A 240,869-nucleotide genomic window follows, 5' to 3' on the forward strand; every position below is an offset into this window, starting at 1 on the left:
TCTGACGCCACACAGTGTCTCTACCTCAGGGGGCTGAGTTGCCACTCCTCCTCCTTCTGCAGCTTCCTTCCCTGAGCGCTGCTAGCCACTTCTCTGGTGGAAATGGCACAGCCACTTGGAGAAGGACTGGGCAGCAGCTGGGAGTGTCCAGCTGCCACGGGTGCCCAGATATTCCAGCCTCACCTCTCGCTGGGCAGGAGGCTCGGCTGGAGCTGGAGGGTGGGCCGGGGGCACCTTGGGGTCAGGAGAGGGTGGAGGAAGCCAGGAAGGAAGGCTGGCCTCCCTGGGGTGGTGCCTGTGGGGCGGGTCACTGACAGCCCATTCCCCTGCAGGCTGGGCAGCCAGGAGGACAGAACAAAGGAGCGACAGCCACCTGCCGCATTCAGAGAGCCCAGCAAAGGGGCAGCAAGCCGCCAGGGGGGCACCTGTTTGGCAGCTGCTAAAATGAGCATTTACTAAACTCCTGAGCTCATGAGCCGCCCGGGTTAGCCTGATGTTTATAGCATGTACACGGACCAAAACTGAGCCCTACAAGGGCACAGAGAAAAGAAAACCCCAACTACTTTGAATGACCCAAGAACACTTACTAAGACACTTTCTTGCCAGTTATTATTTTCCATGAGAGGAGAGAAATCTTAGGATTATTGACATGATTTTAAGTTAATTATTTTCTAACCTTTTGCTAAAAAATTTCATTGTACTGGGAAATACCCAGAAATAGAAAGAAGAAAGTTAGGACACTGGGGTGGCTCGGTCAGTTAAGTGTCTGCCGGAGGCTCAGGTCATGATCCCAGAGTCCTGGGATCGAGTCTCAGTAGTCGTTGGGCTCTCTGCTCAGCAGGGAACCTGCTTCTCTCTCTGCTTGTGCTCCCTCTCTCTCTGTCTCTCAGATAAATAAAATCTTAAGAAAGAAAGAAGAAAATAGAATTGAGTTTCACCACCAAAGATGGGTGCCAACAATATTTTGATTCCAGTCTTATCTGCACAGGGGTATTGTGTGCACAATTGTGATCCTTTTGTGTTTGCAATTTCACATTGTCATGTTCATGGTAGATGCCCACCCCGTGTAGCACTTATCAGAGTTGCCCGGCCAGACAGCTCCAGGGCATCATTCACACTGTGCTGCACATAACACTGTCCCTAGGTCTCCTCCATCCTGTGCTACTTGGGGGGGGGGGAGGGGGCCAGCATTCACGGGCACTATGTATACAGTCTGTAGATTCCACCTTTGAGGATAACTGGTTTTGGTTTTTTAATTTATTTTTTTACAGATTTTTATTTATTCATTTGTCAGAGGAGAGCACAAGCAGGGGGAGAGACAGGGAGAGGGAGAAGCAGGCTTCCCACAGAGCAGGGAGCCCGATGTGGGACTCGATCCCAGGACCCCAGGATCATGACCTGAGCCCAAGGCAGACACTTAAACCAACTGAGTCATCCAGGCAACCCTGGTTTTGTTTTTCAATCAAATTTTATACCCCTTGAGGTTGAAACTGTTTATGCAACACGGCACCCAGCTAAAGGCTGGCTAGATATACAAAAAGCACTCAACTCGTTGGAATCAGTGATGTTATGCTGGATTGCCATGTTGTTTAAAATAACCTGCTTCCATGTTATAAATATGCTATACACCAGAATGTAAACTCTCCAAGACAGACTCTTGCCTTGTTCACTGCTCTATCCGCTGGACCAAGAACAGGGCTCTACTCAGAGAAATTGCTCAGTAAATATTTGTTAGAACGTCATTTTAAACATTCTTGTAAGTTTCATACTCCTATGAGCTGCCTGAAGGTACAGTGCATATCACTCCTATTGCTCCAGCATCTCAGATATCGTTTTACTCAACACAGCTAGTTCTGAACTGAATTTGTATAAATAAAAAAGTTTATTTACACCTCAGAAATCCATAATATGAAGAAATCCTTATGGAAAGAATTCTTTTAAAAACAGAATCTGGGAGCGCCTGGGTGGCTCAATAGGTTAAGTTTAAGTGGCTGCCTTCAGCTCAGGTCATAATCTCAGGGTTCTGGTATCGAGCACCACATCCGGCTCCCTGCTCACTGGGGAACCTGCTTCTCTCTCTCCCTCTGCCCTCTCCCTTTTGTGCTCGCTCTCTCTCTCTCTCAAAAATAAATAAAATCTTAAAAAAAAAAAAAAGAATCTGTTTGAAAGGGCAACTAGTGCTCAAACTTGTCTTCCATATTTCAGACTTTTGTAGTTGTACGCTAATCCAAGGCTTGCCCCAGGAGAGGCACGTCTGAGGCCCAGTGACTTTGACCAGCACGGCGTTGTTCCATTAAATGTGCATGTGCAAACGGAGGCTCGGGGCCTCTGACAAGCACCACCCAGGTAAGCCACAGGTCCACTGGCACATCTATCAGTTAGGTTCCAGTCCATTAGGGTGAAGTCCAAGCCTGCACGGGCACAGCAGAGATCAACCACACGTCTTTTCCCCTGGGGACGCCCCAAGTTGGCAACATGAACACACTCGGAGCCCAAGGATTCTGCCAGTTGGGAAGAAATTCGCGGGAGAACAGGGGCCTCCAGCTAATGTTACTCTGTGAAGCTTAGACATGAAACAAGCTGAAAAACCCACAGTTAGTGTGGTATGTGGTTTGAAGAGCAAAGACAGTGACATCAACCACTTGGGTTCAAAGACGGTCTTGCAATTACTAACCATATCATCTTAGGTAGCTGCTTCACTGCTCTGCGCCTCAGTCTCCTTATCTATAAAATAGAGTAGATAATAATAGTAATTCTTTCATAAAGATTTGTGGGGATTAAATAAACTCATCTATGCAAGCAGTTCTCAAACTTCTTGGACTTTGTTTTATACTCTTAAAAAAGGACTGGGGATACCAAAGATATTTTATTTACATGGGCTACATCTATCAATATTTACCATATTGGAAATTAAAATGAAACATTTTCTTAGCTATTAATTCATTTAAAAAACAATAAGAAAATTATGACATATTAACATAATAATGTATCTTTAGGAAAACTATTTTCCTAAAAAAAAATAATAATTATGGAGACATCTGTACCCAAACACAATAAAGCAGCAGGAACCAGGCAAAATTTATGAAAGACAAAATATGTAAAACTAATGTGTTCAAGATATTGACCATCAGGCAGCAAAGGACAATGATCATAAGAAACAGGAAACAAACAACTGGTCCCAGCTCAGTGCTTCGAGGGCATTTCCAGATCTTCATCCACGGAAGAGGAAGCCAGGTGGAGGTGAATGGACTCCCTTAGTCAAAGAAATGGAGCTGAGAGTCCAGGGGACCGGGGCAGCTAGACTTTGCAGGACTGGTACTGAAAAAGAGAAGGCTGCACAGAGAGAAAGCTCCAAAGATCTCTAGGGGACCCCCCTCCAATCTTCAGCTGCGTTCTGATAAGCACATGCATGTGCTCCTGGACAGGAAAGAGACACCTGGAAGAATCCAGGGGGATAGTGCGTGGCACTCACATAAGGCAAAGAATAATGCCTATTTCCACCATATTGGGAAATCCCAGCATAGAATATGAACTACCCAAACTGAACACAGAGCGGGAGACTGAAAAAGTAAAGAAAACCTCAGGGACCTATAACACTATCTCAAAAGAGTAAAATGTCCACATTAGTAACTGCCTTAGCTATGTATAATATGACTTTTTAGAGCAACCACTAAAAAAAAAAAATCTATGCAAAGAGGTATACCAAAAAAAAAAATACTATAGATAAATCAAAGTGGAATTCTAAAAATGTTCAAGAGTTACATAAGGAGGCAAGATAAAAAGGAATGATCTGTTGATACACACAAGTTGACATATCTCAAGGTCATTATGCCCACTGGAAAAAGCCAGTCTTAAAAGATTATATACTGTAACAGATTTCATTCATACAACAACCTTGAAATAACAAAAGTATAGAGAATGAAAACAGGTGAGTGGTTGCCAGGGATTGGAAATGATTGGGGCAGAGGGTAAGTGTGACTATAAAAGAGTTTTCTGATTCAGGAACGTGGGCTGTCTTTCCATTTATTCAGATTTTCATTTCATCGAACAATGTTTGTAGTTTTAAGCATACAAGTCTTACACTCCTTTAGTTAGTTTATTCCTAAGTATTTTATTATTTTTTGATGTGATTCTAAGTGGAGTTGTTTTCTTAATTTCCTTTTCAGAATTTTCATAGTTAATGTATAGAAATATAACAAAAGTTCGTATATTAATCATGTGGCCTACAACGCTGCTGAACTTGTTTATTGTTTCTAATAGTTTCATAAGGGATTTCCTAAACTTTTCTACACACCAGATGTGACCTGCAAATACAGTTTTACTTCTCTTCCAATCTTGAGGACTATTTATTTTTCAGCCTATTTTCCCTAGCTAGAACATCCAGTACACTGCTGAATAGAAGCCTTGCTCCTAATCTTAGGCTGAAAGTAGTCTTTCACCATTAAATAATATATTCGCTGAGGATTTTTCATAAATCCCTTTATCATGTTGAGGAATGTCCCTTCCATTCTTGGTTGTTTGCATGTTTTATTATGAAAGGGTGTCGGATTTTGTCAAATGCTCTCCCTATATCAGAAAGATTGAAAGATCATATCACCTTTGTTCTTCATTTGATTAATGATTTTCATATATTATTCCAACCTTCCATTCCTGGGATAAACCCCACTTGGTCATTGTGTATAATCCTTTGTGTATGTTGCTGGATTTGGTTTGCTAATGTTTAGTTGAGGATTTTTGTATATATTCACAAGAGATGCTGGTCTGTAGTTTTCTTTTTTGTGATGTCCTTCTTTGGTTTTGGAATCAAGTCCTTGATCTCATAGTATGAGTTGCGAAGTGTTCCCTCCTCTTCTATTTTTGGAAAAGTTTGTGAGGGATTGGTGTTAATTCTTTAAACATTTGGCAGAATTCTCTAGTGAAGACTCTGCTAGGTCCTGGGTTTCCCTTTGTGGGTAGTTTTTCAATTACTAATTTAATCTCTTTTTGTTACAGGTCTATTCAGATTTTGTTTCTTCTTGAGTTTGTTTTGGTAGTTTATGTATTTCTATGAATTTGTCCATTTTGTCCAGATTATCCAGTTTGCTGGTATAGAATTGTTCATGGTATTCTCTTACAGTCTTTTTTTACTTCTGTAAGATTGATAGGAATGTCTTTTCTTTCATTTCTGGTTTTAGTTATTTGAGTGTTCTCTTTTTTTCTTGGTCAGTTCAGCTAAAGGTTTGTCAATTTTGTGGATCTTTTCAAAGAAACAACTTTTGGTTTCATTCATATTTTTCTATTTTTTTCTCTTTTCTATTTATTTCTACTCTAACCTATATTGTTTCCTTTCTTCCGCTTGCTTTGGATTTAGTTTGTTCATCTGTTTCTAATTTCTTAAAGTAAAAAGTTAAGTTCTTGATCTGAGATCTTTCTTCTTTTTCAATGTAGACTTTTATAGGTATAAATTGCTCTCTTAGCACTGCTTTCCCTTCATCCCATAAGCTCCTGTAGGTTTGTCTTCATTTTCATTAATTTCAACATATTTTCTCATTTCTTTTTTGATTTATTCTTTGACCCATTTGTTCTTTAGGAATGTATTACTTAATTTCTGCGTATTTTACAAATTTCCCAAATTTACTTGTTACTGATTTCAAATTTCATTCCACTGTGGTCAGAGAACTTTGTGTATTATCAATCATCTTCAATTTATTGAGGTTTATTTTCATGGTCTAATATGATCTATCCTGGAGAATGTTTCATATGCGCATGAGAAGGAATGTATATTCTGCTGTTGTTGGGTGGAGTGGTCCAGAGAGGTCTCCTTCCCTTTTCTGTGTTGTTATACGTACTATAACCATCTACATTATAAATCTCAAAATACATTGTTTTAATTATTACTTTACATAATCTGACATCTTTTAAAAGTCTGTGACATGAAACTGAAGCAAATATACATTTATAGAGTTTATTATATTAACCTTCTTATTTAGCTTTCTGATTCTATTTCTTGTAGACTTGAGTTACCATTTGGTGTCATTACCTTACTCCAAAATAGCTGTGTTCCCATCTACCACTTTGTGCTATTATTGCCAAATAACATTTTTACAAAATGTTGACACATATTATGTTTCTATATGTAAAAAGCCTAGCTATATACGTATATACATATATCTTAGGTAATTACTTTTTAAATGAGTTAAGAGAAGAGAGAAGAAATATGCAATTATACTGTCTTTTGTAATTAACTGACATTGTTTTTCATGGGGATTTGAATTATTATCTAGTGTTATTTGCTTTCAGTCTGAGGAATTTTAGTGTTTCTTCTAAGTCAGGCCTGTCAGCAATTAAGTTCTATCAGTTTCCTTTTGTCTTTAGTTCTTTTTTTTTTTAAGGTTTTATTTATTTATTTGACAGAGACACAGCAAGAGAGGAAACACAAGTAGGGGAGTGGCAGAGGGAGAAGAAGGCTCTCCGCTTAGCAGGGAGCCCAATGTGGGGCTCGATCCCAGAACCCTGGGATCATGACCTGAGCTGAAGGCAGATGCTTAACGACTGAGCCACCCAGGCGCCCCTGTCTTTAGTTCTTAAAAGATAGCTTTGCTGGATATAGAATTATTGGTTGACAGGTTTTTAGTTTAAGCACTTTGAATATGTCATACCCTGTCTTTTGGCCTCCATTGTTTCTAAAGCTTTCATTTATTTATTTGTGTATGTATGTATTTATTTATTTTAGAGAGAGAAAGGGAAAGGGGAGTAGGGGGGGATACAAGGGAGAGGGAGAATCTTAAGCGGCTCCACAGCATGGAGCCTGACGCAGGGCTCAATCTCACAACGCTGAGATCATGACCTGAGCTGAAATCAAGAGTTGAACGTTTAATCGACTGGGTCACCCAGGTGCCGCTGGTCTCCATTGTTTCTGATGAGACGTCAGTTGTCACTCTTAATGCACTTTCCTTATATGTGATGAATTGTTTTTCTCTTGCTGCTTTTAAGATTTTATCTTTGGCTTTCAACATTGTGACTATGATGTCTGGGCATGGATCTCTTTGTGTTTATCCTAGTTGAAGTTCATTCTTCTTGGATGTAGAGATTAATGCTTTTCAACAAATTTGGGAAATACTCATTCACAGCTCCTTCTAATAATTGTTATGCCCCTCTCTATCTCTCCTCTCCATTATGCATATGTTGATGCATTTAATGGTGTCTCCGATTTCTCCTAAGCTCTGATCATTTTTCTACTTTTTCTCTCCCCATTTTACAGATTGCATTATTTTTATTACTCTGTCTTCAAAGTCACTGACTCTTTCTTCTGGCAACTCAAATCTGTTAAAACTCCCAGTAACTTTTTTCATTTTAGTTATTGTACTTTTCATCTCCAGATTTTTTATTTGGTTCTTCTTTATAATTTCTTTGTTGATATTCTCTATTTCATGAGATACTGTCACCAATTCTTCCTTTAATTCTTTAAGTATGGTTTCCATTAGTTCTTCAAGAATATTTACAATGGCTGCTTTGAAGTATGTGTCTACTAAGTCCAACATCTGGGCCCCTTCAAAAGCAGTTTGTTTGGGTTGTTTTCCTGTGTATGTGTCACAATTTCCTCTTTTATTGCATGTCTCAAAATTGTTTTTGTTGAAAACTGACATTTTAGCTATATACTCTAGCAACTCTGGATACTAATTCCCTACACCCCCCAGGGGTTGATGTTGTTGCTTGGTCATTTATTTAGTGACTTGCTGAACCAACTCTGTAAAGCCTATTTCCCCTGCAGTGTGCAGCTTCTGATGTCCCTACTCAGATTTTGTCTTGCCTTTCTCTCTTAGCCTGGCTTCCTACTGGTCATCCCTGGGTTAGCATAAGCCATTACTGGTCAAAAATTTTTTCTCTTTACCATTGAAAGTGTGTATGTCTTAGATGCTGCTATCACAGTTAGAGGAATTTTCTTATTTGTTGGTTGGTTGCTTGGCTAATTGGTTTTTGTCCGTTCAGCCAGAGACCAGGAGCTTGGATTTTCCCCCTCCAATCACTCCCCAAAATGCTCAACCTTGGCCATGCACACAGTCTTCTAGACTCCAAGGGATATGTGTGATTTTATGTTAAAGCCCAGCTTCCTAGACATTGCCCCTGCATTGGAGTAGCTTATTGTTCAACCAGTGTTTGGTCAGAAGTTGCACGTAAGGCCCTTGTATCAGCAAGCCTTCCTCTCTGTGTTGATGGGTCTTTGTGCAGCCTGGGGAGTGTTTCCAAGTCTGCTCCATGTCCTGCTGTGATTTCTTCTCAGTGGGTGAATGCTTTATATACAAACTTTCTGACACCCAGGGATGACAGTGATCTGAGGAGCACTCTTCTTGGCTATCTCCTTCCCTGGTTCTCTCTGTTAAATTTCTGGTTGCTCTGCCATTTTGCTTGTTGCCACTAGTATAATGGAGCTATAAGCACTGTCTTAATTGCTCTTGACCAAAATCTCCATAGTTTTCAACAACACCCTTAGCCAGAATTTCCCACCTTGTGTTCCAAAATACAGTCAGCCTCCCTCAGTCAGAACTGGGAGCTCTTTATGGCCTGACTCTCCCCTGGACAGAATCTCTGCACCCTTCACAGGATCTACACCTGGGGACAGCAACCCTCTTATCCCAGAGTAACACTTCTATAAAAGTGGTCTCTAGGGTAATGGTGCTCCTGTCTTCTTGGCTTGCCCCTCCTGCTATGGAGCCTCCCCCTACAATCCAGCATGGTAGGGATTGAGGTCCCACCATTCCTGGCTCACTCAGCTGTCATAGGGCTTCTACTCTACAGGTTGAGTCTGTGGGGGGAAGCCTTCCTCTTTTTGGCTGCCCAAAGTAGAGTACCTAGAGTAGCGTTTCTATAAAACGGAGCTGGCAGGGGAAGAATGGGCTAGAATGGGCTGTGATTCAGTTGTTACAGACTTCTTATTGAGATTTAGTAGATTTTCTTGAATAACTGTTTCTCCACTTGCTATATGCACTTAGGATAATTTCCAGGGCTTTAAGTTATTGTTTTTAATGATTTTCTCCCATTAAATGGTTGTTTTGTTGGGGATCAAGTCCACCATGCCCTTTACTCCAATATTCCAGAAACAGATCCACCTCTGTAATTTCTTTTACCTACTTTTCATCTAGCAGTGATATTTTTTTTTTTTTTTTTTTTTTTTTTTTTACTTTGCAAAGCATTTTACTATTATGAAAACAAGTGCAGTCTAGTTAGGAGAAAACCAACTGGACTTTAAATTACACACACCTTAATGACAAGACTCCCCACCACATGTGAATGTAAAGCTAAAAGCATAAGCTTTATTGATCCCTCAGCCATTAGATGCACTTCTCTAGTCAAGGCTGCTGATAAATTACCCTGTAAGATGGTCTAACATTTTTTTTCATATCTAATTTTAAAGCTCTGAGAAACAAATTTTGTCTCTCGAATTATTTAAATTATTAAATTATTTAAATCATTCAATTCCTTTTTCTTTAAATTCTGAATTAATGGTCTTAAAGTGATAATGCAACAGGGGCACCTGGGTGGTACAGTCAGTTAAGCATCCAACTCTTGGTTTCAGCTCAGGTCATGATCTCATGCTCATGAGATCAAACACCACAACAGGCTCTGTGCTCAGCTTGGAGTCTGCTTGAAATTCTCTCTCCCTCTCTGTCTGCCCCTCCTGCTTGTGTGCTCTCTCTCTCTCTCTCTCTCTAAAATAAATAAATAAATCTTCAAAAAATAAATAAAAATAAGGTGATAATGCTACTGAACTGGAACAGTATTACTTGAAAATATTGAAAATTATTTGAAAATATGCATAAGATACAATAAGCTAAATTTTTAACATGTGCAAGATAAAATGCATGGGACAATTAAGAAGAATATTGTATTCAGTCTATTGCACTAAGGAGAAGGTTCATTAGTAAGGAGCACCTCCAAGCAGAAGGGTCCTAGGACTTCACAGAAGCAGGTGAAGAAGGGAGTTGTGAGAAAGGGTGGAGGGTCCAATCTGGAAGCACAGGATGATCCTTCGCAATTAGCCATCTCTCAGAACATAAAGGGGTTGGGAGTTTCTCTGCTTTCCAGGAGCAAAGGGCTCAAAGAAAATTCAGTGTGATTATTCCCTTCAAATGTCAGTTGCTGTTGAACAACTCAGAGGCAATCATAAGCCTCCTGAGTGTATGAAGCAGAGCCTAAGAAATTCTAACTGAATGGACTCTTAAATACTGGGAACAAACTGATGGTGGCCAGAGGGGAGGTGGGAGAGGATGGGTGAAATAGGCGAAGGGGATTAAGAGGTATAAACTTCCAGTTATAAAATAAGTAAGTCATGGAGATAAAAAGCACAGCATACAAAATAGTCAATAATATTGTTAATAGTGTTGTATGGTGACAGTTGGTGATTACACTTACCGTGATGAGCACTGACCAATGTATAGAATTACTGAATCAATTCTAACCTGAAACAAATCAAGCCTGAAACTAATATATATAAAAAGGGGGAGAGAGCATCTGGATGGCTCAGCTAGTTAAGTGTCCGACTCTTGGTTTCAGCTCAGGTCATGACCTCAGGGTTGTGAGATCGAACCCTGCATCAGGCTCCACACTCAGCAGGCAGCCTGCTTGAGATTCTCTCCCTCTGCCCCTGCCTGTGCTCTCTTTCTCAAATAAATAAATCTTTTAAAAAATGAAACTAACATAATATCACTTGCCAATTATACTCCAATAAAAAAAGATAATGAAAAAGAAAACTTGTATCCCGTGGATTCTTGTTGGTGTGGTTCTGGTAAAACCAGTTGAACCATCTTTTGGAAGGTGGTAGCAAAGGTCAGGTGGCAGGGTCCTGGAGATCAGACATCTTAAAAGATGGATGGGCCTAAATAGGAAAGGGAATTATTAATATAAAAGCTTTTTATAAGTACCTGGAGTTGAACCCTGAAAATATCTAATCCAGTAAATTCCAAGAAGTTGGTGGAGGAAAATCTTTTCAGTTATGCAGCAGCACTGCTTACTGAGTTTCTGAAAACTCCCACGCTAGATGTCAATGCTCTTAGAGATGTTGTTCCTAGCCTTGGTTGCCTCTCATAGCAGGCATGTGTGACCCAAGCCTTTCACCCACTTGTCCAGGGAAATCTAGCTCATGAAGGGTCTGCTGTAGTGGGGACTCCTTCCAGGTTTATAACAAGTCACCGGACTTCAGCTCACAGGGTTTCTCCAGAGCCTGGGGAAATGGCCAGATGACCTAGAGACCCAAAACGGATCTGGGTGGTCAAGCTTTGGTCTTGGTGATGCCAAGTTAGGTGGGAGAGAGAGAAACTGTAAACATTCATCAGGAGAGTTGTGGCCAGATATTGATGGAAACTGGAGGAATTGAAAATTTAGTAAGGACTGACAATTTGGGAAAGGTTAGCAGGATTCAGTCCAAAGTGCAGGTAGGTATCAAAACTGATTCTTCCACACTGTCTGAGAAGTCAACTAAATCTCTACCAGACAAGACAGAGTTTGCATCTCCATCGGTTACCTGCAATTTACAAAAGATGCCAAGTGGCTCAAAGATAATGAAGAGGGCTTGACTCTGAATACCTAGAAGAATGTACTATGAAATGTGTATAGTTTTCTATTGAAATAATTTTTTTCCTTCATCTCCCCACTTTTGATCAAAAACTAATCTCAAAGAAAGTGTAGTCTTGACCACAAAATAAGGATGGCCTCATTAGATTTGACCTGGTTACTTTCACAGGTGCAGCAAGAATGGTCATTTAGAGGTGCCTGGGTGGATCAGCCAGTTAAGCGTCCGATTCTTGGTTTCGGCTCAGGTCATGATCTCAGGGTCATGAGATCAAGCCCCGTGTAGGTCTCCAAGCTCAGGTTGGAGTCTGCTTGAAATTCTTTTCCCTCCCGCACCCTCCTCCTCTGCTCCTCCCCCTACTCACACACTCTCTCTCTCTCAAATAAATAAAATCTTTAAAAAAAAAATGGATGGTCATTTACCACAGGCCTTCCTGAGTTTGCTCTGCTGTCAGTTTTCATAAGAAACCTCAGGTCGTGCTTTTAAAAGCTTCTTGGTATGATCGTTCAGTGCAGACCTGGTAGCTCTTTTGTGAAGCAGCAGCTGAGGAGACTCCGGCGCTCGCCATGGCTGACAAAAAGCCCAGGGAGTTAAGATTGAGAAAAATGATCATATTAACTTGAAGGTGGCAGGGCAGGATGGTTCTGTGGTGCAGTTTAAGATTAAGAGCAAGACACACTTAGTAAACTGATGAAAGCCTATTGTGAATGACAGGGTTTGTCAATGAGGCAGATCAGATTCTGATTTGATGGGCAGCCAGTCAATGAAACAGACACAGCTGCACAGCAGGAGATGGGCAATGAAGACGCAGTTGATGTGTTCCAGCAGCAGACAGAGGTGTCCACTAAAAAAGGAACCTGCTATTTCACTCCAGACCTCTGTTCCTCCAGACCAAGAAGACATTCTCAACGAGAAAACCACAATCTGGTCCCACCACATCCTGACCACTACAGTAGCATTTTCTCGATTCTTTCATTTTCCCCTTCCCCACTACCTTTATTGTACATAGAGTAACTGTGTGTGTGCACAAGCATACTCCATATTTTTTTAATCTGAATGGCCAATGGTATGTTTGGATCCACCTCAAAAGGAGATGGGATGGGGAAAATACTGGTTCTGTGACAATACCCCTTCTCTCCATTAGTGGCATGCTCAGTCAGCTCTTATCTTTATATTCCAGTAAGTTATTTTGCTCTCACTGTTTAACAAAAAAATGAACAACATAAAAATCCTTGCATACCTTGTTTGATTGGAGAATTTTAATGTTTTACATTTATCATTGTAAAACTAAGGACAATTTGATAACTTTTTTGTACATAGCTGTTACATGTAGGGCTATGTTTAAGTAGGGATAAATTACTCTAAAAGAAATGAATCCTAGATAGCTTTGCCTTCAAGTCAAGTGTCTTGCTTAAATAAACTTATTAAAAAAAAAAGAAAGAATAAAAATAGAGGTGGGCACCTGACCTGAGTGGCTCAGTCGCTTAAGCGTCTGCCTTCAGCTTAGGTCATGATCCCAGGGTCCTGGGATCAAGCCCTGTGTCGGGCTCCCTGCTTCTCCCTCTCCTCTTCACTTGTGCTCTCTCTCTGTCTCTGTCATTATCTCTCAAATAAATAAATATTCTTTTAAAAAGAATAAAAATAAAGGGGCACCTGGGTGGCTCAGTCAGTTAAGTGACTCTTGATCTCAGCTCAGGTCTTGATTTCAGCATCATGAGTTCAAGCTCTGCACTGGGCTCCACACTGGGTGTGGTGCCTACTTAAAAAAAAAAGAATAAAAATTTAAAAATAAAATAAAAGCTTCCTGAAGCTAGGAAACCAAGCAAAGAATCTGCCACCAGATATCATCTGCAGTACCCACAGACTTGAGGGAATTCTTCTATTTTCAAGGTTCCCAAAATATCCTAAAGCTCTTGGGCCTGCCAAGAGGTGACCTTCCTTACTCACCTACAAGGCCAGGAGACCTGTAAACCAGGAACAAGGCCAGTGTTCCAAACAGAGTTTTGTAAGCACGGGCTCCACGAAGTCAACCTTAGCTTCTTAAAAGTGTCTGGTCATGTCTGATTAGATGATCATCATTTTCAAATATGGCATTCCAGGCAACACTTTGGGTCCATAGCCACTGTTTCCAATTACTTCCTGTTAACAAGGACAGATTCTTACTGAATTTATGAGAGTAACTTACATTGCTAAGAAAATAAGAGTACTCAGTAAGAGTTTTGAATCTGGAGGGGTCAGGTAGGAAAAAAAAGACGTCATTTACAAATGGTAGATTTCTATTTATAAAATCATAATCTACTAAGTTGTTATAAGTTGCAGATAACTTAAAAGAAAAGAGAAATGAGTTCATTATATAGACAAAATAATTATATACATAATTAACCCATTTTCAAAGAAGAATAGGTAAGAACAAATTTTTTGTGGTTTTCTAGGTATCCTCTGGGAAATTCAAAGACAAATTTAGGCACAGAAGATACCCTGATGGAGCATAATTCCCAGATAGAACATTCCAGGTGAGACCTTGGAAATTTTATCTTATCTTATTTAATTTATTTTTATCCTTAGCATTCAATATTGGGAAGGCAAAAATCAGAGTTATCAGATTTAAATACTTAAGATAGGAATCAAATCATGGGATGCCTGAGAAACAATATTTGGCTATTCATTTTAGAGTGAAAATAAAACATTAAAACATTTTTAGAAATAAACCTTCAAGATAATATGATCGCCAAAAACCTTGGCTCACATTCCTAAATGAGAAACTTTGCTTTCCTAAATAATCAAAGACATAATAATCAGTATAAGCCAGAGAAGGCTATTCTGGTGAGATAAATCCTTTTTGTTGCCTAGGTACATTAAGTAACAGAATAAATAATCCTGTATCTTGTAGGTGAGGGCATAAACAGTAAAAAAAAGGCAACAAACCCAACAAAGTGAGAAAACTTTGCTAAGATTTTAACTTTTCAAACTTGAGTGTTATAAAAATAGGTACAATTCATTTCCAAATTTTGTCTTTCATTTCACTCTTTTATATTCTGGAACAAACAGACACTTTAGATCAATCTCAGGCCACCTGTTCAGGCTGCTATAACAAAATACCATGGACTGAGTGGCTTATAAGCAACAGACATCTATTTTTCACAGTTCTGGAGACAGGAAGTCTGAGATCAGGATGCCAGCATGGTAGGGTGGGGGCCACCTTCTGAGTCACAGACCTCTCCTATCCTCATATGGTGCCAGGGCCTAGGGAATCTCCCCGGAGCCTATTTTATTTTATTTATTTTAACATCACAACACTAAGAGAAAACTTTTATTTTAGTGTTTTTTTCAGTCCTCAAATATATATGCATATATGTGAATATGGTGGGGGGATGAGTGAAACAGGAAGGGAACAAAGAGTACACTTACCGTAATGAGCACTGAGTAACGTATAGAATTGTTGAATCACTATATGGTACACCTGAAACTAATATAACCCTGTATGTTAATTATACTTCAATTAAAAGAAAGAGAAAGAAAGAAAGAAAGAAAGAAAGAAAGAAAGAAAGAAAGAAAGAAAGAAAGAAAGAAAGAAAGAAAGAAAGAAAGAAAAAGAGGAAAGGAAAGGAAGGAAGAAAGAAAAGGAAGGAAGGAAGGAAGAAAGAAAGAAAGGAAGGAAGAAAGAAAAAAAAAGAAAAGAAAAAAGAAAAGGAAAGAAAGAAAGAAAGAAAGAAAGAAAGAAAGAAAGAAAGAAAGAAAGAAAGAAAGAAAAAGAAGGAAAGAAAGAGAAAAAGAAAAGAAAAGAAAAGAAAGAAAAAGAAAGAGGCAACTGAGTGGCTCAGTCGTTAAGGGTCCAGCTCTTGGTTTTGGCTCAGGTCATAATCTCAGGGCCCTGCATCAGCTCCACACTCAGTGGGGAGTCTGCCTGAGGATTCTCTCCCTTTCCTCTACCCCTCCCCCTTTCTCTCTCTCTCTCAAAGAAATAAATAAATCCGTAAAAAAGAATAAAACCACTGGAGTCTCTTTTATAAGAGCACTAACCCCATTCATGACTTACCCACCTCCCAAAGCCCTATGTCCTAATATCACCATTTTTGGAGATTAGGATTTCAATGTAGGAATGCTGGGGGGGGGGACACATTCAGACCATAGCACAGGGAGTCCACATGGTCAGAACTAATTTCATAGCATTATTGAGATGTTCTTAACGTGAAGTGTGTTCATTGTTGCTATCGCCAGATGAATCAGTAAGTAAGCACTTGAAAGTTTTCTTGGTTTCAATTACCAATACAGTAAATATCAATAGTTAGAACCACAAAGAAAGCTTCTGGGGTCTTCAATAAGCTTGAAGAGCACAGAAAAGGGATGGAGAACCACACCACTTCTTTGGGACAAAACTATTGTTTTCCTTGAGAAACAGAAATGCACACTCAGTTGTGTTTCTCCAAAACTATTTCTCTTAGGTGTAATGAAAACCACATACTAGTGATCATTTTAACCAAAGTAGCTAACTTCCGGTTCACAGAGATAGTAGAGGGGGGATCACTGCGCTGTCTGTCACACACCAGCACTTTGAGAAGAACTCACGAACAGCCTCACATCTCCTTTACGTACGTCTCAAAGTGGCTGAAATGAGCATGTTTGTTACAGGCCCAAAGACACGGCCCTCTGGAGCAAATACAAATAAGAAGCAAAAGAATGTAAAATTTAAATTATGCCTAGTAGCCAATGATTCAGCATTCTCTGACTTGGAGGTGATCCAGGTGTCTAGCTAGTGAATGGCCATTAATTAATCCAGTGTAGTATAACTCCAAGGATTTAAATTACACAAACATCTTGGCAATTATCTTCAAGTGGACATACCAGGAAACACAATTACTGTTGAAATAAAGTTTGTCATAATGATAATCTGACTTGGTTAAATACAAACATATATGTTTCATAATCTTAAACAGGTAGTATAAATAATGTTAGCTTATTTGATCACCAAATATGCATAAGCTTAGGAAGAATATACCCAAGTAGATAAAAAATATAATCTTGTATAACACTTAATGCACAGAGAAGACACAGATGTTTTTTATTAAACCAAAAATACTAAATTAGTTTAAAAATATTAAACTCACCTCATTTGCCTAAATAGTGTGAACTTGTTCTTAAAATATTTCTGAGTTAATTTCTATAAATTTTTTTCTCACTTGATTTCCTCTTTGAAAGTGTTAAAAATTCAGTTTCTTTAACTTCTGGGAATCCTTAACAATATCCCATTTATATAAGGTGCTTCTTTATCTCTAAGTCAATCAGAACAAAGCTCCTTTAATTTAGGTGATTTTATAATCTAATTTGGCAATACCATCCAGAGGTAGAAAAATATCACACACTCACACAATGAGAAATGAAGCCCTTTTTGAATCACAGAGACATACATCAACATGCAGACAGATTGCTTATAGCTCCATTTCTAAAATTTCAGCCCTGCTCAACAGTAAACACAGGTTAACGGAATTCACTGCTCCATGTCAAGAACTGTTCTCTTCCCAGTGGGTTTGAATCCTTAACTGATTTCAGCTCAAAGTAGACAAACAGAAAACAGTAACAAACAAGATTCACTACCATCTTTTACACAACAAAGATCTCTATAACCTAAATGATCAGACCATGAAACCAGAAGAAGCCAGCTCCAGAAATCAAGTGAGCACTCAAAAAGAATCAAAACAGAATCTTTACCATGCTATTGATTGACAAGAGTCCAAGGTGCAGGACCAGAAGTCTGACATAGCATTGGTCTCAGATCACCAGCCAGGAAGAGAACAGTTCATCACATGGGTGAGGTAAGCAGTGATCCCACCATAAGCTTTGCTCCTATACAAGTCTCGGCATCAAAACTATCAAAGATAAAATGCACCAACAATTAAGGAAATGGTTTTACTCAAAATATTGCCCTAGGGAGAATGTTCATTAATGAGGAATATCTCAAAAAGGAAAGAGTCTGGTGTTTTATAGAGGCAGGTAGACATAGGGTCATGAGGGATGAGTGGTAGAGGTGAGCCCCGTCTCAGAATATGTGAGGTCAGGGTGGTCTTTTACCAGACATGAAGTGTGGGAGGGGGAGGGGATTCTCAATTGTCACTGCTTTCCAGGAGCATGGGACACAGATAAAGTTCAATGTGGCACACATCTAGGTCAGCTTCATATCTTCCGCTCTTGTCATATTTTCATTGCTAATTTATAGTGTTACCCAGTTCTATGGAGTCAATCCCTCTCTTTCATGAGTCCGAAAACTCTGTGACATGTCAGTTTCATTTTTTTCAGCCTCTTTAGATGTAGACGGTGCAACTGTAGACTGAAAAAGCAAGTTTTCTAATCTATTTTTAAGCCAAATATCCATCTTAAAATATTAAAAAATAGGGGCACCTTGTTGGCTCAGTTGGTTGAGCATCTGCCTTCGGCTCAGGTCATGATCCCGAGGTCCTGGGATCGAGTCCCACATCGGGGTCCTTGCTCAGCGGGGAGCCTGCTTCTCCCTCTGCCTCTGCCACTTCCCCTGCTTGTGCTCTCTCTGTCAAATAAAGATTTTATTTTATTTATTTGAGACAGAAAGAGAGAACATAAGCTGGGGTAGCAGCAGAGGGAGAGGGAGAAGCAGGCTCCCCACTGAGCAGGGAGCCCGATGCGGGACTCGATCCCAGGACCCCGGGATCATGACCTGAGCCGAAGGCAGATGCTCAACCAACTGAGCCACCCAGGCGTCCGTAAATAAATAAAATCTTTAAAAACAAATATAAATATATACATATACATATATATGTGTATATATATATAATACAAATAAATTTTATTTACCTTAGAATAAAATGTTAAATGCTAAAATAGTAACAGTTTTAGATTTAAAAAAAAAGTAAATGTAGACTTAGCTGCAGTGATCAGACAAGAAAAATAAAAGCATCCAAATTGGCAAGGAGGAAGTAAAATTATCACTATTTGTAGATGACATGATATTACATATAGAAAACTCTAAAGACTCCACCAAAAAACTATTAGAACTGATAAATGAATTCAATAAGGTTGCAGGATACAAAATTAATATATTGAAATCTATTGCATTTCTATACACTCATAATGAAGTAGCAGAAAGAGAAATTAAGACAATAATCAATTTACAATTGCACCCAAAAGAATAAAATACCTAAAAATAACAGTAATAAAATACATGGGAATAAATTTAACCAAGAATGTGAAAGACTTCTCCGAAAACTTTTCAGACATCAGTGAAAGAAATTAAAGATGACACAAACAAATGGAAAGACATTCCATGTTCATGGGTTGGAAGAACAAATATTGTTAAAATGTCCATATTACCCAAAGCAATCCATAGATCCAATGCAATCCCTACCAAAATACCAATAGCATTTTTAACAGAACTAGAACAAACAATCCTAAAATTTGTATGGAAACCACAAAAGACCCCAAATAGTGAAAGCAATCTTGAGAAAGATAAAGCTGGAGGCATCACAATCCCAGATTTCAAGAGATACTACAGAGCTACAGTAATCAAAACAGTACAGTACTGGCACAAAAAACACACACATAGATCACAACAGAATAGAGTCCAGAAATAAACCCATGTTTTTATGGCCAACTAATCTAGAACAAAGGAGGCAAGAATATACAATGGGGTAATATCAGTCTTTTCAATAAATGGTGTTGGGAAAACTGGACAGCTACGTGCAAAAAAATGAAACTGGACCACTTTTTACACCATACACAAAAATAAACTCAAAATGAATTAAAGACTGAAATGTGATCTCAAAGAAAAAAAAAAAGACTGAAATGTGAGACCATAAAATTCCTAAAAGAAAACATAGGCAGTAATCTCTTGGACATCAGCCTTAGCAACATATTTATGAATATGTGTCCTCAAGCAAGGGAAACAAAAGAAAAAATAACTATAAACAAAATAAAAAGCTTTTGCACAGTGAAGGAAACCATCAGCAAAATGAAAAGGCAAACTACTGAATGGGAGAAGATATTTTCAAATTGTATATCTTATAAGAGGTTAATATCCAAAATATATAAAGAAGTTATATGACTCAACACCAAAAAAACACACAATCTGAATAAAAAATAAGCAGAGGGGGCACCTGGGTGGCGCAGTCATTTAAGCATCTGACTCTTGATTTTGGTTCAGGTCTGATCTCAAGATCATGAGATCAAGCCCCTTGTGGGGTTCCCCACTCAGCCCAGAGTCTGCTAGATTCCTCCTCCCTCTGCCCCTCCCCACTGTGCTCTCTGTCAAATAAATAAATCTTTTTAAAAAAATGGGCAGAGGACCTGAATAGACATTTTTCCAAAGAAGACATACAGATGGCCAAGACACATGAAAAGATGCTCAATATGACTAAGCAGCACGGAAACACAAACCAAAACTACAATGAGATACTACCTCACACCTGTCAAAATGGCAAATATTAAAAAAGAAAGAAAGAAAAAAGAAAAGAAAGAAAAGAAAAAAAAAACAAGAAATAAATGTTGGCAAGGATGTGGAAAAAAGGGAACTTTTGTGCAGTGTTGTTGGGAATGTAAACTGGTTGCACTGCTGTGGAAAACAGTATGGACGTTCTTCAAAAAATTAAAAATAGAAATACCGTGTGATCCAGTAATGCCATTAACAGGTATTTACCAAAAGAAAACAAAAACACTAATTTGAAAAGCTATATGCACCCCTATGTTTACTTCAGGATCATTTACAATAGCCACAATATGGAAGCAACCCAAGTGTCTACCAATAGATGAATGGATAAAGATATATATATACCACATCTTTATGGATGGATGGAATGGAATATTACTCAGCCATTAAAAAAGAATGAAATCTTGCCTTTTGCAACACACGGATGGACCCAGAGGGTATTACGCTAGGTGAAATAAATCAGAGAAAGATAAATACCATATGATTTCACCTATATGTGGAATCTAGAAAAGAAAACCAACCAACAAACCAACACACAGACTCTTAAAATACAGAGAACAAACTGATGGTTACGAGGGGCAGTGGATGAGGGGACAGGTGAAAGAGATAAAGGGGATTAAAAGGCATAAACTTTCAGTTATAAAATAAGTCATGGAGTGAAAAGTACAACATAGGGAATATACTCAATAATATTGCAATAGCGTTGTATGGTGACAGATGGTACCGTGTTGAGCACTAACGGACAGAATTGTCGAATCAGTATGTTGTACACCTGAAACTAATAGAACATTGTATGTGAATTATACTTCAATAATAATTTTTAAAAAGAGGAAAGCCCCAATGAACATACGGACCTAATAAGCAATAAAACGAACGTATATAAAGAAGTGTGTGGGAGGGGCGTTTTTAGGTGGCTCAGTGGGTTAAGCATCCAACTGTTGATTTCGGCTCAGGTCATGATCTCAGGGTCCTGGGATCAAGTCCCTTGTCGGGCCCCATGCTCAGAGGGAAGTCTGCTTCTCCCTCTCTCTCTGCCCCTCCCCCAGCTCATGTACTCTGTCTTCTGTTCTCTCTCTAAAATAAATAAATAAATCTTGGGATGCCCGGGTGGCTCAGTCAGTTAAGTGTCTACCTTCGGCTCAGGTCCTGGGATCGAGTCCCGCATCAGTCTCCTTGCTCAGCGGGGAGCCTGCTTCTCCCTCTACCACTCCCCCTGCTTGTGCTCTCTCTCTCTCTGATAAATAAAATTTTTAAATAAATAAATAAATAAATAAATAAATAATCTTTAGAAAAAACAAGTATGGGATACCATTTTTAGTGGAAAAGTCCCACCACTAACACCACACTCCCTATTGTCTATTTCCTGTTTCATTTTTCTCCATAGTGAAACCAACCTCTAACATATGTATTATCTAACATATTATAATATAAATTTTCTATTTGTTTATTTTTTTTAAAGATTTGTTTATTTATTTGACAGAGAGACAGCAAGAGAGGGAACACAAGCAGGGGGAGTGGGAGAGGGAGAAGCAGGCTTCCCTCTGAGCAGGGAGCCCAACGCGGGGCTCGATTCCAGGACCCTGGGATCATGACCTGAGCCGAAGGCAGACGCTTAACGACTGAGCCCCAGGTGCCCCTTTCTATTTGTTTATTAACAGCTTCTCTCTACTAGAATGTAAGTTCCTTGAAGGCAAAGATTGTTTATATGATGATTATTAATTCTCAGAACTTAGAATAAAGACTGCACTCTAATAGTAGGTTCTCAGTAAGTATTTTTTGAATGAGTATCAGACTGTCAAAACTTAAAAGAATGATAATACCTAGTATTGGTGACATTTTAGAGAAATGGACATTTTCATAAACTATTTTGTAGATAAACTGATGAATTTTCTGCTGAACATATTTGCTGTATATAAAAAATGTAAAATGTGTAAGTTTTTGAAAAAAATTTTAATAACATTGCAAAATAAAAAGACAATGTATACTTTCATTTTTTAAAAAGATTTTATTTCTCGAGAGAGGCAGGCAGACAGAGATGCAGGCTCCCTGCTGAGCAAGGAGCCCAACATGGGACTCAATTCCAAGGACCCCGGGATCATGACATGAGCCAAAGGCAGACACTTAACCGACTGAGCCACCCAGGTGTCCTGACAAAGTGTACTTTTAAAAAGAGCAAGTTCAACACACAAGATCTGCTATGTTCACTGTCTGGCCCATAGAAAGGCCTCCCCAGTTGAGCTTGTGTAGTTCCCCTCAGCCCCCTCTGGGAGTAAGCAGTGCCTGCCTCACTGCTCCCAGGTCCCCAAACAAGGGCACCACTGCCCAAGGGCCGCCGCCCCTAATCCCCCAGCCCCTGGCAGGCAACAGCACAGACACCCTTAGGTTAAGCAGGCCAAACACCACAAGGCCTCGCTGAACCACAAGAAATCCCGTGATGGGTCCTTCAGTTACGCACTGACCAAGGACACTCCTGTGTGAGATGGCCTGTTTCCTTGGCTTCCCCCAGGAAGCTTAAGGAGACACACCAAAGGCAGGTTCCCTATTAAAGCAGCCCCTGTGCTGGGGGCAGGCCGCAGGGTCTGCAGAGCTAGGTGCACAGTGACCTCAGATGGGATGCTCAGCTAGAGCCCCCTTGTGGGGGAGCAAGCTGTCCCAGCCAGCCATTCTGCCTTTCACCAATAACCCACCAACACCAGTAGCAATGCCAGGTCATGATGATGACCAAAATGCCCCCCGTGTTTCCAGCATGCTCCAAGCTGCCCTATCCAAAACAGCAGCCGTTGGCCACATGTAGCTACTATAAATATAGTATGATCATATTTATATAACTAGATATGAATTAAAACAAATTACGAAATGTTATATTTTATGTATTACCACAAAATATGTGTAAATCATAACACAATATTATAAATAATGAATTAAGATTAAAAATTCAGTTCATCAGTCTCACCAGCAGTCTTCTAGGCACTCGGAGCTACATTGGGTTTAGTGGCTCTGGAATTAGCACAGGTCCGGAGCATTTCCACAATTACAGCAAAAGGGTCTATGGGACAACACGCTCCTAGAGGCTCTGCTGTCCCCAGCTGCCGGCCACCAGGATGGACTGGCAAGTCCTCTGCCCCCCTGCCTGGGGGAGGTGAGCAGGGCCAGGCCCTCGGCTCTGAACAGTGACCTGGAGGTGATGGTGTGGCCCAGTGACGTTGTGGAATTCTCTATGCAATGCACTCCCCTGTGTCACAAAGCCTTGTGCCTAACCAATGCAAGTTCACCAGAAAATCCAACACAACCTGGACAGAGTGTTGGGGGCCATGAAGCAGGGATGTGAAGAACTAAGACTTGAGACCATCATAAGCATGTAAGCAGTCAGGTTTTTTTTTTTTTTTTTTTTTTTTTTTTTTTTTTTTTTTGAGCAGGGAGTCCAACTTGGGGCTCGATCCCAGGACCCTGGGATCACGACCTGAGTCGAGACAGACACTTAACCGACTGAGCCACCCAGGTGCCCCCAGTCAGGTATTGTTTTTAATAAATGAAAAAGGAAACTCAAGGCCTTGGAGGCATCACAGTAGGTCCACAAGGAACCACTGTGCTGTGTGGACTATGAAGGGGTGACCCCAAGACAGGGGGAACTCAGGAGGGGAAGGGAGGGCAGATGTGTGTGGGTGTGAGATCAGCCCAAGGGAAGGCCCTGCATTAGCAAAGCCACAGAAGAGCAGAGTCACCCAGCTGCTAGGGCCCAGTGGTCCCAGAGAGAGCCCCAAAGCTCAGGGTGAGAACTGCTGGGGCCTAGAGGGGCAGGCCTAGAATGCCAGATAGGGAACTTGACATTAATTTTTAGGGGTGCTTGGGTGGCTCAGTCGGTTGAGCAACCAACTCTTGATTTCGGCTCAGGTCATGATCTCAGGGTCGTGGGATTGAGCCCCGTGTCAAGCAGGACCTTGCTGAGCAGGGATGGCCAACACAGACAGGGAAGGAAGGGAGATGCCACTTTGAAAACACCTCAGAGGAGGTGTGGATTAACACCTGGAACTGCCTGGCTCTGGAGAAAAATAGTTTCCGTTGGGATAGGGATCAGATTTGATAAGTAGGGTACTGCTTCCTTAGGTCAAGTTGGAAGTCCTCAATAAAATAAAAGGCTAGGGGCACCTGGGTGACTCAGTCAGGCACCTGACTCTTGATTTTGGCTCAGGTCATGATCTCAGGGTTGAGATCAAGCTCCTCATTGGGCTCCATGCTGGGCATGGAGCCTGCTTAAGATTCCCTCTCTCCCTTTCCCTCTACTCCTCCCCAACCTGTCTAAAAAAAAATAATAAAACAAAAGGCTTGCTCCAGCCCCTTTCCCCTCTGGGTGGTGGGAGCTGGGATCCACCTGATATTGTACTGAGATCAACTACAGTGGGAGGGATCCGCCCAAGGGTCTGCCTAAGATGGTAACATAGGGCACCACAGAAGAGCAGGGACGCCTGGGGCACCCCAATGTAGAACAAACCCAGAGAGCTGGGGCCCCGACACTGGTACTGTGTGCTGTCCTGGAAGCGATGTTTGGCTTCGGGCAGGGAGTGTGCAACTGTGTCATATTCTGCAGTAGTTTAAGGTGGGTAGGGACTGAAATTATCCTGCACTTGGCAACAGAAGTATTTGGTGACCTGGTCGCGAATAATTTTGCTGGCACAGGGGGATGAAGGGGATTCAGGGAAGAACAGGGCTAAGTGGAGACATGGGGTTTACAGATTCTTTAAGTGAATTTTGCTGCGGTAACTAGAGGGGAGCTGGTATCTAGGGATGGTTTCATTATGTCCTTCTATCAGCATAGGAACCAACTCTGAACAGGTTTTCTGGTTTTACACAATTCTATTCCCAGGGAAGATCTCCTTACATAATGGGAAGCAGAGAGATTTAAAACCCCATCTCACAACCTCTAGTCTTGCTCTACTACCAACTTTTGGGGTGACCTTAGGTAGGTTAACTTCCTGGTATTTCAGTTTTCCCTCATCTGTACAATGAGAACAATCCTGTCTTTTGCATCTCATAGCTGCACATATGATTAGGTAAATCATTTATGGACCACCATTCTTTCTATCTCTATCAATTTGACTCCAAGTGCATCATATTAAGTGGAATCCTACACTATTTGCCATTTTGTGACGGGCCTATTTCACCTAGCACAATGTCAAGGATCATCCATGTTATAGTATGTTAGTTTCTTTCCTTTTTAACACTGAATATTATTTCATTGTCTGTATACACATTTTGCTTACCCATTCATCCGTAGATGGACAGTTGGGTTGCTCTCACCTCTCAGCTGTTGTTAATAATACTGCCATAGGGGCACATGGCTGGCTCAGTCAGAAGAGCGTGCAACTTTTGATCTCTCTCAGGGTTGTGAGTTTGAGCCCCATGTTGGGTGGAGAGATTAAATAAATGAAAACTTTTTAAAAAATAATGCTGCTATAAACATGGGTGTACAAGTATCTCAAGACACTGCTTTCAATTTTTTTTTAAAGATTTTATTTATTTATTTGACAGAGAGAGACACAGCAAGACAGGGAATACAAGCAGTGGGAGTGGGAGAGGGAGAAGCAGGCTTCCAGCCGAGCAGGGAGCCCGACGCGTGGCTCGATCCCAGGACCCGGGATCATGACCTGAGTCGAAGGCAGACGCTTAACGACTGAGCCACCCAGGCGCCCCAACTGCTTTCAATTCTTTTGGGTATATACCCAGAAGTGGAATTATTGGATCATATGGTAATTTTATTTTTGATTTTTTGAGGAACCACCATATTGTTTTCCAGAGCAGCTGTACCATCTTATCTTCCTACCAACGGTGCAGGTTACAATTGTTCCACTTCCCGGTCAACACTTGTTATTGTCTTGTGTTTTGTTTGACAGTAGCCATCCTAATGGTTTTGCCTGTGGTAAGTGATCAGGATGATCACTATTATTACAAGTGTGAAAGAATTTCAATCTAAAATAGAACCAGAGGATATGAAATGGATGTGCCCTCAGGAAAACTAAAGAACTGAAAAGCTGATTTCCTGCAAATCCCCAATTTACAGAAGATGGAAACTTATCTCCTGACCAATGAACATCCACCAAGAATCTCTCCCTGGGGAGCCTGGGTGGCTCAGTTGGTGAAGTGTCTGAATCGGTTTCAGCTCAGGTCATGATCTCAGGGTCCTGGGATCAAGCCACACGTCAGACTCCGAGCTCAGCGTGGAGTTGGCTTGGGATTCTCTCACCCTCTGCCCCTTCCCCCACTTGTGCACACACGCTCTAAAATAAATTTTTAAAATCTTTAAAAAAAAAAAAATCTCTCCCTATCCAGAGGCTAATGAACTTACCATTTGGACTCTAGCTGAATTCCCCCATCTTTGTACTCCCTGTCATAAATACAGCTCCCCACCCCACAAATCCTCAATGGGAGTCACCTGTAGCTTGCTACAGTTTGCCCTTCCCAAACTGTAGTTCCTCTGCTATTCCCAAATAAACTCAATTTCTGGTAATTCAAGCTTGGCTCAGTCTACCTCTTCAGGGTGCCGCAAGTGAGATAACAATCGAAATGTATGTTGAAAAAGAACACTGTATGTCAGGATCCAACCAGGAAGAAAGTATTAAATGGAATTTAATGGGGAAAAGTGGTTACACAGGTTAACAGGAATGCTGAGAAACCAGAGAGAGACAACAGCAGAAAGCCATGAACACCCACCTCTTCCTAGGGTAGAGGACAAAGGAATGTCACCTGCCCACTGGCTCACATCAGGTCAGGCCGTCATGGGGAAGCCAGTACCAAGGTAATGAGGAGAACCAAAAGAAAATATCCTGGCTTCTCTGTGGCAGTGCCTCCAAAGCCAGGTGACAGATGATTACTGGAAACAGCCTGCAGAGATAGGCACTGCCTCCCATCCCCAGGACAAAGGAAGGAACAGTCTACTGGGGCAAGGAAGCCAAAGACCTGTACAACAGTAGACTTCTGTACAACTTACCTGTATTGCACGTTACATTACAAAAGGGCTCCCGTGCCATCACATTTAAGTTCACAAGAGGCATTTACAAAGTCTAGCAAAAAAGGTGTTTCAATCGATGGCTTCAGGCAGGATCTACAAAGTCTTTCAAGCACCTTTACTACACTGGAATTGACAGCTTCGTGTATTCGCAGCAGGTCCTTTCAGGTCCTAGGGAAAGGGACATGAAAGAGACCCTGTGCTCCAGTTGCTGATACATAAATTTTCACAACTGGGACAGGTGAGAACATCAGAAGTAGCTGGAAGTGCGGCTCCATCTAAATGTCCAGGAGTAGGAACTAGCCAGGCCCAAACAATTGAGCACAGAAGCCCTGGAGGAGACCTGTCAGGGTGCGACCTACGTGAAGAACCCCAAAGAGGCTCTGAGTAAAAGCAGGATCCCTGGGAGCCACCTCAAGACATATCAGGAATTGACTGGGAGTGCCGGCAAGGTTATCAGTGATCTGCCCATGAGTCACTGGACCCAGAGATGTCAGGAGTACAAAAAGGTGAACCAGAAATATAGGACAGGGGCACCAACAAATCTTGGACATGCGGCTTGAAGGAGTCAAGAATATTGACAGGCCTCTGCTGAAACGGGGAACAGAAAACAAATAAGCTGGTGGGGGGGGCGCGTAACTCCTCCTTTATCAACTCCGGTAGCCTTTCCAAAGAAACCACGTAAGTCCCGCCGAGCTGAACTTTTTAAAAAATTAAATTTATTGAGAGAAACTGTAGATTAGTATACAGTTTTAAGACGTAATAGGGAGATTCCCCCAAGGGCGACATCTTGCAAAACTACAGTACAGTATCACAACCAGGACACCGATACCCATAAACTCAAAATACAGAACTGTTCCATCACGACAAGTGTCCCTCCTGTAACCTTTTATAGCCACACCCACCCCGTCCAACTTAACTTTTAATGCCGACATAACTAAACCAGGCCGTAACAGCGCCCATCAGGAATAAGGCCGAGCGCCAGGAGGGAGGGTCAATGTAAACCCAGGGGACAGGTAAACCCCCAAGCTCAGCGGCTGATAGCCCAGCCACCACAAGCCTGCAGAGGAGCGGCCCCGCCCCTTCCGCACGGGCCACAGGCCCCGCCCCTCCCGCCACGGCCGACCAACAGCCGCCGAGGGCCGAGCCGCTTCCGCCAGCGACTGAGAAAAACCGGAAGTGGGCAGCAGCCCTCCCATCCCCCCGCGGCCGATCCGGCCAACATGGCGGACCTCCACCGCCAGCTGCAGGAGTACCTGGCGCAGGGTAAAGCCGGTGGGCTGGCGGCCGCGGAGCCGCTGCTCGCTGCGGAAAAGACGGAAGAGCCCGCGGCGGGGGCGTGGCTGGGACGCGCGGGCCTGCGCTGGACTTGGGCGCGGAGCCCTGCGGAGCCAACGGTGGGGACAGGCCCAGCGTGCTTGCCTAATGTGACGCGCGCGCAGCGGCTGGCGGCAAGCGGCGTGTGCCTGCTGCTGGCCGCGCTCTGTTTCGGTCTGGCCGCGCTTTACGCGCCCGTGCTGCTGCTGCGCGCCCGGAAGTTCGCACTGCTCTGGTCGTTGGGCTCGGCTCTGGCGTTAGCGGGCGGGACGCTCCTGCGGGGCGGTGCGGCGTGCGGGCGCCTGCTGCGCGGCGAGGAGGCGCCGTCGCGGCCCGCGCTGCTCTACGTGGCCGCGCTGGGCGCCACGCTGTACGCGGCGCTCGGGCTGCGCAGTACGTTGCTCACGGCGCTGGGTGCCTTCGTGCAGGTAGCCGCGCTGCTGACCGTGCTGTTCGGGCTTCTGCCCTGGGGCGCAGGTACTGCGCTGCGTGTAGCACTCGGACGGCTGGGCCCAAGCGCCGGCCTCGCTAAGGCGCTGCCAGTGTGAGAAGCCCAGGGCCCGCGCCTTCAGACCAGGACGCGCTGTCCAGAGATGACGCGGAGCCCGGCCCCCGGAATGCGCCGTCTGGAGACCACCGGGAGCCAGCCCCGGGCGCATCGCGGACCGAGCCGAAGACTGCACCCGCCGGTTTCCCGATCGCGCTGGGTAAAGGCTGCTGCGTTATTGTGCCAGCGAACCCGTTAACGTCTTTGAGCGGCCGTTCTAAAACAGAGACTCGAGCCGGTTCGGAAGCTCTTCGGTTTCAGCGTTTTTCCGCCATGTATAATGTTCTATGACACGAGATGTTGTCGTTGACTTGGTGATACGCTGTGAAAAACTTAATGGTAAATTGCTTTTGCGTTAACCGTGGTTTTAGATTGAGCACAGTAAAAAAAAAGAATGGCTCCTCAGTTTTAATTAGCTGCTCTTGTGACGTTCCTCAGACTTATTTTACCTTTTGTCGTTTTAAAAAATCCAGTGGTAGATTGAAGTAGCGTAGCTACAATACGCTTTTGTTTTCTTTGGCTTTTAGAAATTTTTTCCTCATTCAATGAGTGGATTCTTAAGGGTATCAAATTAAACACTAAATTTAGCCACCGGGTTTTATGTAAGTACTTTAGTTAAGACGGTTTACCTCGGTTTTTCCTTTTTTTAATATGGTGCCTTACAAAATTAAAGGAAGATTGGTTCTGTATTAGACCAGGAAAGCAATGGACCAAAAAGGAAATGTCTGCCCCAAGAAGCAGGACATTTCAGTGCTGTGAGAGGTTCCTGGGCAGAACTGGCTGGTCTGGGGACTTCTGCTGGACGAGAGAATTCTACATCCAAAGTTCTATATTTAACGGAAACCATGGATTTCTACAAGGCCGTTACCTGCTTTTTAAAGTATAATTTACATTTTGTAGGCTGATTCTAATGCAGTGTAAGATTCTTTTCATATCTGTCAAGTTTCCTTTTAGGTTCAGCATTTACTCCTGTCTCTGACCTAATTGTATATGCTAATGTATTGCCAGAAAGTTTGGACTGGATATTCTGATGAGTCAAAAAAAACTACATATTTTGTCAGTAGCTATATTAACTAGAAAGTAGATGTAGTTAGAATTTTCAGATTCTATGTCAGTGGTTCTCAGTTCACATCGGAATTACTTGAAGAGTAAAACCTCAGATGGATTCAGTCAGAATCTCTGGAGCGGTGGAGGGCGGACCCAGACGTCAGTATTTTAGAGCTTTCTGGATGATTCCATGTTCGGCTAAGGTTGAGAACCACTTTTCTGTACACCTAATTGCACAATTTGAAAATAATTATTTTCTGGGGCTGGATTCCACTGTTGCCTAAACAGGTGTGTCAGGCAGCAACAGAGCATTGCCTCTTTGTTCAACCTCACTTATTTATATTCCTAGATCCTGATCAGTGTCCTAAGCCCTGCCCCAACTTCATGAGGCCCCCCACCCCAGTATTCTCTTAAGAATTACTGCCTTGTTCCTTTATCAGTAAACAGGATTACCTACCTCAAGAGGAACAACCAAGAAGGTATTTGTAGTAAAAGCAAATGTACTGTATTTAGGGAGTGACTTAGTTTTGTAACTGGAAAAACTTGGGCCATTGACTGCTCCTTTTGTCCCCCAGTTAAATACCTGTTCTAGTTCTCAATTTCTCTAGAATTTGCACAACTGAGTATTTTATAGTGTTTAGTACATTTTTATGTTGATGCTGTTATATTTTTTTTAAATCGTTTTCCCAACATTTTCTCAAAAATTCAAACACTGAAAATCTAGCCATTTGTAAAATTCAAAATACCTTGTATGTATTTTGGTAGTGATGTTTTAAAATATTCTAAGTATTTAATAAATTACAGTGTAGAGAGTTCAGGTTTTTTCTAAAGGAATTCTTTCTCAAAATATGATCTGGTTATCTGCTTGCTGAGATACTGTGTTTTTAAAGTTGAGGCCTAAAATGTTATGATAAATTTCTTACTACATCTATCTTAGGAAAAAGTCTAATCTCCATATGGGTTCGGTCCCATTTTACCTTAATCAGAATTTGATTACAACTTCTTTTTAAGCTGTGCCAGTGGAGGGCAAAGAAAGAAAGAATATTCTGCAAACTTGAAGCATTCTTGAGCCTCCTAATCATGCGTTTATACTGACATGCTGATAAAAATGATTCACTTCTAGTCTGTAGGTTTTAATACCCTAAAAAGCCATGTGTGGCTGACATTTTCTCACTCTGCAGAAATAACTTTGTTTTTACAGTATTTTACATTGACAACTAATTAAGAGGTTTTTATATGCTATGCAACTATGCCAGCATCCCTTGTCTTAAGCAACTGCGAGACTTCCAACACCACTACATTTGCCAGGTGAACCTGTCTCCAGTGCCAAAGATATTAGGGTAGCCACAGAAATATCCTTTGAATAATAAAAGTTTTCTTACAAAAACAAAATAAGGGTCAGTAGAGAAAATACAGGGTTATCAAACTGAACTTTGGCTTCCAAACTGGGCCAAATGTTACATTTATTTAAAACTATAAAGGAATTTGTTGGAACTTCCTGGCTTTAAACTAGAACTATCCACGGCTTTAAACACTGGTATAGGAGAAGGTTTTGCGGAATTGTTTTAGGAGATATTTGGTCTATTCCTTCTCAACTTAAATTGTGACATGATTTAATCAGAAGGGTGCTGCATGTAGTTAATTTCTGGTTTATGTCCGGTTCCTCTCATCAGAAACAAGGGAATTCAAGTTTAAGGCGTGATTACCAGGAGATGCACCCAAGGGAGAACCCCTACTTGGACAGCCAGAAGATGTTTTTCTTCAGAGTATAATTTTCCACCTGCCACAGCAGGTGGTAACTAAGGCTTTGAACCTACTTTCAAACTGTGTTATAGTTTCAAAGTGTCTCACTCTATTACAAAAATAAGTGTGACAGAATGGGTAGATGAGAATTTAAGACAAAGTTCATGGATGAAATTAACTTAGATGGCTCAGAGGTACCCATCAGGTGTGCTCACAAACAGAAGCAATAATTGTACCCCCTCAGCTGACTGGATGCAATGGAAACAGGGTTTCCTTAAGGCAAGCATTTCACAACTAGTTTTCTGTTAATTCTTGCGTAAATCACATTCTGTATTCATACAAAAACAACTTAATGTTTTTTCTCTGACAAACTGTACATATAGAAACAAATTTCCAATTGGACATGAACTTAAATTTGTGGAGGTGCTCCATGTCTCGTGACACTTTAAAAAAAAAAAAAAGATTCCAGCTTTTATCTTCACAAACAATGGGAGTTAGGGCAGGGCAGTGAGGGTGGACAGGACAGAACAAGGCCAGCTACTCTGGGTAGCCAGCAGCAGTCTCTTCATCTTGAAGACCTCATTAGGGGCTCCTGGGATTCAGCTGCCCCAGAAAAAGTTCAGGGCTACATGGTGCAGGCTTCCTTTTGTTTGTCTTGATAAGTCCAAAAGAAGTTCTTAAATACTGTCCAGAGAGGCCTCAGGGGAATCAGCTTCTACCGACCCCTTCCACCACCCCTTGAAGCTCCTCGCCTTGGCGGGCCAGAGTTCATGTTACTCCCTCTCCCCCAGTTACTGCCACTCCGGCCCCCTCTGGAAGGAGTACCGCTGCCTGGAGGGCCTCCAAAAGGTTCATCTCTGTGGTAGCCGTCATGGTGATCTCCATCCAAGGAGCTGGAGCGCCCGGATTTTGGCACTCTCTGGGAAGGTCCTGGGCCCCCTCGGCCTGAAATGAATCAAAATAATTCCACGTTACTTTTTTTTCTATCAGAGACTATTAATCAGTAATTCCCGGCACAAACTCAGTGATGACAGTGGAACCCTCTGGGTCTTGAAAACAGAGTGCTGAGGACATCAGCAGTGTCATTCAGAGCATTAGAAGCTGTGCCTCTACCCTCTAGTCAATCACTATCTCATTCCCGCCCAGGTTGTGGTCCTGCCCCTCAGCAACAACCAGACATGTTCCCCAGAGTGTGTGATGGAAATGATGGGAAACCCAGAAGTGAACTTGGAGCACCTCTGGGAGTCACAGACCACACTGGGCCATGTCTCTACTCTTCACCCTCCTATGCCATTGGTGGGGGGTAGGGGGAGTTTGGGGGATGTTATTGGGGGCAGGGGGGAAGACTTGAAAAGCACAGACTTGACTTTGAAAGCAACTAATACAAACTGTGGATGTTAATCACAATGGGTTTTACTATCATTAATCCCACAACTATGTGCCACTTTTGTTTTCCTTTCAAATAGTGAAATAAAGTATTTCTTTAAAAAACCACCAACCAACCACCTAGCTTTTAGAATTTTTTCTCCCAGGGACAAGTTTGTTTTTGTTCCAGACTTGGACACACAAACCTTTTAAGTACATTAGAATTCTGACTTCTTAAAGTTTTTCTTCTCATGAGCTGACAGGATTTGGCCATATCTCCTATAATGCAGTATCAGAAAACTGTTGCCGACTTTATTTTGTCTTAACTTTTTGAGTGGAATTTGAATCTAGGTAAAACAAGGTGGTTAGGAAAGCTAGCCAAAGGAAAATATTGGCTGCTTTTCCTACAAAGCAGAGGCTAGGCCCCCCTGAAGGTACCTGGGCAGAGAAGATATCAGCTAGGAAGCCATTTCCACACCAGCCATGTGGCCTTGGCTAGATACCTACACAGGTGTCCAGGTGTCCTGAGTGCCCATACTGACCAGTGACAAAATGTGTGCTTAGGGAGATCTACTGGTGACATGAGGTAGTTTCTGAGGGTTTTGCTTTGAGAAGAACCAAACCACCATCAAAAACAAAAAGCATGGGGCGCCTGGGTGCTCAGTCGTTAAGCGTCTGCCTTCGGCTCAGGTCATGATCCCAGAGTCCTGGGATCGAGCCCCGCATCGGGCTCCCTGCTCAGCTGGAAGCCTGCTTCTCCCTCTCCCACACCCCCTGCTTGTGTTCCCTCTCTCGCTGTGTCTCTGTCAAATAAAATCTACAAAAACACAAAAAGCAAAACTTTGTAATAAGACTATAAACATAAGGCAGGTTTAACTAGGCCTGCTTCCTAGCAGCCTCCAAACTACCACAGAGGCCATGGCCCAGCCTAACCAGAGAACACATGGTGGCTCCTGCGCCTGGCTTAAAGTTAGTGCTACCTCTAAAATAACGATCCAAAGTTTCAAGTCATAGAAATAATCTGCCCCCTCCCCGAAAACAACCCCTTCCAGACCATATTCCTCAAAGTGCTTGTGATTCTAGGCATTAGCAGTTCCTTCCGTACCCAGGCTAAAACAAAACATGGAACCCAGGAAGACAATTCTTCCTGTCACTGAGGACACCCTTGAGGGCTAAGAGCAGCCAGTGGTGGAGAACATGTTTGCCAATGAGAGTAGGAGTCTCTCTCCTGCTCTGGGGCACCTTGACAAAGAGCTGGAGGGGAACACTTGAACGAACCAGGTAAGGGACTTCTTGGAAGCACCTGGAGGAGATTTATGCAGAGGCTGAGCTTGCAATCACCAGAGTAAGGGGTCTGACTGGCTATGGTGCGAGTCCAAACAAGCTGCATTTGTACCATACTTGGGAACACATGCCTTTGCACAGCCTAAGCCCTAGAGGGTAGAATGGAGAAAGGACCCTGGGTTTCCTGCCAGTAACAGATGGAACAGGAAAAGAGGGAGAGGGTGTCCTGGTAATGAGGCCTCCCGTAGTCCCCACAGCTTTCTTGGCAGCTTTCTCCTGGAACTGTATCACTGGCCTCCACTTACCTTTGCCTCCTCGATCCTCAGAAGGACCCCCTGGGGCTTCCATTTCTCTGTGCTCCGAGGTCCCTGGCCCATCATGCCAGGGACGCTTTCGGGGTGGCAGGGATGCCATGTCCATGCCCTGGAGAGAAGAGGAACGTTCTCTGCTAGCTGGGGAATGACCATCATGAGGGGGATGATCAGGGCGAGGAGCATCACGGAAATGTTCATGACCTGGCCCTGAAACAGGAAACACAGGTTTCGCAAGGCTAAGAATCTGCAATCTCATATTCAAGTACAGTGTGACTAAAAGCAGATGGAAATTATACTGTTAAGAATAAGTAGCAACTTGGGGCGGCTGGGTGGCTCAGTCACTTGAGTGTCTGACTCTTGGTTTTGGCTCAGGTCATGACCTTAGCATTGTGAGATTGAGCCCAGCATTGGACTCTGCACTCAGCTCGGAGTCTGCTTGGGATTTTCCCTCTCCCTCTGCCCCTCCTGCTCATATTTTCTCTCTCTCTCTAAAATAAAAGCTTAAAAAATAATATTAAATAAAAAATAAGTAGCAACTTGAGAACCAATATTCATTCATGCAAGAAACATGTGAATACCCACCGTAGGCCAGGTTAAGTCACATCGTGAGTATATGAAAAAGGTCAAGATTAGAAATCAACATACCTCTTAAAATAAGAGACAGGTAAGGTCCAGAAAAGTAGTTCTCAGACTTTTTAGTCTCAGGATGTCTTTACACTCTTAAAAATTATTGAGACTTAATTTAATTTGAGACTTATATCTAATAATATTTGCCATATTAGCAATTAAAACAGAAAACTTTAATTCATTTAACTATATTTTCCAAAAACAAAACCATTTAGTGAAAAGAGCAGTACTGTTTTCTATTCTAGGCAAATCCCTCTGACGTTTGGCTAGTAGAAGAAAGTTGGACTCTCCCAGCTGTTTCTGCATTCAATCTACTTCGATAAACTGCTGCTCACTGAAGGATATGCAGATAGTTCAGCATCCCACAGAGATGTGAGTTAGAAAACAGAGGACCTGGTGGACACCCACCCTCAGGGGTCCTTGGACCACACTCTGAGCTGCTGGGCTCAAGTCACCAGAAGCCACAGCAGTTGTCCTTCCTTACCTGGCTCTCTATTTCCATCCCAGGAGTCTGGTTTCCGTCCTCCTTCAAAGCGAGGGAATTCATCAGGAGTGGGGAGTAAACCCTTCCTTCCTCCTACACAACAGAACAACATAACACCACACTACTCACAGACTGTTTCAGGTGTGGTCCCCAATAACCTAACTCTCCACACCATCCCTTGCCAGACTCAGTGTCCTCAGCACACACTCACCTCGTGGAGTACCCCGACCTCGACCTCTGAGATCTCTTCCTCGGGCTGCTTCATCAGAAGGATCAAAATTCTCCTCTGGACCAAAGTCTTCAGGACCAGGAAAACTGTCCCTTCCTCTGGGGGGGGCACGGCCCTCATGTCTTGGGGGTGCTCCTCTTCTAAAGCTGTCAGGGAAAAAACAGCAAAATATCCACCTAATGGAATACAGCTCTGAGTTCATGTTTCAAAGAAGCATAATGGTATAAGAAAACACGATATTAATGTTAAATGGGAGAAAAACAAAATAATGTATTTTTTTAAGTACACATTTTATAACCCCAATATTACAGGCAAAAACAGGTAGGAAGGTAAATGTAGGGTCGTGTTCATTTCTTCCTAAAGCTTTTAGGAATAACAATAGCAGGGAATAAGTTTTAAGTGCTGATAATCATGCCAAGTGCTTTACATATATTATTTCATTTTATCCTCACCACCACATCATTCTCCATTCTACCCATGAGTACACTGAGGCACAGAGACGTAACGTCATTTATTTCAGGACACACAGTAAGTGCTGGGATTTGAACTCAGCCAGTCTTGACTCCAGCCCAGGCTCTTTGCCACTGCCTCCCAAATATTTTTCATTATCATTTACATTTTTATAATGAACATTTGTTATTTACATAATCAGAAAAAGTGGGGTATAGATTCATGCCTGCCAACTGTACCAGAATCCTTTGAGAACACCTGCTCTCCCATCTGCCCCAGCCCACAGCCTCTGCACAGGGCTGGCCATGAACTTCACCCATGCCTCCACAGCTGACTGCTATACAGGCAGGCACTTGGTTTATGGGCCAGTCCCCCCACTGGCTAGCTGGCAGCCTGGGGCCCTGGCTGGTGGAGAGGTTCACTGTCCCTCAGGATCTAAACTGGAGGCTGAGTTGGCCAGGAGTACTGCCAAAGCACAGCCATTATGAGGAGGGAGCACATGAGCTGGAGGAGGCCTGTGGGGAAGCAAAAAGGGAGGCTCCACGTAGGAAAGATGCATGAGCACAAGAAGAAAGGCCTCAGAGCTGGAGAAAGGATCGGAAGGAGCAAGGGCATGGGGCCAATCTGCACGAGTGGCCAGGCTTTCCGTTTTCTTGAGTCTCCATTCAGTTATCTTTGACTCCAACGTTTCACTTTGCAAAATTTCAAACTTACAGCTAAGTTGAAAGAACAGAATAACAAACATCTGTGTGTCCTTCACCTGTTTTTTTTTGTTTGTTTAATCAGTTCTTAAGATACTGCCACACGTGCTTTATCTTCTCTCTCCATCTATTTAACAAATCCACTTTTCTAAACCATTTCAAAATCAGCTGCCAACAACATGAACCTCATCCATAATACCTCAGTATGTTTCTTCTAAGAACAAGGATTTTTCTCCTACATTCCTACATAATACTACTATTATCACTCGAATAACATATATTATATAATATAATCCAATTCAAATTTCTCCAATTGTCCTCAAAATGTCCTTTACAGTTGTTTTTAAATACAGATTTCAATCCTGATCATATACTGTTATTAATGGCCATGTCTCTTTGTCTAGTTTATCTAGAACCCTTCTATAGTTTATCTTTCATGTTAGATGTTTTTGAAGGATCCATGCAGGTATTTTATATAATGTACCACAATTTGAATTTATCTGATTATTTCCTCATGATTAGACTCAGGTTAAACCTTTTTGGCAAAACTGCTTATACCTTCTCACAGATGCCAGTTTGTCTCCCTGTTCATGATGTAAAAGTGATGTGGGGACCAAATTTTACTGTGGCAAAGGTACACTTTTGTTTCCTTTGCAATTAAGTAGTCTGTGGGTGATGTTTCTGCACAGTGAGAATATCCCATTTCCCCACAATCTTTTACCAGTGGCTTTAGCACCCACTGATGATCCTGGGCTGAATCAATTAGGACACTGCTTATAAAGGAAGGGACTTTCTAAGTCTATCCCTCCTCCTACACTGATTACTTGGTATTTTACTGTAAAAAGCAATTTCCCTTTCCCAATGCACCACTCCAGCTAACTTCTTAAAACTTTCTTGGTCCTGAGGTACCTTGATGACCCCTGCTCCTGCACGCAAAGAGCACGTGCCCAGGACACTGGCTGAAAGAACCCCCTAAGATAAAGATGGAACTGGCTGAAAGGAGAGGAGTGGAGCAGGAAGAGTACAGCAGAGGGCGCTGTGTCCCTGGGACAGAGTCGGGGAGAACCCCCCCCCCCAACCAAACACCAACAGGTCTCATTTGTCAAGGCATCCATTACATGACTGTCCTAGTCACGAAAGGAAAGAGAATCTAATGTGCCCTCATTAGAAAGTGGCTCCTATTAAGGACTAAATGTTTGTGTCCCCCACTAAACTCGTACATTGAAGCCCTAATGCCCAATGGGATGGGCCTTTGAGGGATAATTAAGGTTAGAGGAGGTCATGCGGCGCCTGGGTGGCTCAGTCGGTTAAGTGTCTGCCTTTAGCTCAGGTCATGATCTCAGGGTCCCAGGATCAAGCCCCACATCAGGCTCCCTGCTCAGTGGGGAGTCTGCTTCTCCTTCACCCTCTGGCCCTCTGCCCCCCCGGCCCCGCCCTATGTGTGTGCATGTGCATGCTCCTCTCTCTCAAATAAGTAAAGAAAATCTTAGGGGAAAAAACTTAGAGGAGGTCATGAGGGTGAAGGCCTTGTGATGGGATTAGTACCCTGACAGGAAGAGACTCTCTCTCTCCACCAGTCCAGGACACAGGGAGAAAGTGGCTGGCTGCCTACAAGCTAGGAAGAGAAGTCTCACCAAAAACCCACCCTGCTGGACCATGATCCACAACTTCGAGCCTCCAGAACTTCGAGAAAATAGATTCATGTTGTTTGAGCTTCCCAGCCCATGGTATCTTGTTATGGCAGCCCAAGCTGACTAGTACATCTCCTGATGAACTGACCCCCCTCCCTATTTAACACTCATTTATTCACCAGTTACTGAGCACCTACACCATGTCACCACTACTGCTCTGGGTCCTGGGGACACAGAGGTAAAGTAGCCTGGGGAAGCCATCATGTTCCTGGCAGATACACGTAATAAAGAAATAAACACATCACTTAATGTCAAGCAGTGCTAAGTGCTATGAAGAAATAGAAAGCAGGGTAAAGGAACTGGGCTAACAGGAGGAGGGATCTAACCGGAGTGAGCCACAAATGTCTGGGAGACTGCTCCAGGCAGAGGAAACAGCAAGCACTACAGGGCAGGAGCACGTTGGGCATATCTGAAGAGCAACGGAAAGCTGTCAACAGCACAAGAGTCTGGGCTATGGCTCTGTCATTGACAGATGCAATACAATAAAACTGAGGCATAGTAAAATCTGAAACTGCACAAGATGCAAAGGTTCAAGAAATCAATGAAAGTTACACTGATGCCAAAGTCATTGGAAATGAGGCTCTTGCAGACTAATATAAAGCCATTTCAAAGAGTGAATCCTTGGATACCACTAAGAGAGGCCCTTGAGAAAACTAGGAGCCCTTAAATCTTTTTTAAAAACCCCCTTCTGAAAGCTGCTTTCCTGAACCCATTGATTTCCCTTGATTTCACCGCCCTTGGCCATGTTATTAGTCCTTCTTTTCTAACACATCCCATGAGGATGGGGGAATGTCAACCCTGAATTCAGTCCCCCCCTAGCGACAGTCAAGAGAAATGGGATAGGCAGAGCTGCGACCGTGACAGCAGGAGTGCCCCACGGCATGGGCACTGTGGTCGGCCAACCCGGCCTGAAGCCGCTCCCACACCTCCGCCTGGCGGAGAGTCAACTGCTCTGATCCTCAGCATGGCCCCTCATCTGCAAACTGCTGACAAGAACACCGGTCTCACAATTCACTGGCACAAAGAAATACTCAAGCATCACCACCACGGACGATTCTCAGTCTCCTCTGAGATTCACTAATGCTTGTTTTTTTCCTCCTTATTTCTTCTATGCCTTTTTTACCCCCAGCAAGCTGAGAGTTCAAGCCTGACCTTGACCTAATTGAACAGCAAGATTAATTTTCAGTTTGACTTGACTGTGTTAAGATCTTTAGGCAATTACAGAAAAACTATCTCACAAAAACTTTTATTCTCAATCTCAATCTAGATATGTACATCATTCTAACCAAGAGAACCTGGCGACTTCTAATCAAGTTCCAGAAACTTCATACTATACTGATCCTCACATCCCTTTTAAAAGGACCAAAGAACAAGCAAAAATAAAAAGATCTCTAAATTGTAAAGATAAAAAAGAAGCATAAAAGGTTAAAAAAGTGTAATTACTTGCTTAAAGTCTAAATGCAAAACCTAGAGAGGGTAGAACTAGGAATCAATATAGTGCCCTCTGCCCAAGCAAAAGAAGAGACTTGTAGAACAGGTCAAGAGCTCCAGGGAAGAATTAGGCCCACAAAGCATCTGTCCCACCTTTCTTCTCTGCGCCCTCGAAAACGTGGGTCCTCAGGATCCCGGGGGAATCGTTCATCTCCAGGTCTGCGGCCTTCCCAAGCCCCTGGAGGGCCCCGGGCTGCGCCCCGGCCATCCCCCTCGCTGAATTCCCTGTGATCAGGTGGAAACGGAGGCCCGGGGCCCCCACGCCTCCACTTCTCTTCTTGTGGTAAAGGTCCTCCTCGCCCCTCAAATTCACGTAATCGGTGGCCAAAGCGCTTGTCCGGGTGGAAGTCATCTGGTCTGCTGAAGTCGTCAGGGAAGTCGGGGTGAGGGCCACGCCTATCAGGGGGACCCCTGCAGTCCTGGCCGCCCCGGAAAGGCCCCCTCTCGGGCCCGTGCTCAGGGCCGCTGCTCTGCTCATGCCGCCTCTCTGACATGGGGCCCATGTGATGGTTGGGAGGGCCGCGTGAGTCACCTAAAGGAAACAAAGCTGATTTTTACCTTGTCTTCCAGGAATCCTACCAGCACAGGTCTGATTTTCAGCATCTTAAAGTCTCAGAATGCATTCTTGTATTTAGAATGTTTTCCCTCCATAGTTCTCAGCATACTTAGGAGACAAATCCCTAAGGCACTATCTAATGGAAGAACACAGGTTTTGGGGTGCAGATTTCAACTTCATCCCTCACTAGCTAAGCACCTCCACCTCGGGTAAATTACTAATCTCAAATGAGATGAGCAACTACTTGCTGCTGTGAGGATTAACTCAGAAAGCATGCGACAGTCTCACGGGCGTAAGAATGAGCATGCCTTCCCTGCCCCCATTCTTCCAGGGACTTCCTTAGGCCTGCCTCCTCCACACCCAGGGAGGACAGAGAGACTTCATGCTGCAGGCCAGGAAGCCAGGCACAGGGAATTCACCTGCGTACCTGAGAAGGCCGCAGAGCCCTCAGAGGGTGCAGCAGCTACCCTGCCGCTGTCCCTGCTGGTGCCCCTTTAGCCCCTAGTTCATTCAACCTGCTTCCTTAACTCACACTTTTCTTCTTTCCCTCTTTCTTTCTTTTTTTTAAGAGAGGGAATACTTTATTCAAACCCATCAGAGAAATGGACAGCTTGGGTCCATAACAAAGCGCACTTTGATTCTTAACAAAATCCTCTGTAAGGCGCGTGGAACCACGGGCCTCGCTAATAACTGCCTGGTGACCCATCAGCCCTTGCTCATACTTCAGGTTCGGGGTCATATGGGCATATTTTCCGCCCCTTTGCATGAATGAATGATGTAGATCCCTCATCTATAATAACTATCACCATTCTTTGCACACAGCGTTGGGAAACCCACTAAAGACTGTTTGAAAACATTTTAATGTGTGTAATATATTCAAAGTCCTGAATAAAAATAGAACTAAAGTTGTGATGGTTAGCTTACTTCTGAACCTTGAAGGGATTTGTTCTCCTGGCTACTGTGCAGCCATTGTTAATGTGCAGCTATTTTCTGTCACCATACAATCCAAATCAAGCATTTTTTAAAAGTAGGTAGCAAAGGCTAGAGGTGTTTTAGAGCACCTCTTGCTCTAAAACAACTACATTTTTAAGATGAAATTCCCCCACCTGCCCCTCTCATGCCTTTCCCTCCTTCTCCCTGGCAATAAAGACGACCTGCCTTCCCTCGCATCACAGCCAGCCAGGATTCCTCCCCTCCCGATGCCCTTCCTCTTCCCTTTTTGTTCCTTTCTTTTGGCCAGTTCAATCCCGCCTCACCATTCGACATGTATAAAAAAACTTGGAAATGTCAGTATAAAAAAACACCATTAGAAGGGTTCTCTCTTCTCTTAAGCTCTTCCTGTGCCTTCTGCCTCCTGGTCTTTCCTTCATTAAACCAGTCCTCTCCCAGCTGAGGAAAGCACCTTCTAAGTTGCATCTTTGTTCAGTCAGTTTGCAAATATCCCAGGTCCCTTTCCTTGTGGTAAAGAGGCCCCCTCACTTCTCAGTAGGTTCCTGAATCTAACGGCTTCTTCTCTGACTTTATGTTGCTTGAACTTGGTGTGATCTCAGACACAGCAGACTTTGACCTGAGGAAGCTGAACACATTCCATTTGGACTTACCTATGAATAATAATCCTCCCATTACCTCTATCTGTTTAAAAGTACCCTGGCTCCTCCAAGGAAAGAAACCCACCACTACAAATTAGAAGGGATGTGGCCACCGGTGATGGGGCGGCGGCGTTGGTTAATCCAGTAGGGGATGGCAGGGCCACTTTCTCGGCTCTCCCTTCTCCCTTTGGTCCCTGGGAGGAGAAAGAGAGGAGGAAGAGAGAGAGAGAGAGGTAAAGAGAAAAGGGGAAGAGCAAGGAGGAGAGGGAAATAGGTGGAGACAGACACAAGGTAGGGGAGAGGAAGAGAGGCAGGCTCTCAGTTTGTTGACAGCTGTACCCTGTGGGTAACAGACTCTTCTTAGGGTCCCCAAATTCCAAAGATGGGTTCTTGCTTTCTCTTTTTCCCTGTTGGCCACCACTTCCATGCAATGAGACTATAATAACGATTCTCCTACTTCCTTTACTGCTCCCTTTCCTAGGATGTCCTGCTTCTCCCAAAGTCCTAGGGCTGCAAAATGCTAATGAGGACTTTTCTTAATCTGATAAAATGAGGGCAAGAAATGTAACATGCGCCACAGAGTGCTGTGGGCTCAGCTAATTAAAAATTAAAAGGAGTGAAGTTCTTTGAAGTACAACCTCCACAATACTCCTGGTTCTCTGGCTTGTGTCCTCCCTGTGAGACAGTGCACTGACTTGAACACCTGTCTCCGACCTTCCCTCCATCCACACCACTCAGTCCTGCCCTTGCCCTCTCCAGCCAGCAGCCTACCGCCCCCTCACTCCTGCTCCGGCCCTGCCCTGCCCTGCCCCTGTGACAGCAGAACACCTCAGCACAAGGGGCTGCCTCTGCGCTTTCAACTCCTGGCATTAACTCAACTTCCAAACAGCCTCACATCTAAATACTGGCAGGTCTTATCTCTGTGCTTTCCATAGTATCAAGAACCCGATACATCAGTACATGGCTTTCTTCTTATCAAATCGTGCAAAACAATATAACCAGCTAAAGAATTCAATACATGGCACAATTTGGGGGGGGAAAGGGGGTAATATTAAAAACACTATTAAAATCTCTAAATTCTTTATCTCATCAAACACTGTAAGTGGAAGCAGTTTGGCTTTCCAGGAAGCAAACGACATGCACTTGCATTCAGTGCTCACAGGAACCACTCCCATTCCCAAGACGTGGACAAGGCCGGCCCAGGCCCAGGCCCTGCTACTAGGAGTTGTCCCAGCACTTCCACCGTCAGCTTCTGGTAAGTGAGGAGCTTATTTCCTCAGGACAGCATTTTTAGCTAACTTTGAGCAAGTCTATGAAAACATTAGGACAAAGCCTTTACCGGAAATGACTGTGCTCCTATTTTTCCTATAGGGTTCAAATGACCATTCTATCAATTACTTACCAATAAACTATTTTTTTTGTAAGATTTACCCAGAGGTGGTAGAATACAATCTCTTATTCAGCCGAGCAGATATTTACCTTTGTTAGGGCCAGGTCCTTGTCCAGGGTTAAGAGGGGGGATGCGACCTTGTGCTCCCTGCTGCCCTAGGCCTGGTATCAGGGGTGGGGGGCCTGCGTTCTGTCCTTCCTGAAAAGATGTTTTTAAAGCGGGGGTGTGAAATCATAGGATTGTGCTTCATAAATAGCAATTTTATCAAAATGTGACAAGATAAAAACACTAGGTTGCCCCAAAGCCTCCAGCAGTAAATATACAGCTAGTGACATTATAGCAAAATTGTCCTTAAACTGGGGGAAGGAGATAACTTCTCTTACCATAATAAAAGGAAACACTTATATTTTAAACCTGCTGATAGGTTTTATTTAAAGCTAGATCTTTACCTGTGATGCCAAGTAAGAACCTCAATGGAAAGTCAGAAATCGTAACATAACACTCTGCACAAAGGAGGAACTTCTGGCAAAAGTAAAGATCTGGATATCTGCCAGGACAGGTAAACTCTGCTCTCACACTCGGGACTCTTTTCCAGCTACAAAAAATAACCAATCCTCTCAAGCGGCTAGGGCTGGGTTTGAAGAGGTGGAAGAATACGAAAGGGGTTTGTGATGAGATATTCACATTGGCTTTCTCCTATCAACTGCCTCTTCTCTACCTCCGCATTTCCCCATCCTCAGCACCCTATGGTTCATTCCCAGCTGAGTCGCCTGGGATCCTGTTGGATTCCTTGGGTCCCTGCAGATACAAACCTGCTGCTCTGATCTTGTCTCCATGCTCTGAAACCCCAGAGCTCACCCTAGCTTGTCCCTAAGATTATGTCTTTTTACCTAGCCATGTCTAAATTCTGAGTCTCCACACTGTCCAGTGACCTTGGATTAGGTCTCTTAACAAACACATTTCTTCATAAAAAAAAAAAATGCATTTGGTGACTGGACCTACTATGAAAATAGCAGAGTTTCAAAACCATTCACAGCAAAATTGCTTGCACATTACAAACTAGCTACATGAAAGAGCAACCTTGATAGGACATCTAGCATTGTAGCTACAAATGACTATCATTAACTCAATACTTATAATTTCTGTCCTCCTTTGTTTCCTGTCTCCTTCACCCAAGGACTGCTCTTATCAGCATCTTTCATGCTATTACTTTTAACACCAGAAAGCAATTCCACTAAATTAACCAACTGAACCAACTGGTTTAAATAATTAGTCTCATCGAAGTGAAGAAAGTCAGATTTCAGCACATAAAAAATAGGGGCAAAAATTTTCATCAGGCAACACTTGAGATCTGAAATGTCCTACAATGTATCAAACCTTCATACTAATTCTATAGCTCAACTAAATCTTTAGAGCCATTATGCTTTTCATGTATAAAATCTTTTACTACTTAACAAAAACTCTTGCTGAATTGTCCCAGAAACTCAGGCCTAACCTCTTGAATCTGACATGTTTTTAATTTCAGTCATAATGCGGTAGCTAAAGTTCATCACCATTTTTGTCCTCCCAAATGAAAGCTGTTAATTCATTACCATAAGGTTAGGGAATTGATACTATAAACACATACAAATGCTCTGTGTATTAATAAAACATACAATACTGCAAATTTTACAGCAGTTCAGGACAATAAACCTAGATTTATTCCACTCATCCTAAATCCTAAAAAGCGCCCCAAGAGATTCTGGAAATAAACTCAACTACTCTTCACTGCTGTGACACTTGTAAGTCCTGGAAGACCTATGGAAAAGTAACGCTTAACCTACTTACTCAGCTGGTTATTTTAATTCGTTAACCTGACGGTCATCTTCACATGACAGATTCTCAGAGGTGTTTGAAAAAGCAAAACAGACTGTTTTTCACATGCAGCACATCCTCTCCAAGTGGACCGAGTGCCTCTCAGTAAAGACCCAAGGAGTCAACATTAGCGCACTCGCTCACTCACTTTTTGTCCACAACTAACTTCAGGGACACAAATGCAGTGGTTCATACCCAAATAATGCTTCCAGACTATGAAACTGAGAAAAACATAAAAACCACAGAGCCAAACAGTGCTAAATCCATTCATGCTCATGCAGTGTTTCCGTAATTCCCCCACAAAACCTGAACCCTCCTCACACCACTTCTCAAGCACAAGCCCAGCGAATGGGTAATAAAACTTAGCTGACAAAAACAGAATCTTCAAAAAAGGGCCAAGACAATGTCCACAGAATTACTCCCTCCAGTAAATAAATCTACATGTGAGTGGAAAACAACTTGAACAGCATTTTGTCCAAAGGGTCACCATTTGAGAATGCACAATTCTGGACTCAGAGATCTCTAAAAGCATTCACTGAGATGAAAAATAGTGAGATCAGAGTCTCCCGTACACTTGTGAGTTAAATACTCCATACTATCTTAAAGAGTAGAGCTGGCAGGCAGATCAGCCCACGAAACACTGGGCTACAAACTAAAGAGCCCAGAAAAGGGGGACCTGATAGGCTCAGGGCCACCCCTGCTTCCTCCTCAGGGCCACAGCTCTTTTAAAGCCCGGGGACGATTATGAACGGTATTCAACTGAGAGTTGATCTTCTCTGGAATGACTTCTATTAAAAAGACTCATATACAATATATTTAATGGTCTTGTTTACTCTCATTTCCTTCTTCAGCCATGATGCTATTATCAAGCCACCATCACTACTTGAGAGACACTGATACAAGCTGTGACTGCTTCCACAGCTTTTGGAAGTGCCGCCTCCGTGCAGAGTGTATTTTCCCAATGTGCAATGCCTATAAGTTAGAAATAAATAATACCTGATTGAAGGGGGCCCGGGGCCCATCACCTAGCAGAGCTGTTTTCTGCTGCTGGAATGGTATTGGCCCTTGAGATGGATGTGGCCCTCTTGCCGGGTTCTGCTGTCCCTGAGGTCCAGGGGGCCCTTGCATGCCACCCTGGGGTGGCGGCCCCAAAGAGCCCTGGGGCGGCCCCTGCTGACCTTGTGAGCCTGGAGGCCCTCGCAATTCCTGGGGGGGGCCCAGCATGGACCCTTGGGCTGGAGGCCCCTGCATGCCTCGCATCTCCTGAGGGCCTCGCATCTCCTGAGGGCCATGTCCCAGCAGTCCACTTGGAGGGTGAGGTCCTCTCATCTCTTGAGGCGGATGGCCCATCATCATCCCTTGGGGAGCAGGACCCTGATTTTCTCGGGGGCCTGGAGGACCCTGCATTCCTCTTGGATTCAATCCCATCAGAGGTCCCTGAGACACAGGACCTTGGATCCCTTGAGACCCTGGCCCACCTTGTATCCCATGAGGATGAGGAGGTCCTTGCATTCCTCTGGGACCAGGTGGTCCCTGCATACCTTGAGTACCAGGAGGCCCCTGAGGGCCCAAGTGACCCTGGGGACCAGGTGGGCCTTGAGGGCCTATGTGACCTTGTGGGCCAGGTGGACCCTGAGGACCCATATGACCTTGAGGACCAGAATTACCCTGTGGTCCAGGTGGTCCTTGAGGTCCCAAAGGGCCATGAGGTCCAGGATGCCTCTGCATTCCTTGGGGCCCATGCATGTCCTGAGGCCTCGGCAACCCCTGGGGCGGGCCCTGGGGCCCTTGTGGTCCCATGAATCCTTGTGGCCCCCCACCTCCCTGATGCAGTGGAGGACCTTGTGGTCCCATTTGTCCCTGGGGTCCAGGGGGTCTAAACTGTCCCTGTGGACCCGGAGGCCCCATTTGAGCCATGTTCATTGGCATCTGCTGAGATGGATGGGGCTGCTGAAAACCTTGAGGAATCTGAGACATTGGACCTTGTCCTGGAAAGGGCTGGGGTCCAAGGAGAGGGGTGCCAGATGAAGGAGGAGGCTGAATTTGCTCAGCCTGTTTCTGTGCAAGCCTTTCAATTTTAAGTTGCTGGAAAGAAAGGAAAAAAAGCATACTGATAAATACACCAGAGCCCTTGAAGATGACAATACTGCTATCACTTATTGCATTGGGGGAGCCTCAAGACGAACATAAGGCATCGACCTCTCAACACTCCACAGTAACTAGAATCCGTATAACATTCAGATACTCTGAGAGCACACAGCTTTCAGACTCACTCTAGACTCCTTCTTTTTAAATACTGGGAAACAGCAATCAGGATTATTTATATCCATCTTCTTATATTAAATAATTTACTAATGCTTTATCATTTTTGGTAACTGTCAAAGGTGCAAAAAAAGTAAGAGCAAACCACCTGCTCTAGAACTGACAGAAAAATTATTTTATCTGTGGATAAATAAATGATCCAAGTTAAAACTATGTTGGCTTTATCTTTCCTATTAAAAAATGAGATATGTAGGGGCGCCTGGGTGGCTCAGTTGGTTAAGTATCCACTTCTTGATTTTGGCTCAGATCATGACCTCAGGGTTGTGGGATCAAGCCCCGCATCAGGCTCTGCGCTCGTGGGGAGCCTGCTCCAGATTCTCGCTCTCCCTCTCCTTCTGCCCCTCCCCCTGCTTTCTTTCTCTCTCTCTCTCTAAAATAAATAAATCTTTTTAAAAAATGTATATTTAACTTAGGTCTGCTCACTGCTTGACTGATCTCATTTTAAAAGTCTTAGAAACAGAATTCTTTCACACCTGAAACTATTATGACATTGTATGTCAATTATACTTCAATTAAAAAATTAGAAAAACATAAAGAAATGGTGGCATTCATTAGACCCATCTGAGAAGCCCTTCCCTTCTCCATAAGAGCATATCAATAAAAAAATGTTATCACTATTTTCTTAAATCATCTTGAACCCCCCCTAAAGAGTGTCACACACCTCCAGAAGCTGTGGGTTAGTATACTGTAATGTGGCCATTTCTTGTTCAATTTCTGCTTGTGTTTTCTTCTTCTCTTCCAATTTAATGTCCTCTTTTCTGTCATTCAGTACCTCATTTGGGGCAGGAATTGGAACTTTATTTTGCATCCAAGCCTTTGGAAAGAAGAGAATATTAAATATACCCTAAGTGTGTATATTACAATGAGAAAATGAGAAAAACATTCTGTACTATCACTGGCTCCTTCCAACTGGCCGAATACAAGCCGGCCAGCCTGCTGTACCACCTTTATTCTAATGCTCCTTCTTGTGATGAGCAGGCAAGCACAATACAGGGCAGAAACTACTAACCTGATAAACACTGTAAGATCTTACATGTTATTGAAAATGAAAGCCTGCCTGCCTCTTCCAAAGGGCACATGCACTTTGTGTTGAAGGGACAAATAAAGCAGAAGACAGAAAAACAAAGTAGAGGAGAGTCAACGTACTCTCTCTGCTCCATGCTTCTTTCTTCTCCCTCCTCTGATAGCGTGGACAGTAAGAAGTAGGTGAGAATAAAAGAAGAGCTACAAGAGTCATGACAAACTCAGCACTAACTGCAGAGCAGCAGATGGGCTCTTGGTTGAAGAACACTCCAAAGAAGTCTGTAGCACACTTTCCACAGATGAGACAGTGCAAGACAGACTCACCAGGCAGCCCCTCCCAGTGCATGGACAAGGTGGGGCTACTGCTAGTTACTCACCTGCTGGAACTGAGCAGGAATAGGTTTTGCATAAGGAACTTTCTTCTGAGGAACTTTTTTCTGATCCTTTTGCATCACCTCCTCCATTCCCCAGTCCAAACCTGGAATTGTCATTTCAATTTCATTTGATTCATCTTTCCCTGTAACCACAAAAAGAAGCAGTTAGCCAAGGAAATGAGAGCAAATGGCCATGTCATCAATAAACACATTTTTAGAAGAATAGATTTTAAATAATACGCAGTTTACATCACTTTTATCAACATGTCTCAACATAAAATCATTTTGGCATTTTCAAAATAATTTAGTATCATGAAGGCAAGAAACAGGTCTACAAAAATTTGATAAAGATAAAACATACAGGTACAATGTCTCTTACCCATCTGCTCTTGTTCCATAGCTAATTTTAGTTGTTCTGGTATTCCCATTCCTGGAATTACTGCCAGGCTGTTAGGTTCAAGGTCATCTATAAATACAAATACATTTATTGTCAACAGATATTTTATAAACATAGTGGCCCAATAAAATGAACACTTTATAAAAATGAAACTTTATCAATCAGTAAACTATAAAACTAAATTTAGATGTATATATTATTTTCCATAACTAACGCTTTAATAAGAGAATATCAGATTTCACAGAAGGATAAATGTGTAAAAGTCTCACCATATTCTACTCCATCTTCAGACATTCCAGGCAACAGGTTGAGATTATACCTATCTCGCATTTTATCACCTGGTCGGTTTCGGGTCCAGAATTTGCTGTCAAAATAAAAGTGATGGAAGGGGTAAGGGGAGGAGTACTGTTTCAGTGTATTTCTGGGCACTTAAGAGTACCAAGCCCACTGGTAAACATAACAAAGTTTTACAACGCCTTTCTTCTAAAAATTTAAAATGTCAAAATATTTTTTAATAAGAAGGCAAAGCAAAATTTGAATAACAAAGTCATACTCAATATTCTATATCCTTCTTATAATTACATACTTATTTATAAACAGCTACAAAAATGTTCCTAAGAAGTTGGACTACAAATACATTAATCTATCAATAAAAATAAATATAAATCTTTATTTTCTGCTGCTCCATGAACACAGTAATTCCTTGTCATTTTTGATACAAAGCTTACCTAGTATGGTCATTTGAACCTGAGCAGAGAATATGTCCAAGAGGATGCCAAGCCAGACTCCAGATCATTCCTTCATGGGCCATCTCCATCCCACCCACTTCCTTTTCTACCCTGTAATAGCACCACAGAAAGAAGTCTTTTCACAAAAGTTACCAAAAAAAAGACATTTTCTTTTACTATAACACAAAGCTACCAAAGCCTGTTACTTTAAATCTGGTCAGTTCCACATGTTTCAGGGGTATTCATTTGTCATCAGCAATGTATTCTTTTATTTGAGGAGTACTTCAGAGGGGAAAATGCTTCGAGAATTAATTCACCAATAAGAAACAAGGAAATCTGCTTTACTCTCCCTTAATGACTTCCACATCCAAAAACAGAGGTGCTAAGTTTTCTATTCCAAGCTGGGTTTATAGAATTGAAAACTGCAGGAAGTCTCTGATATAGGACATATGAACACTCAGGAAAAACACAAGACATTATGTTTTACACTTTTGAGTGCTCTCTTCATAAAATATACAACTTCTTTACATAAGTATTACATACCCAACATGCCAGAATAACAAAGAGCCATCGGACCCTCCACTGGCAAAAAGTCCTTCATGAACAGGATGCCAGGCCACAGCTTTAAAACAAAAACGTGGGCAAAAGCAAATTATTAGGATTTCAACACACTACAGCTAATAGTGAGAATAAGAAGCATGCCACAACCACTGACCTGTGGCTTCTTTCTTATGACCTCGGAAGACTTGAAGCTCTTCTTTCAGGTTTCGGATATCGAAAAGTTTACAGAGGTGATCACGTGATGCAGTGAGTAGCCAATTGCCGTTGAGATTTAATTTCACTTCCATTACTGTGTTTTTATGGGCATGACTAGAAACAAAGTACCAAAAAAATAATCTGTCAGAATTCAAAACAAGGATAAATCGATACAATGGCCATTTTTGTTAAAAAGCACATGGGTCAAGATGCAAGAGGTATGGCCTCTTGGCAAAAGGTTTAGTCATTATTTCAAGTGTACTTTTAACTGTGGTCTTGTGATATCACATGCTTTATTACTTCTTAATGTCCATTATTTAAGTACACTTTTCATTAACCAATTAAAATAGCAGCAGAGCTTCAACTGTATAGAAAAGCTTATCTGTGAAGCAGGGGAAGCACTTGAACACATAAATTAATATTCAATAAAGCTCATTAAATTTTTAAAATTCATTGAAGCTCCTCTCATTAAGACAAAGCATTAAAAAAGGGCATAGGATAGTTTGAGAGTTAATCTGAACTAAAACCACTACAAGTCAAGGCCTGCAAAATGCACATCTCCAAGGAGCATCAGTCACAAGGTGCTCTATTTGGTTGTGGCCACTGGAGTTAGGCAACAAGGCAGCCTTGCTCCAGCCAGCTCACTCTGGATTTAGCTCACTTTCCAGTCAGAAAGACCAGGATACAGGGGTGTGGTCAAAAGCATGCTAGTAACATGTTCATTTAACTAGGAATGTTGACAGATAATAATAAAAAATGGTAATATAAAATATGATATAAAATATAATATATATAAAATATAATCATAAAAAAATTTTAAAAAGACAAAACCTTATTATGAGGTTGCATCATAAGCAAGCACCTCAAACAAAAAATGAGAACGGATTCAAAACTGGGGAGAAAACTTCTCTACAAATAGATGTGGTGAGATGGAGAAGGCTGGGCTGTGTCTAGTAAGTGGCTGCCACGTCAGCTCCATACAGTGCCAAAATGTTATCATGAGGAGAGACTGCAATCTAGGATAGTAAGAACCACCTTCTCCTCATCTTCCTCCCTGCCCCCCCCACCCTTAGGGATACCCAAATTAAATGTAGATACATATAGCAGAACAAAAATCATGTTTAATTAAAAGAAGACCCTAGGTACAAGTTCATCTGTTGTCTACCCTAGTTTTTCACGAATACACAGGAGGAGAGAAGGCTCAAAGTTAAAGAATAGAGGCAGCCTTTTTCCCTTTTGTTTAGGGACCAAGGTGGGGTTCCTATCACTTACAGTGTTGCAAGACTCTGCCCAGTCTTGGGATCCCAGAACTTGATTGGCTGTTGACTATCTTTACTTCCTGAAACAACTAACCCTTTTGTTGGATGCCAGTCTACACATTTCACATCTGCACCATGCCCTGTTGGAACAAGTTAAAATTATGCCTAATCAGTCATATATTTAAAGCAGCACTCCATTCTAATTTAAACCAAAGCAGACAAACTTATTAACTGTTTTGATCCTAATACTCAGTCATCTTAACCTTTTTGAAAGATTCTTTCGGTCTTTGTGTGGGGAAGACTTCTGAATAGAGCAACCTCTTTTGAGGCCAAGATGCACAGGAACAGTTCCTCTTCTCCTGCAACTAAGCTCATCTTCTTGCCTACTTCTGGTAGGCCAAAGTTTTTTGGAAGCTGTGTCACTCAAGCCCCATATTTAAAGCTTTTCATGCTTTTCCTGGATGATCATAATTCTTGTCATTCACTCTAGTTTTCCCACTTTGCAGTAGTCCTTATAGATCAAAAGTCCTAAATTCAGGTTCACATGCCAGGGTTTTCTAGATGTGGCAGTAGGAAAAATATTCTATCTTTCTGATGGAATTCCATTTACTGAAATGCAAAATGAGAAAACAATCCCTGCTTCATTCACACACATGCCAGATGAGATGATGTTAAGAGCTACTCTGTTGAGTGCTTACTACCTGTTAGGGCATGACGGAACACTTAAAAGCATCACCTCTTTAAATCCTCACAAAATCCTGAGGAAGGTATTACCATTATATCCACTTTACAAGTGAAGAAAAGAAACAGAAGGACTGGAGGGGTTAAATAGGACATCCTAGTTTCCAAAGCCTGTCAACAAGAACAGGAGCTGGAATCTGAACCTGGTCTACAGGATTCCAGAAATAGTTCCCTCAATGACTGTGCTAGAGCATGAGGTCACTTCACAAATCGAACACATTAACTGATACTAAAAATCACAAAAGTGAAAATCAGAACTTATATAACTGAAAGAAATTAGTACGGTTTTTGAAAAATCAGGGTGCCTGGGTGGCTCCGTCATTAAGCGTCTGCCTTCAGCTCAGGTCGTGATCCCAGGGTCCTGGGATCGAGCCCCACATCGGGCTCCCTGCTCAGCGGGAAGCCTACTTCTCCCTCTCCCACTCCCCTGCTTGTGTTCCCTCTCTTGCTGGGTCTCTCTCTGCCAAATAAATAAAATCTTTAAAAACAAAAAAAAAGATTTTTGAAAAATCAGTGCTGTCCAGAAAAAGCCTCAGGAACATTTTATTCAGCAAATGCACTACAAAGCAGGTAAGAGTGACGTGAAGAGTATTTGGAACAGGTCCCTCTCCAACCAGGACTAAATCCAGCTTCTATGAAGTCTGAGGTGGGAAGGAGGAAGGATATGGAAGAATAGCAAGAGAGGGAAGAAGGGAAGAAGAAAAAGATGATTCTAGGGGCAATGGAAAGTGAATCTGCACCAATTCAGAAGGGGAGTGATATGCGTCTCAAATAGGCATGGACTTATCTAAAGACAAGACCCCATGCTGGCAAATATGTAGGGAGATACCAACTGCTTGGACAACAGTTTGGCAATGTGTACCAAAGCATGAAAAACATGCATATCCTACAACCTGAGAAGCTCATGCCTCAGAATTTACCCTAAGGAAATAATCGATGTCCAAAAAGATTTGCCTACAAGAATGTTTACTGATAGCTTATTTTTAAATGCCCTTGAAAAGGAAATATATTACAAAATATATTTCAGAATGACATAGGTGCTCAAAGGAATATGATGCACCTGTTATAAATGATACTAATGATGTAATTAAAATGTTCATGATACTATCAAAAAAAAAGAAAAACACCAGTGTGTGCAACATTCCTGATGCCACCACTATAAAAGACAAGATTAGTACCATGAGTATGTGTGCACACCTATCTAGAGAAAAATGCAAGAAGTCTAGACACCAAACTGTTAAAACAGAAATAATATTAAGCTGAGTAGAGGCATTAAGGTGATTCTTATTTCCCTGTTTTATGTTTTCTTTCGGGGTTTTTTGTTTGTTTTTATATTTTCTACAATGAACATATATAACTTTGTAACTGGGATCTGAAGGTGGGAAAGGGGAAAAGAGGTTTTGTTGTTACTTTGATTTTATTAAGAAAAAGAACTGAAGATGGAAAAATTGACTAGAAAAACAATTCAGTCTTCCAGTCCCTTGTTTGGTTTAAGAACTTTTTATTTTCAGGGTTGTTGTTTGGTTGGTTTTTTTATTATTATTATTTATTTAAGTAATCTCAACACCCAATGTGGGGCTTGAGCTCACAACCCCAAGATCAAGAGTCATATCCTCTCCTGACATAGTCAACCAGGCACCCAAAGAACTTTTAATGTCATTAACAATTTGATCCTAAATATGGGCAGGGAATTAAAAAAGCTTTATGGGTCACTATCACCCAAAATTAAATATTATGTATAGATATATTTTAACCAAATTTGGTTAAATGTGATGCACCAAATGTGCATCATGTGCACATCACCAAATGTGATATGCACATTTTGATCTCCAAAATGTGATGCACTGTGCAAAAAAAGTTCATACTCTTAGCAGCCACCTCTACCCTCACCTTTTCTGAGACACTTTTGTTATAAAAGTATGTTTAAACGAGTATATGCAAAAAAGAAATGAGAAAGAAACCCATCAACCCATAAAACAAGGAACAACAAAATATATTTTAGCTGCTTTGAATTTGTTTTCTGACATTTTCTAAAATGTATTTGAGGGGCGCCTGGGTGGCACAGTTGGTTAAATGTCTGACTCTTGGTTTCAGCTCAGGTTGTGATCTCAGGGTCATGAGACTGAACCCTGTGCTCCAAGCTCAGGGTGGAGACTGCTTAAGCTTCTCTCTCCCTCTTCCTCTGCCCCTCCCCCTACTCTCGCTCTAATAAATAAACCTTTAAAAATTTTTTAAATAAAATAAAATGTATTTAAGTAGAACCCAAGCAAGTGAGGAATCCCATCTAACCTTTTCTGCTAAATGAATTTACCCAAATCCATACATATCACTAAATATAAATCCAACTGATTGGTACTCCAGATTCTTTATTATTTTATTGGTTACTGTCCTTAATAATAAAAATACCAGTACTACTAGCAAGCACACATACTTCTTATATGTATGGTACTATTCTAAGCGAAGTATGTATACTGACTAGTACTTTACATATGAAAATTACAAGGTACAGATAGGTTAAACAACTTGCCCATGATCTGGGCTGATAAGTGGCAGAGCAGACATCTTGAATGCAGGGAGCTGGCCCCCAATCCATAGCTCTTAATGCCTTTTCTATTCTGCCTCCTTAGATGTGGAAAGGTTAGTCTAAGAGTTACAGGAGGAAAAGAAAAGAAAATATGTCTCTTCCTACTTGTTTCTATATGCACAAAGGCTCACTGAAAGACAGCAGACAGGGAACAGATGGGAGGGCAGCTATTCAAGTCTTTATTTTATTTCTGAACCATATGCATGTGTCATCTACTTTTATAAAATTAAATACAAATAAAAGACTTATCTAAGAAAGTATGTACAAAAAAATATGTGCACCATGGTAACATTTATGGCTTAAAAAGAGACACACACATACACAAAGCACACATATACACTTGCTCAAAAATGCATAAAATGGGTCTGAAAGAAAACACGAGAATTATCACATTAATTGCCCCCAAGAGAGGGAATTGGGTAAGGAGACTTCATTGTATATTGTTTGGTAATTTTTAAATACTGAAACAGATGAATGATGTATTGGGGGAAATAATTCAACTAAAAAATTTTAATTTACTAAACAGCAGTGGACGGATCACCTCTGGAAAGTGGATATGAAATCGTTACAAGTAGCACGTATCATTTTTATATTTTTTCAAATGAAAAGGAGGAAAAATAAATAGCTTAACCTGGCATAGAAGCACACTGATTTGCAACTGCTCTCTTCTTTAGTAAAAAATGTTACTGAATTTCCAATGAAGTAACAAAAACTATTTCAAATGATAAAATTGTATCCTCTCATGTCAACGTTAACACATTTAGATCCCGAACAATGAGACTAATAGAAATTTATCCTAAGGAAAAAAAAAAGAAATTTATCCTAAGAAAATAACATAAAGGATTTTTTTAACATTTGTACTTAAAAGTTCGCATTTGAAACTTTGTTCAAAATAGTGAAAAAGTGTAAACAAATTTTAGAAGTGGGATAATTAAATGAACTGTGTCATGGCCAAAAGAAAAAGAACATACAACTATTAAAATGAGGATTCTAGGAACAAAAGAAAATGCTCATGAAATAAAGTTAATTTTTAAAACTAGAAACAAGGCGGTTTCAGCTGGCTCAGTCAGTGGGACATGCAAATCTTGATCCCAGGGTTCTGAGTTGAAGCCCCACGCTGGGTGTAGAGATTACTCAAAAATAAAATCTTAGGGGTGCCTGGGTGGCTCAGTCAGTTAAATGTTTGACTCTTGATTTCGGCTCAGGTCATGAGCTCAGGGTCCTGGGATCCAGCCCCGCATGGGGCTCAGGGCTCAACAATCAGTGGGGTGTCTGCTTCAGGATTCTCTCTCCCTCTGCCCTCCCCTCCCTCTGCTCGTGTACTCTCTCCCTTTCTCTGAAATAAATAAACTTTAAAAATAAATTTAAAAATAAAACCTTAAAAATAAATAAGTAATAAAATAGCAAACAAAATAATACATGCATAAACTGTGCATATGCCATGGGGGTAATTATAAAAATGTTCATGTATAGGTACAAAATGTAGATGTGAAAAGTAGCAAATGAAAAGTATATTGAAATAGCAGAAACAAAGGTGAAGTTTTCACATTTTCTCTAATGTGATATTGTAGTTATAACCACAAATAACACAGGTGAGATTTGTGTGTGTGTATAAACTTTCTGATGTTTTTAAAATGAGAAAAAAAAAAACCCACCACTGAATGCAAGTTACTTTGCTAGGTACTATTTCCTCTGTCAAAGTAGCAAAAATTAAACTTGGTGACAGTGACACTGAGAGAGGAACAGGCACTGTCAGCCATAACCGGCTGGAAAGTAAATTGGTACAATTTTGGAGGAAGGCCATTTGGCTCTATCAAAATGTTATAGCCCTTAATTCTGCTAGGGATTTACCCTATGTCTGTAGCTGGAAAATCACACCAAAATTTTACAAAGATATTTGTTGCACTTTATTTGAATTCCAAGAATGGAAACACCTAAAAATCAATGAGGGGTAGGTAAATCCATATAACTAAATACAATACAGCTGTTAAAACTGAGGCAGGAAGAGGGAACTTTTGGGGGGCGATGGAAATGTTCTATATATTGATTATGGTGGCGGTTACAAAAATGAAGCAGAGAAAAGAAATTTTTGAAGGGATGGAAATATTACATACCTTCATTATAGTATATGTATTTGTCAAAATTCATAGAACTGTGTATCTAAAAAAAGGGTGAATGTTACCATATGTAACTTATACCTCAATAAACCTTTTAAAAAATACAAGCAGAAAAGCAAGGTGTAATTTAGTCCAATTTGTAAAAAAGAAAAATTAAGCTGGTAATGGTTTTTTAGGGAGAAGAAATGCTATGGGAATAAGAAGGCATTTACTCTTGGACTGCTTGAAGTTTTTAACATGTTCTTTTATTACTTTATTTAATGGCAACTACCTTTGGTTTCCTTCTGTTCAAAGCTCAAGAATGACGGATACTAATTAGTGCCTTTGTTTGGCAATGCAGAACCAGTGCTTGTGGTCCCAAAGATGTGCTTCAAAGCCTCAGTGGGGATGCACTTTTTCAGACAGCTCTCAGACTCAGTATGACTAAATTAAGTTCAAGAACATTATGGGTTTTGTGAGCTGAGTGCCAGATATAAAAACTTAATTTTATATAAATTATCCTCTCACAGAAAAATGAGTCCCAAACACATAGCTTATCAATTTAACCATTAACCCAAAAGAATGTCTCTATACTAATTTTTATCATTTCAAAGGTCCAGAATTTCAGGATAGAACCATTCAAAATTCTCTGTGATCCCCAAATATGGAAATTTCAAGAATGTAGTTAAGTGTTTGAAATACTGAAGCAATTAGCAGACTTACTGGAAAATTCATTTAAGTGAATTTATGGCCCAGTGACCTAGATATTTTAGTACTAACAACATCTTGCTAATGACTCAAGATTTTAGGACTAAGAACTTCTTGCCAATGGAAGACCCAGCATTTTGTAAAGTGGCCCTTAATTAAAACATTTCAGAATCAAGCCTGTAAGACAATATGAAGATAAAATTCTCAACATCAAACCCGCTCCAGATACTACAAAGCCAGATACTACAGGATAAGGTGTAGCCTTGCAGGGAACTGACAGGAGTCTACAGGGAGACTGTGGTAAACACATAAACTCTTAGCAGGATAACAGCTTTAAAAAGCCAGCAATTCAGGTGCATGGTTACCAAGACTCCAGGATCCCTGGGAAAGGTCACAGTACCTATCCATACTTGATTGCAATTAGAAAGGGAGGATATGCTGTAAGAAAGATTTAAATATTGAAAGTTGGAGGTGCAATTGCCAAATTCTAAAATTAAGAGATTCCAGGTGCAAATCATTAAAGATCAAGACTGTCATAATAAATCTGTGTGGAATTCCCTTTAAATACTTACAAATACTTAAGAATTTAACCTGCACTGTCCAATACAGTAACTTATCAGCCACATGTGACTACTTAAATTTGTCTTATTCCAAGTTAAAATTTAGGTTCCTCCGTCACACTAGCAACATTTCAAGTGCTCAATGGCCACATGTGACTACTGGCTAGCATACTGGATAACACAGATCTAGAATAGTTCCCATCATCACAAAAAGTCCTATTGGACAACAATGATTTAAACTATAATTAGCCATTTTAAAGAAAGTTTCTACTTACATTCCCATGATTGTATTATTTTTATTCATTCTCTGTTACATAATGAACAACAACAAAAAGTATCTTCAATTGTTACTACAGCTGGGAAAGACCTGCAAATTGTTACATAAGAGAAAACTGAGGCCTAAAAGGGCTAAGCCAGTGGCCAGAGGTGGCTTGAATTTTCTTCCCATTGCTATCTTCCCTCCACCTCACTAAATATGATATCCAAATGAAGTGGCAAAATACAGTTGACCCTTGAACAGGGGTTTGACCTGTGCAGGGCCACTTATATGCAAATATTTTTCGATATACAGTACAGTACTATAAATGTATTTTCTATTCCTTATGATTTTTTTGGTAACATTTTTTTTTCTGTAGCTTACTTTATTGTAAGAATACAGCATATAATACATACTACAGACAAAATATGTTTGTCAACTGTTTATGTTATCGGTAAGGCTTTCCAGTCAACAGTAGGTTAACAGTAGTTTTTATTTTAGGGAGTTAAAACTTATACAAGGATTTTAGACTGCAGTGGAGGGAACAGCAACCCTAACCCCCCGTTATGCAAGGGTCAATTGTAGTTCCTTTTGTTTCACTTATCAATCAAATGTAACTGAGGAGGTTTTAGTAGACAAACTTCTGTACACTTTACCAAGTCTCAGAACTACGTAAGAAAAGAATTTAGGGGTAAAATTTAAAAATTAATACATAAATAAGAGTTACTTCTTTTACCTTTCTGAGAAGTAGTCAGATTGATTCTGAAGAGCAGGGTCTTGTTAAGAATAAAGGAATGTGGCAACTATGCCCTAACTCCACCTAAAGAGATTATAAATTAATCTCACCATACTCCATTACTTTTAGAGATTAAGCTTTGGAGGGAGTGAATTTTTTAGTTTCTTAGCTAGCTAACACTCTCTTCAATCCTAGCTAAATGAATAGTTACAGAATTAGCATCTTTTGGGAGACCGGTGGCACTGGTTTGTGGACTGTCTGACACACCAGAGTGGTTTAACTTACTACTTCAGAATAATTAACTGCAAAAAAAAAAACCCATTAACTGTACATTAGAATTTATACCAAATGGGAGGAAAACGATTTTACTTATTCCACCTGATCTTTCTTTCACACACTCATTTATGTGCTCTTCTGTGGGCTCATTAATTCAAAATAAGTGTGCACAACAGCAACATTTATTGGGCTCCTATTTTGGATGCTTGATCTCTAAAATATGTGATCACCAAACAAAATGAGGACTGAACACTGGGAAAATAGTTGTAGAATCATACAGTCCAGGTACAATAACTTTCAAGAAAGTTAATACTTAGAATAAAAATGTCTTCAGAATAAAGACTGAATTAAGCTAACAAAACAACTAGTGCAGGTTCTTTAGAGACTTTTCTCTACAAATGAAAACAGAAAAATCTCTTTTAAAAAATGTTAACACAGGGGCGCCTGGGTGGCTCAGTGGGTTAAGCATCTGCCTTCAACTCAGTTCATGATCTCAGGGTGCTGGGATCAAGCCCCACCATCAGGCTCCCTGCTCAGCAGGGAGTCTGTTTCTCCCTCTCCCTCTTCCCCTCCACCCACTTGTGCTCTCTAATAAAACCTTTAAAAAAAATAATGAATGTTACAACTATGCCTAAAATAGCAAGGTGTAGAACGCAAAACGGTTCCTCCTAACTAATGAAAAGCTGCTTGATACGTGTGTGTGTGTGTGTGTGTGTGTGTGTGTGTTTTAAGGGAGATCCTAGAAATAAAATGCAGAGACTCCTTAATAAACCCTAAAATTCTAATAACAGGGCAGATGGTTTAGTCTTTAGATATTTGAACAGTTCCAGATGTATTTTTGTAGAAAGTGGAGGCTTCCTGTTTATCATTTCCTATCTCAGAACCATAAGGTATAGTGCAGTGACAGCTACAAGCCAGTAAGGGAATGAGGTCTGTTTTGGGACTCTTCCTTTATAGGAAGAGATTCCCTGGCTTCTGCAATATTATATGTAAACTGTGTGCCTCTGTGTATTTTTCAAGAGCCTCATCTCTCCTCCACATTCTCACCAGATCCTAGGAGACCTGTCATCCCACACAGGTAAATGTCCTGCCTTAAGACAATGCATAAGACCCCAGGGCTCGGTGAACACTCTGAAAACCAATATATAGTTTTATTTGAAGGTCAAAAATAGTGTCCATTTTCCCATTTTATTTTTCCTGGATCAGACCAGTATATGAACAAATCTTAAGAAAAATTTCTTTTATACATAACTTACAAAAAGCACCAAGATTTTCTAATACAGGAAGAAAAAAGCAAACAAAGAATTCAAGTACCATCTTGTACATTAACAGTTGAAGAACTGTTATTCAAGAAAATGTGTCAAACATTAACAACAAACTCAGTCTACTTCCAGCCACAGGAACATAAAATGTAACAGATCAGTTTAAGGCAAAGGGTATTTGTTGCCATGGTCCACAGCCAGACATTTCAGTATTCAATAGATTAGCGAACTCAAGAATTTAAAAAATGAAACAGCTTAAGTAACTTGTACCCTGGCCAATGAATATGCAATTTATTAACATTTTACCTCCCTTTTTTGCAAAATGATTTTAAACTTGATCCAACAGTCATTATCAACTGAAAGTGATACTATTAGTATTTCTGTCATCCAAATCTATAAAGTAACATTAGTAAAAATCTATAAAATTAAATGGAAAGTCAATCATGGAAACAGTATACCTCTAGGCAGTGTTTTTCAAGAAGCATGTTCCAAGCCACAACAGAACAGATTCTTGGATGAAGGGGTTCTGTGGTCAAAAGAGTTAGGCAATGCTGAATTTTAAAAATTAAGTTATTTTTTTCCATGTCTGAGAGCCTTCAGTGCTTTCAATATAGATTACAAATCTGCAGGTGAGAATGTGAGCATCAGTCTTTTTTCCTCAAAGCACTTCCAAGTCCCTCAGAAGATGAATCTGGGAAATTTTGAAATGCTAGCTTATTTTGTTGTCTGGCAATGAAGAACCTAAATCCAGGAGAGTGGAACCTCTAGGGAAAAAGAGGAAAGGCACTGAGGGGCACATAAAGGGACTTTTAACCATATCTGTAATGTGTTCTTCTAAAAAATTCAGAAATAAGCATGGCAAAATGTAAGGATTTGACACAGCTGAATGATAACACAAAAGTGTTAATCAGGTTATAAAAAATTGTGAAATGTATGGTGTCAGAAGAGTATCTAGTATAAAAACATAAAAACTCAAATGAAACAAGGAGGTAGATACATAATAAATTTGCCAATCTCCTACTTAAGTCACACATGTAATTTGCATGTGCAAGTAAATGGTTTCTATTTATCTGTACTATGTATTTACATGGAAGACTGACAAAGGCTGACCTAAAAGTTGTCAAGTAGGTTAAAAACTGAAATTAAGGGGCGCCGGGGTCACTTAGGCATCTAACCCGGTTTTGGCTCAGGTCGTGATCTCAGGTCCTGCAATCAAGCCCCGCTTGGGGTTCTGTGCCCAGGGTGGAGTCGGCTTGGGATTCTCTCTCCCCTCTCCCTCTGCCCCTCCCCTCCCCCTGCTCTCTCTCTAAATAAATCTTTTTTAAAAACTGAAATTAAGCATGTATCTCATAAGATTAAGGCCATGTAACTACTGGCATCAAAGTGAAAATTTTTTATGAATATGACATATAAATAATTTCTGAGTCCAATAAAAACATATACAGGCATAAGTTTTTGCTGAAACTTACGTGTCAGACTGCTATTAAACTTATACAGTAATGTGGAGAAAGGATGTAACAGAGAAAGCACAATTTCCATTTGAGTCAATTTTAAAGATTGTATTTAGAAAAATCTTGAGAACTATGAAAGGGAGAAAATCAGGAGATGATTGATATAACAGGAAAATCTACATTTGTTTCCCAAATCACTGCCTGAAATTGTATGAGTGTTGATCCTCTATATTCTTCTGTTATAATAACCAGAAAGAAGTAGCTCTGCAGCATGTTTCCTGCCCAACAGCAAATTCCCCTTTATTACCCCTTTTTGTTTGTTTGTTTTTAATTAAAAGGATCCCAAAAAAAATCTAGTTTGGAGAATATTCATCAAAGAAGCTTAAAGGGAAGGAATGCAACAACCAAATATTCTTTCAATCTCATTGTTATTGTACTGTCCCAAATATTAACAACCAGTATCACAAAACACATCAGCCATTAGTCTGAGGTGGGAGATACCTGGTGTCCCACACACAAGGCAGAAACCAGCTACAAAGTCCTTTATACAAAACTGTGCACTGGGTGTGTGTGTGTGTGTGTGTGTAAAATCAGTCAAGGCTCTCTAGCAAACATTTCTGCACAGGTTCATAATTCAATAGTAATACACAGATGGTATAATAGTGCACTGGGGGTGTGTGTGTGTGTGTGTCTGTGTGTGTGTGTCTGTGTGTGTGTGTCTGTGTGTGTGTGTGTAAAATCAGTCAAGGCTCTCTAGCAAACATTTCTGCACAGGTTCATAATTCAATAGTAATACACAGATGGTATAATAGTCTTAAAGAGTCAAGAAAAGAAGCATATAGTCATCACTTGAAAAATTAGAAACTGTAAAAAACTTTAAAAGAATGATGGGAAGGTCTGGCAATACCAAGACTACCAAAAGGAGCAGTACCTATGCTACATTAACAACAGAGTCATTAGTTGCCAGCAGAGTCCCTGGCCAAGAATGAAAAGAAGCCATGACTGAAAGCCCTAATAAAGAAAAAGCAGGATCAAAAAGGAAAACAAGAAATTTTAAATGGTACTTTAGGGCACTTCTAGGGAAAGCCTTCCTTCCAAAAAATATATTAAAACAGTTAACTGATTGATTCATCACCTTCAGTTGGCCAGATTAGGGACACTGTGTTTTAAAGTTGGTGATTTAGGGGCACCTGGGTGGCTGTCGTTAAGGGTCTGTCTTCGGTTCAGGTCGTGATCCCGGGGTCCTGGGATGGAGCCCCACATCGGGCTCCCTGCTCAGCGGGAAGCCTGCTTCTCCCTCTCCCACTCCCCCTGCTTGTGTTCCCTCTCTCACTGTGTCTCTCTCTGTTAAATAAATAAAATCTTTAAAACAATAATAATAAAGTTGGAGGTTTAGATACATAAAAGCAACACAGAATCCTGGCCAAAGTAGAAGTAATTAATTAACCCCCATGGTAATCACAGCCATGCACAACTGTACTTTGAATCTGAGTTTTGCCAAAATGTACTTGGGTATATTTGCACATTTTTGGGAAATGTGGCTCCCTATATAATCCTACTCATCTACTACTACGGAAGGTAACAGTGGTAAAGTTAAAGAAATTTCCTGTATCAGAACAAGAAGGTTACACAAACCCCTAAATAACTGCTAGAGGCAGGGTCTATCACATGATTCCCAGAAGACTGTAATTTCAAGCTATTACTAAGAACTTTTCTATAAATAAGTAATCTGAGATGGCATTATACTCCAATTGGATCTTGACAATTATTTCCTTTTCTGTTTCAAAGCAGAAATAAGGTAACTGGGAGCTGGTTATATTACTTAGTTTCCATCATAGTAAAAACAGTAAATAAATACCCATTAGTCCACAATGATATAAATAATTGAATAAAAATAAATAAGATGGAGGAAAAGAGCAAAGTCTCTTGTACATGAAAATTCCAAATAAGTTACGTAGTTACTCCACCCTCGAGGATGTGGAGCATAATTCCCCACCCCTTAAGTGTGGGCTGTGCTTCATGACTTCCTTCCAAAGAGTACAGTATGGGGGGCGCCTGGGTGGCTCAGTCGTTAAGCGTCTGCCTTCGGCTCGGGTCATGTGCTGGGATCGGGCCCCGCATCAGGCTCCCTGCTCGGCGGGAGGCCTGCTTCTCCCTCTCCCACTCCCCCTGCTTGTGTTCCCTCTCTCACTCTCTGTCAAATAAATAAATAAAATCTTAAAAAAAAAACACAGAGTACAGTATGGAAAGGGGGGTAAAGAGTAGCCTTATACTGGAGAACTCTGACACTGCCTCAACCTCGTGATCAAGGTCAACATCAGATCATGTTGATAGTATGCATCCTTGCTGTGATGTGATGAAAATGGCACTTTATCTCTGTGATCTTCTTCCCCAAATCCCATAAAACCAAAACCAATCATGAGAAATGCATCAGATAAATCCCAATTGGGTGACGTTCTACAAACTACCATAAAATTTCTCATCAAAACACTGGCTCCAAGAAGACTGGAACAAGATCTTGACAGTGCTAAAGTGGGGGGGAAACTGAATCTACAATTCACTACTCAGTCAATGCCTCATTATAAACGTAAGCATGAAATGAAGATACAGAATTTTTTAAAATTTTTCCCATAGATCTAAGGAAAAAAAAAAACTCTACCATTCTAGAAATGTGGAAACCAAGTAATACTTACTAGGAAATGTGAAAATCCAGGCCACTTTAAGTTAAACTTGACATATTATAAAGAATACCAGGATTTCCTTGTGGAGGTGATTAAAATCTGCCATCTTCTTGTACTTTATTGAATGAATGATGAAAAGCCAAGAGAGCAAAAAATACATCTATGCACATTGTATTAAAAACCAAAGCTGTATTCTTAGGGAAAAGAGATCAACGTTTAATTCTGCCCTCCTCTCGAGCAGCATCAAGACTGAATCACAAATATTCTCATTTCCACATACAATCTACTATACTTCCCTCTCGTAGGAAGAAAAAACCAAGAGATTAAATTAGCTTTGTCCAATAGGAGCACAGGTACAGTGTCAAAACAGTATTATTGGAAATCAAAGAAAGGATAAGTTCAATATACTTTTTAATTCATACTGGTATGCTGTTTAGTGCTCATATGCTATACAACGGCTGACAGTAAAAAACTGGGAGTAAACCTGAGCTAGTTAAACATCAGATGTCACTTACCAGTTATGGGCTTATGTAATTTATTTAACCCTTGCTAAGCCTTAACATTTTCAAGTGTAAAATGAAGATTACTCAATTAACAGGCTGTTTCAGAAATTAAATGAGATATGTAAATAACTCAGCATCATGCCTGGCACCCATTTTGAACAGACAATAAATAAAAGCTCTTATTTTGATCCAATCTCTGCCTTGAAAAATTTCGCCATGGGAACAGATACTTCCATAGTTATCCAGCAAGAGCTGTTCCTACTATGACCAGAGGATAGGAGAGCAGGAAATGGCTCGATTTAAAAATACTCCCACAAAGTAATACTTCTTAGGACTTGGCTAAATTTCAGCTTTCAAATGACCTCTGAGAAAAGAACACTGAGCTCTAATTACCAACATCCAACCCAAGTATTGGACTTGACCTAATGCCATTTCTCTCTCAGAACTGGAAAATCTAAAATGGGGGTCACCATTGCCTTTACTACTTTATGTTTTAAGTAACTAAGAAAGATGGCTAATATTTTTGAGGTAACTATTGATTCCACGAGACTAAAATGCAGTCTCCAACACAGATATACTTTTGTATTTATGGAATAAATGTTTGATGATTCTCTCTATATTTTTTCTATTTTTAAAAAATATTAACTCCTTTTCTAAGGAGAAAAAAACCTAAAGGAAAAATACTAGGTTTAACTCAAGAGTCTTTCAGTGACTTTAATTAATCACTTACCTCTAAATCACCCATTGCCATGGATTTAAGCTTCAAATACATGATTAAAAACTTAAATACATACCATTTCTTAAGAAATGGAGATATGATGTAAGTAGGAAGAATACCAGGAAGGAAGTAACAGAAACCGTTTCAAGGTCATTAATGTGAAAAAGAAATTATGTCTTGGAATAAATCATGATTTTAGTACTAAATGAAACGATGTATGCAAGCCCCTTCCTAAATTACTTTCAAAAGTTTGCAGTGGATGCACTTATTTCCCAAGACTGATATTGCCCACAATTTTATTAAAATTTCAAAAAATATTCAAACCAAATGTAAGCATTCTCCAAAAATAAATGGGCTTATTACTGATGAATAAACCAAAGTGGAAAAAAATAAAACCCAAAACACACAGGAGGCTGTTAGGGGCCTTAAAAAGACAGGAACACCTAGTTGGCTCAGTCGGAAAAGCATGTGACTCTTGATCTCAGGGTCATGAGTTCAAATCCCACAAGGGATAAACTTGGGTGGTGGGGAGCTCTAAGCTCCATGACAGCTCAGTGACAAAGGCTGTGATGTTGTAATGAGGGTAATTACAGAACCCTCCAGAAAGCAACTTGCCAGGCCCCTGCTGACTTCTCATTTATATAGAACAGCTACCCTCAGCTAAAGCCAGACAAGTGCTTTCTAAACAAAGCAAAAGTAAGGAAGAAACCCAAGAATAGGTTTTAAGACTGGAGAAGAAAGCAGCACGAAGCTTGTGGCAATACTACACTATGACCTGAAGGAAGGACAGAAGGGAAGAGGAAGAGGAACAGGAAGGGAAGGGAAGAGAAGAGGAGAAGAGAAGAGACAGGAGAGAGGAAGATGAGGAGGATGAGGAAGGGAGAGAGGAGAAAGGCAGGCATCCCATCAGAGTGAAGTAAACCAAGCATTCCACCTCACAATACAATCCATTTAACTGTGGCTTGTGACAGTTGGCCACTTACTCCTCACCCAGCTCACTAAACACACACACACACACACACACACACACACACACACACACACTCCATGGTGAGGGCTACTATCCAGGGGAGGAGCCTTTTGGGTAAGTGAGCTTACTCAACTGTAAAAGAAATGAAAGACAGCTACTTATACTAACCAATACAAATCTTCATGCAAATTTAACCAACCAGGGATCACTAGACATTTGAGAAAAGTCAAACAGAAAGAGAAAGACCAGGAAAAAGATTAAGGGAAAACAAATCGGACAAGACCAAACCAAACCAAACACACAAATACCTTGATTAATTACTACACTAAAAGTTTGAAGGGGTATATTCATCTCAAACAAACAACAGAACAGGTCACTATGAAAAATGTAAATACCAAAGAACCACTAGGAGATCTTGGAAATTAAACACTAAATAAATAAAATTTCATTAGAAGGGCTAGATAACAGATGAGGCATGACTGAAGACAGTATTCCAGAAAACAGAAATCTTCCAAATCTTAAGAGGAAAGGAAAGAAACAGAAAATATGAAAGAAACAGTAATACAAGGCAGATAGCTCCAAGAGTCCCAACATTAATACATTAAGAGTTCCCTAAGACAGAGACAATAGAAAATGATAATCAAAGAAAGAAGAAAAACCCTTTGAATGAAATAAAGATTTGGAATTACAGATTAAAGCAAGCCAGATAAGATGGATGTTTAAAATACTTACACCTCAGTGTGGGTACAGTAAAAACAGAAGTTCACAGAGAGGAGACAGAAAGATCATTTCAAAAACATTCAGAGAGGAAAGCCGGATTATATACAAAATAATGAGAATCAGAATAGCATCTGATATTGATAAGATAATGGAGGCCTTCACAATTTTGAGGTAAAAGGATTTAGAACCAAGAATTCACAACCCAGACAAACCAAGAGTCAAGTATGATGGCAAATTATAGACCTCTCCAGATGTAAGAATTTTGAAATTTACTTCCAAGCACTGTTTCTGAAAAAGAAATTTTTTTTAAGTCCAGTATGACTGTCATCACTGGCACAGGAGACAGTGCGAAGCAGAGCAGGAAGTCAGAGAACCGGCTAAAGAATGTCTTCAAAAATGTTAAAAAAAAAAATGTACTATAATTGCAAAGTTAAATGCTTTTTTAATGCCATGATAAAAGCTTTTAGTGACATTGCAATAAAAGAGGAAGTAATTAGAAACTGCAAGGAAAACTAAAGCAAACTAAAATTCTTGACAATGTCTAACAGTAAAGGGAGAGAAGAAAGAAGTAGAAAGACACTGAGGGCCATGGACTTCCTCTTTACCATAATGGTGAGTCAAGGGAGGTTGCCTCAAGTTGGTGGCCCAAAAAACCAACGAACTAAGAACATTAAAAGCTATAGGAAATGATCAAAACAACCACAACTCGTAGTAAGAAAACCTAGGCGGCAGCAGGCACAGTTGGTGGTATAAGTACACAAATCTCTTCATCTTTCATGACAGGCAGTAAAGAAACACCATGTCAGACAAATATACCAAGAAATATATTATTTTAAATTTTGATGGTAACCACAGGAATAAAAACAAACTAGTTTAAAAACTTTATCTCTGGGGAGTGGTAAAGGATTGGCAGACTTTCACATTCCAAATTCTGTCCAGCTAGGATGTTGGAGAAAAGACTTTACCATGTGAGATTATTATAAAAATTAAATACTTTAAAAATAAATAAATAATTAAAAATTACTAAAATTAAGATTACATTCTTAAATGGTGGAAAAATCCTGTTATCTTTAGTTTTTGGCTAGACCACAACATCCTTAAGCTTTATCATTAATGACTCCAGGACCGTGAGGACAACTAAAAAGTATCTCCCAAAAGCTTGAAGGTTCATACTCTGATCCATCATGTTCATAGCTGTCTATCCTCAAGGCAAATTTACGTGAGTGGCAGCAAATATAAAGGTATAGGAAGTTTAGTATGCAACTCCTAGTAAAAACCTTGGAAATCCTAAACATCTGTCAATGAGAATGGTTAAGTAAGTTATGGTAGATACAAGCTATGGAACGTCACAGTTACCAAAATAAGACTGGGGTAGTAATGATACGGAAAGATGACCATGATATATTGTGAGAAAAGCAAACAGCAAAGAATATATGTATGTGGTATAATCCCATTTCATGTAGTTTTTTTTAAAATATCATCTTGTACATGTGTAAGAATTGTGGAAACATACACACCAACTATTAACAGAATAGTGATGAACATGTCTGGATGTGAGATTGGAAAAGGGTAGAGAGAGACACTGACTTTTTACTTCTATTTGTGTGACTTTTTATGAATGTTTATTAATTACCTTTGTAAAGGCAGAAAATTCTCAAGAAGATAACTTCCACATTAATCCCACCCAGTTCTTTCCTTACCTTTCCACCCCTCCGTTCCCCCAACCCTGTTGCACCAAGATCTCAGCCTTCTGTATGGAACATGGTGGGAATGTGTGAATCCAGACCTTACAGTACTCTCCGAATCTTACTTCCATGTGATACACAGAATATACTTGTTGCCATACATGACTGATGAAAAAAAAATGCATCTTAATGTTGCATTTAGTCTTCAGCTTGGTTGGTTACAGAATGGCATTGCTAATAAAGCCAAGGTTGCAAGTGATAACCCCACATAGGTCAATTAACTGTTATGCGGTCAGTCTGCTTTTGTTTTTTATCATCTGTCATCTTCCTGGGGACAGGACAACAAGATGTGGAAAGAACAAAGTAAATCCATTTTAACTAGTGGGAACACACTAATGGTGGGCTTTCAGTTTCATGGTTGTATTCTGAAGAACACATGTGCGCATATGTATGACCACAGTTTACACAGTTCTTTGCCAGTCAACTGCACATAGTCACTGAATTGTGTCATCAATGTTTCCCCCAGAGAGAACGCTGGTTAGCCAAGCATCTGCAGCCAACACTGCCTGTCTGTGCTCGGTGGGAGTAGTGTGATGTTGGGGTGTATGGGACCATGAAGTTCACAGTTTCTGTTCTTTAATTCCCATCTTCAGCCATCACACCGAATAAAAACTCAGTCATGTGGCAGAGTAAAGGTTTTGCAACCTTAACTGTGCTTGAAGAATGATTTTTCTTTCACTACTCATTTTTAGAGAAGGCAACAATAAAAGGAGAAAAAAGACTGAAGAATAGAATAAATGAGGACTTAAAATGCGACCACAGTGCTAGTTATACAAATATCTCTAACAATGGAATATTGGATTCTGATCTACATTTAAAATGTCTATTAAAAATACCCAAATAAACAACTCACACCACAAAAATGTATCTTTTTTAGGCCTTTATATTTTTTCAGGATACTGTAAACCTAGTAAAAAAGCAGCAATGAAAAGAATATTCTGCTATAAATCTATAGAACAACTCAGTATATCTTATGCTCATTAAGTATCAATTGACCTAACTAGAACTCAAAAAACAGCTAGTGGTTCTCAGGAAGACTCAAATTGTTATCTTGATTCAAAAAGCAAACGAGCAAGCAACGAACAAAGGAAAAGAACAGAATTTGGGGAACAGTGCAAGAGGAACGGTGGGAGTGAAGTGTTGCCTTAAGGGAATACGGTGGTTCTGAGATGACAGTGGAAGTAAAGTATGAGGACTTGTACAAATAAAGCTTTAAAAAATAAGTCATAGTTCCATTTCAATGTTATTTATTTAAATGTGGCTTACAATACAATTTTATCAGTGACACTTCTAATCCTAAGCACCCTTACTGAAAATAGAATGACCGTGTATAATAATATCCCATCCCAACTCTTGATCTGGTCATCTCCTCTTAAACCCTTTATAATGCCTTTCCTAATCAGTTCCAAACTCCTTTTAAGTCAAATTCACTTCAATATGTCACTTTCTTTATGCCAGCTTTCCTTGCACATATGCAACTTAAGCAACACACATTTACTTCATGCCTGCCACGTCAGCAGTGGCGTCTTCTGTGTACTTCTTCTGGGACCCTCACAACAACCCTGTGAGGTAGGTATCATTAGCCCCACTTGACAGAGGGAGAAACACAAACTCAGAGACTGACTTGCCCAGTGGCAGAGCTGGGACTCAAAGCCAGAACTGCTGACTCTCAGATGAGTTATGACTGCCCCAAGTAAAAACTGTGACTGTACCTAGAATTTTGGAGCAGCTGGAGAAGAGCTTCGGTAATAAGTTTCTTCTTCCTTGTCACTTACCACTGTACACATCAATTACACTATGTTCTCCTATCATTAAATTTTGAAGGTAACAATAAACAAAATAAAATTTACCCCTCCCATTTTATAGGGAAAGAAAATGGCATACTGCAAACAGACTTGCAGTCATCATTAATTATGAAAAGACATAGTAAGCTGGTACTAATCTACATCAATCTTCCTGGTAAATGGATACTTATAAAGAAGATACAAATGCAAATCTACTGGTTATTATAAATAATATCAGAGTGAATTCTGTGGGGATCATGAAAGCGGGAGGCTACACGGACAGATGTACTTTCAAAACACAAAACCTTATCTAGGAAACTTTAACCAAGAGAATGTACCACAAACCTACATGCCTAAATTATATGAAGACATGTCTTGGCATCTACATATAATTCAGACACTGATAAAAATGGTTATGTGTTAAGTTCCTACTTATCTTGATATCTGCGGTAACTCTGGAATCCCTTTTCCTATGCAAAACTATGTCCTATACTTGGTAAATAAGACGTAATGATAGTCCAATATAGTGTGTTTAAAATTTAAAATGTACACATTTTTCTGTGTGGAATGGTCTTCAGGAGAAAAACCTTACTTTGAAATGTTACCGCTTTTAGTTGTGTCTGAATCAACCACACTCTAATGCTACTACTGCTCTACCAAAAGCACCACGATGTAAAAAGTTTTGCAGTCTAAATCCTTTCTTAAAGGATTTTCAGTATCTCATAAACATTCAAAGCTATCATATAGCTATGAAGATTTCAATGACCAAACATGATTATGTTCTTTATTTCAATAGGAAAATTCTACAGACCAATGCAGATCTAGTAGTATCACATGGAGAAGACTGGTTTGCCTTTAAAGTATTTTGTCTAACGGAACTAGACATTTTGCATTCTCTCATCTGTGACTCTACCCAAATGTGCTCTAGAATCCTAGTAAGTACTCATGGTTAAGTCTCAACTACAAATACAGCTTTTCTAGTTCTAAAATTTACTCAGTTTTTACCAAATGATAAATAATTCAATATTAAGGAGAATACCCTCAACTTACTCAAAATGAAGATACAAAAGAAGCCTATCTTGCAGTTTACTAGGATACAAATTTTGTTCTGAAGACCTCCACATTTGGAGGCATCTCTGGACTTGTCTGAGCAGATACTCCATAAATATCTGATTTTAAAAAGCTACCACTTTTAAAGTTACAAAAACTATAAAACTACCTTATTAATCATAGGGATAGTCTTCTGTGTACCATTAATACAATAATGCAGTGCTTATTCTAGAATATATATGAAATGAAAAAAGTGATGCTTTTAAAACAAAAATCAGCAATCAGTAGTACTGTTCATGAAGACAGGAATGGCTATTTGACCCCTTCCACCATACCCAGGGCCTGACACCTAGCAAACAGCAACTGTTTGAATAAATGAATTAATATAAATTTCCCCTTAATGTTCTTTGATGAACATGACTAAAATGGACAGTAAAGCTGTGAAAACATGGTCCATTGTTTGCCTTAAGTCAATCTGACAATTCATAATTTTTACAATTATTATAATCTTCAATTGTAAAGTATTTGACAGAGTTCTTAAGGCTTAAAACCTTTAAAATCCCTTTGGTACTTACTGCTTTGTATTAACACAGACAATATAAAAAATGAATAGTTGACTCTTCCCAGATGGAAAGAAATAACTCCTGAAGCACTATAAACCAATCCCTGGACACTAAATTTAGTGGGATAAACCCTAAGATCCCCCAGAGAGACTAATGCAGAAACTCATACATCTTATTTCTCTTATTAAAAAGAATATGTTCATATTTTACCCACTAACCAATTCTAGCCAGCTGAAACTGGTATGCAGGATATGCTTCCCAACAGCTGTTTTGTAAAAACATAACTATTGGTATCACTGCAGCTTGTTCCAGTGACATGCCCAATGTCATTGCTATTGAATCCTGACCTAACACCAGCCCCCACCTCCCCACCCCCCGCCCAACTGGTTCCCAGTTTGGATTTAAATGCTTTCAACAAAGTAAAAAAAAAAAGGGGGGGGGGCAGTCCCTGACTGCTGAGAACTAATGATACTCACAGTTAAGTCTCAATGTTATTACAGACTGATTTGACATTTACAGCTAAACCATTTTGTTCTTCTGATCCCACTAGACAACTCTGTCTGAGACTAGGATGAAGTCAAACAAAAACAAGGTCACTATACAACGCACAAAATACCAAACATCTCTCTTCTGTTAAATGAGTGACAGCCCTCACTTCCTTGAACCCTCCCCAACATTATCCAAAGCCCAAATCCTATAATATAATCTTTGTAACACCCTCTTATTGAGACACCCCACAGTTCTCCATGGTCTGTATTCTTCGCTGCAGAGAGTGGTAAGTCCAATTCGTTCAATTACAAGTGTGTTCCTGGTGGTCTCTGAATGAAAGGTACTTACATTTGTAAATACTAACGTGGAATGAAAATAGACTACATGCTCTAGGATTACAAAATGACTCTAAAATATGGCTTACTAATACACATCTCACAATTCACAGAAGAGGGCAGCTTTGGATAACTTTGGTACAAGACTTCTTCCATTTTGCTTTTAATGTCAAGACCATGCTAAAATGTGTTGAGAAGTTCAGATAAAATAAAAAGCATTAATGACAATCACAGTGAAAATTGTTAAGGCATACAGGAAAAGCCCATCTAGCATGTTAATTAGGAGAATGAGCAAGAGTTCACCGAGAGTCATTTCAATGGGAAGCATGCTCAAGTATATGGGCTATACCCAGATGCATATTTTAAAACAAAGACTCCAGGAAAATACCCAATAAAGACAAAGGTATAAGGAAAAGGTGGAAGAGGGTAACTTTTTCTTTAAATAGTGTTCACCATAATTATTGGAAAATCTGGATAACAGGCTAGCTGTGAGAAGAAAGCAAGATTTTAGTATATATTCTTTCACTGAAGACTTCTTTAAAATGCAAAATCTCCCACTTTGCAGCTGAATGTTATTTTTAAGTATGAATCACATCAGAGGTATAAAAAACAAACATGCCAACTTAGAACAAACAAGTTTTTACCACACAAAATAAATCTACTATAGACACCAGTATGAGCATTTTGTCAAAAAAAAAGAAAACCCAAAACCAGTATTTTAAAGCTAAGCTATCTATAACTCTATGTTTAACAAAAGAGTTAAAAATTAGAAGTCTTGAAGAACTTGAGGGGAATAATAATTTTTTTTAAAACCCAGCCCTAAAGATGAGGCAGAAAACACCTTTTTAACTGTCAACTGTATAATCAGCTTTTCAAAAACCTATGAAAATAAAGCACCCATTACCTACCTTTCCAATAAAACTGAAAGATTTTCATGGCTGGGGGTGGGGACATGAGGTATATATGCCACTTCCCCAAGTACCTATTGTGTCCTTCCTGGATCTGGAAGACGTAAGTTTGGAGCGCACATAAAAATCATTGTCTTCAAAGGTACTTAATTTCTTAGAACCTGCACTGTGTGGGAGTTTTGCTTGAGAGAGAAAATATTTTCATCACCACTGCCCTCTATCTGTGTAGCACTTAAAGTGTTATATATATTACAACCTGATCTCCCTGTTAGATAGGGATTACCACTTAATTTTTATGGATCATGAAAACCTTGTTACTTAACAAGTAGAAGGAGCAATGATTTAAACTCATCTTGGGATGCCATCATGCAGTTCAAAACTATGACTTCAATATAATAATGAGAACCAGTTTTTAAAAAATTATGTAAAAGCTTGTTCAAAGGTAATACATATTATACCAAGTAATACCTGTGTAACTTACAGTAGGAAAAGGAAGTTTGTGGTCTCCTTGAGTCCATGTGGTTAAAGAGGTATTTGATCTTTCAGAGAACAATGGACTAGATATTCTAAGTTACATTTTATAGTAGGTATATATCCTTCCACTTGTATTTGTATTTGGGTATTAGAAGTAATCCAATTAAGAAGGATGACCTTTCTATTAACTCCAACCTCCTCTGTAAACCTCTTCTACAATTATTTTTTAGAAGAGGAGCTTTATGGCCCAGTAAATTTTAGCACATTTAATTCAGATGTGATTCTACAACAATAATAAAAAACACCAAAATGTTGACTACTCTCTCTTTACAGTGTAAACCTAACAATGCCAAGTTTTATCCTTTATGATGATCACAGTCCATGGCATGCCTCCTCCAGGACTGAAACTTTCCTCTTTCAAATACCTTCCATCTCATAAGCCTTAATATCTAATATCTAGTTCCTAAATCAGAACTGTATCATCATCTTACTTACTCACTATGGGAGGACAGCAGTTGCTTTTTCATCCCTTAAGGAAAGGTCCAGGGGTGGGGCACCTGGGTGGGTCAGTAGGCTGAGTCTGCCTTCACCTCAGGTCATGATCCTAGGGTCCTGGGATCAAGCCCCAAGTCAGGCTCCCTGCTCAGTAGGGAGTCTCTGCTTCTCCCTCTCCCTGTCACCCCCAGGTCATGCTCTCTCTCTCTCTCTCATAAACAAAAGCTTTAAAAAAAAAAAAAAAAAAAAAGATCCAGGGGCACTTGGGGGGGCTCAGTCGGTTAAGCATCTGACTTGATTTCAGTTTCAGGTCATGAACTCAGGGTCATGAGATGGAGGGGCTCTGCGCTGGGTGTGGAGCCTGCTTAAGATTCTTTCTCTCCTGCCTTTCTCCCCCACCCCCCAACCCACAAGCCCAATATCTCTTTTATAAAAAAACAAACAAAAAAAAGTCCATAGGGCTCATGGGTCACTCAGTTGGTTAGGCAACTGACGACTCTTGATGGTTTTGGCTCAGGTCAGGATCTCAGGGTCCTGGGATCAAGCCCTGCACTGAGCTCCACGTTCCGCACAGAGTCTGCTTGTCCCTCTCCTTCCCCCTCTGTTCCTGCCCCCCATCGCGTGCTCGCTATCTCAAATAAATAAAATCTTCAAAAGAAGTCCACAATATTAAAAAAAAACACTAAATTTAAAACAGTTCATTCAAAGACTGAAAGTACTTTATAAAACTGATTTAATAATTTCTCTGCTAGGGGTGCCTATGTGACTCAGATGGTTAAGCGTCTGCCTTTGGTTCAGGTCATGACCCCAGGGTCCTGGGATTGAGCCCCACATCTAGCTCCTGGCTCAGCAGGGAGCCTGCTTCTCCCTCTCCCTCTGCCTCTCTCCCGGCTCATGCTCTCTCTCTCTGTGTCTCAAATGAATAAATAAAATCTTTAAAAATAATAATGATAATAATTTCTCTGCTAGAATAAACCAAATTAAAAATGCCTAGCAAATTCTCTTGAAGAAGTTTTGTTTTAATAAACATTTTATTTTTACCCAGATTTTTACCCTTGGTAATAATTTACATTTGTACAACATGTTAAAACATTATAAAATTTAAAATGTTCTCAAAAATCAGATAATACACTTTTAAAAAAAACAAATGGAACTAGTTTCCATAAATTTCTAGAAAATGATTTCACCATTCCAAAAACATATAATATTAGTAACACCCAACTTCTACAGTATTTAACATTCAGGGCCTACAGAGAGAACATTATAACTGAGCACTGTATTATATGATCCCAAAAAAGCAGAATTTAAGTTCAGGAATCACTAAACTTACAGTGCTCCTTAATTCCTAATGTCTCCTTTAATATCATCCTATTTGCTCTCAGAATCACTTTATCAGTTGGGCCAATATCTGCTACATCCTAGGTGAGGATTTAGCTCACACCCTCCAACAAACTCCACCAAAGACTTCTGGGCAGAACAATTTACACCCCAGCCAGTATGCTGTCGGCTGGGAAGTTTGATGAGATGGGGGAGAGGGGGTGGATCAGGAGGCCCAAACAGATGACATTAGACTTCTGTATTTAAGTCTCATCCACTGGGACAGAAAATACATAGAATTACAGTTTCCCCATGTCTCCTAACTTACCACTGATCCCTTACTCATCGAAGACGACAAAAAGAAATGACATTCTGGTACCAGAGTTATCACTAGCTCATCCAACTTTATTACTAAATGGATTTAGAAATTAATTACTGTGATAAGATTTGGTCAATAGGAAAAAAAACCTGTTCTTCCCCCAGAGAAAAATGCTGTCCCAATGAAACAGTCTAGACACCAATGACCACAGTCTGCAGCAGTATTATCTGTGAAGGCTTGATTTACAGTGTATTCAGCATTCCCTTCACCATGGTGCTTGCCCAATTCACAAACCATATTTGAAGCAATGAAAGAACTAGGGAAGTGTTGGAAATGCTGCTTAAGGGACAAGGCCATGTCTTGAGAACTTTTATTGACCACGGTAATCATTAAATATTTGATTCATCTAACAATTCAAATAGAATCTTTAAGTGCTTCCATATGAGATCTTTTTTAAAAAAGCCAATTCTAAGGGGCGCATGGGTGGCTCAAGTCGTTAAGCATCTGCCTTCAGCTCAGGTCATGATCCCAGGGTCCTGGGATGGAGCCCCGCATCGGGCTCCCTGCTCTGCGGGAAGCCTGCTTCGCCCTCTCTCACTCCCCCTGCTTGTGTTCCCTCTCTTGCTGTGTCTCTTTCTGTCAAATAAATAAATAAAATCTTTAAAAAATAAAAAATAATAAAAAAATTAAAAAGCCAATTCTAAGTGTTGAATTTTTTTTACACCTGAAAACATTAAAAAATCATGACCACTGTTTAAACAAGTGGTCATATTTATGGACTACCTGAAAACAGAAACCTGTACAACTGCACTAACTAATAATAATGGCTGAAAAACATTTAGAGGAGAAAAGTAAAATACCCTTCTGAAGTAACCACTTTTATCCTTAAATGGGCAGAGAGATGGAAGCAGGCTCTGAAATTAGTTTTGGAAATGAGATAATAGCTGAAATTAATTGAATATTCTTTATGGGAGTAAATGCTTCTCATGAATTAACCTATTAAATTCTCACAACTACTCAGAAAGGTCAGTACTATTACTAATCCCCATTATACAGATGAAAACACAGACATAGTAATGTCACTTGCCCCAATATTCCATGGCTGCTAAGGGCTAAATTGTGACTTAACATCCAGGTTTCAGAGCTTGTGATTGTAATAATACACAATACTCTTTATATACTAACTTTTGTTGTATTGCTTTCAGTAGCAGGAAACCTGTACATGAAGTTAATCTGAAAAAATAATACAACATTGTTTTCAAAAGAACAGAGAGGCAGGGCGCCTGGTTGGCTTAGTTGATAGAGCATGTGACTATTGATCTTGGGGTCATGAGGTACAGCCCCACATTGGGAGGAGAGTTTCCTTAAATAAATAAATAAATAATTTTTTTTAAATTACAGAAACATAATGTTTAATAAAAAAACAACACAGAGGCAAGTCGAGGAAATTAAGACAGCTGTACATAAGGGAAAGGGAGATGAAAGAAACCACAAAAGGACAAAGAAGAAAATTTGAAAATCAGTAGAGAAAAGGGAAATCAATGAAAATATCTTTGAATGTCTAAATTACCTAATAAAAAGCTTGGGTGGGGGAAAGGTATGAAGGAATCTTTAGAGTGCTGTAAACATTCTATATCTTCACTAATAATGACCACCATGCATAAAGCTTTTTTAAAAAGGCACCAGTGCACACTCTGAGAGAAAACTCTTTACAAAATGCTCGTTATAGGGTATTATTGCCTCCACTGAAAATCAGTGGTTTGGAGTAAGTCATGCTAAAACAACTTTTTTTTGTAAAGAATTACTGGAGGGGTGGTCAAGGAAATCATAGCCAAACCATAGGCAAACTTTTGAACTAGTCTTAAGATCATGGCAGAGGATCGTGGCTTTATAACTACATGACGGAGAGACCATTTCCAACCTAAGTTTCCATTGGATGTTTGTTACCAGTGAAGCAAGTCTGCAGAGGGCTGCAAGGTTCTTTGCTTGGCCTCTGCCCTATTTAACATTTTTTTATTAATGTAGATGGCCTGCTTTGCAAATTTACACGTGATCCAAAACCGGGAGTTCTCTAGAGGTTAGGATTCAAGAAAATATTGTGATGTTAAATTTAATGAATAGAAATTTAATATGTAAAATTTTAAATAGAGATAAATGTAAAGTCCAGTATTTAGGTTTTCAGCCTCAATTCTATAGTCTACTAGAACGGTTTATGAGTTTATATAAAAACAAATGTAGGTTTTTGATGATTAGGGTGAATTCGTGTGGTGTCGTGCCCTCTGCCATTTAGTAAGAATGGATATTCTGAATGGTGAATCTTAATTCTTGACGAGAGATGCTCAGAATGGGGTTGGATCCAGAAATCATGAGAAAGAGTAAAGGGAAATGTAGTATTCAACTTGGATAAGAGAGACTTAAGAGAAATTCTGTCATTTTCAAATATTTAAAGGATTATGTATGACAGTAGGGTTCGATTTATTGTATATAGATCTAGAACATAAGGGGTGGGGAGGATATTAAGACATCATATTTGGATTTAATTATGGAAATTCTTTCCTACAGAAAGAAAAGAGAAAGAGCTGTTAATGAGCTCTTAAGCTTTCCTTGGCTCAAATTGGGAGGTTTAGCTTGCCAGCTGTCAGAAAGATTACAGAAGGATTTCCCTTTTCAGATGGATAGTTCTGAGCAGGAGAAACTCTACCTACCCCTATTCAAAGGCACCACAGGCCTCCTGTGGTGGCTGTACCTTCCTGATGTTCCCTAGGGACCAATACAATATTTAAAAATATCAGCAAGTTAAAGCATATACAATTCAATGGGCTAATAATCCAAGTAACATGATATTCTAAAACGATGCTAATAAGGGCACCGGTCTCTCAAAGAGAATTATATTAAAATACCTTCAAAGGGAAAAAACCAGAAAGAGTCTTCGGCAGATTGGCTTTGAGAAACTGATTAGTGCATTTTGGAGAAATTAAGACTAGTTTATGAAACAATCCATAAAAAAGGACAAATGAAAAAAGGGATAAATCACCTAAAAATTATTTTTTTTTTAAGATTTTGACAGAGACAGTGCGCTCACGCACATGAGCTTGCACAAGCAGGGGGAGTAGCAGACAGAGGGAGAGGGAGAAGCAGACTCCCCACCAAGCAGGGAGCCCGATGTGGGGCTCGATCCCAGGACCCCGGGATCATGACCTGAGCCAAAGGCAGATGCTTCACCGACCGAGCTACCCTGGTGCCCCCATTTCTTTTTTTAAATAGAAATTCTTATTCTGGTCTCTATAACTAAAGAGATCACAGCACTGTAAGTGCTTCTTACAAATTCCTGAGATATGACTTAAATCAAACTTTATTTTTTTTTAAGATTTTATTTATTTGACAGAGAGAGCTCACAAGTAGGGGGAGAAGCAGGCAGACGGAGAGGGAAAAGCAGGCTCCCCACCAAGCAGGGAGCCTGACATGGGGCTTGATCCCAGGACCCCGAGACCATTACCTGAGCCAAAGGCAGACATCCAACTGACTGAGCCACCCAGACACCCCTTAAATAAAACTTTAAGATGGTTTTCTAGTATATCATTAAAGTAAAGGGGAAAACTGACTTAAAAAAAAAAAGTTATTTGTTTTGGTACTTAACTGCCCTCATTGACAAGTAACTATTTTTGATGATACCATACTTTAATCATATAAGGATCTACCTACTAAAAATGAAAAAGCCAAAAGCATATTACATATTTATCTAATTTTATCACTCTTTCCAAAGCTCTGAATTTTAACTTTAAAAACTACCAAAGAGGGGTGCCTGGGTGGTTCAGTCAGTTAGGCAACAGCCTTCGGCTCAGGTCGTGATCCCAGAGTCCTGGGATCGAGCCCCACACTGGGCTCCCTACTCAGCCGGGAGCCTGCTTCTCCCCCTTCCCCTGCAGCTCCCCCTGCTTGTGCTCTGTCAAATAAATAAAAGCTTTAAAAAAAAAAAAAAAGAAAGGAAAGGAAGGGAGGGAGGGAGGAAGGGAGGGAGGGAAAGAGAGACAGAGAGAGAGACAGACAGACAGAAAGAAAGAAAGGAGAAAAGAAAAGAAAAGACAAACTACTAAAGACCTAGTTAGCTGGAAAGTTCTAAAATATAACCAGGTAACTAATTCATCAGCAAATGGAAATTTCGGTCTCACTCAAAATAAACTGAAGCAGATAATTATAATTAATGCAAAGATGCAGACTCTTTCTGAAAATCAACTGCCTGAATTATTAATCACAGTGATTTCATCACTGTCAAAAAAACAGAATCTTTATATACCAGAGGGTCTGGGAATTGCTCTTGACTCAAAAACTACTATGACAGCAACAGTGTGAAGATCTGACATCCCAAGAAAGCCACAAATCTATTTTCAACAAGTTTTTGCCATATTATGTGCAACATTTAGAAAGAACAAAGCCCAATATAAAAATCTAAAACAATTCCTGCAAAAATGTGAATGTACCATATAAAATGAGTACTTCAGAACCCTACTACACTAATTTCTTCAAATAATGTTCTTTGGAGTCTTATTAAGACTTATTAAGTCTTTTTTCTTCTCATAATATACTCAGATGATTCTTTATGTGGGAGAACCTACCATCATCCAGTCTTTTCAGGAAAGCAGAGGGAAAAGACCCTAAAAATAAACTCTTCCTCAAAATAAGGTAACACAGACAGAAAATCAGCATCCATGTGTAAAATGGGTTTACATAGCTGTTTGGATGATTAAGTAAGAAGCGCCTGAAGAGCTTTTAATATTAATATATGCTATGTTAGTGGAAGAAGTTATTCTAATATAGGCTATTTTAAAGGAAGCTGGGTTTTCTGTTTTTTTCCTGGGGAGGACAGGATCTTGTGGGATGTTTTGTAAACACTGCATAAGTAGGTCCGTTAATCATAAACTATGTGGCTTGCCAACTCTACTTTAATAAGTAAAATTATTTTCAGTAAAAAGGATCAACGATTTTTGGAACACTCAGACTTCATAAACATGTCTTCACACAGTTAAAGACACACTGCTAAACCAAAAGATCTTTGCAGAGGGGTTGATCTCATTTATTAAAGACCACAGTCAATGCAATAAGGAAGGGATACAGAGAGGCTTATCAAAAGTACTAATAATATTAAGTTGTGCGTACTCAGCAGTTCATTTCCTCTCCATGAGTGCTGTATCTGAAACAGATATTACCTCCTGAATAAGTCTCAGTATAACTCCTTATGTCCATGTTCTACTTACATAAACTAGTTATCTTATAACTCATTTAGTTTGAACTATTCATTGTAGTTTCATTTTTGTGTTGTTAAATGTATCCGACATTAAAATCCCATAATCTACACGGACAGTGTTGGTTTTAAGATTTTATCTATTTATCAGAAAGAGAGAGAGAGAGCACAAGCAGGGGGAGCGGCAGGCAAAGGGAGAAGCAGGCTCCCCGCTGAACAAAGACCCTGATGCAGGACTCGATCCCAAGACCCTAGGATCATGACCTGAGCCAAAATCAAGAGTCACACGCTTAACCAACTGAGCCACCCAGGTGTCCCACCTACATGGACAGTTTTAAAGACAAATAGTTAAATTAACTTGAGTACCTCAATTAGTTCCCTCTACCTACACTCTTCTCCTCTCCCCAAAAAACTCTGTAATTCTGTCATCACAGCTCAGGAAGACATCATTACATCCATGTTGATATTACTTGTAAAACAGAAAAGAGGCAGTTTAACATAGTGGTTGAGTATGAACTCTGGCCCTAAAAACCTGGGTTCAAATCCTAGCCCCACCTCTTACAAGCTACCTGACCTTAAGGTTTACTTAACTTCTTTGTACCTTGGTTACCCATTTGTAAAATGCAGAACAAACAGTATTTAGCTCATAGGGTTACCAGGAAGATTAAATGATCTGTTATCACAACAGGGCAGCCTGGGTGGCTCAGTCGGTTAAGCATCCGACTCTTTGATTTTCGCTCACGTTATGATCTCAGGGTTGTGAGATCAAGTCCCATGCTGGGCTCCATGCTGAGCATGGTGCTTGCTTAAGATTCTCTCTTTCTGTCTCCCTCTGCCCCTCCCCTCACCCTCCCATCTTAGCTTACACTCTCTCTTAAAAAAAGGCGGGGAGAGGGCACCTGGGTGGCTCAGTCGTTAAGCGTCTGCCTTCGGCTCAGGTCATGATCCCTCTCCCACTCCCCCTGCTTGTGTTCCTTCTCTCCTCTTGTCTCTGTCAAATAAATAAATAAAATCTTTAAAAAAAATAAAGTTCTTAGAACATGCCCGATACATAGTAAGTGTACTGTATCAGCTATTGTTAAAACCAAGAAGGTAAAACAAAATGAAAGCACGCTGAAACTTTGTAAACTGGGTTCTTTTGAAGAGTATTATGCTTCTCACTAAAGTTTACTTCAGTTTCCTTATTGATTCTGTGTTTTCAACCTTTCTTGTGTACATTTTAGCTAGTCTTAAGTGATCTGCTTCTAACTCTATACAGATAAAACTACCTTTCTAACACTATCAAGACTCTTCTCATATTCTCCACCATCTTAAGTGTGTGAAAATATCTTCCCTACTAAAATTTAAGAAGCACGAGGGGCAGTGTCATACCTTGGGAAAAGATTCTTCTACCAATGGTAGCATACATATAGCATATGGTCATTAATTAAATGGATTTTAATGGCTTTATTTCAATGGGAGTCAAATGCATAAATATCAGTAAACTAGAAGCTTATTTAGATTCATGTACTCCTGATGCTTAAATGTTTTTTTTAATCCCAGCCCACAAATTAAAAGCTCAAGGTAATAATGGAAAAGCATAATTGTGTATAAATCAAGCTGACCTGCATATGTTTTAGTAATGAGTGGTACACGATACCTCTCAATTTTTCAGTATGTTCAATTTCATACTTATGGACCAATCATGAGCTTTTGAATACCAAATCTCCTAACAACAGATCTGTGCTCATTTGAACCTTAAAAAATACTGATTATTTTCTCTTGTGTAACTTCTTCCTTTTCCAAAAAGCATGAGAACAATCTCAGAAAGGACACTAAAAAGCAACTATAAATTCTGCAGTCAACAGTATGGTATCATGGCTTCCACCATGCACAGGGATCCTGTATGCTTATAGCTGATGGTCTACATTAAGAAGACATGATAGAGTGCTTGCTTCAGTATACTAACATACTAAAGAAAGAAGACATGATAGCTATCTTCAAATACTTAAAAGGGTTGCCATGAAGAAAGTATAAACTTAATTTTTTGTGTTCCTGAGGCAGGACAAGTCATACAGAAGCAGATTTCTGATATAATGAAAGAACTTTCTGAAAATTAAGCTATCTAAAATTGGAAAAAATAATCACTTGAGATAATGAATACTATAACACTAAAAATGTTTATGAGAAGACTGGGTTTTAGGAATGATATAGAAAAGGTAAGTATTTGATAAAGTTGAACCACATGATCATAAACATCCCCTTCATTTAAAATGTTCTTACTAAACCCAAGACGGGGTGCTTGGGTGGCTCAGTCAGTTAAGGGTCTGCCTTCGGCTCAGGTCGTGATCCCAGGCTGCTGGGATCAAGCCCCAGTCGGGCTCCTTGCTCAGGGGGTAGCCTGCTTCTCCCTCTCCCTCTGCTGCTCCCCCTGCTTGTTCTCCCTCTCTCTCTCTGTCAAATAAATAAAAATCTTTTTAAAAATACCTAAACCCAAGTTTTGGTCTAATGTACAACACTAACATTGTGCAGGACTATCCTTACCTGCCCAATGGTTCAGAGTCTGTGTAGGCTACTTGAACATCATCCCTTTGTAGAGACCAACTGACATTTTAGATATTGGAAGGTCCAATCCCTATTTGTTTGACTTTGTGACCCAATTTTCTATGTATAAAGATAAATTAAATTCACTTGAAATTTTATGTGAAGAATTTCAGCTCAGCCTTGAGACAACTGGAATTCACAAGTGAAGGACAGGAAAATTATAACTGGTTTCACTGTTTTACAATCATCACGAAAATTCAGAGAATTTAGAAAAATGAGAATGACAGAAAATGGGTAATTGGAATCTAATAACTTATCTACTATATCAAACCTGTTATTAGAACTACTATTTGGGTGGTATAACTAACTTGGTTTAATATATTCATATTGGTTCCATATACTCATTGAGGTAATAAGAAAAATGTTTTTAAAAGGGAGCAAAAAACATGAGTAAGCTAAGCTAGAACATACATCCTAAAAGTACATGGAGATTCATTATACTTTTGTACATGCTTGAAATTTCCATAGCAAAATTAAAATAAAAAGAGCTCTCACATAAAAAATAAAATTCAATGCTCAAATAATATAGGCAGGATGCTGGTGTATTTTTTAAGCCATAGGAAGAACAAATAATAATTCAGCATCCATTTAATCTTATCCAAATTTGCCTCAACTCAAATCTGAAAGTAACTGCTAGAATATCTCACACATACACTCTAAATTTCAGAGGAAAAGTTCTTAAGTACTATTTAGAAACAGTTTCATTACCAAAATTGAGTAACATTTCATTGAACACTGAAGTGAAAAATGTTGCCACATAGCAGGTTCTCTTTTATTGAATCCAAGATGCATAGTAGTTTTATATAAGACTTCATAATTATTATAGTCCTCCCTAGTCCACTGTAAAAATAATTGTACTGATACTTTAGAATTGCTTTTGGTAACTACAATTATTCTGTTTCCTCTATATTAGGATTTTAAAAGCCTAGAAAAAGTTATCTTATTTCTGTTTAACAGCTAAGACTTCCATTAAAAGTGAGAAAAGCTGCAACATTAGTGCAGCATTAGGCTAGATTCTAGTCCTGGATCTGAACTTATTTTACCTTGAACATGTCACTTAAGCCTGCTGGGTCATGATGCTCATCCATAAAATAACTCCAGCTAAATGATTCCAAAGACTCCATCTAGTTCTGAAGTTGTACAATATTATAACATTCATAGTGAGTATACTCCTTCAATGATAGGTACTATATCCTATCACCATACAGCACTGTGGATGAACTCACACAAAATGTGCAAAGCCAGAAACATGTAAACAAACATGATTTAAAAGAAAAAAAAACTGGCTTGAAATATGGGTTAAATATCAAGGGCATTTATTTTCTTATCTAGAAAGCATTAACACTATAGGCTATAAATTAAGCTCTGGAATGTTGTAAAAATTCAACCAAGACTCTTGAAAAGAAAGGAAAATCTCTGAATAGTAATTTCTTGACACCCAGTGACTGCGGCACCCATGTGCCTACCCAGCATTTATGTGTCAGAGGAAGATGTTACTTTTTTGGGATACTGGAATCAAGAGTATGGAGTGGAATGCATTCTTTGTTAAATTAGTACAAGTTCAAATTAAGCACCTGAAAAACACTACCTTCCTAGTTAACAATGAACTAATGAGATTAAATGTTTTTATTAATCAAATGTTTGTTTCAATGTTTGTATTACATATATAAACTAATTCCCTAACTCTAGCACCCACTGAATTCGCAGAAATGGTAGAGATAAACTGTATTGCAACAGCCCTACTTAATGAAGTCTAAAACTAAGTTAATCCAAGTAAAACTATGGATTTCTTTTGTAAGAGGGAGTAATTCATAGACATTAGTTTATAATTATGAAATCAATAAAAGTAAACAAAAAATTTAGTAACCAGTGGGCCATGTAGTACACAAATGTGGTATACTGTTTAAAAACAAAACAAAAACAAAAACACAACACCTGCTTTCAGAAATAGCAGTAATGAAAAGTGTAGCTATTGATACCTCAGTTAATCATATTGTAAAAGGACTGCCAGGAGAATGTGAGTATCTAAATAAAATTATAGTGCCATTATGTTGGAGAAAGCTATGCTGGCTGTAAGACAGGAAAAGGAATATAGCCTTAACAGATGAATACAGATAAGCAAGTAATTTGCGGGGGTGGTGGGATGACAGAAGAGGAACACTTTATGTAATTTACAACTCAACTCAAAGAATTCAAAGATATTAGTAGTAGTAAAAATCTACAAAATGACTGTGAACCAGAGAGAGTGTTCAGGTTTCTTTAAAGAGCCTGAGACGGTGTATATGTAAATAAATTGAATGGAGATGTAAGCTGGTATTGTGGTATTGTGATGATTTAACCACAAATGCCTTCCCTATTTAAATATTCCAATCAGTACTGTTAGTACACGTACCTCGGAGAATTCTTTCCTCATGGCAACGAAGAAAGTCCCAGATTCTAACAGTGCCGTCATCAGAGCATGTAGCAAATTTATTATCCGTGGGTGAGAAACTGTTACATGAAGACACACAGCAGGGGAAAGAAGTCAGCATTTAACAGATTATCTCTGCTTCTCAGACAGGGAAAAATAAAAACACTGTGCTGAGTTATAAACAGGAGTGGGAAGTATTCCAACAGTGAAGAAGCCCTTAAAGAGAATGTTGTCAGCTAACAAACGCATCTCATCAAAAGAAGAATTCAACAGAGTAGTTGCTTCTTAGTTTTCAATCAACATAGTCCGAGAACTTTACAGGTGTATTAGTACTAATGCTTCCCACACTCCCCACAGTATAGTATTTCCTGTCTTACCAATAGAAAATGTGGAGCTGATTTAAGTGTAGAAAACTAAGTGAATTTTACTTTTGCAATATTCCTTCAACACTCTTTTAAATCACATAGGAATACCGCTCAAAAAATTAGCATTAGCTTCTGCCTCAGATGCTTCATGAAATGATAAGCTAAAAAATTTTGGACAGGCTATTTAAAGACTAGTTGCTAAACATCCCTACATACAATGTTTCTCATTTATTTGAACAGTCTGTGGGAAACTCTCACACCTTCTCCCTGGCAAGCTATTCCATGAATGTTGCACGTTTTAGGGAAAACGAACACAGAGACATTCAGACTGTGTTTGAAGCCAAAGATAATCTACTGCAAAGGATTCTGCCATCTTTCCCTCCCTGTCATGAAAAACCATCAAGTTTCTCATCTATCTCTAAGAACTCTCTTGAACTTTTGAGTCCTATAACTAACAAAGAACCAACTGTGAAACTCAATGTATGGGCAGGACACTAAAGCAGTTTTTGCAGAAGCATGTTTATCCAACAATTTTTGTTAAAATTCTGAAAGTAGAAACAAGTGACTGCAGTGGATGATGTTTTCTATAAAGATGTCAACCTCCTCCCACACATGGGCAGTACACCTGTAAAGAATGCTGCTTAGCTTTATTCTGAGGCTGCAGCAATTCTTCAGGCTTGCTTTCAAAATTTTTTTTTCCAGTTTTACTATACATATCTCACTGATATGTAAAAATATACAACTCACTGAAAATATTTTAAACTCCACTTATTATACATTTGCATAACTGATGTTCTCAACAGTGAATCAGAAGAAAAAGTCCTAAAGTCCTCTTGACAATGGTTTGCTTACAGTTTCAAAGCTTGAAGAACCCATTCATTACTCCATTAATGTTTGCCACATCCAGAGTTATTTGTGAGTTTTTAGTCCTACTATACTTTCCTTTTGAAGTCGTGGCATAACCAAGCCAACCAGGTCTTCACTTAAGCCTTTTTTTCTTGTATTTTGTGTGAACTCTGAAGGTGTTTTCTGTAGGCTTTAGATTTTATTCAGCTGTATAATTAAAGACTGAATTCTTTATTCGGAATGAAAGATTCTTGTCTTACACAGTAGGTAATAAAAAGGAATAACGTATACACATTATTAACCATAAATGAAAAGAGAAAACCAGTGCAAAATGCGGCAGACAATACATCTCTAACATATTGCAAAGGCTGATACCGGGACAACACTACTTCAGAAAAGTGCCAGCAAAATGGTGAGTGTGTGAAAACAAAGAAAAATATTGTGTTTATAGGGTGCAGAAAGTATCCCAGAATCTGACAGAGCCCATGCATCTCTGCACCCAGAATACACTTAGAGAATAATTTAACCATGACAATAGGGACTACAGAAAATGGTATATTGTGTATAAACCTGGCCTCTCTAATCGCCTCCTTATGTGCCTGGAACATCTTGACGTTGTTCATGTTCGACTGCCAATATTTCACATATCCTCCATGGTCTGCTGTCAACATCCACATGTCATTATGTGACCAAGTCATGGCCCTCACTGGGCTATCATGAGCCTGTGAAAACATAAAACATTTGTAAACATTATGTAAAAGAATATACGACAGAAGGCTTTACATGAGCATATATTAACTCCCAAGAATTATTTGTCCAATTTTAAGTTGAAAATGCCAATAAACTAATTGTATCTCCAGTTCTTTACGGTACCACAGAAGAATGCTACCATCTGATCATTACTGTTACCTGTAATATTGTTTCAAAATTGAAGGTGAGTCCATTCCACAAGGTAAACTCTCCACTAGAAGCTCCGGTGACCAACCGTCTTCCTTCTGGAGTCCACTAGGGAAGAAAAAAAAGAATCTTAGCTAATTTTTAAAACACTTAGAAAGTATTTACAAAATATCCAATAATAAACATTAAATAGACAATACTGACTTTCACTTAGGCATAGTTCAGATTTATAAGCAAGTACTTTGTCAGAAAAGCACTTGTATTAACAGTGCAGGAAAAGCTCTAGCACTTTAGCTCATTAACTAAATTAAAAATAGTAAATGCACACAGCACCTGGATGACACAGTCGTTCAAGCATCCAACTCTTGGTTTCAGCTCAGGTCCTGATCTCTCAGGGTTGTGAGATCGAGCCCCATGTCAGGCTCCGTGCTCAGCATGGAGTCGGCTTAAGATTCTCTCTCTCCCTCTCCCTTTGCCCCTCCCCTCACCACCCGCATGTGTTCTCTCTCTCTGCCTCTCTCTCTCTCAAAATAAATGAATCTTAAAAAAAAAATAGTAAATGCATTAAAAGTACCTGGTTAAGTTACACACACCTACACCCTTTAAAGAACCTTTAAAAGCAAAATATGCAAAGACCACATTTTCCTAGGATACATGGCAGGCTAACATAAATAAAATGGTCAGTCACCAAAATAACTCAAAGAAGGATTACATCTGCTAGTGGACCAATTTAGGAAGAAAGTTACTGCTGTTTTATGAAAAAAAGTAAGTACCAATTTAAGGACATCAAGGATATTAAACTTTTCCTGGCCACTAAATGTATTTAACTAGAAATTATGACACACAGTTAAAAAATACAAGTGTGCTTATAGGAATAGCAGGATGAGATATTTAAAATGAAGACTATTTGGGGCGCCTGGGTGGCTCAGTTGGTTGGGCGACTGCCTTCGGCTCAGGTCATGATCCTGGAGTCCCAGGATCAAGTCCTGCATCGGACTCCCTGCTCAGCAGGGAGTCTGCTTCTCCCTCTGACCTTCCCCCCTCTCATGTACTCTCTCTCTCTCATTCTCTCTCTCAAATAAATAAATAAAATCTTTAAAAAAAAATAAAAATAAAATAAAAAATAAAATAAATAAAATAAAATAAAATGAAGACTATTTGGTAAACCTGGCTTTTTATTGCTTACCTGCACATCGGGATTTTGCTTACTTTGATTATGAATAAAATCCTCCTACTTTCCTAGTTTCTGTTATCTATTAGGGATCCCAACCAAGTAAATAATACAGACAACAGAGCTCTAGGCACAATACCTTGTCATGTTTTAATTCCTTGTAATTTGGACTGTGTTTCCACTATGTATAAATGTCTCCTGAGACCTTACAGTTTGATCCCCAAATGAGAAATTTACCTATCTAACAAACTGTAACAAATACAATTTTATCCTTCTGTACTGTGATACCAAATGCTCAGATTTTACTCATTTCAAAACAATTTTCTCTATTATGCTAAGAAGATACAAAAATTAGCTACACACCAACCCCTTTTATCAAATTCCCTGGCAAACAAAATCATACTACATACTGGTTGGTTCTACCAACAAAAAAGCCAATAAAATAAGTGGCTTTTTTTTTTACTGATATTTCTACTGCTTTAGACCTCTGAAGCAAATACGAGACCTAAGACTGACTGCAATATTTCCCTCAGACCTTTGGTTCTCCCTGCTCTCTACCATACCTCTCTAGTATCAGAGGACTTGCTTATTTTGCTCATTTGCCACAATGTTTGCCTATTATTATGGCTTCTCTGTCCCATTTTTTTTCAATTCTTATTTGCTTAACTCTATTAACTCTATCCTACATTTCTAGACTTGATATACTGCTAACCAACAAGTACATTCTTACTTAGCAAACTACAAAGAAAATGATTATATTATCACAAATGGTAATATTAACTGGATGCCTGGGAGACGAAGATGGGAAGCCCTTCTATTGCAAACCCCTTCGAATTTTCAAATTTTAAACCATGCCAATCTACTATTTACTTAAAAATTATACTTAAATTTCATGCATATGTACTGAGTAACTACTATGTACCTTTACGAAGCTAACAATTATGGCTGACCACTGGCCTTTAGCTCTTTTCAGGTGTTTTCCTTACTAGTGACACCCAACAGTTTTCATTAACTTTGAGATGTTGCTTTCTAAACAGCAGCAAAAGCCACCCTACTATTCAAGAGCAAGTCTGAGACCTGCTACAATATAGATCCATGGCCTGCTCAGAGAATTCTATGGACATTGCAACATGAAGAACAATCCAAAAGCAATACCTTACTAAATGTGAATACAGTGGATAAATGATTGGGTATTCCAAAATAAAATTATTAGCAACATAACAATTTTTATCCCAGATATAAGTTTAAAATAATTTCTGTCCTGTTAAATATATGTACAGACTAACTCAGGATTAATTTTTGGAAAAAAAAAAAAGTACCCAACACAATACTTACCCTAACAACAAATACTGGACACTTTACTTTATTTGTTGATGTTCGAACAAATTTTGTTGTTACTGCATTCATAGGATTATTCAACATCCCTATAGGTGGGACCAACTACAAAAAGAAAAAATTGGGTTTTAAGGGCTCCTGATTACACACAAGGCATAAACCAGGGAAATAGCAAGGTAATTATTTCAACATTTAGAGACAAATTCAGGACTATACAGGACTTTCAAAAGACTATTACTATAATTAGTCTGAATTAATTAAATGAAGAAAATTGAGATACAGGACAGTTAAATGCCCATTATTATTAAACAAACAACAAAATCAAGAATGTGATTTCCCCAATTACTTCTCAAGGTCAACACAATAAAAACATGTTCACAATAAACCAAATTTAAAATTAACTTTCCTATTCCACAGACTCTGAGGCAGTGCAATCTCTTGCTGGATATTTCTTTAAGCCCCAAATCAAAAGTTGATATACCATTAAAGTAAAAGAAAAATTTTAATTGAGATAAAAAAAATAACCCATGGAGTACAGAGATATGTTATATTCTCTCTTTAGGAATGTTTTGTTTAAATTATAAAAACATAAAAAAAAGTCCATGTTTGCATTTGAGATCACATCGTTTTACGTTCAAATGATCATATGGTTTTATGTTCAAATGTCCAAGCAAAGAGGTTTTACTAAGCTAGTATAACACATCTTAATACTTACATCATTATAATAACCTGCATCAGGCTGAATTGCCCGCATATCTCTCTGGTCTCTTTGCCATATTCTATTCTGTTTAAAAACAAACAAAATAATTAATTAATATAAGGTCCAATTATACTGTTTGAAACAAAATGTAAGCCGCTATCAAATGGGGAAAAAACAGAATTAAAACTTTTTCATTATGTTCTAAAACAAAAATAACAGTGGGTATCCTAAAGAGACCTTATCCTAATGACATTGTTTAGAATTTCCCTCCTCTCTTTACTCACCTCATCCCCAACCAATCATCCAAGATACTGCTGACCCCAACACATTCTCACTGACCATGCTTTAATAAAAGGAAAAAGGATAAGGGATAGGCACATGTCTCCAATTCCTTCAAAATCCTCAGCACAAAACAATTCCTGATATCTTGCCCTTGGTTTTCTTAAATCCTCTCAACCTCTCCTAGACTAGTTTTCCAACTGAATAACCTGGAAAAACCTAAATCTGTCTTCATCTCTGAATGAATCTTTTTCTCTTATGTGTATGCAATATACTAATTATCCAATATGCTAACAGGTCTTTAAGAACAGTCTCAGGTAAGAAAAAGCAAATTTTCTTCATAGGAGGCCAGAGAGCAAAACCTGATTAAAGTAATAGCGTTAGTAATAAAAAGCGAATCTCAGAGGCTAATTCCTAGGTGAAGACAAGTAAATAAAGAACTCAAAAGGGAGAAATATGAAGCAGAGATTTAGGCAGATGCCTACTCTGCCTTTAGTTACGTTGTCAGGGTTGCTTTCACCCTATAGTGCTTGACCGTCAAGAAAGTGAAGCCCTTTTCTCTGACAGTAAGAGCTATCCACCACCGAGGACTTGGAAAATCAGTGTTCCTACAGCCATGCAAAATTGCTGTTCTGAACATGTGTTCCCACAAAAATATTCTTATGTTGGTAGTCTCCTGACATTTCAAATACACTGTGGGTTTAACAAGTGTTTTAAGGCTGGCTTTGGGATTAAAGTACCACTTTCTGAGATTTGCTGTGAACTTTGTTCTAAAAGTTTAAACTATGGGACGCCTGGGTGGCTCAGTTGGTTAAGCATCTGCCTTCGGCTCGGGTCACGATCCCAGTGTCCTGGGATCAAGTCCCGTGTCTGGCTTCTTGCTCCACGGGGAGCCTGCTTTTCCCTCTGCCTGCCACTCCCTCTGCTTGTGCTCTCATGCTCGCTCTCTCCAACAAATAATCTTTTTTAAAAAAAGAAGTTTAAACTGTAAATTAGAGTTTATAATTTTTGAGAGGATAATTCATGCATGCAGAAAGTAAAAAAGTACTAGTGATTGGCCTCATTTGAAATTCCACTTCATCCAACTAATTCAAGAAACCCTGCATTCTAAAAACTTTCTTCTTTTTAAAAAGCCAAAGTTTGGTCATCAGAAGCACATTAACTAGACTTACCTCCAAATACTTAATTACAGACGGATTATAGTCTATGGTTTTTCGGTTTACTGCTTTTCTCATCCGTTTTCCATCAAAGGTAAGCTGCTGCATTGCTTGCTGCTGTGCAAAATCAGGTCGCTTATAAAATAGTTGTCGAGGTGCTTGGTGTTGGAACCTTGGCATATGGAAAAAACGAGGAGGAGAACCAATTTCTGTAGCCATGGTGATGTATTCGTTCTAGGACACTAGGGTAGGGAAAAAGTATTTTCAATACAAATATCAGCACTGCAACATAACTTGAAAACATTTTAAAATGAACATTTTTCATACTTCTCCTCCATTTTCTAATGGGTATCATTTCTAGCTTTTAGTCAACCTAATTACAAAATGAACTATCAGATTTAATGGCAGAAACCAGTTATACATTTGAAAAAGGCCAATTCACAGAATAAGTGCTAATGAGCATTTGTTGTAAAATTCAGCCTGGTGAACAGCATGGGGTGAATGCACTGTGTACTCTGTGTGAGGTAGGGGAGGAGGGTAGAATCACTGAGAACTGTTCAAATTTTTAAAATGAAGTTTTCATTAGATGTTTGATGGTAAAACAAATCATTTTAAGCTTATCATAAGACCCCATTTCATTTATGAAAGAGTCACTACAAAACTTTTAAATCTGACTTTTTTGTCCTTTTAACTTTCCTAGGAATAGTGCAGAAAAAGGAATAAACTATCCTATTTCATATGAATGCTAGAAGTATGTGTATCTAGGGGCTCCTGGGTGGTACAATCAGTTAAGTGTCCCATTCTTGATTTCGGCTCAGGTCATGATCTCAGGGTCGTGAGATCCAACCACGCATCTGGCTCTGTGCTCAGCGCAGAGTCCGCTTGAGACTGTCACTCTCCCTCTGCCCCTCCTCCCACTCACACTCACATGCTCTCTCTCTAAACAAAATCTTTAAAAAGAAAAAAAAATTTTTTTAAAGATTTTATTTATTTATTTGAGAGAGAGAGAATGAGAGAGAGAGCACATGAGGGGGGGGAGGGTAAGAGGGAGAAGCAGACTCCCTGTCGAGCAGGGGGCCCGATGCGGGACTCGATCCAGGGACTCCAGGATCATGACCTGAGCCAAAGGCAGTCACTTAACCAACTGAGCCACCTAGGCGCCCAGAAAAAAAAATTTTCTTAAATAAAAGTATATAGATCTAATTTCAGGATCAAAGTACCAAAGAACCGTATTTCTCAGTATGTGCATTTGTATATTTATACAGGCAACATTAAGCTAACATCTCAATGGAAAAAATATTAAGAGCTTAGAGCTTCCCAACTTTAAGGCTCTCCAATTAAATTTACATTCCAATAATATAAATATGCATGATGTAAAAACACATTTTTAAGCACATTTTAAAAACCAGACTATGAAAAACACCTTTATAAAGGGTGTTAGTTAAGGGGCGCCCGGGTAGCTCAGTCGTCAAGCATCTGCCTTCGGCTCAGGTCATGATCCCAGGCTCCTGGGATTGAGCCCTCCATCGGGCTCCCTGCTCAGCAGGAAGCCTGCTTCTCCCTCTCCCACTCCCCCTGCGTGTGTTCCCTCTCCCACTGTCTCTGTCAAATAAATAAATAAAATCTTAAGGAAAAAAAAAAGGTGTTAGTTAAAAGCAACTTACACAATTATTTTCGTTTTGATAGCAGGAGAGAATGTACTCTGCATTATTTTTCTATAGTCTTATATTTGCCTTTCCTCATTCAAGACACTAAATAAGGACCTGAACAAAATTTATGATTTCCTTTGGATGAAAATATTCATAGTACTATTACTTCATTCTGTCACTTTAGTCTCTCCTGAAACCATTTAATAATGATAATAGGAAGGGGGAGATGACAGGAGGAACAAATAAACAACAAAAATAAGTAGTGTGATAAAATATACATTTAATACATATTATTTCCATTACTCTGGAGCAATCCCAGAAGGTTTCTCACAAATGTTAATTTATAATGAGATAAACATTCTGTCTTTCTCTTAGGGCTATGTGTGAATTAAATCACGATGCACAAATTGCACTAAGCATTTGACTCAATAATGTCGGTGAAGGAATCTGTTTATTCAGCTATCCCATGAATCCAAATAAGTTTCAGCATCCAGATTTCAACTAATGGCTTCAATTCAGATATCTAGGCCAGTAATTCCAAAAGGATGCAGCTTTGGGGCTCCTGGCTGGCTCAGTGGAAGAGCACCCAACTCTTGATCTCAGGGTCATGAGCTAGAGCCCCAGGTTGGGTGTACAGATTATTTAAATAAAACTTTAAAAAGTAAATAAATAAGGGGCGCCTGGGTGGCTCAGTGGGTTAAGCATCTGCCTTCGGCTCAGGACATGATCCCAGGGTCCTGGGATCAAGCCCTACATCGGGCACCCTGCTCAGCGGGAAACCTGCTTCTCCCTCTCCCACTCCCCCTGCTTGTGTTCCTGCTCTTGCTCTCTCTGTCAAATAAATAAATAAAATCTTTTATAAATAAATAAATAAATAAAAAGACATAGCTTGAAAAGTATATCCTAAAATTACTATTTTTTCACTTTACAATAAATTTCTTATTAGAATAAAATCATTCTAATAATCTACTTTCTAATATTGATATCAAATGAGAATTAAGATTTTTAATGAAGTATGGTTAATCAACGATGTTACAAAAATAACATTTTAGGGGTTAGTCAGTAGAGTATCTGACTCATGATCTCAGGGTCTTGAGTTCAAGCCCCACGTTGGGCATGGAGCCTAGTTAAAAAACAAACAACAACAACAACAAAAACCCACATTTTTACACGTAACAAAAGAGGCTTAAAAATTATTCAGCCAGGGGTACCTGGGTGGCTCAGTAGGTTAAGCATCTGCTTTCGGCTCAGGTCATGATCCTAGGGTCCTGGGACTGAGCCCCACATCGGGATCCCTGCTCAGTGGAGAGCCTGCTTCTCCCTCTCCTCCCAGTTCATGCTCTATCTGTCTCTCTCTTCCAAATAAAATCTTTAAAAAAAAAAAATTATTCAGCCCCCCAAAAAAGGGAATATAGTACTGATACACACTACAACACGGATGAATCTTAAATACATTATGTTAAGGGGGCACCTGTGTGGCTCAGTCAGTTGAGTGTCCACTCTTGGATTCAGCTCAGGGTCGTGAAATTGAGCCCCGGGCAGGGTTCCGTGCTCCACAGGGAGTCAGCTTGAGATTCTTTCCCTCTCCCTCTTCCCCTTCCGCCCCCAAAATAAATAGATAAAATCTTAAAAAAAAAAAAAAACTGCTTAAATACATTATGTTAAGTGAAAAAAAAAGACATAAAAGGGCACATATTGTATAATTCCATTTATATGAAAAATCCAGAACAGATGAACACATATAGAGACAGAAAACAGATTAGTGGCTGCCAGGGGCTGAGGAAGGGAGGAATAGGAAGTGAATGCTTAATGGGATTTCCTTTAGGGATGAGGAAAATGTTTGGAACCAGACAGAGGTAGTGGCTGCACAACACTGAATATACTAAGTGATACTGAAATGGGCACTTCAAAATGGCTAAAACAGGGGCGCCTGGGTGGATCAGTCAGTTAAGCATCTGCCTTCGGCTCAGGTCATGATCCCAGGATCCTGGGATCCAGCCCCGCACTGGGCTCCCTGCTCCACGGAAAACCTGCTTCACCCTCTCCCTCTGCTGCTCCCCCTGCTTGTGCTCTCCCTCACTCTCTCTCAAATAAATAAAATCTTTAAAAATAAAGTAAAATGGTTAAAACAGTGAATTTTATGTTATGTGACTTTTATCTCAGTTAAAATATGGGGGATTTAATCCACTGGAAAAAATTTTAGGTGGAGGGTAGATGAAACATTAACAGAAAGTTGACAGTGTTGAAGATGGATGATAGGTACATGGAAACAAAGCATTAACCAAGAGCCAAATCAAGGATCTACTGTACAAACAGGAGGAAAATAACTGAAGTCAAATATAAAACAATCACTATGCTATTACTAACACTCTTGAATAATCCACATGTTAAAGCTGAAGAAAGATATTACTCCTTCACTTCAGACCTTATAGAGGATGGGAGAAAATACCTTTCCATTTACAAATTTGTATTCTAAAAAAAAAAAAACTTTAACTGTTCGTGAGTGGTCAAGTACTATTGTTCTAAAAATAAAGGTCCAGCATGAAGAAAAAGAGGGGGAAAGTACAATTATATTTCACATTAAGATCCAGCCCTAAAATAAAAAAACAAAAACAAACCCCCTCAAAATACAGTGACCAGTCTTCACATTAAACCTTACACACTTCAGCTTCACTTCCTATAAATCGTTGTCACTTACCAAAGTCAAAACAGAGCCTCTTAGTAGCTGTTGGGCTGAATTGTGACCCCGCAAAAATTCATATGTTGAAGTCCTATCCTCCAATACCTCAGAATGTGACTATATTTGGAGACAGAGCCCTAATCCATTATGACTAGTGTCCTTGTAAGAGATTAGGACACAAACATACACAGAAGGAAAGCCATATGAAATTACAGGGAGAAGAGAATCATCTACATGTCAAGGAGAAAGGCCTCAGAAGAAAACAACCCCGCTCAAATCGTCTTTTTTTTTTTTTTAAAGATTGTATTTATTCATTTGACAGACAGTGAGAGAGGGGACACAAGCAGGGGGAGTGGGAGAGGGAAAAGCAGGCCTCCTACTGAGCAGGGAGCCTGATGTGGGGCTCAATCCCAGGACCCTGGGATCATGACCTGAGCCAAAGGCAGATGCCCAACGACTGAGCCACCCAGGCATCCCAACCCCGCTCAGATCTTAATCTTGGAACTCTAACTCCCAAAACTCTGAAAAAATACATTCTTGTTGTTTAAGCCACCAAGTCTGTGGTACTTTGTTATGACAAGCCTAGCAGACAAATACAGCGACAGAGCTAAATACCTGGCCCTCCTGGTACAATACCTCACCAATATGGGTTGCTGAAAGATTCCAGCAATAATAAAACAGCTTTCTCTAACAGAGACAGCAGAAAACTCCATACATGAGGTTGAAAAATAAGTGACCCAGACAGAAGGAACCATCACTCGAGTTATTAAAACTATCCTTTAGGCTTCACTCAGGACTACATTTCAAGAAACTCCCTCTCTCTCTCTCTATATATATATATATAACCAAATGCAGAAAACATGTTTTATAAGCTCAGTGACATGACATACCAAAATTATAACTAAAGATAGAAAAATGGATAGAAAAAAAACAAATACTTTTCTTCAAGAAAAGTCATTACAAATTTTACACTGTAGAACTGTGCTATGGGGTGCCTGGGTGGCGCATTCAGTTAAGCGTCCAACTCCTGGTTTGGCTCAGGTCATGGTCTCAGAGCCATGGAATCATGGCCCACATCAGGCTCTGTGTTCAGCACGGGATCTGAGATTCCCTCTCCCTCTGCCCCTCCCACTCATGCTCTCTCTCTAAAATAAATAAATCTTAAAAAAAAAAAAAGAGGGGTGCCTGGGTGGCTAATTCTGATAAGCATCTGCCTTCAGCTCAGGTCATGATCCCAGGGTCCTGGGATAGAGCCCTATGTTGGGCTCCCTGCTCAGCGGGGAGTCTGTTCTCCCTCTACCATTCCCCCTGCTTGTGTTCCCTCTCTCGCTCGCTCTGTCAAATAAATAAACGAAAACCTTTACAAAAAAGAAAAGAAAAGAAAAGAAAGGTTAAGACTTAAACTGGAAATTATATAGTAAAATTAATTTGGGTAATAAGCAGGCATCACCAAAATCAGAGGTAGTTCCTAGCCATGAATACACACACACTTAAAAATTCTTTTTTTTTTTTTAAAGATTTTATTTATTTATTTGAGAGAGAGAATGAGATAGAGAGAGCATGAGGGGGGAAGGTCAGAGGGAGAAGCAGACTCCCTGCTGAGCAGGGAGCCCGATGCGGGACTCGATCCGGGGACTCCAGGATCATGACCTGAGCCGAAGGCAGTCGCTTAACCAACTGAGCCACCCAGGCGCCCCACACTTAAAAATTCTGAAACACCTGAAAAATCCCTGTGACACAGGGAAGCATAATGAGAAATAGAATTCATTTCAGTAACTTATTAGTGAGCACTAACTACTTGACAGGCACTAAAGAGGGACACCCAGACACACACACAGTCTGCTCTCGAAAAGATTGACAGTTTATAAAAACAGGAGAGCTCAAAAAGAAAGCAATGTAAGATCTACTACTACACTGAGAACCTACTATGCTTGTTTGCCAGGAACGATCTATCATAGGCAATAGGAATAGAACGATACTTACAGCACAAGCCAGTCTTAAGTTTAAATTTGGGGTGGGCTAGGGCTAAGTAGGAGGAAAAGACATGGTGAAAAGAAACAAATTAAGTAATGCTCTCTCTCATTCACTCAGCACACCAGGGTCAGCATAATCTTTTCCCCAACCAAACAAAATCCAAAATAATCATCCACAACCAAACATTTCTGACTCCATTAGGAAAATTTCACCATGACAGCTGATATCCAACATAAAACAAGGAAAAAAATACATATATATATTTATAGGAAAATAACCTTGCTAAACCTTAATTCCACAAGTTCAATCCAAAATGGATTTACTAAATGTTCCACACAACTGAATAAAAAGGTCTTTTTTTAAAAAAGATTTCAAGAGAGAGAATGCACTCTCAAGCATGAGAGGGGGGAGGAGCAGAGGGAGACAGAGAATCTCAAGCAGAGTCCATGCTAAGTGCAGAGCCTGATGCCAGGCTCGACCTCACGAACCTGAGATCACGACCGGACCCAAAACCAAGAGTCAGACATTTAACTGACTGAGCCACCCAGGAACCCCAAAGATCTTTAAACTACTGTTCAAGAGGGTAGAACTGAGGCTCTGAATCAAACAAACAAAACAAAAAAAAACAAACAAAAAACTTGGGGCACCTGGCTGGCTCAGTCAGTAGAGCATGCAACTCTTGATCTTGGGGTCATGAGTTCAAGCTCCACGTACAGAGTTTACTTAAAAGAAAAAAAAAAAGAACCTTCCATGACCTGAAGTGTCATGAATTGGCCTAAAGTAGCATTCTTCTTTAAAAAGTAGAAGTCACATCATATTGGTGGTTCCTGAAATCAATTTGGTTAACAACCAACAGTACTTAAAAAAAAATAGAACACATAATATTGAACTGTACATTTTACAGGAAAGAACTGCTTTTGTGAAACTTCTGTTTCAGTTGTACATGTGAGTATACTGAGTCACAAGTAAAAAAAGTATCTTCTTCCTGTGGATCTCCTATCTACGCATCTTCCTCTTTTGAGCACTTAATTTTTGCTACCACTGTGTATTCATAGCCAAAGAAGTCCATATGTAGCAACTGCCCTAAGGGGTAGTAGCTATGGCACCAGAATCTGGTCCAGTTATCAAATCATTCTTAGCATGTCAACCACTAATCAGAGTTTCTGATTAGCACAAGCAAGCCTGTTTTCCCAAATTGAGATGAAATAATTCTAACGAAGAGTAAATTATCGATGCATTAAATACCTAGGATACCAAGTACAATTACTGTACAACTTTTAAAAATAATAAGAGGTTTTAAGATCCCACTCTCATTAACATAAACATAAACCTGGACTCCATTGCCAGAAACCCAGCCTGGGAACCCCTATTTTAAGATTATCTATCTCCAGACCAGTAAGTTAGGTCCTGGGATGAATAATCTACCCTAAAAAAGATCTGATGCGTAATATGTCACAGAAATTTCAGGGGACCTACATGAATGGTAAACAAGACCAGTCACAAAAATGATCATGGTCTCTTTTTCTTCACAGCCCAATCTCTAATAATATGAATCCTGAACAAATCAGGAGCAATTATACTGAGATCATTCAGCTGTTTAAAGAATAAACAAGAAGATAGCTGTTTAAAAAAGTAGTTTTTAGGGGTGCCTGGGTGGCTCAGTGTTAAGTGTCTGCCTTCGGCTCAGGTTGTGGTCTCAGGGTCCTGGGACCAAGCCCTGCATCGGGCTCCCTGCTCCACAGGAAGCCTGCTTCTCCCTCTCCCACTCCCCCTGCTGTGTTCCCTCTCTCACTGTATCTATCTCTGTCAATTGAATAAATAAAAAAAATAATAAAAAAGTAGTTTTTAAAAGTTCACATGATTCATGGGACACCTGGGTGGCTCAGTTGGTTAAGCGCCTTCCTTCGGCTCAGATCGGGATCCCAAAGTCCTGGGATCGAGTCCCACATTGAGCTCCTTGCGCAGTGGGGAGACTGCTTCTCCCTCTGCCTATGGCTCCCCCTGCTTATGCATGCGTGCACGCTCTTTCTCTGACAAATAAATAAAATCTTTTAAAAATAAATAAATAAAAACAGATTCTGTATCTTGACTGTGGTAGCAGATACATGAACCTATTCAAAAGGTCATGTGCTGTATACTTTATGTGACTTTCTTGAAATAACAAGATGACAAAAATGGAGAACAGATCAGTGATTGCCAGGAGTTAGGGATGGGGGACAGGTGTGACTATGAAAGGGGAACTACTGTAGTGATGAACTGTATCTCAACTATGGTGGTAGATACACAAATATATACATTTAACGAAACTGCAGAGAACTCACACACAAAAGAACAAGTAAAACTCAGGAAATCTGTGTAAGATCTAGAGACTAAATCAATGTCAATATTCAACTTGTGATACTGTACTACAGTTTTCCAAGTTGTTACCACTGGGAGAAATTAAGTAAGGTACACAGATCATTCTGTATTATTTCTCACAAATGCACGGAATATATAAATTAACGTTAAGAAAAAAAAGTTAACATGAGCAATTCACTAGTTGGTAAAAACAAACCACCCATGCTGAGAATACACATACGAAATAGTAAACTAAAAAGATAAGCATTTTAAGGGGCGCCTGGGTGGCTCAGTGGATTAAGTGTCTGCCTTCGGCTCAGGGCATGATCCCAGGGTCCTGGGATTGAGCTCCACATTAGGCTAGCAGGGAGTCTGCTTCTCCTTCTCCCTCTGCCTGCCACTCCCCCTGCTTATTCTCTCTCTGTCAAATAAATAAAATCTTATAAAAAAATAAGCATTTTAAGACTGCTACCATAAACTTGCTGATAACTAAACTGGACATTAAAGATCCATTTTTTTTTTTTTTTTGAGTGGGGAGAGGAGGGAAAGGGACAAGCAGACTCCCTGCTGAGTCGGAAGCCTGACGCGGGGCTCAACCTTACCACCCTGAGATCATGACCAGAGTCCAAATCAGGAGTCAGTCACTTAACCAACTGGGCCACCCAGGCACCCAAAGATCAATTTTAATTAACTCTCAGTGTAGGAGTTGCCCAATTTTTATAGCTTTCAGCCAAAGATTTAACTGCATAATTCTTAAGCAGGCTCCACTGCATACTTAAGCTGAAAAAGTTACTGAAACATTTTAGTGGATACTGCACTGGACCAGTTTAATGCATGTTACTTGATACTGTACCTGGGCTTTTAGATATTTTAAGGCTCTCATCTTCATTCTGATTTAATTTTCTATGCCAAAACCTAAAAGCTAACTTTTATATATAATCCATATATGACTACAATTCTGGCTGCCAACTTAGTTAGAAAGTAACAATTCAATATTTCAAAAGTATGATTCTGGGATAAAGAAACCTGTACCATCAACCGTTTTCAATGGAGATAAGGTCAGTGGTTACTGAGTGTGGTTTTTATCCTTGTCATTAGAATACAGAGCAAGAGAGCTTTTCCATTTTTATGCTGTTTTTTAAAATGGATTATATTAACTTATCAGGTATTTAAACCAATAAAAACTGAACAAATTAATTCTTACTGGATTACTGAATTCATCTTTGCAAAAATTAACCAAAACAATACAGCATTTTCTAGATAAAGTAAAGTGACCTCTTAAACTAGGAATAAGGAATTCAAAGATTTAATCATGAGCTGAAACCAGCTTTCCCAAAGCCAGGCTTTAAAGCTCTCACCTTCATTCTGATTTAATTGTATGGGATATGAATTGGGAAGCAGAGATTTTTTTTTAAAAGCTCCCAGATGATACTTAAGTGCAGCAAAAATTTGGGAAACAGAGCTCCACAGAGACAGTGCCGGGGCAAGTGAGAGCCAGAAAGACACTGGGCGACTCTGTACCTCGCTGAGGAAAATAATTAAACAGGGGCAAAGAAGATCCTAAGAAGCCAAGAGGCAAAATGTCATCATATGCATTCTTTGTGCAAACTTGCCAGGAGGAGCACAAGAAACAGCACCCAGATGCTTCAGTCAACTTCTCAGAGTTTTCTAAGAAGTGCTCAGAAAGGTGGAAGACCATGTCTGCTAAAGAGAAAGGAAAATTTGAAGACATGGCAAAGGCGGACAAGGCTTGTTATGAAAGAGAAATGAAAACTTATATCCCCCTAAGGGGAAACAAAAAAGAAGTTCAAGGATCCCAATGTGTCTTTTTTTGTATAGTTAACACACTACTGAATGTGTCTTCAGATAGCTCTGTCCTGGTGGAATTTTCAACAGCCAGTAACCTTGCCTGGTACAGTATGGGAGCTGTAAATTGGCATGGAAATTTAAAGCAGGTTCTTGTTGGTTGGTTATATATGGGAATGGTAGTTTTTCATCTTCAGTTGTCTCTGATGCAGCTTCTACGAAATAACTGTTGTTCTGTTAACTGAATACCACTCTGTAATTGCAAAAAAAAAAAAAGTTGCAGCTGCTTTGTTGACATTCTGAATACTTCTAAGTAAATACAATTTTATCTAAAAAAAAAAATTGGGGAAACACCAGACATCCAAGTAACTTGGATAGCTTACTTCTGAAACAGTTTCCTTAGAGTAGCAAGGTCCTAAACTTTTTATTTCAGGACACCTTTACTTTAAAAATTGAGCATTCCGGATGCCTGGGTGGCTCAGTTGGTTAAGCGTCTGCCTTCGGCTCAGGTCATGATCCCAGGCTCCTGGGATCAGGCTACCTGCTCAGCAGGGAGACTCCTTCTCCATCTGCCTGCCGCTCCCCCCTGCTTGTACTTAAGCTCTCTCTCTTCGACAAATAAATAAAATCTTAAAAAAAAAAAATTGAGGATTCCAGGGCACCTGGGTGGCTCAGTAGGTTAAGCATCTGCCATAAGCTCAGGTCATGGGATGGAGTCCCGCCATCAGGCTCCTTGCTTGGCAGGGAGCCTGCTTCTCCCTCTGCCTGCAGCTCCCTCTGCTTGTGCTGTCTCTCTCTCACAAATAAATAAATAATATCTTTTAAAAAATTGAGGATTCCACCAAATTTTTGTTTATTGAGATATTTAGACATTTGCCATTTAGAAATTAAAACAGAAAACTTCAAAATATTTTATATGTATTTAAGACAATGATAAACCCTCCTTTCACAAACATGATGCCAAAGACAAAGAAGGAAGCCCCTGCCTCTTCCAAAGCCAAAGCCAAGGGTTTGAAGGCCAAGAAAGCAGTGCTGAAAGGCAGCCAGTCACAAAAAAAGATCCACATATCAGCAACATTCCAACATCCCAAGACACTATGTCTCCAAAGGCAGCCCAAATATCCTCGAAAGAGCACCCCCAGGAGAAACAAGCTTGACCACTATGCCATCCTTAGGTTACCCCTGACCACCGAGTCAGTCATGAAGAAAATAGAACACAACACACTTGTGTTCACTGTGGATGTTAAGACCAACAAGCACCAGATCAAACAGTCTGTGAAGAAGCTCTGACACTGACGTGGCCAAGGTCAACACCCTGATCAGACCCAAAGGAGAGAAAGCATATGTTGGACTGGCTCCTGACTATGATGCTTTGGATGTTACCAACAAAATTGGGATTGTAAAGAAAAAAAAAACTGGGACCATCTAAACTGAGTCCAGCTGGCTAAATCTAAATATACAATTTTCACCATAAAAAAATAAAAATAAAAATAAAAAATGATAAACCCATTACAGTAATTATTTCCCCTTCCCCAAAAACTAGTAGAAAGAGTGACATTTATTTTTTACATTTGTTTTCATATCTCTTTAATGTCTAGCTTAATTTAATTGAAATGGCTAGATTCTCATGTCTGCTGCATTCAACCTGTTGCAGTATGTTATTTGGGTTGAAGTATAAATATATGTACTTACACAGATATGTATTTATTTGTAAAAAGGAAATGTATTTTAATAGCCTTCTCAGAAAATTGTGAATATTAATATTCCAACAAAATCTGACAATGTGGCATCTAAAAATCACATCAATAAGGGGCGCCTGGGTGGCTCAGTCATTAAGCATCTGCCGTAAGCTCAGGTCATGATCCCAGCGGTCTTGGGATCAAGCCCCACATCAGGCTCCCCACTCAGCGGGGAGTTTGCTTCTCACCCCCCACCCCTGCTCGTGCTCTCTCACTTTCTTAAATAAATGAAATCATTAAAATATAAAAATTAAATAAATCACATCAGTAAGCTTTTAGTACTCGGTTACATTAAAATGCATTTGTTTATTTTGCACATTGGAACTTTTAACCACACATGACTTTACATCATGCACTGATCATTTAGAAAACACTGGTTTCACAGAACTATACATATCATCTAACTCACATTTCTTATAAAACAAAATAATCATTTTTATTAAAATCACCATTGGTCTTCAACTAACATCTTTAATTAAGATAGAAGTGTTAAAGTATGTGTAGAAGCATATGGGAATAATCGTTTACTTAACTCACTGAAACCAGAGTATTTTTTTTTTTAAGATTCTATTTATTTGAGAGAGAGAGAGAGAGCATAAGCACAGGGAGGGGCAGAGGGAGAGGGAGAAGCAGACCCCCTGCGGAGCAGGGAGCCCAATGTGGGGCTCGATCCCAGGATCCTGAGATCATGACCTGAGCCAAAGGCAGACGCTTAACTGAGCCACGAGGCACCCCAAAACCAGAGTCTTTATTAACCATTGTTTAAGTAACATCTTCTCTCATTAATACATACGTGTGTTTGTAAACATGTGTAGAGGCGTATGGGAACAGCAGTATGCTTAATTCACTTGAACTACACTGTGTTTAATGCATCCTTCTTTTATTATGGCACCAGTTTGTAAAAGTATGTGTAGATACATAAGGGAACAGCCGTATGCTTAACTCACTGAAACCACACTGTGTATAAACCATCTTTCAAGTAACATCGTCTTTCATTAATATATATGTATTTGTCAATTTGTATGTAGAAGCATATGGAAATGGTCCTGTGCTTTCCTCTTCGAAACTACACTGCATATAAAGTGTCTTTCAAGTAACATTTTCATTTATTAAAATATAAGTATATGTAAACTTACATGTAGAAGCATGTGAGAACAGCCATATGCTTATCTCACTGAACCTACACTGTGTGAAAACCTTCTTTTTCAAGCAACATCTTCTTTCATTAAGACACAAGTGTTCATAGACGTATATGTGGAAGCATATGAGAAATAGACCCGTCCTTAAAAAAATAATAATTTTAAAAAGTAAGAACTATTAATTACTGGGAAACTCAATCTCAAAGGCAGATACAAGTGTTCAAAACTTATATCTCCTTACAAATCAATTTTTATCACTAACAAATACTGACAATTGTTTCCCTTGAAGCACACTCTACCTACATTCCCCTTCAAGAAAAATACCTGCCACATACTCGTTTGAATGCCATGGTTTATCATTCTTTTCTTTTAAATTCATTTAATATTGGGGCACCTAGGTGGCTCAGTCATTAAGCATCTGCCTTCCGCTTGGGTCATGATCCCAGGCTCCTGGGATCGAGCCCCACATCGGGCTCCCTGCTCAGCAAGAAGCCTGCTTCTCCCTCTCCCACTCCCTCTGCTGTGTTCCTTCTCTCGCTGTCTCTGTCAAATAAATTCTTTTTAAAAATAAATAAATAAATTCATTTAAAAAATTGTGATGGAAGTATTTTTTTAAAGCAGTATGGCTTCTTTCACTCAGCAGTATGTGTTTGAGGTCCCACCATGTCTTTTCCATGAGTTGATAGCTCATTTCTTTTTAGCACTAATATCCCATTGTCCGCATGTACTACTTTATCACTGAAGGACATCTTGGTTGCTTCTAAATGTTGGCAATTATAAATAAAGCTCCTATAAATATTCATGTGCAAGTTTTTGTATAGTCGTATTTTCAACTCATCTGGGTAAATACAAAGGAGGAAGAGGATTCCTGGATCCTCTGGTAAGAGTACGCTTAGTTTTGTAAGAAACTGACAAACTATCCAAAGTGGCTACACCATATTGCATTCCCACCAGTAATGAATGAGAGTTCTTATTGCTCCATATTCTCACCAGCATTTACTACTATCGGTGTTTTGGATTTGAGACATTCCAATAAGTGTGTAGTGGTATCTCGTTGTTTTAACTGACAGTTCCCTGATGATGTGTCATGTTAGGCATCTTTCCATATGCTTATTTGACATGTGTATATTTTCTTTGGTGAGGTGTCTGTTTAGATATTTTGCCCTTTTTTTTTTTTTTTTTTTTTTTGGTTAATCTAAGCTCTACACGCGACATGGGGATCATCTCACAACCCCAAGATCAAGAGCCACATGCTTGGGACACCTTAGGTGGCACAGGTGGTTAAGCGTCCAACTCTTGGTTTTTGCTTGGTCATGATCTCAGGGTCTTAGGATCGAGCCCAACATCAGGCTCCATGCTCAGTATGGAGTCTGTTTAAGACTCTCTCTGCCCCACCCCTCCTGCTCGCACACTCTCCCTTAAATAAAATAAATAAATCTTTAAAAAAAAAGAAAAAAGAGGGGCACCTGGGGTGACTCAGTCAGTTAAGTGTCTGCCTTCAGCTCAGGTCATGATCCCAGGGTTGTGTGATCAAGCCCAGCATCGGGCTCCCTGCTCAGTAGGGAGTCTGCTTTTCCTTCTCCCTCTGCCTGCCGGTCCCCCTCCTGTGCTCTGTCAAATAAATAAATAAAATATTAAAAGAGAGAGAGAGAGAGCAACATGCTCTACCAACTGAGCCAGCCCATTTTTTAATCAAGTGCCCCTTGCCCACTTTTTAATCAAGTTGTTCATTTTCTCAGTTAAGTTTTAAGAGTGCTTTTCTTTTTTTAAAGATTTTATTTATTTATTTGAGAGAGAGAGAGAGAGAAGGGAGCAGCAGAGAGAGGGAGAAGCAGGCTCCCTGCCAAGCAGGGAGTCCGATGCAGGGCTCCATCCCAGGACCCTAGGATCATGACTGGAGCCAAAGGCAGACACTTAACCAAATGAGCCAACCAGGCGCTCTGTTTTAAGAGCTCTTTGTATATTTTGGATAAGAATCCTTTATCAGATATATCTTCTGCAAGTATATCTTCTCCCAGTTTCTCGCCTGTCTTCTCATACTCTTGGTTAACTTGGTTCTAAAATTACATTCACCAAAAAGTGAACTTTAGAACTTAGAACATTTCTAAGTTTTGACAAATGCACAGAATCACAGAATAACCACAATCAAGATGCAGAACCCTGTTATCAATTTCCTACCACTACCCCTAGTCCCTGGCAACCATGTTGCTTCTGTTTCCCATCACTGTACTTTCGTAGAATGTCGTATGAACAGAATCACACACTGTGTACCCTTTTGAGTATGGCATTTTTCATTTAGCATAACACTTCTGAGATTCACCAATGTTGTCCCAAGTACCAATAATTTCTTTTTTCTTGTTGAATTCTATGGATATACCAGTTTGCTTATCCATTCACCAATTCAGGGACACTTTAATTGCCTATGGCAATTTGAACAAAATTACTATTGACAGTCATGTGTAGGTTTTGTGTGAATGTTAAGTGTTCATTTTTCTTGGGTAAATATCTAGGACTGAAACTGTGGGGTCATGTAAGTTTATATTTAACTTTATGGGAAACTGCCAAAAGATTTCCCAAAGTGGCTGTATCATTCTGCATTCCCACTAGCAATGTAATGAAAGTTCCAGTTGCTCTACATCTCCATTAATACTTGATATTGTCAGCTAGGGAGAGAAGGGTTGTTTGTTTCTTGGTCATCCTAACAGATATATAGTAGTTATCTCATTGTGGTTTTAATTTGCATTTCCCTCAAGACTAATGATAGAGCATTTTTTTGGTTCTTACCACCCATATATCTTATCCAGCAAAGTTTCTGTTCAAATCTTTTGCCCATTCTTTAACTGGGTTGTTTTCTTATTGTAGAGGTTTTTTTCTTTTATTAAGATTTTATTTTTTATTTATTTGACAGAGAGAGGGAGGGGGAGAGAGAGAGAGCACAAGTAGGGGGAGCGGCAAAGGCAGAGGGAGAGGGAGAAGTGAACTCCCCAGTGAGCAGGGAGCCTGACATGGGGCTCAATCCCAGGACCTTGAGATCACAACTTCGGCTCACCGAAGTCAGAAGTTTAACTGACTGAGCCACCCAGGTACCCCTAGAAAAATTACAAAGATTTTTCTCCTATGTTCTCTTCTGCCAATTGTATTATTTTACATTTTACATTTAGATCTCTGATCTATTTGAGTTCATTTTCATATCATGTGTAAGGGATGGTCTGAAATCCTTTTTTCTCATATGGTGTCCAATTGTTCCAACTGCATATGCTGAAAAAGACTATCTTTTTTCGGGACGCCTGAATGGCTCAAACCGTTCAGCATCTGCCTCTGGCTCAGGTCATGATCCCAGGGTCCTGGGATCGAGCCCTGCATCGGGCTCCCTGCTTAGCAGGGAGCCTGCTTCTTCCTCTCCCTCTACTGTCCCCCTACTTGTGCTCTCTCGCTGTCAAATATCTTTTTTCTACTGAATTGCTTTTACACCTTTGCTGAAATCAACTTTTATTTTATGTGCATCTACCCTCAATATCTTGATTACTATAACTTTACAGAATGCCTTGAAATCAGCTAGATTTCAGATCAGATTCTCCAACTCTGTTGTTCTTTATCAAAAGTGATCTAGCAATTTGTATTCTTTTGCCATTTTATAATTTTTTAAAAGATTACCTATAAAAATGTTGCTGAGATTTTTATCTCTATGGACCAATCTGAGGAGAAATTACATTTTAACAATACTCCATCTTCAAACCACAAACAGGTAATTCTCTACAATTACTTAGGCCTTCTTTGATTTGCTTCATCCATGTTTTGTAGTTTCAGGCACACAGATTCTATACATGCTTTGTCAGATTTATACCTGGTTCTGGCGCTATTTAAATGGAACTGTGTTTTACTTATTTCCATTCACATTGTTCACTGCTAGTATAAAGAAATACAATTAATTTTTATACACTGTCCATTTATTCTGCAACCTTGCCAAATTCACATGTCGGTCCTAGAAGCTTTCATATAGATTCCTTGGAGTTTTCTGCATAGGCAATCATGTCATCTGCAAATAGGGGCAATTTACTTCTTTCTGTTCTAAAAGCTTTGTTTCATTTTCTTGCCTTATTGCACTGTTCTCAGTCTTAAAGGAGAAAGCATTCAGTCTTTCATTATTAAGTATTCTCTATTAAGTATGACATTAGCTATAAATTTTTATAGATGCCCTTCATCATGTGAAAGAAAAATGCTTCTATTCCTAATCTATAAGAATTTTTAGCAAGAAAGTATTAAGAAGGGTGCCTGGGTGGCTCAGTCAGTTAAGCATCTGCCTTCAGCTCAAGTCAGGATCCCAGAGTCCTAGGATCAAGCCTGCTGTCAGGCTCCTGGCTTAGTGGGGAGTCTGCTTTTCCCATTCCCTCTGTCTGCCTCCCCTCCCCCCATCGTGCTCTCAGTCTCTCTCTCTCAAATAAATAAATAAAATCTTAAAGAAAGAGACTGAGAGAGAAGAAAAGAAAAGAAAGAAAGAAAAAGAAAAATTAAGAATTGGGGCACCTCGGTGGCTCAGGTGTTAAGCGTCTGCCGTCGGCTCAGGTCATGATCCCAGGGTCCTGGGATAGAGCCCCACATCGGGCTCCCTGCTCAGCAGGAAGCCAGCTTCTCCCTCTCCCACTCCCCACTTGTGTTCCCTCTCTCGCTGTGTATCTCTCTGTCAAATTAATAAATAAAATCTTAAAAAAAAAAAAAAGAATTTGTCAGGGGCACCTGGGTGGTTCAGTCAGTTAAGTGCCTGCCTTTGGCTCAGGTCATGATTCTGGGGATCCCAGGATCGCACAGATCCAGGATCCAGCCCCACGTCAGGCTCCCTGTGTTCTCCTCCCCACTCGTGCTCTCTCGCCATCTATCTCTGTCTCTCTCAAATAAATAAAATATTTAAGAAAGAATTTTTGTCAAATGCTTATTTGTCTACATAGATGATAATATGGCTTTTCCTAGTCTATTAATATAGTTAATTAGCCTGACTTTCAAATGTAGAACACCCCTGCATTCCCAAAATAAATCCCATTGGTCATGATGTATCATCCTTTTTATATATTGTTGAATTTTAATTACTACCATTTTGTTGTGACTTTTACATCTATGTTCATGAAGGATACTGGTGTAGCTTTCTTTTCTTGTAATATTTTAATCTAGTTCTATATCAAGCCCCATACAATGAGTTGATAAGTATTCCTTCTAATATTTCCTGAAAGAGATTGTACAGAATTGGTATTATTTCCTCCTTAAATGTTTGGTAGAATTCACCTGTGAAATAATCTGAATGGACCTCAACTTTCCTCTAACGGAAGGTTTTTATATGAATTCAGTTTCTTTAAGAGAAGACTATTCTGGTTATCTGTTTCTTCTTGAATGAGTTTTGGTAGTTTGTTCTTTGAAGGAAGTGATCAATTTCACTAAAGTTGCCACATTTTAGCCATAGAGTTGTTCATGTATTCTCCTACTATTATTTTAACATCTATAAGATCTGCAGTGATAGCCCCTCTTTCATTCCTGATATTAACTTGGGCTCCTCCCTATCCATGCCCTGCCTCTATTTCAACAGTCTTTCATCCTTCCAAGTAAAAAATAGGTTCCATGGAAAAAGTGAATATTAACATTACAAAATTTCCTCAAGGGAACTGTAATACTTCTGTAAGTCGCAAAAGTGGTTTATCCACACTTCCCACTTCATCACACACTATGCATTAGTCTGCTTGGCTTGCCATAATATACTACCACAGATTGAGAGGCTTAAACAAAAATTTATTTTCTCACAGTTCTGGAGACTGAAAATTTGAGACCAGGGTGCCAGGTTCCTGGCTTACAGAGAGCCACCTTCTTGGTATGTCCTCATATGGCAGAAAGAGACAGCACGTTCTCTGGTGTCTCTTCTTATAAGGGTGCATCAGGAGGCCCCTATCTTCATTCCCTCATTTAAACCTAATTATCTCCCAAAGGCCAAATCTCCAAATCCCATCGTATTGGTAGTTAGGGTTTCAACATATGAATTGTACAAAGACATGATTCAGTCCACAGCATGCTATATTTAAAAAAAACACATACTCAAGGTAGGTGGGAGAATGGGTGACTTAAGTGATGGGGTTTAAGGAGTACATCTGTCATGACGAGCACTGGGTGATGTATGGAATAGCTGAATCACTATATTATACACCTGAAACTAATATAACACTGTACGTTAACTATACTAGAACTAAAATAAAATAAATTAAAACATATACTCAAGGCTTGACATATAACTATTTTTAATGATTCACCAATGACATTTCAAGAGAAACTGGCTTTTTTCTTCTCAACCACCAGTGTGAGGTGGTAGTAAACATACAATGACTATTAGTACAGTTTGGTACCACTGCCCTGAACCATGCTAAGGAGCCAGCAGTTTTATCCATTACTACTTTCACACCATAAGTAGAAATGTTAACACAGTAAAAGGCCTAATAATATCTTAGTATAATCATGAAAGTAGTTCTGAGGGGTGTCTGGGTGGCTCAGTCAGTTAAGCACCTCAGGTCATGATCTCAGGGTCCTGGGATCAAGCCCTGAGTCATGCTCCAAGCTCAGCGAGAGTCTGCTTGTCCCTCTCCCTCTGCCCACCCCCGCCCCCACCACTCATACACTCTAATAAATAAAATCTTAAAAAAAAAAAAAAGATGGAGCGCCTGGGTGGCTCAGTTGGTTAAGCGACTGCCTTCAGCTCAGGTCATGATCCTGGGGTCCTGGGATCGAGTCCCGCATCAGGCTCCCTGCTCAGCGGGGAGTCGGCTTCTCCCTCTGACCCTCCCCCCTCTCATGCTCGCTCTCTCTCATTCTCTCTCTCAAATAAATAAATAAAATCTTAAAAAAAAAAAGAAAGTAGTTCTGACCTGTTTTAAAACTCACCACTGCCATACAGTTAAATTCAAATAACTAGCACAGAAAAAAATTTCACAAACTACGAAGTATATTAGCAATTTAAGGTATTATTACAAATTATTCACAAGAGCTATAACCAACACTGAAAACTTGACCCATTCCTAAACTTTCCAAATTCACTTATGAAATTACAAAAGCTATGCTTTTACCTTATAAATATAAACCTTAGAAGGAAATGGAAAAATCTACAGACTCTAAAAAAGAATAAATAAAACTATCTTGGTTGGCTATCCTGGTTGTGATGAGAACAAACGAATGAATAAAGCAGGACAGTGGTGCTACAAACACACTCATGTTTGTATATGCTTATACACTTATAGAAAAATATACCAGAAACTTTACCAGTGATTCTATCTCGGGAAGGGAACTAGATGACTTAATGTAAGGGTGAGAAGAAATTTAGTCAACATTTTGAATGTTAGACCATCTCTTAAATGTATTACCCCCCAAAATAAATGAAGTTTCCCAAAAATAAATGAGTTTGTTTCACTGGTAATAATGTTTTGGGGTACATTAAAAACTCAATTTAAAACACTGTAGGGGCACCTGGGTGGCTCAGCCAGTGAAGCATCTCCCTTCGGCTCAGGTCATGATCCCGGAGTCCTGGGATCGAGCCCCGCCTCGGGCTCCCTGGTCTGCGGGAAGCCTGCTTCTCCCTCTCCCACTCCCCCTGCTTGTGTTCCCACTCTCACTGTGTCTCTGTCAAATAAATAAATAAAATCTTTAAAAAAAATAAAAATAAATATAAAAAACACTGTAAAATTTCACCCTCTTACTCAACTTGGCAAATAGAAGCCAAAATCCAGTTGTTTTTAAGAATATATTTTTCTATTCCAGCATACATGTATATAACCTCTCTAAAGCAATAATACGATCTCTTTTAATGACCAGATATTATTCATTTATAAATGACAAAAATATAAATTCAGCTGCTTATTCTATGTTGGATTAAGATTTCAACCATAAACCTGGGATAGTTTTAACTGGAAGCTCTGTAAGACTGAAAAACAACATGCCTGCTATCCATATGATAGGTCTCTCCAAATGGAGAATTCAGTCCAATACAGTATGTTTAGAGAACTGACAATCAGCTTCACCATTACATTATTTCAAATACACAAACAAGGCAAAAGCCTAACATTTAATCTATTTGGAACACTTTTTTCTTTAAATACTTTTAACCAAAATTAATTTTACTTTTTTTAAGATTTATTTCTGAAAGTGAGCGAGTACTGGAGTGCAAGTGGGGGGAGGGGCAGAGGGAGCAGGAGACAGACTCCCTGCAGAGCAGAGAGCCTGATACAGGGCCTGATCCCAGGACCCTGAGATCATGACCTGAGCTGAAATCAAGAGTTGAACACTCAAATGACTGAGCCTCCCACCACACCCCCAAAATTAATTTTAAATGGAAAATACGACTGTCAAAAAAAACAGCTGTCCTTTCATATGTGCTTATGCGATACTGAGAGGAAAAGAGGAAAGGGATACCTAGTCTAGATTATGACACTAAAGAGACATAACCAACCTTGATGGAACCCTGATTTTTTTTTTAAGATTTTATTTATTTAACAGAGAGAGAGAGAGCACAAGCAGGGGGAGCGGGAGAGGGAGAAGCAGGCTCCCTGCTGAGCAGGGAGCCCAATCTCGGGGCTTGATCCCAGTATTCTGGGATCATGACCTGAGCTGAAGGCAGATGCTTAACCGAATGAGCCACCCAGGCGCCCTGGAACCCTGATTTAAAAAAAAAAAATTTTTAAACAAGTGTCAGCAAGGATGTGGAGAAAAGGGATACCTTGTGCACTGTTGGTGTGAATGTAAATTGGTGAAGCCACTATGGAAAACAGTATAGAGGTTCCTCAAAATATTAAAAACAGTAACTACTCTATGACCCAGCAATTCTACTTCTGAGTATTTCTCTGAAAAAAAAAAACAAAACTACTAATTCAAAAAGATATGCACCCCATGTTTACAACCTCCCAAGTGTCCACCAACAGATAAATGGATAAAGAAAGTGTGCGTGTGTGAATTAAGAACTGCAGTATTTGGCCATAAAAAAGAATGAAATTTTGCCATTTTTGACAACATAGATGGACCTTGAGGACTAAGTGAAATAAGTCAGACAGAGAAAGACAAATACCGTATAGGTGAAACTTACATGTGGAATCTAAAAACAAAAATAGCCACACACATAGACTTAAGAAAACAGATTGGTGGTTGCCAGAGGCGGGGGATGGAGGTGGGAGACATGGGTGAAGGGGATCAAGACGCACAAACTTCTAGTTATAAAATAAGTAAGTCATAGGGATGTAATGGACACTATGGTGACTCTAATTAATAATTCTGTACTGCAGGGCGCTTGGGTGGCTCAGTGGGTTAAGTGTCTGCCCCAGGTTAGGCTCTCTGCTCAGCAGGGAGGCTGCTTCTCCCTCTCCCTCTGCCTACCGCTCCCCCTGCTCGTGCTCTCTGTCAAACAAATAAATAAAATCTTTAAAAAATAATAATAATACTGTAGTGCACATCTGAAAGTAGCTAAGAGTGTAGATCTTAAAAGTTCTCATCACAAGAAAAGAAACTTTGTGACTATGTAAGGTGATGGCTGTTAACGAAATCTGTGGTGATCATTTTGCAATACACACAAATATCAAACCATTATGTTGTACACATGAAAATGATATATTTTATGTCAACTATACCTCAATTTTAAAAATATAGTGCAAAAAAAAGTTATAAAAAATAATTTATTGAATTTATACAGTTCAATTTGGTAAACTGGGTAAATAAAATTAGGTAAATAGGGGTGCCTGGGGTGGCTCAGTTGTTAAGCGTCTGCCCTCGGCTCGGGTCATGATCCCAGGGTCCTGGGATTGAGCCCCGCATCAGGCTCCCTGCTCGGCGGGAAACCTGCTTCTCCCTCTCCCACTCCCCCTGCTTGTGTTCCCTCTCTCGCTATCTCCCTCTATGTCAAATAAACAAATAAAATCTTTAAAAAAAAAAATAGGTAAATAGAATTGACCTAGCTATGGCAGATAAACAGAATAAGAATTAATATTTGGTAATTATTGCTAATTTTATCTTCTTATTGCTACTGTGGTAGAGAAAATTTCTTCATTCCTACTGATGATGACCACTGAGGTTTTTATTTTTCTTATTTTTATTTTTTATTATGTTCAATTAGCCAACACATAGTTCGTTAGTTTTTTTTAACATTCTTTTTTTTTAAGATTTTATTTATTTGAGAGAGCGAGAATGAGAGACAGAGCACATGGGGGGGGTCAGAGGGAGAAGCAGGCTCCCCGCCGAGCAGGGAGCCCGATGCGGGACTCGATCCCAGGACTCCAGGATCATGACCTGAGCCGAAGGCAGTCGCTTAACCGACTGAGCCACCCAGGCGCCCCAGTACATTAGTTTTTGATGTAGTGTTCAGTGATTCATTAGTTGCATATAACACCCAGTGCTCATCACAACACATGCCCTCCTTAATACCCATCACCCAGTTACCCCATCCCCCACCCCCCTCCCTTCTGGAACTGAAGAGGAACTGAAATCTCTAATGAAGCTGCTATGTGTATTTATGAATATTAATGAATAAAAACTGCTTGGACAGTTTACCTTTTTTTAAGATTTATTTATTTGACAGAGAGAGAAAGCAGGAACACAAGTAGGGGGAGTGGGAGAAGGAGAAGCAGGCTTCCCGTGGAGCAGAGAGCCCGATGTGGGGCTTGATCCTAGGACGCTGGAATCATGACCTGAGCCGAAGACAGACGCTTAACGACTGAGCCACCCAGGCGCCCCTGGACAGTTTACCTTTAAAACATGTCTCGTTGCTGGATATCTGAATTGGTTTTTTTTGATTGTTGGGGTTTTTTTTTTTAAGATTTTATTTATTTAATTTTAAAGAAAGGAAGAGCAAGCACACAAGCAGGGGGGAGAGACAGCGGGAGGGGGAGAAGCGGACTCCCTGCTGAGCAGAAAGCCCCAATACGACACGACGGGGCTCTATCCCAGGACCCTGGGATCATGACCTGAGCCCAAGGCAGACGCTTACCCGACTGAGCCACCCAGGCACCCCATATATTTGAATTGTTTGAAAACATATCCTACTAAAACTCAAATCGCACTGATCATCATTGTACATAAAGCTTTAAGTAAAAAGAATCTTTGCTGCCTTGGGTGAAAAAAAAAACACTTCTTCTAGGCTGTATTTTAGTTTACTTGATTATTAAGAAAAGGTTAAATGCCAGGGGCACCTGGGTGGCTCAGTCGGTTAAGCATCTGCCTTCGACTCAGGTCATGATCCCAGGGTCCTGGGATACAGCCCCACGTCGGGCTCCCTGCTCAGTGGGGTAAAAAAGATACACAGCAAAGTTGTACCACTCTAATACTATTTGTAACACCTATTTGCAATGCCTCCACAGAACACCTAAATCTTGGGGGTAGGGGATATGGTATCACTAGAGCACAAAGAACAAGAAACTAGGAAAGCTAAGTTGGCCTCTATTTAAGGCTCTGATAACTTCCTTGCCTATGCTGGAGAAATTTTTGACACTTTGATCTCTAAAGGAAGGAATAAGATGAAGGACCACTAAGGGTGCCAGGGTGGCTCAGTCAGTTAAGCGTCTGCCTTTGGCTAAGTCATGATCTCGGGGTCCTGGGATCAAACCCACATTGAGCTCCCTGCTCAATAGGGAGCCTGCTTCTCCCTCTCCCTCTTCCCCTCCCCACTGCTTGAGCGCTCTCTCTCAGTAAATAAAATCTTTTTAAAAAATAAATTTCAGAAAACCATTCTATGATTTAACAGAGATCAAGGTAGACAAATAAAATATTTTGTTTTGCAAAAAGTCTTTCAGTCAAGTTCACAGGCATAAGCAACCAGAGAGAAATAACTAATAACTTCTGTATATCTATAACATGAAATTTTATAATCACTAAATATCTTGAAACATTTAAACTACACGATCCAATGTTAAGTGGAAAAATCAGATTGTAAACAATTACAATTACTTTAAAAGAACCGTATGCTTTTGTGCAAAAGCCAAAAAATAGGTGCTTGCTTCAGCAGCACAAATACTAAAACTGGAATACAGAGAAGATTGGCATGGTCCCTGCACAAGTATGACATGCAAATTCATGAAACGTTCCACAAAACAACACAAAACAACAAAAAAAAAGCTCCCCAAAATGGAAAGGAACATAAAAAGAAAAAAAGTAACAATGCATGGGAGTTACAGTAATATTTGGCTGTCTTCTTTATACCTTCAGCTTTTCCAAGCCATCCACGACAGATATGGATTACTTTTATAAGAAGGTAGGAGTGATGTTTTTTTTTCTTTTTTTTTTTTTGTCCTTTCAGGTATTTTATTTTATTTATTTGACAGAGAGAGACACAGCGAGAGAGGGAATACAAGTGGGGGAGTGGGAGAGGGAGAAGCAGGGTTCCCACGAAGCAGGGAGCCTGATGCGGGGCTCCATCCCAGGACTCTGGGATCATGACCTGAACGGAAGGCAGACGCTCAACAACTGAGCCACCCGTAGGCGCCCCTGATGTTTTTCTTTTTAAAATACTCTTCTGAAATCTCCAACTCTGCCAGATACTCTCACAACCATTATTAGTAGATTCCTATACTGATGTTCTAAATTATTTTTGTTAATTTGTGCTTATTATGCTCAATTTATTCAGCAGTCTTTGCACTCCCAAAATATACTATGCATAATCCTTGAAAACACATATCTCACTGGTAAAAAGCCACATGTCTATCTTTCTGCCTAAATCGCAGTTTCCATGTAAGCAAGAACTGAATGTTTTTATTTTTTCTTAAAGATTTTATTTGAAAGAGAGCATGCATGCCCCAGTGTGCGCACATCCGCACGGGCACACAGGCGCACAGGCGCACAGTGGGGGAGGGCCGGGGGAAAGGGAGAACCAGGCTCCCCGCTGGGATCAGGACCTGAGCCAAAGGAAGATGCTTAACTGAGCCACCGCGCCCCAGGACTGAATGTTTTTAATCTCTGTATTTCCAATGTCTTGCATGCCGCCTGGCACATATAAAAATTGTCACAGATATCCATTAAAATATATACTAACAGAAAATCACCATTGGAACACCCAATAATACTTGCTGCATACAGGTTCCACCAATGGATGCTAAAATTAGTGGACAAAAGTTTGAGAGCAGTATATTTACATAATTTCAAAGTATCACCTCCAAGATACTTATTAGTTACGAAGGAAAAAACATTAACTATGCAGTACAGAGGATCAGCAAAGTATTTGCTCACAGGGGCGCCTGGGTGGCTCAGTCAGTAAGCATCTGCCTTCGGCTCGGGTCAGGGTCCCAGGGTCCTGGGATCAAGCCCCACATCAGGCTCTCTGCTCAGCGGGAAGCCTGCTTCTCCCTCTCCCACTCCCCCTGCTTATGTTCCCTCTCTTGCTAGGTCTCCCTCTGTCGAATAAATAAATAAAATCTTAAAAAAAAAAAGAATTTGCTCACAGAACATTAATTTTTCTGTTTGTATATTACAAGGAATGAGCTAAGAGAATTTTCACCAAATTGAAAGGGTATGTTCAGGGGCGCCTGGATGGCTCAGTTGTTAAGTGTCTGCCTTCAGCTCGGGTCATGATCCCAGGGTCCTGGGATCAAGCCCCGCATTGGGCTCCCTGCTCGGCGGGAAGGCTGCTTCTCCCTCTCCCACTCCCCCGCTCGTGTTCCCTCTCTCGCCGTCTCTCTCTCTCTCTCTCTCTCTCTCTCGCTGTCTCTCTCTCTCTCATCAAATAAATAAAATCTTTAAAAAATAAATAAAAAATAAAAATAAGAATCTTAAAAAAAAAAAGAAGAAAGTGTATGTTCCAGATAGTCTAAACTTAAAATACAGAATACCTGTTGCACATACAAAATAAACCTTTTGGGGGAGTGGGGAAGACAATCCTTGAGATACACAAAGAGATAAAGTTCATTTGCCAGAATAACTGTAACAGAGACAATTAATTAATGTTAATAACCCTCTTAACTATCAAGAGACATGTCTTCTTTGTTAAGACTCTTGGACAGAGAAAGCAAATGGTGGTTTCAACTACCGCTCAACAGGTTGGCAGAGCATAGAGACTTGATCTGCTACTGAAATACTTCTCTGAGAAAGTCTTAAAAAGAGTGTATGAGGATACCTCGGGGGCTCTATCTGTTAAACTTCTGACTCTTGATTTTGGCTCAGGTCATGATCTCAGAGTTGTGAGATGAGGTCCCAGTGCTAGGCTCTGCATTGGGCAGGGAGTCTGCTTATCTCCCTCTCTCTCTGCCCCTCCCCCCATTAACAGACGTGTGCGCGTCCACGCGCATCGCGCACAAGTCGCGAGTCTCTCAATCTTAAAAAAAAAAAAAGAGGGGCTCCTGGGTGACTCAGTTAAGTGTCTGCTTTCGGCTCTGGTCATGATCCCAGGGTCCTCGGATCCAGCCTGGCATCAGATCCAGCCTGACTTAAGGCTCCCTGCTCAGCAGGGAGTCTGCTTCTCCTTCTCCTCCTGCCCTTTCCCCCTGCTTGTGCACTCTCTCTCCCTCTCAAATAAATTAAAAAAAGAAATCTTGGGGTGCCTGGGTGGCTCAGTCGGTTAAGCCACTGCCTTCGGCTCGGGTCATGATCCCAGAATCCTGGGACCGAGCCCCACGTCAGGCTCCCTGCTGCGCGGAGAGCCTGCTTCTCCCTCTCCCTGCTACTCTGCCTATTTGTGCTCCCTTTCTCTCTCTCTATTAAATAAATAAATAAAATCTTTTTTAAAAAATCTTTAAAAAAACAGTTTTTGGGGGGGACGCCTGGGTGGCTCAGTTGGTTAGGCAACTGCCTTCGGCTCAGGTCATGATCCTGGAGTACCGGGATGGAGTCCCGCATTCGGCTCCCTGCTCAGCAGGGAGTCTGCCCTCTGACCCTACCCCCTCTCATGTTCTATCTCATTCTCTCTCTCAAATAAATAAAATCTTAAAGTTTTTTTATTTTATAAATTAAAAAAATAAAAAGTGTGTGTATGAAAAATTAAAAAGCAGGATGACCGCTCTAAATAAACAAGATCAAGGATACAACCAAATGGAACACATAAACCTTGATTATTAGGTCCTGGGGTTTGAAAAAAATCTATCAAAGACCATTTGAATGTAGACCAGATATTACATAATAATAGGGAACTATGGCAAATTTTCTTAGATGTGATACTGCATGTTGCTACTGCATGCTGAATGAAGCATTATGTAATGATGTCTGCAATTACTCTCAAATAGTTAAAAAATATGTATATACATATGTATGAATGCAGAGATAGACTGTTACAGGTTTAATTACCTCCCCTCCTCAAAATCACTATGCTGAAGTCCTAACCCTCAGTATCTTATTGGGGAATAGGGACATTGCAGATGTCGTTAGTTAAGATGAAGTCATATGGAATAGGATGAGTCTGTAATTCAATAGGATTGGTGTCCTCATAAAAAGGAGAAATTTGGACACACGTAAAGAATGGAGTTACATTGGCACAAGCTAAGGAACTACCAGAAACTAGGAGAGAGGTCTGGAACAGATCCTTCCCTAACACCATCAGAGGGAACAAGGCCCTACTGACATCTTGATCTCAGTCACCTAATCTTTAGAACTGTAAGACAGTAAGTGACTATTGTTTAAGCCACTCAGTTGTGTTATGGCAGCCCTAGCAAACTAATAGAAAAACAAAATACCGTAAAACTGTAACAAATGTTGAATCTGGGAGGCAAGTATATGGTATTTATTAATTTCTTTCAACTTTTGTGTATACCTAAAATGTTTAATACCTTAGGTAATGCCTTAGAAATGTGTGAATATTCTGTTTTCCAGCAATCAACCCTTTAGTAGCCACTGATAATATTTACCTGAGTAAAACGAACTTTATCAATATCCATAAAATAACTTGCTGGGATTTTGACTGGGCTCACACTGAATCTACAAATCAAACTGAAAAGAACTGCCATCTTGACAATATTGAATCTTCCTGTTCATGCATATGGAGATATTTTTCCATTTATTTAGGTATTCTTTGATTTCCTTCAGAGTTTTACAGGAAACTCCAAAGAGTTTTCCTCATGTAGATCTTGTACACTTTTGGGGGGTTTTTTTGTTGTTGTTTGTTTTTTTTAAAGATTTTATTTATTTACTTGACAGAGAGAGACACAGCGAGAGAGGGAACACAAGCAGAGGGAGAAGCATGCTTCCCACTGAGCAGGGAGCCCGAGGCGGGGCTCGATCCGAGGACCCTGGATCATGACCTGAGCTGAAGGCAGACACTTAACTGAGCCACCCAGGCGCCCCTGTACACTTTTTTTGGATGAAACCTAAGTCGTTGTGGTTTTTTTTGGGGGGGTGCTAATACAGATGGCACTGCTTTAATTCCAGATTTGAATTGTTCATTGCTGGTATATAAGAAAGCAACTGGCTTTTGTATATTTACCTTGTATTCTGAAACCTTGCTATAATCACTTATTAGTTACAGAAGATTTTTGTTGATTCATGAAATTTTCTACATAGACAATCACATCATCTATGAACAAAAACAATTTTAGTTCTTCCTTCCCAATCTGTCTTTTATTTCCTTTTCTTGTCTTACTGCATTCTCTAGGACTTCCAGGACAGTGTTGAAAAGGAGTGGCAAGCATGGACATCTTTGCCTTGTTCCAGATATTAGCATCTAATTTCTCACTATTTTTTTTAAGATTGTATTTATTTACTTGAGAGAGCAAGAAAGGGAGCGAGCATGAGAAGATGGAGGGGCAGAGAGAGAGGAACAAGGAGACTGCCCGCTGAGCAGGGAGCCAGACACAGGGCTTGATCCCAGGATTCCAAGATCATGACCTGAGCAATAGTCAGACGCTTAACCAACAGCCATCCAGGCACCCCATAATTTCTATTGAGTGTGAGGGTTTTGTAGATGTGCATGATTAATCTATTAACATAATATAAATTTTCTTCATAAACTCATATGATGTAATGAAGTACATTAGTTCATTTTTGAGTGTAAACCAGGCATGCATACCTGGAATAAACCCCATTTTGTCATAATGTATATAATTCTTTTTATTCACCATTAGATTCAACTGACTATTCTGTTGAGAATGTCTGCATTTTATATTCATGAAAAATACTGATCTGTAGTATTCCTCCTTATGATCTTTATGTGGTTTTGGTATTAGGGTAATGCTGGCTTCATAGAATGAATTAGGAAATATTCACTATATGAGGTTTCTAGAGTAGTCAAATTCATAGAGACAGAAAGGAGAATGGTGCTTGTCACAGGCTGAGGGAAGAATAGGGAGTTAGTGTTTAATGGGTACAGAGTTTCAGTTAGAAAAGCTGAAAGGGTTCTGGAGATAGATGGTTCTACAACACTGTTAATGTATTTAATGTCAAACAAGTGTATACTTAAAAATGTTAACTACACTGGAAGAAAAAAAATAAAGTTAAAATGGTCAATTTTATGTTAAGCATATTTTAACACCAAAACAAACAAACAAAACTAGACCTGGAACCCAGGTACTCAGTAAGTGTGTGATAATCTAGTGGCCTTATTAAATGCATTATGAAGGATTATTTTTAAAATGCTATGAGGGAATGCTATGGGAAGAAACAAGAATTAATGAGTGGGGAAGCACAGACGTAAAACAGAAAAGTTTCAGGTAAATTAATTTATGCAGTGATAAAAGAAGGAATATACCAACTGGAAAAGGGGAAGAAGGGGGATTCCAAGCAAAGAAAACAGCAATAGGAGTAAAAGGTGTGTTTTTTTTTTAAAGATTTTATTTATTTATTTGACAGAAAGAGACACAGTGAGAGAGGGAACACAAGCAGGGGGAATGGGAGAGGGAGAAGCAGGCCTCCTGCGGAGCGGGGAGCCCGATGCGGGGCTCGATCCCAGGACCCTGGGAACACGACCTGAGCCGAAGGCAGACACTCAACGACTGAGCCGCCCAGGCGCCCCTAGTAAAAGGTTTTTGTATCAATTGAGACACAACGGACATACAACACTGTATTCGTTTTAGGTGCACTTGAGTTTTTAAAAGTGGTTCATGGACAGGGTAAGTGTTAAGAGGGAGCAGCAGAGGAAAAAGCTGAAAACCTAAGTTCATATAGTGGAGCTAGATTCTGAAATTCATGTTATGCCAACCTAGACATGCTAAAGACATGCTAAATCTATCAAATAATGCAGTGAGACTTACCTGGGGTCTATGGATACATAAACAGGCAAAAGGATTTCAGTGACACCCCCCCACTTCAAGTTGCAAGAACTCTAATATGAATATTTACATTTTTCCTGGGAAAAGAGTATACAACTTTCATCAGATACCCCATGAGGTCCAAAAAGTGTAACACTAGCGTTGGAGACAATGATGAATCATCCCAGAAATGTAAGTAAGAAAGTGTGAATCTTAGAAAAATAAATTATCCTATGAAACGTAACACAGGGATAAGAGGCCAGAAAACAATTTAATCAACTATAATAATGCAGGGAAAAATGAGTATATGTTTTTACTAACATCTTTTGCTAAATTTTTTACATTCTTCATAAATTTTTACTAAAATCTGAATTTTTTCCCTAAACAAAACAAGATTCTAATGAACTGCCTTTCGGGATCTACCTTACATAAGGTATTCAATGAGCTGCATAACATTTTACTATGCAAAAATATATCCCATAAAAATTACCAAAAAGGGACAAATTAGTGATTTTAAATTCCCCTCACTGCTGAAGAATGCTGAAGAATGACTCCTCTAAGTGCCTGGGTGGCTCAGTCAGTTGAGCATCTGACTCTTGGTTTTGGCTCAGATCCTGGTCTCAGGGTCCTAGGATCAAGCCCCACACCCGGCTGCACACTCAGCATGGAGTCTGCTTGTCCCTCTCTCCCTCTCTCTCTCCCTCTGCCCCTCCCCCATGAGCTCTCATTCTCTAAAATAAATAAATAAAATCCTAAAAAAAAATAAAACCAGAATGACTCCTCATCACTTACTGAGAAGCAACATCACTCCCAAAAGCAAAATCCAGGGGCACCTGGCTGGCTCTGTCAGTGGAGAAGCAACTCCTGATCTCTAGGTTGTTAGTTCAAGCCCAAAGTTGGGTATAGAGATCACTTAAAAAAAAAAAAAAAAAAAAGCAGGGGTGCCCGGGTGGCTCACTCGGTTGCGTATCCGACTTCGTCTCAGGTCATGATCTCAGGGTCTTGGGATCGAGCCCTTCACTGGGCTCCCCATGCGACAAGGAGTCTGCTTGTCCCTCTCCCCATACCCCACCCCCACTTGTGCACTCACTCTCACTAAAAAATAAAATCTTAAAAACAAAAGCAAAAACCATAATACAAGTTTGATGTGAGTAAAACAACCATATTCATACAGTAATAGTGCACATACTTTGACCAAGCAATTCCACTTCCATGAATTTATCCCTATACATATGTGAAGGTTATTCAATGAAGCACCTTTTGCATAGCCAAAGTCTGGAAACCACACAACTATTAAGTAGAGAACTAGTTAAAGTAAACCATGAAATATACATACAATGCATATTATGCAACTATCATAAAGGAGGTAGTTCTATTTAGGATCACCAAGATACATTGTCAAGTCAAAAAAAGCAAAGTACAAAACAATGTATAAAATATTACTGTGTATGTGAAAAGTAACCAAAAAAGGAACATATACACATCTACAGTATATAAACTTGCTACATATACCTCAAAATTACTTTGGAAGATTTTGTAACAAAATGTTAACAGGGATAGCTACTGGATAGATAAAAGGAGAAGACAACTGCAGGAAGAAGACAGATCACTGTACATCCTCTTGTACCTTTTACTTTAACACACGCATACAGTATGTAAATGAATGAGTGAATGCATAAAAACAAAATAACTTATAAAAGTAATGCTACCTAACTATAGTGTTAGGAACATGGTCACACACGAAACTGGAAATGTATACTCTGGGCACAAAACTGACGTAAAAAATATAACTGGAAATGAGCACTGTGGGTAGAAAATGTGGGTGAAAAATACTCTTTATTAATATCAACTATAATTTGAGTACATGAAACATGAAGGAGGCACTGAGCAACACATTTGGGATGTGTGGGTGGGTTGGTGGGTGGGTGTGTTTATAAAACCTACCAAGAAATAAGTCTGCTAAATGCAGATTTAAAAGCTAAAAATCACTGCATTACTAAAACAAAAGTACACCAAAGTCCTTACTGGTGAGCAATTCTGAGCAAAGCTATATGTAGCAACTTAAGGACCACAAAACAATGTAATTTCTTAATTCCTGATGGAAGATCTTCCTGTTTTAGGCTCTTCTAGGTATGTAACTGTTGTAACTTTAGCTCTCTCCCAAAGACAATGAACCAAAAAGCCCTTACAAGTTATACTACGAAATGCTCTGGGTTTTTTTGTAAAGGTGGAAAAAAGAACACTAAACTGGTAGTCAGATGACCTGGATTCTGTCACTATGTGACTACAAACAAATTTAATCTCTTCAATCCTGTTCATATTCAAATTAAAAGGTCTAAATGTGATGACCTCCAGAAATAAACCAATTCTATAATTTCAAGATTACACAGGGAGCAGTCAAGAATTTTCCAAAGTTTCTTTCAGCTCATTTTTAACCTAGTTTAACAACTAAACTGAAGGTTAAAAACAACCACCTAAATTGAAGGTAAAAGCACTTAACAGAACACACAAAATCATTCCCAAAGCAACGATCCTAAAGAGATGGTCCTGTGTATTTCAACTTTGTCAATAGCAAGATGAAATGACAAGCTTAAGGCTTTGAGTGCCTCTTGATTGGGAAACAGTAGTCCTCAGTTTCTAGTTCTATTACCCATATTGGCCTAAAGCCTAACAAGTTCCTCAGTATTTAGCATATGCAGTGTCTTCAATTACCCTATGACACACACTATCATAATTTGATATTTCCCTCCAAACCAGTCTGGATCTCAAAAATACAGTGGTTATGGGCGCCTGGGTGGCTCAGTTGGTTAAGCGACTGCCTTCGGCTCAGGTCATGATCCTGGAGTCCCGGGATCGAGTCCCACATCGGGCTTCCTGCTCGGCAGGGAGTCTGCTTCTCCCTCTGACCCTCTTCCCTCTCGTGCTTTCTATCTCTCATTCTCTCTCTCTCTCAAATAAATAAATAAAATCTTTAAAAAAAAAATACAGTGGTTATTAAGGATACAATAAACTGAGAGTTAATCAAATATTAAAAATGAAGTTAAAAAAATTCACCAAAAAAATATATGCCCTTCATTATTTGACATGAACCTCTCCTTTATGAAATAAAGGTTCAGGGTACCTGGGTGGCTCAGTCAGTTAAGCGCCTGCCTTCGGCTCAGGTCATGATCCCAGGGCCCTGGGATCGAGTCCTCCACATTGGGCTCCTGTTCAACGGGGAGCCTGTTTCTCCCTCTGCCCATCCCCCCTGCCCATGATCGATCTCTCTCTCTCTCAAATAAAGAAAATCTTTAAAAAAATAAATAAAAGGGGCGCCTGGGTGGCTCAGTCGTTAAGCGTCTGCCTTTGGCTCAGGTCATGATCCCAGGGTCCTGGGATCAAGCCCCGTATCGGGCTCCCTGCTCCACGGGAAGCCTGCTTCTCCCTCTCCCACTCCCTCTGCTTGTGTTCCCTCTCTCGCTGTGTCTCTCTCTGTCAAATAAATAAATAAAACCTTTAAAAAAAATTTTTAAATAAATAAATAAAATAGGGGTGTCTGGGTGGCTCAGTCATTAAGCATCTATCTGCCTTTGGCTCAGGTCATGATCCCAGAGTCCTGGGATCAAGCCCCGCATCAGGCTCCCTGCTCCGCGGGAAGCCTGCTTCTCCCTCTCCCACTCCCCTGCTTGTGTTCCCTCTCTCGCTGTGTCTCTCTGTGTCAAATAAAATCTTTAAAAAAAATAATAATAAATAGAATTGAAGGTTCAATAATTATGTAAAACTGCTTTTATTAGAACCAAAACTAAAGCTTACAGATTTTTCTTTTTTTTAAGATTTATTTTAGAGAGAGAGCACACTAGCAAGACAGAGCAGGAGTGGACAGGAGAGGGAGATGTGGGGCTCGATCCCAGGACCTTGGGATCATGACCTGAGCCTATGGCAGATGCTTACCGACTGAGCCACCTAGGTGCCCCAAAAGCTTATAGATTTCTAACCACAAAAGTAAAACTCTCTATAACTTTCTAACCAAAAAGTCAAAGTCATATTCATATTTACAACCATGGATAACAATCCACATTCTTGGTTGGGTAAATCGAAAGCTTGACAAATTGCTAATTGCATTAAATACAGCAAATATATATATTCATGACTATGGGTGAGACAAAGCCTTCTTTAGATATGACACCGAAGGGTGCCTGGCTGGCTCCAGTCGGCGGAGCGTGCAACTCTTGATCTCCAGTTTGTGAGTTCAAACCCCACGTTCAGTGTAGATTACTTAAAAATAAAATCTTAAAAAAAAAAAAAAGATATGACACCAAAAGCACAACCAACAGAAGAAAAAAAGAGATAAAGTGGACATCATCAAAATTACTTTTGTGCTTCAATAACACCATCAAGAAAGTGAAAAGACGGGGGCGCCTGGGTGGCTCAGTTGGTTAAGTGACTGCCTTCAGCTCAGGTCATGATCCTGGAGTCCCGGGATCGAGTCCCGCATCAGGCTCCCTCCTCAGCATGGAGTCGGCTTCTCCCTCTGACCCTCTTCCCTCTCGTGCTATCTCTCATTCCCTCTCTCTCAAATAAATAAAATAAAAACCTTAAGAAAAAAAAGTGAAAAGACGGGAGTGCCTGGGTGGCTCAGTTGTTAAGCATCTGCCTTCGGCTCAGGTCATGATCCCAGGATCCTGGGATCAAGCCCCGCATCGGGCTCTCTGCTCTGAGGAAAGCCTGCTTCTTCCTCTCCCACTCCCCCTGCTTGTGTTCCCTCTCTCGCTGTGTCTCTGTCAAATGAATAAATAAAATCTTAAAAAAAAAAAAAAGTCTGCCTACCCCTGGTCTAGATGTTGTTTCTCAAAGTGAGTATGAATGCAAAGATTTAAAAAAAAAAAAAAAAGAAAGAAAAGTGAAAAGACAATCCACGGAATGAGAGAAAATTTCTGCAAATCATAAATCTTATTAAGGGACATGTAGCATTTAGAATTTACAGAGAACTCTTACAACTCGATAATAAAAAGACAACCCGGGGTGCCTGGGTGGCTCAGTTGGTTAAGCGACTGCCTTGGGCTCAGGTCATGATCCCAGGGTCCTGGTATTGAGCCCCGCATCGGGCTCCCTCCTCGGCGGGAAGCCTGCTTCTCCCTCTCCCGCTCCCCCTCCTTGTGTTCCCTCTCTCACTGTCTGTCTCTGTCAAATAAATAAAATCTTTAAAAAAACAAAAATTAAAAAATAAAGATTTTATTTATTTGCGAGAGAGAGAAAGGGAGCGCTCACTTGCACCAGCACAAGCAGAGAAGAGCAGAGGGAAAGGGAGAAGCAGACACCCCGCGGAGTAGGGAGCACAATGTGGGGCTCAATCCCAGGACCCCAGGAACATGACCTGAGCTTAAGGCAGATGCTTAACCAACTGAGCCACCCAGGCATCCCTCAGCTCAGGTTATTATATCAGGGTCCTAGGATTGATCCCCACGTTGGGCTCCCTGCTCAGCAGGGAGTCTGCTGCTTCTCCCTCTGCCCCTCCCCCTACTCATGTGCTCGCACTCTCTCAATAAGTAAAATCTTTAAAAAAAAAAATACACAGAATGAGGTATCACCTCACACCTACTTGAATGACTACTATGAAAGAAACAGGAAATAAGTGTTGGTGAGAATGTGGAGAAATTGGAACCCTTTTATACTATTAGTAGTATTGTAAAATGGTATTATCACTATGGAAAACAGGATGGAGGCTCCTCAAAAAATTAAAAATAGACTATCATATGATCCAGCAATCCCACTTCTGAGTATATATCCAAAAGAATTGAAAACAGGATCTTGAACAGATTGGACACCCATGCTCACAGCAGCACTATTCACAATAGCCATGGATGCCCCATGGATGAATGGATATACATAATGTGGTATATACATAGAATGGATTATTGTTCAGCTGTCAAAGGAAGGAAATCCTGTCACATGCTACAACATGGATGAACCTTGCAGACACTATGGTAAGTGCAATAAACCTGCCACTAAAAGAAATAATGCATGATTTCAATCATATGAGGTATGTTTATATGTATATATGTTTATGTTTATAGAAACAAAGTAGAACAGTAACTGCCAGGAGCTGGAGGAGGGAGAAATGGGGAGTTGTTCCATGAGTACAGAGTTTCAGTTTTGCAAGATAAAAAAAATTTCTCAATCTGTGGCACAAGTGAATGTACTTAACACTACTGAACTGTACACTTAAAAGATGGTTAAGATGATAAATTTTTTTTTAAGATTTTTATTTATTTGACAGAGAGGGACACAGCAAAAGAGGGAACACAAGCAGGGGGAGAGGGAGAAGGAGGCTTCCCGCCGAGCAGGGAGCCTGATGCAGGGCTCAATCCTAGGACCCTGGGATCATGACCTGAGCCTACGGCAGATGCTTAACGACTGAGCCACCCAGGCGCCCCAAGATGATAAACTTTTTTACAATTAAAAAAAAGGTCACAAGTTTTTACAAAGGAAAAATAAGAATACACACATACATACACTGGGTGAGCAAGAATGTGGGTGGAAGGACTACAGACTGAATATTCTTTCAATACAGTCTTATATTTTAAACCATGTAAATATTTGATATATAAAAAATTAAATTAAGCCTGGGTGGCTTAGTCAGTTAAGCATCTGTCTTCGGCTCAGGTCATGATCCCAGAGTCCTGGGATCAAGCCCCATGTCCCCACCTCAGGATTCCTGCTCAGCGGGGAGTCCACTTCTCCCTCTCCCTTTGCCCCTTCCCTTGCTCCTTCTCTCTCTCACTCTCTCTCTCAAATAAATAAAATCTTTCAAAATATATATATATATAAATTAAGTCAAGAAGAATAAAGACACCCCAATAATGAATGCAAACAAAGTCAAACTAATCAAAACTAATCAAACTGGGGGCGCCTGGTGGCTTAGTGATTTAAGCATCTGACTTCAGCTGAGGTCATGATCTCAGGATCCTGGGATTGAGCCCTGCATAGGGCTCTGCATTCAGTGGAGAGTCGGCTTGCCCCTCTCCGTCTGCCCCCCCCCACCCCCGCTCATGTGCTCTCCCTCTCAAAAACATAAAATCTTTATTAAAAAAAAAAAACTAGGGGTGCCTGAGTGGCTCAGTCAGTTAAGTGTCTGCCTTTGGCTCGGGTCATGATCCTGGGGTCCTGGGATTGAGCCCCACATCAGACTCCCTGCTCAGCAGAGAGCCTGCTTCTCCCTCTCCTGCTCCCCCTGCTTGTTCTCTCTCTCTCTGTCAAATGAATATATAAAATCTCTAAAAAAAGAAAAACTAATCAAGCCGACCAAGTAGGAAAAAGAAAAGTGTTATATGGCGCCTAGGTGGCTCAGTCGCTTAAGCGTGTGCCTTCAGCTCAGGTCAAGATCCCAGAATCCCGCATCGGGCTCCCTGCTCAGAAGGGAGTCTGCTCCTCCCTTTTCCTCTACCCCTCCCCCTGCTCCTGCTCTCTCTCTCGCCCACTCTCTTGCTCTAATAAATAAATAAATAATCTTCATAAAAAGTGTTATTTCAAGTAACTCTGAACACAGTTCTCTAACTGTTCATCTTCAGTGGGATATATTCTAAGGAAAATAAGGATTGAAATCACCCATACTCAGTAGGATTGTTAGTAATAATACTGGCACTGTAAATTTGACTCTTTTTTGTTGGAAATCCCAATAATACTGTTAACTGTGATTTGCGTTTAAAATACCAAGATGGAAAAAAATACCAATATGGGGGGGGGGGATACCTGGGTGGCTCAGTCAGTTATGCCTCTAGGTGTTGATTTCGTCTCAGGTCATGATCTCAGGGTACCGAGATCAAGGCCCAAATTGCACTCCACACCCAGCTTAAGATTCTCTCAGCGTGCCTGGGTGGCTCAGTCGGTTAAGTGTCTGCCTTCGGCTCAGGTTGTGATCTCAGAGTCCTGGAATCCAGCCCCACTTCCGGCTCTCTGCTCAGCAGAGACTCTGCTTCTCCCTCTCCCTCTGTGCACACGTGGGCGCGCTCTCTCTAATAAATAAAAAATCTTAAAAAAAAGAAAAAGATTCCCTCTCTCTCCCTCTGCCCCTTGCTCCCATGCATTCACGCACGTGCAAGCTCTCTCTCCCCCTCTCCCTCTCGCTCTTTCTTAAATAAAGAAAAACAAAATACTAACATAGAGGTACCGGACTGGCTCAGTCAATGGTGCATGCGATTCTAAATTTCCGGTTGTAAGCTCAAGCCCCACATTAGGTGTAGAAATTACTTAAAACTAAAATCTTAAAAAAATTAAAAAAGGGGTACCTGTGTGGTGCAGTTGGTTAAGTGCCCAACTCTTGGTTTCAGCTCAGATTGTGATCTCATCAGAGTCATGGGATCAAGCCCCATATTGGGCTCCATGCAAAGTATGGAGTCTGCTTAAGTTTCTCTCTCTCCCTCTCCTCCTCCCCACCTCGCACAGGCTCTTTCTCTCTCAATAAATCAATCATTCAATGAATCTTTTTTAAAAATAAGTTATATTAAATTAAAATACCAATATAAACTGATGATTTTTGAAAACACATTTCCTAGCTTTGTCCACTAATGACTCTAACTGACTGACATACTAAAAAAATTAAAATCTGTTGAGTATGTAATAATATCCCCCAAAATAAGAGAAAACAAAACAAAAGCCTTTACTCTTAAAAAATGTCAGTTATGGGGACGCCTGGGTGGCTTAGTCAGTTAAGCATATGCACTCGGCTCAGGTCATGATCCCATGGTCCTGTGGCTGAGCCCCGCCTCAGGCCTCCTGCTCATCAGGGAGCCTGCTTCACCCTCTCCCCCTGGCTTGTGCTCTCTCTCGCTCTCTCTCTCTCCAAATAAATAAAATCATCTTAAAAAAATAAATAATAAAAATTAAAATTGAAAAATTACAAAAATTAAAAGTGAATGCCAGAGACGATGCTAATTGCGTTAGGCAAAATAATGGTACTGTGTTTTTAATATTGCCTTAAGAGTCTGGTTTGAAATAAAAATGTATAAAGTGTGAAAGAATGACATTATTTTAAAGAGATGCATCCTGAGGTATTTAGGGGACAAACAGCATGATATACACAATTTAATTTCAATTGATTGTTGAACAGGGAGGTAGAGGGCTAAAGCAAATGGTTAAATGTTAGTGACACGTAAATCTAAATGGAAGGTAATGAGTTCATTCTTTTTTTTCTTTTTTTAAATATTTTATTTATTTTTTGACAGAGAGACACAGTTGAGAGAGGGAACACAAGCAGGGGGAGTGGGAGAGGGAGAAGCAGGCTTCCCATGGAGCAGGAGTCCGATGTAAGGCTCGATCCCAGGTCCCTGGGATCATGACCTGAGCCGAAGGCAGACGCTTAATGACTGAGCCACCCAGGCGCCCCAATAGGCGTTCATTCTTTCAACTCTTCTGTATGTTTGCAATTTCTCATAACATATAAAGATGGGGGAAAAGTTACCAGAATATTCCACATACAAAAAAAGAGAAATTGTTCCTTAAAAGTATCTAAGTGGGACAGTGAATAGAGCAGGTGCCTATAACAAACTCGGCCTCAGCACAGTCTTGCACTTATCACCCAAGGACCTATTCAAAACGGGTAAGGCATAGTGCCAAGTACTACAGGACACAAAGTAACAGAAGGCAGTCACACAGACCCTGGGCTAACTGGAGAGAGGAGTTATAAATAAAGTCACTAAAGACCTCATTAATGGGATGAGATTTAACTGGATTTTGAGGAATGGATAGGACATGAATGGTCTGAGAGGAGGGAGGCAGGCAAAGAGATCTTAAGTAAAGGCCAAGGAGCAGAATAAACCAGATCTGTGTGAAAACAGATCCCAGTAGTCATGAGGAAAGTATTTTGGGTTTTTTTAAGGATTTTTATTTATTTATTTGACAGAGAGAGAGAAAGAGAGCGCACAAACAGGGTGAGCAGGAGAGGGAGAAGCAGGCTTCCCGCCAAGCAGGTAGCCTGACGCAGGTCTTGATCCCAGGACTTTGGGATCATGACTGGGATCATGACCCAAGCCGAAGGCAGACGCTTAAACTACTGAGCCACCCAGGTGCCCTGAGGAAAGTTTTTGTAGAAAACTCACTCTACCATTTCTCAATTTTTATAATGCCTAGTCTTTATGAATACAAAAATATAAGGCAATGAAGTATATGCCTTCAAAGAGTTCACAAAGGAGAGGAGAAGATACACAATCAAAATACATTAAGTAAACATATGCACAAAATGCTTTAATAACACAGATAGGGGCGCTGGGTGGCTCAGTCAGTTAAGCATCTGGCTTCAGCTCAGGTCATGATTCCAGCCTCCTGGGATCAAGCCCCACGTTGGGCTCTCGGCTCAGCAAGGAGCCTGTTTCTCTTTCCCTCTGCCTACTTGAGCTCTCTCTCTCTGTCAAATAAAGAAATAAATTATTTAAAAATAAATAAATAAAATAAAAATACATTAATAACACAGAGAAAGGAACAGTTTAACAGAGGAATGAGACTGTAAATCTTTAACAAAGATATTTGAGTTAAACTTTAAAAACTGAAAAGGGGGAGGGGAGGCAAAATAGGTGAAGGAGGTCAAAGGACAAACTTCCAGTTATAAAAAAATAAGTCATGGGGACGTAATATACAACATGGTGACTATAGTTAATAATACTTTATTGCATATATGAAAGTTGCTAAGAGTAGATCTTAAAAGTTATCACAAGAAAAAAAAATTGTGACTGTGGTGACAGATGTTAACTACACTTATTGAAGTGATCATTTTACAATATATACAAATACTAAATCATTATGTTGTATACCTCGAACTAATATCATGTTACATGTCAATTATACCTCAAAAAAAAACTCCTGAAAATGACAGGCAATTAAAGTCACAGAAAGAAAAATGCCAAAATTTACTAAATGCTTACATATCACTATCTTTCACCTTTAAAATAACTACTATAATAATTAACATTTTTATATGTAAGAAAACTGACATTCAGAATTTAATTAACTGACCCAACATAAAAATGCTGACTAGGGGCGCCTGGGTGCTTCAGTTGAGTTAAGCGGCTGCCTTCAGCTCAGGTCATAAACCCAGGGTCCTGGGATCGAGCCCCATGTCGGGCTCCCTGCTCAGTGGGGAGCCTGCTTCTCCCTCTCCCTCTGCTGCTCCCCCTGCTTTTGCTCACGTGGGCTCTCGCTCTGTGTCGAATAAATAAATTAAAAAAAAAAAAAAGCTGGCTAATGGTGAGCCTGCCATTCAAACCTAGGTCTGTCTACTGCTGAAAGCCATGCCCTTTCCAATACTAACCAGCTCTGAGAATTTATAAGCACTCAAATTATGAATATAAGATACAATACAAACATTATGAAGTCAGTCCTCCACCAGAAAATACTACATAAAATGTTCAAGGACCAGAAAGGAGAGTAATGTGGGTAAGATTTTCCAACATACCTAAGAGCTTCTGTGTCTAGGACTAATGTAAGTCTTTTGCAATGGGGACAGAAATAATATCAACCACAGAGGGTGTTCAAGGAGAAAAGTTTTCAACCTACATCAATGTAAAAGACAAAGATCAAATGTCTTTCAGCATTAAAACTATGGTCTGGCAACTTATTCATCACACAACACATTACAGCAACAGAGAAACTTTCACCATTCCACCACCAAAATATATATATATATATATCTGGCCTCCAGATATAACACCTCTTACAAGCAAAAATTTCAACACAAATGAAATCTTGGAATAATTTGGACAGAAAAGTAGGAAAATCCGGAATCTTAAAACAACAAATCTGCAATGCTTTAAACAAGTGTTAAGTCTGACATTTAAGTAAATATATTTTGATGATGAAGATTTCTAATCTGCAGACTACAAATACTACTTTTATCTAAAAACAGTCATAAAGGTCCTAATTTTTTGCTAAGCACTCTCAAAAGGATTCCATATGTATGTCTGTGAGTGAAAGACTTTCACTAGTATTTCTGTCAATGTATTTACTGTAGTTTTAAAGCTTTACTAGGGGGTGCCTGGGTGGCTCAGTCAGTTAAGCATTTGCCTTCCGCTCTCAGCTCAGCGGGGAGTCTGCTTCTCCCTCTCTCTCCCATCCACCACCTCGTGCTCTCTCTCTTTCAAATAAATAAAATCTTTAGAAAGAAAGAAAACAAGCTTTACTATGACCTTACTTCCTTATTCAGAAATATGAAACAGTATGAACTTGGGCAATAAATAACATGTTTTTTCCAAAGTAATGTGAAAAATGTGGACTTACTACTTAGCAGAGAGAACTATGAATAAGCACCTTAAGTGGCTAGGAAAAGTGTAACTAAAGCCATAGATTAAGATACAACTGTGATGCAAAATTTGATCTTTTAATATTTTTCAGCAACCAAAGAATGCAAGTTATCAACATCATAGATAAGGATGTGTAACTAAATCATTGTGATACAAGGCCAACTTTCTACCAATACTCTTAACACAAGTACAGAAAGATAAAATTTTTCTGTAAATCTCAATAAAATAGGCTAAAAACGTAACTTCAAGCCTCTGCGCAAACTCAAATCTTTACGGTATTTTATCTTCTAGGCAGGAAGATCAATTAAAAAGTGCAAAAGTATCTTATGGTGATTAAAAATGGGTGTCAAATGCAATTAAAATTAGGAAAAGAAAAATACCACCATGGGAACAATTAACACGCTTCCTTTTAACTAACAGTCTCTAAAAGTTTTGTCTGAATTAAATAGATCTACCAGTGCTTCACGTTCACAGGCAAAAAATACTGCGTGCACTAGATCTCCAGGGTGTACTTAAAAGTCAACTCAGCGCTCCCAAGAGGTAGTCCTTTAACACTGGTTTTTTTGTTCATACTCGAATGTCTTCCAAAGTTCCTGAACAGTGAACTTAATGTCATCTGTGCAGAAATTACTTCAAAATATTGACAGCCTTTCTACAAGTAACTTTTCTGATCTGATTTAAACAGATCCAATTACGGAATTCCCTATCGACCCACTTTCCTCTTTCAACGGAAGGGCCACTAACCACAAGGGTTACAACAACCTAGTATCAGTATTTATTTTCTTTTCTAAAAAATAAAGTTTTCTAAGATCTTAAAATATCTATTTGTCAGAAAGCAACTTAAAACCGGAGATGTGGAGGAGTTATTGAAGGGACACTGGCAGGTAGCATGATCTAATGCAAACAAAATAGGAATGTAACTTTTCCAAAGGAGGAGGGTTTTGCTTGTCAAACTGTGGATTTATCCCTGTTACAAACACCAATTTCAAGACACGATAATATCGAGGCCAAACCTGCCGCTGTTTTACAGGTTTCGCATTAACTTCCCACGACCCCTTAAACCAACCACTCAAAGCCACATTCCGTTCAACTCTCGGCTCAACCCTTCCACTCCCGCCCCAAATCTCTGTTTAATGCGTTTCCCTTCTCTAAACTTCACGTCTTATTCGTGGCCTACCCTACCTACGTCTTCTTGTCGCCACCGGTTCCCAGTCAAGAGCCTTAGTCCTACCATGCCCTCCTTCCCCAGTCGGCCTCAAGCCTCTAACTCCCTCCCCTAAAGCTCGAACTAGCCTCAAAGGGCCCTCCGGACGACGATCCTCACTGCTCTCCCAACCTGTCCCCAGGCGCCCCCCCAGGCCCCCAAAGCACGCAACGGCCGAGCTTGAAAATGGCGGAAAGTGCCGCCGCCTGCTGCAGGCGAAAGGTCCCGTGCCGCCGCTGCACTCACCCTCCAGCGCTGAGCAGAGCTCCTAATGAATGGTGAGCAAAGGGTTCGTCTTCACTGTCGGAAATGTCTCTCCCGCCCGGCCTCTTCCCTCCACCCCTCTCAATCCCTCTCCTCCAAAGGAGCAGCCGCCATCTTCCCCTACGAGCCACCGAGCGCACGCCCTGGCGTCATCACGCACCGTCGAGCGTTACTACGTCACGCGCGCCTGGGGCGCCTAGCTCCCTTGGCCTCAATCTGCGCAGGTGCCTAGGTGAGGGGCGGGACCGACCAGATCCTCGTGCGGCTTCAGTGAGTGCTTGCTTTGTTCCCGCTGAGAGGAAGTCGGCGCTGCCTCCGGAGGAGGATTGAGGCCAGTGCGATTTGCCGTGCTTTCTTCACCTTGTGAGCTAAACTTAATGCTCTCAAAAACACTCCGTTTTTCAAAATTTGAATAAGAAATTTGTTCGGGGGCTGTGTGGCAGTCACAGTGTGTGGCCAAGCCCACCCACAGTGAAACTGAGGGCAAGGCACTTGGCCTTACCAAGTCTGTGCATGGGTGAAATTGGGGCTCCTGCCTGACCGTGTTTTGAGCATTTAAATGAAAGCTCAAGCTTAGTCAAGCACGAAGTTGGAGTTCACATTACCCGATGCAAATCGTACCTGTAGGTTATCTACCTTCCTCACAGTCAGACCAAGTTGTAAAAACAGCCCTATGGTACAACCACTTTGGAAAACTGTTTAAACAGTGTCTATTAGAGCTAAGTTTATAGTCACCCTACGACCCAGCAGTTCCACTCCAATTGGAATGAGTGCATACATCTACCGTGGCTTGTACAAGAGTGTTCATAGCAGCTTTGATCGGAGTAATCAACCAATGGTAACACAAATATCCATCAGTAGTTGTGCCCCTAAATGAATTGTATTGTGGTTCTATAGTGAACTACTACCCAGCCAGGGGAAATAATTACTGATAAACACAACAACTTGGAAGCATATCACAGGCACTGTTAAGTCGGCTCAAAAGAGACACTGAATGATCCCATTTTTTTTAATTTTTCAAAGATTTTATTTATTTGTCAGAGAGAGAGAGAGCACAAGCAGGGGGAGGGGCAGGCTGAGCAGACAGAGGGAGAAGCAGGCTCCCCGCTGAGCATGAAGCCCACAGACTCAATCCCAGACCCCAACCGAAGGCAGACGCTTAAGCAACTGAGCCATCAAGGCATCCCTTAATGATTCCATTTATATGAAGTTGAGAATACAACTTCCAAACAAGTTGTCTTCTAACTTTTGGGAAATAATATGGCAATATGAATCAAGAATTTTAAAATATTGGGTCTCCTGGCTGGCTCAGTTGGTAGAGCATGCAACTCTTGATCTCTGGGTCATGAGTTTGAGCCCCACGTTGGGCAGAGAGATGACTTAAAAAATAAAGTTTCAAAATGAAAGACTATTATAGGCAAATGGGACTGAGAATAAGGAAGTTATACTAGAAAAAAAGGTAGATTGTTATGGCAAAGTCACTTTGCTTTAGAGGATGGCAGGGGTCTATCAGGCAAATTACCTAACTAGTGTTGATTAGGTGATTACTGATTGACTGGCTTAAGATCCCATTTCTGGGAGAGCCCAAACTGTAGTTATGTTAAGTCTTGTTTCGGTGATGTGGGGCTAAACATAAGTGGCTCCATTTTATGGTGGTCTTGTTTTTAACACTAGGATATGTGGGGGGTATATATACCTCTAAAAGAATATGTAGAGGTGGGAGTGGGAGGAGCGGGAATGGGTGGTATGGAGGAACTCAACTCAATCAACAGACCACTATTTAAGCATTAAACAGTGCTGCCCACCATTCCCTCTAACTTTCAGGCACAGAATAAACCAGTTCTCAAAGGGTTCCTTACAGTATAAGAGACAGACAATTCCAGTTCCATGTGGTTAAGTGTAGGATATGATGGCAGGAACTCTGAAGGAAAGTGGGATTCTCACCGGCTAAAGTGGGATAATGGAGTCAGGAAAGTGACCCTAAGGAGTCCACCCTTAAGTAGGGTTCTAAAGGTAGAAAAGAAAAGTGACAAGCAAGTGGTCCATTCCTAGATACCACAGCAATAAGTGGTAGGGAAGGCATTCAAGCATATTAAAGTGTCCTGATCCTTGAATATTCTCAAGATGTGCTACATTAGAGGATCAAAGTAATAATAAGTAAAAGCTATTCATACCTCTAATCTTGCAAGTCCTGCTGGGAAAATTGGTTTTTTAAATTGACTAGGAGATAGACTACAAGTATGCAAACAGTTATATTCTGTATTCTATAGAATTCTTTTTTTTTAAGATTTTATTTATTTATTTGACAGAGACAGTGAGAGAGGGAACAAAAGCAGGGGGAGTGGGAGAGGGAGAAGCAGGCTCCCCGCGGAGCAGGGAGCCCGATGCGGGGCTCGATCCCAGGATCCCGGGACCACGACCCGAGCCGAAGGCAGAGGCTTAACCACTGAGCCACCCAGGCGCCCCTGTATTCTATAGAATTCTATACAAGTGACCTTCTGTCTCCAAAAAAAGTTAAAGAATAGAGGCATCAAGGCACTTGGCTAGCTCTGTCGGTAGAACACACAACTCTTGATCTAGGGGTTGTGAGTTGGAGCCCCACATTGGGAATAGAGCTTACTTTAAAAAGGGGGGGGGGTGGCTCAGTTGGTTAAGTGGCTGCATTCAGCTCCGGTCATGATCCCAGAGTCCTGGGATCAATTCATCTGCATCAGGCTCCCTGCTCAGCGGGGAGACTGCTTCTCCCTCTATCCCTCCCCCTGTTCATGTTCTCTCTCTCTCTCAAATAAATAAATATTTTTTAATTATTTATTTTTTATTTACTTATTTGACAGAAAGAGAGAGAGCACAAGTAGGGGGAGCAGCAGGCAGAGAGAGAAGCAGGTTTCTTGTTAAGCAGGGAGCCCGATGAGGAGCTTGATCCTAGGACCCTGGGATTATGACCTGAGTGGAAGGAAGATGCTTAACCACTTAACCGACTGAGCCATCCAGGCACGCCCCCACCTTTGTTTTAAGTTTCATTCATTTATTTATTTGACAGAGAGAGTACAAGCAGGGGGAGCGGTAGACAAGAGGGAGAGGGAGAAGTGACTCCCCGCTGAGCAGGGAGCTCAAGACATGGCTCCATCCCAGGACCCTGGGATCATGACCTGAGCGGAAGGCAGACAGTTAACTGACTGACCCACCCAGGTGCCCCAATAAATAAAATCTTAAAAAAAGAAAGAGGCATAAAGCTGTTATAGACTAATTATTATGGGATTAGAAACTTAGGGGAAAAAAATCAACTGAGCAAAATTAAAGATCTAATTGGCTTTGTTATGCGATTCATAAATCCTGCAGCATCCCATCCAGCAAAAAGAAAGGAACTCCAAGGAGCTACACAAAAAGAAGGGTTTTATAAACAGAAATGGGGTGGGATAATTAAGAAAAGTAAGGATTGTTTCAGGTAAGGTCACCTTCCCTGGGGGGGAGGGCAATCTTATTAGGTGGAATACCTCAACTTCCTTTGGAGAATGGAGAGGGCCCATGTGACAGTGTTGGGGAGGAAAAATTTCCTATACCATTTAAGATTCTTCTAAGCTAGTCTAAGAATAAATTTGACATGAGACAGATTAACAGGAGAAAAAGCCAAGTTAAATACATGTGCAGGGAAGCCCAATAACAAAATTCAGACCCAAAGAAATGACCAGGGCAGGCAGTTTTTATAGTTTTTAGACAAAGAGACAATAAATCTATGAGGAATTGACAAAGAAAATTCATGTTCATGAGCTTCAATTAGCAAGGAATTTTAAACAGAATTAATGTTGGGGTAGTAAATTAGTAAAAAGTTAATAGCATTATTTATATAGCCCTCTCAGGTCTAAATGCCATATCTCTGGAAATAAGGATGTATATTTACCTCCTGGTATAGAGAGGATGCCTTTCACATGGGAGATTTATTTCCTGTTTCCTGAAGACAGAGGGACATCAGAGTTCTTTTTGCATTGGCTGTTTAAGTAACTTTTATTTAAAATAATCAGTATACCAGGGCACCTGGGTGGCTCAGCACATTAAGCATCCGACTCTTGATCTCAGCTCAGGTCTTGATCTAAGGGTAGTGAGTTCAAGCCCCACCTTGGACTCCACTCTGGGCATGAAGCCTACTTAAAAAAATAAGTGGGGTCACCTGGATGGCCCAGTCAGTTAAGCATCCAACTCTTGATTTTGGCTCAGGTCACGATCTCAGGGTCATGATATGGAGCCCAACATTGGGCTCCGCGCTCAGCTGGGAGTCTGCTTGTCCCTCTCCCTCTGCTCCTCCCCACCCCAATACATAAATAAATAAAATCTGAAAAAAAAAAGTAAATAGAGGCACCTGGGTGGCTCAGTAGGTTAAGTGTCTGACTCTTCATTTGGGCTCAGGTCATGATCTCAGGGTTGTGAGATTGAGCCATGCATTGGGCTCTGCACTCAGCACATAGTCTACTTGGGATTCTCTCTCTCCTTCTCCCTCTGCCCCTTCCCCTGCTCACTCACTCACTCAAATAAATAAATAAATAAATAAATAAATAAATAGGGGCGCCTGGGTGGCTCAGTCGTTAAGCGTCTGCCTTTGGCTCGGGTCATGGTCCCAGGGTCCTGGGATCGAGCTCCGCATCGGGCTCCCAGCTCTTTTGGAGGCCTGCTTCTCCCTCTCCCACTCCCCCTGCTTGTGTTCCCTCTCTCACTGTGTCTCTATCAAATAAATAAATAAAATCTTTAATAAAAAATAAATAAATAAATAAATAAAATATTTAAAATAAAGTAAACAGTATGCCAAAGTAGCACATTTTGGCTGGCCTCTGCCAGGTCCTCCCGAGCTATGATGGCCTGCATGGAGCCTCTCAGGTGGCGTCGTGGAATCGCAGTAGGAGTAGTGGTGACTAGCAGCCGGCATCCTTGTTGTGTCCTCCTGGGCAAGGGGAAAGGGTCAGTTGGAGCTGGCAGTTTTCAACTTCCTGGGGGCCATTTGGTGTTCAGTGAAATGTGGGAAGAATGTGCTCAAAGGGAAACCTGGGAAGAAGCAGCTCTTCACCTGAAAAATATTCACTTTGCCTCAGTTGTGAATTCCTTTGTTGAGAAAGAAAATTACCATTATGTGACCATACTAATGAAAGGAGAGGTGAATGTGACTCATGACCAGGAACCAAAGAATGAAGAGCCTGAAAAAAATGAAAGTTGGGAGTGGGTTCCCTGGGAAGAATTTCCTCCTCTGGACCAGCTTTTCTGAGCTCTGCCTTGTTTAAAGGAACAAGGCTACAATCCATTTAAAGAAGATTTGGATCATCTGGTAGGATACAAAGGACATCATCTCTGGGGAACAAGAAGATAACCTGATTTATTTTAAAAAGAAAAATAAAGTCTTCTTAGAGAATGAAAAATATCTACATTTCAGAACAACTCCATTTTATCTAAAAAGTTCCATATGATTGTCAATTTATTTGATCTCTCTTAATATACCCACCATCCTTTCAGCTAGTAGTTGTGAAAAACTTTTTGTCATTATGTCATGAATTGCATTTCAGACTCAGTGTGACAAATGGTGATAGTGTGGCCAAAAAAAAAGAAAGTACATTTTGGGTTGGCTGAACTTTGGCCCCCACAACAGATTACCTCACTGGTACTGACCAAAAAGTCCCTGACTGACCAGTTAAGACTACATTGTTGAAGGAAGTTGAAACTGCAATTAGGTTAGGGATTAAACCCCAGATTGGTGATGTGGTCTAGCATAAGTGATTCCATTTTGGGCCTGTGATTTCTTTTTTTTTTTTTTAAGATTTTATTTATTTATTTGACAGAGAGATAGAGAGCACAAGTGGGCAGAGTGGCAGGCAGAGGGAGAGGGAGAAGCAGGCTCCCCGCTGAGTGGAGAGACCAATGCGGGGCTCAATCCCAGGACCCTGGGATCATGACCTGAGCTGAAGGCAGATGCTTAACCGACTGAGCCACCCAAGCTCCCCTGTGATTTTCTTTTTAACCAGAGACATACCACCCAAATGCAACGTGTGCTCTTGTTTGGAACCTGAATTGAACAAACTGACTTCAGGGAAAAAAAAAAAAGGAAAAAGAAATTTTTGATAAAATGAGGACATTTGAACATGGATTGGGTGGATATTATATGACGTTAAAAAAATTGTTCAATTTTTTGGGGTGCCTGGGTGGCTCAGATGGTTAAGTACCTTCGGGTTGTGATCTCCAGGTCCTGGGATCAAGCCCCACATCAGGCTCCCAGCTCAGCAGAGTCTGCCTCTCTGTGTATGTCTCTCTCTCAAATGAATAAATAAAAAATACTAAAAAAAAAAGAAGTGTTCAATTTTTTACATGTAACGATGATATTTGATTAAATTTTTCATTAATTTTTTTTTGAGAGAGAGAGCATGTGTGAGCAGGGTGGGAGGGGCAGAGGGAGAGGGAGAAAGAGAGAATCTTAAGCAGGATCAACTTGGGGCTCAATCTCATGACCCAAGCCAAAATCAAGAGTCGGACACTTAACTGAGCCACCCAGGTCTCCCTGATTAAATTGTTAAAATATTTTCCTATTAGTTACATTCTGAAGTATTTGTGAGTTAAATAATATATAAAACTATATGATGGTATTTGCTTTAAAACATTCCAGCTAAGGACATCAGCAGAAATGGTTAGTAGGGACATCCAAAAAGACTCTCCTCTGTAAAACAACACATTGGCAAAAATTTCTCAAAATCAACCTTTGCAGTTTTTCAGAATTGGGGAAATTAACTAAGGGTTTGCAACAATCTGAGGAATGCTTTTTTTTTTTTTAATGGCTGAATATTCTTAAGGGGGAAAGGGAGGAAAGAGGGAGATAGATGACACAACTTGGCAAGGTGACAGGTAATGAGAATTCATTATGCTATTCTACTTTTGTGTGTATTTGAAATTTTCTTTATTTCTTTTTTTAGAAAGATTTTATTTATTTATTTAGAGAGAGCACATGAGCTGGGGTGGGGAAGTGAGGGGCAGAGGGAGAGGGAGAGACAGAATCCCAAGCAGACTCCATAATGAGCTCAAAGCCCAACACAGGGCTTGATCTCATGACTCTGAGATCATGACCTGAGCCAAAATCAAGAGTTGGACACTTAACCAACTGAGCCACCCAGACACCCTGAAAATGTCTTTTAATAAAAGGTTTAGGGGTCCCTGGGTGGCCCAGTTGGTTAAGCATCTGCCTTTGGCTCAGGTCATGATCCCAGGGTCCTGGGATGGAGCCCCAAGTCGGGCTCCCTGCTCAGCGGGGAGTCTGCTTCTCCCTCTCTCTTGGACCCTCCTGCTTGCTCGTGCTCTGGTGCTCTCGTGCTCTCTCTCTCAAATAAATAGAAAAAAACCTTTAAAAAAATAAAAAATAAAATAGAAGGTTAAATAATTGCCTCATTATTTTGAGGAGATTAATACATGCAAATGGCACCAAATTAAATATATGAAAGGGAAAACAGTGAAAAGATGATCACTCTCACACCCTAACACCTCTCTAGAGGCAGCCACTCTTCACAAAGAGTGTACCTTTGTGAAGACACATGTATGAAAATACTGTATGCAAGATTTCTTCTCCTACACAAATAGGATACTATACAAACTTATCTTGCTTCTCCTGTGGCAATATATCTTGACTCTTTTCCTTCTCAGTTCACATACAGATATAGCCTTCATCCTTTTAATAGCTTCTTGGTTTTCTGTTGTATGGCTGAACAATTTATTTATTTAATTTATTTGATGAATGCTATACTAATAGCACTTGGATTACTTTTTTTATTTATTTTTTTAAGTTTATTTATTAAGTAATCTCTACCCCCAACATGGGGCTCAAACTCCTGACCCTGAAATCAGGAGTTGCATGCTCTTCTAACTGAGCCAGCCAGGCACTTCTGCTAATGTAAATAATGCTGCAATGACCATCACCATATGTTCTTTTTTTTTTTAAGTTTATTTATTAATTTAAGTAATCTCTCTACCCAACTAAAGTGTCTGAATTAAAAGACCAAAGAAAGTAATGCATATAGTTTCTTTAAATATACAGTTCCAATGCTTTGAGAAAAATTCATGTTAGAATACCACATACACAACTACAGATTTGGCCTACATAGCATGCCAGCGGAGAAGAACACTGGACCTCATGTCAATAGGCCAGAATCAGAGTGTTGATTCTACCACCCAGTGAACTAATGTTGGCTTCTATTGCCTCCAAGGCTGTGATAAGGGGAAAAAAAAAGAGACAACAGACCAAAAATGGAGTTGCTTGTGCTAAGCCCCACATCAGCAAACCAAGAGTTACTAGTTTAAATAACTAATTGCAATTTCAGCCTTTCCCGGGAATGTGACCCTTTAACCAGTCCATCAGAAGTACCTGATCAGCACTGGTGAGGTCATCTACATAACAGACCCCTGCTCTTCCTGCAAAGGAAGGTGACCTTGCCTGAAACAACCCCCTCTTTTCTAGAAACTTACTTTTTTCTATTCCCTTTTGCTCATAAAATCCTTCCATTTTGTTCAGCTCCTCAGAGCTCCGTTGTGTTTCTTAGATGGAATGCTGCCTGATTCATCAATCATGAATAAAGCCAATTTGGTCTTTAAATTTACTAAGTTAAATTTTGTTTTTTCAAAAATGCTTGTTATAGAATTTTAGGAGAACTAAATTCAGAGACACCCGGGTGGTTCAGTCAGTTAAGCATCTGCCTTAGGTTGGGGTCATGATACCAGGGTCCTGGGATGAAGTCCTGTGTCAGGGTCCGTGCTCAGCAGGGAGCCTGCTTCTCCCTCTGCCTGCCACTCCCCCTGCTTGTGCTCGCTCTCTCTCTGACAAATAAATACATAAAATTAAAAAAAAAGGAGGGCTAAATTTAGCAACCTCAGTCCTCATTCCAAGGTTTGTGCTTGACTTTGGGCATATGCAAATGCCTCTATTAAAACTTCATCCCATTTTGTGTCCTAAATATTTTCTATCACCAGGAATCCCATTAATCACAGAAATCTGTGTGCAAATCTTTTCCGGAGTTTACATTTTATCTCTCTTATTTACTGACTGCATAATATTGATTTTTCTGAGTTTCACTTTCTTCTTTGGTAAATGGAATAACATGGCTCAATCTTAAAAATAAATTACAAATCTGACTACATATCTCCAGTGCTCTGAAGAGATTCAGAATAAGCTTCCCCAAAATGTGCCACTTTAGCATATAGATTACTTTGGGCTGGAGTCAATTAAGGCCCAAAAGACCTCAAGAAGAGCTTTTTACCTCTCCCATAACTGCCTGAAATAATTGAGATAGAGGGCATGGTTCAGGAAAAGGACTATCACCAGAGATAACTACAAAGAATATGGGGTAGGCATGGTAAACTGGGGGGGGGGGGGAAGCTGGCAGGGCCTGGAGATCAAATTCCTCTGCATCCCACTGTCTCTACAAAGCATGGCAAATATTTGCTGTAAACAAATTGTTTACAGCAAATATTTGCTGTCCCCATTTTCCCATAAATTGTCTTCCTCCCCTTAGAAGTCCCAGACCTGGGCATCTGGGTGGCTCAGTCGTTAAGCATCTGCCTTCGGCTCAGGTCATGATCCCAGGGTCCTGGGATGGAGCCCTGCCATTGAGCCCCACATCAGGATCCCCACTCAGCAGGGAGCCTACTTCTCCCTCTCCCTCTGCCTGCTCCTCCCCCTACTTGTGCTCACTCTCTCTCTGTGAAATAAATAAAATCTTTAAAAAAAAAGTCCCAGACGCCAGCAAACCAAGACTTACTATCTAAACTAATTGCAATTTCAGCCTCAGAGGCGCCTGGGTGGCTCAGTTGGTTAAGCGTCTGCCTGCGGCTCAGGTCATGATCCCAGGGTCCTGGGATTGAGTCCCACATCGGGCTCCCTGCTCAGTGGGAAGCCTGCTTCTCCTCTCCAGCTCCCCCTGCCTGTGTTCCCTCTCTCGCTGTGTCTCTCTCTGTCAAATAAATAAATAAAATCTTTTTAAAAAAAGTTTGTTTTTCTTTTGTTAATCTGTCTTAATTAATTTAATTAATAGGCCAGCCAAAAGAATCTAGAAGGGTAAAGGAAAAATTTTTCTTCCCCTACAGTTATCATTCTAGTCCAGATACAAGCAGACTGTTCCTGCAGTCTAGTTAAAAATAGCTTTACCTTTTTAAGGGGTTAAAAAAAAAAAAAGACTAAAAATATGTAACAGAGAACATATGTAACCCACAAAGCCTGAAATATTCTCTGACCCTTCACAGAAAGTTTGTTGACCCTTGCTCTAGTCCAAGCCATGTTTGTTTTTTTTTTTTTTAAAGATTTTATTTATTTATTTGAGAGACAGAGAACATGAGAGGGAAGAGGGCCAGAGAGAGAAGCAGACTCCCTGCTGAGCAGGGAGCCCGACGTGGGACTCGATCCCAGGACTCCAGGATCATGACCTGAGCTGAAGGCAGTCGCTTAACCAACTGAGTCACCCAGGCACCCTCCAAGCCATGTTTGTGTGAACTTTTGCAATCTCCTAACTGTTCTCTCCACTTCCCTTTTTCATCTCAGTTTCCCCTCCCACCTAACTCCAGTTTTCTACACTGTAGCCAGAATGACCTGTTTAAAACACAAATCAGATCTTACTCCTTTCTTACTTAAAACCTCCAAATAGCTTCCCAACATATAAAATCCAAACCCCTGACTCCATAATCCAAGTCTGTTTACATCTGCAATCTCAGCTCCTAATAGTTTTTCCTTGACTTACAAAGCTCCAGCCATTTCAGCTTGTTTTCTCTGCACCCACACCCCTACTCCCATTCATGCCTTTGTGCTTAGCATTCTCACCTGATCTGGAACTCTCCACCCCACCCTCCCAGACTTTCCTATCCTTGGTAGTTCAAATAGCATCTTCTCAAGAAGGCCATCCCGGAGCACTATATGCAATATAGCGCTTGTTCCCAGGCTAATCTACTTAGTTGTTTTTTTCTTGTCTGTCTCTTCCCACTAGAATGTATGCTCCAGGAGACCTGGAATCTTCTTATCTTGCTCTCCTTCTTTAATCCCAACCTAATATGGTGGGCACTCAGTAAAACCTGTTGAATGAATAAATGACCTGATGTTGAGAAGGTTATGAGTATTAGAGAGCATAAGGACCTTATAATGTTTTAAAAATTCTCTAAGTGTTGTGTGAAGTTTCAATAAGATACATAAAACATTTAACAGTGCCTAGCCACAAACACCTGGGCTCAAAGCAGCCTGTCCTGGCTCCTTCTCTATTTCGAATGCAAATAAACCTGGGAGGTACAAGACCTGTGTGTGTACATGTGTGAGAGAAACAGAAGGAAAAGAGGAGATTCAGCTGGGTAGTACCCCAGGGTCATACCAATTACTAAATTATTGAAATACTGGGGCGCCTGGGTGGCTCAGTTGTTGAACATCTGCCTTCGGCTCAGGTCATGATCCCAGGGTCTTGGGATCCTGCCCCATGGGAGGCCTGCTTGTCCCTCTCCCACTCCCCTTGCTTGTGTTCCCTCTCTCGCTGTGTCTCTCTCTGTCAAATAAATAGAATCTTTAACATATATATATTGAAATATATATATATATATATATATATATATTGAAATACTTTCCCGAGTAACCTCTGACCACTCCCATCTCCCCAGGATCTTATCCTGATCTGGCAATTAGAGACTTAATGTGTGACTGCACGAAGGTCAATGGCCCCTAAGTTGTTAAATATTTTGCAAACCACCCGTTCATTGAGGGGTGCCTGGGTGGCTCTGTCAGTTAAGCACCAGACTCTTGATTTTAGCTCAGGTCATGACCTCAGGGTCATGAGATGGAGCCCCACATCCTGCTCAGGAGTGCTCAGTGTGGAGTCTGCTTGGGGATTCTCTCTGCCCTCTCTCTCTGCCCAAATAAATAAAATCTTAAAACAAAACACCCCTAAATCATTGAAAATTAGAGACTGACAGAAACAAGTGTCTGAAAAGGTGAGGTCTGATTAGAGTCTAGTCAGAATCCCAGTTTTGCCAAGGGCTTCCTCTGTACAATTTTTTTTTAAGATTTTATATATTTATGTTTGAGAGAGAGTTCGCACACAAGTGGGGGGTAGGAGCAGAGGGAGACGCAGGCTCTGAGTGTGATGCAGGACTTGATCCCAAGACCCCGGGATCATGACCTGAGCTGAAGGCAGAAGCTTAACCGACTGAGCCAGCCAGGCACCCAGTCTCTGTGCCATCTTATATAGGGAAGCAAGCTATGATTCTGATTATGCCTATTTAAACCAGCCCATTTTATCCACCAATAACAGGACATACAGCTAACGGTTTTGTTTCTCCACTTTACAGAGGCATAGAACTGCCAGCATCTTCACTGGATGCTGAAATGCAAATGAAGATGTTGAACTCTGTAATAGCAGATGCAGAGCTGTGGTTCCCCCAGCTGTGAGTTTGCCGTACAGGGGATGTGGGTGGCTAAGAGGGACAACAGCAGGCTGGCACCATAAGAGGAGGCACTGAAACTGCTGACGCCTTCTTAGGGGCCCTGTGAGACAGGGAAGGGACCAGACTCGGGTCCCCTCACCCCTAACCACAAAATCCAGCCTTCTTCGGCTTAGGTCCGTAAAAGGAAAAGCTGAGCTAACCCCGGAGTAAAAGCTCACGCGAGAGCAGAGTAGGATATTCACCTAAAAGGGAAGCCAGCTGGGAGCGCAGGACCAAACCGGGCAGCGCTAAGATGGATGCCAATGCCCACCTTTCACCCACTTTGTCTTTCATTATAATATTAAAAATAATGCCCAGGGGCGGAGATGTAATATGCTAATTAGACGTGGGCGGCATGAAGAAGCATGGCCTTTATTTAAGTGCGTAAGCGGGGGGGGGGGGGGGGGCGGAGAGGAGGAGAGGGTGGACCTATTCCCTGCACCTAGACGTTTAGACTTCATTCTTTTCCTGCCTCAGTCTCTTCAAAGCTTTCTGGGTAACCTCTTCTCTGGGAGCCAGCCTGAGGACTCCTTCCTTTGTGTTGTCTCCTTTGTGCGGGAACAGAAGCAATTAAAGCCTTGCCTGGAACTCTCCTTTGGCCTCTCGTCAATTTGTACTGTTCAGAGAGCCCAAGGGCCGGTTGGCTAATCAGAAGAGGTAGCTGAGGCCACCCCTTTGCTCCTGTCTATCCAGGTGAGTGCAGGCCCAGCAGGGGTCTACAGGCCTGAGACCCAGAGTTCCCAAGTCCATAAGGGGGAAGGGGGGCTGAGCATTTGGCACTCCCGTGTCTAAGCTGAAGAAAACTGACCTGGATGAGAAGGCGAGTTCAGTTCTCAAACGTCCCTTTCGGAAGTACAAACATTTACCTCTTTTGTATGTTTACTGAAGTATCTAATTTTTACTTTAAGTCAAATAGAAAAAAAAATTTTTTTTAAGTAGGCTCCACACCTGACATGGAGCTCCAACTCACAACCCCAAGATCAGGAGTCCTGTGCTCTTCTGGCTGAGCCAACCAGGTGCCACAAAATCAAAAAATTTTTTTACGTTTTATATATTTTTCCAGGCTTATTGAAGTAACTGACATAGAACATTGTATTAATAGTTATATATAATTAATTATAATTAATGATTATATATATGATTATATATAATCAAATGATCACCACAATAAGTTTAGTTAACATCCATGACCTCACATAGTTAGAATTTTTTTCCCAATGGAGACAACTTTTAAGATCTACTTTTAGCGGGGCGCATGGGTGGCTCAGTTGGTTAAGCGACAGCCTTCGACTCAGGTCATGATCCTGGAGTCCCAGGACCGAGTGCCACATCGGGCTCCCTGCGCAGCAGGGAACCTGCTTCTCCCTCGGACCCTCCCCCCCCTCTCATGCTCTCTCTCAAATAAATAAAGAAAATCTTCAAAAAAAAAAGATCTACTCTTAGCAACTTTCAAACGTACAATACAGTATTTTTTAATGATTTATTTATTTATTTTAGAAGAGAGAGGGCACATGAAGTGGGGGAGGCAAAGAATCTTCAAGCAGACTCCCTGCTGAGTGCAGAGCCAACAAGAGCTGGATCCTACAACCCAGAAAATCATGACCTGAGCTGAAACCAAGAACCAGATACTTAATTGACTGAGCCACCCAGGCGCCCCTACAACCAGTATTATTAACCATGGTCACCATGCTGTGTATTGTGTCCCCAGGCCTTATTTATAAGTCTGTACCTCTTGACCACTTTCACCCATTTCACACCCCTGCCCCCATCCTTTGACAACCACCAATCTGTTCCCTGTTTCTTTGAGTTTGGGTTTTTTAGATTCCACATATAAATGAGATTATATGGTATTTGTCTTTCTCTGACATTTCACATAGCAGAATGTCCTTAAGGTCCATCTAAATAAAAATATTTTGGTTGTAAGCCATTTAGCTCCTGAAAAAGTTCACCTGTTTACTAGGTGAGAAATAGTCCATGAACAAGTGACCATAACATACCATACTATTTCTCTATCAGAAAAAGAATCAGCTCTTGACATAGAGCTTTTTCTGTATTCCAGATATTTGGTATACAATTTCCAGAAATAGAATCACTAGGTCAGAGTATGAACACTTTTATGGTACTTGATCCATTTCGGGGGGTGCCTTTGTTTATACAACCTGCCATAACCCTCTTCCCTCATCTGGGAACACCACCTCCACCTCCCTCCCCCCTCCAACCATGTGGTTCCTAGGAAATATCTGTCGTTTAGTGAACTTAGTGACACTTGTCTTCACACAACCAAATCTACTAGCTTACATGCATGCGCTCTTTGTGCACATTCTCCACCTTCTTTCCTATGGAAATAGACAAACCATCTCTGTTCTTGTTGTACCTCTCCTCTACTTAGCCACTGGACCCCATTTCTTTTCCTCTCTGGGCTTTGCTCTTGCAGTTCATTTCTATCCCACACAGTAAATTTGTCAGCCCCCCTGGGTCATTCCCATCGACAGATAAACAAACATGCAAACATGCACAAGTACCTTCCGTCTCCAATCCTCTCTTGGCCCCCCACCTCTCCTGCCAACTCCCTCTCCAAAGCTGTCGCCTTCACACCCTCCCCTACAACCCTTCCCTACATAGCTACACACTGCCCTCAGGCCCACTACCTTTTTCTGTTTCTCCCAAGCTTCGGGCCATTATACTTTTTATTCTTTTTTTTTCTTCCAAATTTTTAGTTAAATTCTAGTTAGTTAACATACAGTGTAATATTGGTTTCAGGAGTAGAATTTAGTGAATCATCACTTCCACTCTATTCTTTCTGCCCTGCATGTTTTATTCCCAGACTTCACAAGGGTGTCCTCCTTGCAGAAGCCTCTGACCAACCAACCTAAAGTAGTCCTCCCGGTCACTCCACTGTTAACCTGTTTTCTTCATGCATGTAGCACTACTGGAAATTGTCTTGTTTGTTTACCTCATTATCTCTCCTTACTAGACTTACTAGACTTTCTTCCTGAAAGGATCTTTTTGGCCTTGTCAGCCCTGTATCCTTGGAGCCTGGAACAGTGTCTGAGAGAGCTAGTATGTGTTCAACACGTACTTACCCAGTTAATGAAAGCCATGTGGGCTGTGGCTGATACAGGTGGAAAGCATAAGCAGCTAAGTTTGCAGGGAGTTTTAGAGAGTTGTCAGAGAAAGGCTGAGCAGTTGAAGGACTAGAAATCAACTGTCAAGTGAAAAAGAAGGGGCAGGACATTCTTTTTTTTTTAAAGATTTTATTTATTTGACACAGAGAGAAAGACAGCGAGAGAGGGAACACAAGCAGGGGGAGCGGGAGAGGGAGAAGCAGGCTCTCCGCTGAGCAGGGAGGCCGACGCGGGGCTCGATCCCCAGGATGCTGGGACCATGACCTGAGGTGAAGGCAGACAAGCTGCTTAACGGCTGAGCCACCCAGGCGCCCCAGGGGCAGGACATTGTAAACAGAGGGAGCAGCAGGCTGTGCTGCAGACAACAACCCTGGTTGCTTTCTGGACCCTTGAAAAGCTCAGTGTGGCTGGACTGCCAGAGTGGGGTGAGAAGTCTCAAGTACGCTTCCAATGCCTGTGCTCTGGAGCATCATAGCAGACTAAACTCCTTAAGACAAAATCCTAGAAATACTGTATTATTGAATATGCCTGCCACCACCACCCAAAAAAGAAAAAGAAAGAAAGAAAAACCCAACTGAGCTTCCAGAAAAGCAAGAGAAATCTGAAGGGGCAATAAACAAGTTGGGAAATGAAAGCCAGAGTAGTCAAGTTCAAAGTGATGTTGCAGCAACTTTGGTTGGAATCAGAGAGGTGTTATCAGGCCTGACTAGTGGCTTCCTTCAGTTTACCGTCCAGGTTCGGTCTTGGGGCTGGGAAATTAGCACTGAGCCCCACTGCATCAAGCCAGGAATTTGAAGGGCTCCCTTTAGTGAAAGGTGGGCTCTGGCCACAGGCCCAGGAAGACAAAGACGCTTGTCACTATCCATGGCACTGGGTTACAAAAGTCTCCTCTGAGGGGCGCCTGGGTGGTTCAGTTGGTTAAGCGGCCAAGTCTTGATTTTGGCTCAGGTCATGATCTCAGGGTCCTGGGATCGAGCATCAGGCTCCACGCTCAGTGGGGAGTCTGCTTCAGGATTCTCTCTCCTTCTGCCCCTCCCCCTGCTCACTTTCTCTCTCTCTCTCAAATAAATAAATCTTAAGAAAAAAAAGTCTCCTCTGAGAAATCAAAACCTGAAATTTACACGGCATATGGTATAGGAATCCCTAAGCCTAGAAATTATTATAAGAAATGTTCCCAGGCCATTGATACTATGGGCCTGGAGATGTGCAAGCCCCTCTGCACAAACACTCCTACAATGCAGGCACATTTCCACAGTAAAAGCAATTCTAATTAAAGATCAAAATAATACAAAACAAATAAACATACACCAGGAACTTGAGATAACCAAAGAGAATGAAAGAGAATATAAATATATTTAAAATTATAAAAGAAGTGATAGAAACCATGATGGAAGAAGACACTATGAAAAAAAGAACAGGCTGATTTGGAAGACACCAAATTAAAAATCATGGAATAGAAAACTATAGTTTTCTTTCCCTTAAGTTATCTCTACACCCATCGTGGGGCTCAACCTCACCACCCTGAAATCAAAAGCTGCACACTCTTCCAACCAAGCCAGCCAGGTGCCCCTAGAAAACTACAGTTATTGAAATAAGCAACTTGATGGATAGGGCTGGGGAGTGTGGGAATGGCAGAGAGGGATGGGAAGTGACTGTTAATGGATACAAAGGCTTCTTTTTGGAGTGAGGGAATGGGTTTTTTGTTTGGTTGGTTTTGTTTTTAAGATTTTATTTACTTATTTGAGAAACAGAACAAGCAGAGGGGAGAGACAGAGGGAGAGGGAGAAGCAGGCTCCCCGCTGAGCACAGAGCCAGACACGGGGCTCAGTCCCAGGAACCTGGGATCATGACCCAAGCCACAGGCAGACGCTTAACCATCTGAGCCACCCAGGCACCGCTGGAATGATGGAAATGTTCTAAACTTAGGCTGTTTTGATGGTTGCACCACAGTGTAAATACACTAAAGATGATTAATTTGTACATATTAAATGAGTGAACTTTATGGTACATAAATTATATTTCAATAAATCTGTTTAAAAAGCCTCCATGGATACATTAAAGAGCAGATTAGTCATAGCTGGAGAAAATTAGTGATTGAAAAGATAGATGTGTAGAAATCACTCAAAATGCAGCATCATGAGATAAAGAGATGAGAAATATAGATATAGAGATAGAGAAGGGGCTCAGTTGGTTAAGCGACTGCCTTCGGCTCAGGTCATGATCCTGGAGTCCCGGGATCGAGTCCCACATTGGGCTCCCTGCTCAGCGGGGAGTCTGCTTCTCCCTCTGACCCTCTTCCCTCTCATGCTCTCATTCTCTCTCTCTCAAATAAATAAATAAAATCTTTAAAAAAAAAAGAAATTTAAAAAGAAAATCAAATATAGATCTAATAGAAGTCAAGATGGAGAGAAGAGGGAGGATGGAAAAGAAGCTACAGTTAAAGTGACCATAACTAAGAACTTGTCCCAAATCATAAAAGATATGAATCCACTCACAGAAGCACAAGAACTCCTAAAGAGAGGGGCGCCTGGGTGGCTCAGTTGGTTGGGCGACTGCCTTCGGCTCAGGTCATGATCCTGGAGTCCTGGGATCGAGTCCCACGTCGGGCTCCCTGCTCGGTGGGGAGTCTGCTTCTCCCTCTGACCCTCCCCTCTCTCATGCTCTCTCTCTCTCTCATTCTCTCTCTCTCAAATAAATAAATAAATAAATAAAATCTTTTTAAAAAAAAAAGAACTCCTAAAGAGAATAAATATGAATCCACAACCAGACACCTTGTAGTGAAACTGTAGAACACAACAAACAAGAAGAAAATCATAAAAACAATTAGAAACACATTATCTACCAACAACATTAGGACTCTCAGATTTCCTATCAGCAACAATAGAGGTCATAAAACAGGACTAATACGATCTTCAAAGTACCCTGGAAAGTTAATGTCTATATAGAATATGGACTTCTGCAACTACTATTCAAAATGACAGTAAAAGACATATTTGGCCAAAGGCAGGCTGAGAATGTTTACTGTCACACTCTAATTCAAAAGAGGATCTTTGTGAAAAAGAAAACCCAGGAGGAAGGAGATAGGCAGAGACCAACGATAAGCAAGTACATTGGTAAAAATGTATGTAAATCTATGCATTGGCTGTAAAGTCACAACTAATACGCGTGTATGTATGTGTGTCCAGGGTGAAAACAGGGTCAAACTGAAGTCCCGAACAAAAATAGCCTGAACTCAGGAGTTGATAATGTGATGAGAACTAAAGCGTTTACATCGTTTCCATCTCCCATCATCCTTGTGTTACTTAGAAGGGCTAACACTTTAGTAAGACAATTAGGAGTGTTCAATTTTAAGAATAACTACCTAAAAATAATATAGGAGGTTTAACTTTCCAAGGAAGATAAAGGCAGTGGTATAACACTCACTCCAATGAAAGGCTGGAAAAAGAAGAGTTTATATGGGGGGTGCCCAGGTGGCTCAGTCAGTTGAGTGTCCAGCTCTTGATTTCAGCTCAGGTCACCATCTCAGGGTCATGGGATTGAGCACGGTGTCTCAGGCTCTGTGCTCAGCGGGGAGTCTGCTTGGATTCTCTTTCCTCTGCCCCTCCCCACCGTGCACACGCTCTCTCTCTCTAAAATAATAAATAAGTTGTTAAAAATATAAGTTTACACGGAAAAGCATGGTAAGCAAGAAATCTGTCTTAAGTCTCACTGAGGCCACAGACTTTGAGAGCTGGCATCCTATCTTGATTCTGTATCCTCACTAAAAGACAGCGCCTGACACAATAAAGTTGCTCATTAAATGGCAACGTGGGGTATTCTTCTGTACATTTTTCATAAGCAAAAATATCATATTTTTTAAGATTTTATAAGTAATCTCTACTCCCAATGTGGGGCTCGAACTCAACCCTGAGATCGAGAGTCGCATGCTCCACCAACTGAGCCAGCTAGGTGCCCTAAAAATAACACATTTTAAATACCTTTAAAAAAAAGATTTGAGAGCAAGCATGCACAAGTCAGGGGAGGGGCAGAGGAGAGAGAATCTCAAGCAGACTCCCCACTGAGCACAGAGCCTGATCCTGAGATCACCACCTGAGCCAGAATCAAGAGTTGGATGCCTAACCAACTGAGCCACCCAGGCACTCCACATTTTAAACACCTTTGAAACTAGGTTGAACATTTCCCCACTAATTTGGCAACTGGATATAACTTATGTCTCTATACTTAACCCTTTTTAAAACTGGAGTCTTAATATTTTAAACTTTATTTTCAAAAGATCTTTACAGGGGCACCTGGTTGGCTCAGTCAGAAGAGCATATGACTCTTGGAGTCATGGTTCAAGCCCCACATTGGGTGTAGAGATTACTAAAAAATAAATACTTAAAAAATAATGAAAGCTCTTTATAAAATATACATCTTCACTCTTTGCCTATCTTCTCTGCTATAAATTTTATCAGGCTGTTGATTGCCTTTAGTGATTTTAGCTTTAAGGATATATTTATCATTTTAGAAAAACAAAGAGCATAAACTGGAAAGGCAGAGGGAGAAGAATCTTAAGCAGATTCCGCACTGACCACAGAGACCAAAACAGAGGCCAATGCAGAGCCCAATCCCATAAACCCAAGATCAAGACCTGAGTAGAAACCAAGAGTCGGATGCTCAACCGACTGTGCCACCTAGGTGCCCCGTAATTTTAAATTCTTACATCAAGTCTTTCCATATTTTTTATTTCTTCTAAGTTTAGAAAGTACTGTTTTTTAAAAACTCATAAGTTCCAGTTGCCTTTGCATATGGAGAACTGTTAAGTTCATCTTACAAGCTCTCCATTAACAAGGAGAATTTATTTAGCACATGCATGGCCACAAGCTGGTGTTGATGTGGTTTGGGAGATAGAGGTACAATTTGAAAAGGTATCAGTCATGAAGCTAGAAGTATCCCATACCTGGGACAGATTTATTAGAATTACAAAATATGAATACTGGAAACCTTAAAAGGTGATACATCTTGATCTTTAAATTTGGCATACAAGGTATTAGCCTACTGAAAGGGCAAAATGAATTAGGAAAGAGGTTCTCACCAAAAGATATTCACCTTCACTAATCCCAAATGTTTCCTTAAAATCACTTTCATCATTTTGTCTACAAGTATTAGTAGTAGAGGCAGATTTTTATTTTTAAAGATTTTGAGAGAGAGAGAGAGCATGAGCGAGGGGGCGGGGAACAGAGGGAGAGGGAGAAGCAGGCTCCCTCCTGAGTGTGGGGCCTGATCCCAGGATGCTGAGATCATGACCTGATCCAAAGTCAAAGGCATAACCAAATGAGCCACCCAGGCACCCGAGATAGATTTTTTAAAAATGGAACTTGTATTACACAGAAAAACTCAGTGATGTGTAGGAAACGATATACATCTTTAAACTCCAGAAATTTGGGGACCAAATTTTGATTAGTGGTCCTATCATTACTGCTGCTTTTGTCAACAATCTACCTGAAATCCTTATTTCAGTGACCTGCAGGACATTTGTGTTGGCAGCTGAGAGCTGTGCTGTCCAATCCAGTAACCACTAGCCACTAGTGGCTATTTAACTTTTTAAATCTAAATTGAGGGGTGCCTGGGTGGCTCAGTCATTAGGCATCTGCCTTTGACTCAGGTCATGGTCCCAGGGTCCTGGGATCAAGCCCCACATCGGGCTCCCTGCTCGGCGGGAGGCCTACTTCTCCCTCTCCTACTCCCCCTGCTTGTGTTCCTGCTCTCGTGATCTGTCAAATAAATAAAATCTTAAAAATAAATAAATAAATCTAAATTGAGTAAAATGTAAAATTCAGTTCCTCAGTCATACTAGCCTTAAGTGCTCAATAGCTGCATGTGGCTAGTAGCTACCATGCTGGACAGTGCATAGAATATTCCTGTCTTGCAGAAAGTTCTGTTGGAAAGCTTGGACTTAATTGTCCTTCAAAATTCCCAAGTGTATTCTGGGCTGTTTGCTCACCACCTCAACTCCAACTCATGGAACCCTCTTCTCTGATTTTATTACTCAGGTACATTCTTGCTTCTCTCTGAGCTCCACACTCACCTTTTTCAAAACAGGGGCTGTGTATTTGCTCAACAATTACTACTAAGTACCTACTCAGGGGCATGCAAAGGAAAAGGAGTCACGCATAACCCAAATCTGAATGTTACTTCAGGTTTGGGGGCATACAGACCTGCTTTCACTCTGCCACCACCATTCACGTGGTTCTGCCTCTAGTCCCTGCTGACAATGAAGGAAGACTGCAGACAGGTTACTATCAAGTGCTACTCGGGACTTGCAATTACCTAGTTTCAATTTGCATCCAGGGCTGCATAGATATTTTTGTCCTGTCAGGGTTCCTTAAAGCAGTTTAATGGCAGTGACCACATGTATATTTTTCACAAGTGTCAGTTTAAATCCTTAATGATAATTGCTTTCACAGAATACAAAATTATCGGGGATGGGGGGATGGGTTAGCCCGGTGCTGGATATTAGGAGGGCATGTATTGCATGGAGCACTGGGTGTTATATGCAAACAATGAATCATGGAACACTACATCAAAAACTAATGATGTACTATATGGTGACTAACATAATTAAAATAAAATAAAATAAAATAAATAAAAAATATGAAATTATACCAACACCGGGTCTGACCTTTGGCTCACAACTCTCCCCGGAAAAATTTGAATATGAACTGAGTAGTAAATATCAGGAAATTCTGGTCAATGTTCCCAAGTGCAATAATGCTACTTACAGAGAAGGTATTTTTAAAAATGCATGCTTAAGTATTTCAACAAAGTGTCAAGCTGCTTTCAACTGCTTCCCAGCAAAAATAGAGAGGAAGCAAATATTAGAAATGTTATCTGTCAAATGTAGGTGATGAGCAGATAGGTGATCAATGTACTGGTCTTTTGAGCTTCCCTGTTTAAATTTTTTCATAAAAGTTGAAAAAAATGTTACACAACTGGCATGTCCTGTGGGCCTCAGTAATTTAGTTTTTAAGTGTGTCCCTTTTATTGCTGACTAGTATTCCATTAGAAATACACATTTTGTTTATTCATTCACCAGTTGGTGGGTACTATTTCCAGTTATTGGCCATTATGAATAATACTGCAATGACTACTCACATGCAGTCTTTATATAGGCATTGGTGGTTTTATAAATAAGCTTAAAACATTAATGTTTGGTAAGAATGGCTTATGCTGCTCAGGCTTCATTCAGGAAATGCTGTTTTTCAAGCCTGAAGTTTAATAAATTTTAATAAAATCAGAGTGACCATTTCTTCTAGTTAATTTTGCTTTCTTATGAGGGTTTGACAACATGACTCTTTGTTTCAATGTTCAATATGTTTTGTTTCTGCTTTTGCAAACATAGTACAGTGAGCCTCACGATGTTTCACAGATGATTAAAGATTTTACAGGGTCTCCTGCCAACTATTCTGAACAGTAAAATGCCGCAGAGAACAATGTCCAACAGAATGCCGACCAGACTTCGAACCTATAATATAGCATGACATTGCTTTTACAAGTAATTCCCTAGCATGTTAATGTTTTAATCTTACTTCTAATCATCTTACTACCATTTATCAGTACTTAACCATACTATCAGGCAGCGCACGGATTCCTGATACACAACAGGGATATGCCAGTGAAGATGACGGCCCAGCAGTGCTGTCTCGCCAAACAGCACACTGGCCTGCATTGGACCTGAAGTCTGCCTTCCAGCTCTGTTCTACTCCACCACTTGGTGTCAACCTGCACGTGTTACTGCCTCTTCAAAATTCTGCATACCAAAGAAGTAACTTGGTTTGTTTTCATAGCCTGATACAGTAGCAGTAGTATGCTACCAAATTTCTTGCCCTAATTTCTATAAAGCAAGTAGACTACCTATGTATACTTGCTCATTTGAGATACTAAGGACAGCGAACATTTATTGGGGCATAATAAATGTCAGACACTAACAGGCTCTTTTTAGTAATCTCAAAATATCTATAGAATAGATACAATCATTATCCACATTTTATAACTCAGAACACTGATGAGTGAAGAAGTGAAGCTGCCCAAGGATGAAAAAAGATTATTTCCTTCCAATACTGACCAAGAATATCGGTGACTTAGAAACCATGTCATTTCAGAAGTTAAAAGAATTTTTTAAGTGTATTTTTGTCTTAGCCAGCAGATACCAAACATCTTTTTTTTTCCCCCAAAGATTTCATTTATTTGAGAGAGCGTACATGAGAGAGAGCACAAGCTGGGGGGGAGGGGCAGAGGGAAAAGCAGCAGACTTCCCACTGAGCAGGGATTCCAACACAGGTCTTGATCGCAGGCCTGAGATCATGACCTGAGCTGAAGGCAGATACTTATCTGACTGAGCCACCCAGGCACCTCTATCAATCCATCCATCCATCCATTTATTTGAGAGAGATAGTGAGAAAGCACAAGCAGGGGAGAGAGGGAGAAGCAGACTCCCCACTGAGCAGGGAGCCCCACTGGGGCTCAATCCCAAGACCCCAGGATCATGACCTGAACCAAAGGCTGACTTTTAACCGACTGAGCCACCCAGGTGCCCCACCCCTATTAATTTTTACTTTCAAGTAAACTCCACACTCAAGGTGAGTCTCTAATTCATGACCCTCAGATCAAGAGTCATATGCTCTATTGACTGAGCCAGCTGTTGCCCCAAACCATCTTGATTTTTTTAATTTTTAATTTTTTAGATTCTATTTATTTGTCAGAGAGAGAGAGACAGAGAGAGCACAAGCAGGGGGAGCGGCAGGCAGAGGGAGAAGCAGGCTCCCCGCGGAAAAGGGAGCCCAATGCGGGACTCAATCCCAGGACCCTGAGATCATGACCTAAGCCGAAGGCAGATGCCTAACCGACCAAGCCACACAGGCGTCCCCCATCTTAATTTTTTAAAGCTAACTTTGTTGGGGCCTCTAGCAGGCTCAGTTAGTAGAGCATCCAACTCGATCTCTCCATCTTTGAGACCCACATTGAGTGTGGAACCTACTTTATTTATTTATTTAAAAAGATTTTATTTGTCAGAGAGAGAGAGAGAGCAAACGAGCACAAGCAGAGGGAATGGAAGGCAGAGAGAGAAACAGGCTTCCTGTTGAGCAAGGAGCCCGATGTGGGGCTTGATCCCAGGACCCCGGGATCATGACCTGAGCCGAAGGCAGATGCCTAACCGACTGAGCCACCCAGGCGTCCCTGGAACCTACTTAAAAAAAAAAAAAAAAGGTAACTTTGTTATTTCTTTTTTTTTTTGGATCATGCATTCATTTGGAGCCAACAAGTACTCCAAAGAAAAATCTCCACAAATTGTGAAAAAAAATAGGCATATTTCCTTTCAGAAAAATCAAAGCTAGAATGTTTAGCTATTTTTTTTCCTTTCAGTTAGCAACAATCGCACCTTGGATAAAGCTCACTGGCTAAGATACTGCCACTGCACAAAGCTAGAATGTTTAGCTGTTAAAGAGTCTCCCCCAACTTGCTTTACATCGAGTGACTTCACTGTAGTGGCCCAGGAAGGGGCAGGCTCCCTCTTTCCAAATCACCCCCAACAGAGATCACCTGCTGCTAAATAGCAAGACAGAGGTTTGGACTGAATGAAGTATTGAGACCTTCAAGTCTGTCCTCTGAAGGAAAAAAAAAAATCTTTAGGAGTGAGAATACAGTGCTTTAGGACCACTGCCTCCAAATCTACATTCTTCAACAGTCCAAGAAAAAAGGTCAAGTACTGATGTACCTCAAGGCTATGTATGGGCCCTCCATGCTTGGCAGTTATCCTCGGTGTAACTGCTTTCCATGGTGACCTTCCTCCTTGACTTCTGGGTTAAGCACAATGATGCCAATGCTGTCTCACAGTCATTAGCACTATCATCCTTTCTATAAGGATTTCAGATGATGGTACAGGGCTGGTTTAATTCTTCCTTTTGCATTTATATTTGGGGTTCCTGTTTGGGGTTTTTTGCTTGTTTTTGCTTGTAGGCTCCACGTCTAATGTGGGACTTGAACTCACCACCCCAAGATCAAGAGTCACGTGCTCTACCAACTGAGTCAGCCAAGTGTCCCTTACTTCCTCCTTTTGCATTAGGTAAGACTGTTGTTTCCTGTAGTTGCAAAAACTACAAACACACTGAAATTAAAACATGAAATCTTAGGAATCAAAAATAACATAGGGGCTAAAAAAATAAAATCTTAAAAAAGGGGTGCTTGGCTGGCTCAGTCAGTGGAGCATGCCACTCTTGATCTTGGGGTACTGAGTTCAAGCCTCACACTGGGGATAGAGATTACTTAAAAAAAAAAAATCTTAAAACAAAACAAAAACTTAAAAATAACACAGGGGCCAAAACCATGGTATGAGGTAGTCAAAAGTGTAGCTTATATGCATATCACCCCACCTCACCCTTCCCAGAGGCAAGGTCAGGTTATCATGGTCCAATAGTCAAATCTGAAATAGCAACCTAAACCAAGACCAAGCTGGGTTGTTCTATCCAAAGGAAGCCCAAGTGCAATGGAATTTCTGTGTAAGTCAGCTCCAGACATCAGGACAGTGGTGCTGGGCTTGGGATGTAGTTCCCTCAGCAGCAGAGTGGTATTTGGAGATTAATATTGAAAGCTGCGCTTGGTCTGGATATCATCAAGAATCTGCTGTAGCTCCTCATCTTCAAACCGCCCCTCCAGGCTACAAGAAGAAAACCAAAAGAAATGAGTGTCTCAGTGACTGACAATATACTCTTTTTTAACACACGCTAATCTTTGAGCACCACTTGCCCACTTCTCCTCTAAACATATACTTTTACCCTTCAGTTGTATTTGTCATTCCTTTTTTTTTTTAAAGATTTTTATTTATTTGAGAGAGCGAGAATGAGAGAGAGAGAGAGCACATGAGAGGGGGGAGGGTCGGAGGGAGAAGCAGACTCCCTGCTGAGCGGGGAGCCCGATGAGGGACTCGATCCTCGGACTCCAGGATCATGACCTGAGCCGAAGGCAGTCGCTTAACCGACTGAGCCACACAGGCGCCCTCTGCCATTCCTTTTAAAAACATATGAAGTGTTTCAAGATTTAAGAAAGTATAGAAAATAAGTTAACCTTAACAGTTACCCCTACTTGATTTAGATTTCTTTAATAACCACAATAGGAACAAATTAATGGCTCTGTGTATGCTTCCCCCCATTGCAATACCTTCCCCAGAATTAACCATTATCCTAAATTTGTATCATTTCTATACATATTTTTATACTTACTATATACATATGTAAATGTATCTATAAGCCATACGCAGCACTGTTTTTAAACTTTATAGGAAATGGCATCATACTACGTGTATCCTTCTGCAATTTTTTTCACTCCAAACTGATTTTGGTATTTGTTATTATTCCATGTTGTTCTAGTTCATTAATTTTTTCACTGCTAAATAAATGATTTATCCATCCTCTTGTTTACTGACAGACTGTCAAGTTTCTGTTATCACTAACACTGCAGTAATGAACATTACAATACATGCCTTCTTATGGAACTGCATGAGATGCTTTTAGGCATGTACCCAGGAATGGATTTTTTGGGTCACAGGGTATAATCATTTTTAACTCTACTAGATGTAGCCAAATTGCTCTCCAAAGTGACTCTACTAATTTGCAGTCCTACCACCAGTGTGAGAGTTCAGCTGTTCCACATTTTTGCTAACAGTTGGTATCCTATAAAACCATCATTTTCATACCCTGTTAAAAAAGCACTCCATTCAACGTTGGTGCTATCTGTACCGATTTTAAATGTACACACCTTTTAGAAACAGTAATTCTACTTGTAGAATTACTTTAATATACAGAACTTAGCACAGTGACTGTACTAACCTTGGGATCAGCGCCTTTGACTCCTCAGCAGTCTCTGGGCAAAGGTTGGCCAAACAGGCCAACTCAAATTTATGAAGCTTCTTCTGCAGCAACAAGCTAACCGTGGGAAGAAAGTCAAAACAAACAAAAATCAAAGAATTATGAGTAGGAAAAAGAGTCAAAGGTAGTTAGTAAGAAACAAGTAAAGCACTTTGCAATCTTTCTATATGGTTAGCTTGGCTGCAAAATCCCACTTTCAAATCACTTCCTGTTCCTATTCCTGGAGAACAGAAGTTACAATGAAATCAGGCAGACAACAAAAGTGAGAAGAGCACATCAGGCCTGAGAACCCCTTGCTATTATAACTTTTGAAAAACCACTATATACCTTATGGACTATACAACCTTTTCCCTAAGAATTTATTTTGCTGTTCTCTGCTCTTATCACTCTGCCTTGCTTCTTTCATCATTAATTTTATGTCAAACACATGATGTTTGTATATTTTGACTTGGAGGAAATTCTCTTTTAAACTTACCTAAAACAAAACAAAAACAACAAAAAAAAATCTAAAAAATACAGGCATACCTTACTTTGTACAAATACGTATAAACTGCATCTTATTTTAAATATATTTCTAGTCCAAATCGTATAAAATGCTGTCAAATCCTATCTTGGTTTCTTACACATTTAGCTTTTTTTTTTTTAAGATTTTATTTATTTATTTGACAGAGAGAGAGAGTGAGAGAAGGAACACAAGCAGGAGTGGAAGAGGGAGAAGCAGGGTTCCTGCTGAGCAGGGAGCCCGACACAGGGCTCAATCCCAGGACCCTGGGATCATGACCTGAGCCGAAGGCAGACAGACGCTTAACTAATGAGCCACCCAGGCGCCCCCACATTTAGCTCTTAAAATAGAGATCATCTGGGCCACCTGGGTGGCTCAGTTGGTTAAGCATTTGCCTTTGGCTCAGGTCATGATCTCACGGTCCTGGAATCAAGTCCCACACTGAGCTCTCTGCTCAGTGGGGAGGCTGCTTCTCCCTCTCCCTCTGTTCTCTCTCTCTCAAATACATAAAATCTTAAAAAAAAAATAGCTCTCATCCATGGTAAATCTGGTTTCAGAGAAGACCTTAATTATCTGTCCAGAAACAAAACATTTACTGTGTTTATCATTCTATTACAAGCCTATTAGTTATACAAAATTTCAAAAATACAGGACAGAAAAATAAAAGCTGCCCATATCACTACTTACACCAAATCAATGTAATTATCTTAGTGTACCATTCCAAACACTTTTCTGTTTTAGAATATAAACACACATTCTGTTTTATAACTTTCTGTCACTTAGTAAAGCTATATTCATTTACTAAAGAAAATACTATAAACTTAGTTACATGGGAAGAGGTTTATAAAGTAGTGTATGTATCTGTGTGGAGGGGATTGTTGTAAAATGAATATATGCTCATTTATAAACAATACAAAGAAATCCCCAAGGGGCGCCTGGGTGGTTCAGATGGTTAAGCGTCTGCCTTCGGCTCAGATCATGATCCCGGAGTCCTGGGATGGAGCCCTGCATCGAGCTCCCTGCTCAGCGGGGAGCCTGCTTCTCCCTCTCCCTCTACTGTTCCCCCTGCTTGCGCTCTCTCGCTCTGTCAAATAAATAAATAAAATCTTTCAAAAAAAAAAAGAAATCCCCAAGAGGTGAAAATAACCTGAAATTCTACCCAGAAATAACTAGTGTTAACATTTTCTTGGAGATCCCCTTCCCTTCCTCTTCACATTAAAACAAAACAAAACAAAATAAAAAACTGAGAGTATAATTTAAAAAAAAGGAATTATAACAAATGTTATTCTGTGATTGGTCTTTTTTCACTCAACAACACAGTAGCTGTTTTCCACATTAGTACACACTAACTCCACCTTGAACATAGTATTCCACTGAAAGGCTGTGCCATAATTTATGTATCAAATTTCCTGCTGTTGAACATTTCAATTGCTTCCAATTATTCACCCTTTTATTTTTTATCTTTTTTAAAAAATCAAGTCTTCTCTCTTTAAAATTTATTTGAGGGGCACCTGGATGGCTCAATCAGTTGAGTGTCTGCCTTCAGCTCAGGTCATGATCCCAGGGTCCTAGGATCAAGCCCCACGTCAGGCTCTCTGCTCAGCGGGGAGCCTGCTTCTCCCTCTGGACTCCCCCTGCTTGTGCTCTCTGTCAAATAAATAAAATCTTTAAAAAAAAAAATTTATTTGAGAGGGACAGTGAGAGCAAGTGTGGACGGGTAGAGGAAGAGGAAGAGAATTTCAAGCAGATTCCCCACTGAGCACGGAGCCCCACGTGGGGCTCATTCTCATGACCCTGAGATCATGACCTAAATCTAAAGCAAGAGTCAGATGCTGAACTGACTGAGACACCCAGGTGTCCCTCCAATTCACCATTTTAAATAATGCTTTTTGAACACCACGTATACTTCCTTGTGTACTTGACTGATTACTATGTGTTTTAAAGATAAATTCCTGGAAGTCAAATTATCCAGTCAAAGCATAGGAGTCTCAAGAGACAGTGCCCTAAAACTGCTTCACCAGTACATACTTCCACCAGCAATAAATCCTGTTTCCCCATTTCCCCTACTCATTACATGTAGGTTTCCCATTCTGTTTAGTCTTTTCAAATCTACTTAGCTCTTTTACCATTTCTTTGATTTCCTTGAAGATGAGCATTATCTCATGAGAATTAGCTAGCCATTTGAAGTTCTCATTCAAATTGAGCCTCTAATTGGAGACTGTGTCCATTTTTAAAAACTGGTGTCATCTCTTTATTAATTTTTTGCTCGAGCTTTTAATATTAAGGATATAAAAAATTTAAGGACATCAGTCCTTTCCCCATTTATTTATACTTACATTTTGCATATGGCATTTATGTAGCAAAGTTTAAAGATATTTATGCAAATTCATTTATTCACTATTTAGTGCCTACAGTGAGGTGATGAATATAACCAAGTTCCTGCCCTCACAAAGCTTACATTCAACTAGTCAATCAAGTTTCCCCCCATTTAAAGTCCTACTAACCACAGCCAAAATAATACATGTACTTACTCATATTATCACACAGCACTTTATTCACCATGGTTTACATTCAAATCCTTAATTCCTCAGGAGTCAAGTTTGGTATAAGGTATAGTGTTTGAACTTTATTTTAAAATATTTCCCCTCGGGCGCCTGGGTGGCTCAGTCGGTTGAGCGATTGCCTTCGGCTCAGGTCATGATCCTGGAGTCCCAGGATCGAGTCCCGCATCGGGCTCCCTGCTCGACGGGGAGTCTGCTTCTCCCTCTGACCCTCTTCCCTCTCGTGCTCTCTCTCTCTCATTCTCTCTCTCAAATAAATAAATAAAATCTTTAAAAATAAAATAAAATAAAATAAAATATTTCCCCTCTAGGGGGGCCTGGGTGGCTCAATTGGTTAAGCGTCCAACTCTTGATTTTGGCTCAGGTCATGATCTCAGGGTGGTGAGATGAGCCCACGTTGGGCTCTGCGCTAGCTGGGGAGCCTGCTTAAGATTCTCTCTCTCCCTCTCCAACCCCCCAACACCGTGCGTGCTCTTGCTCTCTAAAAAAAAAAATAAAATCTGTTAAAGACATTTCTTCTCTAAATTATACTGCCATCTTTACCATATACTGGACTCACATAAAATAAATTTGTATTTGAATCTGTAGCTGAATTTTCTTTTTTTAAGATTTATTTTTGGGGGCGCCTGGGTGGCTCAGATGGTTAAACATCTGCCTTTGGCTCAGGTCATGATCCCAGGGTCCTGGGATCGAGTCCCGCATCGGGCTCCCTGCTCAGCGGGGAACCTGCTTCTCCCTCTGCCTCTCTCTCTATGAATAAATAAAATCTTTAAAAAAAAAGATTTATTTTTGAGAGAGCGAGAGACAGAGAGAGAGCATGCATGTGCAGTGGGGAGAGGGAGAGAGAGAATCTTAAGCAGACTCCATGCTCAGCATAGAGCGTCACTTGGGGCTTGATCTCACAACCCCAGGATCATGACCTGAGCCAAAGGCAGACGCTTAACCAACTCAGCCACCCAGGCACTCCCTCCCCCACTTCATTTTTTTTTTTAAAGACTTTATTTGACAGAGAGAGAGCACAAGTAGGCAGAGTGGCAGGCAGAGGGAGAGGGAGAAGCAGGCTCTCCAATGAGCAGAGAGCCTGATGCGGGGCTCGATCCCAGGACCCTGGGATCACGACCTGAGCCAAAGGCAGCCGCCTAACCTACTGAGCCACCCGGGCGCCCACCTTCATTTTTCTTAAAAAATTTTTTTCTGATAATTCCTACAAATTTAAGATCATTTTATTAGCCCCCCCTCCATTCCCCCGAGGCTGCAGAATGGCACTAAATATACACATTAATTTGGGGAGAACCAACATGTTTATAATACTGAGATTTTTTATTCATGAATGTGTCCAGGTCATCTCCTAGGCCCAACAGCTTGTAGTTTTGCTAAGAAGCTCTGCACGTTTCCCTCCAATCTTTTCTCCATGTGTACACCCACACTTTTTAGAACATACACACACTTGCTTTTTAGAATTATATATATATATACACACTTCATAATCTCATCACCTTCATTTTCTGCACACTTAACATGTGAACACTCATTTTCTAACACAATCTGAATGACAATATATTATCTCACCAAATTATTTACCACAATTTATTTAATTACTGTTGAATGTTTCAGGTTCCCCCCCAAACTTGGCTATTATAAATGGCTCTTTGCAAAGTATCTGTGTATGTACATCTTTTTTGTACACCAGCTCTTCCTAAGGAAGTATTTCTCAAGCATTTTCACTGGAGCAAACAAGTATCCCTAGGCGACCTGGGGGCACAGGCTCAAATGACTTTCTGCATCTGCAAGGTTTTAAGTCTTGTAATTTAATTCAAGAATTCACATACATTTTTTTGTTTTATTCCATAATATGCTGGTATCTGTTTGTTTTAATGTAGAAATGTTTTAAATCACCTACCATCAATAAAACTGATACCTGAAGATGTGTTTTTCCCATGACCTCCTATATGCCTTAGCACATCACTGTTTTCCAGGTTACATCTGACCCAATTTGAGAAGCAATGCCTTAGGAAAAAATGCTAAAAGCTGCCGTCTGAGGCAGAGCAAGGATTCAGAAAGAATGCTCCTGATTTATATTTATTAACATATAAAGATCTTGAAGACATTTCAGGTGAATAATAAACCCACTTTATTAAAAAACAAACAAACCCACAAACACTGCTAGGTGTTTTTTATAGGTGTAATGTATGTATGTGAATGCATGGCAAAGATCTGGAAGACCAAGAATAAACTAACAGTGCTTACTGTGCAGGATGATCACTGGAATTTCAGGTATAGGGCAAGGTGGCCAAAGAGAATTTTGGTCTTACAAGCAGTTTTTAAATTTCTGACAAAGACATTATTTTTCTTATATTAATGGTACAGATGATGCCCACCACCATGTATGTGGTGGTGGAGGAAAACATTTTACACGCAGATGTCCAACAGTATGGATTAATAAAAACTTTTTTTAGCACTCACCTACGGACACTGGCAATGGTCTCTCTGTTTTTGAAACGACTGAAACGGGCTGTGTAATTTAAAGTTTTCATGAAGACCTCAGAAAGTTCCTGTTCATCCTCTGCACTCTCATTCTGTTGCTTTCGATGCTCCAGAAGCATATGAACCTCTGAATTTAGTAGTGTCTCAGCTGTTTCAAACTCTATTTGTGAGAAGCGCAAATGTCAGCTGAAAATATTCCTTCAAAAGAGCGTCTAAATGTTCATTTTGCTCGAGACTAACAGCAAGTTTTTGTCCCTGCATAAATCCAGAGGCCTCATATCCCACAGCTTTATCGTCGTCCAGACTGATGTACCACAAGGCACAGTAGCATTCATAAGATACTAAAATTTAGCTCAGTCTGGCTAGAAAGTTTCTAACATCAAAGAACCTGACCTGGATGTGCTATTAAATAATGACACATCACTATCCAATGAGGCCAGTTACTGATTTCAAAATAGAGCACAGCCAACAATTCTCTTTAGCTTCCTTGAGCTGATAATCTAGTTCCATAATACTAATATTATACTATTTTAAGAATTATTACATGTTAGGGAGGGCCAAGTATTTGGAAACACACATTAATAATGCATCCCAGGGGCGCCTGGGTGGCTCAGTCATTAAGCATCTGCCTTCGGCTCGGGTCCTGATCCCGGGGTCCTGGGATCAAGCCCTGCATCGGGCTCCCTGCTCTGCGGGAAGCCTGCTTCTCCCTCTCCCACTCCCCCTGCTTGTGTTCCCTCTCTCACTGGGTCTCTGTCAAATAAATAAATAAAATCTTAAGAAAAAAAAAAATGCATCCCAAATTCTGTTTTTGTACCTGTACAAATCTGTTACTCATTCACCCAAATTACCATCTATTATATACTAGGCATTGGACCTGTGTCAGAAGTCCCTACCCTCTAGATTTCATAATCTTATAATGTAGTTTCCCTATTAACCCTACTTCAAATATTTACCATCACACAAATCTTGATACTCATTTATTTTTTCTAGCTTCAGGTTTTTTTTTTTTAATTCCAGTGAGTTAACACACAGTATATTATTATTTTCGGGTATATAATTTAGTGATTCATCACTTACACATGAGACCCATCAAGTGCCCTCCTTAATACCTATCGCCCATTTAACCCATTCCCCCTGCCCACTTCCCCTCCAGGAACCCTCAGTTTTTTCTCTATAGTTAAGTCTGTTTTTGGGTTTGCCCCTTTTTTCCCATTCATCTGTTTTGTTTCTTAAATTCTGCGTCCTAGTGAAATCATATGGTATTTGTCTTTCTCTGGTTTATTTTGCTTAGTATGATAGTCTCTAACTCCATCTACATTATTGCAAATGGAAAGATTTCAATCTTTTTTGTGGCTGAACAACATTCCATTCCACATCTTTATCCATTCATCAGGTGATGGACATTCGGGCTCACCCCTGATACTCATTTAAAATAAAATAATCCTCGGGCGCCTGGGTGGCTCAGTTGGTTAAGCGACTGCCTTCGGCTCAGGTCATGATCCTGGAGTCCCGGGATCGAGTCCCGCATCGGGCTCCCTGCTCAGCAGGGAGTCTGCTTCTCCCTCTGACCCTCTTCCCTCTCGTGCTCTCTATCTCTCATTCTCTCTCAAATAAATAAATAAAATCTTAAAAAAATAAAATAAAATAAAATAATCCTCTTGACCAGTAAGAATACCAGTGAGCAAACTTTAAAAACTAGGTTTAAAGAGGAAAACCTGGGACACCTGGGTGGCTCAGCTGGTTAAGCATCTGCCTTCAGCTCAGGTCACGATCCCAGGGTTCTGGGATTCCCACCTCTGGCTCCTTGCTCAGCAGGGAGCCTGCTTCTCCCACAGCCTGTTCTGCCTCCTCTGCCTGCTGCTCCCCCTGCTTGTGCGCACGCGCTCTGACAAATAAAATCTTAAAAAATAATAAATAAATAAAAGAAATAAATAAAAGAATAGGACAAAATGCCTGGCTGGCTTAGTCGGTACAGCATGTGACACTTGATCTCGGGGTCGTGAGTGCAAGTCCCACACTGGGCCGAGAGAGACAGAGAGAGAGAGAGAGACAGAAAAAAAGAGAAAGAAAAAGGACTACACAATATATCGTCAAATTTTTAAAAGGCTATGGGCGCCTGGATGGCTCAGATGGTTGAGCGTCTGCCTTCGGCTCGGGTCATGATCCCAGAGTCCTGGGTCGAGTCCCACATTGGGCTTCCTGCTCCTTGGGAGCCTGCTTCTCCCTCGGCCTCTCTCTCTCTCTGTCTCTCATGAATAAATAAATCAAATCTTTAAAAAAATTTTTTTTCAAAAGGCTATAGCGTTCCTGTTGCATAATCTCATTTTTACAAATAAAAAGGCGTATGTATTATTTATTTATAAATAAACATAAAATTAGTTTGGAAGGACAAATACTAAATCGTTTACAGTATTGCCTCTGGGTGAAAGGGTGTAGAGTTTCACTTTTGTTTTTTACTGTGTATACAATAATTTTAAAAAGTGGCTAGGGGCGCCTGGGTGGTTCAGTCGTTAAGCGTCTGCCTTCGGTTCAGGTCATGATCCCAGGGTCCTGGGATCCGAGCCCCGCTTCCGGCTCCCTGCTCGGCGGGAAGCCTGCTTCTCCCTCTCCCACTTCCCCTGCTTGTGATCCCTCTCTAGCTGTGTCTCTCTCGGTTAAATAAATAAATAAAATCTTTAAAAAATAAAATAAAAACAGGTGGGTATTGTTAAGGTTTCCCTTATTTACATTTTCCAGTACCTGCAAAATATGGTATTTTAAAAATCTTAAGCTTCGTGCTTATTTTCGGTTTCTAAATTACAAATAATACAGCTCACTGCACAAAGGAAGTTCACTGCTAGCGAAATGTGCTGTACTTGTAGCCATCCGACAGACTCTGACCAAACGCTAGCCAGGCTCCTCTAAAAGCCCTGGTTTGGGGCTTCAACTTTGGCCCAAAAAGACATGAACAAAATACTAACATGATTTCTAACAGCTCAAGACCACATTCCTACGTTGGACCCTAGCCCCTTTAAAGCGCCTGCCAGTGAAAACTGACAGCTACTGTTAAAAATAATTTACTGTTTGTCCCAGCCAACACCTGAAGATAGGGCCCCTCTCAGTTCAGAGAAAGTGCTGTGGGAGAGCAGAAGTCTAAATTCGATAAGCGCCAGTTGACAAACCCAAATGGGTTTCAAACGGACCAATCAATCCCCCTTCCCGCTTTCTGTAATTTTCCACTTCCTTGATCCTGCCGAGACGCGGCTAACCCCTCCACTCCTTCATTTTCCCTTTAAAATGCCCAGTCACCTTTGTACAAATCGAAACTGAGTTCAGTACACACTAGCCTCTTTTCCCTATTGCAATCTAGTATTACTTTTTTTTTTAAAGAAGGCTCCGTGCCCAGGCTCATGACCCTGAGATCAAGACTAGCAAGCTCCAGGCGCCTCCGTGGCTCCGGCGTTAAGCGTCCGCCCTTGGCGCAGGTTACCTCAGGGTCCCGGGATCGAGACCCGGGGAGGGCTCCCCGCTAAGCGGGGAGTCTCCTTGTGCCTCCCGCCTCTCCCCCGCTCCCCATGCTCTCTCTCTCAAATAACTAAGTAAAAAAGAAAAAAACTAACATGCTCTACGGACTGAGCCAGCCAGGCGCCCCTACAACTCGTGTATTACTTATTAAAATCTGTCCTTACCACTGTAACTAGTGTCCGCTTTGTTCATCCTTGCCACATCCCTGCAGCACTTCGCGCTTTATCAGATATAGTAAGTTACTTAAACGAGTAGGAAGAGGCTGCTCAGCGGCAGCGTGGAGCTGGGCGCCAACAGGGCAGCAAGCGTGGAATCCAACTGGCCCCTCTCGAGGCATTCTAGCGGTGCCCGCCCGGGCCCCTCCCATGGCCGCATCCCCCAGCCTCCCTGCCCCTCTCCGCGCCGGCGACCCGCCCGGCTGCCTGCCACGGCCAGGCCTTGTGCGAGGCGTGGGAAACGCCAGGCCTGAGGCAACGCCACCCCCACCTTTGGGGAAGATAAGCTGTGAGGCGTCCTCCTCTACGTCGCCGGCCCGCGGGTCGCTACCGCCGGCAGCCATCTCCACAACACGCCTGGGCTCACCGCGCGGGGAACCGCACGCACACGCCGGAAGCACTCGTACACCGGAAGCGCAGAAGCGCGGGTCTTGGCCAAGGGGGGGGGAAGGGGCGTGGCCGATGAGGGCGCGGTGGGCGGCCGCGGAATGGAGGCGGTTGGGAGCGGTGTGGCTCTCTGGGAAGCCCAGGCGGCCGGGGGCGGCTGAGTGTGGAGCTTTGTGGGGCAACGAGGATCCCTTTGTCGCGCGAGCTGGGACTGGGCATTGGGCCTTTCTGAGCCTCAGCTTCGTCACCTGTGAAGTGTCGTAAGGCCTGCTTCTCAGGGCTGGGGAAGGATTAGATGAAATGCAGAAACGCGCTAAAAGACTGACCCTAGGAACTCCCGTGGAAGGAAAGCTGGGCTAAGTGACTCCGAAAAAATATGGTGGAATTTCTTTCAACGCTTAAGTATTTAAAAAATTTGATGGGGGTAGATGGCTAGCTTAGTCGGTTGAGTCCCACACTGAGTGTAGAGGTTACTAAAAATAAAATCTTAAAAAACATTGATTTGTGATGGATTATTCTGATACTTATGGAACATGGAAAGTGATGCTGAGAGGCCTTTAATACAGCTGTTGGAACATTTGGATGATAACATAGAAAAGTAAGCAAATGAAAAACGATGCTGTTTTCAACTTCAGAGAAAATAGAAGATTGTACAACAAAGGAAGTAATCAGTGCATTACTTGTCTCTGGTTAAAGATGTTTAGGTATCATTTAAACTGTTTACAAAAAAAAAAAAATTACCAGACAAGAGTATGTGCCTATATTCTTTTTTTTAAAGATTTTATTTATTTAGGGCGCCTGGGTGGCTCAGTCGTTAAGCGTCTGTCTTCGGCTCAGGTCATGATCCCAGGGTCCTGGGATCGAGACCCGCATGGGGCTCCCTGCTCGGCGGGAAGCCGGTTCTCCCTCTCCCACTCCCCCTTCTTGTGTTCCTGCTCTCGCTATCTCTCTGTCAAATAAATAAATAAAATTTTAAAAAAAGATTAAAAAAAGATTTTATTTATTTGAGAGAGAGAATGAGAGAGAGAGAGCACATGAGAGAGAGGAGGATCAGAGGGAGAAGCAGACTCCCTGCCAAGCAGGGAACCCGATGTGGGACTCAATCCCGGGACTCCAGGATCATGACCTGAGCCGAAGGCAGTCGCTTAACCAACTGAGCCACCCAGGCGCCCTGTACCTATATTCTTTTGATTTATAAATATAATAATTCTTTTTTTTTTTTAAAGATTTTATTTATTTGACAGAGAGAACACAGCGAGAGAGGGAAAACAAGCAGGGGGAGAGGGAGAAGCAGGCTTCCAACAGAGCAGGGAGCCCGACGCGGGACTCGATCTCAGGATCCCGGGATCATGACCTGAGCCGAAGGCAGACGCTTTAACCATCTGAGCCACCCAGGCGCCCCAAATATAATAATTCTTACAAAATTATTTTGCTCTCTCTGTCAAAATAAGTAAAATCTTTAAAAAAATAATTTGCTGTTTCTGTATTTCCAGAAGAAATGTATTGGGTAAAATAATAGTAGGTTATATAGCATAGGCAGAACTTATATGACTGTTTCAAAGCGGTTTCCTACACAGTTCATTAGAGGCATAGGACGAAGTCCTGATGAGGAGTCTGGGGACGTGCAGCAGCTGGGTGTGAGAGACAGGCCTGGAACTCAGCGTAGACCTCTTCCATCTATCCATCCAACAGGCCCTTACAGAGCACCTAATGCCTACTGGACCTTACCATGTGCTGGCTCAAGGACTAGCTGGATACCCAACACTTGGTATCCTCTACACACACGCAGTAGGAGAGAAATCAACAGGTGAAAAAGAAAGGAGAAAAATAATAGACGGAGTGATGTTTCACAAGGTGGTTTGTCCATAACATTTTCATTCAGGAAACCATTATAAACACTTAATGTGGAAAGCCCTGGGGTTAAAAAGATGACTTAGTCATATATCTGTCCCTACAAGGAGATCACCAAAAGTAGCTAATGCAAGATGTGGACTTATTTTCCATAATAAAATAAAGTGGCAAGAGAAAAGAGAGAAAGTCAAAGAAAATGCTATGGAAGGATCCATACAGAAAAAAGTCACTTCTGTTTGGGCGTAGGTGAGGCACAAGCGATCTGAGGAGCAGGGGCTGGCACTGGAACTGCTCTTTAACATTTAGTCAAACAGAGATGGGGGAGGAGTAACATGAATGAAATCAGGTACATATGAGGAATATTTACTCTAAGGTAATTTATTTCAGTTTCCTTAAATGTCATTTTCATTATATCATCATTCTTGGGAAATGAAGAAAAACATATTAATTATACAGAACTTATACAAACAAATATTTGCTGTAATAAATATTAATGTTGCTATATCATTTTTTCTTTTTTTTTAATTTTTAAAAAGATTTTTATTTAGGAGTGCCTGGGTGCTTCAGTTGGTTAAGCGTCTGCCTTTGGCTTGGGTCATGATCCCGGGGACCTGGGATCGAGCCCCGCGTTGGGCTCCCTGCTCGGTGGGGAGTCTGCTTCTCCCTCTCCCTCTGCTCCTCCCCCTGCTCGTGCTCTCACTCATTCTCTCTCAGATAAATAAATAAAATCTAAAAAAAATTTTTTTCTGTTTTATTGCAGTGGGTACTTTTTTTTCCTCTAAATTTTTTATTGTTATGTTAACCACCATACATTACATAATTAGTTTTTGATGTAGTGTTCCATGATTCATTATTTGTGCATAACACCCAGTGCTCCACGCAGAATGTGCCCTCTTTAATACCCATCACCAGGCTAACCCATCCCCCCACCTCCTCCCCTCTAGAACCCTCACTTTGTTTTTCAGAGCCCATCCTCTCTCATGGTTCCTCTCCCCCTCCGATTTATTCCCCTTCATTCTTCCCCTCCTGCTATCTTCTTCTTCTTCTGTTTTTCTTAACATATATTGCATTATTTGTTTCAGAGGTACAGATCTGTGATTCAACAGTCTTGCACAATTCACAGCGCTCACCATAGCACATACCCTCCCCAATGTCTATCACCCAGCCACTCCATCCCTCCCACCCCCCCCACCACTCCAGCAACCCTCAGTTTGTTTCCTGAGGTTAAGAATTCCTCATATCAGGGGCGCCTACGTGGCTCAGTTGTTAAGCCTCTGCCTTCGGCTCGGGTCATGATCCCAGAGTCCTGGGATCAAGCCCCACATCGGGCTCCCTGCTCAGCAGGAAGCCTGCCTCTCCCTCTCCCACTCCCCTGCTTGTGTTCCCTCTCTCGCTGTGTCTCTCCCTGTAAAATAAATAAATAAAATCTTTAAAAAAAAAAAGAATTCCTCATATCAGTGAGGTCATATGATACATGTCTTTCTCTGATTGACTTAGTTCACTCAGCATAATACCCTCCAGTTCCATCCATGTCGTTGCAAATGGCAAGATCTCATTCCTTTTGATGGCTGCATAATATTCCATTGTGTATATATACCACATCTTCTTTATCCATTCATCTGTTGATGGACATCTTGGCTCTTTCCACAGTTTGGCTATTGTGGACAGTGCTGCTATAAACAGTGGGGTGCACATACCCCTTCAGATCCCTACATTTGTATCTTTGGGGTAAATACCCAGTAGTGCAATTGCTGGATCATATGGTAGCTCTATTTTCAACTGTTTGAGGAACCTCCATACTGTTTTCCAGAGGGGTTGCACCAGCTTGCATTCCCACCAACAGTGTAGGAAGGTTCCTCTTTCTCCGCAACCCCACCAACATCTGTCGTTTCCTCACTTGTTATTTTTAGCCATTCTGACGGGTGTGAGGTGGTATCTCATTGAGGTTTTGATTTGGATTTCCCTGATGCCGAGCGATGTTGAGCACTTTTTCATGTCTCTGTTGGCCATTTGGATGTCTTCTTTGGAAAAATGTCTGTTCATGTCTTCTGCCCATTTCTTGGTTGGGTTATTTGTTCTTTGGGTGTTGAGTTTGATAAGTTCTTCATAGATTTTGGATACTAGCCCATTATCTGATATGTCATTTGCAAATATTTTCTCCCATTCTGTCGGTTGTCTTTTGGTTTTGTTGGCTGTTTCTTTTGCTGTGCAAAAGCTTTTTATCTTGATGAAATCCCAATAGTTCATTTTTGCCCTGGCTTCCCTTGCCTTTGGCAATGTTTCTGGGAAGAAGTTGCTGCGGCTGAGGTCGAAGAGTTTGCTGCCTGTGTTCTCCTTTAGGATTTTGATGGATTCTTGTCTCACATTTAGGTCTTTCAACCATTTGGAGTCTATTTTTGTGTGTGGTGTAAGGAAATGGTCCAGTTTCAGTCTTCTGCATGTGGCTGTCCAATTTTCCCAACACCATGTGTTGAAGAGACTGCCTTTTTTCCATTGGACATTCTTTCCTGCTTTGTCAAAGATTAGTTGACCACATAGTTGAGGGTCCATTTCTGGGCTCTCTATTCTGTTCCATTGATCTCTGTGTCTGCTTTTGTGCCAGTTCCATACTGTTTTGATGATGACAGCTTTGTAATAGACCTGGAAGTCCGGAATTGTGATGCCGCCAGCTTTGCTTTTCTTTTTCAACATTCCTCTGGCTATTTGGGGTCTCTTCTGGTTCCATACAAATTTTAGGATTATTTGTTCCATTTCTTTGAAAAAAGTGGATATTTTGATGGGGATTGCATTGAATATGTAGATTGCTCTAGGTAGCATTGACATCTTTATAATGTTTGTTCTTCCAATCCATGAGCATGGAACCTTTTTCCATTTGTTTCATGAGTATTTTATAGTTTTCTGAGTACAGATCCTTTGCCTCTTTGGTTAGATTTATTCCTAGGTATCTTATGGTTTTGGGTGCAATTATAAATGGGATTGACTCCTTAATTTCTCTCTCTTCTGTCTTGTTGTTGGTGTATAGGAATGCCACTGATTTCTGTGCATTGATTTTATATCCTGCCACTTTACTGAATTCCTGTATGAGTTCTAGCAGTTTTGGGGTGGAGTCTTTTGGGTTTTCCACATAAAGTATCATATCATTTGCAAAGAGTGAGAGTTTGACTTCCTCCTTGCTGATTTGGATGCCTTTGATTTCTTTTTGTTGTCTGATTGCTGTGGCTAGGACTTCTGATACTATGTTGAATAGCAGTGGTGAAAGTGGACATCCCTGCCGCATTCCTGACCTTAGGGGGAAAGCTCTCAGCTTTTCCCCATTGAGAATGATATTCGCTGTAGGTTTTTCATAGATGGCTTTTATGATATTGAGGTAGGTACCCTCTATCCCTATACTCTGAAGAGTTTTGGTCAAGAAAGAATGCTGGACTTTGTTAAATGCTTTTTCTGCATCTATTGAGAGGATCATATGATTGTTTTTCTTTCTTTTGTTAATATATTGTATCATGTTGATTGATTTGTGGATGTTGAACCAACCTTGCAGCCCAGGGATAAATCCCACTTGGTCGTGGTGAATAATCCTTTTAATGTACTGTTGGATCCTATTGGCTAGTATTTTGGTGAGAATTTTTGCATCCATGTTCATCAAGGATATTGGTCTGTAATTCTCCTTTTTGATGGGGTCTTTGTCTGGTTTTGGGATCAAGGTAATGGTGGCCTCATAAAACGAGTTTGGAAATTTTCCTTCCATTTCTATTTTTTGGAACAGTTTCAGGAGAATAGGTATTAATTCTTCTTTAAATGTTTGGTAGAATTCCCCTGGGAAGCCATCTGGCCCCAGAGTTTTGTTTGTTGGGAGATTTTTGATGACTGCTTCAATTTCCTTAATGGTTATAGGTCTGTTCACGTTTTCTATTTCTTCCTGGTTCAATTTTGGTAGTTGATACATCTCTAGGAATGCATCCATTTCTTTCAGGTTATCTAATTTGCTGGCGTATAGTTGCTCATAATATGTTCTTATAGTTGTTTGTATTTCTTTGGTGTTGGTTGTGATCTCTCCTCTTTCATTCATGATTTTGTTGATTTGGGTCATTTCTCTTTTCTTTTGGATAAGTCTGGCCAGGGGTTTATCAATCTTGTTAATTCTTTCAAAGAACCAGCTCCTAGTTTCGTTGATCTGTTCTACTGTTCTTTTGGTTCCTATTTCATTGATTTCTGCTCTGATCTTTATTATTTCTCTTCTCCTGCTGGGTTTAGGCTTTATTTGCTGTTTTTTCTCTAGCTCCTTTAGGTGTAGGGTTAGGTTGTGTATTTGAGACCTTTCTTGTTTCTTGAGAAAGGCTTGTATTGCTACATACTTTCCTCTCAGGACTGCCTTTGCTGCATCCCAAAGATTTTGAACAGTTGTGTTTTCATTTTCATTGGTTTCCGTGAATTTTTTAATTCTTCTTTAATTTCCTGGTTGACCCATTCATTCTTTGGTAGGATGCTGTTTAGCCTCCAGGTATTTGAGTTCTTTCTGACTTTCCTCTTGTGATTGAGTTCTAGTTTCAAAGCATTGTGGCCTGAAAATATGCAGGGAATAATATCAATCTTTTGGTACCGGTTGAGCTCTGATTTGTGACCTAGGATGTGATCTATTCTGGAGAATGTTCCATGGGCACTAGAGAAGAATGCATATTCCATTGCTTTGGGATGGAATGTTCTGAATATGTCTGTGAAGTTTATTTGGCCCAGTGTGTCATTTGAAGTCTTTTTTCCTTGTTGATCTTTTGCTTAGATGATCTGTCCATTTCAGTGAAGGGGGTGTTAAAGTCCCCCAGTATTATTGTATTGTTGTCAATGTGTTTCTTTGCTTTTGTTCTTAATTGTCTTATATAATTGGCTGCTCCCATGTTAGGGGCATAGATATTTACAATTGTAAGATCTTCTTGTTGGATAGACCCTTTAAGTAGGATATAGTGTCCTTCCTCATCTCTTATTACAGCCTTTGGTTTAAAATCTAATTTGTCTGATGTAAGGCTTGCCACCCCAGCTTTCTTTTGGTGTCCATTAGCATGGTAAATGGTTTTCCACCCCCTCACTTTCAATGTGGGGGTGTCTTTGGGTCTAAAATGAGTCTCTTGCAGACAGCATATCGATGGATCTTGTTTTTTAATCCACTCTGATAGCCTTTGTCTTTTGATTGGGGCATTTAGCCCATTTACATTCAGGGTAACTATTGAAAGATATGAATTTAGTGCCATTGTATTGCCTTTAAGGTGACTGTTACTGTATATGGTCTGTGTTCCTTTCTGGTCTATGCTGCTTTTAGGCTCTCTCTTTGCTTAGAGGACCCCTTTCAATATTTCTTGTAGGGCTGGTTTTGTGCTTGCAAATTCCTTTAGTTTTTGTTTGTCCTGGAAGCTTTTTTTTAATTTTTATTTTTAAAGATTTTATTTATTTATTTAACAGAGAGAGATAGAGTGAGAGAGGGAACACAAGCAGGGGGAGTGGGAGAGGGAGAAGCAGGCTTCCCCGCAGAGCAAGGAGCCCGATGCAGGGCTCAATCCCAGGACCCTGAGATCATGACCTGAGCCGAAGGCAGATGCTTAACGACTGAGCCACCCAGGCGCCCCAAGTCCTGGAAGCTTTTTATCTCTCCTATTTTCAATGACAGCCTAACTGGATATAGTATTCTAAAAAAAAATTTTTTGTATTTATTTGTTTGAGAGCAGAGCAAGAGACAGAGCATGAGTGGAGGGGAGGGGCGGAAGGAAAGGGAGAAGCAGAGTCCCCACTGAGCAGGGAGCCTGATGAGGGGCTCGATCCCAGGACCCTGGGATCATGACCCAAGCCGAAGGCAGACGCCTAACTGACTGAGCCATCCAGGTGCCCTTTTATCATTTTTTCAACCCAAATAATAATTTACACCTTTTGTTACCTTTTGGTGTACTTCTCAAAGAATCTTTTGCAGACTGAATCACTAATGTCTTTCCTGGACACAGGTGTTCTGCCCCTAATATAGCATGATGTTTCCCAGTTCTCTGTGCACTCAAAGTTAATGTACAGAATCTCCCAATTTAAGCTATTCTCTCATAAAAAAAAAAAAAATTCTTGGCACCCACTGCTGGAAAGAATTCTGCTGGTAAATGCTACTGAGGAAGTCAGAGGAATAAACATGTACCTCTCCCCTTTTGCTATTAATACAATCTCTAGAGATACAAAGGAATGGGATATATGGGGGTGGGAGGAGGTTGTGTGATTCTGCAAACAGCCCTTGACTTTCAGGGGCCTGCCCTGAAAGTCCCGCTCTCGGATTCTAAAGCCTTTCTGCCCTGTGGCAATGTGACAGGGCAGTGAGCCCTGTGCTGGCATTGTTAGATTCTACCTGAAAAGCCCTCTCTCCCTGAGGTCAAGCTGGGCTTACTTCAGCACCCACCTGTTTCAGAAAGCCTGTCCTGACTTGAAGGGCTGAGCATAGTTATGCTTCCTCCTTTCACATGTCCAGAGTAGCTTAGGGTTCTGAGAGGGTTTGATACTTGCCTAGTTGTCCCCACCTACATCTAGCACTGGTTAACAGTCCAGAGAGTCACAGTCATCCAGCCATTGCAACAGTGTGCTGGTGCCTGGGCAAAGCCTTTCCAGCAGGCTACCTTGGAGTTTCAGTCCTGTCACAAAGCACAACATTTGGCTCAGAGTAGTAACTAGTTGTCTGGCTCCTAAACAGTAGGATGGAGATCAGAGCTCAGACCTATCTGACTGCTAGCCTAAAGATTCCAGGATCAGCACCCTGGGTTTCTTCTTTCATCAGGAACCAGGGTGGGATCCAAGAAAGAATGACCATACTAGGGGCAGTAGGTGGGAGGTCAGATTGGCAGCAGGCTTACGGTGAATTTGAGACCTCTTTCCTATTTAGTTCCCCCAGCAATAGGTACAGTCTTAAACTGGAGGGGTCACTTGTTTTCCCATTTGCTCTAGCATACAGAACCTCACGGAATCAGAGAGTAAGGAGCGGGAAGAGATCCTAGAATCCTTGCCAGAGCTTCATCTTAGTATGTGGAAAACAGACTCAGAGGGACAGCACTTGCAGTACGTTCCTCAGGACACTACTATGGCTCTTTGTACAGTGTTGGTTCAGAGTCAAGTCCTTCAAACAGCTCACTGAATAGTATCTCAAAGCCAGGTTATTCAAGCCAAGGTCAAATCCTAGACTGATCTGGCAGCAGCTTTAGAGCACCTCCCCCACCCCCAGAATTAGCCCCACTGATCTCTGACCAGGTGGCTTAGTTCACATGGTTAAAATGGCACATTTTAGGGGCACCTGGGTGACTCAGTCGGTTAAGTGTCTGCCTTCTGCTCAGGGCATGATCCTGGGGTCCTGGGGTCGAGCCCTGTGTTGGGCTTCCTGCTCAGTGGGGAGTCTGCTTCTCCTGTGTATGCTCTCTAATAAAATCTTTTAAAAAATTAATAAAACGGCAAATTTTAGGTTATACACATTATACCACCAGCAGCGTGCGCACACAGACATATAAAACCAACAAAAACCCACAAAAAACCCAACGATATGGAATTCCATGCTGCTTAACTGCAGGTAGTATTATAATAAGGAACAATAATTTCTAGAACCAAAATTTCTCTTTAAGAAACAGAGAATCTAGGGTGGTGCAGTTGGTTAAGCATCCCACTCTTGGTTTTGGCTCAGGTGGTGGTCTAAGGGTTGTTAGATCGAGCCCATCGGGCTCCACACTCAGCACAGTCTTACCCTCTCCCTCTCCCTCTGCCCCTTCCCCCTGCTCTCTCTTAAATAAATCTTAAAAAAAAGCCCAACCAAACACAGACACTCCTCAGACACCCCAGTGCTATCATCAATTTCTGTTTTAACAGTTGCTTGTTACTTGTTGTCTATTTCCAATTTATCTAACCCCGACAGCATGCATACCTGTAGCATAGAGTTCCGCCAAGTGTAAGGGCCTCAGAACTGGATATCCTTAAAGAAAAAAATATTAACATCCTTGCAAATATTTGAACTTAAGACTGACGATTGCAGCACATGTGTATTTATATGTTTGAAAAATTATTCTGGCCATTTTCTTCAAACACATCTCATCCTTTCTGGGTCCTCCAAAATGAACGTTTCCCTTTAAGGTTAGACCACACCATTATGTCCCAGAGTCTTTGCTTGGATTAATTAGTCACCAAATGAGATCTTAAATTTGAGCACCATCTCCCTCCCCCCACTTTTTAGCTTTTTGGATAAGGTCAGTTTCAAAGGGAAATCTAATGAAAACTATGACCCTTCTTTCTAGAAAGACACAAATTTTAAAGGGTACATGAACCTCAGTTCAGGTTATTTCCAGGGAAATTGCTACCAACCACACAAAAAAGTACAAGTGCAAATAAAAAAATATGTTGAGGATCATGGACACCATGCAAAACACACAGGCTGACTAAAAACACCATCTGGTTGGCTGTCTTCAAAAAAAGATGATTGGGGCGCCTGGGCGGCTCAGTTAAGCAACTGCCTACAGTTCAGGTCATGATCCCAGGGTCCTGGGATCGCCTGCTCCCCCCAACCCCCCACCTCTCCCCCTGCTTGTGCGTGCTCTCTCTCTCACATAAAGTCTTCAAAATAAATGTATGATTGTGAGGGGCGCCTGGCTGGCTCAACTGGAGGAGTGTGAGACTCTTGGGTCTTGGGGTTGTGAATTCGAGCCCCTCGTTGGATGGAGAGATTACTGAAATAAACTTAAAAAAGAATTACTATTCCAAAAAAAAAAAAAAAGGGCAGGACAAAGACAATTTTTACCCATTATGATTTATTCTCTACAATACTTCGTTAAAGAGTTCAATGATTTGCACTCAGAAGTTATATAGCCAAGAGGCAACCAAGTGTAATACAAAGAATTGGTCTGAAGTCTTTGCACTGAAGGCCATACAAAGTCTCTTGCTTCAGGGAAGTAAGAATGAAAATAAAACGAACACATAGCTCCCTAGGCTCCAGAATCTCAATAGAAAATAGCATCAACAATTAGTGAAAGTGTAGGTGTTAACATATCATGGAAAACAGGTCTTGTGCAAAATATTAAAATTAACACCCAGGACTTCTGTATAGATGGTTTTTATTATAAACAATAAAATATATGTAATGTCTCAACTACAAACCTTTCATGTTGAAAGGGTCTCTAACATGAGTTGCTTTAATATTATGAAGCGAAAAAGTTTAAGAACCTCACAGTGGAAACAATCCAACACCGACAAATCCTAGTGATCAGAGACATTCTCTCTTACTTAACGTAAAACAAGGACAATTCATAATTACAAAGAGAATGTCCTAGCTGTGGGTATTATGAGACAAGCCAACTTTCCAGACCAAAAGGCACTCACAGCTAGGGATGAATCAAACTCCGAACTGAACCAGCCAACGTGGGCTGGTTCCTTAACAGCAGTTACCTACTGTTCAGCTTGAGCAGCCCAAGGACAAAGTAAACACCAAGCAGAAAACATTCCCTTCTTTTCAGACCTGCCACTCACACCACCTGTACTGGCCACCCTCATCACTGCTTTGGTCAAGCACGTGGAAGGCAGTTCAGTTCCAGTTCGGAGCTGTCATCTCCCTATGCAAAGCTGCCGCATGGATGATCCAAACTTAGTATTTTTCCTGAGAGCCACCTGCCACACGTCTTCACGAGGTGACCATGACCGTACACTTCCAGACCGCCTCCTGACTAGGCCCCATTCAGGACAGACACTGACCGTGGCATTCCTTATGGGGCCAAATAGTTTTCCTTGGTCGACTCCTGAGCCCCCCTGACAAGGCCAGAGGGACTTGAGCATCTCCATTGCTGGACTTGTATGGGAGCATGAGGGAATGTGCAGGGAGTAAGGCTTCTTCACTCCAAAACCTCTGAGCCCACTTCAGTGTGGTCCTGGGCTTAATCAGCCCAATTCTTGTGCACTGATTTTTTTTCCCCATTTCGTGGGTTTTTTTCTGTTCATTTTCTTAAATGGCAGGTATCCTACCCCACCCTCAATAAAATAAAATAAAAAACATACTATACATTGGGGAAGACAAATAGGGCAACATTTCTACAAGAAAAAATAGGCTTGAAGAGCATGGCACTGTAGTAAATGCTTGCATGACCAGTCTCACTGAGCGTGCTCAGGGGTGAAAGTTTAGCACCAATTTTTTTGCTTTTTTTAATCTTTAGAAATTAAACACAACTTTTAACACAGAACACTTGAACAGTAATGAGTGTAGCCCTATGTATCAATACTGTTGTACAAATTGGAGGTGGGTGGTTTAGTCCAGAGCTGACCACCCTGACATCAATCCATGGCACCTAAGAGTAACTATCGTCACATTTGTTTGTTAACAAGACATTTATTATTCTCAGCAGCAGGAAATCACGAAACAATCCCTTCATCTTCAAAAGCTTTTTTTCATTAACCTTGCAAGGGAAAAGTGGCAGGATGCGAGAACGCAGCACAATGGTTAAGATAGGGTGGTGCGGCCTTGACCTGAGCATCCTGAGGTCAGCCCACTTCCCTTGCACATTTCGTATCCTCGTGAACAGCAGAGGATGGTGCCAAGCAAATCTGCTCCCCCTCATCCATTTCTTCCAAGAAATGAGACAGCAATGCCTAGAATGGCATGTGTGTCGTTTCTTGGATTATGTCCCTGCTCCCCCCCATTCCTGGCAGAAGAAAACTCAACAATTTCTTCTGATTTGGATATTTGCCCATTTTGGAAAGCCACACCATCACCACATAAACTTCAAAAAATAAATTAAATCAAAACAATGGTGTTCACTGGATTGACACCCAATCCACTTCAAGAGTTCTCTAAGCATGTTGTTGAAAACCAGTGTATCACCCTCTGGGTCCTTTCTTCCAATTGGCCACCTCTTCCTGTGAATCCTTTCAGCAGTGCCTCTGTGACAATGTTTCCAAAGCATCTTCCAAGTCCCCAGCTTCTATGAACTCTGCCACCAAATGAGGGAAGAATAGGCAAGAGGGAGGAGAAACTTGCTGACAGCTATTTGGAATCAGCAACAATGGGGAAGGGAACTATGCCACATGAAAGTCTGAATGACCTAGAATAAAATGGGCTATTTGGAATTTTGCCACAGTGGGGTGAAGATTCCCAGCATGTTAGGCAAGATAAAGACTCATCTTGTTTAATTACACAGCTTTGTTCTAAAGTCCTGGAAAGGACCGAAACAGCAACAGTCTTCCCACTTCTCCAGGCAAACTAGACAAAGGAACTCCTCTGCTTAAAGGTCCCTCAGGATGTCTGCCTGAAAAGAAAAACAGCTTGGAGACCCTGGATTCTCTCCTATGACGTGTCCTTCTAAAGCCCAACCCAAGTGCTTGTTGGAACACCTATGCCTTCTGAGAACCTAGATCCAGCTATAGGCACTGCTACCAGTAGAGGAGTGAGGTAGCCGGGTGGTAAGGAAGAGGTCTCTCCTTCCTCACTGCATGCAGCGATGATTTCGGGACCTCCCATGGGCATCCCAGTACAGTCCTCAGCAGGCTACACCACAGAGCTCTGTTCAATACCAGGAGACGCAATGCAGGAAGAGTGCCAGAAAATCCAACTGAGAGTGGGATGAGAATTAAAACCTTCGAGGCTAATTGAGCAATGAGATCTGCAACGCCATCCAAAGGGCTTCCGATCTTGGTGTGGGTCTCTGTCCAGGAGCCTCGGAGGACTCATGGTGCCCACGTTCAACCCTAACATGGCGTCCACTTATGAAGCATGGAGGTTGTGATCAACTCTTGGTATGCAATAAACTGGAAGTTTAAAAAAGGAATTTAAAACAACCTAAAAATGTTTCTTGTTGGTCTCCGTTGCCCAGACTGCCAGGGGAATACACCTACTTGATCTGGGGAGGCTGTAGGGGTGTGTGTGGGGTAAGCCTTCATGGACCACCAATTCCAGCTTCCACTGTGTGGCCAACACAGAGGCGGCAAATCAGCAGTGGTACCTGCATGCCAAGGGTCTTCTGAACCCACACGGTAATTCTCACTAGTCATGGAGGAGCCCCAATCCAACGGAACCCCATATTGAGGAAAGGCTGAGATAAGGCTTGGGCCCCTCAAGTTCTGTTTCATTCAGTATAACCCCGCCCCCCCTCAGTCAGCTGAGCAGACTTGGCAACGGAAGCTAGCATCATAAAATGGTGCAGTAATAGAAGTAACTGGACCAGGAAGAGGAGGCATCTGCTCCAATGATGTCATAGCCATTGGTGGCCACAGGGGGGTGGGACTGGTCATGCAGCCGTGTGTCAGGAGTAATGATTGTAGAGGGGCGGGGCATGAAGAGTGCCATTCTGGAAACAGTGCTGTCGAGAAGCAATATACTCTGCGTAACTGATTGTCACCTTCTCACTTCTGTACCTGTATAAGGAAACAGGGAAGGGTATTAGGAACCTCAAACCCTTTGTTTTGTAAAGTCACTCAGCAGAGAAAACCAAAAGCTTATTCCACATTTTGAAAGAATAAAATGGAAGACCAAGAGCAATCTTACTTACAGAAAATGAAAGACAGCACAAGAAAACAATGTTGTTATTACAAATGAACAAGATGAAAAAGCACAATCACAATTCACCCCTGAGAATGTATTTTCTGCACATCCCACCTTTAAACACTACTTATCAGGCTGCTCTTAAGCAATCTGCTACTGGGGTCTGGATGAAGAATGTCAAGGTCAAATTACACGGGTGGCAGACTGGAAGATGGCTATACCAATGCCCAGTGCAAACTGCATGTCTACTGCATAAAATGTGATAAATTTGACAGAAATGCAACCTCAATTTGCAGAAAAGCAACAAACAAGTTATTTATAACTAAAAGGGGCACAGATACCTAATTCTGGGTCAAATTCTGATGAAGCAGGTTAAAGGATCCTGGGGCTATATAGGACGGGTCTCAATTCCCAGATGAATATGCCATATCATATCACAGGGTCATCAGAACAGAATTCATAGCACTTTGGCTTTGCTCTGGAAAGAGCCATGAGTCAGGATGCGAAGCATGGGGTGTTACAAACCTATGGAGCCTACTACAGACCACAGGAGCTGGGTGTGACAATCCTTACCCAGAGCCATCTCTTTCCCACTGTAATCACTCCTCCACTGCAAGGTGATTATTCCTGAATTTTGACAGGGAAATGGCTGTTCAAATAAATTATAATAATAATAATAATAATAATGCTTTGTATTTGAAGTTTTTTTCTTTTTTCTTTTGGAATCCAAAGCATTTCAAAAACACTGGGTTATCTTCCAAATAGACCTGTGAGGTTAGTATGATTATTCAGTATTTTACAGATGAGGGAGCCAACAGAGGCCCACAGAAGCCCACAGAAGCTAAACCTCTCAGTGTTTCTGATTTCAGTAGGGATGGCAAGAGAACTGATATCTACTGACCACCTATAATTATTGCCTGGCCCTAGGCTAGAAATTCTTCATACATTACCTTACCACACTCTAAAACAACCCCGAGGCATTATCATTCACTTCTTATGAACAGGAAAGTCCCCCCTCCCCGCTCAGAGAGGCAGAGTAAGTAACTGGCCCAGGTCACACAGGTAGGCAGTGGTGGAGCTGGGATTCAGACTCCAAGTCCGTGTGCATTCTAATACTCGAGGCAGCCTCCCCCAATGAGAGGGATGTTTCCTTGTAACTCTGTGAAAAGCACTGTCTCACTATTCTGTTAACATGCCACCTGTATCCCCTGCCACCTGACTGCATGTGACTTCAACTGACCCTGGACCTCTGTGCTGACAGCCTTCATTCCTGACCTCAGTCTGCCCCCTTAAGCCTCCCAAGCAGTGGGTCTGGTGAAGACATCCACCACCTGATCATGGCCTAAACTCTGCTCCGGCTCTGCCATCAACTCTGCTGCAGAGCCCAGGACGCTGGGAAGTCTTTGCCTTTGCTGCCACTGCTTCCTCCCAACTTAAACCTGACCCATACCTCTTTAGTTTAGGGACATTAACAGAGAAAATTTTTTCTAGCCCTTTCCATCAAGAGTATCCTCCATCCAACCCGAGCTAAATTAAAATGACAAGGAAAATGAGACAGTGGGTTACCTGGTAAGTTTGATCGTTTTTCTGAATTCACTGGTAATTGGAGCCTTAAAGCCACCTTTCCTGAGCAAGGAGTCTATTGTCTGGATCTGATCCCAGTCTGAGGAGAAGAGAGGCACACTGAGTTCAGTGCACGATGACACAAGAGTAGGGTATGTTCTCACACGGCAAGAAAAGAGAAGCAGCCAGGTCTGCTAGGGTCAAAGGGAGTGCTGGACACTGGCCCCACATCCCTAGAGCCCCATCTGCCTCACTGACATCCAAGTAGAATCGGAGACATGAGATGATAACCTGACATACACCATAATGGCTGTCCCCAGGCCCCCTGCTCCTGTCTTTCCTGTCAGATGTGATCCCAGTATAATTATGGTCTCAACTTAAGACTGGCCTGCTGGCCTAGTGCTGGTAACGAAGGCTGTTCTGTGAGAGGAGAGAATTCATATTCTGCAGCCTGTATTCCTTTGTGTGGCCTTCCTTTACTTTGATGATTTCTAGGATTCCTGTTTTCTATTACAGAGAACTGATAGCAGGAAGGAAGCCAATCCTTCATGAAGGACAGGAAAGTTGTTCACACATACATCGTTGTGTTGTTCCTGCACATTTTTAACAGATAATACTGAAAACCAAAAAGAAACCCCTAAATTACCCCCGATTTTTAAATTTTGCCAACCAACTTTCAAACGGCATAAATAATCTGATTATCTATCCATTATTGCCACATCTCACTATTAGGAAATATTTATGGTGTCCCTTCTTGTACAAAAATGTTAGACTTATGGCTTCAAAGTGGCTAAAAGGCTTCCTTTTTATGCCACATACACATGGCTTTTGAAAAAGTTTAAACACAACCATGATGGAAACCAATAAGGCAATCACTCTCCACATAATTAGTTCATTGATACACTGAACTGGCTATTTCTATTCTAGGTTCATACCCAATAAGTACTGTGTGTTTTACATGTTATTTTCAAAAACAGAGACGAAAGAAGGGAGGGTGGGTGGGTGGGACGAAGAGAAGAGAGAAAAAGAAAAGAAAACTGGGTTACATATCACAGAACACACAAGCAACACTGGAAGGTATTCTTCCAAATATTCTTTTAAAGAGAAAACCTACCCAGCCCACCTCCTACCTTTATTGTCCCATTATAAGAACTTATTACCTACTAAGTTCTTAAAAAAAAAAAGGATTATGTCTTGCCTTTTTCCAAATATAACACTGTTTAAAAATTAATGACCAAAAGTTCAAAACCCACTGATATGGGTAGTTTCCCTTTACAATGGACTCCATAATATGGTCCAGTTGATTGCTGGCATTTTGCTACAATTACCACTAGTTTTGAGGGCCAAGGAATAAAACTTTTCACTGAGAGGAAGTGAAACAAGGGATTGAGTAAGGGAAGTCTTTACCCCTTTTCTTCCCCAGCTCCTGCATTTTTTGGGAGTTTATTTCTCATTCTGTAAGACTTTGATAGACACTAAGAGGAAGAAAGGCACTCATTCTTTGCTGCAGTTGGGCTGAAAGACAATACACACCACTTCCCTGCCTTTAAATGGTGACACTGTGAATAGTAAACACTGAAATTCCATTTGTCAAACTCACCTTGTTCCTTAGCAACCTCAGGTAAGTATGTGGCTGTACGTTTGACACCTTTTTCATTGATGAATTCAATTCGAATCCCATGGACCCCTACCTACAGGAGAAATAACCAAATAAACAGCATTTACTTACTCTAATGGAACTTCAGGCATCCACATTTCATTGACACTGTCCCCTGGCCAGCTCGATCCAAGTTTGAGAAAAGGAGAACCTGCTGCTTTTTCATGACTAAGTCTTTGCCTCAGGTATAGAAGACAAAGTAACTTCAGCTTGAGGGAAGCGGTGAGCCCACATGTAGCCATCTCTCCGAGTATGAGGGTTGTAGAAATAAATTCTTTCAATAGCTCATCCAATAATGTTAAATATTCCACCTTTAATCTATTCCATTAAACATACCACAGGGTTTTGATCTAGGCTCATGACTCCTCACAACAACTTTTACTCAAGGGCTTACCCAAGAGGGATCTGGAATACTCTCTTTATCCCCAGTATCATATCCTATTAGATGTGGGAGAAGGCTATGGAACAAGAGTGGACTGGGAAGACACAGGAAAAGACGACTTCACATTTCTTCCTACTTCTAAGATCACCGCACCTCTCCTGTCACCTATGTGGCCCCCAATTGCTTCCAAACTCAGCTTTCACATTCTTATACCCTCTCTCAATGAAGGAGATACATTACCATGTACTAACCCGAACCCAAATGCAACGAGAGATGCAGAGTTCCAAATGCGGCTGTTCTCACCTCCCAGTCCAGGTAATCACTGGCATCCTCAAAGTTAGTAAGGAGGGAGACAGAGCAGAAAAGTTTAGGCAGCTCCTCTCGGGTCAGGGGGGGAAATCGGCTGTCCTTAAGTGCACTGGAGGGGGACAGAAAACATAAGTGAGGCTGCTCTGGAGCCGGGAGCCAACATTATGTGCCCGAATATTTATGAATCCTGAGCTATGCAGAGAATATTGATTATCCATCAGCACTAATATGCTAAAAATAACTTGATGCTATTAACTGTCTACTCTTGAACTGTTAAGTGACTCACCAGATTAAAGCCCCCATACTCCCTGATTACCAAAAAGGGAACACTCAAACTTCACCACTTAGAAGAAATAAAGTCAGGCAGTTGTTTTCAATTCTAGCCAATTTATCTACAGAGCTTATGTCTGGTGTCATTACCTGGTTAACGTGTATTCCCTGAGTCCTGAATGAAGATTCATGGCTGAGAAGGTCCCAATGCAGCCACGAAGCCGCTTGTCCCGCCCTGTCTTCCATGTCACAAAGAGCGGACTACAAAAGCAAAACAAAAAACATTCTCCAGCCCCAAATCAATCATGGATAGGAACAAAACCTTTGCTTTTGCCCCATTCATTTCTGTTATTCCCCAAAAGGACTGTTTTCTGAATTGTGGCTATCTGAAGGACTCTGCCTTTCTGGCAACTGTGCAGTCTCTGGATGGAGAGAGAGAGGAGACCGCAATAAGACAGTGTGAAGAAATGAGCTCTGTGCAGCCCTTCCTGTGATCCTTGCTGATAGTTTTAATTCACTTTGACACGTCTGTGCTACTTTCCTTTTCCTCTGCCCAGCATTCAACTTCTTCTAATTTTCCAAGTCTTTCTCCTTTTCTTTACTCCATATTTCGGAGTGTCCATGTTCCCCAGTTACATCCTTCAGGAAGACACTGGGCCTCCAAACCTTCTCCCTATTCCCTAAAACTCCCCATTGTTCCTGTAATTATCTCTGCCCTTTGTCCTGCTCATAAATGTTCGGGAAAAGAAAAACAATGCAATGTCTCCGCAAGAAAGCTCATCATTAGAAGTTGCCGCTTTCTACTTCTAGGCCAAAGTCATGCATCGTCCTCGTCAGGCTACATCAGACAGATATAACAGAATTTTTTATAAATAGGTTACAGAGCTGTCCCTTCATCCTGGTATTTCCTCTATACTCCTATGCCTTTACTTCTCATATTGAGCAAAATGCCTCTAAAAAGCAACTTAAACTTTTAAACTTTAACTTTTAAAGCTGCCTACTTTGATCACTGTTATAAAGCAGATCTGCTGCCTAACTTTTCTTTCCACTAAACACCTGAACAGTACCAAAGTTATTGTCCCAAAACCTACTCAAAAACCCCTCAAGAGGGGCGCCTGGGTGGCCAGTTGTTAAGCGTCTGCCTTCAGCTCAGGTCATGGTCCCAGGGTCCTGGGATCGAGCCCCACATTGGACTCCCTGCTCAGCAGGAAGCCTGCTTCTCCCTCTCCCACTCCCCCTGCTTGTGTTCCCTCTCTCGCTGTGTCTCTCTCTGTCAAATAAATAAATAAAATCTTAAAAACAAAAACAACCAAAAAACCCTCAAGAATGCCATTGTCTGCAGGATGGAAATATAAGCCCCCGAATACAACAGCCCATTCCCTACAACACCGTAGCCACCACCCACTCTTCCAAATCCACATCCCTCTCTCGTGTGGGACACACTTGATCCCATGAGGATCAAGGCTTAGAATCTCCACCTGTTTTTCTGACCATGGTATCCTATGGCAACACTCCCCTAAAAAGTTAGCACAGTTCTCTGTTATGTTCTCTCCTCCGACACAATCACACAGGAGTAACTTCCCCTCTACTTCTGCCCAGAGAGTGTGCCATACACATTATTTAGCTGTGTGTGTGTGATTTGCTAACTTGGTAAGTCTCTCAAAAGTGAGGACATTTTCTTCATATTCTCTCCACTCCCTGACCAGGAGGGCTATGCATTGCTCCAATATGGCATTAACAGCTGAAGAATGAATGATCTTAGGTCAATGAATGCTCCAAAAGCATCTCTTCAGTGCTCTTTTAAAGCCAGTTCAGGGGCACCTGGCTGGATACTTAAAAATAAAATCTTAAAAAAAAAAAAAAATTATCAACAATAGCCAAAGTATGGGAGAGCCCAAATGTCCACTAACGAATGGATAAAGCTGTGGTATGTATTATATACAATGGAGTATTACTCAGCCATCAAAAAGAATGAGATCTTGCCATTTGTAACAACGTGGGTGGAGCTAGAGTGTATTATGCTAAGTGAAATAAGTCAGAGAAAGACAAATACCTTTATGATTTCACTCGTATGTGGAATTTAAGAAAACAGATGAACATATGGGAAGGGGGAAAAGAAAAAAGGAGAGAGGGAAACAAGCTATAAGAGACTCTTAATGATACAGAACTAAAGGTTGATGGAGGGAGGTGGGTGGGAGAATGGGTTAAATGGGTGATGGGTATTTTTTTCAGGGGGAGCAGCAGAGGGAGAGGAAGAAGCGGGCTCCCCACTGAGCAGGGATCCCCACGCAGGGCTGGATCCTGGGACCCTGGGATCACGACCTGAGCCAAAGGCAGACACTTAACCGACTGAGCCATCTAGGCGCCCCTATGGGTGATGGGTATTAAGGAGGTCAGTTGTGGGGCACCTGGGTGGCTCAGTTGACCAAGCATCGGACTCTTGGTTTTGGCTCAGGTCATGATCTCAGGGTTGTGAGACTGATCCCCAAGTCAGACTGTGCTCAGTGGGGAGTCTGCTTGAGATTCTCTCTCTCCCTCTCCCTATGCCCCTCCCCCTGCTCGCATGCTGTCTCTACAATAAATAAATAAATCTTAAAAAAAAAAAAGAAAAAGAAAAAGGAGGACACTTGTCATGATGAGCACTGGGGTTGTATGTAAGTAATGAATCACTAAATTCTACTCCAGAAACCACTATTGCACTGTATGTTATCTAAATTTTAAATTAAAAAAAGAAAGGGGTGCCTGGGTGGCTCAGTCGTTAAGCATCTACCTTCAGCTCAGGTCATGGTCCCAGGGTCCTGGGATCAAGCCCCGCATTGGGCTCTCTGCTCTGCGGGAAGCCTGCTTCTCCCTCTCCCACTCCCTCTGCTTGTGTTCCTGCTCTCACTGTGTCTCTCCCTGTCAAATAAATAAATAAAATCTTAAAAAAAAAAAAGAAAAGAAAAGCAGGAAGGAAGGGAAAAAAGAAAAAGCCAGAAGGAAAAAAGGAAGGAAGGAAGGGAAGAAAAAAGGAAAAAAGCCAGCTCAGAGTTGCTTCCAACTCTGAGGAAGAAGAAAAACACTGGCATGGATTACTTCACTTTATACATACTCCTTGTTTAAGTCATTGACACCTTGAGAGAGTTTGGGACAAATAACAGGAGTCTTGAACTAAAAACAGTAAAGCAGATTCTGACATTCTTGGTGGGGTGTGAGCAATCATGTGGGATTACTGATGAACAAAGCGAGGGGACCCTTATTTAGAGTATCACAGCTCCCACTAAATGCGCTCCTACTCTCTAGCCTGGCCCTCAGACACTTCCAATTCACTTGGACTTCAACACCTGGGTCCACAATGATGTTATGTGTGGCCTCTCCTCCACTCAAGAGGGTGAATCACCTACCCACTGCAATATAAACCAACCAACCAAAAGAAGAACCAAGAAGAAAATCCTAATTTCTACAACATTACCTTAAAAACAAGCCCAGACCTCCTCCAAGCGTAACCTACACCCCTTACTGAATCCAGATATCGTTCTACATATTGTCTGGACATTACTCATCATCCTATTCCCATTACCCTCTGCCCAAATGATGCTAAAGCTTTTTATAAGCGTCAGACTCTCTCAAGAGAACCCAAGAAAGACGTCATCATGCCTTTCTTACTGTCCCCTGCACCTGACCAATTTACTCACTAGGGGTCATTGGTGAATCTAGGAAGTCGTGGCTGTGGGAAGCCATAGAGGTGACAGTAGAGGACGTCAAAGCAGTAGCAGCACATCTCTGCAGTCACCACCAGATTCTTGGTGGTGTTGGCAGTTCCATTGGGCCGGGGAAGAGGGCTCAGCGCTCCCGATGCGGGATTCATTCGTGTAATGGGAGAATTTCCAGGTCCCAGAGTTAAGTCCGACACATTCTCCCGACCACTGCTGCCATCCACATGCTGGTGGTTTTGAAGAGGTCCTGAACTAGAGCCGGGGACAGTTGTGGACTGGTTCCCGTGACTGTGCGTTCCACTTCCAGATAACTTGGGCTTCTTGACCCCACAACAGCCTGCTGCCAACTTGGGCTCAAGTGGAGGAACACAACGTCTTTTTCCCATCCTGATTCAGTGCTGGAGGTCTGGAATGCTGCAGAACCCTGACCAAAAAGAGAACAGTTAAGCATTAATTCAAAAGGTTAGTTAAAAGAAGACAAAAATCAAAAAGAAAGAGTCTACGTGGAAAGTCATCAAATTCTCTTTCTCATCCAGGTCACCAGGTCACCAGGTCACAAAAGGCTGCAGACCAGCATGACTGGAAGAGACCCTGAGCTCCAGACTATGGACTCCTAACCTTTTCCTAAAGAACTATTTTTCCTTTTCCATAAAGCCTTATGATCACCACAGACGGACACAGGAAACAAGCAGCCCCTCTTGCCCAGGACTCCTTAGGGCAGAAGGAAGGGCAGGTGGTAGCCACTGTGGAGCTGCACGAGGACATTTCAAGACTGCAAGATAGCACTGGACCTGTCAGACTCTTCATCATTGCTGTGTCTACCTTTTAGGGCCTCCAAATTAGACCACCCTATTTTTAAAGAGCCCCAGAGGAAACTTCATGCTTTTCCTTGTTAACCACATCCTTTCAGCATTTTACTCATCACTAACCTAAATCTGTGTGATTTCAGCCCTAGACCTGAGTGAATATGAAAAGCAGTTAGCTGCCATTCTGAAAGAAGCACACCTTCCAACCCAAGGCTCCCACCCTTCTGTCCTCACAACTCTCATTCTCCAATGCCTTGCTCATTTTCTTTGGTTCTCTCAACTCACTCCAATTTCTACACATCTCTCTATCCTTTCAAAACCCCAATTCAAAAAAAGCTACAACCTAGTAGGAACCTTTATTCACACAAATGACCCAAGCTTCACAGGCCTTTTGTGAGGTAGCCATTTCTACCGTCACAGCGAGGTAGGTGCGTGCAAAGCCACTCAGCCTAACAACGTGTGGCAGTGGATGGGCCAGGAAACCAGAACATCCCATCTGATGATGTGAACGGAAGGAAGGAATTTTTTTTCTTAAACAGCCTGAGGTAAAAATGGACAGTTATAACACAACCAAGAGCTTTTCTGATTCAAAAGAATCAGGAAAATAGGTCCTACTTATTTCAATGTCAATAATACCAAAGTTTGTAAAATTCTGCTGACTTGAAAAAAGAACACTTATATCTCCCTGTGATTTGGACATGTAACATATAATTGTCTTTTTATTTTTTAAACATAATTTGCCTTTTTACGCACTGCTCTATAATACAGTATTTTGGTTGTAAATTCTACCACCTTTTAAATCAAATTAGATATTTACATACCCATTTGCAAAGCCATTATTTCTACACAAACAAGGTGTCACTCTAGGCTGAAAGAAATACAAAAGTTTACAAGTATTATTTATGTTTTTTAAAAGATTTTATTTGACAGAGAGAGACACAGCGAGAGAGGGAACACAAGCAGGGGGGAGTGGGAGAGGGAGAAGCAGGCTCCACTGAGCAGGGAGCCTGATGCGGGGCTCAATCCCAGGACCTTGGGATCACGACCTGAGCCGAAGGCAGACACTTCACCAGCTGAGCCACCCACGCACCCTGTTTATGTTCTTGATATGTGCTGATACATAACAAAATACACATTTTTGTATTTAGGGCAACTCTCACTGAGATGAAAGTTGCTTGTAGCTGAGGGATAATAGCTTGTACACTTCAATGTCTGGCTTGACACAGGCTTCTTTTTGAGAAAGCCTTAGGTACTTAATACAATAAAACCCCCAATGACAAGTTTGTTTATGAGTGTGGATGTTGTCTTTTTTTTTTTTTAAAGATTTTATTTATTTGACAGAGAGAGACAGGAGAGAGGGAACACAAGCAGGGGGAGTGGGAGAGGGAGAAGCAGGCTTCCTGCTGAGCAGGGAGCCCGACGCGGGGCTCGATCCCAGGACCCTGGGATCATGACCTGAGCCGAAGGTAGATGCTTAACGACTGAGCCACCCAGGCGCCCTGGATGTTGTCTTTCTTGTTTATGTTGTTAAAAGAGGGAGAACAGCTTGGTTAAAAATGCTGCCTCCAGAGCCAAATGGAGTGTTCAAATTCTGATTCCTCTGGGATCAAACTCTCCATGACTCAGTTTCTTCAGTATGGGAATAACAATGGTACTTCTTTACTTGCCTCATGGGGTTTTAGAAGAATTAAATTAGTTTAATATGCATAAAGTGCTTGAAACAGTGCCTGGTATGTAGTAGGTGGCAATATATCTAGCTGCTCTTATCACTTGGGTTCTTGTTCAACTGCCCCATTAGGATGGAAATCCCAGAAGGCCAGGACTCCGCTAGGCACTTAGCACTTAGATCAGTCCTTGCTCTGAACAGGTACACTTTAAACATTACACTGAATTCTCAAAACCATTCAGCAAGGCAGGCGATGTTACTATCATTTTACAGAGGAGGAACTTTGGGCTTAATAAGCAATATAACTTGCCCAAAATCAGACTGCCACTAAGTGGCAGAGTTAGGGTTTGGACCACAGTCATCTGTCAGACTCCAAGGCCTGGGTCCTTCCACCAAGCCTCAGAGAAGATGAGGCCTGCCAATAATATCCACTGGAGGGCACCTGGGTGGCTCAGGTCATGATCCCAGAGTCCTGGGATCGAGTCCCGCGTTGGGCTCCCAGCTTGGCGGGAAGCATGCTTCTCCCTCTCCCCCTGCTGTGTTCCTGCTATCTCTCTGTCAAATAAATAAATAAAATCTTAAAAAAAAATAATATCCACTGGATTCAGTCATTTCCTAAAGCCTTGATAAAAAAAAAATTACATTCAAGGTAGAGTAAAACCAACCTAAGAGTTCACAGAATCTTGCCAACAAAAATGGAGCAGGAGGGGCACAGGCTGGCTCAGATGGAAGAACATGCAACTCTTGATCTCAGGGTGGTGAGTTCAAACCCCAAGTTGGGTACAGAGATTACTAAAAAATTAAAAAATAATAAAATAATAAATAAAACATAGTAAAATCAAATGGCCTAAAAAAACGACCTATGCCCAAAGCCAACATCTCAAGCCATGACCCTGAACATAATCAGTGCCCTACCACTGTCATTTGAGTCCACAGAGGATGTCACTGGCCTCTTGCCTTTCTACATTGCGCATAACTGTGGGCAGTGGGCTTAAGACACATGTTGTTGAGTGAAGCAGGATTATCTCTGGAGAGCTGGAGTTTTAACAGGTCTCCAGAAAGCACCAAAGTTCAAAGCAGCAAAGAGAAGGGAAGAAACACAACAGTTAAAAAAAGAAATGTTTCCCCACTCTCATTACACCAAAGCATACCTGAAGGAAGAGCTACATGTCATGAGATGGCAACTTAGGTGTTCCTTAGCAGGTATCATCAGCTACCTGACTGGTGAAACACCCCACAATGGAGCAACGGAAAGGATTTTCAAACCACACCAAGGCAGGTGAAAATTCTGCCTAGGCACCACATACGGCACTGATCTGCAGTGGAACATGATCACAAGAGATACCAAGTGATTACATTTAACAATTCCCCACACCCTCCTAAATTATGATTTGAAATCAATAGAACCAACCCAAATCCTGTGGCTCCTTAGGCCCAAGCATTTCTCTGGAGGCCACTAAGCAAGCAATTCAATTGATATTCTCAATTAATGATCAAAGGCGGAGTTAGAGACTTCTTGCATCAAAATTATAAGGTATTTCTTCAAAAATTTGTTCCCTAAATTTAAATCTATAAAAATTTCAAACATAAAGTCCAATAGTATAATGGACCCAAGAACCAGTTTTAATAATTTTTAACATATGGCCAATCTTATTTCAACTATAGCCTACCTACTCACTCTATCTCCCCTCCTACTGAATTATTATGAAGACACGTTTTTAAGGGGGTCAATATTTTACTTATCTGTTGGCCTAAGGCAAATAAGTAACTTACAGGTGAAGAATGTGAAGGAAACAAGAGTGCTGGGAGTAAATACTTATTTAGAATATCAACCCTGTCCACCAATTTGATCAAAATTTTCTCTTTGAGGGACGCCTGGGTGGCTCAGTTGGTCAAGCGTCTGTCTGAGGCTCAGGTCATGATCCCGGGGTCCTGGGATCGAGTTTCGCATGTGGCTCCTTGCTCAGCAGGGAGCCTGCTTCTCCCTCTGCCTGCTGCTCCCCCTGCTTGTGCTCTGACAAATAAACAAAATCTTAAAACAACAATAACAAAACAACTTTCTCTTTCAGACTCTCTTAATCCTACTCCAACAGGGACGCCTGGGTGGCTCAGATGGTTAAGCGTCTGCCTTCGGCTCAGGTCATGATCTCAGGGTCCTGGGATCGAGCCCCACCTTGGGCTCCTTGCTCAGCGGGGAGCCTGCTTCTCCTGCTCCCTCTACTGCTCCCCCTGCTTATACTCTCTCACTCTGTCAAATAAATAAATAAAATCTTAAAAAAAAAAAAAAAAAGTGGGCCATCTCACCACAACTAAGCAGTCCCTGACTCAGCTCCCAGGACTGCCTTCCAATGACCAAAGAGACTCTGGTTTCTCCAACAGCTGGGCTTCTGAGTACAGCCTACAAGACCTCAGAACAGCATTTCAATACAACAGACTAACCAGCTAAAAACAAATTACTCCTAATGACATACTCCACCTTTTCTAAAACTGTGTGTGCATTTGTTCTCACCCTTCTCCCAAACCTCATGAAAACTATCAACAATGGTACTTTGATATAGGAGTTCCTGAATGGATACTATGAAGTTAGTTCATCTGAAATAATTGGAATCAGGTATAAAAACTCTTCCTTCCTCTGTGGGGAAGCTGAGCAGTGCTCTGTTGCTCTGGGCTGGGTGACTTACCATGCCACCTCAATTCCAGACAGTGCTCAATTCATCAACCACCTTTATAAACACATATACCACTGAGACTCTTCCAAGCCTTCAGCTGGTTTACTCTTTCAAAGCTAAACTCAAGGATCATTTTTTTTTTAAAGATTTATTTGACAGAGAGAGAGAGAGAGAGAGCGCACAAGCAGGGGGAGTGGAAGGCAGAGGGAGAGGGAGAAGCAGGCTCCCTGCTCAGCACGGAGCCCAATGCAGGGTTCAATCCCAGGACCCCAGGATCATTACCTGAGCCCAAGGCAGGTGCTTAACAACTGAGCCACCCAGGTGCCCCAAGGGCCATTTTTTTTTTTTTTAAAGATTTTATTTATTTATTTGACAGAGAGAGACACAGCGCGAGAGAGGGAACACAAGCAGGGGGAGTGGGAGAGGGAGAAGCAGGCTTCCTGCAGAGCAGGGAGCCCGATGCAGGGCTCGATCCCAGGACCCTGGGATCATGACCTAAGCTGAAGGCAGACGCTTGACGAATGAGCCACCCAGGTGCCCCATGGCCATTTTTTTTTTTTTAAGATTTTATTTATTTGAGAGAGAGAGAGCACATGCATACATGCAGAGGGAGGAGCAGGGGAGAGGGACAAGCAGACTCCATGCTCAGCACAGAGCCTGACGTGGGGCTCCATCCCAGGACCCCGAGATCATGACGAGCCTAAATCAAGAGTCAGACACTTAACCCCCTGAGCCACCCAGGTGCCTCTGAGGGCCACTTTAAAAGCCAGCAGCATTGATCTCATTTTTCTACCGCCTATCTACTTTAGACCAATCAATGAGAATGAACAAGTTAAAACTGGATTTCCACCAGAGGGAGACAATACCTTTATTTCCACAAAAGCTGGAGAAGTAACAGGAATCACAGTTTTACCTCTTCCTTCAGGATCTCCTAACCTAACATGTGTCAAGTATAGTGAAGCATGTTTACTGTTGAAAAAGGCACCACACCCTTTACCTGACATGCAACAGTCAAGGTGTCTTGACCTTCATTAGGGTCCACAACCAAAGATGGTAACTCTTCCTCCCTCTGTGGGGAAGCTGAGCAGTGCTCTGTTGCTCTGGGCTGGGTGGCTTACCATACCACCTCAATTCCAGACAGCACTGAACTCACTACCTTTACTCTCAGAGGCTGGGTGGCATTGTGTTTCTTTTCACAACACCTAACACAGTGCCCTGCATATAGCATACGTGCCAACAATCTTATTTATAGATCTCCTAGTAATTTCACTGGTTTGTCTTTTTTAAAAAGAATGCTTGTGGCACAAACTAATCTTTAGATCTTTGATTCTACTGTGAGGTGCCGACTGTGCACTGTGCTAGAAGTTGAAGGCAACTGAATTAGAAGTATGTATTCTTACTGACAATATCAACTCTATTCAGCCCAAACCAAGGAATGGTTTAATTCATAGCTAAATAGATAGCCAATGTGGCCAATTCATTCTAAAAATTAGATCAAATATCCCTTAAATTAACTTCTTGGTTTGATTTATGCTTATAGCTGCTTTCTTTGCTAAAACACACCAGTCACTGGTCAGTCCTGGACTTAGGCCTGGGTGGTATTTAACTTTAGACTGGCTCAAGGCTTTCCTCTGACAGGCCATACCCAGCTTCTAAACTGTACTTGGGAAGTTTTTTTTTCTTTTTTGAATGACGGGGTGCTTTAAGAGCTACTCACTGGAATATTATGTGCCTGGGAATTTATTTTTTCAGGAGGTAATACAAATGATATCTCATAAACTGCTGATGTTTACAAAGGTATAGAGACCAGTATTGAGGGGAAGATGTGAAGACACCCTGATGGATCTGGCTGGCTGGGCAGGATGGCCTTCCTCCCTTGCTGAGGGTCCCTTTCACTCTCCTCAAGTTCACTGACATCTTCACAGAGCAGCTCCCATCATCAGAGGACAGAGCCTAGGCTCTGGGATTATAGTCTAAGCTCAAATTCTAACTCTGACTTGTCATGTACTGGCTATGCAAACTCAGGTAGGTTGTCACATCTCTGTGGACTTAGGCTCCCTATACCACGGAGGATTATTTGTGACCATTCAATGCGTAAGACGTGAAAAGCATCTAGCATTTCTTTGGCACATAACTATTATTTATTAAAGTGTCTGCTATTATTAATACTACCACTATGGAAGGGTACATTATAAAAATAACACAGCTTAACATTCTTACAATTTCTAGAAAAATGAATGCCCTCATAATAAAATTTTATTAAGAACTACCTTGTAGTCTAAAAGACCATATTATTAAAATGAAATTATTACTCTAATGACCTTGATGCTTTTCCTCTTTGCAGAGCAATGGCTTCTAATAAATCATCCACTGTGAGATGCCAGAAAATATAAAGAACGAATACTGGGCTGTCTGAGTTGTCCACACTTCTATTCTACCGGAGTCCTCTCTTAAGCTTACATACACTAAAAAGAGATGAAACCAAGTATATGTTATTATTGTAGAAGTCTTGATTTATACTAATGGAACCTCTGCGTCAAACCAGTTAGATTTCCAACAATAACCAGATTAAAATAGCTAGAAAAGCCTGGAGATGAAAAAACAAAATTTAGATTCACCTTTTGAAGATAAGCTTCAAAACAACTTATGGGGAAGCATGACCTTCTAACAAATAGATCTGGGAGGTAGGAAAGAGGTAAAGAAAAAAGGAGTCTCTGCTTTTTTGTGTTATTACGTAGTGTCCAAATGTCTGTTCAAATCAAGCTTTATACAGAAGGGAATGGGTTGTTTCCTTCATGATAGAGAACTGAACTGAAATTCAATTTAATAATTATGTTGTATGAGTAAGGAAATGGCATCTGAACTGTAATTCTGCCTACTTATGTAACTATTCCAAGAAACAGATGAAAAACCCACAAACATACCGGTAATCATTTCAAATAATCACTTTTATATTTTTGAAACCTCAACATACAAACATACACATATCCAAACACACGCTGTTTGAAAAATTTCCCTGCAAAATACACTTGATCTTAGGCTGAGAAGTGATCCCCGCAAAATACAGATCTACCTATATAACTGCTTTTAAAATTTACAGATTTACAAAAATGCACAGAACTATATATTCTCATTTCAACTTAGCTTAAAGAAAAACACAGGAATCAGAAGTTTTGTTTTTAGAGTCCCCTCCCTTTACTATGTGATCTATGGCAAAGTGCCAGATATTTCTGGACCTTGGTTCTTTCATTTGTAAAACGGAAATATCTGTCCCGTCTCCTTCACAGAGGGATTGTGAGGCTCCAATAAGATGTGAAGCACTGTGAAAAACACTCTTACAAGTGTTAGCATACCACAATAAGCTCAAGAGGATGCAGCTGTAATAAAAATTTTTCCAGAAAATAGTATCACTGTAGCAGATTTAGGGCAAATTTTCCAAAAATCTCTGAAGATTATAACCATATGGAAGAGACCCAATACTTGACCTTGATCAGGAACTGCATTAACCTTAGAGTTTTGATCTTTGGTTGTCTTAAAAATGAGTAATTTGGGAAGGGGCGGGAGCCAGACCTTCCTGTACTAAAAACATAAAGGATAAGCGTAATACTACACCACTATCTAATGGGATTATGGAAAATAAACTTGTCTTTACATATTTAAATTACTTTAAGAGAGCAAGTAGAATTCATCAACATTAGAACATAAGGACCTTCTCAAGGAAGCAGAAAAACACAAGTGAAAAAGTAAACCTACATTCTAATGTCCTAGCACAGGGCTAAAACCAGTAACAGCAACAAATTCTAAACATTCTAAATATGTCTAAGGTAATACTCACTGAAAGCAGATAGTTTGTATTGCCAGGGGCACAGCTATAACAGAGGAGGAGAGTTATTTTGTCTCTGAAATGAACTTTCTTCCTTCTGATTCCATTCCTTCTTCCTGTACCTAAGACAGAAATGCAGGTGCAGTGAATGAACAAAAATCAAGGCAGTCCAGAGGTGAGATATGGTTTCTGAAAAATTACAACTTCATCAAGCAATTTCTAGAAAAAAAAAAAAAGAAAGAAAACAACAGCTAGGAACAGGCTCTCCCTACTACAAAACATTTCAAAATCTAAATATAAGGTAGCAATGGCAGTCCCATGCACTGAATCACCTCATCCTTGGTGTCATCACCAAGAAGGGAGAACACTGAGGATCAAAAGTTTTATTGAACCTGAACATGAGACACACATTAAAACTTCCTCCACCACTAATTTAGATCAAAACTTGCTCTCAGGCCAAGATATACCATTTAAGGCTCTCCACTCTCCAGAATACAAGCGTATTCCCAAATCCTCTGCAAAGATGGTGTTGAAGAATTACTGGACAGCATGCCAGGGTCCTGAGGACAGGCCATCTTGTCACCCCATGTGGACATGACAATTGTTGGTAAGAGTCGTCCATCCTTACTATTAATTTTGCATAAATCTCTTCATAATCTCTTCAACAACTTCCCCCACCCCCCAGTAGTAGAGAATTAAGCTATTCCCAAAGATGTAAACAGGAGACTCCAAGCCCCACCCACACTATCCAAGCAGAGGACAGTGAAAGAGGATAGGCCCAGAGGGATAAGGGTAAGGGAGTGTGGCAAAGTGAGGAGTTCAGATCAGGACAGGGAAGGGAGGAGGGCAAGGAATGAAGGGCAAAACCCACAGCCTGGGAGGAAGAGAAAGGCATAAAACCCAAAGAGTTTAAGGTGGAGAGGTAATGGAAATGGGGCTATGGGTGGATAAGGAAGCAGAGAGTGAGGGTGGGGCTGGGAAAAAAGAAAAGAGGAAGAAGAGAAAAAGCGTGCGCGTAAAGAGAGAGTTAGGCAAGAAAAGGACGAGACAGAGTGGGGAAGGAGAGGCCGGAGCAGGGGGAGCAAAGCAGGCAGAAAGGTGAAAGGTAAGAAAAAAGGGGGTAGGGAAGGAGAGTACGGGACCATGTGTGTGGGGGGGAGTTGGGGAGACGCCAGAGCGACGGGTAGGGCAGCGAGGGCCGAGCCGCGGGGGTGGAATCCAGACGCCGGGCGGGGGAGGGGGCGGCGGGACAGTGGGTGGGGGCCGCCAGGCGGCGCCGGAGACCACCAAACTTTACATAGACCCGAGACCGTTTCCTGGAGGGCGTGCAGAAAGGAGCTGGAGCCTCGCCTGGCCTTGCCTCACCTCACCTCGCGGCCCAGGGCAGGGGCGTCCGCCTACCCCTCCCCAGCAATGCCTCCCGACCCCCCTGCCCTCGGTGAGGACACGCGGCCCGCAGGCCCCGCCCGCTTCTTCCCCTGCCACCCGGCAGCCCCTCCCCCACGCTGCCCCGGGACTCTCGCCGCTGACCCCAGAGAGCCCGTCCCGGGCCCCTCCGCTCGCCCTGGGGTGAGGAGGCCCGACGCCGCCCGAGGGAGGCCGGGCCCGGCGGGGAAGGAGGAGGAGGAGGGCGCGGCGCAGCCCGAGTTTCCCACCTTTTCTCCTGGCCCAGACGCAGCTGGGGTGGACGGGACCTCTCGCGCTCTGCCTTCTCCTCCAGCTTCATGGAGCCATGCGCCTGGGTGGGGGCTCCCGAGAGAAGCGGGCCCGCAGACGGGCCGGACGCGCGGCGCGGACGGGGCGGGGCGAAGAAGGCCGGCGGGCGGGCGGAGGAGGAAGCGACGGGGCGGCGGTGGCGGCAGGGAAGAACTGCTAGAGGTATTCCCCGGGCAGCTGGAGGACTGAGTCGAGCCGGGACCCGAGTCCTCCAGTATCCCAGCAGCCACCGGAGGCAGTGAGGTAATGGAGGAAGAATGTAGGGAGTCCTCCAGTGGACCACACGCCCTCTAGCGAGCCGCGAAAACCATAGAGATCCCGGAGCCGCCAGAGCACCGCCCCGCCACTGTCACGTGGCCTGACCCCGCACAATTTATTGGCTGGCGCCGACTCTACGGGGTTGAATTTAGAGGGCTGATTTCCATTCGTGGGGCTGAATCCCAGGCAGTTGGAATAAAAGGGGAGACGCGGAGCGGATCTGGAGGTGCCGGCTGGCCCGGCTCATGTCCGAGCGCTACGTTCCATCCGCTCAGCTACCAGCACTGTCGACCGGCGCAGTGCACGCCGGGCCGCCCGGCCTCTGCGAACGAACGCGGAGCGCGCCGGGAGATTTCGTGCGGGCCCGGGCGGGCAGCCTTGTCGGCGCCGGGGCCCTGCTGGGGTGCCGGCAGTGTCGCCCGGCCCTCGCCCGCCTTAGCACCCGACACCCAGCTGCCCACGGCCCTTCTCATCCAAGCCTCATGTTGCCTCACGCGACCCGGCCGTAGCCTTCGAAAGCAGCCAGGAAGGGGCGTTTCAGAGCCGCGTACATCAAACCGACCCACTGGCCAAAGGCCATGCCCGCAGGAGTGTACCAGGCTCGGTGCCAGCCTCCTCATGGACCGAGGGCAAACAGCATCCAGCCTTTGGTATCAGGAGTCCGTCTCTCTGTCTTGAACCCCTGAATTCCCAAGCTGGAGATGACTTAAGTGCAGTTACCCACAGGACAGGATTATTCAGTAGGCCCACTAAGCACATTCCTCAACACTAGCAGGGGAAAGGTCTCAAAAAGACCAATATAAAGCATTTTTCAAAAATAATTAGGAGTAAATAACTTAATTTCCAATACTTGCTATTTAATTTGCTTTGATTTGACGACTTGGCATTTTGTTTTTAATTACAGATGGAGTTGCACTTTTTTTTTTTTTTAAGATTTTTATTTCTTTGACAGAGCACAGGCAGAGGGAGAAAGAGGGAGAAGCAGGTTCCCTGCTGAGCAAGGAGCCCGATGTGGGACTCGATCCCAGGACTCTGGGATCATGACCTGGGCCAAAAGCAGCCGCTTAACCGACTGAGCCACCCAGGCGTCCCTGGGTTGCACTTGTTTCTGCCCTGCTCCCACACCCTCACCATTCCAAACACAAACTGTATAGGCCCTACAGCAAAGGCATGCCCTCTTTTAAAGCAATGCCAGTCTTGTTAAGAACACAGACTCAAGCCCACAGATAGACTGTTTTTGTGTTTTGCTATTCTGTTTATGCACAAAGGAATCCTTAACATGTTTGTCCTCAAGGAGCAAAGAAAAGTAGTAAAAAATGCAAATCATATCTGACAGTGAAGCTTTCCAGCAAAAACCTTCTGCTCTAGAATGCATAATGTACTCAAGCATAATAAGATCTACTACTACAGACTTTTAGCATAATTACCTGTAGGCAACAAAAACTGAGGAAACTGAGTATCTTTGACTGGTGTCTCTTGGACCTAAGCTCCCAAAGAGAATCTGGTGAAGGACAACAGAGAAAGGAACAGACAGTGATGCTTTGTAGAACAGGAGGTGACTTTTTTAAAAAAGCAATTTCTGTAGCAGTCTTCACAATTTCTGTCACAGTCTTGACACACTTATTTGCTGTTGAGGCCACATTTGCCTGTTTCTAACCTCTGTCTGCCTGAAAAACTACAAATTAGATGATCATATGGCCCACAGCCAGAAATACAGGAGGCAGCAAGCCAGAGGTCAATTTTTTTTTGTTTCTAAATAAGAAGACAAAATCCTGACTTAAAGTAATCAGAATAAATTTCACATCGTGAAGTTTTTTCCAGCTGCAAGTCTTAAAATATGGCATCTGGAAAGGACCTTAGTCTATTGCTCCCAGGGCGGTACTATAGCATCATTAAACAGCCCACAGATAAGGGAGTTATTGCTCCCTCGTTATCAAGCTGTCAGGGAGTAAATGATGGAACTAAGTTAGACTTGAAACACTCCCAAATTAAAAACAAAAGCAAACCTTGCATTGAGCTGTCAAAAAATGCATTTTACTGAGAAGTAGGATCCAGATGCTGTGGCCATTGTTAATTGATGCCAAAAGGCAAAGAGGATTTTTTAAAAAAGTCACTTTGAGGTCACCTGTCATCAGTAAGCAACAGTTTGAACTGATGCAAATATATGCAGAATGGGGATGCCTGGGTGGCTCAGTTGGTTAAGCATCTGCCTTTGGCTCGGGGCACGGTCCCAGGGTCCTGGGATCAAGTCCTGCATCGGGCTCCCTGCTCAGCAGGAAGCTTGCTTCTCCCTCTGCCTGCCGCTCCCCCTGCTTGCGCTCTCTCTCTCTCTCTGGCAAATAAATAAATAAAAATCTTAAAAAAAAAGATATGCAGAATGAAATTATGAACAGGAGGAAGAAACGGAGGGCAATATATGCCAGAAATATGGAAGAGGCTGTGTCTTACTTATTTTCTCGTTTCCTACACACAATAGAGAAACCTGGTACATAGGAGGGAGGCACTCATTATTTGTTACTCGAATAAGCGAAGAAGAAAGCCAGCAAACAGCGGAATGTAATATAGTTGGGAAAGGGAACTGTAGCTCAAGCCCTCTGCATGATCCTGAAATGTCATCCCAATCTGCTGTGATATAACTGCACTACTCTATCAAAATAGCTCAAATCATCTGCTTCCAGATGCACAGCTTCCCATCATTTCTTGCTTTGAATGGTTAAGAATATATGGTAATGTAAGAGACTAGATCTTAATTGTTCCCACCACAAAAAAGAAATGATAATTATGTAACATGTAGAGGTGTTAGCTAACTCTATAGTGGTAATCATATTGCAGTATATAAGTGTATCAAGTCAACAGATTGTACACCTTAAACTTACACAGTGTTATATGTCAATTATATCTCAATTTAAAAAATTATATATGGTAATGATTAAGAGAGTGCACTCTGGAATCAGCTGTGTTCAAATTCCAGCCCTGACACTGAATACTTGTGAACCTAGAGCGAGTTAAAGCATAATAACTCAGGGTTATGAAATTTAAATGTTTACACATATGAAGCTATTATAGGATAAGCATGTCAAAGATGCTCAATAACTGTGAACCTTATTAGTATTAGGATGTTGTGATAAACATGAAATTGACCTGTACAACAGACAGACCCATTCTTTTGGATGAGCAATGCACTGATGCACTAAAGGCATTTGTCAACCTGTAGTAATGAAATAAGTTTTCACAAGAGATATTGATGGATGACACAGATTTTATCTGTCCCACTTTCCAGACTGACATGAGTCCGGTCTTAGTAGGAAATACAGAGTCTAAATCTGAGTTCTCGTCTCCACAAAAAGCAGGCACAGAGAGACTGTAATCTCCTTCAGAGATGGTGCCTGTCTCCTGTGTATCCTCCACAGGGTAAGTCCAGTTGAGTACTTAAAAGGGATGATAAATACTAATCTGCTTAAAATAAATGTTTACCAGGTCACAGGGGTGACTCATTCAATTGAGCATCCAACTCTTGATTTCAGCTCAGGTCTTGATATCATGGGTCATGGGATTGAGCCCTGTGTCTGTTTTGGGCTCCATGTTCAGTGAAGATTCTGCTTAAAGATTCTTTCCCTCTGCCCCTTCCCCTGCTCAAGTGCACACATGCTCTCTCTCTCAAATAAATAAATAAAATCTTAAAATCAATCAATCTTTACCTGTATATACCAATGTCTACATGGGTTGAGTGTTTCAGAAATATGAATGTTTCTGACAATATGAAATATTTCTGACAATATTTCTTTTTTAAAAATATTTTATTTATTTATTTGTCAGAGAGAGAGAGAGAGAGTACAAGCAAGGGGAGCAACAGAGGGAGAAGCAGACTCCCCAGTGAGCAGGGAGCCTGATGCGGGACTTGATCCCAGGCCCCTGGGATCATGACCTAAGCTGAAGGCAGATGCTTAACCGACTGAGCCACCCAGGCATCCCTCTGACAATATTTCTTGACAAACTGCCAAGACCCACAGTATTTTGTTTGTGGTAGAGTTAAACCACATTACTCTGAGAAGATGTATTTTAAAACTTTGTATGTCACTTAGGTACACAATTTAACATGAAGAAGTTTCTAAACTTCTAGCTATTATTGGTGAAATAAATGAAACCAAGTTGGGAAGCTCAAGTCACACATGTTTATTCTATAAATACTCTTAATATCTCGTCTGTACTGAGAATTTTATATTATTGTTTTACTGAGATATAACATACACATATAGAATGCACAAATCTTTTTTTTAAAGATTTTATTTATTTATTTATTTGGGAGAGAGAGACAGAGATAGTGAGAGAGAGCATGAGTGGGGAGGAGAGAGAGAAGCAGGCCCCCCGCTGAGCAGGGATTCCCAACATGGGCTGGAGCCCAGGACCCTGGGATCATGACCTGAGCTGAAGGCAGAAGCTTTTCAAAAAAAAAAAAAAAAGATTTATTTATTCATTTGAGAGAGAGCACAAGCAGGGGGAGAGGCAGGCAGAGGGAGAGGGAGAAGCAGACTCCCCGCCAAGCTGGGAGCCTGACGTGGGGCTAGATCCCAGGACCTGGAGATCATGACCCTAGCCAAAGGCAGACGCCCAGCCATCTGAGCCACCCAGGTGTCCCTCGAATGCACAAATCTTAAGTACACAGTTTGGCTGACTCTTACATTAGTATATACCCATGTAACCACCATCCAAATTAAGATGTAGAAATTTCAAGCAGCGCAGAAGGCTCCCTTGTGCCTTCACCCAGGTACTAAGCCCCCTTCAGAAGATAACCATTATTTTGGCTTATATCGCCAGAAATAGTTTTGTTTGTTCTTGGATATCATAGAAACAGACTCATACAGTATGTATTCTTTTCGTCTGAGTTCTTTTGCTCAACATTATGTCACAGAAATGCATCTCTCTGGTTGGGTGCGGGCATAGTTCATTCCTTTTCTTTGCTGCATAGGCTACTGTGTCATTCAGTACATATTGAATGAATATGCCACAATTTGTTTATCCAGCATTATTAAAAAAAAATCTTGTTTCCTTCTCTGAATCTAGAGATTTAAGACTTTCTACAAGATCTCATGTTTTTTGCAACCTTGTGTGGTTCATCCTCAAATTACAATAGTTATAAATGACTATTGTATCCATCAGAATCCAGTCAGGAAAGAGGGTATCTGAGAGATAGCACTACATCTTCACTTGTCTAGCCTCAGGGTTATGTCACCTACCCTTCTTTCTGCCATAATCTTGCCTGCAGAGAACTTAATCTTCCTGACATTCCACGGAACATCACACTGAACCATTACACTGGTGACATCTTGCTGAGTGGATGTGATGAGCAGGAGATGGCAAGTGCTTTAGATGCATTAGAAAGTCACATGTGTTCTGGAAAGCAGGGAATAACTTTTAATCCTGGTACCAAGTACTATTATCAATTACAGTCCAGGAAATAGAAACCACACTAGGCATTTCAGACAAAAGGGATTTAATACAAGGAGTTGGTTATACAGAAGTTAGAAGTCTAAGAGAATGAAGTAGATGTTGAGACACCAAAATTAGCAACCGTAAGAAGTAGCTACCACCTCTAGGGGTGAGAGAACACTAGGGAAAATCTAGCATTACCAGAATGTAGGAACTTGAAGGATAGGCCACCAGAGGCTGTGTGGGATTGAACGACCATTTTACCTCTGGTGCTGGAACCTCTAAGAGGGTACTGTGTGCCTGGTCCTTGGGACTTTGTGGGGTGCCCTTGGGCTGGTGCTCAGAGAACCAAACTAGTGGGGAGCTGGAACTTCTGCAGTTAGTTACTGGAAGAGTGCCACAGGAGCTGCAAACAAGAAGAGATGCCCGTCTTCTCTCCTCCCACCTTCCAGGTTCTCACCAGCACCTCCATCAGCAGAGCCTAAAAAGGAAATCAGGGGGCACGGAGTTCTGGGAAACGTGGTTTGCGACAGCCAGCATCACACAGTGGAATTGAGACAAGTAGGCTTGGCCTGGTAAGTACCTGGGTAACTACCAGCCATCATTTCAACGTTTCACCAAAATAAGAAGATTGTCTTCTTTTTTTTTCCCCCTGGGAATATGCCAGTCGCAACTCCTTTGGGTCCTGGTTGAAAACTTAGAAGTTCTGGGCCTTCTCCCAAGAATGCTGAAAGCTGTCACTCTACCTGAATTGTCTAGCACCTTAGGGCTTGTGGAGCTCCTGAACTTCTAGCTTCTAAAGCTCCAAAAGCTGCAGCAATTGGATACACACCAAGGGAAGGAAAGAGCCTGAGGTCAGTGGGACACATTCCAAGAGTTAGTACCTTACAAATGTTACAAGGACTTTTTTTTTTTTTTTTTTTTGAGAGAGAGTGCACAAGCAGGGCAGAGGGAGAGGGAGAGAGAGAATCTTAAGCAGGCTCCATGTTCAGTGCGGAGCCCAACCCGGGGCTCAATCTGAAGCCCCTGAGATCATGACCTGAGCAAAATCAAGAGTTGGTCACTTAATCGACTGAGCCACCCAGGTGCCCGAAGGCCTTTCTTAATATAATGACTTTAAGTTTCTCAGAGATGGAAACATGAGAGCAATTTAAGACTACCATCGTTTTCCTCTTCAATGTTGTATTAGAGACCTTGATGTGCAGAGATGGAGGAACAATGAGACTAAATAAACAACATCTCACCACAGCAGGAAAGGAAAAAAATAATAAACAAATGAAAAAAGAAAAAAAAACCCCAAAATTACAAAAGGAAAGGCAAGATATGGGGACTCAGACGGCAGGAGCTGATGAGACGCTACAAGCACAGATCCTGATTTGTGCTGAAGAAGATTATAGTTTGCTTGGGGCTTGCTCAGGGACAACAAAAAGTAAGCACGTTGAAAGGAAATCACTGAACATATACAAAACAATGGAAAACATTGAAGTGGTGAGGTGACACCAATGTAAAGGAAAAGAGGCTGCGTATGATGGAAAGCATCAGGAATCCTTGCTCACTGACCCCACAGCTGCTCCCTACCCACCAGATCACGAAGGCTGTCTGGCTGAAGCTATGAAGCTGGTATGGTGAACATGTCAACGTGTGAAGTGCCACGTAGCTACAGCACTGACCACAAATGTGTCCGACTAAAAGAGTGAATATATGAGTGAAGTTTGAAAGCTACCCATGCTGTGAATATTTTCTCACTTCTTAAGGCAGAGATCTTAACTTACATAGAAACTGAGTTCCTAAGCTTCAGACTAAAGCCTTAGGACCCTAGCAGAGCCCAGACATCCCAAACTAGGGATCTCCTTTCTTCTAAACTACACAAAGCTGTAGGAAGGAGAATGCAGGGAGAAAGGGCAAGCAGGGCCCAGGATGGGGAAGTGAACAGAACATCTCCTTCACTTACACGTAAGTGTAAATCCAACAAAATATGTAAGGGCATGTATAAAGAAAACTACAAAATGCAATTGAAAGAAATAAAAAAATGTAAAAAAAAAGTGAAGGGACATACTGTATTCATGGGTTGGAAGACTCAACAAAGATACTGGTTCTCTCCAAATTGATCTGTATGTATAGATGGATAGATCTAAAGCAATTCCTATCAAAATTCTACCAAGGATTTTGGTAAACATAGAAAAGCTTATTCTAAAATTCACATAACAAAAAAAAAAAAAAAAACAGGAACTAGAATATCTCAAAGAATTTTGAAAAAAAGAAAAGTAGGAAGACCCACTCTACCTGATATTATGGTTTCCTTATATGGCTATGGTAATCAGGACTGCAGTACCGGCTGAGGGACAAACACATAGATCCCAGAATAGAGAATAAAGTGATAGCCTACACAAGACCAGCCAACCTGGTTTCTGACAAAGATTAAAAAGCAATTCGATGGATGAAAGGAGAGTCTTTTCAAACAAATGGTGTTGGAGTAACTAGATGTCCATGGACAAAAAACCAAAAACCTTGGCTTAACCCCTTTTACAAAAATTGACTCAAAATGGATCATAGATTTTAAAGTGAAGTGTAAAAGTATAGAACATTTAGAAGAAAACAGCAGAAAATCTTCAGGGCCTGGGCTTGTTGAACAGTTTGTGGATATGACACCAAAAACACTACTCATAAAAGGAAAAAAAATTGATCAACTGGATTTCATAAAACGTTTTTCTCTATGAAAGGTCCTCTTAGGAGGGCAAAAGTACGAGCTACAGACTGGAAGAAAATGTTTGTAGACCACATATCTGATAAAGACCTCATTTCTAGTATATATAAGGAACTCTCAAACTTAATGGTAAGAAACAAACAATCCAATTAGAATATGGCCAAAATGCATGAATAAACATTTCATTGAAGAGGATATATGGAAGGAAAACAAGCACATGAAAAGATGTTCAATGTCACTTGCATTAGACACATTAAGATCACACTGAGATGCTCTTACAAACCTACCAGGGCAGCTGAAATAAAAAGTAGTGGTCATACAAAATGCTGGCGAGGACACAGAGAAAACGGGATGGCTCATACATTTGCTCATGGGAATGTAAAATTGTACAACCACTTTGGAAATAGTTTAGCAGTTTCTTCTTCTTTTTTTAAAAAGATTATTTATTTATTTGAGAGACGGAGAGAGAGAGAGAGAACACAAGAAGGGAGTAGCAGAGGGAGAGGGAGAAGCAGGCTCTCTGCTAAGCAGGGAGCCCGATCCGTGGCTCAATCCCAGGACCCTGGAACCCTGAGCCGAAGGTAGACACTTAACCGACTGAACCACCCAGGTGCCCCAGTTTGGCAGCTTCTTAACCCTGTGTCCCAACAATTACACCACTGGACATTTCTCCTAGAGAAACGAAAACTTATGTCTTCATGAAAACCCTTACACGATTGCCCATAGCCGCTTTATTCATACTAGCCTGAAACTATGAACAGCTCAGACGTCCTTCAGCGGGTGGATGGTGAAAGAAACTGTGATAGGTCTATACTGTGAAACACTACTCAGCAGGAAAAACGAACAAACCATTGATAAACATACCCACCTGTACGGAGCTCGAGGAGCAGGAGCTTTGTGGCCCCGTGCTGTAGGTGCCCAAGGAGCACGGCTCTCCAGCCTCTCCTTAGGTCCGCTCAGCTTCACTCTCCCCTGCATGGACGGGATAGAACTCAGGCCAGGCCTCTCATCCTCCCCGTCCCAGGAGTGGCTCAAGCATGACCGCATGACCCAATTCAGGCCAAAGACAGTTGCTGAGCAAGAGTCATAGCTCGCCTTTCTCCTGGTGACTGGTGTCTTGCCTCCACGTAGCACATGACCTGGAGCAGCCGGAAAGGAACCACACTGGTTATACTGTTTGAGCCTCTGAAAGAGTCCATGCCTAAGCTAAAACTACCCCAGACTCATGTGATAAATTCTATCTTCTATTAAAAGAACAAACTATAAAGAGTTCCTGGAACAATTCAAATAACAGGAGACAACAAGATGCCTCTACTCTGAATGGGGGAGTTGCTGAACTCCCAAAGTCTAAAGGAAGGGGGAGTATATTAGGGAAATACGATCCTGTGTTACCTAAGCCCCGTCTTCCACCCCAACAAAAATGGAAGATCCCTAAATAAGGCAGAAGCTGCCCCTTTTTCTAACCTTCTTTTGTGTCAGTCTCACTAAGGAGTAACTTTTTAGTTCCAGCAGTGGAGCCAGAATAAAAAAAAAATTATTTTTCCCCTAAAGAGAAAGCTCACAAAATACGGGTAAACACACAACAATGTGTAGTGCTTCCTCCCTTCCCTAGAAGCCAGTGGGGGAAAGAAGTAGCGGGGGCGGGCCCCCAGCCCAAGAGAGGTTATAGTTTCTCACATTCCAAACAGAGCTCACTGGAGAAATAACATGAATATTGTCTTAGCAGCTTCAAGGAAACTGGTCCTTCTTTACCGGCTTGGCATTTCTATTCGCAGACACCAAAGAAGTGGCAGGCTCCAGGGGCTCAGCTGTTGTTCCTGTCTATCTGAGGGGCTGGCCATTGTGCCCTCATGTGACAGGTCACCTCATCTGGTCCAGGCTCTTAACAAGAAGAGTGAGACATTGAGGACACGGGGCCAGAATAAAGCACAAGGAACCCACCAATCACCCGGGCTGAAAGTCAATCCCCTTTATCCATGTGAAACTTAGTACTGGCTCCACATCCAAACTACTGTGTTATAACGAGCTACATTAGCCAACTTTATAATTAAGGCCCATAGACTTCAACTACTCCAGCAGAAAATTTCTGCCAAATTCTCATTACAAAGTGACACTTTTTGTGAGATATTTCAGGAACCTCAGCAGAAAGAAGAAAGTGCCCCAAGATATCCTAACTAAATGCCTTTCGAATAATTGTAAAGGAAGTGCTTTTTTAAAAATACAGACTACATGAATTCCTTTATAACCACAGAAGTGCCATCGATTGAATGTTTGTGTCCCCCCCCAAATTCATATGCTGAAACCTAACCCTCAGGGTGAGGGTATTAGGAAGTGAGGCCTTTGGGAGGTGATTAGGTCATGAAGGTGGAGCCCCCGTGCATGGGATTAGTGCCCTTATCAAAGGGACCTCACAGGGCTCCCTCACCCCTTCTCCTGCGTGAGGACACAGCGAGAAGACAGCTGTTGATGAGCCAGGAAACAAACCCTTACTAGACATCGATCTGTTGGTGCTTTGATCTTGGACTCCCAGCCTCTAGAGCCATGAGGAGTCAGTGTTGTATTTCTGAAGCCCCTCGGTCTGTGGGGTGCTGTTACAGCAGCCTGAACAAATGGAGACAAGAGGCAAGATTGAAGATATGCCTCAGCATGTACTTGTTTATCAGTTCATTAATTCACTCAGTGAAAAGGCTTTTTCTTTTTCTTAAAAGATTTTATTTATTTGACAGAGACACAGCAAGAGAGGGAACACAAGCAGGGGGAGTGGGAGAGGGAGAATGAGGCTTCCTGCAGAGCAGGGAGCCCGATGCGGGGCCCAATCCCAGGACCCTGGGACCATGACCTGAGCCAAAGGCAGACGCTTAACAATTGAGCCACCCAGGCGCCCTGAAAAGGCTTTTTCTTAAGTTGTAAACATGGTAACTTAATTTTTTACTTTAATTTCTCTAATAATATACTGGTTTTGGTATTATTACCATTCTCTTCTTTCAAGGTTGAATTCAATTTTTACCTTTCTTTCAAACCTGTTTCTCTAATCAAACTAATATTGTATCTCTATTCTTTAAGCTCCAATAGCACTTCACAGTTTAATACTTAATTACCTATTATCTTCCATTGCTTTCAATTTATTTCATGTGTGCCAGGCCTGTTCTCACAATTAGATTTTTAAAAACTGTGGTAAAAAACACATAATATAAGGGACATCTGGGTGGCTCAGTCGTTAAGCATCTGCCTTCAGCTCAGGGCATGATCCCAGAATCCTGGGATTGAGTCCCCCGTGGGACTCCCTGCTCAGTAGGGAGCCTGCTTCTCCCTCTCCCACTCCCCCTGCTTGTGCTATCTCCCTCTCTCTCCCTCTCTCTCTCTCTGTCAAATAAATAAATAAAATCTTTAAAAAGAACACATAACATAAAATGGGCCATTTTAACCATTTTGAAGTATACCGTTCAGTGATATTAATTACATTCTAATGTTGTGCCGCAGATCTGAGAAGTTTTTCATCTTGCAAAACTGAAACTCTGTACTCCCCACTGTCTCCTCCAGGAGCCCCTGGCTACCACCATTCTATTTGCTGTCTCTCTGAATTTGACAGCTCTAAGTCCCTAATATAAATGGAGTCATGCAATATTTATCTTTTTGTGACTGGCTCATTCTCTTGGCGTGAAGTCCTCTAGGTTCATCCATATTGTGACATATTAGGATCTCCTTCCATCTTAAGGCTGAACAGCATTGTACTGTTTGTGTACAGTTTATGGGTGCAGCCAAGTCTGGCCTTACAGCGTGCGTGATTTCCCATGAACACACGTAGTGGAGCTGACAGGTGTCAAAGACCTGACACCTGACTTGGGAGATGGAAAGGTCTCATTGGCACAACTCATGGACTGAGCTAGGAGTGGAAAACTCAAATGAAATATGATAACCTTCACTGTGGAAAATCAAAAGTAAAAACGAACTGGCAACTCTTAATTACTAATATTTGGCATAATAAGAAATACATATTTGATCTTCATCCCCAGTTCCTGGCATAGAGCTCCTAAAGCCCTTAGGATTTCCTAGGAGATAAGAGATATAAGAGTGCTTTTGTTCGTAATAAACCTCTTTCAACTATACCTGAGTTTATTTTTAAAAAATTTTAAACAGATTTTATTTATTTATTTGAGAGAGAGCGAGAGCACAAGTGGTGGGGCAGAGGAAGAAGGAGAAGCAGGCTCCTCACTGAGCAGGGAGCCCAACGCAGGGCTCAATCCCAGGACCCTGAGATCATGACCTGAGCAGAAGGCAGACCCTTAACCAACTGAGCCACCCAGGCAGCCTGACCATGCCTGAGTTTATGCTAATAAGGTGGCCCTTGGAGGCCAAGGTTGGCTTCAGGAAGCAGTTGGTTGCCAGGGGAAACAACCACATGATTAGATGGTTGGAATTTAGAGCTCCCGACCTCTGGGGCAGGGAGAGGGGCTGGGTATTGAATTTGATCACCAATGGCCAATGATTTAATCAATCATACCTATGTGATGGGATCCCTATAAAAATCTCTAAGCAGCAGGTTCTGGAAGCTTCCCAATCCACGAACACAGTGAGGTGCGGCGAGGGAGGTGTGCCTGGAGAAGGTATGGATGCTCCATAATAGCTCCAAATACCTTTAGGCTATTCCTGAGTTGTATGCATCTCTTCCATTTGACTGGTCCTGAATTGTATCCTTCATAATAAGCTAGTAAAAATAAGTAAAGTGTTTTCCTGGGCGCCTGGGTGGCTCAGTTGGTTAAGCGACTGCCTTTGGCTCAGGTCATGATCCTGGAGTCCCGGGATCAAGTCCCACGTCAGGCTCCCTGCTCAGCGGGGAGTCTGCTTCTCCCTCTGACCCTCCCCCTCTCATGGTCTCTCTCTCTCATTCTCTCTCTCAAATAAACAAATAAAATATAAAAAAACGTGTTTTCCTGAGTTCTGTGAGTCATTCTAGCCAAGTATTGAACCTGAGGAGGGGGTCATCAGATCAGTGTCACCAGATCAGGGGCCCCTGATCTGTAGCTTCTCCATCGGAAGTATGGGTGGCCTTGCAATTGGCATCTGCAGTGGGGGTAGTCCTGTGGAAGTGAATCCTTAAAACTGTGGGGTCTGCTGCTAACTCTGGGTAGGTAGTGTCAGAACTGAATTGAATTGAATTGTTGGACATCCAGGTGGTGTCAGAGAGAATCCGAGAGTTGATGCTAGAACCATAATGACAGGCAGGCATTTTCTCTGGCTCCAAAACGAGGCATATGTGGGAAAGGAGCCTAGGCAAGCAAGCATGCTCAGTGCATCTGGTGCATATTAGGAACTCAGCACCTGTAGAAGAAATGCTTATTTAAAATAAGTATTACTGACATGCCTTGCAATATGGGGACATCTGGGGTATTCTAGTAAAAGTTATGGGACATTTACTAAAGATTCTGATTTGAAGTTTATTTATTTATTTATTTATTTTTAGTAATCTCTACACCTAATGTGGGGCTCGAGCTCACAACCTCTAGATCAAGAGTTGCAAGCTCCACCAACTGAGCCAGACAGGCGCTCCTGAAAATTCTGATTTGAAATCATTATTCTATGCTCTTCACTTTGAAGTTAGTCCCACATGCCAGGAGAGGTCCAGCTTCCCAATCTCACTCTGTTTGTGAAGTATAAAACCTGTATTAAGAAAAATGCTGTTTCCTCAATTATTTGCAACCCTCTCCAAATCATACACAAAAATCTTCATGCAACCTGCGTGGAGAGAATTGTGTTAGCCAGAGAGAGGGTGAAGAAGTAGGAGGAAGGTAAAGAAGACAGCTCAGAACAGGCTGTCTCTGCTTGATGGCTTTTCCACCTAGTGCAGTGAGTGTCATCAAGGAAAGGGGTTACAGAAGTTCTCCATCCTAGACCCGCTCCATCAGTGACTCCTGGACAGGATCTGGAATCTCTAGCAACACATTCCCCAGGGGATTCTAAAGCCACCAAAATTTGAGAAGCATTGGTTTCTTGTATGGACTGAATTGTGTGTCTCCCCCTCCACCCACCAAGTTCATATGTTGAAGCTCTAACCCCCAATGTGACTATATATAGAGCTTATAGAGATAGGGTCTTTAGGACACAATTAAGGTTAAATGAGATCATAAGGGTGGGGCACATCTGCAAGTGTGAAGAGAGCTCCCAGGAACAAAATTGGTTGACGCCTTGATCTTGGACTTCAAACTTCCAAAGCCGTGAGAAATAAATTTCTGTTCTTCAAGCCGCCCAGTTTTGGGGGTACTTTGTTATAGCAGGCTGAGCTGGCTAAGGCTGCTTCAGGGGTCAAAAATGACCAGTCTATTGTCAGCTCCAAAGAAGGGACCCTCGCTCTAGACCTGGAATCTCCGGTGTGAGGAGCCAGGTGTGTGGTCATCCTGGGCTGGAGGCCCGGATCAGTGGCGGGGAGGGGGCACTAGGGCACTCCTGAAATATTGGCAACACTCTGTTTCTTGGTTAGGGTATGATCACACATAAAGGGCGTACTTTGTGAATCCCTATTAGGCTGGATACTTAGGATTTGTGTACTTTTCTGTATGCATTTCTACTTAAAAAAAAATAAATGACAGTATTCAAATAAAAAGTTCAAAGGTTTACCTCTTAGAACTGTGAGGATTAAGAGATCACAGATGTAAGGCTCCTGACCGTTTTTTAGCACGCAGGACACACTCATTAGTTATTTGCCAGCTTTTGTCAGCTCATTAGGTGAAAGGCCAAATGAATATGCAAATGACCAAACTGGGTGAGGAAAGAAAGACTCAGCAGTCCGCCACCACCACGGAGAGAGCAGAAGAGGGCAAGGAGAAACGCACAGATGTGGGGTTTGCGTTTCGGCTTCTCCACCCCCTGAGCAGGTCACTTAACCTCTCTGAGGCTCAGCTTCCTAACTGGTCAACAGGTGTGCTGCCAAGATCAAACATCGTCGTATGCAAAGGCCCTGTCCTCACGCTCTGCCTGTATGCACCGCAGAGCTCAGTGAGTGCTAAGCATGACTGGGGAGCTGGGATGTGGCTACGTCCCCACGCTCCTTGCAGTCTGAATCTCCGACAGGCAGGAGGATCAGCAGGCAGCTTTAAATACAGGTTCTCCAGTGGCCATTAAGCCCCTAACCATCTGTAGCCAAAATCTTTCGATGTTGCTTTCGAAAGTAAACTTTCCAAGAAACACTGTTCACAATTTACGTTCAAGGAAATCATTTGCAGTTCCACATTAAGCTCATTGCTGGGAATGACGGAGCCAGACAGTGGTGCCAAATACAGCCTTCCTGAGTGACCTTAAAAAAATTAAGCTAATGGCAATTTTATGTTTTATGGAAGCTCTTCCTGTTTACTAACTGCCAACAAGAGCCAATCCTGGTGTCCCGTGCCTACATCTCAGCCTGGACATTTCAGGAAACTCAGCAGGAAATGATTATCAGTGCAGATTAAGATGCCTCTTAGCTGTACTGTGAAGTTTAGGAGGTAAAGCCATACAACTAAGTGCTTGTGGAAACATGATTTATTTTTTTAAAGATTTTATCTATTTATTTGTCAGAGAGAGAGAGAGCACAAGCAGGGGAAGGGGCAGAGGCAGAGGGAGAAGCAGGCTTCCCGCTGAGCAAGGAGCCCGACGTGGGGCTCTATCCCAGGACCCTGGGATCATGACCTGAGCCAAAGGCAGATGCTTAACCGCCTGAGCCACCCAGGCATCCCTGGAAATAACGATTTTAAAATTATATTAATATGCACGGTAATGATCGCTACCACCTACTCAGGCCCTGCTGATATGATGGCAGGCATAATCACATGTTACGTCAACAAGTCATCCCAGTATTTACTTACCCATCAGAGGTGAGGAGGGGCATCATCTCCTACAGTCCCTATTCTCTCTCCTAACACTTTGGCCCTGTAAGGGCTAAAAGGCCACACACTGCAGTTTTCTAGGTATACAGGGTCCTTATAATACACTCATAGAATATATACATCAGAGATCAAGAATAAGCAGACGCATCTAAAGCCTAGAGCCAGACAAATGTGCTGCAGAGGAAGTGACATTTGAGCAAACACCTGCGTTCTGCCTCAGCAGACCTACTCTTTTGAAAGCCGGAGAGCCTGTGGACAAGAAGAAATTTGTGCTTCCTACACAGAAAGGGGGAAAGAAAGGCACTCAGAAGGAGTGGCTTTCTGCCGCTGTGCACAAGGTAGGTTCAGAGTAATTGTTCCTGAATATTCTGGGGGAAACACTTGTTTGGCTAACCTCAAGGCCCATGATAACTTGCATGAATATTTCATATCCAGGCATAAGAGAACTTAGTATTTGAAAAAGAGGGCAAATTAGGAGCTCAGTGTTTTGTTTTTCTTGATATGAGATGATAATATTAAGGTATTAGTAAATGGTTGCTAACATGATGGTGAACAAAAGGGAAGTAGTAGTGAAATTGTTAGGAAAACCAGGCTAAAGGGAAACCGAGTGATAATCAAAAGGCTAACTAACATCCACGATGCTGATAGCCTAATTGCAAATCGATAAGAAAGACCAAAAAACAAAACCCCAAAGAAAAGTCGACCATAATAAATAGGCAATGCATAGCATACATAATACAAATGGCTAATAAACACAAACTAAAATGATCAGTCCTACTGACAATTAGGAAAACGTGTTTGCATCATTAGGCCGGTAAAATGCAAAAATTATTGACACTTTCCAGTGTAAGGGAGTGTGGAGAAGCAGGGACGGTGCTACAGCCTTTTGGGAAGGCGACTTGGCAGCACCTATCAAAGTCCAAAATCCAACCGCAGTCTTGCCTTTTTACCATACAGACACTGGGATATATTTCTAGGCATGCGTGTATTTCTCTGTGTGCCTCTCTATCTTCATGCCACAGCCTGGAAAAAAGACTGGAAGGATACCTAGCAACGCTCAGCAGTTTCCTCTGGAGAGCTGCCTTTTGTCACAGCCCTGTTTCTAGATATCAGGCACATGTGCAAGGATGTGAAGCATTTTTTTATGACAGAAAAAAGAATGTTTGCTACTAATTTCATCATTAGGAAGGATGAACCCAGAATGCACTATAAGTGAGTTCATATAATAAAAAACATGCAGCTGGGGGTGTGCCTGGCTGGCTCGGTCAGTAGAGCATGCGACTCTTGATCTCAGGGTCATGAGTTCGAGCCCCATGTTGGGGGTAGAGATTATTTAAAAAAATAATAAAAAATTTAAAAACCAAACCACACCAACCAACCAAACAAAAAACCATGCAGCTGGGAAAAACTGCCTGGTGGAGATCTACGCCCAAAAAAGAAAACTCTCTAGGGGTGCCTGGGTGGCTCAGTTGGTTGAGAGTCAGCCTTTTGATTTTTGCTGGGCTCTTGATTTCAGCTGGGGTGGTGATCTCAGGGTCGTGGGATTGAGCCCTAGGTAGGGCTCTGCACTCAGCAAGGAATCTGCTTCTCCCCCTCCCCCTCCATCCCTACCCCGCTTATGTGTGCACGTGCACTCTCACTCTGATGAATAAATAAATCTTAAAAATAAAAAAAGAAAAAGAAAACTCTCTAAGGAATTATGAAGTGAAAAAGCCACCGACCTAAAAATCACTGTGATAGGTCTCTGAATATGCTTATCTGTCTGCATGTCACTCTATGGAAAAGAAAATGGGAAGGGTACACACAACGGTTAACAGTAGTTTCTTACGCAGAGCAGAGGGGGAGGTGGAAGGGCAGGAGGAGAGGTGAACCTGGCTCTTGTTTTCTTTCCTTCTGGAGACTCACCTGAAAGACGGGGTGGACAAACGTGGATTCCCCACATCAGTGGGAAGCCCACTCTTAGGGACCTATTAGCCGATGCTGCCTTCAAAGCGTTTACCCTTTCATAAGATAAAATTAAATACTACTAGTAGAGGGGCACCGGGGTGGCTCAGTCGGTTAAGGATCTGCCTTTGGTTCAGGTCATGATCTCGGGGGTCCTGGAATCCAGCCTGGAGTCAGGCTCCCTGCTCAGCAGAGAGTCTGCTTCTCCCTCTCCTTCTGCCCCTCCCCTTCTGCCCCTCTCCCTCCACCCCCCCCCCGCTTGTAAGTACAAGCTCTCGCTCTCTCTCTCAAATAAATAAATAAGTGAAATATTGCTAGTATAAATTAATGTATACAATTTAAATAAAATATCTAGAATTGATACTAAGTTTTATTAAATTAAAGAAATAAAAAGATTTATAAAAGGAGAGAAGGAAACTCAAAGTTCAAATATCGGTCTTGTTGGCCATAACCACACACATATGTATCTATTACAGAAAGACACTCTAATCCAGGGACGTCTGGGTGGCTCAGTCGGTTAAATGTCTGCCTTCAGCTCAGGTCATGATCCCAGGGTCCTGGGATCGAGCCCCGCATTGGGCTCCCTGCTCATCGGGAAGTCTGCTTCTCCCTCTGCCTGCCACTTCCCCTGCTTGTGCTCTCTCTCACTCACTGTCAAATAAATACATAAAATCTTAAAAAAAATAAAAGATTCTCTCCTTCTCCCTCTGCCCCTCACCCCCTTCCCCCCACAGACTCTTTCTCTGTCTCTGTCTCTAAAAAATAAATAAATAAAGTGTACAATTCATGGGACGCCTGTCTGGCTCAGTCAGTAGAGCCTGCGACTCCCTAGGTTGGATGTAGAGATTGCTTAAAAATAAAACCTTTTAAAAAGTGTACAATTCAGTGGTTCAGAGTTGTACAAGCATCACAATTGATTTTAGAACATTTTCATCACTCCAAAAAGAAACCCCATACTGGTTAGCATTCCTCCTTCCCCCAGGCCCTGGTGACCACTAAGCTACTTTCCATCTCTAATGGATTTTCCTCTTCCGGAGAGTTCATACGAATGCAATGATACAACATGTGGTCTTTGTGACTGGCTTCTTTCACTGGGGATCATGTTTTCGAAGTCCGTCCCCATGGTAGCATGTATCAGTTCTCCAGCCCTTTTTATGGCAGAATAACAATCCACTGTGTGGATATAATGCATTATATTTGTCCACTCACCAGTTGACGGACATTGGAAGTGTTTCCACTTTTCAACTATTATGAATAATGCTGCTATAGCATTTGTGTACAAGTATTTTTGTGTACATTTGTTTTCATTTCTCTTGGCTGTCTACTGAGCAGTGGATTTGCTGGGTCATGTGGTAAGTCTAGCTTTAACATTGTGAGGAATTGCCGGACTGTGTTCCAGATTGGCTGCAGCATCTTACGTTCCCACCAGCCATGGAAGAAGGTTCCAGTTACTCCACATCTTTGACAGTACTTGTTATTGTCCGTCTTTTTATTTTTTTAAAGATTTTATTTATTTATTCATGAGAGACAGAGAGAGAGAGAGAGAGAGGCAGAGGGAGAAGCAGGCTCCCAAGGAGCAGGGAGCCCGATGTGGGACTCGATCCCAGGACCCTGGGATCATGACCTGAGCTGAAGGCAGACGCTTAACCATCTGAGCCACCCAGGCACCCTGTCCGTCTTTTTAACTTGTGGCAGTCCTACTGGGTGTGAAGTGCGATCTCACTGTGGTTAGATTTTCATTTTCCTAATATCTTCTAATGTGTATGTCCTTGATTTGTGTGTGTGTGTATATGTATATTGAGCAATATCAAAATCAAATCCTTTGCCCATGCTTTAATAGGGTTGTCCTTTTTATTATTGGGTTATAAATATTCTTTATATACTCTGGATACAAGTCAGATACATGATTTGCAAATATTCTTTCCCAGTCTGTGGGTTGTATGTGTCCTTTTTGTAGCTGGAAGTTGCTTGGCACCACACTTTTCCTCACAAAATGGGTTTGGCAGTTAGCTGCAGTTTAGTACTTGAGAAATTATTTCTATCTCTCACCCTAAAGTCCTGGTAGAGGTACAGGTAGTGTTCAATTACTGATGAAAAAAAAAATCCAAAGGGGGCACCTGTATGGCTCACTTGGTTGAACATCTGCCTTTGGCTCAGGTCATGATCTCGGGGTCCTGGGATTGAGCCCTGCGTCATCTCATCGGGGTTCCTGCTCAGCGGGACGTCTGCTTCTCCCTCTCCCTCAGCCCCTCCCTCCCCACTGCTTGTGCTTTCTCTCTCTTTCTAATAAATAAATAAATAAATAAATAAATAATCTTTTTCAAAAAAAATCCAAAATTCTCAGTTTTGAGAAAGAAATGGGGCATGTATGAATGTGTCCTGTCATAGTTGATAGGATACATTATTTCTTTTGTTCTTATTCTTAAAGGAAATAAAGGTCTCACAAAGGCCAAGCTAACAAGGATAATTCTGGTAGGAATAGCCCCCACTTGGGGAATGGGAGTAAACTCCTTTATGCCTAACCCACAAATAGGGCTTTTCTATCATAAGTCTCATCCGTAAGCAGAGAACAAGTTAATGAGAATGGGCAGGTTTCCAAGTCATGTGATTGCCCTAATTGATGTATGCATAGCAGTCCCCAATCAGGAAGGGTTTTCAGTTTCAAATGACAAAAATCCACTTTGGCTGCTTTAGGGAAATAAAGAATTTATGGGAAAACATGGACATCTTTGGAGAGCTAGTGAAGCAGGTTGGCTACCAGGCTATGCAGGAAAACCACAGTCAAAATTGAAAATTACCACAGGTCCTGTGAGGACAGCAAGGCTGTCACTGACCAGTACAAGATCTGAAGCTAACCCCCAGACACAGTGCTGCTGGCATTAGCACCCCAGGAGGGGAGGTCTATTTTGCAATGGCTAGAGGCAGAAGACTCTCTACCATTCTGGACCTTTTGCATCTTAGAGATGTACTTCAAGTACAAGGAAGGCAGATCTGACTGACCAGAGCCACATCATTTGCCATGGTTGATCCTTCTAGAACTTGCCCACACCCAGTCCTCCTTTCCTGCCAGGGCCATTACACTTTACATTTTCTTGTCCCCTTGCAGTTAAGACAGGGCAATGGGCTGTGAGTCAGATGGGCTAGCCAAATGGGTGTGAGTCAAAGTGACAAGTCTTATGTCTGGGCTGAAGCATTTTATTGCCCAGTGATCACCCTCCAGCAGTCTGTTCCCCTAGGGTGTTGACATGAGGGCCAGGTATTCCCAGGGCTGCAGCTACAAGATGGTGAAGCTCTGTCAGTCTAGGTCTCAAGGTGAGTGTGTAGTGCAGAGCCCTGGGACAACCAGTGTTAGATATATAACCTAAGAAAGGAATAAACTTGTGCTGTTCAGCCAACAGATTTTGGAGTTATTTGTTCCTGTAAAACAGTCTAACCTAGAGCCATACTGACTATGTCAAAAAACATGTATATAGAGAACAAACTCAAAAGGCAGAAGGAAGGGAAGAGGAAAGTAGTTTAATATTTTTCTCCTCATCTCTGAAAGAAAGGACTCAATTTTCTTTCTTTGTTTATAACATTTACATTCTATTCAAACCATATTTTTCCTATTGTTTTATCTTGGTTCTATATTTAAGTTGATTCAATTTTCACTTCCAATTCTTTTACCTTCACCTCTCTGGTGTCACATTCTTTAGTTAGACTCTTTCTTGTTTGGCTAGATTTCACCCTTGTGTACCTTTTTCAGCAGTCTGTCTGTTGCTTTTGTATTTGAATAGACATTTTGACTGTGTGCAAAAATTTTAGGGCAATCTTTCCTTTAGCGTTTAGATATTGCCTTATAGTCACTGAATTTGGCACAGTGAAGTCAGGTGAGTCTTATTTTTGAGGCCTTGAAGAAACCTTTTTTTTTTTAAGTAGCTTTACTGAGATATAATTTACATGCCATAAAATTCACCTGTTAAAAGTGTATAACTTAATGAATTTCTGTATATTTACAGAGTTTTGCAGCCATCACCATACTCTAATTTTGGAACATTTTTATCACCCCAAAGAGAAACCTCCTATCCCCTCCCCAGTGTCTCCTCCCTCTAGCCTTTGGCAACCATTGATCTATGAATTTGGCTATTCTAGATATTTTGTGTATATATGGAATCATGCAGTGTTTGGTCTTTTGTGTCTGGCTTCTTTCACTCAGCATGTTTTCCAGGCTCATTCATGTCGTAGCATATATCAGTAATTCATTCCATTTTATGGTCAGGTAATATTCCACTGTATCACATTTTGTTTACACAGTCAATAATTGATGGATATTTGAGTTGTTTCCACTTTTATTTTTATTTTTTTAAAGATTTATTTATTTGAGAGAGAGAGAGCATTTAAGTGAGGGGAGGGGCAGAGGGAGAGAATCTTCAAGCAGACTCCTTGCTGAGTGCAGATCTTTTTTCAGGGCTCCATCCCACACCCTGTGAGATCATGACTTGGGCCAAAACCAAGAGCTGGATGCTTTACTGACTGAGCCACCCAGGCGCCCCAGATTGTTCCCACTTCTAGGCTGTTATGAAAGTTCATGATCAAGTTTTTGGGTGGACATACGTTTCAATTCTAATTGCTGGATCACATGGTAACACTATGTTTAACATTCTGATGAACTGCCTGTTTTCCAGAGTGGCTGACCATTTCACATTCCAGCTTGCAGTGTATGAGGGTTCCAGTTTCTCCACCTTGTGAACAACACCTGTTATTATGTTATTTATCACAGTAATGCTAATTGGTATCTTCTTATGCTTATTTGCACAATTAATGATGTTAAGCATCATTTCAGGCACTTAACTGGCCGTTTACACATCTTCTTTGAAAAAATGTTTATTCAAATCCTTTGCCCATTTAAAAAAATTGGGTTGTCTTATTATTGAGTTGCAAGAGTTCTTTAAGTATTCTAGATGCAAGTCCTAAGGAGATACAAGATTTATAAATATATTCTCCCAGTCTGTGGATTGCCTTTTCATTTTTTTGGTGATGTCATTTGAAGTACAAAAGCTTTAAATTTTGATAAAGTCCAACTTATTTTTTTCTATTGTCACTTATGCATGGTTTTATAGCTAGGGAATTATTGCCTGATAAATATACTGTTTTTTTCTCAGAGTTCTATGATTTTAGCTCTTACATATAGGTTTTTTGGCCATTTGGATCCAATTTTCACATATAGTATGAGGTAAGGATCCAAAACCATCCTTTTGCACGTGGATATCCAATTGCCCTAGTATCATATGTTGAAGACTATTCTTTCGTCATGGAATTGTCTTTGAATGGAGGCTTACTATTTATGCTTAGATGTCTGAAAACATGTTTATCCTTACAGTTCAGAAATGTAACCAAGTAGGGTCTTTTTTTCTTTTTTTTAAGATTTTATTTTTAAGTAATCCCTACACTCCACATGGGTCTGGAACCTACAACCCTGAGATCAAGAGTTGCCTGCTCTACCAACTGAGCCAGCCAGGCACCCCAAGTAGGGTCTTTATGGTAATTGTTCTATATCACTTTTTCTTTGTGCCTGTCTCTGTGATGTGCGATTTAAGTATGTTCACTTCAGGGAAAACCATACTATATAGGTATACCGTGGAGATATTGCAGGCTTGGTTCCAGACCACTGCAATAAAGTAAATATTGTAATAAAGAGAGTCAATGAATTTTTTAGTTTCCCGGTGCATATAAAAGTTATGTTTACACTATACTGTAGACTACTAAGTGTGAAATAGCATTATGTCTAAAAAACTATGTAAATAATTTTAAAAAACAGTTGATTGCTAAAAAATGCAAACCATTATTTGAGCTTTCAGTGAGTCATAATCTTTTTGCTCGTGGAGGGTTTTGTCTCAGTGTTTATGGCTGCTGACCCGGGTGGTGGTTGCTGAAAAAGGGGGTTGCTGTGGCAATTTGTTAAAGTAAGACAACAATGAAATCTGTGCCATCAATGGATTCTTCCTTTCATGAATGATTTCTCTGCCAATATGCAATGTTGTTTAATAATATTTTACCCACAGTAGAACTTCTTTTAAATTGGAGTCAATCTTCTCAAACCCAGCCACTGCTTTATTAACTAAGTTTATGTGATATTCTAAATCCTTTGTTGTTATGTCAACAATCTTCACAGCATCTTCACCTGGAGTAGATTCCATCTCAGGAAACCACTTTCTTTGCTCATCCATAAGAAGCCACTCCTCATCTGTTCAAGTTTTATCATGAGATTGCAGCAATTCAGTCCCATCTTCAGGCTCCATTTATTTTTTTAAGATTTTATTTATTTATTTTAGAGAGAGACAGAGAGACAGCATGAGCGGGGGGCGGGGAGGAGCAAAGGGACAAGCAGACTCTCTGCTGAGTGCAGAGCCCAAGGTGGGGCTCGATCCCAGGACCCCAACATCATGAACCGAGCTGAAGTCAGACACTTAGCCAACTGAGCCACCCAAGTGCCCCTTCAGGCGCCACTTCTGATTCTACTTCTCTTGCTATTTCTACCACATCTGCAGTCCCTTCTTCCACTGATGTCTGGAACCCCTCAAAGTCATCCATGAGGGCTAGAATCACCTTCTTCCAAACTCCAGTTAATGTTGATATTTTAACCTCTTCCCATGAATCAAAAATGTTTTTAATGGTATCTGGAATGGTGAATCCTTTCCAGAAGGTTTTCAATGAACTTTTCCCAGGTCCATCAGAGGAATCACTATGGCAGTTATATCCATGAAATGAAATAATAAGACTTTAAAATTAAAATTACTCCTTGATCCATGGGCTGCAAAATGGATATTGTGTTAGTAGACATGAAAACAACATTAATCTCATCGCACATACCCATCAGAGCTCTTGGGTGACCAGGTGCATTGTCAATGAACAGTAATACTTTTTTTTAAGATTTTATTTATTTATTTGAGAGAGAGAGAGAGAGAGAGAGAGAGAAAACCAGTGGGGGGGAGGGGCAAAGGGAGAGGGAGAAGCAGACTCCCCACTGAGCAGGGAGCCCGATGGAGGGCTTGATCCCAGGACCCTGAGATCATGACCTGAGCTGAAGGTGCCACCTAGGTGTCTCTGAGCAGTAATACTTTGAAAGAGATATTCATTTCTGAGCAGTAGGTCTCAACAGTGGGCTTAAAATACTCAGTAAACCATGTTATAAATAGATGTACTGTCATCCAGGCTTTGTTTTTCCTTTTATAGAGCACAGGCAGATTATATTTAAACATAATTCTTAAGGGCTCTAGGATTTTCAGAATGGTCTATGAGCATTGGGGTCAACTTAAAGTCACCAGCTGCATTAGCTCCTACTAAGAGTCAGCCTGTCCTTTGAAGCTTTGAAGCCAGGCATTGACGTCTTCTCTCCAGCTATGAAAGTCCTAGATGGCATCCTCTTCCAATAGAAGGTTGTTTTGTCTACACTGATAATTTGTTGTTTAGTTTAGCCATCTGCATTAATGATCTCAGGTGGATCTTTTGGAGAACTTGGTGCAGCTTCTACATCAGCACGTGCTGCTTCACCTTGCAGTGAATTATATATTATATTATAGATACAGCTTCTTTTCTTAAACCTCATGAACCAACCTCTGCTAGCTTCAGACTTTTTTCCTACATCTTCCTCACCTCTCTCACCCTTCATAGAATTGAGGAGAATTAGGCTCTTGCTCTGGATTAGGCTATGGTTAATGACATGTTGTAGCTTGTTAGATCTATCGAGACCACTCAAACTTTTTCCATATCAGCAATAAGGCTGTTTCATTTTCTTATCATTCATGTGTTCTCTGGAGTAGCTCTTTTAATTTCCTCCAAGAACTTTTTCTTTGCACTCACATCTTGGCTGACTGGTGTAAGAGGCTTCACTTTTGGCCTATATTGGCTCCTGACATATCTTCCTCACTAAGCTTAATCATTTCTATTTTCTTATTTAAAGTGAGAGATGTGCGACTCTTCCTTTCACTTGAACACTTAGAGACCATTGTAGGGTTATTGTCCTAATTTCAGCATTGTTGCATCTCAGGGAATAGGGAGGCCTGAGCCGAGGGAGGGAGACAGGGGGATGGCTGGTCAGTGGGGCAGTAAGAACACACACATTTATCCATTAAGTTAATCATCTTACGTGGATGTGGTTTGTGGCACTCAAAAACAATGACAATAGTAACATCAAAGATCACTGATCACAGATCGCTGTAACAAATATAATAATAATGAAAAAGTTTGAGATATTGCAAGAACTAGCAAAATGTGACTCAGAGACACGAAGTGAGCAGATGCTATTGGGAAAATGGTGCCAAGAGACTTGCCCAATGCAGGGTTGCAACAAATCTTCAATCTGTAAAAAATGCAGTATCTGTGATGCACAATAAAGCTAAGGGCAATAAAACGAGGTTTGCTTGTATACTAGAAGAGTGTAGGGGAGGAAAATTTCTCCTTCTTCCCTTACAGTTTCTTTGGCTGGCTTAATTAAACTGACATAGGACAGATTAACAAGAGAAAAACAAATTTAATTATACATGTACAGGAGCCTTATGTGAATACGAGGTGCATAGGCAGTCAGGCAATTAAGACATATGCTGTCCTGAGCAGAAGAGAAGGGGTAGGGGCCTGGGACTTCAAAGGTGGGGAAGAAGAAAATTTATGGGAAAACAGGAAGAGCAGATGTTTGGTAAACACGTTTGGCATGCTGTGTGAAGACAGTGGGACACAGAGGAATTTGATCTCCAGTGTCCCCCGCCCCCCCCAGTTTACCATGCCTACCCCATATTCTTTGTAGTTATTTCTGGTGATAGTTTAAATAGACCAGACCCTCTATCTAAATTCTTTCAGGCAGTTAAAGGGGTGGTAAAAAGCTTTTCCTGAGTCTTCTAGATCTTGATTGACCTCAGCTCACAATAATCCGCATGCCAAAGTGGTAGATTAGCATATTCTGCTCCCCTTCAAGGGGGAGTTTCAAAAAAGAATTAACATCTCTTGTACCAAAACTCAGTAATTCCCTCTATTTCGTTTTAGTTTTTTGGTCTTTAAATTTAAGCAAAACAAAATTTAATGCTGTCATATGCAACAATATGGATAAATCTTGAGGACATTATACTAAGTGAAATAAGCCAGTCACAGAAGAAAAAATACTGCGAGTCTACTTATATGAGGTATCTAAAATGGTCAAACTCATAGAACCATAGAACAGAAGAGTGGTTGCCAGGAGCAGGTGGGTAGGGGAAATGAGGAGTTGCTAATCAACCGGTATAAAGTCTTAGTAATACAAGATGAAAAAGTTCTAGAAATCTGCTGTACAACATTGTGCCTATAGTTAACACTATTGCCTTGTACAATTGAAAATCTATAAAAAGGGTCGATCTTATGTTAAGACTTACCAAAATAAAATTAAAATTAAAAAGAAAAAAAGTATGTCATGACTTCAAAAATTTACCATCTTAAATTTTTCAAATACCTTTCAAAGCAATTTCATTTCTTAATATCACTGCAATGTTGCACTTTATTTTTTTTAAAGATCTTTATTTATTTATTCAACAGAGAGAGACACATGAGAGCGGGAACACAAGCAGGGGGAGAGGGAGAGGGAGAAGCAGGCTTCCCGCTGAGCAGGGAGCCCAATGCGGGGCTCGATCCCAGGACCTTGGGATCATGACCTGAGCCGAAGGCAGATGCTTAACGACTGAGCCAACCAGGCGCCCCTATCACTGCAATGTTGCTCTTTAATCATCTTTTCCCCCTAGCTTTATTGAGATATGACTGAAATATAAACTTGTGTTAGTTTCGTGAATACAATGTAATGGTTTGATATATGTCTATACTGCAAAATCATGAGCACAAAAACTCTAGTTAAATCCATCATTTCACATAGTTATAATTTTTTTCCTTGTGATGAGTACTTTTAAGATCTCTCTTAGCAACTTTCAAATTTCAAAAAATTCAAGTAGTGTTGTTAACTGCAGTCGCTTTGCTGCACATTACATCCCCAGGACTTATTTATCTTATAACTGGAAGTTTGTACCTTTTGGCCGCCTTCACCCATTCCTCCCTCCCCGCTTCAACAATTTTCTCATTTCTACAGATCCCTCACTTCTGATATTCATCACTGTCTGAACGCCGGCCCCATGGTGCTGTCTTAAAAGGTTTCATACAGAATGTTCCATTCAACCATCTCATCAACACCTCGGAAATAGGAGCTATTATTACCCCATTTTAACAGATGTGGCAACTGAGGCTTTGGGATATTCATGAGCTCACCCCAGGGGACTTGAATAAGTGCGGGGGGGGGTGGGGGTGGGGTGGGGGCGGGGAATCCTAGTTGGTGCCTTTAGTGTCCTCCACTTCCTCTCCAAGCCCCTTATAGTATTCTCAGGACTCTCAAGGTAATGTCACAGTTATGTAGCAAGACATACAAGGCCCCAAGTCTTGGTCTCTGGCACATGTCTGTCATGATCTCTCTCCTTCGTTCTTCCTCTCACACCCTGCCTTGTCATTTCTTTTTTTTTTTTAAGATTTTATTTATTTATTTGAGATAGAGAAGGAGAGAGAGAGAGAGAGCACAAGAGTGGGGAGGGTCAGAGGGAGAAGCAGACTCCCCACTGAGAGGAATTTGATCTCCAGTGTCCCCCCTGACCCGGGACTCAATTCTGGGACTCCAGGATCATGACCTGAGCCAAAAGCAGTCGCTCAACCAACTGAGCCACCCAGGTGACCTGCCTTGTCATTTCTTGTCTTTCCCTTCTTCTGCAAAGATATTTTATTTTATTTTTTTAAAGATTTATTTATTTGTCCTAAAGAGAGAGTACACAAGCAGGGGGAGCCGCAGGCAGAGGGAGAAGCAGGCTCCCCGCTGAGCAAGGAGCCCGATGAGGGGCTGGATCCCAGGACCCTGGGATCATGACCTGACCTGAAAGCAGACGCTTAATTGAATGAGCCACCCAGGTGTCCCTGCAAAGATATTTTAAACCTCAGTTACCTGGCAGACTCCTATTTATCCTTTAAAATTTATGGGATTTCTCTCTTCTGTATTCTATCTTCAATGCACCATTTTCCCCCAAAGATTTATTTATTTATTTGAGAGAGAGAAAGAGAGAGAAAAAGCACATGCACAGGTGGGGGAGGGGCAGAGGGAAAGAGAGAATCTCAAGCAGACCCTCTGCTGAGCATGGAGCCCCACAAGGGGCTCAATCTCATGACCCTGAGATCACAACCTGAGCCGAAATCAAGAGTTGGACACTTAACCGAGCCTCCCAGGCACCCCAGTGCACCAACTTTTTAATCTGCCCACATTTGTTTGGCTCAGGCTTGTCTCTCCCACCAGACCATACATTCCTGGAAGGCAGAGACTGTTTGATTCATCTTTCTGGCCCCATAGTGTCACATAGGGCTTAATAAATGTTTGCTCAATTCCATGATCAATTTCAAGATCCAGTTCATTTGCTAACCCCCTCTGTCACTCCTCTCGTGTGATCATTTCCTTCTCTAAACCTGAAAGCACTTTTATTTTATACTTCTGGTTTACTGCTTAACACATCTGCTGTCTATTGCCACCTTTCTGTTTTATGTACACAGTCTACAATAAAACAGCCAGGAAATTACAAACCATGCTTTGCTTGTCCGTTCTCAGACTTAGCCCTAGGCCTTGTTCACATCAGAAATTCAAGGCATGATGATGATGAAGTCAGAAGAGAAAGTGGCATGTTTTCCAAAATATAATTATGTTACACACTTAAAAACAACTGCTCTTGGGGCACCTGGATGCCTCATTCAATTGAGTGTCCGACTCTTGATTTCTGCTCAGGTCATGATCTTGGAGTCGGGAGATCGAGCCCTGCATCGGGCTCCACACTCAGTAGGGAGTCTGCTTGAGATTCTCTCTCTCCCTCTCCCCCTCACTGCCCCCTTCCACTCCCTCTCTTTCTCTCTCTCTAAAATAAGTAATAAGTATTTTTTTAAAAATCTGCTCTTAAATCCACCTATAGTAGGCAGAAGTCTAAGATGACCCTCAAGATTCCTACCCGTTGGTGTACATGGTCTTTATAATCTACCCTCTGAGTGTGGGTAGGAATGTGGATATGATAGGATTCCACTTCCATGATTTGGTTTCATCATATGGCAAAGCTGAAGGGAATTTGCAGATGTGATTAAGGTCTATAACGTCAGT

The 240,869-nt window shown here is 41.2% G+C and overlaps 4 protein-coding genes, 1 long non-coding RNA gene, 2 other non-coding genes and 2 pseudogenes across 11 annotated transcripts; 4 read left to right on the forward strand and 5 right to left on the reverse strand.

Moving 5' to 3' along the window:
* Positions 1-10,502: 10,502 nt before the first annotated feature.
* On the reverse strand, positions 10,503-13,673 carry LOC114207328 (uncharacterized). Its single transcript, XR_003608838.2, has 3 exons — positions 13,493-13,673; positions 11,968-12,115; positions 10,503-10,852 (listed from the first exon to the last, which is right to left on the reverse strand). It is a non-coding gene; the product is annotated as an uncharacterized LOC114207328 (long non-coding RNA).
* A 14,514-nt stretch (positions 13,674-28,187) lies between these two features.
* SFT2D3 (SFT2 domain containing 3) lies at positions 28,188-30,969 on the forward strand. Its single transcript, XM_028101245.2, has one exon. It carries the CDS (start codon positions 28,218-28,220, stop codon positions 28,857-28,859), a length of 642 nt encoding a protein of 213 aa, XP_027957046.1. The 5' UTR covers positions 28,188-28,217; the 3' UTR covers positions 28,860-30,969.
* A 342-nt stretch (positions 30,970-31,311) lies between these two features.
* On the reverse strand, positions 31,312-140,599 carry WDR33 (WD repeat domain 33). Of its 3 annotated transcripts, XM_088021766.1 has the most exons (23): positions 140,451-140,599; positions 110,046-110,190; positions 95,271-95,497; positions 93,835-93,903; positions 93,120-93,224; positions 90,626-90,721; positions 90,287-90,438; positions 88,488-88,585; positions 52,546-52,672; positions 51,233-51,387; positions 51,061-51,139; positions 50,518-50,628; positions 50,059-50,153; positions 49,772-49,858; positions 49,396-49,535; positions 48,657-48,809; positions 46,670-47,758; positions 43,909-44,017; positions 40,378-40,816; positions 35,934-36,097; positions 35,723-35,815; positions 34,603-34,818; positions 31,312-32,593 (listed from the first exon to the last, which is right to left on the reverse strand). In XM_088021766.1, exons 3-23 carry the CDS (start codon positions 95,472-95,474, stop codon positions 32,364-32,366), a joined length of 4,011 nt encoding a protein of 1,336 aa, XP_087877892.1. In that variant the 5' UTR covers positions 95,475-95,497; positions 110,046-110,190; positions 140,451-140,599; the 3' UTR covers positions 31,312-32,363. The 3 variants fall into 3 exon arrangements, with proteins under 3 accessions (XP_087877892.1, XP_027957043.1, XP_027957044.1); XM_028101242.2 differs by lacking the exon at positions 110,046-110,190; XM_028101243.2 differs by lacking the exons at positions 43,909-44,017; positions 110,046-110,190.
* LOC114207249 (large ribosomal subunit protein uL23 pseudogene) lies at positions 106,656-106,991 on the forward strand (annotated as a pseudogene).
* On the forward strand, positions 120,565-120,668 carry LOC114207372 (U6 spliceosomal RNA). The gene has a single exon (XR_003608847.1). It is a non-coding gene; the product is annotated as a U6 spliceosomal RNA (small nuclear RNA).
* Positions 140,600-145,308: 4,709 nt separating the features above from the next.
* On the forward strand, positions 145,309-145,818 carry LOC114207359 (nucleotide triphosphate diphosphatase NUDT15 pseudogene; annotated as a pseudogene).
* An 8,598-nt stretch (positions 145,819-154,416) lies between these two features.
* Positions 154,417-177,611, reverse strand: POLR2D (RNA polymerase II subunit D). 2 transcript variants are annotated; one of them, XM_028101290.2, is made up of 4 exons: positions 177,493-177,611; positions 173,479-173,659; positions 167,914-168,009; positions 154,417-166,745 (listed from the first exon to the last, which is right to left on the reverse strand). In XM_028101290.2, the coding sequence occupies exons 1-4, from the start codon at positions 177,563-177,565 to the stop codon at positions 166,667-166,669; spliced, it is 429 nt and encodes a 142-aa protein (XP_027957091.1). In that variant the 5' UTR covers positions 177,566-177,611; the 3' UTR covers positions 154,417-166,666. The 2 variants fall into 2 exon arrangements, with proteins under 2 accessions (XP_027957091.1, XP_027957092.1); XM_028101291.2 differs by lacking the exon at positions 177,493-177,611 and adding an exon at positions 177,171-177,380.
* LOC114207364 (U4 spliceosomal RNA) lies at positions 165,369-165,515 on the reverse strand. The gene has a single exon (XR_015767947.1). It is a non-coding gene; the product is annotated as a U4 spliceosomal RNA (small nuclear RNA).
* Positions 177,612-188,234: 10,623 nt separating the features above from the next.
* On the reverse strand, positions 188,235-210,788 carry AMMECR1L (AMMECR1 like). 2 transcript variants are annotated; one of them, XM_088021769.1, is made up of 9 exons: positions 210,460-210,788; positions 208,817-208,926; positions 202,978-203,104; positions 199,820-200,264; positions 196,296-196,406; positions 195,870-195,984; positions 195,128-195,218; positions 193,531-193,627; positions 188,235-191,837 (listed from the first exon to the last, which is right to left on the reverse strand). In XM_088021769.1, the coding sequence occupies exons 4-9, from the start codon at positions 200,224-200,226 to the stop codon at positions 191,726-191,728; spliced, it is 933 nt and encodes a 310-aa protein (XP_087877895.1). In that variant the 5' UTR covers positions 200,227-200,264; positions 202,978-203,104; positions 208,817-208,926; positions 210,460-210,788; the 3' UTR covers positions 188,235-191,725. The 2 variants fall into 2 exon arrangements, with proteins under 2 accessions (XP_087877895.1, XP_027957147.1); XM_028101346.2 differs by lacking the exon at positions 202,978-203,104 and having other exon boundaries at positions 210,460-210,787.
* Positions 210,789-240,869: the final 30,081 nt, after the last annotated feature.

The sequence above is a fragment of the Eumetopias jubatus genome, unplaced genomic scaffold (genome assembly GCF_037043125.1).
Source record: "Eumetopias jubatus isolate StellerSeaLion01/CBP00866 unplaced genomic scaffold, mEumJub1_p1.0 scaffold_3, whole genome shotgun sequence".
Lineage (NCBI taxonomy): Eukaryota > Metazoa > Chordata > Mammalia > Carnivora > Otariidae > Eumetopias > Eumetopias jubatus.

What these genes read in the sequence shown, in the direction of transcription:
- AMMECR1L (XM_088021769.1), bottom strand. Translation starts at nt 200,226, where the DNA reads ATGGGAAAAAGACGTTGTGTTCCTCCACTTGAGCCCAAGTTGGCAGCA. An exon ending in AGATTCACCAATGACCCCTA is followed by an intron (nt 196,407 to 199,819) that starts GTGAGTAAATTG and finishes TTGCTTTTGTAG; the next exon opens with TCCGCTCTTTGTGACATGGA. An exon ending in TGAGGTTGCTAAGGAACAAG is followed by an intron (nt 193,628 to 195,127) that starts GTGAGTTTGACA and finishes TCTTCTCCTCAG; the next exon opens with ACTGGGATCAGATCCAGACA.
- SFT2D3 (XM_028101245.2), top strand. Translation starts at nt 28,218, where the DNA reads ATGGCGGACCTCCACCGCCAGCTGCAGGAGTACCTGGCGCAGGGTAAA.
- POLR2D (XM_028101290.2), bottom strand. Translation starts at nt 177,565, where the DNA reads ATGGCTGCCGGCGGTAGCGACCCGCGGGCCGGCGACGTAGAGGAGGAC. An exon ending in ACCATTGCCAGTGTCCGTAG is followed by an intron (nt 168,010 to 173,478) that starts GTGAGTGCTAAA and finishes TCCCACGGTTAG; the next exon opens with CTTGTTGCTGCAGAAGAAGC. An exon ending in TCAAAGGCGCTGATCCCAAG is followed by an intron (nt 166,746 to 167,913) that starts GTTAGTACAGTC and finishes TTCTTCTTGTAG; the next exon opens with CCTGGAGGGGCGGTTTGAAG.
- WDR33 (XM_028101242.2), bottom strand. Translation starts at nt 95,474, where the DNA reads ATGGCTACAGAAATTGGTTCTCCTCCTCGTTTTTTCCATATGCCAAGG. An exon ending in TTGTTATTCTGGCATGTTGG is followed by an intron (nt 50,629 to 51,060) that starts GTATGTAATACT and finishes GTGCTATTACAG; the next exon opens with GGTAGAAAAGGAAGTGGGTG. An exon ending in TATGGAACAAGAGCAGATGG is followed by an intron (nt 49,536 to 49,771) that starts GTAAGAGACATT and finishes TTGTGGTTACAG; the next exon opens with GGAAAGATGAATCAAATGAA.